Raw genomic sequence first — 231,124 nt, forward strand, 5'->3', positions numbered from 1 at the left:
CTAACCCGTGCGTGTCGGTCTAACCCGTGCGTGTCGGTCTAACCCGTGCGTGTCGGTCTAAGGCGTGCGTGTCGGTCTAACCCGTGCGTGTCGGTCTAACCCGTGCGTGTCGGTCTAACCCGTGCGTGTCGGTCTAACCCGTGCGTGTCGGTCTAACCCGTGCGTGTCGGTCTAACCCGTGCGTGTCGGTCTAAGGCGTGCGTGTCGGTCTAACCCGTGCGTGTCGGTCTAAGGCGTGCGTGTCGGTCTAACCCGTGCGTGTCGGTCTAAGGCGTGCGTGTCGGTCTAACCCGTGCGTGTCGGTCTAAGGCGTGCGTGTCGGTCTAAGGCGTGCGTGTCGGTCTAAGGCGTGCGTGTCGGTCTAAGGCGTGCGTGTCGGTCTAAGGCGTGCGTGTCGGTCTAAGGCGTGCGTGTCGGTCTAAGGCGTGCGTGTCGGTCTAAGGCGTGCGTGTCGGTCTAAGGCGTGCGTGTCGGTCTAACCCGTGCGTGTCGGTCTAACCCGTGCGTGTCGGTCTAAGGCGTGCGTGTCGGTCTAAGGCGTGCGTGTCGGTCTAAGGCGTGCGTGTCGGTCTAAGGCGTGCGTGTCGGTCTAACCCGTGCGTGTCGGTCTAAGGCGTGCGTGTCGGTCTAAGGCGTGCGTGTCGGTCTAAGGCGTGCGTGTCGGTCTAAGGCGTGCGTGTCGGTCTAAGGCGTGCGTGTCGGTCTAAGGCGTGCGTGTCGGTCTAAGGCGTGCGTGTCGGTCTAAGGCGTGCGTGTCGGTCTAAGGCGTGCGTGTCGGTCTAAGGCGTGCGTGTGCACTCAGACATTGCCTCTTCCTCTAAACAGCCACGTTGGCCACAACAGCTGAAACCTAGACAACATCAGCATTCAACACACAGCAAAGACACACCCACAGTCTACACACACACACACACACACACACACTTTCTTAAGGGAGTCTGAGGCCAAACTCACCACCCTCTCTTTCTCTCGGTCTGACAAGATAGATGAGGTCTATATCTAAAATTATATTTTTGTCAGACAAGATACAATACTCTTTCACACACACAGACATGCATGCGCGTGCACACACACACACACACACACACACACACACACACACACACACACACCCGTGACTCTGCAACATTTTAAATGGATTCCCAACCCTAATCGTTTACTACTTTGACCAGGACATATGGTATTATCTCTGGTATTATCTCTGGTATTATCTCTGGTATTATCTCTGGTATTATCTCTGGTATTATCTCTGGTATTATCTCTGTGACTCACTGGCTTGCTCTGGTTGGTAAGGCTGGTTGGTACTTCCCTATGGCTGGCTGTGGTTGGCTTGGTGAGCCCCCTATGGCTGGCTGTGGTTGGCTTGGTGAGCCCCCTATGGCTGAAACTGGTTGGCTTGGTGAGCCCCCTATGGCTGGATCTGGTTGGCTTGGTGAGCCCCCTATGGCTGGATCTGGTTGGCTTGGTGAGCCCCCTATGGCTGGATCTGGTTGGCTTGGTGAGCCCCCTATGGCTGGATCTGGTTGGCTTGGTGAGCCCCCTATGGCTGGATCTGGTTGGCTTGGTGAGCCCCCTATGGCTGGATCTGGTTGGCTTGGTGAGCCCCCTATGGCTGGATCTGGTTGGCTTGGTGAGCCCCCTATGGCTGGATCTGGTTGGCTTGGTGAGCCCCCTATGGCTGGATCTGGTTGGCTTGGTGAGCCCCCTATGGCTGGATCTGGTTGGCTTGGTGAGCCCCCTATGGCTGGATCTGGTTGGCTTGGTGAGCCCCCTATGGCTGGATCTGGTTGGCTTGGTGAGCCCCCTATGGCTGGCTGTGGTTGGCTTGGTGAGCCCCCTATGGCTGGATCTGGTTGGCTTGGTGAGCCCCCTATGGCTGGATCTGGTTGGCTTGGTGAGCCCCCTATGGCTGGCTGTGGTAGGCTTGGTGAGCCCCCTATGGCTGGCTGTGGTTGGCTTGGTGAGCCCCCTATGGCTGGCTGTGGTTGGCTTGGTGAGCCCCCTATGGCTGGCTGTGGTTGGCTTGGTGAGCCCCCTATGGCTGGATCTGGTTGGCTTGGTGAGCCCCCTATGGCTGGATCTGGTTGGCTAGCAGTGTTTCCCCTAGTTTCCCCCCCCCCCCAACCTTCTTTATATGTCAATGTCAACTTTATTTATAAAGCACATTTAAAACAACTGTCGTTGACCAAAGTGCTGTACAGGACAAAATATACAAGTATAAGAAATGTACAGGTAAATTATGTTGACACACATAAGACACAGACAAAATAGCAGGCCAGACATTTAATGCCAACTCAGCTAATATTAAAAGCCAGAGTTAAAAGTGTGTATTTGGCAATGACTTAAAAGTGTGTATAGTCTCGGCATTTCGAATATGCAGTGGTAGGCTATTCCAGAGGATGAGACCACCTACCGAGAAAGCTCGATCCCCTCTAGTTTTTAGCCTGTCTTTTGGGACAACTAGAAGTAACTGATTTGCTGACCTCAGTGTTCGGGCTGGAGAATGACAATGTAAAAGTTGAGACTGATATAAAGGGGCCAATCCATTTAAAACCTCACAGACAAGCATTCAAATCTTAAAATCCATCCTGAAACGAACCAACGAGCCAATGGCTTCCTGTTCGTTGCCACAGCCACTTACTGACAGTATATCAATGTGACAGCCACTTAGTGACGGTTTAACATAAACGTGTCCGTGCACAGACAGCCAGTTACGTTTCTTTGACCTCACTCCCAAGGCTTGATACTCAGAACGTCCGGTGCAGGACGTTGTTGCACTGCTCAGATGCCCTTGCGATAGTAAACCGTGCTCAGCTTGGTAATAATAAATTTCATAAAAATAAAAAATAAACGTTTCTGTGTCTGCGCAATGGTGTAGAAGTGGTGGCGTGCCGCAGTTATTAAAATAAGAGGGACATTCTGGCTAGGCTAGCTCCCTGTGGCTGCCTCTGGTTGGTTTGTTTGGCTCCCTGTGGTTGGCTCTGGTTGGTTTGGTTGGCTCCCTGTGGCTGCCTCTGGTTGGTTTGTTTGGCTCCCTGTGGTTGGCTCTGGTTGGTTTGGTTGGCTCCCTGTGGCTGCCTCTGGTTGGTTTGTTTGGCTCCCTGTGGTTGGCTCTGGTTGGTTTGTTTGGCTCCCTGTGGTTGGCTCTGGTTGGTTTGGTTGGCTCCCTGTGGCTGCCTCTGGTTGGTTTGTTTGACTCCCTGTGGTTGGCTCTGGTTGGTTTGGCTGGCTCTGGTTGGCCTGGTTGGCTTTGGGTGGCTAGATTAGCTCCCTGTGGCTGGCTTTGGTTGGCTAGGCTCTAGTTGGCTAGGCTAGCTCCCTATGTATGCAGTGATGCATTATTCAACAACCTAGATGAACCAATCAGCCGTGGACTAGAACACTGGGGAGAGACGTGGGGAGAGAACGATGTTCTGAGAGAGAGACTAAAAGAGAAAGACGTGTGCACTCATTTCTAAGTCTTAGATCATCATTGTGTGTGTGTGTGTGTGTGTGTGTGTGTGTGTGTGTGTGTGTGTGTGTGTGTGTGTGTGTGTGTGTGTGTGTGTGTGTGTGTGTGTGTGTGTGTGTGTGTGTGTGTGTGTGTGTGTGTGTGTGTGTGTCCGCACACAACTAAATGGGTGCATGCCTGTGTAAATATTCCTTTTCCACCAAAGATGTTATTAACAATTTAGCACTGGTACAGCCTGCATTGTATACGCATCCAAATACCGGACGTCGCTTATTAATTCAAGCCAATTTAAAAAAAGATTGAAGACATCGCCATTATTGGCAGTCAAGTGACCTTTCCTCTGTATTAGCCCTGACATAAGACAGTCCATGTCCAATGTATTCAGCACAAATGGCATCTATAGGGCTTTGCTAAAAATTAATGCGCTGTGTAGGGGATAGGGAGGCATTTGGGACTGTGTAAGCACATTAAGTGAAGAGCAAAGTGGACTTGATCACAGATTTGTTTGAATGGATTTAAGATATTAGCCAGTATCTCTGCCTCGGTGCCTCGGTTATTTGTGCGTCACAGTTTTGTCTTTGAATGGAGACTCGTATACCTTGTTTCCACTGATGCCAAACACTGGGGTTTTAGCCTAAAGCCCCAGTCTTTAGGACTTAGGGCGGGGTTTAGGACTTAGGGCAGAGTTTACGGATTGACAAGTTACGTGCTGTGAAAACGCTGCACGTTGTGCTATTCGAATAGTGATGTTTGCTCAATCTTCTCGTAAAGGTTTTCTTCCGATCTAACAAACAGATCCCTGTTAAAATAGAAAATAAAGAAATCAAGCAAAGGTACAGGGAAGCAAAGACTCAAGTGTGGCAGTAATATACATAAGTGTGAACTAGCGGCAATTGGTAGTTATTGAATATTATAGATATGTCTGAGTGCAATAAGCTTATGAATGGTGGCATAGCACACTACAATTACGTGGTGAGAATTAGAAACCACATTTTACACCGGGCAAAAAATATAGCAATAATAAAGAGGATAAAGCAATAATATACATGACACTGCATAGCAGCGGTTTAAAAAGTATACTGTAAAGTAGCAGCAATATTGGTTGTAGTATTGAATATTGTCGATATGGAAGTAATATACAGTGGAGAGGACAAGTATTTGATACACTGACAATTTTGCAGGTTTTCCTACTTACAAATCATGTAGAGGTCTATCATAGTTATACTTCAACTGTGAGAGACGGAATCCAAAAAAAATCTGAAAATCACATTGTATCATTTTTAAATGATTAATTTTCATTTTATTGCATGACTTAAGTATTTGATCACCTACCAACCAGTAAGAATTCCGGCTCTCACAGACCTGTTAGTTTTTCTTTAAGAAGCACTCCTGTTCTCCACTCATTACCTGTATTAACTGCACCTGTTAGAACTTGTTACCAGTATAAAAGACACCTGTCCACACACTCAATCAAACAGACTCCAACCTCTCCACAATGGCCAAGACCAGAGAGCTGTGTAAGGACATCAGGGATAAAATTGTAGACCTGCACAAGGCTGGGATTGGCTACAGGACAATAGGTAAGCAGCTTGGTGAGAAGCCAACAACTGTTGGCACAATTATTAGAAAATGGAAGAAGTTCAAGATAACAGTCAATTTCCTTCTGTCTGGGTCTCCATGCAAGATCTCACCTTGTGGGGCATCAATGATCATGAGGAAGGTGAGGGATCAGCCCAGAACTACATGGCAGGACCTGGTCAATGACCTGAAGAGAGCTGGGACCACAGTCTCAAAGAAAACCATTATTAACACACTACGCCGTCATGGATTAAAATCCTGCAGCGCACGCAAGGTCCCCCTTCGCAAGCCAGCGCATGTCCAGGCCCGTCTGAAGTTTGCCAATGACCATCGGGATGATCCAGAGGAGGAATGGGAGAAGATCATGTGGTCTGATGAGACAAAAATAGAGCTTTTTGGTCTAAACTCCACTCGTCGTGTTTGGAAGAAGAAGAAGGATGAGTACAACCACAAGAACACCATGCCAACCGTGAAGCATGGAGGTGGAAACATCATTCTTTGGGGCTGCTTTTCTGCAAACGGGACAGGACAACTGCACCGTATTGAGGGGAGGATGGATGGTATGGTATGGTAGAAGCATTGAGTATTAAGATGCATATGAGTGTAATATGCTTATGAATGGTATATGCGAAGGAATATTCTAATTCCCATAAAAGTACCTGTAAGCACTTCAGAACATCTGCATTGTTTGTCTGATCAGTATGATCATGGATCAGTCTTGCTGGTTGAGGAATGTTTTTGCAACTGGAAGTGTGTGTTACCATGCTCCAGTAGCGTCTACCAGATGGCAGCAGTGTGAACAGACCATAGCCTGGGTGGATGTAATCTTTGATGTTCCGCGCTTTCCTCCGGCATCATGTATGGTAGATGCCTTGCATGGAGTGGCGATGACAGCCAATGATTGGCTCCGCAGACTTTACCACCCTCTGGAGGGACATGCGATCTGCTGCGGAGCAGCTACCGTACCAGGCAGTAATGCATTTTTGCAGACATGCCAAGTTATTATTTTTTTTGTCTTCTCACAAAGAGCTTCATCTTAACCTAGCTTTGTGAAACGGCATCACAACACAATACTTTAAGTCAACGTTACTTAGTGAAGTAGCTTTCAGCACATTCCGGCTTGAAGAAACAGCAAGCTGATACAATTAATAGGTTACACTTGTTGTAATCTCCTGCTGTTTTTGTAGTTAGATTTTTTTAACATTGCTTAGATTGATTCTCGACCCAATTGCAATACTTTCCTTGACCCACCAGTTAGAGAAAATCTTGTCATTGCCAATTGCAGTGATACATTCAGGAATAAATAATAACATTTGCACATGACATTATTAATATTAGTCTTCATAACAAATGTAATTAAAATACACATGCATGCAGTTAGTAATAAATATAAAAAACTAGAAACTGGAGGAGAGAAGCTGACTTGACCTTGTGTTTTCAGTATGAATTTATTCAGTTCAACAAAAAAAGATTTGCGTGAAGATTTGTAGAATCTCCAGGATGCATCCCGTTTCACCGTTGTCGGTGATGTCATAGCGACGTTGGCTAGCACCCTTCAGGCACGTCATTGGGTCTCGTCTTTTTGCGGCAAACTGCACGAGCCTATGAAAATCCAACGCCCAAAGCTAACAAAAACGTTTCAGTTGGTCACTTTTTCACGTGTTTATAGTAATAACAGGTTCAGCTACTGAAGATGTTGGCTTGAATCTTTTGTCAATCGGTTTTTATTTAGATTTTCAGAAAGTTCTAAAAGTAAGGACACTTTGTTTTCACCTATCCTACTGACTTGTGAAGTGTGCTTTGGTTTTTCCCTGAAGTCAATGTGTCTCAGGGATTGAAAATCATGTTCAAGTATGACCTCTGGCACCCTTGACAGAGACCACTCACTGTTCACTTCCTGAGAAAACTAAAGGAATTGTAGAGCAGTGATCTAAATTCTCCACTAGGGGGCGCTTAGACAAATAAACAGGAACGTGATGTTTGACATGACAAACAGCCTTTAAGGAATAAGGTTCCAGGTTCCATTGTGGAGGGAATAGGGAAACCATCTCAGATGCATTCAGAAAGTGTTTGTTAACATTGATTTAATATGGATGCCAGCTCTGTTCCTCATCAGATGAATAAAACATGATGTAGCTTGTTTATCTCGAGATGCAAATGAAACATTGTAGGTGATGCTGTAAATGTTAGCTGGGCTCTTCTCTCTCTCTCTCTCTCTCTCTGTCTCTCTCTCTCTCTGTCCCTCTCTCTCTGTCTCTCTGTCTGTCTCTGTCTCTGTCCCTCTCTGTCTCTGTCCCTCTCTGTCTCTGTCCCTCTCTGTCTCTCTGTCTCTCTCTGTCCCTCTCTCTCTGTCTCTGTCCCTCTCTCTCTGTCTCTGTCCCTCTCTGTCTCTGTCCCTCTCTGTCTCTGTCCCTCTCTGTCTCTGTCCCTCTCTGTCTCTGTCCCTCTCTCTCTCTGTCCCTCTCTCTCTCTCTGTCCCTCTCTCTCTCTCTGTCCCTCTCTCTCTCTCTGTCCCTCTCTCTCTCTCTGTCCCTCTCTCTCTCTGTCCTTTTGTGTCGCCTTACTTGACTAGCGCCAGAATGAAAGGAAGGGGGTTGGCCAGGGTTGAATAGATATCCCAGAGGACTACTGTACTTATCCACAGGGTTGCTGTTATAGTTCTGAGAGGAGCTTGACTGTTGATCAGATTTTTTTCAGACCCTGTGATGTTTTCTTTTCATGTCTGCTTGCCCTAAAAAAAAATCTGCTGCTCTATTGATTGTTATATACATTCAATTCGAATTGCGTTTTTCTATTTCACATCAAAATGAGTATTTAACTGACTTGGGGACAAAATGTCAGTTTGATTCGTTCTTTTACTTTAGCCATATGGCTGCTTTAGTAACACATAATAACTTGTAATATAATAATGACCATGACAGACTCCAAAGGCAACTGCAAAGCCTAGAATCAAGACTAGACATTGACAGCACCCCGTATTACTGCGTGCATGTGATGGAACACACTGACCAACCAGGAATGCCTGTCAAGCCCAATTTGCTTTTGGCTACACAAGCTGTCTATTGGCCTGATGAATTAGCCACCTACCCAGGGTAGCAGGGGGACCTAATAGAAGGCAACACTCACCCTGTCAATTAACATATATTATTCATAGAATCATGGCTGGGAGGAAGTGTGTTCATTATGGAGGAAGTGCCTCTGCAGCCAGCGCCGTTGTTGGGCCTCTGTCTAATTCAGTCGCACTACTAATGAGACCACATCTATAACATCCTGACAACGGGATGTAGCTTATATAACACATTCATTCATTCTTGGTGGTAAGATTTACGTAAGCCGGTGTCAGAGAGTTGGAGCCGGACTTTACTGATCTACGTGTATACAATTCCCTCCAGATTTATTGGCACCCTAGGTAAATATGTACAGAAAAGACTCAAAAGTCTGTCATTTGTTGTTTGTCTTCTTGATGTTACGCTCTAAGTCACGAGTCTAACATTTTAATTGAGTGGGAACTGTCATCTAGTCTTAATTATTCAAAATCATGCCTGTCACTTTTTTTGTAGCCCTGGAAAATCTGAAGTACAACTGATTTATGAATTTGCTCTCATCTGAATCTTTGGGTACTCTTAAGTGGTCATACATGACATTTGTTTAATTGGGGTATAAATATGTGGTGACACATAGCCTAAACTCCTTTTGTCATACATCAACATCGCCATGGCCCGAATACACAAATGAAATGAGACCAAAGGTCGTTGACCTTCTCAGATCAGGCAATGTCTACTGAAAGATAGCAACACACTTGAAATGACCTGTTTTCACAGTTAGGCCAATAATTAAGAAATGTAACAACTGGAACGGTGAAGAACCTGTCTGGAAGAGGACACGTGTATTTTATCGCCATGCTCAGTGACAAGGATGGGTTTAATGTTTGAGTTATAATATCAGCATATCTCCATCATATACCTTTTATAGTAGTGGAATAATTGTTTCACATTATTAGTCCCAGAAATTTGTTTGGGTGCATACGAATGTGAATCATAAAATGTGGACACAGCGGGAGCCAGTCTGGTGCGTATTTGGTAATATAATTCAGTGTACATTCACACTGATCCGCCATTACATTATGACTGCCTGCCTAATATTCACACCGATCCGCCATTACATTATGACCGCCGGCCTAACATTCACACCGATCCGCCATTACATTATGACCGCCGGCCTAATATTCACACCGATCCGCCATTACATTATGACCGCCGGCCTAATATTCACACCGATCCGCCATTACATTATGACCGCCGGCCTAATATTCACACCGATCCGCCATTACATTATGACCGCCTGCCTAATATTCACACCGATCCGCCATTACATTATGACCGCCTGCCTAATATTCACACCGATCCGCCATTACATTATGACCGCCTGCCTAATATTCACACCGATCCGCCATTACATTATGACCGCCTGCCTAATATTCACACCGATCCGCCATTACATTATGACCGCCTGCCTAATATTCACACTGATCCGCCATTACATTATGACCGCCTGCCTAATTGTGTAGGTCCCCCTATTGCTGCCAAAACAGCCCTGACCCATTAAGGTATGGACTCTACTAGACCTCTGAAGGTGTGCTTTGGTATCTGGCACCAAGACGTTAGCAGCAGAATCAGTAAGTCCTGTAAGTTGCGAGGTGGGGGCTCCATGGATCAGACCTGTTTGTCCAGCACATCCCACAGATGCTTGATTGGATTGAGATCTGGGGAATTTGGAGGAAGTCAACACCTTGAACTCATTGTATTCCTCAAACCATTCCTGAACCATTCTTACTTTGTGGCGGAGCGCATTATCCTGCTGAAAGAGGCCAATGCCATCAGGGAATACTGTTGCCATGAAAGGGTGCACATGGTCTGCAACAATGTTTAGGTAGGAGGTGTCAAAGTAACATCCACATGAATGGCAGGACACAAGGTTTCCTAGCAGAACATTGCCCAAAGCATCACACTGCCTCTGCCGGATCGCATCCTTCCCATAGTGCATCTTGGTGCCGTGTGTTCTCCAGGTAAGTGACACACGCACCCGGCCTTCCACGTGATGTAAAAGAAAACGTGATTCATCAGACCAGGTCACCCTCTTCCATTGCTCCATGGTCCAGTTCTGATACTCATGTACCTATTGTAGGCAGTGGACGGGTCAGCATGGGCACCCTGACTGGTCTGTGGCTACGCAGCCCCATACACAACAAACTGTGATGCCCTGTGTGTTCTGACACCTTTCTATCAGTACCAGCGTTAACCTTTTCTGCAGTTTGAGCTACAGTAGCTTATCTGTTGGATCGGACCACATGGACCAGCCTTCGCTCCCCACGTGCATCAATGAGCCTTGGCCTCCCATGACCCTGTCGCTGGTTCACTGCTTTTCCTTCCTTGGACCACGTTTGATAGGGACTGACCCCTGCAGACCGGGAACACCCCACAAGGGCTGCAGTTTTGGGGATGCTCTGACCCAGTCGTCTACCCATCACAATTTGGCCCTTGTCAAAGTCGCTCAGATCCTTACGCTTGCCCACTTTTCCTGCTTCTAACACATCAACTTTGCGGACAGAATGTTCACTTGCTGCCTAATATATCTCACCCACTGACAGGTGCCATGATAACAAGATTATCAGTGTTATTAACTTCACCTGTCAGTGGTCATAATGTTATGGCTGATCTGTGTATATATTATTCAAAATGTGTATATATAATTTAGTGTTTGAATTATATTTCCGTCAAATATAATTCAGTCTTTGGAAATACATTAACAGTCTATGGGAATGTCATTCACTCATTCCTAGACTAATAAAATCCAGCTCAATGGAAGCATCCACTGGGCTTGATACTCTATTCGCAGACTAGGCTTAATCTGTGTGAACCTGGGCCTATATGTTTATGAAGATGACATTATTAATCAATCTATAATTATTCGGATGACAGCATATTTCAGTTTGTATGATTTTAAGGATGACAGTATAATTGAATCTCTAAAAGGATGACAGTATAAATCAAGTCTGTAGGATTATATGGATGACAGTATAATTCATTAATTCAGTCTGTATGATTATATGGATGACCGTGTAATTCAATCTCTGAAAGGCTGACAGTACAATTCAGTTTGTTTTGGGAATGACAGTATAATTGAGTCTTTGTTTTGGGAATGACAGTATAATTCCAGTCTGTTTTGTGGATGAGCTTATAGTTTGGTCTAGGGCTGCTACTAACTAACAACTGTTTTGATTATCAATGAATCTGTTGACTACTACTTCGATTCATCGGATAGATAAAATACATATATTCTGGAATTAAGTGTTTTATTCAAAGGTTTTCTGTGTTTTTCTTATCCTTATACAATAAAAAACCTGTAGGATGGGGTAATAGAACAAATATAAAAAAGTGAAAAAACTAAAATGTTATCATATAATTTTCTAGACTGTGGGAAAAGCGTTCCAGGGTACTACCTCACATGTGACTGAGATTGTAAATGTTAATGCAAATTGTAATGCATTTAAATACCTTAGTGTTTCTATTGTGGAGGAATATGAAACTCACCAAATTTAAGACTAATGGGTTAATTAATCAGTAACAGCATGAATGCTTAGCTAGCTGGAGATGCCTAACTATACACAAACTATAACTATACAAAAACTATAACTATACACAAATGGTATCTGGCAACACTGGTTTTTGGTCGTAATTACATTACATCCCTTCGATGTAACCTGTGCCATCTCAGCTTCCGATATATTTAAAAATGTATTTTTTTGCCAACAATTTTGATTATTGACGTTATAGATTTTTATCCGTTAGTAGTTGCAGCCCTAATTCAGTCTATGTTTTTCACGGGCTGTTCTGTGCTCTACTCAGTGTTTTGCTGCAGACAGTTTAGTAACATCTTTGTATTGCCCTTCTTCGGGATGTGGTCTTCCTCTCCACTAAGGTGCCCCCTGAGAGGGGCTGTCTGGCTAACGATGGCCCTCTCGTGTACTTGTGTACTTTTCTGGAGGAGGTGTGAGGAGGCAGGGCAATGGAGGCAGCTAGTCTGTCCTGTGGGAGTGGTTGGGGGGGGTTACATCACTGTGGAGGAGAGCTTCGCCTTCGTCCCTCCTCCATTACGCCGCCCCTCAGGAGGACCCAAGAGGAGCTAACATACTCTGGAAGTCTCTCACATTTGCTTTGGCTCCTATCCACAACTGAACTGATTCATTATTTAGGACCAAACCTGCACTACCTTCTCTACTCCAACTCTCTGCCCCCCCCCCCCATCTGTTACCAACTCCCTCCCCCTCCTTTCTTTCTCTGCCCCCTCCCCCTGTCTGAACCTATTTAGGCTGTCAATATTTTTGAACACAATTTCCACATAAAAAACAATGACGTTAAATGTAGGCACTATTTTGTATTTCTACTAGCAGCGATTGAATCCCTCTGCGCCTTAAGGCAACATTTATTTTGTCTGTATCACTGACTTGGAATGCGTTTTAACGCATTGAAGATGTTCATTTACCTGGAAGCTAACTGTGCTCGTTGTCCAACAAGTGCTGTTTTCTCTGATTCTCTTTATGAAGCTGGAAGGTCTCGCAGAACCAGACTTCCCCTGTCCCTGCTCCTTCCCCTGTCCCTGCTCCTTCCCCTGTCCCTGCTCCTTCCCCTGTCCCTGCAATAAACATTAAGCGAGACATCCTTAGACCTCTCTAGCTGTCGGGAGTATCGGACTAAAAAGTGTCCCATGCTTCCTTGGAATGTCCCATGCTTCCTTGGAATGGGCCGTGAGACTGTTGCCTTTTTCTGGATATCCAGGTTTGACTGTGATGGCAGGTGTCTTTAACCGGACTGCTCAGTGAGTATGGATCTAGTCAGTGGTTTCCCTAGTGGCTTGTATGGATCTAGTCAGTGGTTTCCCTAGTGGGTTGTATGGATCTAGTCAGTGGTTTCCCTAGTGGCTTGTATGGATCTAGTCAGTGGTTTCCCTAGTGGCTTGTATGGATCTAGTCAGTGGTTTCCCTAGTGGGTTGTATGGATCTAGTCAGTGGTTTCCCTAGTGGGCTGTATGGATCTAGTCAGTGGTTTCCCTAGTGGGTTGTATGGATCTAGTCAGTGGTTTCCCTAGTGGGTTGTATGGATCTAGTCAGTGGTTTCCCTAGTGGGTTGTATGGATCTAGTCAGTGGTTTCCCTAGTGGCTTGTATGGATCTAGTCAGTGGTTTCCCTAGTGGGTTGTATGGATCTAGTCAGTGGTTTCCCTAGTGGGTTGTATGGATCTAGTCAGTGGTTTCCCTAGTGGGTTGTATGGATCTAGTCAGTGGTTTCCCTAGTTGGTTGTATGGATCTAGTCAGTGGTTTCCCTAGTGGGTTGTATGGATCTAGTCAGTGGTTTCCCTAGTGGGTTGTATGGATCTAGTCAGTGGTTTCCCTAGTGGGTTGTATGGATCTAGTCAGTGGTTTCCCTAGTGGCTTGTATGGATCTAGTCAGTGGTTTCCCTAGTGGCTTGTATGGATCTAGTCAGTGGTTTCCCTAGTGGGTTGTATGGATCTAGTCAGTGGTTTCCCTAGTGGCTTGTATGGATCTAGTCAGTGGTTTCCCTAGTGGGTTGTATGGATCTAGTCAGTGGTTTCCCTAGTGGGTTGTATGGATCTAGTCAGTGGTTTCCCTAGTGGGTTGTATGGATCTAGTCAGTGGTTTCCCTAGTGGGTTGTATGGATCTAGTCAGTGGTTTCCCTAGTGGCTTGTATGGATCTAGTCAGTGGTTTCCCTAGTGGGTTGTATGGATCTAGTCAGTGGTTTCCCTAGTGGGTTGTATGGATCTAGTCAGTGGTTTCCCTAGTGGCTTGTATGGATCTAGTCAGTGGTTTCCCTAGTGGCTTGTATGGATCTAGTCAGTGGTTTCCCTTGTGGGTTGTATGGATCTAGTCAGTGGTTTCCCTTGGTCTGACTGTTTATTCACTGTGTACTGTCAGGTTAGCATGGAAGTTCACCTGGACTTCCTGTGGGGCCTTTTCAAGAGGTGATTTTCCTTCTATCTTTGCGGGCATTTGGTTGGGCTGGCTGTCCTGGTGTTTTGGGTTTGTATTGGCTTAATAAATTGGGCCTCAGAACCAGCTGGTTAAGAGGACTCCTCTGTGGACCGCCTTGTCATTTGAGGACCTTCTCATTGTTTTGTGAATTGTGTTTTTTGGGAAGTGAAAGATCAGATCCGATAGAATATGTATATATGCTTGCTGCTGTAAGTACATTTTCTCTTGGTCTTGATTCATTCTCTCTCTCATGGCTGTTTTCTCCCTTTCACTATGTAGCGTCTTATGAAAGTGGAAAGTATTACATCATGGTGTTCATCATTGTAGGTTTTCCGTGGACCTCTGTTTGTATTGACATCAGTTAAATGGCCTTGCGCAGTAGACGTCAGAGTGGTTTCGTTGTGTTTGTGGTTAACAAGTGGAGAGAAGTTACATTTACTCTTAATCGCTTAATTTCTATTAGCAAGTTTTATTCTTTTTACCAGGACGTGTGATGTACAGTTTGGCATGATGCCGTTTAATGGGCTTCAGAAAAATGCTTGAATCTGCAACAAATTGTCCTGATTAAAGTGAGGTCGAAACCCATATAAATATATACACACACGCGCGCACACACACACTGACTTTGTTGAATGAAACTGACTAGAATGTGGTTCTGAGCGCGGCGTCTTTGGCTGTTGTCTAAGAGACTGTATCTCCACTGTGTGTTTTGTGCAGCGGACTGCAGTCCTGGTGACGTTGGTGCCACTGAGCAGCACATACATATTAAGGAGTGGCAGGACGGCCTAAGAGCCCTTCTGCCAAACATCAACATCAACTTTGGCGGGATGCCGCCCAACTCCTCGTCTTCCTCCTGCTCCTCGTCCTCCTCGTCCGGCATTCACCACCCAGGGGTGCCGCTGGGCTCCTCCGGGTCTGGACCGGGTTCTGGTGGCCCGGGGGGTGTGTCGCATAGCCTTAGCTGGGACGGGAGCTTTGGAACGGCGAGCTGGATGGACCCGGCCATCATCACAGGTAACTGGAGACCCGAACCTCCCATAGAAATCTGTAGACCTGCAAATGACCCGGTCCGGTGGCTGGAGCCTAACCACTAACATCCCCCTAGTTAACACGGGACCTGGCTAGGTGTCTGGCCCGGTGTGCGACCCGGCCCGCTGGTGCCGTGTGGTGTTGCTGCATGTCTCCCTGGTTTACTCGCCGTCGTCAGGCGTTGGGCGCGTTTCTTATCTAACCGTGCCTGTGGTCGCTACTAACCGTTTCCCCGCTGGTTTCTGTCGTGAGCTGCTCATTGGCCTACGTGGATGACAGGGCACCCTGGTGCCGTGTCCCAGAGGCCTCATCTGGTTTGCTTTGACTTGGCCTGCTGTGTGTGTCAGTGGTGCTGGACACGTCTCTATTGGTGCCTCTGCCATGGTCAAGGAGTGTTTCTCTCTCTCTCTGTGTGTGTGTGTGTGTGTGTGTTCGTTCATATGTTTGAGTCAGTTTATCACAGTGGGAGGAGGAGAATGCCCCAAGGCCTTCTGGGACTTTGGACGTTGAGAACATCTGGAGTGATGGGAGAATTTGGAAAGACAACATGGGTGGAATGAGAGGGAGAACATGGGGGGGGCATACGGGAGAGCGCGAAAATGGGGGGAGAGGAAACATGGGGAGAAAGGGGGTACATGAGAGAGAGGACATGGAGTGGGAACATGGGGGAGAGAAACGTGTGTGGCGGAAAACATGTGGGGGGGAGTGAACATGTGGGAGGGAGAATGTGTGTGGGGTGAGAGAGAATGTATGGGGGGTGAACGTGGGGGGGGGGGAACATGGTGGGGGACATGCTCTAGTATGTTTGAGTTGTTTTGGCATAGTTTTGTTATAGTATGTTATTTATTGTTTGTATAGGGTTTTTGGCCTTGTTTCTGACCGTTTTTTTTTTTTTTTGTGTGTTCATGTAGGTTTTTTTAGTGTTTCTAGGTTGTTGGCGTTTGGCAGAAGCAACCATTAGGCTTTCTGGAATCTGGGATTGAGAGTATTCTACCTGGTTATGTTGTAATGTTGGTGCCTGCCAGGCCTACTGATAATTGATGTCCATTGCCATTATTAACAATAGCCTATAGCAGATTATTGTGACCCCAGCCATGTGAAGAAAAATGTAATAATATTTTTATTGAGGCTATGAGAGTGCATTTTAAAACATTCTCCCCCAACCCAATTTTCATATCAGGTGAACCCACATGGGGTCGTGACCCCTAGTTTGGGAACCTCTGACCTATAGAAAAGGATATTCTGGAAGTGTAGCATTTTTAGACCAGGGCCTAGTGGCCCCCTATTGCCCATGTGGCAACCTGCTTTGGACCCTTTCCCAATGGGGTGGACTCGCTCGGTCCTGTGGGGCTGCCGGCTCTCCTGAGTGTAGGCAGTAATCCAGCCGTGACGGTGGGATGGGGGGTCTGGAGCTGTGCTCATCCCCAAGGCGAAACATGCTGGCTTGTTATACTGCTCCATGGTAATTGGGACCAGAACGATAAATGTCTAATATTAACACTCCGTGTTCCCCTCGTCTCTCTGTCTGCCTCAGTCTTTTGATGATTGCTGCGTTTTCTAATTTAAACGGGTGGATCTGCCAAGTGACTAGCGTTGGTATTTTCCTGCCAGCCTGTCAGATAGATACCAGTCCGTACGAGAGGTTATGCCAAAATAAGGCAAACGTCAGGATGAAGTGTTCTAATGGGGGCTCGGCATCTGCAAGTACCGGATCAGGTTGTTAGCTTGGGCCTCGGTTTTACATGTCTGGAACTTTGCTGGAGGGATGTGGCATCATTCTAATGGGAGAAATTCCATCATTCTGTGATTCGTCCGCGGACCACACTGTCAAGCGCTGCTTTGGACTCTGGTGAAAGAGGCAATCACGGCGTATCGTAAAAAAACATTGGCGAGTTCAACAGTCTTCGTCCTGTCAAACATTCCCCATCAAAGTCACTACTCTTCTTCACCATGGTTGTCAGACTAGTGGGCTACTCAGCCTGCCCTGCATTTCAATACCTGACCCTAAGCAGGGAATGGAATTAAAACCTGCCACCGGCCAAATGCAGGTACATTTCGCTACTGGTGGGTAAATCTGTCAGCATCAACAGCCACTTTGGCGGGTATCCAGCAACCGTAGGGGAACCACTTTTTATTGCATTTGTTTATTTCTCTATAAATCTTTGACGCATTCTCATAAGTAACAGCTCCACAGAGTTATGGAACAGTTCTGTTTGGGTCAAAGTGAACATGCAAATTAGTGTTTTAATAAAACGAGTAGACACGTGATTCTAGAACCAGGTTGAAAACAGTGACCACGAACTGCTGTCATTTTCAATGTTCTACGCGCTGTTTTAGTAATGTAGGTTAGTGGTCACTCTTTTTTCAGACATCAATTTGTGAACATACCTTGATAGCCTATGAAACTAAGCCAACTATCCAGCCCTGTTGCCCAAAGCAGAAGCTACTGGAGCAGATGATCTACTTTTCAGAAAAATGCTCTGGTACGATGCGATGTCTTCTATAGAGGTGTGCGAGACAGACCTTAATCTGTGGAACCCTTTAGTGTATAAATGTGATAAGCGTTCCACAAGAGTTGTTACATCCGTATCATCTTTGTACAGTCAGATTACGCAGCGTTGTGTTATCATTTTACAGTCCTGACCCAAACAATGTTCTGTGTTTGGTGGACATTGGTTCATTGTTTTCCTCTGTCTCCAAAAGCTGTACAGTGGGGGTGCATGTGAACAAAACAAGCTCTCCTCATTGTTACCACAGCTGTGTTTCTGTGATTTCAGTGGTTCCAACCAACTCTCAGGGCGTTACTCTCTAATAATAAACATGCTTGGTCCGGTTTGAAAAGCCACTCATCTATGGTCTGTTGTGGCTCTGAAATGTTAGTTAACCAATAGCAATTAAACACGGTGATTGCCTATTGGACATGGACCAATCAATGCACTCCATCTTGGATCCCATCCAATCAGTCCATTTTATCCAGGGATCCTTCTGCCACTCTGGGATTGGCACAGCCCTCCGAAGAGTAAGATTGTGTGGGCTTGACTGTGGACGTTGGACATTAAGCGCCATTTCCCCGGTCAGACTGATTTCTGGAAGGACGGCTGTTTGTGGTTGTCAGTAATCAGTCCCGTTCTGAGGCTTTGTATTGTCCGGTGATTCTAAATAACTCTTCTCTCTTCCCTCCTCTTCACTCCCTCTCCACGGCCTCCCTCCCTCTCCCCCGCCTCCCTCCCTCTCCCCCTGTCATCTCCTTGTCCTCCCTTCTGTCTCCCCCCCCTTGCCAGGTATTCCATCGGCAGCCAGTAACAGCATGGACTCCCTCCAGGATGACAACCCTCCCCATTGGCTCAAGTCTCTCCAGGCCCTGACAGAGATGGACGCTGCGCCCCTCCCCTCCTCCGCCTCCAGCCCACAGCAGACCAACCCTCACGGTAGTCATGGCGACGGCCCCTTTGGAGGTAGCCAGTTTCCCCTTCAGCACAGACCCAGCTGGGCCCCTTATCTACCACCCCCCACAGTCCCCCACAGTCCCCACCCTGCCGGGCAGTTCCATTCCCCTCCTCCAGGTTTCCAGACTGCCCTCAGAGCGCCGGGCCAGACAGCCCAAGAGCTGCTACAGAGTGCCGGCCTGGACCGTCACTAAGGACTGATGCTGCGAAGTGGACTCTCCCCAGTTATGACCTCGCCCACAGAAACCCACGGAAAGAAAAAAAGAAATCAGCATACTGAGACAAGCTATTAACAAAAAAAGTTGTAACCAGATGATATATCGTTTGTTTTCTTCCTGCTCCTTGTGACCAGATCTGAGTTCTAGTGTTTTATCTGTCTTGGTGTTTGCTGTTGGCCTGAGAAGCACATTGCTTTCCCAACCATTCCCTCTACCTGACACTGTCAGTCGTTCCCCATCGTGACCACAAGAGCACTGGGTTTTGGTGTTTTATCAAAATGGCTGCCGTTATCAGCATGCTCTGGGATTAGGAGGGTCTCTGAACTGAGCCCCTTATGTTGAGTGATGGTCTCATTTCTCTGTCAGTATTAGGGTCAGCTCTTTTAGGGATTTTTTTTCCCTACCTCAAAACAAGATGGGGTGATTAGTGAATGATCCAGTCATATTCAAAGGTTCTGGGTTTGACATAACTGAAGGTAGCTGACCGGTGGAGTGTTAGGGGGCCTATAACAGAACACATTCACCTTTAACCCTTAACCCCTGGGGGATTGGGTAACAGGTGGCCTCGATTACTTTGATCGTCGTCTAGGTGCTTTTGCAGTATTTTTATATTTTTTCACGATTGTAGTGGGAAGGTATATGGGTAGAAGCAAGAGCTGCCCGTCTGTCACGGTTTGAAACAAGCAGGCAGTGGCAGGAGAGCCTTATGCCACCCTCCTCGTTGGGCGGTTGCTATGGTAATACAGAACTGTAGCTTAAGGAGACAAATCCTCTTTGCTCTTTCTGCCAGTCTAATAGTCCCGGACTCATTGTCCTCCGTGGCTGACTCGGGGACAATGTCAACCTAAGTGAGAATTAGGATCCAGGGGTTGTGGTCAGTTCACAGAGCTCCCTGAAATTCCAATCCTCTTCAGCTTTTTAAATTGGTCACAAATTTAAATTTGAACTGGAATTAAAATGGAGTTGCCCCTAGCCCTTTTGTGGTTCTCTCCATCTCGCTGTCTGTGTCCTTGTTAGAGGACAGAGGGCCCTCTTGTCTGTTCAGGAGGACATTTTGAGTATTGAACAGAGCATGGTCTCTCCGATAAAATGAGGAGTCTTACCCGGTACATTTGATCTATTTGTCTATTTCACTGTCTCGTGTCTGTAAAGGCCCCTGGGCTCACTCCTCTATAAAGGCCCCTGGGCTCACTCCTCTGTAAAGGCCCCTGGGCTCACTCCTCTATAAAGGCCCCTGGGCTCACTCCTCTATAAAGGCCCCTGGGCTCACTCCTCTATAAAGGCCCCTGGGCTCACTCCTCTATAAAGGCCCCTGGGCTCACTCCTCTATAAAGGCCCCTGGGCTCACTCCTCTATAAAGGCCCCTGGGCTGGCGGATGTCCCGATTACAGCACTATTCCCTACATAGTGTATTATTCCGTGGGGCGTATTGGTCAGAAGTTGTGTATTAGCTAGGGTTATGCCCTTTTGAGGAAGCTGGCTGAACCAGTCTCCATGCCAGACCACAGGGGTCCTCATGGAGGACATATGACCTCTCAGAGCAGTGCAGGCTGGGGTTGGGGCAGGAAGGACACGCTGTTTGTACTGTCATTTTCCAACATCGTTGCTACGTATGCACGACTACAAGAGGCATTCTTCCAAAAGCTACCTATGTGGCTTTGATCTGTTGGATGGGATTAGATCTAGCTGCTTTTTTAGGGGTGGGGCAACAATACACAGGCTGAGGGCCCCCTGTCGTGAGCTGTCACGTGGCGCCTGGTGACAGTTTACTCATCATCAGAGTCTCACTCTGCTTGAGTCCACTGAGGGAGAAGTGGAGCTCCAGAAGTCTGGCAGATTGAGGAAGCAGCAGGGCGAATGGCAGTCGAGGACTCCCAGTGATTTTTCAGACAGTGGTGCACTCCACAATCTTTTTCAGTATTTCCATGTCCTTCAGAATTCCCGGTTTGGAAAAATACACACAATCACATAAATCCGGGATTCCTCCAACTGGGATTTCTGGAAAACATTGGATGTTTGGGAAAGTTATGTAGTGTAGTAACCCTCAAGCTGTGTGACGGATTTTGGAACCGGAGGGAGCGCTCTGGGAGTTGATTCATATTTATAATTTAGAACTGAAATCCAGAGGAGAAGGGTGGCCATGTTTGTTCCTGGATGGATTTTGACCAGCTGGTTAAGAGACCCACACCAGATCATCTTGTGTTTTCACTGTGTTGACAGTGCCGCGTGTGATATGGGGAGTGGTGGCGTTTCACCGCCTTGTGGTCTCAACCGGCTTCAAACTGTGCTGTCAGCCCTGCACTCCAGTCTGTTTGTGCTGACATGTCCACCCCTTGTCATTCCATTGGTTTTCACAGCCGTGGATGTTTGACCTGGCTACTGTGTTGGGATAGTGGTGTCCAAAGGCATCTCAAGCCACCAGCAACAAAATGGGTTACCAACCATATGTACCCATAACATCAAAATCAATGCCCAGTTTTTAATTTAATGGTCTTATTTGTATTCACTGCTTAGGCCATTCTGGCCGACCTACAACCTTTGACCTTTCAGTATGGAATGAGTATGTATTAGGATTAGGGGTCTAAAACTCCGTAAACAGCCAGTGCGGTCTTCATTCTAACCATGGGTTTTACACAAAGCTAAACTACAAAATAAATGAACGTCAAAAACTGAAGAGCTGAGTGAAATTGTACCTCTACAGGTCTGGAAGAAAAAAATTAAATAAAAAAAATATTAAACCTGAGTTTGTATTTTTCTGTTGTCTTGATGTCTGTGTCCCTAATGTCACCCTATTCCCTCCATTTCAAGTGCACTTCTTGACCAAAGCCAAGTGGGTCATGGTAGAAGTTAGTGAGCTATGGGTGTGGGGTGTCATTTGGCAGGGAGACATGCTGTGAGCTTCATGCGTCATTCTTCTGCTCTGTCAGGCATGTCAGTTTTTGTGAGTTTCCAACATGTGCCTGTGGAGGAAGTAGTCAGCTAGGGTCTTGAAAGGTGTCCAACTTTACTTTACTGCACTTATCTATTTATCTAATCATATCTATATACATTTAAAATCCATTGTTCACAATTCCGGATAATTTAATCCTAGTAAAAATTCCCTGTCTTATGTAAGTTAGGATCGCCACTTTTTTTTTTTTTTTTAAATGTGGTATGTCTGAGTGATTGTAGAGAGGATGTTTTATTTGAGCTTTTATTTCTTTTATCACATTCCCTGTGGGTCAGAAGTTTACATACAATAAATCTGCATTTGGTAGCATTGCCTTTAACTTGGGTCCTGGTCCACACCTGCGGAGAACTTGGTTTGGGGGGCCCGTTGCTGTCCCTGTCCTTGTCTATCTGGTCATACTTCTGACATATTCTAAATTTAAATATACTCTGGATGTAGCCCACATGCATTTATTAATTATTCCAATTGGACTCTTAATATCTCACCTGGCACAGCCAGAAGAAGACTGGTCACCCCTCTGAGCCTGGGTCCTCTCTAGGTTTCTTCCTAAATTTTGGCCTTCTTAGGGAGTTTTTCCTAGCTACTGAAATTCAACACTACTGTTTTTTGCTCCTTGGGGTTTAAGGCCGGGTGTTTCTGTTAAAGCACTTTGTGACAACTGCTGTTGTAAAAAGGGCTTTATAAATACATTTGATTGATTGAGTACTTTTTCCACCTTTAACGTGACCTACAACATGAACAATTAATTTGAAAAACAAACAAACCTTTGAGGGGGAAAAATAAAAAGCTCACAATCTGGTTGCATGAGTGTGCACACCCTTAAACTAATGAAGCACCTTTTGATTTTATTACAGCACTCAGTCTTTTTGTGTAGGAGTATTAGCATGTTGCATCTTGACGTGGCAATTTTTGCCCACTCTCAGATTGCGTGGACATCTCCTGTACACAGCCCTCTTCAGATCACCCCACAGATTTTCAATTGGATTCATGTCTGCGCTCTGGCTGGGCCATTCCAAAACGTTAATCTTCTCCTGTTGAAGCCATGCTTTTGTGGATTTGGAAGTGTGCTTTGGGTCATTGTCGTGCTGAAAGGTGAACGTCATCTTCAGCTTTCTAACGGACCTCTGAAGGTTTTGTGCCAAATTGCCTGGTATCCCTCCACCCTGACTAAGGCCCTGTGTCCAGCTGAAGAAAAACAGCCCCAAAGCATTATGCTGCCACCACCATGCTTCACTGTGGGAAGGGTGTTTTTTGGGTGATGTGCAGTGTTGTTTTTGCACCAAACATACCTTTTGGAATTATGGCCAAAAAGTTCAACCTTGGTTTCATCAGACCATAACACATTTACCCATGTGCTTTTGGGAGACTTGATGTTTGTTTTTGCAAACTTCGGCCAGGCTTGGATGTTTTTCTTTGTAAGAAAAGTTTTCCGTCTTGCCAACCTACCCCATAGCCCATTCATACGGGAGATTACGGGAGATTGTTGTCACATGTAGCACACAGCCAGTACTTGCCAGAAATTCCTGCAGTTCTTTTAATGTTGCTGTAGGGCTCTTGGAAGCCTCCCTGACCAGTTTTCTTCTCGTCTTTTCATTAATTTTGGAGGGACGTCAAGTTCTTGGTAATGTCTCTGTTGTGCCATATTTTCTACACTTGATGATGACTGTCTTCACTGTGTTCCATGGTATATCTAATGCTTTGGAAATTATTTTGTAACCTTCTCCTGACTGATATCTTTCAACAATGAGATCCCTCTGATGCTTTGGAAGCTCTCTGCGAACCATGGCTTTTGGTCTGAGATGTAACTAAGAAAATGTCAGGAAAATCCTACTAGAACAGCTGAACTTTATTTGTGATTAATCAGAGTCACTTTAAATGATGGCAGGTCTGTAATGACTTCTATTTAACATGAGTTTGAATGTGATTGGTTAATTCAGAAGCCAGCCACATCCCCAGTTATAAAAGGTTGTGTACACTTATGCAACCATGTTATTGTAAGGTTTTTATTTTTCATTTTTCCCCCTCAAAGATTTCCGTTCGTTTTTCAATTGAATTGTTCACATTATAGGTCACATTAAAAGTGGAAAAAGTTCTGACATGATTTATCGTTTTTTCGTTCTTTGACATCACAAAAACTTGCCATTTTAATAGGGGTGTATAGACTTTTTATATCAACTGTAAGTTTCCTTCCTCATGATGCCATCTATTTGTGAAGTGCACCAGTCCCTCCTGCAGCAAAACACCCCCACATGATGCTGCCACCCCCATGCTTCATGGATGGGATGGTGCTCTTCACCATGCAAGTTTCCCCCTTTTTCCTACAAACATAACGATGGTCATTATGGCCAAACAGTTCTGTTTTAGTTAAGCTGTTGTTCTGTAATTGATTTGCAAAATAGATGAATCTCTAAGAGACAGAAGGCATTTCCTTCCTGGGTGGTATGATGGCTACATAGTCCCATGGGGTTTATACTTGCGTACTATTGTTTGTACAGATGAATGTAGAGCCTCCAGGCATTTGAAAATTGCATCCAAGAATGAACCACATTGTGGAGCTGTACAATCTTTTTTCCCTTAGGTCTTGGCTGATTTCTTATTTTCTGTTTAATGACAATCAACTTAGTGTATATAAACATTTGACCCACTGGAATTGTGATATAGTGAACTATTAGTGAAATAATCTGTCTCTAAACAATTGTTGGAAAAATTGACTTGTCATGCACAAAGTACATGTCCTAACTGACTTGACAAATCTATAGTTTGTTAACATGAAATCTGTGGAGTGGTTGAAAAGTGCGTTTATTGACTTCAGCCTAAGTTGGTGTAAATATTTTTTGAGGTGAACCTGTATATAAACAACCTAAAAGCATCGGTGTCACACATGGTCTGAAAAAAAGATGATACCCAATTCTGAACTTTTGCCCAAACGATTTGGAAAAGTTCTGATCTAGTTGGTCAAAATACCTATTACTGGCCAAATGTAATTATCCTGGTCGAATAGATCTCTCTCCCTCAGCCCTTTTGTCCCCCTCCCTCGACTTTCTGTCTCCAAACACTGGAAATGTTTATTCATGATTTCATGCAACCTGTCACAACACACCCTTCATGTTGTGGTGAAAGATTGTTCAGTTCACGTCACAACCTCCTGTCTCCGCGTGATGATGGTGGCTGTCGACTATGCTACCAACATCTGTTCCATAAGAAGAAAAAAAGCCTTAGTTTGAAAGGATAGACTTCAAATGCCTTTCCATGTGGGCCAATTAACTTTATCTTGCCGAAGAGGCGGTAGCTCTGAGATAATGTCAAGAGCGAATTAAGCAGCTCATATTCCGATGAGCCAAGCTGGCTCCAGAACTAACGCTAGCTTTCATCCCAAATAGCACCCTACTGCCTGAATAGTGCCTTCATTTCCGTAAAGCTCAGTTGAAAGGCAGTGCATTAAATAGGGAATAGGGTACTGTTTGGATTGCAGACCTGCCTTGCATACAGTGTAGCAGCTACTCAACTCTGCTCTGACATTGTCACGCTTTTCATCGGGTGAAATTATTGCGGTGCTGAGCTAATTGGCTGAGCCAAGCTGGGAAACATCAAATATGATTTTTATAGAATCTGTTTCAACCCTCATTGATTTGGCAACTTGTATTTTGGCATATTTGTGCCTGTGTGAATACTATATGATTGCTGATGGGGTAACGAGTGGAACCTGACTGCCAGTTTAACTCTCTCAAAAATGTTTGTAGGAAACTGCGTTTGCCTTCTTCATCTCCCCTTGCTTCATGTTAAGCCTCGTCCTGTATTTAATCCTCTGTATACTTACCTTATATCATAGACTTTAAAAAGGAGAATCAAAATACTTAGAGGAAGTACTGAGGGAGCAGTGGTGATTAAACCGCTTGAAGGGAATGTAGAATAATGATTGCACACCTGTCTAATTTTAGAAAGCCGGTTGTACTGATTGAAGTGAAAATGAGGCTTGAAGTAAAGCTCCAGACCTTTCCAATGCCCGAAGCATGTGAAAAGCCAGTTCAGTAAGAACTATTCAAGCGGGTGAATTACTCAACTCTCTGATGTTTGCCCTCTAATGGAGCCCCAAAGGCCACTTCACACAGAATCAGCGGCACAGCGTCATTTTCCCTAGTATGTACTTCTGGGCAGCAAATACTTTGAGCGAAGAGACGAAAACAGTGTGTCGGCCCCTAAGAGCCCCACTGGAAGCTCCAGTGGGTGCAGGTTCTGGTCCACTCCAACAGAACTCCAAGCCTGTTAGACCTCCTGTCCCAAACAGCACGCTATTGTTTTTGAAGTGCACTGCTGAAGCCTCCATGTCTAGTTGAGAGTTACGCCCTATGTAGAGAGCAGATCAGCATTTAGGACTCCCCCTTGGTACCTCCCCTCAGTATAGTGGGAGTTGTGTTTCTGCCTCACCCCTCAGGCAGGTCTGTTCCTGTCTGTTAGAGATAGCAGGACAATGAAAGAAAGATGAGGTAAGTTGCCATCTCTTTCTACACTCTCCGGCAACTCTGAGACCCTTTGGAGTTTTCTCAAACCTCAGATGTCAGTTGCACAGCGATTGTTCCGTTTCCCGCCTTACTGTACACACATTATTTTTTTCTTGAGTTCAAAACCTGACTGACGGCTGTGGATTGTTGTCAAGGGCATCTTGATCATATCAAAGGTAGTTGAAAATGATTAAATCCCATTTGATGTTTTTCAGGTGCAGGCCCAGAAGAGATGCTCAGAACTGTCTTTCGAATCTGTTCCACTGAACTTCAGTGTTACGGCGCAGCTCAAAGTTAAGGGTAATTTTTAACTCTGCTGACCTACACAGTGTTTAACGGGAATGCAGTCGGCACGGACCTTGCCTTTAAAATTCAGGTCACGCTCCCTCGCCGTACTTCATGATGAGGATCGAATAAAAGCCTTAGGCTGCGTTTACACATGAAGCCCAATTCAATTTGGTTCAACAAATTGGCGTTTTGACCACTCACATCAGATATCTTTGAAAACGGATCAGCGTAAATGAAGCCTTGCTCAAGATAGACTTTAATTAGGCTAGAGAAATCTCAGTGAGATTGCAAGTGCTCAGAGGGCTGAAGTAAACACTGAAATAAAATCCAAATAATTCTAACTCAGATGTTGACTCATATGTATAACTTATTCTGAAGGAAGAGGGCCAGTGGACATCTACCACTTTCAGAAGGAAGAAAGTGTTTCAAAAGTTTGGGAACGCACCATCTTCGGACTGATTCTGCTACTCTTCTCACCCTTTGTTTCATGCTTTCATTGACATGAGGCTTAAACGTTGGTTTAGATTATTTTAAATGTTGGATTTAATTCATTCAACAAGTTGGGTCTTTGAATCAGCAGAAATGATCAGTTAAATGCTGTGGTTATAGGGCATCTCCGTCTTCATTCCAATCACAGTGGAGACAGACAAACAGTCAACGTTGTAACACACCAATGAGATTTATTTCATAAATGATTTTACATTCCACAGTTGAAACTTATTTCCAGGGTTTATGTTTTTCTTTATTTCATTATTTCATTTTTTTTTTTTTACACAACAGACATCACTGATGTGAAATGTTCCTTTATTTTTAATAATGTCCATTCAAAAGGAAAGGTGCAGTATCTCTGTTTTGACAATTTTACACAATTCAAATCATCTGAGCCTTAAAACATAATTTTCCTGTGATGTTTCACGTACTGTACATCTTAAGCATCCGTTCTGGTCTTTTTGATGTAAACACACATTTCAGAAGGTTTCTACCATAGCATTAGAATATATTCTCTTTTCCATTTCCATGTTCTACTCAGTTCCACAGTCAAGGATGTTCTAGGTCCGGTTCTCAGACCTACATAATGTAGTCCGACACCTGTGTTGCTATAAGGGTGCAACAAGGTGCACCTCAGGTTAATACTGGCAATGAGTGCAACTGCTTTTCAGGTGTGCTTTTTTTTACAGGTTAACTTCAAACTGTGGTACAGTCAACCTTGCATTGTGTTTATTTTACCTGGCATGTCAACTAAGAACACATTTTTATTTACAGTGACAGCCTGGAAAACTCAGTTGCCAGAATAGTGAGGAGCCAGTGTTTACTAAACTACTACATTATCCGTTAGATGTGGTAAGAGGTCATTGGAACTCCGCCAAGCAACAGGAATGCCTTAGAAAGCAAATCTCCCTGTTCCCCCACAGCAATATTCCTTCATTTAAGGTGTTGGTTCTGTATATTTCATTATGCTGAGGTAAAAAAATGCTTGTATGGATGTCAACCTCAACTGTTAATGTAACCATCACTGACAAACTGCTAGCTATGCTACCAGCTTATACGAACAGGAGGTAGAATTTAGCACTCACTTGTACTGAATCAGCAAAGGACAACTTCTAAATATTATGCAGTGAAAACAGTCCAGTATATTAAAATTATCTCAAAATAACTCATGAGGGATTTGACCAATATCCACTGTTAGATTCACTGTTTTGACCGGCCCCTAACATCTGCATTCCATTGACCTCTTTACCACTATATAATTCGGACTGTCTTCTAATCTACACGACTCTCACTATCAGGCTGAGTTGCATTCACAGTCCCCATCTGGCTTTAAAATTTTGTCATGGCCTTACAGCCAACCGTCTCTCCAAACTTAACATTTCAACGTTAAGCAAGAAAAACGATTATGTCAGTACCTTGACTTGTGGCATTTGTGGAACAGAAGGCCATCTAGCGGTAACCAATCTACACCTTTAAGGAAGGACCCAGGAATGGAGATGTATTGTTGGATGTATGTATACATGGACGGATGAACGGCTGGGCGAATGCTGTTGGTTTGTGGGTGTGCATGCAGACAATGACCTCTTTTAAACATATGCCTTTCCTGTTGTGTAATCTAGCAGACACTGGAAAAGAATATTCGGTGGGTAAGTGTGTCAAGGAGCTCCAGGGTTGTGTAAGGAAGGCTCTGTGTGCTTAATGGAATATGAATAGAATACTTCTCCTGTTGGTTAATCCTCAGAGGATTTCAACACAGCACTATGTGGGGATTGGATGGCTCGGTTTTTTTCCCTCTCTGTCTTCCATCTTCCTGTCTCTTCCCTCACCCCCTTTCTCCGCTGTATTCCCTCTTACTAGAATATTCTTAGAAGGGGATCGGGCACGTTAATGTCCCTCAGTAGTTTGGAGGGAACAGTGTTTTATTTTTATTACCCATTAAAGGAGCTACACCACCAGCTGTGCTTAATGGAATACAGAGCCAGATGCTTTATCATCTTTTTCATCATGCGTCCAATGTGTTGTTATTAAGAAGTAAGATTTGTTCGCCTCCCAAATGCGACCTGTTCCCTTCTTAGTGTATTACCAAGCACCAGAGTCCTGTGGTTCGGCTGATCAGAAGTGCAGCATGAGCAGATGAAGGGTCCCAGGTAAGACACAGTCAACAGGACGTCCCCGTGACCACAACGCGGCACAATGAGGCCGGCTGTCCTGAGACAGTCATTAGTCCCGCCCCTCCGGCTCTTTCAACACTTACATCATGTGACATGTAGTCATCTGGGCCGTGTTCATTTCAGCTCCGACTCGGGAGAAAATGGACGGCTGCAGAAAGGTTACGGAGAGAATTACCACCACCTTGAGGCGGGCGCACATGTCCGTCTCAACAGCCGAACGACTGGCCCTGACGATGTCGAGTGATTCAGCGAGCGAGTGATCGGCCGTGACAGCTCGCATGGCTTCCCTGGCGCTGTCGAGTGATTCAGCGAGCGAGCGAGCGATTGATTGATCGGCTGTGACAGCGCGCGCATTGCTTCATTAGCCTGGTCAGACCTGATTATTGACGTGTAGTTTGGGAGCCCATTAATTAGGTCGTGCTTCATGTTTTCCTGTTTGAGCCGTGACCCCTGCGGTAATTGTAGCATGCTAAGTCAACGTTCAGGCAAAAGTCCTTCACTCTTAACTGTGTCCCAAATGGAACCCTATTCCCTTTGAGCCCTGGTCAATGGCAGTGCAGTATTTGGAACACATTCTATGAGGTGATGGAAACAGAAGACATGGCATTATCTCCAGAAATGTACATCCCGAACTCCTGTTAATAAAATGGCTTATGTTCTTGTCAATTGCGGTCACTCTTCTTAGATTGTGAACATTTTCTTTCAATAAAAGCTGCCATAACAGGTTGGGTAATTGTTTACTTGACCTTTGTTGGAGGTCAGAACACTCTATAGCATCCCATGGGGGAACGAGGAGGTCAATTTGACAAATGCCTTCATACATCATAACCAGATATTGGATACGTTCCATGTGTCCTCTACCAAGGTCCATAAGTACCCCAGGTTCCTGGAAATGGCCCCGAACCAGACTTCAAGAGAGTTCTGCCAGTTCATAACATCCAGTTAAGGTCGCCCCATTCAATTAAATTTTAAATATGCCTGGTCACTTTTCTCAGCTGTAATTACCTATATGTATGTTACATATTAAGCAGGGAAATAGAGGATAAATTAAATGCCAAATTATGACATGATAAGAATTACGAATATCCCCAAATCTCTGATGCTGACGGAGCTGAAAAGACATCACATTTCTGGTCTATTGGACAGTTTGTGCTTTTTTCTTTGCCTCATTAGGTTTCAGGCTGAGTCTTTGGCCTTCATTTTAGAAGTGTGTGGTTTTAAGAGAAGCTGTGACACCTCTTCTAACATCCAACTGTTTGCCCTCAAGCTCTCAAAAATAATCTGAACCGCCAAAACCGATTCTTAAAGAATGAATCGCACCTTGAGAGTAGAGAAAGAGAGGGAGCACTTTTAAAAGAACACAGATTCCCCACAGCTTGTCGCCGACAGTTACAATAAATGCCACCACAGAGATGTTCGAAGGCAGCAAGCAATTGTACAATTTCTAAAGGTATCCTCCTCCCAGAATGCTATGCTTTGTATGTTTGAGCCTTCCTGTCTCACTGTATTGGAACCCTGTGGTTACATCAGGATGACGCATCCTTCTGTTGGTTCTTTCCTCATCAAAGAACCGTATTTCCATTAGTCTGTACAAGACAAAACTTTATTGTCATATTGATAATTTTACAACTGTTGTTTTTTCCCCCTTGTTCTATTTGAATTGCAAAACACACACACACACACTAACCTCTACGACTAGAACGGAAACAACCGAAACACACTAAGCCCCCCCACATATACACACACACACACACACTCTCAGCCACCTGTGTGTTCATTCAGAATGGGTTTGGGTTCAAAACAAAGGAAAAGACACTGATGATGGAAGAGGTATTCATGTATAAAATGACTGAGGGAAGGACTGGGTGAAAAGGAAATGACTGCCTCCCAAATGGCACCTTGTTCCATTTAAACTGCACTACTTCCTGACTACGTGGGGAACAGGAAGCCGTTAGTGAGGCAGTCAGGCATGCCCTGGTTGGGAATGATAAACATCACATTTCTCTGGAATTATTGTTCTGTACAATTTTGTACAAGCTACTTTCACTCCACTGATGGCTCTGTGGTGCCGGGTGCTGCGGAGTAACCCGAGCGGAACGCCGAAACAAAGCCACTGGCCAGGCGTCCGTTTTCAAACACCCCCAAACCTTGTAGCTTTTCAGATGGATTGATTCCATATTCATGGTTTGTTCGTTGTCCGCTGCAATTCCACTGAATGTTTTTTTAAAACAGGATGAGCTGATCATAAAACTCATGAGCCCATTGAAACAGCGGAGGTATAGTTATTCCTCTGGTTGTGAATGGGTTCGGAATGGGTTCGTCGTCATCATGAGGTCCACTGAGGTTCAGATACAACATCCCTCTGTGTCCGGCTAAGAAGTCCACTTCTCTCACAGCCTCCAAACTTAAAGCTGTGTCAGGGACAATCCGATACAGCCCCCCATTTGTCGAATCTCCAGTCGTTTGTAGTCTGTCCATATGTCTGTCGGTCATTTCCCATGTCAAGGACAGTTTCATCGTCCGCCCATACCAGCATGTCATCAGCTCTGGCCCGAGACTACAAACCAACCAGCATGTCATCAGCTCTGGCCCGAGACTACAAACCAACCAGCATGTCATCAGCTCTGGCCCGAGACTACAAATCAACCAGCATGTCATCAGCTCTTGCCCGAGACTACAAACCAACCAGCATGTCAGATCCTCGGTTATCTTTCCTGTAATTTTTCAATTTACTAGATCAAGACACAAATGTTTATAGACATTCACACACACACACACACACACACACACACACACAATAAAAAATAAGAAACAAAACAATGTAAGTTGTCATGAAAAGATTTCTGAGATGATTAATAAAATAAAAAACAATGGATTTGCCTACTTGTTAGATTTTTGTTTGTTAGATTGTTGATTATTTATTTTCTTCTGGCAGTCCTGTGTGGTTAAAGGTGTAGTCAGATATCTATCTAGCTAGCACTGTAGCCCAGGTCCAGGGACCTCCAGTCCTCCGTCCTCTCCGCCAGACCTTTTAGCACACTGTCCCATTCTCCTGCCTCGACTTGGGGCAGGTGGAACGAGGGAGGGGCTGCACGGAGGGAGCCAGAGTGCAGAAGAAGCCGGCAATAAGGGTCAGACCCAAACCCCCCCAGGCGCAGAACATGGACCAGCCATAGCCGTGGCCGATATCGTCTGGCAGCCCGTACAGGTAGCGTGGGTAACGGGACAGCTCGAAGTTGATCCCGGCAACACAAGTGCACAGAGAGATGATGCAGAAGGTTCCTGTGAAGGAGGAGGGAGAGGGAGAGGAGGAGGAGAGGGAGAGGAGGAGGGGGAAAGAAGGAGGGGAAGAGAGCAGGGGAAAGAGGGAGTGAAGGGGGAGAGGGAAGGGGGAGATGGGGTGGGGGGAGAAACAGGGAGTGAAGGGGAGAGGGGGGAGAGGGAGTAAAGGGGGAGAGAGGGGGGAGATGGGGTGGGAGGAGACACGTGAAGCAGCATGTTAATTTGTCAATATGATGACTGAGTTACAATAATCAGTGATATAAATGTTACATCATGAACAGTTAATGTGTTTCTACCACCGTTTTTGCCGGACCGCGTAAGTGGAGCCGGCTAGGAAGAGCGAATGTCTCTTAGTGAGTGACTGACTGCCCCTTGTTAAATAGCGTAGATGCAGACTTGTTTGTATCTCCTCACAGGCGAAGCGAAGTACGTATTATGAATTATTCCGTATAGACGATTTACGGTTATATTCCTGTTACGGTTATATTGCGACTGTTTCTGGTGGATTTTCAAAGTACGCATCAGTGCATGCGTTTTGGGTCAGGATAGACAAACACATTTGCTGGCTTAACATACAGTAAGTAAAGTTATAGTAAGCATTAGCTGAAACTGTATACGTTTATACTGCAACTGTTTCTGGCATGGAATAGTTAATCTTCAGTCTCGCTCAAAATTTCTCAACTCTTATGATTATTCCTAGGAAGTTAGTAGATGCTTGTAAGCCTATTACTGGATAATAAGCTGTTCAAACCGCCAGTGGCAAAACAATAGAGTTCATAGCCGCTATTTGTGGTGGAGGTAAACTTAATAAGAAACGTTAGTCAGTTTAACACAATCCTCAATGGAGTCTAGCGACTGCTGAAACATGTAATGCCGTGGCGTAGTGGTTAAAGACAGTGCCTCTCTTGTGGAAGACCTAAGTTCAAATCTATTGAGAGCAACAACATTTATTAATTATTTCTGGTAGATTCCACGATTCTCTCATCTTTTCACTTGATGAAAAGGTTAGTTATTGTCGCTTTTATTGATAGTTATTGTATGTCATTCACATATGAAAGAAAAAAGTATGTTGTTTTGCAGCGTTGTTCTTATGCCATGAAATGAAATAGCTTTGGCAGACTCGCTAGCAATTGCTCAATTCTTATGACTATTCCAGTAAGTTAGTAGATACCGGTAAAGCTTATTACTGGCTAATACGCTGTTTGAACAGCCAGTGGCAAACGCCATACACCAGGCTGTGGTGGAGGTAACATTTGTAAGAAACGTTAGTCAGTTTAACTGTATCAATGTTATTCACATTAACTGTTAAAGCGGTGAGTGGCGAAAGAGGATTTGTTCAGGATATAGACAAGAGGCGATATCTACAGCTCTGTCCTGTAATGGTTATTTATTCAACTACCACCCATTTGGGCCTCAATCCTAGCGGCTATTTTATTACTTCGATGACATTATATTTAACAATTAAGAGCTGAAATATTCTTAGCATTTAAGTATACTAAATAAAAAACAAAGAAATCGGAAAGTATTGTGTCTTGATAAAATACAAACATCTTGCATTTTCAACATACAAAATAAATTTGCAAAAGAAAGTTATCCCTGGGAACAAGATCTAATTCCTGTCAGGAGATACACTGGATACAAAAAACTGCCTGTAGTTCAGTCCAATGAAATAAAAATAACAAAATACCAGAAAGTAGTTCAAATATGGATTTCAAATATTTATTAAGTATTGAAAATACTGCCTGTGTTGGCAAATGCATTTTTCAGAGGTGGAGTTTTAATGGCTGCACGACAACCATGGCAGCCAATCAGAGGGGCCCACAAGAACATTTGTCTTATCATTGAAAATAATTATTGCATGCAAAATAAAATTTTTTTTTTTGTTGTTGATTTCCTATTTTGTCAAGAGAATGCTTATGTTGACTGAAGTACACGTCTGCATCTGTTTAATGAATCCATAATGCTTTTTTAGGACGGACCAATCCGTGACTGTGGGGGCGGAACTTCAGATCTTGCCGGCTCATTAGCTAAAGGCTATGCCTCGCGCACACGGGAATGAAAGCTAAGCTCCGCCCATGGTTTGTGTGTGTGTGTTTGTGTATATATGTGTGTGTATAGGTGTGTGTGTGTTTGTGTATATGTGTGTGTATTTGTTTGTGTATATGTGTTTGTGTATATGTGTGTGTGTGTGTGTTTGTGTATATGTGTGTATGTGTTTGTTTGTGTATATGTGTGTACGTGTGTTTGTGTATATGTGTGTGTGTGTGTGTATATGTGTGTGTGTGTTTGTCTGTGTGTGTGCAAGTCTTTAGCTCAGGGCAAAAATTCCACTACTTCACTCACTCCCTCATTAGTCACCGCTCTCTGTTTCTCTGTCTCTCTGTTTCTCTGTTTCTCTGTCTCTCTGTTTCTCTGTTTCTCTGTCTCTCTGTCTCTCTGTTTCTCTGTTTCTCTGTCTCTCTGTTTCTCTGTCTCTCTGTTTCTCTGTCTCTCTCTCGCTGCCTCTTTTTTTCTCAATGTATCTGCCACTATATCTGTCTCTGTATGTGTCTCTGTATGTGTCTCTCTATCTGTCTCTATCTGTCTCTGTCTCTGTCTCTACATCTGTGTCTGTCTGTGTATCTGTCTTTTTCTCTCTTTTTCTCTCAGTTGTTTCTTCTCTTTTTCTGCCTTCTGCCGTTCTAGAAAAATACTAATGGTGTAACCACTGTGTGTGTGTGTTTGTGTGTATAGCCTAAAGAAGACAGACTGTGTCCTCATGCATTAATCAGACGCCATCCCCACTAATGAGATCCCCCATTACCTCCAGAAGAAACCCACCTGCCACTAACTAGTTGTTTATCACCTCCAGAAGAAACCCACCTGCCACTAACTAGTTGTTTATCACCTCCAGAAGAAACCCACCTGCCACTAACTAGTTGTTTATCACCTCCAGAAGAAACCCACATGCCACTAACTAGTTGTTTATCACCTCCAGAAAAACCCACATGCCACTAACTAGTTGTTTATCACCTCCAGAAGAAACCCACATGCCACAAACTAGTTGTTTATCACCTCCAGAAGAAACCCACATGCCACCAACCAGTTGTTTATCACCTCCAAAATAAACCCACATGCCACTAACTAGTTGTTTATCCCCTCCAGAAGAAACCCACCTGCCACTAACTAGTTGTTTATCACCTCCAGAAGAAACCCACCTGCCACTAACTAGTTGTTTATCACCTCCGGAAGAAACCCACCTGCCACTAACTAGTTGTTTATCACCTCCAGAAGAAACCCACCTGCCACTAACTAGTTGTTTATCACCCCAGAGGACAACATCATAACACTAACTAGCTGTTTATAGATCTAAAATCTTCCTACCCAGAACCGCCCCCCCCCCCACACACACACACACACTAAAAACACAATGTACACAAACATACACACACAGTACGCAGACACACACACACACACCCACACAGTACGCAGACACACACAAACACAAACACACACACACACAGCTGCGTTGTGTTCTTACCCCCCATGAGGAACAGCAGTCCGGCCACATACTGCATGAGCCCTCTGTCCCAGCAGCAGCCCAGGACCCCGATGACCCAGCCGAACAGGATGATGGCCACGGCCATGCCCATGAAGCCTGCCGTCATCCGCCGCAGGTCTGAGGAGAGACGAGGACACAGGAGGGGCGTCACACTGCTGCTACAACGAGTGGAGGTCAGGGCAACCATCCTACCATCAACCCAATCAAACGCATTTCATGAAGCCCTTTTTACATCAGCAAATGTTCCGAAATTGAAGCAAAGTGTCAAGGAAACATTCCCCGGTTGGGTCGGAACCTGGGAAGATATCTAGAGAGGAGTCAGACTCTGAGGAGATGCCTCTGTTGGGACCAGTGTTGGGATCAGTGTTGGATCCACTGTTGGGATCAGTGTTGGGACCACTGTTGGATCCAGTGTTGGATCCAGTGTTGGATCCAGTGTTGGGTCCAGTGTTGGGACCAGTGTTGAGTATGATAACAGGTAAGTAACAGTAATATATGGAATATTTCAGTCTCTGTCCCAGGCAGGCTGTGTGAAATGGTCAGATGGCCCTTTTTCTTTTCAAGCATTAAAGTTATCTTTAATGTGTTTGTTATACTTTCCTCCCAATCCTTTGTATAAAATCATTCTATAGTATGCAGATGTTTTATACGTCGTAACTTGCAAAGACATCTTGTCATGACTTAATGTGGATAGGTAGACATTTAAATAAAAGCTTTCAAACTCGGCAACGGTTACCTTATAACCACTTATAACAACCTACTCCTCAGGAGAGTTAAATCAAAAATGACTTCCATGCAAACTCAACCATAGTCAACAACCTCTTCCTAGACAGCTAGTAGCCAGAGGTCCACCCCTTCATGTGAGACCTGTTTTATGTTCTCGGTTACAGCGCGAGGGCAAGAGGTCAGGACAGTTATCTGTCAGTCCTCCGATGTAAAGTGCTTTTTGGCACATTGTGACATTTGTGTCATTCTCTGTCACTCTCTCAGGGAGATCTCAGCTGGAACCAGCCCAACATGAAGGCTTGTCACTCCAGCCTTTCTAACCGCTGAGCTCTAACCCCCTGAAGCAGACACACCGTCCATAACACTGTTAGGCCAGCAAACAAAAAGGTTATTAGATTGAAGCCCAGAGACGGCTAGGTGAAAAAAAGATTTATCTGTGGTGTTACCAGTTGATATGGCGGCGCAGCGGAGATACGGGACAAACTGTCAAATCGGATATTATCAGCGATATTGATTCGGAAGTGCTCAATCGATAGCACTTCTGGGAACCCCCATCGACGTGCTGCTGACCACATTTGGTTCCACCAAAATGCGGTCAGCGTGATCCTCTGCCCGACCCATGTGAACTATGCAAAAAGTGAGTGAGTTTTTCGTTATGTTCTTAATCCGTCACATTAGAACTAATGTAGAACTAATGTAGACCAGTGTCTCAAACAAGAAGATCTACCATTTCACAGTCCAGTCTCCTTGGCCTTTAGATTTTTTTTAAACATTCTCGGTAGGCAGGTGAATGTATGTGTCTCAGTGTGTTTGTGTTGCGAGGGGAAAAACAAAACTAACCATTGAAGAACAAACACAAGCACAAAGCAAAACCTGCCATCGGGCCCTAAAATAATACACAGCAAACTGTGACTTCAAGATGTAAGAAAGACCCTGAGAAAGTCTCAAAAGCCACTGACAAAGGTTGAACCAGGCTTGTTGTTTTAATGCTCACCCAAGCTCTAATTGGCTATGTTGTAATAGAGTTGCTTTGGATGAAATTTTTTGATAAAATTAAAAAATGAAACATGAAGTGGCTGAAATGTACACATTTACATTTGCATTATCAAATGTTTTAATTATGTCTTTATTTGAAAGCACACCCCCGGTAATTTGATTGGTTGAAAATCAAAAGTTTACTTGGTTTCACATTAAGTTCATTATGCCCAATGAGTAATGGGGATAAATGTTTCTTATCTTTATTTAATTACTCTTCCTCTAATTGTCATGTTGACCATCTCAATTGTATTATTACTTTAATAATGTTGTATTTTATAATAATAATTATTTCCAGTGTACAGAGAGACAGAGAGAGTGACAGAGAGGAAGAAAGCATTTCTTCTTGAATAGTTACTGAATCTTGTTTTCCAGCATCTTTATCTAGTGCTTCACCTCTGCCAGGTTGCCTACAATGCTTATTAGCAGCTCAGTGTTTTTTCTCTCTTTTAGATTTATACCTTCGAGTCCTAAATGGCACCCTAGACCCTGCATAGTGCACCAGCATTGAACAGGAGACTGGTTAAAAAAGTGCACTACGTAGGGAATAGTGTACCATTTGGGATTTAAAGACCAACATGATGTTTGCGGCTACAGGGAAGGACAACACACAAAGGAAAGATGCAGGAAGACGTTTCGCACAGCAAGAAAACCCCAGCAACATGAACATATTGGGAACGTGGAATCTTTCCCCAGCAACATGAACATATAGGGAACATGTGGAATAATTCCCCAGCAACATGACCATATAGGGAACATGTGGAATAATAACGTTGCCGGTTTTCAGCTTCCAGCCACTTCAACCTTAAAGAGCATCTATTGAACACAGGGACCAACACTAAAAACAGAACAATTTCAAGGAGGAGGCGCAGTCCACGACACACCGAGTTGAAACAGAAAGCTGAACTCCGTTTGGAGAAAGATGGTTGCTGATGGAGATACTCCACTTTGGGAAGGCAGGGGCAAAAATCTGATATCAAATTTAGAGGGGACAATTACATAAAATGAGCTATTTAGGGGGCACCAAAAGTAGCGCTGTAAATCTGGTTGATGTTACTGTAGCTAGCTAGCAAACGTCAGCTAACCGCTAGCAAAATGACATGATAGGTATGGACAGACAGGTGTACTGTCAGCCACCAACGTCAGACTGTCCGATTCCCACCCATGTGCTGTCCCTGCATGATGTTTCACTGCTGAGGGCTGAGTGGTAAAAGGTTGGGGGTCACAATCTTATGAAACTAAAAAAATTCTCTAAATTAGGTGTCTATAATCACCACAATTGCTTTCACCGTGTGTTATTAATATTATTGAAATTACATAGTTATGTTTACAGTGATATATTGGGGGGGGGGGGGGGGGGGGGGGACAAATCCTAGTTTTCCCCAGGATGGGCGGTCATGTACCCTGCTGATGGAGATACTCCACGTTGGGGGGGGGTAAAGATGGTGGCTGATGGAGATTCTCCACATTGGGGAGGCACCAGGATTGCTGCTAACTGGGATGGGCTGTAATCATCGCTCTCCAAAACAGATGATTCCCTCTGAAAACACAATGTGCCAGGAATGTCCATGATGGCTGCTCACTCCCCAAGTTACTGTGTGTAGTTGTTACTTCCACGTTTCAGACGATTCCCTACAGCCTCAGAGATAACGACACACACACACACACACACACAAACTCCCACCACACACTTGAATGCAAATATGAAATTGTTATACATGTCTGCGATTAGCAGCAACACTTCGGTGTCTGTCTGATGTATCTGGGGGATGCTGGGCGAAGCAGACGGGAAGTAATTACGTACCTGGATAACGTCTGCCTCACAAACGCCACCCTGTTTACTGATCACCACTTTGGACCAGAGGGGTGTGCACTCCTTTGAGGTGGGCCCTGTTCCAAATTAGTACACTAGATAATAAGCAGGGTGCCATTTGGGGCGGAAATGCTGTCTCCCAGTGAGTGGAGGATAGCTGCATCTGCCACTGGGTAATTAACAAACACAACGCCTCTCTCAGCCTCTCTCTTTTATTTTTCTCCCCTCCCTCACTCTCGCCCTCCCCAAACCTCTCTCACTCTCTCTTCCTACCTCCTCCTTTCACTTTTCCTCCTTTCCTACCTCCCTCTCTCCATTTTTACTTTTCAGGAAGAAAGAGAGAGAAAAAGACAGAGGCGCTTGTCATAACCAGATCACACAGCCTCCACTGCCATCACCATTGACCTTTGACTGAGGAGTTAAAGGTCATTACCATGACAACCTGCCACCAAAGACATCACAAACTTGTGCAAGCCTGGTTACTTGCCCCCTCACCTGCCATGACAGTCTTCAGCTCCATAACAATCTGACTGCCACTTTAGTTTGGCTCAAACAGCTGCAACCTTGTCAAGGAGGTTGCTCATGTGTGTAGCGGAACAGACCATCGCCGGTTTGCTCCCAGTTTGGGCCGAGCAAAGCTGTCGGCGGAGGAAGCTGAACTGGTAGCAGTGGTGTGTTGACGCGGTGGTTTTCGTACCCTCTGCACTGAGGTTTAGGAGATATGGGATGTCCCACTCAGTGAAGTACCTAACACAATGTCCTTGATGCTTCTTGGTTTGTGTGTGGTAAGCAATGACCTCTGTTATGTATCAGAGTGGTATATGTTGACCTGTTTCATTGCCAGTGTTTAATGTTGTGGCTTTGGTCTGATGTCCTTCAGGCCTGATAAGATACAATATATCTGTGTCTGCATGTGGTGGCTGGTGAAGTTATGTGCAGCCACTTCCCAGGCTCACTGACTACACCAAACAGTGGTTCCTGATACTAATGTAACTCTATTTATGTGCACTATAGAAGTCCATGCTGAAATTTCTTCTCCCTCTTGCATCTTGTATTACAATTCTATTATTAAATGATTTGATCAATGTCTTAATTTCACCTAGAAAACACCCTTCACTGCATGGTTTGAATGGTAGAATATATTAGCAACTAAATACTTGCTATTTTTGTGTCATCAAAACTGATTAATTAGCTACTTACAAATTATAAAGACGTACCCACTTTGGTTGTTACTTACATTTTCAAGCTCCATGACGTTCAACAATTCTAATTCATAATTCATCATGTCCAAGGAAAAGAGTAAGGGGACTTAATATCCGGTGCAGTAGCTCAGGGACTTGAAGAAAATCAACCTCCCTGAAAATCGATGGCCCCCACTTTAGTAAAATATATTTTACATGAATGCTTGAAAAAAGGTGAAACTCCCCTGTACACCCAACAAAATTAAAACAAAATGGATTGTATGGAACAAGTCTACAATGCGTGGAGGCTCTCATGGCAACGTGTTCATTGCACACAGGGCTTCAGTTACAAATCAATGTCTCCTAAGCAAAACTATCGCTATTTATTAATAATTAAATCGGAGGTGTGGTGGACACATAGTGGTGGACCAGTTCTAACCCAGTCCAACCCATTTTAACCCAGTCCAACCCATTTCAACTCAGTCCAACCCATTTTAACCCAGTCCAACCCAGTCCAACCCATTTTAACCCAGTCCAACCCATTTTAACCCAGTCCAACCCATTTTAACCCAGTCCAACCCATTCCAACCATTACTACAGGAGTATCCCACTACTGATGAAAACACTTGAACCATCCTCCAGTACTGCAGTCATTACTACAGGAGTATCACATAACTGTAATATTACTGATGAAAATACTTGAACCATCCTCCAGTACTGCAGTCATTACTACAGGAGTATCACATTACTGTAATATTACTGATGAAAATACTTGAACCATCCTCCAGTACTGCAGTCATTACTACAGGAGTATCCCATAACTGTAATACTGCTGAAGAAAATACTTGAACCATCCTCCAATACTGCAGTCATTACTACAGGAGTATTCCATAACTGTAATACTACTGATGAAAATACTTGAACCATCCATCACTAGAAATTGAAGTTGAAATGTGATGTTAATATAGATGGTTTTCAGATATATAATGTCTGCTTGATCACGGCTGATTACCTCCCATAAAACAAAAAAATAGACAAGAATACCTGCAAAGTACTGAATATAAATATGAAGAAGTATAATGACATGACCTATATTTATCGCCATGCCTGTGACGAGAAGAGCACTCCATCTCACCTCACGTCGCTTGACTGTCCAAACCCCTAGGGGTTAACATCTCCTCAGCACAGTGAAAAATCTTCTCTGTCCTGGCACCTCAGTGGTGGAACCAGCTGAAGTCAGAACCACACAGTATATGCCCAACTTTCAACAGCCTGTTAAGAGTTTGAAGAGCACATAAAACATGCACCCCAGAGTTTAAACTCAACCATTAATTTTGCCAGAACCCGTCAGACAAACAGTTTACAAACAGCATCAACTGCCCCTGACACCTCTCTTGACCTTTGACCGGTCAGGTGAAGGTTGCCACTCCTGCCTCTGTCCTTATGGCAACAAATCCATCACAGTTGTGACAATGATGCGATGTCACACAGGCGCGGTGCCGGCGTTGCGCGGAAGAGCTCCGTGAGGCGCCGGCTGCAGTAGGGATTAAGCTCCAGATGTGAGGAACGACATTTAGGGGTGGGCGTTGTTTAGTTTTTGAAACATCACCTTATTTCCTAGTGACCTGGACACACATAAGGCCCCCGTCTACAGAACAGGATGCCGTTTAGGACGCACATGGCCCCTGACTCCCTGTGGAGTTGCTCCTCATCTTGTTAGGGGAGGGGCAGGTCACTTGACTGCCGCTGCCATAGCGATGTGCTTGATACCGCAGCGACGGGCCTGCCATTAAGGTAATAGAGCTAAATTTCATTATGGGATGTCAACCGCCAGCAGAGGAGAAAACAATAGAGAGCAGAAATCATCTTACAAATGATAGTGTAAAGGGCCTCCTTCCCTCCCCTCCTCTCGCCTTCCTCCTTCCTCTCCCCTCCTCTCTCCTTCCTCATTCCTCTCTCCTCCTCTCTCCTTCCTCATTCCTCTCTCCTCCTCTCTCCTTCCTCCTTCCACCCCCTCCTCTCTCCTTCCCCATCCCTCTCCCCTCCTCTCTCCTTCCCCATTCCTCTCTCCTCCTCTCTCCTTTCCAATTCCTCTCGCCTCCTTCCCATTCCTCTGCTCGCCTGTCAGCGTTTAGTTTAGGAACAGGCTCCAACATGCCCCTGGTTGGTGTCTAATGTGTGTCTGGTGTCCTTCTGCTGCCTGATAGGAGCCCCCGGGGGTTAACGGACATATGGCTCACTTCCAGTCGGGCAGGAGGCTGGCCTTCCTACTGTCCCTTTGGGAGCACTCATGCAAGACCCGCAGGGAGCTGGGCATGGAGAGAGAGACAGACAGAAGACAGACAGACAGTAGTGAGACAGACAGAAGACAGACAGTAGTGAGACAGACAGACACACATTAGTGAGACAGACAGAAGACAAACAGTAGTGAGACAAACAGACAGACAGTAGTGAGACAGACAGACAGAAGACAGACAGAACACAGAGTAGTGAGAGAGACAGACAGAAGACAGACAGTAGTGAGACAGACAGACAGACAGAACACAGAGTAGTGAGAGAGACAGACAGAAGACAGACAGTAGTTATAGAGACAGGCAGACACAAGACATACATTAGTGAGAGAGAGACAGGCAGAAGACAGACTGTAGTGAGAGAGACAGAGGACAGACAGTAGTGAGACAGATAGAACACAGACCGTAGTGAGACAGACAGAAGACAAACAGTAGTGAGACAGACAGAGGACATACAGTAGTGAGACAGACAGAGGACAGACAGTAGTGAGACAGGCAGAAGACAGACAGTAGTGAGACAGATTGCACACAGACAGTAGTGAGACAGACAGAAGACAAACAGTAGTGAGACAGACAGAGGACAGACAGTAGTGAGACAGGCAGAACACAGACCGTAGTGAGACAGACAGAAGACAAACAGTAGTGAGACAGACAGAGGACATACAGTAGTGAGACAGACAGAGGACAGACAGTAGTGAGACAGGCAGAAGACAGACAGTAGTGAGACAGACAGAGGACATACAGTAGTAAGACAGACAGAGGACAGACAGTAGTGAGACAGGCAGAAGACAGACAGTAGTGAGACAGACAGAGGACAGACAGTAGTGAGACAGACAGAGGACAGACAGTAGTGAGACAGACAGAGGACAAACAGTAGTGAGCAGAAGAGAGTGATTGGACCAGAGAAAGAGGGGGAGGAGTGAGGAGGACTGTCAGCTTTCTGATCTGTTGACAGTAGAGGATTCCCAGGAGAAAAGGGGACAAGCCTATAAGACCAGACCTTCAGAGAAAGACCAGAGGGGGGAAAGGAGAAAGGAGAAGTGGTGAGGAGAGAGAAGAGGAGAGGAAGGGGAGTGAGGAGAGAGAAGAGGAGTGAGGAGAGAGAAGGGGAGTGAGGAGAGGAGAGGAAGAGGAGTGAGGAGAGGAAGAGGAGTGAGGAGAATACTGCAAAGCAGAAGAGAACTGAGTAGAAGATCACAAATATGTTTTGTCAGATGTAGGATTCAAAAAGTAAAACAGAATAAATATCAATGTAGATTATTGGGAAATAGTACAGATCATTTAAAAAAGCAGCAGGAATATCCAAGAATGGTCATGTCTGTATATCTACTCAGGTCACCAGGGGGGCCAGGTTGGAGCCACAACACGTCAATCACCTCTTCCACCCAATCACCTTGTCCTTAGGGTCACCGGATGCAGAGGGCTGGACATCAAGCTGTCAATCAGATGGACGCAGAGGGAGCAGTGCAATAGGATAAGTGCCATATGTTCCTGTTACCACGACAACTCAGCTGTCTGTCAGTGATGGAGAGGGAGCAGTGGCGTGCGTCAAGGTCCTTTGACCGTCGCTATGATGATGCAAAAGGCCTGAATGACTGCTTGGTGTCCTGCCTCTCTGGCCTCTCTGGCCTCTCTGGCTTCCTTGACCTCTCTGACCTCTCTGGCCTCTCTGGCCTCTCTGGCTTCCCTGACCTCTCTGGCCTCTCTGGCCTCTCTGGCTTCCCTGACCTCTCTGGCTTCCCTGACCTCTCTGGCCTCTCTGGCCTCTCTGGCTTCTCTGGCCTCTCTGGCTTCCCTGACCTCTCTGGCTTCCCTGACCTCTCTGGCCTCTCTGGCCTCTCTGGCTTCTCTGGCCTCTCTGGCCTCTCTGGCTTCCCTGACCTCTCTGGCTTCCCTGTCCTATCTGGCCTCTCTGGCCTCTCTGGCCTCTCTGGCCTCCCTGTCCTATCTGGCTTCTCTGGCCTCTCTGGCTTCCCTGGCCTCTCTGGCCTCTCTGGCTTCCCTGGCCACTCTGGCCTCTCTGGCTTCCCTGGCCACTCTGGCCTCCCTGGCCTCTCTGGCCTCTCTGGCTTCTCTGGCCTCTCTGGCCTCTCTGGCTTCCCTGGCCACTCTGGCCTCCCTGGCCTCTCTGGCCTCTCTGGCTTCCCTGGCCTCTCTGGCCTCTCTGGCTTCCCTGCTTTCAACCCTATTTTAAATAATTAATATATATTGGCAACTTGACCAAGGAGGAGAGTGATGGGTCTCCAAAGTAAGACTAGGCTATTGACATTACATTCAAAATGTTGTAAACTTCTAAGTAGTGAGTCACAGATATATACAGCGAGTAACTAATTCATAATGCAACTGTCAGATAAAAATCACTGTCAAGAAATATATGCATATAGTTATACAAACGAACGTAAACTCCAAAAACGAATGATGAATTGTTAACAAAAACAAAGGACAATTAGCAAATTAATGTAAGACCGTTTTTAATGTTCGAACATGCTTTTGTGAATGTAAGAATCCAGGTGGACTACGCGCCTCAGCAAGCAAAGGTAGGAGGGGCACTCAACAACAATGACAAAACATAGACAAAAGTACTTGCCATGGAAAACTACCCAAAAGGCCTAGATCGAGGCAAGGAGTAGTATCTCCCCGCTTGGCATCCACAATCACCTGACCTCAAACCAGTTGAGATGGTTGGACCACAGAGTTAAGGAAAAGCAGCCAACAAGTGCTCAGCATATGTGGCGACTCCAAGACTCTTGGAAAAGCATTCTGGGTAGATCATGAAGCTGGTTGAGATAATGCCAAGATTGTACAAAGCCGTCATCAAGGCAAATAGTGGCTAATTTGAAGACTGAAATACAAATGTATTTTGATTTGGTTAACACATTTTTAGTTACTACGTAATGTGTTATTTCCTGGTTCTCATGTCATTTCTAATCTACAATGTGGAAAACAGTAAAAAGACAAAAATGCCCTTGAATAAGCAGGCGTGTCAAACCTTTTACTGGTAATGTTTATTTACATTTCTCTTTCAAAATAAAGAAAGCATCATCTTCAAAAATGAAGAGTAATCAAATCACTGACAGAGATTCTGGTTCACTATAAAAAATATTGTACAGTATTATCTTACAAACCTGCAATTATGCTATCTGTCTAAGTACCAATCACCCTTATAGATCAAAGCTACATATCAACACAAAACCAATACAACATTGAGCCATACAACATCAGGATCAGGAGGAATGTGGTCAAATATAGAAGTCCACAAACGTCTTGCTCAAGGCTGCATGGGATCAGTTTCAATCCATATATAGAAAATATATCTTTGAAGACACTATCCACAGCTTCCTAAACTCTCCTGATGCACAGTCAAAGCCCTCTGATCACAAACATGGAGGTATTCATCTAACTGTGGAACGAGCTCACAGAACATCGGTCACATGATCACCTCATTGAAATTGCCAAGCTCTTCAAAAAACACACTTAAAAAAAAAAAAGTGACCCCACCTTTTCTAAAAGTGGCTTCACTGTGTCTCAAATAGATCAAACACCAACCCAAATCAAAATGGGGTTCAGGTGTGTAGCATCATGTTTTGGGGTGGTGGTTGGGGGGTGGGGGGGTACACTGCCCTCTCTGCTTTAATAGGTTAGAATTGGACGTTATGCTTATTTGGTCTTATTAACCAATGTTTTTTGCAAGGTGGGACTTTTGAACTGAAAGGATATTTCAGATGGATTGTCATGTGACCAGAGTGAACGTTTAACTATGAATCTCTGACTTCAAGATAAAATCCACATCAGACAGGGTCATAAAATCATCAATGTTGCAAACACTATTATGGGCTCTACTGCATTACAATGTGACTGGACATTGAATTGAATGTCAACAGAACAATAACATATTTTTTCTTTAATATCAGCAGGACTTTGACATTTCAGTATTCCTTCCCTTGTCAATCTACTATATATTGCTTACTTTGCAAAGGCCTATAACTTCCTCATAACTTAGCAAAACATGCTAATAAAGTTGTTTCTATCAATTGTGAAGGTTGATTGGTTTATAGAGCTGTCTGGTTCATAATGCTGATGCAGGAACTCTGTGACAGCCAGTCAATGGGCAGATGGTGAGTGTGGCTTCACATAATTAAAGTATCTGTTTAGCGTGATGCTCTTCTAATGGCGGTCGTTTCCCATGCTGCCGCGGGCTCACCCACAACACACACACGCGCACACACTCACTCACACTGTCCGGTTGATAAAGCAGGCAACTCAGCACTTTGTAAAGAGAGTTGTTGAGAAGAGACATTACTACAGAATAATGACTTTTGTGCCTGTGTGTGTGTGTGTGTGTGTTTGTTTCTGAGGGTCTAAACATATTATTTTGTGTTTCAAAGTGCTTGCGGTTAAATATTTCAAGGCTGGTGGGTACGAGGGAAAAAACTACAATGACTAGTAAACAAGTAGTCTAATTTCCAGCTGCCTGCATGAAAACTGCAAAGCACAACTTCCTGTGATGAAACGGGTGAAGAGGCAGTTGGATTAGATCATCCCTCTCCTCCTTCCTTCCCCAGGAAGCCACACGCTCCGATCTGGGTCTCATCCACTCAGCCACTCATCCCAGGCCACAGTCCTTGTGTGTCTCAGCCACTCATCCCAGGCCACAGTCCTTGTGTGTCTCAGCCACTCATCCCAGGCCACAGTCCTTGTGTGTCTCAGCCACTCATCCCAGGCCACAGTCCTTGTGTGTCTCAGCCACTCATCCCAGGCCACAGTCCTTGTGTGTCTCAGCCACTCATCCCAGGCCACAGTCCTTGTGTGTCTCAGCCACTCATCCCAGGCCACAGTCCTTGTGTGTCTCAGCCACTCATCCCAGGCCACAGTCCTTGTGTGTCTCAGCCACTCATCCCAGGCCACAGTCCTTGTGTGTCTCAGCCACTCATCCCAGGCCACAGTCCTTGTGTGTCTCAGCCACTCATCCCAGGCCACAGTCCTTGTGTGTCTCAGCCACTCATCCCAGGCCACAGTCCTTGTGTGTCTCAGCCACTCATCCCAGGCCACAGTCCTTGTGTGTCTCCAACCCCAACACTGTGAATGTAGAGACCCAGGAGTCGTTGAAGCAGTCAGTCTTGCAATGTGACAAAGACTTTTCCAAGGCTGTGTTCGTTTACTTGGTCTTCCTCCCACTGCCGCCTGGCAACGACCAATTAAATCAAGTGCCATGAAACTCTGGCTCCAATCAGCAAAGAAAAAAAAGAAAAAAAAGAAAGCTAATTTAACTAATTGTAACCTTGTGTCGAGGCAAGCAAATAATATACAGTAAAATGGAATACGTTAATTTAGGTGGAGACGAACAATGCATGTTGGAAAATCGATGGGTATTTAGCCCACAAAAGCAATTTATTTGATGCACTCATGAAAAAACAGGTGACGCATGCATCCGTAATGCACAAACCAAATATTTTGAGGCTGTAGTCATTGAAACTATGCAACCCCAGACCATATACAATTTTTGCAGACAGAGTACCTATAATTTCTATTGGACCTGATTGTCATGGCAGATAATATTAAAAAAATATATATTCACAGGGAAAAGTCCAATGACCCGCTCCAAAAGAACTATCTATTTTTTAAACAGTTACTAACTAAAAAGCAGCTACTGTACATCCCCCAAGTGAAGTTGGTCTTTACTTCATCAGTTAGGAATTAATGAACATTTCAAAAAGCTAATAATCATTAAAATATATATTTAAGGGCAACTTCTTGATTGTCAATGTTTGATATCTTAAGATTGAACAGCACACTAGGACCTCAGATAAACAGGAATACTATATGCTTTGATCCTGTATCGCTTAACCGCTAACATAACAAAGTCCCAAAACCTTGCATCTGTTTTCTGGACCATATTCCAACTAAGCAATTGAAGTAGCTACCTCCTGTGCTTGGCCCTCCTATGTGGAACATAAAAATATCTTTAGACCCTTGTTTGTACAAAACCAAATAAAAGTCTCTCTAAAAAAGCACACCTTTGATCTCAAATCTCCCATTGCTCTCAAATGGGGGCTATGGTGGTTTTAGGTCCCAAGAAACAGAGATCTGATGTCAATGAATCTCCTTAGTACAGCCCATTATTAAGTGTAGTCTGGCCAGGGGTGTGAAGGTGAATGGCAAGTCACTGGATTGATGACCCTCCTTGCTGTCTTTGCCTGGCAGGCTCCAATCTCTCCCCCGGGTGCTGAGTCACTGGCTCAGTAGAGAAGAGGGTGCTTCATGTCATGTCAGGCTTTTCACCAAACTTCAATGTGAGCGATATATTTACTTGTACATTATTACTATGCCCCCTCTTTCTCCTGTTACAAACTTGTCTCATTAGTTCCCAGCGTCCTGTCATGATAGTCAGAAGAACCCCTTCACTAGGGGCACACAGGGTCCCATGTCAATAGCCTACACCAAGACACCACGCTATGGCATGACATTAGTGGGTTCAATCACTGATTGGATATTCTACTCGACCTTTTCTCAGGGTGGTTAGTGGTCTGCTAGAGCCCATTTTGGCCTACACAAAGCCTGAGTGGGTGGAGTTATTTCAATCATGTTTGAAATAATCACTGGGACTCTGTTTTGTGGGGTATAATTAATCCTATATATTAAATGTTGGGTAATGTCTAAATCCAATATCAATTGAAATATATTCAAATTAAATCTAAAAGTCTGCACTTTAACCACTAGTCACTGCATCATATAGTGCGGGACTATAGAGCAAAAAAAAAATATATAATATCATCGCCCCAGTACTTCTGAAGTTCACTGTAAACTCTATGTTGAGTTGGCGGGAGCTGCCTTTGATAGACACTGCAGTTACTGTAGGATCCAAAGCATATTACTATGTGACGGCTGGTTGTTATACAGCACCTCATATCTGCACAATTCCAAAAGCAAAGTGTTGAAAAGACAAGGGACTGAAAGTGAGGACAAAAAATAAAGAGAGATCAGACAGAGAATGAGAGATGAGATGAGAGAGAGGGAAAGACAAGGGACAGAGGCGAGAGAGAGGGCAATATAGAGAAGAGAGTGGGAGCTCTTAATCATTAAAAACGTCACAGTCCGCTCCGCATCCAATCATGGATATAAGAGTCTTTTGGAGGGGAAGTGGTAAAGAGAAGGGTTTAAGACAATGACAAGGAACAACTGAGGAGGATCTACTGTACAGATAATGGAGTTTTGCACAAGTTAATTATTAATGGATAATGGAGTTTTGCACCAGTACATTATTAAGGGATAATAGCGTTTCACACTAGTTTATGATAAAGGGATAACGGACTTAGATACCATTTTATTATGAAGAGATAGTTATGAAGTGTTTTTATTATGGGGAGGTTATGCAGTTATGTATTAGTCAGAAAGACGTTGAGTAAGAGTGAGGTTGCATGAAGGTTGCATGAAGGTTTCTCTTGCTGTTTTCCCCCCTTCACCTTATTCTATTAAATTGGTTCTACAAAGTCCGATTTTGTAAATTCATTTTAAAACCAAAATTATATGAAGCATAAGCCCTAATGAAGGACTTTATTATTTTCCTTTTATAATAAAAATTTCCATGCCTCAGTTTTGTTGATCTTAATTTCACCACTCATGAACTCAACCATATTTATTATTATAGATTTTTTTATAATGTCAAATAATATATTATATAAAAAAAGTATTCAACAACATAATCTTCAACAACGACTTTTCTGTACATTGCTCCATGTATTTTCCCTTCTATACTTGTCAGGTTCTGCCTGGGGGCCTCTATGCATTTCTATGCACCTGGGGGCCACAGTCAGGGCCTGAACACAGAGGTGCCTCTTGGCATCTCTGCGCTCCATTTCTGAGTGTCCCTAATTAGAGGCAGCTGTCCTGCGTTGCCTCTATTTGGGGGCCCTTTTTAAGTTGCCCTTTGAGTTCTTCATTTTGTGGTTCATTGTTGGTGTTTGTATTGGGCTTCAGTTCCTGGTTGGCATCTCCTTTTGTTGTTTTTTGTGTGTAAAGAAATTAAAGGGACGTTTCCCTGTACTCGCTCTATGCCTCATATCCTGCCTTCCCTGAACCGTGACAAAACTAACAATCCCTGACCCAATCCCTGAAGATGAAAAACACCCCCAAACACTGTTCATCACAGTACAATATTGTTGTCACATGCACAGTCTGGTGAGTCTTGGCCATATAAACCTATAGCTCTGTCAAAGTTTCCTTTGGACTCTAATATCCTCTCTGATCAATCTCCTACTTGTTCGGTCATCCAGTTTGGGGGTATGGCCTGATCCACTGTAGGCAGAGTAAAAGGCCTTAAATATGTTAAAAACAATCCCCTGATCATTGTCTTTCCACAAGCCAGTCCCTTAGTTTATATTTTAAGCTCTTTGGTGATTATAGAACGTTTGCTTTGCATTTGTTAACCAACAGAGGAAACATACCGAAACAGCTAGATATTCTAAAACCATTTAAATCACTAGAATTTACTACAAATGGTGGCCAATTAAGTTGGTGTGTGATTTTAAAGGTGACTGGCTACACCTGATGTGTTTAATTTGTGCAAAATTGGTAGAGAATAATCGAATCATGTGATTTCAGTTTGATACCCTTTTGAAATATAATGCAATTTCACAGTAATATTAAAAATGACAAAATCCACTTCAAAACGTAGAATTTGGGGTGTAAAGAAGTAGGGGTAAAGTCTAATTTAAATGCATGAAACTCTCACACACCGAAATGATGATTATTTGACTTGATGGGTGCGTAGGCTTTCTATAGGCACTGCCCATGCCTGGATCAGAAAGAACCGAGGAGCCTGAATGTTGCCATTCAGCATCCATGCACCTATAACCTTAATGTGGTCACATGTCTGGATCAGAAAGGCACCGAGGAGCCTGAATGTTGCCATTCAGCATCCATGCACCTATAACCTTAATGTGGACACACACACATGCAGAAACCACAGAATTCATATACATTTGACGGACTGAGTTCACATTAAGGGCAAAGCTAAAGGGATGAGAGAGATGAATAATGGAGGGTCTTACAGGGAAAAAGAGAAAAGTGGAGGGGAGGAGAAGTAAGGAGAGGACAGGAGAAGTGAGGAGAGGAGAGGAGGGGAGAAGTGGGGAAAGGAGAGGAGGAGTGAGAAGAGGAGAAGTGGGGAAAGGAGGGGAGAAAATGACAGTAAAGGAGAAGAGCAAAGAGGGATGTTGTGAAAGATTTGTTTAGCAGTAACCTAACAAAGCAGTCATGAAAGAAATGGACAAAACCAAAACGAACCGCAATTAAAGATAACTAACCCTGACCCTGATTGAAGATAACTAACCCTGACCCTGATTGAAGATAACTAACCCTGACCCTGATTAAAGATAACTAACCCTGACCCTGATTGAAGACAACTAACCCTGACCCTGATTGAAGATAACTAACCCTGACCCTGATTGAAGATAACTAACCCTGACCCTGACTGAAGACATTGTACCATAAAAACTGGATGCTACACTAAATGGCTTCTGTCTGTCATTTACTCGGTCTGTCATTTATTGTGTCTGTCTTTTATTGTGTCTGTCATTTACGCTGTCTGTCATTTACTGCCAACAACTGAATTTTACCACCGCAACTGGTGCAAGGCTAATGCTAATAAAAAGTATAAGGGCAGGTGCCCACACACACACACACACACACACACACACACACACACACACACACACAGCTTGTGTACAAAAGGAAAGAAAACTGTATTTTACATTCAACTTGTAAGGGTCATAATCAGATCACATTTTGGGCAGATGGCTGAGACGCTGTAGGCAGAAGCGAAGGCTCCAGAATCAAAAAGCTGAATTTCATTAATTAATTTGGGCAGATGAGCATATCAGTGGAGAAGAGCTGACACACACACACACACACACACACACAAACAGCCATGTAGTGCAGTTAGCTCTGGACTGCCTTGTCAAACATTAAACCAAACCACAGTTGACAGAGGGCTTTAGTGGGTCAGATGCTTCTATAACACCGAATATATCCAGGACGCATCCCAAATGTCACTGTGATCCCTAGTTAGTGAACTTCTTTTGACCAGGCTCAACAGCACATTATTAACTTGTAGTATGACTGCATATTTAACGCGTGTCAGACTGTCTTGACCAATAAGTTAGCCCGGACTGGACATTAGTCTGGCAGCATCCCAAATGGTCACCTATTCTCTGTACACTGCATCTGTAAATGTAGTTGTGCACTGTTTGAAATGACAACTGCGTACTAAACAAGAATCAGTCATGTTTTAGCCCTGGGAACAATGCTATTACAGTTACCTCGCTGGTTGTGAATGATATTATCAAAGCTTTGGATGAGAAATTAAACTGTATTGCTTTGTTTACTGACCTGTCAAAGGCATTTGATACAGTTGATCATTGTTTTTTACAAAAAAACTGACCTTACTGGGCTTGACCATATACACCTGCCTATGGTTTTCCGAATTATCTGGGTGATAGATCACAGGCTATATTAACAGATGGAGTTGAAAATAATGTCCTTACCGTACACAAACGAGTTCCACAAGGTTTGATTCTGGGTCCTTTATTGTTTAATCTTTACAAAGAGTTTAATGTAACTCTTTAAAAAACCTGAAAGGTTAATTCTTATGTTGTTTCAGAGCTGGTAAAGAAGCTGAATTAAAAAATATTTTTTTATAGAAACGAACCATGTTTGTCATCGCAGCATGGAAAGGAAATTATAGATGCCACTTTTATGTCAGTGCTTGTATTATGGTGACGTGTTTTACATGCATGGGTCAGCATCAGGCAAACATTTGATGCTACGGTTCACTTTATTACTGGTGTAAACCTTTGTCACTGTCTTAAACAAATGAGTCGACTGGGCCGCCACGGCTTTTAGAAGGGCAACTGGTTGATGCTTGTCTATAAGGCTGTTTCTTACCATCTCAGATGCCACAGCTCTCTCAGAGTTAGGTAAAGTACTGTGCCCCTCACTCATGTAGTGACTTGCATGGCAACTTTGGAAGCTGTGCCTGTACTGCATTTGAACAGCCTGCCACATTCACCGCATTTACAGTTACAATGCTTTCACTACTTACTCTAAAAAATAAAAAAAAAGTTTTGTTTATTATACCTCGTCTTTTCTTTTTTATTCATTTTTTCTTTATTTCTGCATTCCATTTTTAATGGTCACTGTTGTATTCTGTATTACAGGACACAAGTGTGAACTATGACCTTGATCTTGGCTTGATTCCCCAGTATAAATAAAGCAAAACAGAATATAAAACACATCTCTTTGGACCCTGATGAAATGTAATGTGCAATTATTTGGGCTAGAGCACCAAATGGGATTCAATGCTTTCTCATTATAGCTCTGTTTCAAAACACTGAAACTTGAATTATAGACGAAGAGGAGGGAAGAGGAGAGGGGATAGTACAGGAGAGGAAGAGGAGAGGGGATAGTACAGGAGAGGAAGAGGAGGGAAGAGGTGAGGGGATAGGAGAGGAAGAGGGGATAATACAGGAGAGGAAGAGGAGAGGGGATCTTATAGGAGAGGAAGAGGAGGGAAGAGGTGAGGGGATAGGAGAGGAAGAGGAGAGGCGATCATATAGGAGAGGAAGAGGAGGGAATAGAAGTGAAGAGAAAAAGGGGGGATGAGATGAAGAAGAAAGAGGATATATTATGCAATGCAGAATGGATGTTTCTTATTGGTCAGTAGGGTTGTAATAAACACTCACTAACACATATACACTATATAACGTAGGGACAGAAAGAAGCGTCTGTTCTGTCAGATGTACTAGGGTTGTAAACACTAGCTTGGCGTTTGTGTCTGTGTTTGTGTGTGTGTTTCAGTTAGCTTGGCCAGGCAAGTTGTTTATCAGGTCTGTTCCTCTGCCAGTGAGTGTGTGTGTGTGTGTGTGTGTGTGTGTATATATGTGAGTGTGTGCTTGGCAAGGTGAGGTGTTTGTCAGGTCTGTTCCTCTGCCGCCCAGTTCCTTATCAGTAAGGAACACGAGGCCCACAGAGAGACCATGATGCACTGGAGTGTCTCGAGCTACCAAGGTCATCTTCTATTGGAGCCTAGAAAAACATACCACAAGACTGCAGACCGGACAAACAGACAACAACACTGTACAGTACAATACAGCACACGCACGCATGCACACCAAACTAGGGTCAAAGGTATTTAGCAGGATAAAAGCATGTATGTTTTCAGTAGGACAGTAGCGGTTACAGTGACAGCAGCAATCGTCAGTTGAAACAAAACCTAACTGAAAACAACTTTAAAGCTGGGGGGCGGAGCCTGGACCCTCACTGTGCCAGTGGAATTCCCTGGATCCGAACCAGGGCCCTGATTGGACGGACAACACCCTCCCCAGTGTGGCTTGAAGACAGGCATCAGATCGCTTTCTCAGACTGTGAGAGGAGAGGCCGTGAGGTGACATCACCCGGCAGATCGCCTGACCTCCGCAGCCTCCCACCCGCCGCTCCGCCATGCCGCCACCGGCGCAACGTGACAGGTGTCACAAGCAGTCAGCCCTCTCTGGCATCATTTAACCAATCAGGAGCAGCGTGGGAGGTCACATGCCTGGCGGGGGTGGCACAGCGCTAGGACATAGCGGGTGGTGGCAGGGAGAGGGGGAGGAGGAGACGAGGACAGGAAGTGACAGGTTGAGAGCAACAGACACTTAAATCTCTGTCTGTGTTCCAAATGGCAATAGTTTAGTGCCCTCCCCCACAAGGTTCAGGAGAAATCAGTGCCCTGGTTATGGAAACGCGTAGATGGCTTTTTGGGATGCTATTCGAGAACTGACTTGTCATCCTCACTTCATTTTACAGCTTAGCGATCATCTGGGCAGCATAAAGTGGCACTCCACAACCCAACACAGCAGTGACAAAACGACCAGCCCCCATAAAACATAGACAGACCTCCACAGACAGACCTCCTTTGCGTATAGACCTTTGCAGACAGACCTCCTCAGACAGACCTCCACAGAGAGACAGTTCCTTCACCGACATGAAATTGTCGTAACGGTTATCAGGTCAGTCTTGTCCTATGTGGTCAGTTTTGTCCTATGTGGTCAGTCTTATCCTATGTGGTCAGTCTTGTCCTATGTGGTCAGTCTTATCCTATTTGGTCAGTTCTGTTTTGGCCTGCTAATGTTTGTTTGTAGACAGTTGTATGTTAATCAGCCAAGCTGCTGTGAGGCAAGAGGAGGCAGAGTTAGTACCTTGTCATCACATTAGAGAGATATTAAAACACTCAACACGAAGCCTTCTCACTTTAAAAAAGAATCTCCTTGTAAATGAGACTTGAATGTACAAGACACAAGGTCCCCAACCTTTATTAATGTAGACTAGCTAGTGAATACACAGCTCTATGGGAAGAGGCTTTATTAGCAGCACCACTGGGAAATCCACACCCTATCCCCTAATGTCCCAATAACCCAGTGCAGTGCACTCTATATACTTTAGGATGCAATTTTGGAGACATAAATCAGTCAGGTCGTCAGTCCAACAGTCAGTCAGTCCGACAGGTTTCTGATCCATGACTCCTCCAATTTCTTCCACACAAATCCTTTCCACCCTTACAGGTGGCCCTACAGCGGCCATACTTGTTTGTCTTGTTCAACACACTCACAAAGAAATGTTGTTCAAAGTATTTTCTCTGTTCGGTTCTCCTCTCTTCTCCCCCCTCCTCCTCTTTTTCTCTCCTATCCTGTATCTGTGCTCCTCTACTGAGTCCCTTAGAAGTAGAGTCTCCTCCTGATCATTTAGTCCCCAGAATATATCAGAAGGAACATGTGCACGCTTTGGTGAGCCTCATTCAGGGGGTAAGGAATGACATCTACAGTATATTCTCTGTTCAAACTCCTGCCAACTGTCATGTGCAAACCCAAACACTCCCAAAACCAAACACTCCCAAACCCAAACACTCCCAAACCCAAACTCTCCCAAACCCAAACACTCCCAAACCCAAACACTCCCAAACCCAAACTCTCCCAAACCCAAACACTCCCAAACCCAAACTCTCCCAAACCCAAACACTCCCAAACCCAAACTCTCCCATACACCCAAAATCTCCCAAACCCAAACTCCCCCTTACACAATCTCTCCCATATACAAACACTCCCAAACCCAAACTCCCCCTTACACAATCTCTCCCATATACAAACACTCCCATACACAAACAGTCCCATACACAAAAACTCCCTAGCTCCAGGAAGTATTTATCCACCAACTTATTGCATGGAATCATCTCTTTTTCCTCTCCTTTCTAAATCTCCCAAAACAATGTTGTGACTTCATTCTGACCTCCCTCCTCCCCTCTCCCTCCTCCTCTCTCCCTCCTCCTCTCTCCCTCCTCCCTAACCATCCCTCCCTGCATCCTCCGATGGGGGCTAAACGGACAAAGACAGAAAACAGATTCTATAATTGAAGTGTGTTAAAGGGCAGGTGTGTGTTAGGCGGTTTCTTTGTGTGTTGGTGTGAGTAGACAGAGATGAATCAGGGATCTCTTCTGACTGTCAGGTGACCTGAGCGTATTGGCTGACCTTGTGGGTTTAAGCGTTTTTACCATGGCAACACAATCCCGCTGTCCCCCGTCTTCTGACCTCAGGTGGTCCTACCAGGATCAGTGTTGTCCAACCGCAGTAGTTCTCTGACCCTGAACTGTCCAGGCGCCTCCTTTTCGGAGACCACCAGCTATGGTCATGTTAGGTCACAACCCACCAGGAGCGAGGAGAATGGCCCTCTCATTAACTGTGTCAGGGGCGGACTGGGATCACAACACAGTCTCCTCTCTATCTGCAATCCCCAGACAAGTATGACGAGCAACCCTGGCATTGGGGGTGCAAGCGTTTATTTACATGTTTATGTTATCACGGTCATAAAAAGTAATAGAAAGAATAAAAGGTGAACATTTACATTGACTATTACTGAAAAAAAAATAAAAGTATGTTTGCCAGTCCTTGAGTGTTATCTGCATATGGGGATGTGGTGCCATGAAATCTGGTTACCTCAGAGTGGGCTGAACCTGTTATCTTGGTTCTTCAACAAGATCTAAAATTCTGGAGGATGTTGACACCAGAAGACAGAGGATGTGACCCAAAAGGAATCTTATTCCCGATGTAGTTGCATTACTTTGGATTGGGTCCTTATGTGTAGTGGAATAAATAGGAAATAATGTGACATACGTTGCCATTTGTGTCTCAAAAGTAGGGGATTCACAGCCTATGTGATGTGACTAACCAGATTAGTCTCCAGGTCTGTGTGTGTGTGTGTTGTATTCTAGAGCCTCTCCACAGTGACGGCAGCGACCAAGCTATAACAAACGTCAGCACCACAACATATAGAGGTTTATTTCGCAGGCACAATAACCTTCTTATAATGATTAAGGCTATTTCTGTAATCTAGGAAATAAATAATTATATGTGTATATGTGTGTGTGTGTGTATATACAGTGGGGAGAACAAGTATTTGATACACTGCCGATTTTGCAGGTTTTCCCACTTACAAAGCATGTAGAGGTCTGTAATTTTTATCTTAGGTACACTTCAACTGTGAGTGACGGAATCTAAAACAAAAATCCAGAAAATTACATTGTATGATTTTTAAGTAATTAATTAGCATTTTTTTTCAAATACTTGTTCTCCCCACTGTATATATGTATGTATATATGTTTTAAAAAATGCTACAGCTATACAACATCATAAGCAGTAATCAATGTTCTGACGGTTATTACGTTTTAATCTTATAGCAGATGCTGTTATCTAGAGGAACTTGTAATGAGCCTGTACACTGTCAAACTGGTCTCCCATGGCAATGAAACCCACGACCCTGGCACTGCAAGGACCAAGCTCTACCAGATGAGCTGTACAGGCCCTAGATGTCTGAAAACCTTGCACTGGCTGTGTTCTAACGTGTAGGCTGTGTTCTAACGTGTTCTAACGTGTAGGCTGTGTTCTAACGTGTTCTAACGTGTAGGCTTCAGATTAGCACTGTTTAAACCAGGTCAGTCGTAGAGACATCGTCTGCAGCTTATGTGCTGCATAAAATCTTTTCACAATTAGCATAATCTATTCACCATTCCATTTTATTTTTACATTCGCAATTAATAACTTTCCGAGCTGTTGATGAGGTGGGCTTAGAGGGAGTTTATCAGGCCACGTCCCAAATGTCCCCTATTACCTATCTACTGACCTACTTTGACTGGGCCCTTGTTTAAAATAACGCCCTAGGAAGGGGAGAAGGGTGCGGTTTGAGACGCAGGTGGGTAGCGTTTTTTTTGCAGACTGTTTCTGCTGACTGACTGAACAAACAGCTTTCTGTGGGACGTGACTCAAACAGTGTACTGTAGCGAAGAGATGCGCCTAGCTAGAAATCCAGCAAGGGATTTGTCCTTGTGCTTGACTTCATTACTGATTAACTTGCACAGCATCATGCGTGGAAAGAAACACAATTAACAGACTGTACTTTCATGATGCTGGTGTCGTTAAATTACCCTAGAAGCACTAACAAGCTGTTATTGTGTGAGTTTGTGAAAAAATGAATCTCTTGCACACAATATAACAGGGGTGTCAAACAAACAGCCTCAAGGCTGAATTACGCCCAGCAGGAGGTTAAAGTAACATAAGGGGGAACCAACTTAAAATTGGCTAACACTAAATCAAAAACTGTGTGGAAATGATAAAGGACTTACAATAATACAGTTTATGGACTATCAAAAACTATCGAAAAGCTAGACAAAATGAGAGCGCTGAAAATTCCTGAAACAATTTTATTATTATTATGTTGACGATGAGGAAACCCCTACAGACCCAAATGTGGAATCTGTACACTTGCCAGTATCATGGACAGTGAAGAGGAAGAACATTGAAAGAACATTCCAGGATTACATGACATTTCAAGATTTGTATTTTCTGTATTTAGAACTTAGGTCAGCTTTGCTGGCCTGTGGAGTCCTGTGGGAAACCCAAGCAACGAACCATCTAATGATGGAATTTATAAATAAATTATCAGGGCTCCTGAAAGGACTAATCTCCATAATATATAAACAAATTTAAGAAACCTCATTCAGTGCTACCCATTACAAGAATATGGTCTAAAAACATAACTGAATATGAACAACCCTTTCACTGGAACAGAATATGCAAAATATTATCTTGGCTTCTAATTCACAGCATCATAATTAATTTCCAGTTTATTTACAGGTTGTAAACAACAACAAAAAAACATTTCACCATGAAATTAAACCATAACTCCCAACTGTTCAATATGTATTTAAATCAGGTGTACGTTTTCCTTCAGATGAGAGAATGTAACAACATTTATTACAAAGCGCTTGAATATGAATGTTCCATCATTCACCGCCAGTGTGTTACCTAATGATAATAGCCCCCTGAATCTCTCAATCAATCAGGGATGATTACCTCTGGCAGGTAGCAATGTGCCCAAAAATATGTCAGCAATTAGATATAATCCGCCCTGTTCTCTCCCAAACCAACAGGGGATCACTTGTTATTCTGCAAAGTTTTGAAGCTAGAATAATTAACAGCTAGAATAAATGTTGCTGGTGAAGGAACAATGGAGGTCTGAAAAAGAGCTTGGAACCTTTCATTAAATTCATGGTAGTTATCCTTATTGCTATAGACAACTGGGGACTTGGTGGTAACACCAATGACTCCATACTGCAATAGACCACTGAGGACTTGGTGGTAACACTAATGACTTCATATTGCTGTAGACTACAGAGGACTTGGTTGTAACACTAAATACTCCATATTGCTGTAGACTACTGGGGACTTAGAAATCTAGTAGTATATATTAGTATAACTTTGTTGAAACAGCAGTATATAGCAAAGCAAATCCTGGTCACCACACAGATAGTGTTGTAGTGCTAATCCTATAGGCAGTACTATATTACAGACCTACATTTGTTTTCTCATGCTTGTGGTGGGACTGACCTAAACATAACCTTATGCCTAACCATAAACTTATGCCATAGACTTAACGTAGTCTTAACACCTGCTATAACTCTAAATGTCCCCCGTAGTATCAAACCTGAATTACCCCTATTGTAACACTATAGCCATGGGGTTATGGGGACCAACCAAAAACCCTACTGAAACTGAGTTGTCAGGTTATACTTATTTGTTAATGGAGACCACATGTAAACATAGACCCGGATCACACACACACACACACACACACACACACACACACACACACACACACACACACACACACACACACACACACACACACACACACACACACACACACACACACACACACACACACACACACACACACACACACACACACACACAATCTACTCTGACTAGAGTCCAGTACAATCCATCTGTCCATCCTTCCACCGCTCTCTCATCTTGTCTCTCCAACACTTTAAAATTCTCCTTTTTCTCTTAAGAATTCCCTTCCCTTCCTTTTTCTTTTTCTCTCGCTGTCTCTAAACATTCCCCATTTCTATCTCTCACTCTCCTTTATTTCTGCCCACCCTTCTTTATCTTTATGTGGTATGGACAGGAAGCATCCTGCGTAAACTAACATAAACCTAATGTACATAAAAACAAAAAACCGAGAACCTTAATGTCCTGACGACATCAAAGAACAGCTTTTAGCATCCAATCACAATTAAGACAATTGGGGATGGACATCTTAAAGGGAGGCGTTTGGAAGTAAAATAATAGTGTATGTCCATAATAAATGTTCATGTATTTAATGTCCTCTCTAGCTTTGGAAGTCGACTACTTTTAAATATCAAATCATTATAGTCCAAAGGTAAGCTTTGTGAAGCATAATAAAACATATAAACCTATGCTTTATTCTTCTACACTCCTTTCAGGGAGCAATTAAGTCATAATCTAGGCCTTAACGTCCTTCACATTAAAAAGGCTCTCTACCTTAGTGTTTGGGTAAAACCATTACTATTAAAGCTTACCATTAAAACATAACCTAAATCATATCCATTTAAGCCTTAGGTAAAACCAAACCTAAATTACTACCATTAAACCTTTGAATAAAATGCAACCTAAATCATTATCATTAAACATTTGGGTAACATATAACATAAATCATTACCATTAAATCTCTGGGTAAAATGTAACCTAAACCACTACCTTTAAAAGCCTTAGGTAAAACGTAACCTAAATCATCACCATTAAAGCTGGATCGTGGTAAATCCCATTTTCCTCAAGTCATCCCGGGACTCTGAGATCTCAGCCAACCATCGAGCACACAGACGATATGCCTCGCTGGTGCGCTGCCATATAATCAGACACATCTGCATTAATACAGTCCAGGCCAGTAACATTCCATGTTGCAATGCTCACATCCCCAGAATAACTAATCTAGCGTGTCCCCATCAACGCCCTTACATAAATGCATGCACGTGTACATGTCTATGTGTTTGTGGAAGTGCAATCAACATTTACATTTCTGTCATTTAGCAGACACAGTAACCCAGACTCATTTAAATACACAACCACCTACAGTTTCACACAAAAAGTACATTCAAGTTGTCAGGTGCACATGTCACAAGAATTTCTGTGTTGTTCAGTGCATTTGACAAACTTCAAAGATTATTTTAAAAGAGTACTATAACTAACTATTGTGTTTTTTAGGTGAAAGTGGGTGCTTGCAAAAGCATGCCCACAAACACTAAATTTCTGTGTGTTCATTAAAATACTATGCAAAATAACCTCTCCATTTAAATTAGTTTGATACATTCCTGTCTAAACATATTCCGGGACATTAACTTCTACCCACCTCTGTGCGCACATGCACACCCTTTCTTCCCATGTCAAAGGTTTTCAACCTAAAAACATGATTACGTATGTATATAGGGTGTGTAAGTTAACATTATTCAGCAGGCAGCCTACAGGCAGGACAGTGCTACTGTAGGCTACATCTGGTAGAAACCAAAACAAAGACTGACAAGATACACTGAGGAGACTTGAACTTATACAGGGTCTGTGATTAGGGAAAACCGGTGCAGGTGTCCGTGATGAAATGAGGGAGAGAGGGGCGTTAGATTCACTGGCACAGCTGTGATGAAGTGAGGGAGAGAGGGGCGTTAGATTCACTGGCACACCTGTGATGAAATGAGGGAGAGAGGAGCGTTTGATTCACTGACACAGCTGTGATGAAGTGAGGGAGAGAGGAGCGTTTGATTCACTGACACAGCTGTGATGAAGTGAGGGAGAGAGGGGCGTTAGATTCACTGACACAGCTGTGATGAAGTGAGGGAGATTCACTGACACAGCTGTGATGAAATGAGGGAGAGAGGGCGTTGGATTCACTGACACAGCTGTGATGAAGTGAGGGAGAGAGGGGCGTTTGATTCACTGGCACAGTGGGCTGCCGTGCCAGAACGTGACACACAGCCTTGTAACTGGAAGACTGCTGATCTAAATCCCCAACCTGACAAAAGGACGAATCTGTTGCCTAGAACAAGCTCCTAACCCTAATTACTCTGGATACGTGCGTCTGCTAAGTAATTACAATGTCACCATAACGTAAGGATACATTAAGACAAGGGTCAGTAATCAAAGAGCCATAACGTTTTCCCGCTGATTAACCAATTATAGACACATTAAAAAAATGTCACCATATTCACAAAATATTGTACAACTTTTGAAGCTCCATTTGGTTCTAAATTACTTTTTTAATTACTGGAACTACACACAATTACACACAACAATTTGGGCTAAAATAACTAGGGTTGAAAAAGCTAAGAAGTGTCTTTTCCACAAGCAGAGCTGTCGAGCGCATGTAGGTCTTAAGGGTTCTCAGGGGATTATAAACCAATAAAACATCTCAATTTCACACCTACAATTGTGCTCATAAGTTTGCATACCCTGGCAGAAATTGTGAAATTCTGGCATTGATTTTTTAAATATGACTGATCATGCAAAAAACTTTTATTTAAGGATAGTGATCATATGAAGCCATTTATTATCACATAGTTGTTTGGCTCCTTTTTAAATCATAATAATAACAGAAACCTAAATGGCCCTTATCAAAATTTTACATACCCTTGAATGTTTGCCCTTACCGACACAAAAGGTGACACAATTAAAGGTGAATTTCCCAAACCTGTGGCTTTTTAAATTGCAATTAGTGTCTGTGTATAAATAGTCAATGAGTTTGTTAGCTCATGTGGATGCACTGAGCAGGCTAGATACTGAGCTGTGGGGAGCAGAAAGAACAGTCAAAAGACCTGCATAACAGGGTAATGGAACTTCATAAACATAGAAAAGGATTTAAAAAGATATCCAAAGCCTTGCCAATGCCAGTCAGTACTGTTCAATCACTTATTAGGAAGTGGAAAATTCGGGGGTCTCTTGATACCAAGCCAAGGTCAGGTAGACCAAGAAAGATTTCAGCCAAAACTGCCAGAAGAATTGTTCAGGATACAAAGAAAAACCCACAGGTAACCTCAGGAGAAATACAGGCTGCTCTGGAAAAAGACGGTGTGGTTGTTTCAAGGAGCACAATACGACGATACATGAACAAATATGAGCTGCATGGTCAAGTTGCCAGAAAGAAGCATTTACTGCGCCAATGGCACAAAAAAGCCTGGTTACAATATGCCCAAAAACACCTTGACACGCCTCACAGCCACACTGTAATTTGGAGTGACGAGACCAAAATAGAGCTTTATGGTCACAACCATAAGCGCTATGTTTGGAAAGGGGTCAACAAGGCCTATAGTAAATAGAATACCATCCACACTGTGAAGCATGGTGGTGGCTCACTGATATTTTGGGGGGGGTGTGAGCTCTAAAGGCACAGGGAATCTTGCGAAAATTGATGGCAAGATGAATTCAGCTTGTTATCAGAAAATCCTGGCAGACAATTTGCATTCTTCTGCACAAAAGCTGCGCATGGGACGCTCTTGGACTTTCCAGCACAACAATGACCCTAAGCAGAAGGCCTAGTTGACCCTCCAGTGGTTACAGCAGAAAAAGGTGAAGGTTCTGGAGTGGCCATCACAGTCTCCTGACCTTAATATCATCGAGCCACTCTGGGGAGATCTCAAAGGTGCAGTTCATGCAAGATGACCAAAGACTTTGCATGACCTGGACGCATTTTGCCAAGACAAATGGGCAGCTATACCACCTGCAAGAATTCAGAGCCTCATACACAACTATTACAAAAGACTGCACGCTGTCATTGATGCTTAAGGGGATATAGACAGTATTAAGAACTAAGGGTATGCAGACTTCAGTTCATGTTTTTCTTTGTTGCCATGTTTTGTTTTATGATTGTGCCATTCTGTTATGATCTACAGTTGAATGTGAATCCTATAAAAAATAAAAGACATGGGTTTTGCCTGCTCACTCATGTTTTCTTTACAAATGGTACATATATTACCAATTCTCCAAGGGTATGCAAACTTTTGAGCATAACAGTATACACATGTAAAACAGGACAATTATAGACACCCCTTTTAATCTCACTAGAAACACAATGAATTTCCCTAAATTCCACTTTGTGTTAAATATCTGACTCTAGAGAAAGCTGTTAAATTGAAAGTTGATTACAGTTCAGGCTGATGATAATAACATCATCATTCAAAAAGTAACTAGAATGCAATTCAAGTACTTAAGTTATATAAATATACACACAGCTCCGGAAAAAATTAAGAGACCACTGCACCTATATTTCCTTTCCAAAAAAGTCGAAAGGGAGGGGTTTGATCAAATTAAGAGACCACTGCAAATTGAATGTTTCTGTTCCTCACTCAAAACTTTCCTTTTCAACTTTTTTGGAAAGGAAAGAAAAAGGTGCAGTGGTCTCTTAATTTAAACTAAGCTCTATAGTAGCTAAAATATTTTCCAGCCAAATATGTCGCTCTGGTGTCATTTCAGTCTTGCTTTTGACAGTCATTTCGCTGCAGTAGTTCCTGAGAGTAGCGTATTTCTCCCTCTCTCGGCCAAGCTAACAAAAAACAATCCTCCGATGAGGGAGGTTATCAGAAAATGAGTGGCTTTTTCCCAGAAATCCCCTCAACCACCAAAAAAGCTTTCACGGATTGGATTCAGGAAATGTGATGAGTCATTGTTTGTATCACAAATGTCCCTCTGCTCCCTTCATAGTGCACATCCCTATGGGTTTTAGTTGAAAGTAGGGCACTATTAAAGTTATAAGGTGCCGTTTGTGATACAGCCTTGCACTCGACTCTGTGTTCTGTAGATGTGGTGGAATCCTCCCTCCATCGCTTTTGGGGGAAAAGGCAAGAGGACGAAGAGAGTCTAGGAGAATTTTCCAGCAGGCGAGGAAAAGCTCAAGCTAAAAAATGTGGGGATTATCCTTCATGGACCAATATAGACCAGCAGAAACGGGTGGCTTAACACAATGACTTCAACCATACAGACAGTGTACAGACATCGTGGGGATTCAGGGAAATTACATTTTGACTTCAATTATTTAATTTATTGTCTTAAATTTATTGCACAACCATTGTTTCTGGAATTATTATTTGAATGGAAGCTTTTGACACATCCTATGTAAATATTAATCTGTGGCCCGCCGTCAGAATGACATAGACTGCAATCATTGTCTAGCGTTTCATTTTTTGAAATGTCTGATCCACAGCCCTTGAAATTAGTGTAATGTCTTTATCATAGCTAGTATAAAAACCACCAGGAGTCCAGAACCGTAATCATTATCGGTGCATCAAGATGTAATTTCAATAATGAAATGACTATGTGATGCAGTTAGCATAAAATACATACAGCATCTGGCTAAAGAATTGTGAAGGAAAATCCGAGAACCGAAAGAGTGAAGTGAGAGTAGGACGGGGTTGGAGGGGGAGGCATAGAAAAGAGAAAACATTAAGAGAAAGAGAGAGGGGCAGAGGAAAAGAGAGAAAACAGGAGCGAGAGCGAAAATTAAAAATTACAAAATATAATCTTGACAGGTTGTCACGCTTCCTAAAGCGTTATATCAATGACTCGAAATAAAGAGCAAAATATCCATGCATAGCATTTATCATGTTTTCGGCTATAGGCTACATTTAAATCAAGGACTACTTTAATTTCAGGAGATCTGGATAGAAGCGATTGCCATTCATTGACTACTTTGGCCTCTTTGGGTAGTCTCAGTTACTAGGATGCCATTTCGGATGCACTGTAAAGCATGTTGATCGGTCCAGTCTTTATGAAGGTCATGAAAACCTACTATACCAGTTCAAAACAGCACAAGCGGACCGATTTCAGCAAACCCAACCACCCCACTGGGATAAGGTGGTCTTATATAATTCAGTCAAACATTGTCATTTAAAATGTCATAAATACATTTACATACAACTAACAACTAATTATAATTTAATAATTAACAATAGGCTACTTAGAGCTATCTTATTCCCATACAATTACGAAGCTAAAGGAGTGCTTCTTAAGGCTTCTAGGCAGTAAGAGACATTTCTGTTTCAGCTTTCTAAACCCATCATGTCCTTGTTCCTCTGCATAAATTCAGGCCGACATATTAACCAGAGACATTAAGTATTGTAGCTCTCACCAGAGCAGCAAATGAAGTTGGAAAGCTGCGGCCTCACGTCGCTGACTCCCTAATCCATGGCTTGCGGTCTCCATGGAGCTAGTCGCTAGTAGCAACACAACCTCAAGACCTCATGCCACCGCTAGGAGAGGACGTTGGAGCACTCAGTCCTTCGTTCTCTCTGTTCATCCCTTCTGCTGTTTACCCATTCTTCACTCTGCCCTCTCAAGGCATTGCTTATGTTTCTCTGGATTTAAGGGATGTTAGAGTCCTGCCCGGTTCCCCTTCCTGGACCCGCACACAGGTGGCATTGATCGATCCGTTCCGAGAACAACCTGAAAATGTTTGTTCCAAAAACAGAACTGTCGCCCGCAAAAAATAATCGACTTATTCATGCCTCTGGACATAATGAATCTATAAAATTTCTAACTTCAATATCCGGTATTAATTAGATCAAATAAGGGACATGCTTATTTGAACCATTTAATGTTATAACCCTATGTTCAGGCATTAAAGAAAGGTCACTCTTTCAACAAATGAATAAATACCACGTGGTTCCTACTTGCTTCCACTGTTAATAGGCTGGCCACCGAAGATCAATTAGGTGTTATTCACAAAACCCCTAAACAATTACATTTCAACAGTGTTTATACAGTACCAAGACCAGTCTGGTAGTAGTTGTTGGTTTTATACAGTACCAAGACCAGTCTGGTAGTAGTTGTAGGGTTTTATACAGTACCAAGACCAGTCTGGTAGTAGGTGTAGGTTTTATACAGTACCAAGACCAGTCTGGTAGTAGTTGTAGCTTTTATACAGTACCAAGACCAGTCTGGTAGTAGTTGTAGGGTTTTATACAGTACCAAGACCAGTCTGGTAGTAGTTGTAGGTTTTACACAGTACCAAGACCAGTCTGGTAGTAGTTGTAGGGTTTTATACAGTACCAAGACCAGTCTGGTAGTAGTTGTAGGTTTTACACAGTACCAAAACCAGTCTGGTAGTAGTTGTAGGGTTTTATACAGTACCAAGACCAGTCTGGTAGTAGTTGTAGGGTTTTATACAGTACCAAGGCCAGTCTGGTAGTAGTTGTAGGGTTTTATACAGTACCAAGACCAGTCTGGTAGTAGTTGTAGGTTTTATACAGTACCAAGACCAGTCTGGTAGTAGTTGTAGGGTTTTATACAGTACCAAGACCAGTCTGGTAGTAGTTGTAGGTTTTATACAGTACCAAGACCAGTCTGGTAGTAGTTGTAGGTTTTATACATTAAGACCAGTCTGGTAGTAGTTGTAGGGTTTTATACAGTACCAAGACCAGTCTGGTAGTAGTTATAGGTTTTTTACAGTACCAAGACCAATCTGGTAGTAGTTATAGGTTTTATACAGAACCCAATTTGTGTTATATCAGTTTTTAGTCTGTCAGTTCAATTGACCAAGCAAAAAAAAGATCTACTGAGTGATTACTGCAATGCAGGTCTGATGGCATTGAGCCTCTAGAAATCGATTGTTACAACGTTCATGCCAGAATCTAATTCCAGACTCTGATGATTGAATTGCATCTGCTTAACTTAGGGGTTGAGCCTTAAATCTGGCCTCCTGGTCCAGCAGCTAAGCTCTCCTACGGCACCCGGGCCACTGATCAATCAGCCTTATCCTGACATTAGGGCTGCATTTGAAAAAGATTAAAAGAGTTTCCCTTGTACAGCAGCATAACAGTTAGTCCCATATGGCTTCTATTCCCTTTACAGTCCACAATGGGCTATGGTTAAAAGTAGTGCACTGTGAAGTGAGGAGTGTGTCATTTGGGATGCACAGTTATGCCTCGCTGATTTTGTTGGCTCCTCTGACATGCTGAGCTTTTGGAACAAGGTGGGGCAATTAGGCTCCTTAGCTTGTTAAACCCCGCCCTGTCAACTTTAATCCAGGGCTTAATGGGGTTCGTTAGTGCTTTATTTAGGGTGAAGATAGTTGACAAGGGAGAGAGAAAGTGAAGGAGCATGAGTAGAATGAAGAAGAGGGGGAGACGGGGGAGGAACAGGTGATTAAGAAAGAAGAGGACAAAGTAGGTGAGGAAAAAGGAGTAAGAGGATGTGGACAAGAATGTCAAAGGGTAAATAAGTGTCTGTCCCTCAGGAGAGAAGTGTTGAGAAAAAAACATGGAGGGAAATGGTGGAGGCTAGGAAGAAAAGAGAGAATAGGACAGGAAGTGTGGAAATAGGAGGCGAATCAACGGAGGGTCCCGAAGCGCTTGACAAAACATGTGAAGAACATTTTAATCTCTTATCCAGAGCAACTTATAAGAACAATTAATGCCTTGTGTGAGGGGTGGGAGGGGGATGGAGGGGGTGTGTTGAGGGTGGGAGGGGTGGGAGGGTGTTTGTTGAGGGTGTGAGGGGGGAGATGGTGTGTGTTGAGGGTGTGTGTTGAGGGTGTGAGGGGGGAGAGGGGTGTGTATTGAGGGTGTGTGTTGAGGGTGTGAAGGGGGGAGGGTGTGAGTTGAGGGTGTGGGGGGGAGAGGGTGTGAGGGGAGGGTGTGTGTTGAGGGTGTGAAGTGGGGGGGAGGGTGTGTGTTGAGTGTGTGAGGGGGGAGAGGGTGTGTGTTGAGGGTGTGAGGGGGGAGGGTGTGTGTTGAGGATGTGAAGTGGGGGAGAGGGTGTGTGTTGAGGGTGTGAGGGGGGAGAGGGAGTGTGTTGAGGGTGTGAGGGGGGAGAGGGAGTGTGTTGAGGATGTGAGGGGGGAGAGGGAGTGTGGTGAGGGTGTGAGGGGGGAGAAGTTGTGTGTTGAGGATGTGAGGGGGGAGAGGGTGTGTGTTGAGGATGTGAGGGTGGAGAGGGTGTGTATTGAGGGTGTGTGTTGAGGGTGTGAGGGGTGAGAGGGAGTGTGTTGAGGATGTGAGGGGGGAGAGGTTGTGTATTGAGGGTGTGAGTGGGGAGAGGGTGTGTATTGAGGGTGTGTGTTGAGGGTGTGTGTTGAGGGTGTGAGGGGTGAGAGGGAGTGTGTTGAGGATGTGTGTGTGGGGGGTGTGTGTTGAGGGAGTGTGTTGAGGGTGTGAGGGGGGAGAGGGAGTGTGTTGAGGGTGTGAGGGGGGAGAGGGAGTGTGTTGAGGATGTGTGGGGGGGAGAGGGTGTGTGTTGAGGGAGTGTGTTGAGGGTGTGAGGGGGGAGAGGGAGTGATAGACAGACTACATTGTGGATATGCAAAAGACACCCAGCAATTCAACAGTAAATCTATGTGTTGTCAGGACACCCCAGTGACCTTCTGCCTTCGGCTCAAAGTTAGTTTTTCTCCCTCCATGCAGAGGTGGCCAATCAGGCCACAAAAACTGCAGAACACACAGTAAGAACCAAAAAGAAACAGACTCTGCAGCACTGAGATTACAGCTAAACTCTCTCCCTCTCTCTCTCCCTCTCATTGACTTTCTCACTCTCTCTCCCTCACTTGCTCTCATTCATTTTCTCACTATCTCTCTCTCCCTCACATTCACTTTCTCTCTCCCTCTCTCATTCACTTTTTCAGTCTCTCATTCATTTTCCTGTTCTCTCTCTCTCACCTCCTCACCCTCTCTCGTGCTTTCTCTCTCCCCTGTCAAGGGGGTATGTACTGTAAGTGGGTCCAGCCCTGTGGTGGCTCTGCCATTGTTCACCATGCAGTTCACCATCATAAGCCTGTTTTCAAAGGACCTTTGATCTGAGCTTATGGATCAAAGTCAGCCTATACTCTATAAAAGCTAAACTGTTAGCTATATGGTGTGTCAATGCTACTCTTTAGACTCAACAACACTCTATCGTCATGGTAGCAGTGATAGTATGTACCATTTTTAAATATCTGTAGACTCGAGTTTCAACGGCCGAGTATCAAGGACAGAGTATCAAGGACCAAGTATCAAGGACCAAGTATCAAGGACTGAGTATCAAGGACCAAGTATCAAGGACCGAGTATCAAGGACCAAGTATCAAGGGCCGAGTATCAAGGACCAAGTATCAAGGACAGAGTATCAAGGACCGAGTATCAAGGACCAAGTATCAAGGACCAAGTATCAAGGACCAAGTATCAAGGACTGAGTATCAAGGACCAAGTATCAAGGACCGAGTATCAAGGACCAAGTATCAAGGGCCGAGTATCAAGGACCAAGTATCAAGGACAGAGTATCAAGGACCGAGTATCAAGGACCAAGTATCAAGGACCAAGTATCAAGGACCAAGTATCAAGGGCCGAGTATCAAGGACCAAGTATCAAGGACAGAGTATCAAGGACCAAGTATCAAGGACAGAGTATCAAGGACCAAGTATCAAGGACCAAGTATCAAGGACCGAGTATCAAGGACCAAGTATCAAGGGCCGAAGATCAACAGCCAGATATCTATGACCAGTTATCCTCCACTTGGCAAAGCTTCGGCCTGTGCAGCGGTCCATTGGTTTAACCTGCTTCATAAGGCTCCTTCCTAGAGTACTAGTTGTGTGCTGTGCTGTGTAGTACTAGTTGTATGCTGTGCTGTGTAGTACTAGTTGTGTGCTATGCTGTGTAGTACTAGTTGTGTGGTACACTGTGTAGTACTACATTCTACAACATAGTACTACAATTCTACATAATTAATTAACTCCCAACTGCCTGATCTCCAGCTATTTATCCTGTTATTTAGTTTCAACATGGTGTCACAGAACATGATAGAATGTTCCTATATCATCTCCAAAGAGCCACCCCCACCAATAGAATCCTACATCATCCTGAAACTCAGAGCCACCCCCACCAATAGAATCCTACATCATCCTGAAATTCTGAGCCACCCCCACCAATAGAATCCTACATCATCCTGAAATTCAGAGCCACCCCCACCAATACAATCCTATATCATCCTGAAACTCAGAGCCACCCCCACCAATAGAATCCTACATCATCCTGAAACTCAGAGCCACCCCAACCAATAGAATCCTATATTATCCTGATACTCAAGAGCCTGAACCCACCCAGTTGTCCCTGTCCTTGTTCATCTGGTCATGCTTCTGACCTAGATCAGGTTTTATAGACTCTGGACACAACTCCAAATCCATTTACTAATTATTCCAATTGGACTCTTAATATCTCACCTGGCACAGCCAGAAGAGGACTGGTCACCCCTCTGAGCCTGGGTCCTCTCTAGGTTTCTTCCTAAAATTCAGCCTTCTTAGGGAGTTTTCCCTAGCCACTGAAATTCAACACTACTGTTGTTTGCTCCTTGGGGTTTAAGGACGGGTATTTCTGTAAAAGTGCTGTTGTAAAAAGGGCTTTATAAATACATTTGATTGATTGATTGCACATGCCAGTCAGTACTGTTCAATCGCTTATTAGGAAGTGGAAAATTCAGGGGTCTCTTGATACCAAGCCAAGGTCAGGTAGACCAAGAAAGATTTCAGCCAAAACTGCCAGATGAATTGTTCAGGATACAAAGAAAAACCCACAGGTAACCTCAGGAGAAATACAGGCTGCTCTGGAAAAGACTGTGTGGTTGTTTCAAGGAGCACAATATGATGATACTTGAACAAATATGAGCTGCATGGTCGAGTTGCCAGAAAGAAGCCTTTACTGCGCCAATGCCACAAAAAAGCCTGGTTACAATATGCCCAAAAACACCTTGACACGCCTCACAGCCACACTGTAATTTGGAGTGACGAGACCAAAATAGAGCTTTATGGTCACAACCATGAGCACTATGTTTGGAAAGGGGTCAACAAGGCCTATAGTGAATAGAATACCATCCCCTCTGTGAAGCATGGTGGTGGCTCACTGATGTTTTGAAGGTGTGTGAGCTCTAAAGCCACAGGGAATCTTGTGAAAATTGATGGTAAAATGAATGCAGCATGTTATCAGAAAATCCTGGCAGACAATTCTACACGAAAGCTGCGCATGTGATGCTCTTGGACTTTCCAGCACGACAATGACCCTAAGCACAAGACCAAGTTGACCTTCCAGTGGTTACAGCAGAAAAAGGTGAAGGTTCTGGAGTGGCCATCACAGTCTCTTGTCCTTAACATCATCGAGCCACTCTGGGGAGATCTCAAACATGCAGTTCATGCTAGACGACCAAAGACCTTGCATGACCTGGAGGCATTTTGCCAAGATGAATGGGCAGCTATACCACCTGCAAGAATTTGGGGCCTCATAGACAACTATTACAGAAGACTGCACTGTCATTGATGCTAAAGGGGGCAATACACAGTATTAAGAACTAAGGGTGTGCAGACTTTTGAACAGGGGTCAGTTCATTTTTTTCTTTGTTGTCATGATTGTGCCATTCTGTTATGACCTACAGTTCAATGTGAGTCCCATAAGAAATAAAAGACATGGGTTTTGCGTGCTCACTCATATTTTCTTTACAAATAATACATATATTACCAATTCTCCAAGGGTATGCACAACTGTCTATATATTCTTTTAATTGTAGTCTTCTCAAAAGACATCTAAAATATTAAACTAATTGCAATGAGAGTGGCACTATGAGCCATGTCCCTACAACTCCTACAACATGAGCACTACCTGCATACAGCGTTTGATTCTGGTCCATTTGTGTCAGGCCTATTGCCATGCACACCATTGATCGACAGCGTGAACAAGACGGGCTACGATGTAACACACCATAGTCAACTTAAATTAAATAAAACGATTTCCTAACAACAAAATTGTGGCTGGAAAATATGCTGCGTGTCTAGTATTTTTGGAAAACCGCTAGCCCCAGTGGCTAATGAGCAACAATGTTAATGTCAAGCACTCTGTGTATTGTATGAAAACTGCACTGGAAGGAGCAGAACATTAAATGTATAAAATTTCTAAAAGCTTCAAAAGGAAATACAGTGTTTGGTGCTTAATGCAGCACAACATCTGATAGTTACATTCACTTCGTATTTAAACAGAACAAACCTGAGTAACCTTAAGAAATACATTAACAGACATGATGAGGAATGACTCATTGAAATGTCAGATAAAGCCAGGTGAGTACAATGACTTCTCTGCCAATTTTCGGAGAGTGTAAGCATAGTGACTGAATTGCCATAACGGCCATGCCCATTTAAGTCAATGTTCTTCTGTAATTCAATTTCAATGAGGGGGGGGGTAACATCAGTCGGACAAGGTCAGTGTTGCAGGGTTGAAATATTAATGAAGTCACTTCCCTTCTAGGGTTGTTCTGAGAGATAATGTTGCCTGCCATGGTAACGGCTCTCCCAGATGCAGAACCCAAACCCCTCCCAAGCCCCCCCTTCCCAAATGCTCTAATGGTCTGGAATGTGACAGATAATCTTCTCTGTGACGGAATCTCCAGAGACACGAGTCTGAACCAAAAGTTTATTAAAGACTGGGAATCATTCAGCTCTGTCGCGTTGCCACTGGGGGATCGGGAGGGATGGCTGAAGAAGGAGAGAGGAAAGAATGAGACGGAGGGGGAGAGAGGGGGAGAGAGGGGGAAGGAAAGAGAGAGAAAGAGGGTTTGTGGGAGGCGGGGCGAGGGGGAGAGGGGGAGAGAGAGTGTGGGTGATAGGTTAACTCAATCTGAGGGGAAGCATTTAGAGGTCTAACCACACCTCCTCCCTCCTCTCCCTCAACTGTCAAGTCTCTCCCGCTCTCACCCCCCCTCACCCTTTCATGTCTCCATCTTCCTCTTCCTGTCTCGCTCTGCCTGTATTCTCTCCATCTTCCTCTTCCTGTCTCTCTCTGCCTGTCTTCTCTCCATCTTCCTCTTCCTGTCTCTCTCTGCCTGCCTTCTCTCCATCTTCCTCTTCCTTCGTCTCTTTTCTCCATCTTCCTCTTCCTCTCATTCTCCTCCCGACCCCCCCCCCCCCACCCCCAGGTTGTTAATGGAAACATATGATGTTATAAAATCAATGTACACAAACAATAAATGTGTAGTTAAACTTGGAAGGTTCCCTCAGGGCTGCGCGGGGAGACAGGGATGCAGCTTGAGCCCCACTCACTTCAACATTTATATCAATGAATTGGCAAGAACACTGAAAAGTCAAAAAAAATATCCAGATCTGTCTGTAACTGCTCCAACCAGATATAAAACCTACAGAGAGTTAGACCTAGAGGAGCCACTTCTTAAACCAGTTGATTTGGGGCTCCGACACAACATAAACTCACAGAGCCCCAGGACAGCCTCATTGTTAGGCCCTACTAAGTCACGCAAGAAGTGAAAAAGAGACAAAGTGAGACAGAGATTCATAGTGAGACGGAGATTCATAGGGAGACATAATGTGACAAAGAGACATAGGAGACAGAGAGACCAGCTGAGAGAAAAGAAAAGAGAAGGAGAGAGAGTAAGACAAGTAAATGTAAGGAGACACAGGGAGAAATAGAGATGTAAGGATTTCCATGGAGAGTCACTGTCTGCCAGTGTTGTGTGTTCAGAGAAGTTGTCTACAGAGTAGCTGTAGGGACACTACGTCTGTTATGCTGAGTGTGCACTACTTTTGAAAAGGGGCCGATATCTGATGCACACTTAGAATCTGTAATCTCACTATCTCTGTAATCCCTGCGCAGCCTTTTTAATTACACTTTTAAATCATCAATTTATATCTAATAAATCACTGTGCGTGTTTACTTTTTAATGTAAGTGTGAAATGTATATTTGATAATATATTTTCCTGTCTCCCTTTGGCATTTCAACTATTCCGTCTGATCATGTGGGCATTGGGAAACCAAATGGATGATACTATATTGAAGTACACACCAAATCTGATTGGCTGATAGGACATTCCAGATCCCACCCCTCTTATTAAAGCCAAACAAACCTTGTGACATCATTGTTTTGGACAACGTATTGACAAGTCACTACGAAGGCTACATGATCTACAGTAATTAGTTAACGATGGTAATGCTTATTTATATGCTCTGCCTCACCTGAGCTGGGTTAAGTGGACTTCACCGGCACAAGCACCACTAAACGTGTCCACCAGATTGAATTCCCATCTTTGCATCCACATTCCTGTCTATAAATCAGAGATTTATTTTTCAAGACACGTAGCTTCCAGAGGCAGGCTGACAGCTTCCGGAGGCGGGGTGTCAGCTTCTGGAGGCGGGGTGTCGGCTTCTGGAGGCGGGGTGTCGGTTTGTGGAGGCAGGCTGATGGCTTCCGGAGGTGGGGTGTCGGCTTCCGGTGGCGGGGTGTCAGCTTGCGGAGGCGGGGTGTCAGCTTCCGGAGGTGTGGTGTCAGCTTTCAGAGGCGTGCTGACGGCTTCCGGAAGCGGGGTGTCAGCTTCCGGAGGCGGGGTGTCAGCTTGCGGAGGCGGGGTGTCAGCTTCTGGAGGTGTGGTGTCAGCTTCTGGAGGTGTGGTGTCAGCTTGCAGAGGCGGGGTGTCAGCTCTGTTGTTGTTCAATGAAGGACCACCCTCCCAGCCACAGACCCCTTTGAAGCGACACAGAGGCTGTGGCTCCAAGCACAAGGACCAATTAGAACAGACCCTCAAAGCCCTTAGAACCGTTTTAGAACTTGTGACTCTGTCTCCGTTGGTTTACAGACCTTTTAATGTTTATTGACCGATTCCCCGGGAACGGATACGACTAAATCACTAAATACGGAGCTCTTGGCGTTTAAGAAGCAAGGCTCTCTCAGTCTCGGGGCTCCACCCCTCTAAAAAAAGCAAACCGCTGATCAAACACACATTGATCAAACACATATTGATCAAACAAGTGTGTGTTCTCTTGAGTCAGTGGCTTGCTGAGGCAGCTTGTCCCTGTGTGCCTGCTTGCCCGAGTGTGTCTGTGTGTGTCTGTTTGTGTGTGTCTGTGTGTGGGTGTCTATGTGTGTGTGTGTGTGTTTGTGTGTGTGTCTCTGTGTGTGTGATTGCACGCATGTGGGTCTAAGTGTGTTATCGGCGTGATATTCAGCACTCGAGCCTCATCAGATTTTTTGATGTTCTGTCGTAGGCTTGATAGAAAAAGTGTTTTAATTCCCCTCTGCGTTCCTGCCAATGCCACTTTCAGGCCCTCTGATAGACAAGAACAAATGAGTTGCGTGTTTCTGGGCCTAGTCTACGTCCCAAATGGCATCCTATTCCCTATGGGATGTAGTCAAAACTAGTGCACGATGTGTGGAATAGGGCACCATTTTGGATGCATCTCTATTCACTGTAGCTTTGAGGATGACACTTACCAGCTCTCTGAGACGCGTGGTGTTAATGGAAGTAGGAGAAATGTACTGGCCTGTCTGGCTTCCTTTGCCCAATTTCACACACTTTATGAAAGTCAAGTCCAGTTTCTCATTTTGACAAACTCCATACAGCAGAACGAAGCCCAGTCAGAGGGGGTGTATGGTGCAGCTACCTTGTGAGGCAAATCAGTCAACTGTTTAATTGCAAATGTTCTCCAAATGTTAGACATTAGGCTGATGTCGCTGTGACAAGCTGTGGCCAAACCTGGGGTGCTGTGCGTCAAAACACTGTGCTAGCCGGCTATGTTAACTCATAGTCATGTAGCCAGAAGACCTTGCTAACCTGCTACTTAATGCCTAGCCATCAGTCCAGATGACTGCTTGCCTGCTAAGCTAATGCCTAACCATTCATAAGAATGTTAGCCTGCTAAGGTAATGGCTAGCCATCCAGAAGATTCTTAGCCTGCTAAGTGTGGTAGAAAAGTTGATATCCGATAGTACAATTAAATCATATTGCTTATTCTAAGTATATTCAATTATTTTAATAAGGCCATTGTGTGTTTTGGCTCTGCTCATTTTTACAGGATATGCCTACAGCGGGTAGGTATAGCTTTGGCTAACTTCTCAAGGCTTGCAGACATCTTATGTTGTTGCCGAAGTTTGCAACAACATGGATGACAGGGGGACACAGTGGAATGTATTGAATGTATTTAGGCCTGAGCTCAACCTTCAACTGGGAGCTCTTGACCTGACTCTGCTGAGTGTTGTTAACTGCTCCAGGTTTGCAAATCTTGAATAAAGCTTTACTTGTGAAAATACTTTAAAGTGTCTGTGCCTTTCCCATTTAGTGATCTCCACAACAATTCTAATGCCAAGCCATCCATCCAGATGTTCCTTAGCCTGCTAACCTAATGCCCAGCTATCCATCCAGAAGATTCTTAGCCTGCTAACCTAATGCCCAGCTATCCATCCAGAAGATTCTTAGCCTGCTAACCTAATGCCCAGCTATGCATCCAGAAGATTCTTAGCCTGCTAAGCTAATGCCCAGCCATTCATGCAGAAGACTGTTAGTCTGCTAAGCTAAAGCCGATGCCTTTAACCGCCACTTTCTTGAGGAAGGCAATAAGTTGAGAAAAATGTCCTGTCCACCACAAACAAGAGAGAAGATATTCAGGTATTAAGTGTTCTGATGTTAGAGGTCAGGGTTTATCTTTTAAGAGATACGGAAGTCTGTTATGCTTTGCTATTAGCCCGAGGCTAGCCACATGGGCTGACAGACTCTACCCAGTTCTGCTATTTTGAGCTGCACCATTTATTTCTCGTGCTCTTACACATTTTCTGGGGTCGTTCCTAAGATGTGGAAAAACACTAATGTGCTGTCACTAGCTAATGGTGGATATACTAGTATCCTAGTTAGTTATCAGCCTATTTCTATATTAAACTATATAGCCTAAACTATATTGTCTTGCTAAAATAAATTCTGGAGTCATTGGTAAATACACAGGTGTGTTCTTTTTTATCTGACAATCGCATATTGAACAGATATCAGTCTGATTTCAGACCTGGGAGAAGCTCTATTACAGCAGAGACATTGGTAGGCATTGATATTGTCAGAATCTTGGGTAATAAATCTAAGGCTTTTGATAGAGTTGATCATTCTGTCATGATGGAAAAACTGATCTCACTGGAATTGGAAATACTTTAGAAACAAGCCATTGCTTTCAGCGATATATCCTATTATTGAAGATGACATGAAATCAAAATGTGTTCCACCAGGTTCAATTTCCCGTCATTTACTGTTCACTATATACAGTGGGGAGAACAAGTATTTGACACACTGCCGATTTTGCAGGTTTTCCCACTTACAAAGCATGGAGAAGTCTGTAACATTTATCATAGGTACTCTTCAACTGTGAGTGACGTAATCTAAAACAAAAATCTAGAAAATCACATTGTATGTGTAAAATTTGCATTTTATTGCATAACAAGTATTTGATACTTATTATTTCATCAGTAAAGCAGAACTTAAAGGTTTCTGTACCAAATATTGTTTGCAATTACAGAGATCATACGTTTCCTGTAGTTCTTGACCAGGTTTGCACACACTGCAGCAGAGATTTTGGCCCAATCCTCCATACAGACCATCTCCAGATCCTTCAGGTTTCTGGGCAAAAGGACTTTCAGCTCCCTCCAAAGATTTTCTATTGGGTTCAGGTCTGGAGACTGGCTAGGCCACTCCAGGACCTTGAGATGCTTCTTACGGAGCCACTCCTTAGTTGCCCTGGCTGTGTGTTTCGGGTCGTTGTCATGCTGGGAGACCCAGCCATGACCCATCTTCAATGCTATTACTGAGGGAAGGAGGTTGTTGACCAAGATCTCGCGATACATGGCCCCATCCATCCTCCCCTCAATACGGTGCAGTCGTCCTGTCCCCTTTGCAGAAAAGCATCCCCAAAGAATGATGTTTCCTCCTCCATGCTTCACGGTTGGGATGGTGTTCTTGGGATTGTACTCATCCTTCTTCCTCCAAACACGGCAAGTGGAGTTTAGACCAAAAAGCTCTATTTTTGTCTCATCAGACCACATGACCTTCTCCCATTCCTGCTCTGGATCATCCAGATGGTCATTGGCAAACTTCAGACGGGCCTGGACATGCCCTGGCTTGAGCAGGGGGACCTTGCGTGCGCTGCAGGTATTTAATCCATGACGGCGTAGTGTGTTACTAATGGTTTTCTTTGAGACTGTGGTCCCAGCTCTCTTCAGGTCATTGACCAGGTCCTGCCGTGTAGTTCTGGGCTGATCCCTCACCTTCCTCATGATCATTGATGCCCCACGAGGTGAGATCTTGCATGGAGCCCCAGACCGAGGGAGGTTGACCGTTATCTTGAACTTCTTCCATTTTCTAATCATTGCGCCAACAGTTGTTGCCTTCTCACCAAGCTGCTTGCCTATTGTCCTGTAGCCCATCCCAGCCTTGTGCATGTCTACAATTTTATCCCTGATGTCCTTACACAGCTCTCTGGTCTTGGCCATTGTGGAGAGGTTGGAGTCTGTTTGATGGAGTGTGTGGACAGGTGTCTTTTATACAGGTAACGAGTTCAAACAGGTGCAGTTAATACAGGTAATGAGTAGAGAACAGGAGGGCTTCTTAAAGAAAAACTAACAGGTCTGTGAGAGCTGGAATTCTTACTGGTTGGTAGGTGATCAAATACTTATGTCATGCAATAAAATGCAATTACATTGTTGCAATTACATTGCATACATTGTGATTTTCTGGATTTTTGTTTAAGATTCCGTCTTATATCGGCAGTGTATCAAATACTTGTTCTCCCCACTGTAAATATATGGAGGACTCAAAATGATCAAACTGATCACACGCGATGGTTTTGTTATAGAACGTGCTCCTACCTATAGATAACTTGGGATTTGGTTACATGACCATCTCTCTTTTAAAACACATTTAAAACACATTATTCAAATCACGTCTGTCATCTTAGCATAGAAAGGAAATAGTTCAGTACTGACTACGGTGATGTGTTAATGTTGTATGTGAATACATCAGCGTTGGTATAGAAACCTCTCAATGCAGTCTATCATGCAGCGTTGCACTTTTATTACTGGGGGAACTGTCACTCTCCTCATTGTGTTTTATACACTTCACTCTCATCAATGCAGTCTATCATTCAGCATTACAATTTTATTAATGGGGTAAACTTTCACTCTCATTGTGTTTTATACACAATTTCTTATTTGCGTGGTTCCGTTACTTAAAATGCATTATGTATAAACACGATGCCAAGTCAATGATTTGTCATTGTTCAAACAACAATTTACTGGTCAAACAACAATTCACTGTTTTACATCATGCATGCATCACTCACCCCTGACCCCAACGACCTCTGAAACATGAATGATATCTCTGTATGGAACCAGAGAAGCATCATAAATATTGGGAAACCCAGACACCGCAATAATACGTTTCTCGTCCATTGATTTAAGCTAGCAAGATAGCGAGTAGAAAAGAGAAGGGACTTCAAAATGCAGAGAACATCTGCCCTGCCACTGGTAGTCGCAGAACTCTGTCACTGCCCACTTGCTGGAAATTAGCATATAGTTGAAAATTACTCAACTCTCAACTGTCGCTGTCTCAGAGAGTAGCTCCGCCCACCGTCGCCGTGATTCGCTGGCTCTTGTTGGAAACGAATATAAGCGTGCCTCTTTGTAGCGTTAGCATGCGGGCAGTGTGCACGGGGCTTTACTCCCAGTTTGGAATAACCGCTTTAGGCTATTACGAACCACACTTTTTTATTCTGTTTTTTTTTTATTACTATTTGTCTCTTTTTCATAATGTCTGTATTTCAGGGTGCGTTTGCAAAAGAGAGCGAGGTCTCAGTTTGATGTCCCTGTTTTTATAAAGGAAAACAAATAAATAAAATAAATATGCTAATGCTCAGTCATGCAGCCAGAGAACGTTTAGCCTGCTAAGCTCACGCCCGGTGCTCTGTGTTCTGCTTTCAGGCCGGTCATTATCAGAGTTCACTTTCATTACACTTAATAAGTTTATCTAATCCAAATGGCTGTGCAGGGGACCCTGGTGTAACCTTCTCTCATCATCCCCAGATGGAAGGGCAGGGGCCTTGCTGTAATTTCCTATTAACACACTGTTTCTTGATTTAATCTGGGACCGCACGGCCCCCTGATCGATTTTGGCAGGAGTAGGGGAAAGAAGAAAGGGAGAGGAGAGTTAAAAAGGGCAGCGGGAAAGGTAGGGATGGGTGGGGAGTGTAACCAAGAGTAGGAAAAACCAGAGACCATGGGAGACGAGTACAGGGATACATGTGTGGAGAGCATGAAGTGCGGTTGTTTATTCACTTTTTTGGTATTTTATTTTTCATGGCCCGGCCTAGGTTGACAAGTCATTCATCAGGTGGATAAAGTCTGTGTTTGTGTATTTGGACAGGTTCAGTAATGCAGACACCTCAGCCTATCCAAAGAACTGAACCGATAGGGTGACTTTCAGGACAACAACGAAAGAAACTCACAAACGAAAAGAAACTCAAAACACTGAACTGAACAGGCTGCCGCCTGGCCTCTCAGGTTCTCGTCTCTGGTTCGCTTTCGAGCTAGTGCAGCAACGATCTTAGATCTGCTTTGTCGTCAAAACACAACAAAAAACACACGCACGACATGAGTTACCACTTAGCAGAGGTTACCCTGTTGGAACTCGGGCTGCCTCTGAAATATCGACCCTGAATGGGTTCAGCGAGAGGCAGCGGTACTTGAGATGGGCCACTTCCCAGGGTGCTCCCTCATCAGTCCTGAACCTCCAAATTACTTGAGTCCAGTCAACATACGAATAATCTCTCTAATTAATTTAAATCTGACCAGGATCGGACCACTGCCTGACCTAAACGGCTGCAGTTTTTTCCCCATTTAGGAACTCTCTGGGGATGTAGTGATTGGATGGGACCTCTGTACGTACACCAGATCCACTGCCATTACACACAAGTTAGTGAGGCGTGACTGAGCTTTTGCAGACAACAATCCTGACAACTGGAAATGAGTATATAACCCTTGTTGTTGTCGGCGCCTGCGGGGTTACAGCCCATAACACGGAAATCGCGGCCGTGTTCTCATTTGGTCAGATAACAGCGGGAGGGCTTTAGTCCTCGACTGGATCAGAACACAGAAGCCAACATATCATCCATACCACAGGTTGATGGGGCTGAGTCACACAAGCTTGCACGCATGCACATACTCACTAACCTACACTCGCTCTCTCAGCCACACACACACACACATGTACACACACATGCGCAGACACACACACACACGCGCACACACACTCACGCGCACACACACACACACATGGATGTCCAGATGAGCTGATTCTGCTGGATGAGGGATGCAGTCTGTAACCTAAATGGCACCCAAATCCCTATACAGTGCCCTACGACTCACCAAGTGATAGGCTATTCCACAGGGAATATGGTACTGTTTGGGACACAATAATACATGCCCTGAACTAGGGGAGTGTGGGGTTTGTGGACCCACGTGATTCACAGATTTTACGATTTTAAACCCGGCGGCAGCCGAGATGAAATGTGCCTCAGAAATGCTTCTGACAGCAGAACAGAAAACAGATTTTTTTTCATCTTAGGCTGTTGACTCAGACGGTGAGAGGTTTGTGTACAGTATCGAGGTGGGATTACGTAATGTCTCACAGACAAATGTTTTACTGACTAAAAGACAGGGATGAAATACAAAGACAGGATGCAGACAGAAGTGGAGAAAGACAGACAAGGAGAGAGAGACAGAGAGAGAGTCAAAGACAGAGAGAGAAATGGATATAGATAGGAAGAGATTTATACATTCCTCATCTAATGGTCAAGCAAAGTTAAAGGTCAGCAAAAGACAGTATACAATCAAATACTGGAATTAACTTTGTAACAGACCACATCCCCCCAGAAAATAAACAAACAAAAACCTTAATCAAACATGAAGTGCGTGTTTACAGCCACACAGAGAGAGAAAGACAGATAGGGAGGGATAGACAGATAGGGAGAGATAGACAGATAGGGAGAGATAGACAGAGAGACATGGCTGTGAGATAGAGAGAGGACTGACTCTACTGTCATGATTCTTCATGACACACACTCACACGCACACTCTCTCAAACACACACACACACACACAGAGACAGTGGAGGGAGGAGCTGTGACAGTTTGGGCTCAGGCACAGAGGGGTGCCCAGGTACATCTCTGGCAACAATGCCTCAACTTCACCACTTTGCCCACAGACGTTCATCTCCCCCCATAAGAAGTCAGCTGTCTAATTCTCAAGTGAATCTGTGAGGTGTCATCGCCCATCCCACTGTAACCTACTGCTACAACAGTCTTCAGTGGTGAAACAGAAAGCGGTCGCTCCCATGGCTGTCAGATCACCAGGTCCAAATAGACGAGGATTAGAAGTTGTTATGGAAAATCTGAGGTGCCTGGTACCTCTGATACCAACTGGTGGGAGGTCTGGTGGGAGGTCGTGTGGGAGTCTAGGGGGATGTCTGGGGGAAGTCTCAGGGGAAGTCAGGGGGAGATCTGGGGGAGGTCTCGGAGGAGGTCTGGTGGAGGTCTCGGGGGAGGTCTGGGGGGAGGTCTGGGGGAGGTCTAGGGGGAGGTCTGGTGGAGGTCTCGGGGGGAGGTCTAGGGGGAGGTCTGGGGAGGTCTGGTGAAGGTCTCGGGGGAGGTCTGGTGGGACAAAACATCAAGCCTACCTTTCTCAAAGTTATTGAGAAAGTCCCACCACAATAGGCATTGGCAGAATGTAATGAACAATTGACCTGTCACCTACCACGACCCCTTCTCCCACATCCTGTGTCCTGTGTGTTGTAACGTGGCTGTGGAAGGGCTGACAGAATCAGGAAGTGACACGGGACAGAACAAGGCTGTTACTGCTTCATCAAAATGTCTCCATCGTGAGAGTGCCATTACAGCGGCTAGCTAGCTAGTCTATGTGTGGAACATGGAATTTAGCGCTGTAGGCCGGTGGTTCTCACACCTCTCCTCGGTACCCACAGCCATTCCATGTATCAGAAGTACATGGACCAACCCGTCTACTAATTATCAAGCCCTTGACTGCTTCATTCAGTTGAGATAGTTCAGGTCAAAACCTTTGAAGTGACTTGTGGTCTCCGGGAGATGTTTGATAAACACGTTCGTAGGCCACCAGTGGAACATGATTACAAATGAGCTGACTCGAAGTAATTAGCATTTATCTGACATTATTTAGAGGGACTAATCAGATGGTAAAAGCCAGTGCTGGATGGTTGTGCCAGGCTCATAGGCATCAGCCTGGGGACGACAGCCTGCTGAGGAAACGCCAGACAGCGTGAGGCCGACTTACGCAAGGAGTGCCACTCGTCCTGGCGGATGGTCTTGGTGATGTTGTACGAAAGGTTCTTGGGTATTGTGGCCGAGGAATAGTGGTACTTGATGTAAGAGCACCTGGCCATCATACCTGTAAATTGGGAGTGGAGGGGGGGTAGAGTGGTGGGGGGAGAGTAGAGAGAGGGGTGAGAGAGTAGAGAAAGAGGTGTGAAGAAAATAGTGGAGGGGGTTGCGGGGACGGTTTGGGAAAGAGAAGGAAACAGTTTAGAGTTGCTGCAGTGAAAACAGTACCTTACATTGTGAATAGGTGTCACTTTAGATGACAATGACTTGAAAAGCACATAAAGCTTGTCAAAAGAAATCCATATTTTCAGCATGGTTTACTTTCGTTAAAAGGCGTTGAGCGATGAAGAGATTACTTGTTAGATGATAATTGAATAACCAGTCATGGACATTGCATTGCGTTGAGACAATGAAGTGACAGCATCCATTGTGTGAAACTCAATGTGTCTGTTCAATTGGTGGAAGAAGTTACGGTTCATTTCCTTGAGATGTCAGTAAAACTGATGTCCCAGTAGTCAGTATTTAATCAAGTTCATTAAAACTTACATAAACTCACCAGCACAAGAAACCATGCAGCTGTGGTTGAAAACACACACAGGGTCGATCCTTACTGTCAAGTTTTTTCAGAAAACCAAGTTGGACGATCTCAGGAAATACATTATAAGGAGACCTGGAATCCTGTAACCGCATTTGTGAAAAGGGATTGTGGGAGAATTACCCAATTTCTTGTTGCTGCAAGCGTACGCAAGGCTGAGTGATGGGTTCTAACAGTGTGGAGTTCCTGTGACTCTAAAGGGGTCCGACTGTGACTCTGCTCTGCCTCAGGCAACATTAGTCATCGTTTGCGGTGTGGTGGGGGAACTAGCGGTCAGAGTGTCTGCCCAGTAACCACAAGATTGCCAGATTGAGCCGGCATGGTGAGAGAAAAGCTGATCTCGGTTGGTGCACAAACTAACTCAGGTCCTCCTCACTCGACATCTGTGTGATGTGAGGACTTGAGCTGCTTCCTGGCCATGTCTCAGAGACCCAGCAACTTACTGAAGATCCTCCACTAATGATCTAGTCCTTGGCTGTGTCTGAGAGACCAAGCTCCTTCCTGTAGGTCCTCCACTAATGATCTAGTCCTTGACCGTGTCTCAGAGACCCAGTCTCCTACTGTAGGTCCTCCACTAATGATGTAGTCCTTGGCCGTGTGAAGACAGGTGCCTTTTATTACAGGGGTGCCAGGGAGATGTACACTGTTCAAACACACACTAACAGGTAGGGGACAACTATCATTGACCATCCTAATGTACTAGACTTCATCTCGACAGACACTCTCGCACACACACCGCCGGACGACACACACACACAGTGATGGAACACACACACCACAGGAACACACACACACCACACATACCACACCACAAACACTGGAGCGCACACACACACACACACACACACACACATGCAGAAGGCACACACGCAAACAAAAAAATTGCCCCCCAGAACTCAAAGACACACAGTATGTTCTGATGATAGCTACCCAAGATGCATCAGGCTTTTAAAAAGTGAGGATGGATGGGTCTGATTTCCGAATGGAAAAACACGGCTGTGTGCGTGCGTGTGCCCGTTTGTGTTTGCCTTTTGGTAAAGCGATAGAATATCCTTGTGGTTCCAGGAACTTGTACATCTAACAGCAGAATCTATTGAGTGTGAGAAGCACCACACCGGATCCCCTGTCCCACTGCGGTGACACCATCGACCCATTAGTCAATGGTTATCATTAACCAAGCCTAGCTCTTTACAGATAATAGCCTTGGAGCTCACCGGGAACCTCTCTCGGTTCACCGCATGTTGCCATCGGGAGCTCAACCTTTTGTCTCGATCTAAAGCAGAACCCAACCTACAGACAGATGGGACGGTGGTCTTAGAACACACAGATTTCATTCCCTTGGGCTTCCCTGCAGTCTGAGTTACGGCTGGATTACATACTGCTGTTCCATCTGAAGCAGAACAGAGGCAGTGCCTCTATGTAAGCAGACAGACAGTCTCTTCCTGAAAATACACAGATCTTATCTCTGTAAATATACTATCTCTCTGTAAAATACTCTTTCCTTCTAAACCATGTCCAAATAATTGAATTGGCCACAGGTGAATTCCAATCAGGTTGTGGAGACATCTCTCATAAGATGAAAGGAAACTGGATTTGCCGGAGCTCTGTTTGGAGTGCCACTGCAAAAGGTTTGAATACTTATTGACTAACGCAATGTCATTTTTTCACTTCTAAATAATTAGCAAAAATGATTTAAAACTAAATTAGGCTTTTACCTCGGTAACATAAATATCTCAAGTGGCAGCAGAACAAAATGAGGCTGAAACTCAAATTATTTCTGAATGAACCGTATGCATTTCAAACACTACATGAAAAACTAAATACCAGGAAATGAAAGGATGGCTCATATTGTCCATCTGGGGAAAGACCAGTCAGGGTTAAAACACAGTTCTAACCCTGACTTCATGATGTTGGTCATCCTGCCAAACATCGCTACCAGAGAGGAATGGCCATGATCAAGGATGTGACCAAAAACCTAATGGCCACATTGACAGAACTACAGATTACATTGGCTCAAGTGGAAGAACCAGCCAGAAAAAACACCATCTCTGCAGCACTTCACCAATGTGGAGTGACCAGACGTAAGCCACTCCTGAAATCTAAGCATGTCTGGAGTTTGCAAAAAAGATCTGGAAGACTCTGAAAGCATAAGAGACATATTAAGGCATATCCTGGATGAGAATCTGCTGGCAAACAACATTTGGCTTTGGGTTTAAATTTTTACAGATTGACCCCAGGCACACAGCCAAGGCAATGCTGGAATGGCTTCACAACTAGAATGTGAAAACCCTTGAGTGGCCCAGCCAAAGCCTGGACTTAAATCCCATGGAGAATCTGTAGAAAGACTTAAAGATTGCTGTTCAGCAATGCTTCTCATCCGACTTGAACGAGCTTGAGAAAATCTACAAGGAAGAATGGAAGAAAAAAAGAATGTGCAACGCGTTTAAATTCTTTCTGAATCAGTATTTTGTCCTTGCATTTTCCTTGTCTGAGCTACAGTCACACAAACACGTCCTATAGGAGCTGCAATAGATTTTGCAGAGGGCCAGGAGAGAACAGGAGAGGTTCCCCACCAATAAAGTCGAAGAGCTAGCATAGCAGGAAGCTGACAATAAGCTTCTATTATCTGACCAGTGGCTGTATTCACAAAACATTTTATCTTTCCACTAGGAGGACTCACAAAAAACAGTAAAAGTTCCTTGCTAAGAGTCACCTTTAAAACCTGCTAAGCTAAGCTGCTAAGACCAATTTTTTTTAAGAAATGGGGAGAAGTCTTAAGCTAAGAGTGGTTAGCTCATTGCTATGGAAGATGTCTTGTTCCATGAACAAGCCTACTTACTACGCCCACAGTGATTGGCTGATAGGAGAGGGGTCTGTCAGTGATTGGCTGATAGGAGAGGGGTCTGTCAGGGATTGGCTGATAGGAGAGGGGTCTGTCAGTGAATTCCTTATAGCAACATTGTAGAAGGATGTGTCATGTGGCCATATTGAAATACAGATATTAAAATACAAATGTAGGCTAAGTGTCACGGATTAAGCATGAAACCAAGAATGATATACTGACTAGTCAAAATATGTTCAGCTAATTGTCAGCTTCGTACATGTCTGGCAGCTCCAAAACAAATGCGTGTTCATCTTATGATGGTCCAATAATTTATGCAATTATGTGTCCCATCTATAGCACCAGCTTTGTTTCTTTGTAGTTGGTGAACATCATGAGGAAACCAAATGTGTTTGGTTTCTTCATGTCACTGGACGCCCGTCTCAGCCCCAAGGTCTTACGCTGCTATAGTATTGTGCTGGGGGAGTAGGGTCAGTTCTCCTTCTCCACTATAAATCCCTGTAGATCTAAGGAATGCATTTTCAAAAATGTCCCTGTCTCCTGTTTTAAACTTAGGAGGACATGCGGTCTTGGCCACACCTCAGGAGTACCAGGCTTGAAAGACCCGTTGCTGTTCCTGTCCAAAGTCCTCCTGGTTGTGTTGCAGATCAAGACGATTCCTGACGATTTCAGCTGCCACTGTGCTGACACCTCCCCCTTTTCAGCAATGACTGCCAGGTGATGTCCACATAACTCATTTAGAACGTTCAGAAGACAAATATCTTACTTATCTTTATGTAGCATAATATTAAGCAAAAATAGATTTTAAAGACAAATATGAATCTCACAAAACATACACGTCTATGTAGCCTTCTAATGAAGGCCAGTAGAGTTCATAAGAACTTTTGAATGAGTAAAACAGACAGAATCACACTACTACACTCAACACTGGTTAATAACAGCAACGTTAGTGTTTGTTTACACCAATGAGTCTGAATGCAACACTAATTTAACACCTAAATCAACAAAGATAGTGCTACCCTGAAAAAACGACTACTAGAAAATACCGGCCAATTTGCTGTGCGAGAGAGAGAGAAAAGGTAGAGAAAACGAGGGCCTGAGACGAGAGAGGGAGATCAAAAGAGAAGGACAGAGGTAGAGAATAAATAGAATTATCTCTTCTTTAGTCCTCTGGAAAGACTGTTTAGTGTTTTGCTGCAGTGATTTTTCTCCTGGTTCGTTGGTTCTGTTTCATTAAAGAATGCAGGAAAACAGCAAGTCTCTAAACATCATTATAGGTAATCCACACTGTAAACCCAGAGGTATTTTTTAACTCAAATGCTTCCACTAAGTGTAACTCAAAGTTAATGAAATGTTCCTAATGAGTTAAAAAGTTTATTGGATGCTGACTTTTACTCCATTTTTTTTTATATAAAAGGAAAATGTTGCCAGCATGCTCTGTTCAGGTTGATATTTTGGAATTGTTATATTATCATATTGTTTGCATATATATTGACTGATTAATTTTTCTTAGCTACACACAAATCTGTGTAATCCAATCATAGTGAAAATATATTTTGCTACTGAAATAATCATTACAATTATCAGAAATGCATAATGCTGTTAAAACCTATGCTGACAATGGGACACATTCACACATCCTTTGCAGACCAATTTCTATTGGATAATGTTGCAAAATTCTGCTAAAGTTTACAGGTTATCCAGAAATCTCAGCAGAGGCTGTGCTTTCATCTTTTGGGTAGACCACTGATTCCAAACTGTCCCGTTTAAGAGAGAAATATTTTTACAAAGGAATGCAAGCAACAAATGTATTACTGTAAAGAAAGTTTGTATCCGACTTGGAGAGCGGTGATGACATCCGACTCAAGATCAGTCATGACCGTTGATTTACCCAGAAAAGGCCATTCAAACAGGTCATGACATTGTCACGTTTGTGTCATCAGAAACAGTCGACGTATCTTCACCTAAATCCATCATTGAAAGATGACTGTTCGCTTTCTTCTCCACCTTTGCCGTGTCTCTTTCAACTGATAACAGAAGTGAGATAGTCACAGGTTTCCGCACTGTTAAAAAAGCACAAGGCTGCGTCCAAAATTAAACCGTTCTAAGTCACTCCGCGACCCAATTTCAGGCCAATCCTGGCTAAGCCAGTGTGACAGTACGCGTGTATCCTTCCCTGCTGCCGACCGCGGGCAGAGAGCCAACGAGGAGTGGTTAGCTTCATACGCGGCATCGGCTGACTCACGCCGCCCCTTCACACACGCAAGATTATATCGCACGCGGTAACGACTCGGCTCATTACAGGCGAGATCCGAGAAGAATGCACTCGCGGTTGGCGTCACTGAATTTGTTTAGCCCACAGCTCCACCAATACGACCCCGCGCCCATAGACAAGGGATGCACACTGGTACTGATCGGGCTTCTGAAACATGCCGGTGGCCTTTCCACAATCCTGATGACGGTTAATATGCTGATAACGTGGGTACCAATATCTGTGATATTGAGTGTCTCCCACAAAACTGTCTTCATTCCATGGGCATCCCGTCATTGCCTGAAATGTATTCAAGCCTTGGGTAGTCAGGCTAGTTAACCCAGTTAAATATTTATAATAGGAGAAAAAAACGTTGCTATGTACTTTAAACTAGACCGTTACAAATGGCATTTAAAGCGCGACAGCTTTTCTTTTCTTTTTTTTTTACCAATATTTATTTGACAATGTGCAATTAAGTATTCAAGGCAAAACAAAGTCAGTTTGTCTGGCTCAAGATTAACATGGCCGACGTGCACAAACAAACACGCACAGGCACACGCACAGACGGTGCCTTCTGGCGGTCGAGGCGCACACGCTATGCAAGACAATGATGCGTACAGAGAACTAGTGTGTACTATCAGCCCAGTGTGGCTAACAACGCCAATCCGAAACGTGGAGTACAGATGTCATAATGATGTCATCATCGGCGCTCTATAAATTATGGTGATTTGGGTAGCAGGTTGCTATGGAAATGACGACTGAGTCTGAGTTTGAGTTTGAGCAGGGGTATTCTAAGTTGAGCTTACTGTAAAAAATCCCTCTCTCCCGCAATCATTCTCCTCTGTTCGGTGCCCTCCTCTTCTCCTTGCCTTTCCTTCTCCCTTCTCCCTTTCCTCTTATTCTTTTTGTCTCTCCTTCCCTGCTCCTCCCCTCCACTTTTCATTATTAATCATCTCAAGTTGCACTTTAGGAATTGTATTTCTCTACTCGGCAGTAAAGCATTATTAATTAATATAAACCAGGTGGTTTGAACGCTGACTGGCTGAGAGCCATAGGTGTACAATCGGTATGACCTCACACCTTTTTAGTGTCCTAATTGCATTGCCAAATGGTTTCTAATAGCAATAAGGCATCTCTGGGGTTTTGGTGTTTTGCCAACTCTGTGATGTGTCGTGCCTGAGAACAGCTCTTATTTCTGGAGTAGTGGCTATGTAATCTCCCGGTGCCAGGTTGATTCATTATACTAGAACACTGCCCCCCCCCCCCTCTTGCATGCTGGGAGGTTGGGGTGTGAGGAGTTTTGGAGGTGGCTGTGTGGTGAGAGGGCCTGGTTTCTTTTTTGTTTAAGTTTGTTTTGTATGATTTTAGTGTCCAATTTGTAAGGTGCCTTAATTTTTCTTCCTACCAGATTAGCGGGTAGCTCTTGGAGGGGAAGGGGGAAGTTTGTTTGGGTCTTGACGGTATGGCAGCCGCTATGGCTGGAGGCGATGTCGCTTAGGCACGGTTTCAGGTGTGTACCGGTGGATGGAGTTAGAGTTGAGGAGGTGCTGCTGGCCGTTGGCAAACAGGGAGGTGCTGAACATATTCACTCTGCGTCCAGAATGAACAAAGCAGTTGTTGTGTTTATGAAGAAAGCAGCCTTGGTAGGTACGCTGATTGCTAGTGGGCTTTTTGTTAGAAATTAATTGTTGTTTGTTTTTCACCTCTTTCTACACCTTCGACTAGGGTTGTGGCGAATTTGCCGCCGTTCATTACGGATGAGCAGATCCGAAATGAGCTGGTTCTTTTTGTTAAAGTGGCTAGCGGTTTTCGCGTCCTGTCGGCGGGGTTTCGGGCAGAATCAGTGAAGCATGTTGTCTCGTTTCGTAGGCAGGTGTTTATGTTTCTTAACAATGCGGATCAGCGGCTCAATGTCTCTTAAAATCTGTCACGGGGATGGCGTGTACGCAGGCATTGCTAGTACAGACAGTCCTCGTTGTTTTGAATGTGGTGATCTGGGGCATAAGAAGTTTGCGTGTCCACACAGGACTCAAGGACAGGGAGAGCAGCCGCCCGTGGCAGAGTGTCCAACCGGTAGGTAGGGAGGGGGTTCTCCCTGTTGTGGCTGGTTGTAGCTGGTGGTAGGAAGGGAGGGGGTTCTCCCTGTTGTGGCTGGTTGTAGCTCCGCGGTAGGTAGGGAGGGGGATCTCCCTGTTGTGGCTGGTTGTAGCTCCGGTTTGAGACAGCAGACCGTGAGGGGTGCCCAGGAGAGTGTGGCTGGGTTGAGTGATGGTGTGCAGCCCACGGTGTTAGTTGGTGTTGTTGATGATACAGAGGTTGTGGTATCGGTGGATAGTGCGGTTGCAGTGGAGAAGGTTGTGGTGGGAGATTCTCCTGTGAGGACTGTTGGGAATGAAGGGAGTGGTGTGGTGGTGGACGCTGTGTTAGTGGAGGGTGTGAGTGAGGGGGGCCTTCACAAGCCAGTTGGTGGTGTTGTGGAGCTGATCGCTCCAAGGAGGAAAAAGGGTGTGAAGAAAGGTGTGGTGGAGGAGGTGTTGGCGTCCCTGGGTATTTCACCTGACATTGGGGAGCAGGGCCTGGGTAAGAAAAGGGTGCAGGTCAGTACAGTGTTGGGTCAGGGAGAAGAGGAGGTAGGGGAATCGGGTGAAGGGGAGTGTGAGGAGATGTCCTTCTCTGACTGCTCTCTGAGTTCAGTGTTACCAGCCAGTCAGGTTGCAGCCCTACTTAAACGGTAAGGGAGCTGTCTGAGTTTATGACTGATACTAAGGGTAAGAAGAAGGTGGTTCTGGAGTCCCATTTTCCTGACTCTGTGAGATTTGTGAGGTCAGTGCAAAAGGCTATGAGAACTGAGGGGCCTGGGTGTCCTCTCACCTAAGAAACGTTTCCGGTTGAAGGAATGGGTCACTGCGGTGCGTAAGGGCTTGCCTTCTAATACAACTTAAATGGCTTGGTTTCTTCCAACATGTTGGTGTTTTGGTTCTCACTACTGGGGTTTGTTCTTGCTCCTTTTCCTCTCTTTTTTCATGGAGGCTCTGCGGGTTGGCTCTCTTAATATAAATGGCGCCAGAGACCAGGGAAAGAGGGGTCTGTTGGGGTATGTCAAACATAAACATATACTGTATGTGAGATGTGTTAAATGTGACATGTTCCTATGTGTCTCCAAAAAGTCACAGTGCTTCCTCACATTTCACAAATGAATTGGTATTTATGAACTGGCAAACCAAATGTTCATCATAGGCCGATGGCCAGTGAAAAGTTGAATGAGTTGTATGTGTATTTGACCCTGACTGAGTTGTATCCTATGTTTTTGTGAAGTTTTAATGCAGTTTGGGTGTGTTGTGTTGATATCCATCCAGATGTTTTATTCTGTTCATGTTTTAGGGATGAATTCAGTCCCTTTGTTCACTAAAGTGCACATGTTATAAAACAAGAAATTATGAAGAAAAAAAACATCTTTGCAATGTGTTTTCTACCACCCCAACACTTCATTTATTAAAAAAAAAATCCAAATCAAAACACTTTTTCCCCCGGGTCTCAGGAGGTTAATGTAAAGCTTTTACAAGATGCTGCTTTTTGCTCTAGTTTTCTTACATTTTGGGGGAGTTGGGTGCAGCGGAAGGATGATTCTCTTAGTCTGTGGTGGGATGTTGGGAAGGCAAAGATTCAGCTTTTTTGTCAACAATTTACAACTTTTTCCTCAGCTGAATCTAGGAGAGTGTTGGGGAAGCTTGAACAGAACCTAAGTGAGGCGAAGGCTGAGTTGCTCGGGCAAAACGGTGGGGGGCTGGTTCCAAACCTGCCTGAATTGCGTAGGGATCTGGGTGCATTTCTTCAGCTGAAAGCAAAGGGGGCACTTGTAAGAGCCAGGTTTTCTATGTTGAATGAGATGGATGCTCCCCGCTCCTTTTTTGGCTTGGAAAAACAGAGTGGAGAAAGGAAGCGTATGAACTGTTTACTTATGGCTGATGGTCGGGTGTCTTCTGTTGTGGGGGAGATGCAGGAGCGAGCTGTGGAGTTTTATTCTGATTTATTTAGGGCTGAAATGTGTGATCCTGCATGTTCCCAAGAATTGCTTCCGGACCTTCCCACACTGTCGCAGTCACAGAGGAGTGACATGGATGTTCCTCTGACATTGGGTGAACTGGAGGCAGCTGTCACCCAGATTAACTCCCGCCGTGCTCCAGGACTGGATGTGTTGCCACTTGAATTTTATAAGACATTCTGGGGCTTCATTGGTCGAGATTTATGTTGTGTTTTACATGAGTGTGTCACGGTTGGGGAGTTGCCATTGAGCTGCCGTTGGGCAGTTTTGACTCTCCTCCGGTAGAAAGGGGACTTGAGCGACCTGAAGAACTGGTGACCTGTAGTCTTGCTTTGTCCGGACTATAAGGTCCTTGCTAAGGTCCTCGCCAATCGGCTTAAGTCCCTACTGGACTCCGTTGTATCAGTTTTTTTGATATGTTGGATTTGTCAGGGTCTTCGAAGATGGCATTATAAAAAATCAAATAAATCTCTCTTTCTCTCTCTCTCCTTCCCCCCCCCCCCCTCCTAACTGTCTATGGTGGCACAGCATGGCAACAACCACAGAAAGTAAATTTTCCTTGCAGGTTCTATCTCTGATGTGATTGCAGCAGGAAGAATGAGAGCCAAGCTAAATTATGTGTGGGGGGGTTGTTCCTCAGAAAAATAAATACTTTAGTTATTACTCATTATGTACTCCAGAAGAAATGTATTGACCGAAACAGTGGAGACAGAAAGAAAATAACAGCTTCACCGAAGACCTCAAACTGTAACTTGATATGTGGCTTGACATCTTTGCACCAAAAGCTGATAAAAATGTCTGAGATCCCTGATTGAACATTTGTTCGTTGGTATCGGGAAAATAGTATCCTCACCAGGCTGACTGTTATCGGCGGCCGTTGAGACTTCGGTCAAGTTTGCGCTGGAGCGTGGTGGTCCCCATTGCCCTACCACCGTTCTTGGAAATCAGCCGTGCCGTATGGAAGCCGTGCCGTATTGAAGCCGTGCCGTATGGTAGCCGTGCCGTATGAAAGCCGTGCCGTATGGAAGCCGTGCCGTATGGAAGCCGTGCCGTATGGAAGCCGTGCCGTATGGAAGCTGTGCCGTATGGAAGCCGTGCCATCGTGGCCAGAGCTCCATGAGGATCTATGTGGACGAAAAGTATGTGTACTGGAGGGCGGTACATCGGCCGTCACCAAGCCCTGCTGTGTGCTCGCAGTGAATTGTAAGGGTCTTCTGGGAAGTGAGATACATGCTGCTGTGTCTTCTTCACCTCACTGTTTACATTTTACACTGAATTGTTCAGTTGTAGCTCTCACCCAGAGCAACTTGCATACATTATTGATTGCATGTATTAGTACCTGTAGTCCTTCATACATATTTATTAATATTTTGGGTTACAGTTGGAGGAAAGGGATTTTTTTCTCTCTGTCCTGATGCTTGCAGTATAAGACTGGGCATGCCAGGCCCCTAGCATCTTCTGGTCGTCATTGGAAACCAGGGCTACCTGCAGTAGACAGGTGACTGAGTTGTGGTCCCCTTGCCCTCCCCTGTGGACTAGAGACAAATCAACAATGAGACCACTTCAGTCAGGAAGGGTGAGCCAATGAGACAACATCAATCAGGAAGGGTGAGCCAATGAGACAACATCAATCAGGAAGGGTGAGCCAATGAGACAACTTCAGTGAGGAAGGCTGAGCCAATGAGACAGCATCAATCAGGAAGGGTGAGCCGATGAGACAACATCAATCAGGAAGGCAGAACTAATGAATCCTGAAAAAGACTAGGATTCTTCCCAATGGAGATGACCCTGTACGGGCACAGACCCTGTACGGGCACAGACCCTGTACGGGCACAGACACATAGGTAAGACCCCTCCACATCTCTATAGCAGAGCACTGTAGAGGCAGTAGCGAGCCACAACAAGCCAAGGGTCCTGAGAAGAACAGCGGCCGTCCGTCACAGTGTCAGTCTGAAGATAACACTGGGAAACATCAGCAACAGTTCCTACTTGAGCCTGAAGGACACGCATTCATGTCACCAGTGTTTACCTGTCGAGCTCAGGCAAGCCAAGGCTTTGAATCTATGTTTAATTGCATCAGCGAAGCGTCTGAGAGGTCAGCTAGATCTGGGCGCCCACTGGTGTGGGGTGCTAGCTGCGTTGGGGGGCTCCCAGCTGTCCCCTCAGGAAACACATCATCACCATGCGACACGCCACCAGAGATCTCTACACCGTCCCCAAGTAGAGGACAGGTGCAGTGAAGTATAGATAAATATATATAAGAAGATAAAAGAACATTTAGCCACAGAATGTGGAGACAGACATGATTGTACGTTATGCATTTGATGTTTGTGTCTTATGTATTTTGCTGTCGTGTTTATGAAGTCCTAATGTTTTCTGAGTGTGTGTATTATCACCCTATTAAAAAGTGAATTCCCAAAGGTCTCTGGTGAAATGTAGGGCTCTATATAGGGATAAGGTTGTTATTTGGGATCCACCCGTGACCACTTGTGTTCTCATAGTGATGAAGAGTTGCATCGGTTCAGCTGTTGCCAAAACCGAGCCAGGCAGCCAGTCATTTCCATTCTGGTAGCATTTAGTTATGTAATTGACTCAATTTCACACGAATAGTCTCTGCGAAATGACAAAACAAACGTTTAAATATGACCATTATGTCGGCTATTACTTCCAAGAGTGTTTTTCAAGTAAGATGTTCTAGTTGAAACGCACCCAGTCGTAATGTTTGTATTTTTGCCAAATTGGGCAGGAGAGAGATGTTGGGAAAACCAAATAGAGAAATAAAATATGGTACTAAAAATACTGAACAAAACATTATGGCACGAGCATAGGCAGTGATGGGCCAACCCCTCCGGATGACCTGATTGGATGTGTTCTTACAGGACGGCCTCCTTTTTAGGGGCAATCAGCCAATGGAAATCCCCTACCCGTCAATGCTGAAATTATGGTTAAATAGGCTTTTTGGCAACTTGAGGCTTGTGTAGTTCTCTGTGACAGGTGCTAACAACAACCACTAACAGTTGGCCTGACAACCTTTAGAAGTGTCCTAAAGATACACATTCTTTACCATGTTTTTACTGTGGGTTTTTGTTTTGTGGTTTTAATATGTCATTAATCAGGTGAATTAGATAATAGCTGTTAAATCCTAGATGTGGGTAGCTCTCGATTTTCAATAAAATCAAATACAATTCTTGATTGACAAGACCAAACAATGTAGAAAATGCCAATTCATTTATGTAAAATTCTAAATAATTATTCATTAAAAGTGTAACACCATCACTACAAGAAAACTCACTCAATCTCTGCCTGTTGGTCTGCCTGTTTCTGTTCATCTGTCTGTGTGTGACTCTAAGGCTTTTTGTCTCTGTGTGTCTGTCTGTCTGTGTGTAAGACGTTCTGTCTGTGTGTGTGTCTGTCTGTCTGTGTATGTTGGCACATCTGTCTGTCTCTCTGTCTGTGTGTGTATGTAAGACTTTCTGTCTGTCTGTGTGTGTGTGTGTGTCTGTCTGTGTGTGTGGCACATCTGTCTGTCTCTCTGTCTGTGTGTGTATGTAAGACTTTCTGTAAGTGTGTGTGTGAATGTGTGTGTGTGTGTGTGTGTGTGTATGTTAATCCCCTGCCCCTGGCAGTCAGTGTAGAGTGGGCGTGGTCAGGTCTTGCCAGGTGCCAGATGTCTATGGAAGGCCCTGCTGTACTGCAGTTTGCTGGCTGCCCTCGACATTCCCTGACCCACTTCGTCTCTCCCTCCTCCCTTCTCACCCCCCAGCCACAGCTTAGCCCCCTCATCCATGCCCAACCCAGTCCACCAATTCTGGGTTGGCTTCTTGTCCCAATGCTAACCCTGTCCATCATGGGGGAAGGGGTGGAGGGAGAAACCAGGTCAAAGAGCCATTCTAAAGCCCAGCTGGATGTTAACATTGTCTCCAGTGACATCCCCTAGCTGTACCATACAATGTACTTAACGAATAAAGCTGCTTCTGATTGAAGGAGAACAGATAGCCATGCTTTTGTTTTTGCTATATTTAAGTGATTGGCTTTTTTTTTATACTAATCTGTTACAATTTTACTGAATTCAACAACACTCATGACTCCTTTTATTTAGGCAATTTAACACTACTACTAGTTAAATAATAATAATTACACACCCAAATTGCATTCCACTACCAGCTATATTTTTTGATGCATGTATATGAAACTTATATTTTTTTAAGAGAATGTATTTGCAAGCTATATTTAACTACAAATATCCCAAATTTCAGTAAATTTATAATTTGCATTAAACCTACAGTACTAACGTTCTCAACTGTTCCTACAACTTGTGTGGATTCTAACCAGACTGGTTCAGTACATCTGGCTATTGCTACAACACTGCAACTCTCATCATTGTCATCTTTAGACTTTAGGGGGAAGAAATCCCTGTTAGACAAATAGCCCTTCACCTCAGCTTGCAATGCAGTATATTCCAAGTTGCAACAGTACAGTAAATGAGAACTGGTTCTCAATCGGCTTACGTAGTTAAATAAAGATTAACATAAATTGGTTTGGCCAATTTGTTTGGTGTGGCTCGGTACAGCTAAGTACAGCTTGGTTTGTCTTGGTTTCTTTACATTTGAGTGCTGCTTGGTTTGGCTTGGTTTTGTCCAGCTGCATACAGCTTCATTTGGCCTGAATAGGTAAAGCTATGTGCAAACTAGTGTGTCTCTGCTTTGTTGAGTCCAGCTTGGTTTGGCTCTTTTCGTTTAGCTTAGTGTGAAAAGCCTTAAAGAGGTTGAACAAAGACTTCCAGGCCTAGTTATACTACATTCCCATTCAATTAAATACTTCTAAGACTAATGATAAAACATTCCTATTTAATCAAACACTTCCAGGGTTAACTAAACTAGATTTACATTTGATCAAAGACTTCCAGGGCTAGCAATAAAATATTCAAATTTAATCAAAGACCTCCTGGGCTAGCTATACTATATTCCCTTTTAATGAAAGACTTTCAGGGCTAGCTGAATACAATTTCCCATTTAATCAAAGACTTTCAGGGCTAGCTAAATCAAATTTCCAATTTAATCAAAGACTTTCAGGGCTAGCTAAATCAAATTTCCCATTTAATCAAGGACTTTCAGGGCTTGTTATACTACATTCCCAGTTAATCAAAGACTTTCAAGGCTAAATTAATCAAATCTCATTTAATCACCACACTGAATAGTACCCATAGGACCTGTAAAGGGAATAGGTTTCCATATCTCAGGTGTGTGAGACAGGATTTAGAGCGACTAAAGATGATGCTGAGGGCTGAGTAAACTCTTCCAGGCAGACATCTTCAACCAACATTTAACTTGAACAAGCATGAATTTGTTTTTCAAAAGTCGTCAATAACAAGCCACAGAAATGATTTGTGAATGGTGTTTTGTTGTACCTTTCTCAATATCTCTTCACTCTGAACATTCACGTGGACCGGATGTAGGAGGCACATCAGAATACGGGTTTTGTAGTCAGACCACAGGGAGGGTGTGGAAGAGTAATGTTAGGGTTTTATTTGGACTGGGTCAGGGCTAAGTGGTTAGGGCTTACAAATGGAGGGTTAGGGTTAGGGCTGAAGGGTTAAGGCTGAAGGGTTAAGGCCGAAGGGTTAGGATTAGAGGTTTAAGGTTTGAGGTTTAAGTTTGGAGGGTTAGTGCTGAAGGGTTAGGATTAGAGGTTTGAGGTTTAGGTTTGGAGGGTTAGTGCTGAAGGATGAGGGTGGGATGGTTAGGGTTTTGAATCAACAGTAAAACATGCAACAAAGGACTAATGTTCATATACAGTAGGTACACACTAGTGTTAAAGGAACACTGCTGGGCACTGATACGGTAAGGGTCAGCAGAGTGTAGTAGGAGAGTAGAGTGTAAGGCTAGGGGTTAAGGGTTAGGGGTCAGCAGAGTGTAGTAGGAGAGTAGAGTGTAGGGCTAGGGGTTAAGGGTTAGGGGTCAGCAGAGTGTAGTAGGAGAGTAGAGTGTAGGGCTAGGGGTTAAGGGTTAGGGGTCAGCAGAGTGTAGTAGGAGAGTAGAGTGTAGGGCTAGGGGTTAAGGGTTAGGGGTCAGCAGAGTATAGTAGGAGAGTGGAGTGTAGGGCTAGGGGTTAAGGGTTAGGGGTCAGCAGAGTGTAGTAGGAGAGTAGAGTGTAGGGCTAGGGGTTAAGGGTTAGGGGTCAGCAGAGTGTAGTAAAAGAGTAGAGTGTAGGGTTAGGGGTTAAGGGTCAGTAGGGTGCTTTAGGAGACTAGAGTGTTAAATAAGCACCACTTAGTGCTAAAAGGGTTAGGGGTTAAGGGTCAGTAGGGTGCTTTAGGAGACTAGAGTGTTAAATAAGCACCACTTAGTGCTAAAAGGGTTAGGGGTTAGTGTCAGTAGGGTGCTGTAGGTGGGTATAGAGTGTTAAATAAACACCACTTAGTGCTAAAAATAGTTACACGTCAGTGAAGAAAGTTCATGCATAGTTACTTTTAACATAATGTTTACGTACCTAGTTTCACTTAACAGATTGTCCTGAATCAGGAAGCCTTTACTATACTGAAGGTTGAAAAATGCTTGTCAAGTTTGTAATCTTCCAGATATGATTTGCCCTAAAAAAAATGTATCAACCTCTAGACAAAATTGTCCATCATGTATCAAGCCTTACGTGGAACAGCTGAAGTGAATGTCCTTCAGAAGGCAGCTCTCTATGGTGTCCATGTGGGAAAAAGACTAACAAAAAAACGAAATCAGTATGAACCAATTCCGTAGTGAGCACTTGCTTCAGAAGATTTGTTTTAGGCGCTGTTAATGAGACCCTGTACACTTTATTTGTGCACTACATTCAAAACAAGTCATGGTCAAAAGTAGCAGAGTGTTGAGAGAATAGGCAACCAATCCAAACACAGTTACCATGGTTACAACAGCCTGACAATAGATCTCAAGTCACAATGGGATGACCATGAGGAGAAAAAGAGAAGAGACCAATTCAAAAGAAAAGAAAAGGAATGAAAAGGAGATTAATAAAATGCAGCGCAGTAAAGGCTTACTCCTTCAGGAGAGTGACGAGTGGTCCCTGCCAATAGGAAACAACATGAGGTCACTAGTGCATCTGATTGGGTAATGATTATTATATCAAGCCACTCAATTGTCCCACAGGGAAGGATAAAAGAGTAGAGGGCAAAATTGGTCAGTAAACTTTTAAACCACTGGAATTTCTATAATCTTTAGAGCATGTTTGCCATGGGCTCTGGCTACAGCTGCCAATTCCAAACAACATCAAATCTGTCTTCTCTTCCATGGTGTCCCAACCTTCAGGCCCTGAACCGGAAGAAGAACGCTGAGACTTGGCTACCAGGCCACTGGGCCTTGACAGTTCCGCCTAGCAAGAGGGATCATCGATTATCGGTAACTCGGCAAAGCCTCGTTTGAGAGCCAGCAACTCACATCTGCCCATCAAGTTCTGAAAACAGCAGCGAGAGGAAAGGAGCACTTTTATAGTGACAGGATATAGCTCACATACACCCTAACTGATTTGCATGAGACATTTCAACAGAAGGGAGGGGAATCAATAGCCTGTGGTCCTTGTGTCTTTAGCCTGCAAGCGTCAGTGATGGTTCATGCAGGGATTCAAGAACTGTGGGTGAATATTGATTTAGTGTTCTGACAAATACAGTTTGCTAATATAGGAATAGGCTTTGCCGAAGCATTGCCATGTATCCTGAATGATTGTGCTTAGGATGCCACACCACAATCAATACAATCATCAGCCAGCCATCTGTACTAGAATGTGGAATATTTATACATGGGATGTCTCTTCTGTACATCTCTCTTTTTCTCTCTCTCTCTTCCATCTATCCATTCATCAATCTTTATTCAGTTTAAAATTCCATGGGGCTGTCTAGGGAAATTCCATGGGGCTGTCTTGGGAAATTCCATGGGGCTGTCTTGGCAGGGGAAACGGGTTGACTTTGCCAAGAAACAGAAAAATGCAACCAATACTAAAGGTAGAAACCATCTGACATTAAAAGTAAATGTTACACAATAAAAGTTTAAAGAGAATAACCGTAAAATATGATATTCATAGTGGTTAATTCTTTTTAATAATAAACCATCTGTGTTGAATCTTGAGTGGCTCAAAGCTGGGGTATATGAGACCTTGTACATTACATAATTTTGAAGACCTCGCACAACTTTTTACTTGTGTAATTGCGTTGGTGTCCGGTTTATAATTGCAATGAGACAAATATTTCTGCCTGGAGTGCACATTAATAGCCCTCTCTGTTACTCCCAAAGTCTCAATTTCTCTGTAGATGTCCTCCATTACCTCCATACTATGTCTTAGTACAAATCGCCAGATGTGGTCAGTTGGATTTCAACAAAAAGTTGACTGGTTTGTGAGATGTAATTTTATGGAAGAGGTGACTGATTTGGGAAATGTAGTTCTATGGAAGTTATCAGTCTTCAGGTCAGCTTTTTGATTCATTACTAGGCAATGGAAACTTCTGGATGGGACACTTTCTACATAATAAAGCCATTTTACTTCATTTGTTTGACATAAACAGTATAAGCGATCAATCCCCTTTGCCTTCATCTACTTCTTATGTCAAGCGTCATCGTGTGACTGCTAGATTGAAACAATTTGCTCAATTGTATAATTTTAACCTTAAATATTGTGGGGAAAGGATCTCTCATTGTGTCTGAGAGGAGCGCGAGTCAGCCCACCTTCAGATCGATCCTCAGCTTGTCATCATGGGTGATGGAACAGGGTTAGGTTTTATTTTCACATTCTAAAGACTCTGCCAAGAAGGAAATTGATTGGCCGTGTGTTATCTGAGGTGGAGGCATCGATGGCAGGCATCAACTTTTTGTAGGAGAGATAAACGGAAGAGAAAGATTCAGGGCGTTAGATAAGTGTGCGTCCTAAATGACACCCTATTCCCCTATGGACCACAGATGTAGTGCCCTGCATTCTGGACAAATCGAAAGCTTTCATCCCAGCAGGCTGTTACTGCATGCTTTAAGATTAGACCGTTACAGCGTCTAGACAAATTAGCTGAACAAGCCCAGTTGAAGAGTTGAGGATATGAAATATCAAACCCATATAGTGTAGCCCCTAAAGAGAGACATAACCTTTAACATGTAGTAGCCCCAGAATAGAATGTGGAATCACCATTAAACTAATGATGCTAACATATATTTAACAAGGTCAAATCCAATGTACAAATCCCTAAATTTCCATTAATATTATCATTGCATTTAATACAATATTTTCCTTACATTAATGGTCTCTGATTAAACCTGATAAAATGTGTAAACCTTGGACTGATGACACACACAGACACACACACACACACACACATGCAATCATTCCTAGTCAACAAATTATTCTCAAACCTATAACTTCCATACCCACTTATTCAATCAAAATCAAAATGTCAGAGCTTCTAACTGGTCACTTTACCTGCTAAGAAACAACTGTATTCATGTCCCCTCCTATGGTGATCTCTGCACCTTATCCATCTCATTCATATTAATCTCATACAATATATTCAACTCTTGCTTACTCCATTGTACATTATATCTTTGATTGTCTTTTTTTTTTGTATGTATTCAAGTGTAACTGAGTGTTTGTCAATTATGGCCAGAACATCATTGCACTGCCTGGCATGCTCATCTGGCTAAATAAAGGTAAAATAAAAAATAAATAAAATACACACTTATCTTGAAATCTAAATGTAATGACTGCCTTCAAGATGGTGGTTGTATATTCAGGCACCAGAGCAGACATCCACATGTGTGGCTGGGTTGTCATCACTCACTGGGGATCACTTGGCTGTGCTGAGACAGTCGAGGCAGTGGAGAGTCTTTAGTAACCAACACGCTGAAAGACTGAATCCCACGCATTTCACTGCATTTCACTGCATTTCACTGGATCTGCCGAACTGTGGACGGGATTGATATGGTTTCATTTTATCTTTCGATTTGGGTACTATTGCCTATCTAATGACGGACAGCTGTTCACTGCGTACAGTTTGGCAGACAAAATAGTACAAAAACAAATAAAAAAACATCCCAGAATGCTCACATAGCCAAGAATATCCCAGCCCACGCTGTAGGTATGTAGAGGGACCTCCTGGTCTCACCATAAACTGTCCGTTCTCCAATGAAGCGCAACACATAACATTATGTGTCTTGTAGCAGGAGCCTCTGAGCAGAGGCAAAGTCTAGCAGAATGATATACTGTGATAGTGATCTCAGAGAGCCTAAGGCTTCTTTCTCTTTCTATAAACACCAATCAGATGGAGTGCACTTAACAGGCAACAGGGTGTGAAATATGACACACTATGTGGAATGATGTACTAGAACTACATAGGACACAAGTGCACAAAACTACATAGGACATAGAGTCCCCCAGCAGGCAATGGCATTGGTTGCATTCTGAGCGGAGCAATGCAGTCTGGGAAGGATTACAAAGGCTTACTGAAGTCTGGAGGATGGTTTTGCCCCATCACTCATCCTTACCCTGGGAAGGGTAAGGAGAGTGAAGAAAGGGAAGCAGAAAGGACAAAGAACAACATAAATAAAGAGAATGTGAGAGAAAGAAAGAGAGATTGACAGAACTCGGAAAAAGACAGAAATGAAGATCTGAGGGATATATAGAGAGATCTGACGGATGGAGACAAAGAGACACGGAGAGAGGCAGGCAGGAGGGACAGACAGGGAGACAGACAGACACTTGATCTGACAGACATGTCCTCACACTCTCAAACCTCCAGGGGGGGCTCTATTAAAAATGTGGCGCACGCTCCCTCTGAAGGTGACGTTGCAAGCTATCAGGTTTACACAACAAAATGATCTAGCGTCTTGAGTCTTCTTTGATACGTCTCGGAAAATGTAATGTAATGTAAATAAGTCCAGAGAAAGACAGACAGAGGCAGAGAGACAGGCAGAGACAGAGAGAGACAGACATTGAAAGACAGACATACAGAGACAGAGAGACCCAGACATACAGAGACAGAGAGAGAGTGATAGAGACAGAGACATAGAGAGACATAAAGAGACATAGAGAGACATAAAGAGACATACAGAGACATACAGAGACAGAGACCCAGACATACAGAGACAGAGAGAGGGTGATAGAGACAGAGACATAGAGAGACATAAAGAGACATACAGAGACAGAGAGACCCAGACATACAGAGACAGAGAGAGACATAAAGTGACAGAGAGAGACATAAAGAGACATAGAGAGACATAGAGAGACATAAAGAGACATAGAGAGACAGAGAGAGACATAAAGAGACATAGAGAGACATACAGAGACAGAGAGACCCAGACATACATAGATAGAGAGAGACATAAAGTGACAGAGAGAGACATAAAGAGACATAGAGAGACATAGAGAGACATAAAGTGACATAGAGAGACATAAAGAGACATAGAGAGACACAGTGAAAGACACACAGAGACAGAGATAGACAGATAGAGAGGGGGTGTGGCCTATGACACTGTGGTTTATTGAAACATCACCACAATGTGAAACAAATGTATAACTGCCCACTTTGTAAAACAACCGCCCCCACATTAAAAAACAATCTCCCACATTATTACATCGCCCACATTATTAAACAACCGCCCACATTATTAAACAACTACACAAATTATAAACAACCGCCCACATTAAAAAATAACCACATAAATTGTAAACAACCGCCCACATAATAAAACTACCGCCCACATTATAATACAACCGCCCACATTATAAAACAACCGCCCACATTATTAAACAACCGCCCACATTATTAAACAACTACACACATTATTAAACAAAGATCCACATTATTAAACACCCGCCCACATTATTAAACAACCACCCACCTTATGAAACAGCCACACAGATAATAAAACAACCGCCCACATTATTAAACAACCACACAGATTATAAAACAACTGCGCACATTCTAATACAACCGCCCATATTATAAGCAGCCGCCCACATTATTAAACAACCGCCCACATTATTAAACAACCGCCCACATTAGAAAACCACCGCCCACATTATTAAACAGCGACCCACATTATTAAACACCCGCCCACATTATTAAACAACCACACAAATTATAAACAACCGCCCACATTATTAAACAACCGCCCACATTATTAAACAACCGCCCACATTATTAAACAACTGCCCACATTATTAAACAACCGCCCACATTATAAAACAACTACCCACATTATTAAACAAAGATCCACATTATTAAACACCCGCCCACATTATTAAACAACCACCCACCTTATGAAACAGCCACACAGATAATAAAACAACCGCCCACATTATTAAACAACCACACAGATTATAAAACAACTGCGCACATTCTAATACAACCGCCCATATTATAAGCAGCCGCCCACATTATTAAACAACCGCCCACATTATTAAACAACCGCCCACATTAGAAAACAACCACACAAATTATAAACAACCGCCCACATTATTAAACAACCGCCCACATTATTAAACAACCGCCCACATTATTAAACAACTACACAAATTATAAACAACCGCCCACATTAAAAAATAACCACATAAATTGTAAACAACCGCCCACATAATAAAACTACCGCCCACATTATAATACAACCGCCCACATTATAAAACAACCGCCCACATTATTAAACAACCGCCCACATTATTAAACAACTACACACATTATTAAACAAAGATCCACATTATTAAACACCCGCCCACATTATTAAACAACCACCCACCTTATGAAACAGCCACACAGATAATAAAACAACCGCCCACATTATTAAACAACCACACAGATTATAAAACAACTGCGCACATTCTAATACAACCGCCCATATTATAAGCAGCCGCCCACATTATTAAACAACCGCCCACATTATTAAACAACCGCCCACATTAGAAAACCACCGCCCACATTATTAAACAGCGACCCACATTATTAAACACCCGCCCACATTATTAAACAACCACACAAATTATAAACAACCGCCCACATTATTAAACAACCGCCCACATTATTAAACAACCGCCCACATTATTAAACAACCGCCCACATTATTAAACAACCGCCCACATTATAAAACAACTACCCACATTATTAAACAAAGATCCACATTATTAAACACCCGCCCACATTATTAAACAACCACCCACCTTATGAAACAGCCACACAGATAATAAAACAACCGCCCACATTATTAAACAACCACACAGATTATAAAACAACTGCGCACATTCTAATACAACCGCCCATATTATAAGCAGCCGCCCACATTATTAAACAACCGCCCACATTATTAAACAACCGCCCACATTAGAAAACAACCACACAAATTATAAACAACCGCCCACATTATTAAACAACCGCCCACATTATTAAACAACCGCCCACATTATTAAACAACTACACAAATTATAAACAACCGCCCACATTAAAAAATAACCACATAAATTGTAAACAACCGCCCACATAATAAAACTACCGCCCACATTATAATACAACCGCCCACATTATAAAACAACCGCCCACATTATTAAACAACCGCCCACATTATTAAACAACTACACACATTATTAAACAAAGATCCACATTATTAAACACCCGCCCACATTATTAAACAACCACCCACCTTATGAAACAGCCACACAGATAATAAAACAACCGCCCACATTATTAAACAACCACACAGATTATAAAACAACTGCGCACATTCTAATACAACCGCCCATATTATAAGCAGCCGCCCACATTATTAAACAACCGCCCACATTATTAAACAACCGCCCACATTAGAAAACCACCGCCCACATTATTAAACAGCGACCCACATTATTAAACACCCGCCCACATTATTAAACAACCACACAAATTATAAACAACCGCCCACATTATTAAACAACCGCCCACATTATTAAACAACCGCCCACATTATTAAACAACTGCCCACATTATTAAACAACCGCCCACATTATAAAACAACTACCCACATTATTAAACAAAGATCCACATTATTAAACACCCGCCCACATTATTAAACAACCACCCACCTTATGAAACAGCCACACAGATAATAAAACAACCGCCCACATTATTAAACAACCACACAGATTATAAAACAACTGCGCACATTCTAATACAACCGCCCATATTATAAGCAGCCGCCCACATTATTAAACAACCGCCCACATTATTAAACAACCGCCCACATTAGAAAACAACCACACAAATTATAAACAACCGCCCACATTATTAAACAACCGCCCACATTATTAAACAACCGCCCACATTATTAAACAACTACACAAATTATAAACAACCGCCCACATTAAAAAATAACCACATAAATTGTAAACAACCGCCCACATAATAAAACTACCGCCCACATTATAATACAACCGCCCACATTATAAAACAACCACCCACATTATTAAACAACCGCCCACATTATTAAACAACTACACACATTATTAAACAAAGATCCACATTATTAAACACCCGCCCACATTATTAAACAACCACCCACCTTATGAAACAGCCACACAGATAATAAAACAACCGCCCACATTATTAAACAACCACACAGATTATAAAACAACTGCGCACATTCTAATACAACCGCCCATATTATAAGCAGCCGCCCACATTATTAAACAACCGCCCACATTATTAAACAACCGCCCACATTAGAAAACCACCGCCCACATTATTAAACAGCGACCCACATTATTAAACACCCGCCCACATTATTAAACAACCACACAAATTATAAACAACCGCCCACATTATTAAACAACCGCCCACATTATTAAACAACCGCCCACATTATTAAACAACCGCCCACTTTATAAAACAACTGCCCACATTATTAAACAACCGCCCACATTATAAAACAACTACCCACATTATTAAACAAAGATCCACATTATTAAACACCCGCCCACATTATTAAACAACCACCCACCTTATGAAACAGCCACACAGATAATAAAACAACCGCCCACATTATTAAACAACCACACAGATTATAAAACAACTGCGCACATTCTAATACAACCGCCCATATTATAAGCAGCCGCCCACATTATTAAACAACCGCCCACATTATTAAACAACCGCCCACATTAGGAAACAACCACACAAATTATAAACAACCGCCCACATTATTAAACAACCGCCCACATTATTAAACAACCGCCCACATTATTAAACAACCGGCCATATTATAAAACAAGTTTTTGCCCATTGCTTACACACTAAAACCTAATGCTTGGACCAAAGCCTCAATATCTAAACTTCTTGTAGCATACCTTAAACACAGTGTAACCATAGCTTAAACACTTTGTCAACTTTGCACTTTGTTTGCAATTCTGTAACATAGTTATTGCAAAATGCTACACACGTTTTCTTACATTAGACACTTTGTTCAAAATGCTAAACTCATCTGGCAATTGCAGGCACTTACATACACACCTGAAAAAACAGAACACCAATCGGTCTGAGCCTTAGCACTACAAACAGGCCTCAGGTAAGCCATTTTGAGAACTTTGCAAGCATGGAGGCAATTAGAGTCAGAGAAAGAGGAGGACAAAGAGAGAGAGGAGTCAGACGTGGAAGAGGACGAGGACAAAGATGAGGACCAGTGTGGAGACATGTATCAGAAGACATCAGGGCTACTCTGCTGGACCATGTGATAAATCATGGCCTGTCCATGAGGGAGGCGGGGCAAAGAGTCCACCTTAACCTTAGTCGCTACACATTAGCATCGATAATAAGGACATTCTGACTGGAGAACAGGTATATCTTTAAGTGTCTACTCCAGACTGTACCTTCTGTATGTGTCACATGATTCTGTATCATATAACAGTATTACTGTACTAACTGTACTATACAAACATGGGTTGTGCTGTGAAGTATATGTAAAGGAATACCATTGTGATGTCACAGTACTGTGTACAGTTTGAAGTACAGTATGTGAAAAAGAACCTAACCAATGACATCCTGTGGTGGCCTGTTCTACAGAATGGTTGGACGACCTCAAGGTGGAAGGGAATGGCTCTTCACTCAACAACAAGAGCTTGCCATCATTGAAATGGTGCGAGAAAACAATGCAATGTGACTTCGTGAGTTGCAACAACGCTTAATTCCAAATAGAAATGTATTCAACAATATCAACAGGGTCAGCATTTCTACACTAAGTCGCGTCCTACAGAAACATAACTTCAGAATGAAGCAGCTGTACAGGGTGTCATTTGAGAGGCACTGTGTCAGGGTCAAGTATCTGCGCCACACACAAAACAAGTATATGCTGTTTTTTTCCCAATAGCAATTTATCCAGTAATTGTTTTGTTATTTTACTTTTGTTTTGTTGCTAGATTTGATGATATGTGATTCAATTTTTCTTTATTTCTGTAAGAATGATAGATTTTTGTAAAAACTCTTGATTACTGCAGATATTCTACTTTTGAGTTTTACAGGAGACTGAGTCTGAGACAATGACAATAAAGTTAGAAACACAAAGACTGCAGTGTTTTATATAAAACCCATCAGTGTGTTGCTGGTGATATGAAAGGGTAATTGAGAAGGTGCTTGTGTGTATGGTTTTGTTGCAAGAATTTCATTTTTAAAAAGGAGTGTTAAGTTTTGATTGCAGTGTTTCATTTTGGCATAGATGTGAGTTGTTAATCTCCAAGTACTATGTCTGATTGGCTTGTGTGTAGAGTTTTGACATAATGAGCCAAATTCTGCAAGAAGTGTGTAAGCAATGATATATAGATGAAGTAGGGTTCAGTCTGGCAAAGAGGAGAAGGAGAGGCAGGAACACAACTGGCTTAGGTGCCATTGTGGACGTCCCTGGCCAGCGTGCTGGCAATGTCACCCCTGGTAATCATGGGGTCCTTCACCGTCATGCAACTCAGGGGCCATATAACACTGAACATCTCCTTCCATTTCTGGGTGGTCTTCATCTCCTTCCATTTCTGGGTGGTCTTCATCTCCTTCCATTTCTGGGGGGTATTCATCTCCTTCCATGTCTGGGTGGTCTTCATCTCCTTCCATTTCTGGGTGGTCTTCATCTCCTTCCATGTCTGGGTGGTCTTCATCTCCTTCCATGTCTGGGTGGTCTTCATCTCCTTCCATTTCTGGGTGGTCTTCATCTCCTTCCATTTCTGGGTGGTCTTCATCTCCTTCCATTTCTCGGTGGTCTTTGGGATGGTTTGTTTGAGCGTGAGCAGCAGGATCACCAGCAGGCAGTGCATCCTGTCTATGTTGTGGTTTAGAACAATGTCAGCTTTCACTGTGGTGTCCAGACACGCGAGTGGTTCAACATCAACAAGCGATTCATAAATGTTAGCCTTCCACCATACAGCCCTTTTCTCAAGAGTTTTTCTCTGCATGGCGGTGGATGGTCTTTGACCGACAAGGGAAAATATTTTACAGGCAATGGAACTGGCCTGTGGTGACATAGGTGTGAGGTGTTGTCAAGGCTGGATTTGGCACACCAAAGTTTCCCCCCGTGGCCTGGTGAGGGAAAACGTTTCCTGTGATGTGGACAAAGTCCTCTGGCCGGACCCAGTACAAAGACATGATGCTGAGGCAGAATAAATCTTACATTGACTTTACAGTTGCACAACATTTTTGAGTTTACTGTAATATTATTTTCATTTAGAGTTTAATTCTTTCTTTGGGCTTTTTGCAGTTGGACTACTGTATTTTCATGCAAGTGCTGAATATAAAGGCATTCAATATAGTATTACTTAAAGTATGCAAATTATTAACTGTAGTAAGTTGTGATTGTTATACTCTATTTATTGCAAAATGCATTTACTATGTAAAGGAAACCTTTTTCTGTAACTCCATGCCCTGGATGCTGTGTTCTCCATTTTTATATGTAGTGTCTAATGAATCCTCTGTAGTGTTTATATATTGACTAGATGTGTGTATGATCTGAAAGCATTGTTTGATTTTGAGAACAGATTAAATGGTTTTAAGGCGAGTATTTGATTTTGACAGAAGAGTCAGGGGTTTTGTGAATGCAGTTTGAAGATTTGGATCTGTGTTTAAAAGTTTTTGAAAATGGGTCAAGGTTTCAAGAAATGTGTCTTAGCAATTGTGAAAAACTGTAAACATCCACCCACATTATTAATTATGCCGAATAAAACTACATAATTTGGATGCAGACAGCAGCAATTCCAATTTGTTGAATATGAATGAAAATAAATGTAAATCACAACAGACTCAATAACACACATCCACTTTACGCTCCAAGGGCGGGGATTTCTTCGCCAACTGATTCACTTCCCAATGCAATTCCCATCAACTCCTTTCTCATGCCATGACAATTCCCCACACGTATTCCGGGGTGTGTGTGTGTGTTTCCATTCCCCTACATGACATCGCAATGCGATGGGACTCGGTCATTCAGGCTTGAGAATCAATCCCAGATCAATCTGTGAAACAAATGACCTTAGAGCAATGTCTGTGTACGCTGGGGGCCTGGGACCTCTTCGTGTCATATTCATTAGGATGCTCCCCCATAATCAGAACCCAACTCTAGTAAAATACAAATGCATTAAGTTTTATTCTGATCTGGGAAGTTCCAAGTCTTGGGACATAAGAAGAAACAATGGCCACAATTCTTTTTTCACATTTTGACATGTGGCAGAGAGAAAATTTTGTTCTATAAAGCTTAAATTACACAGACATTTTGAGTACTATGGATAACAGTATATCAGAGAGCCAAAATGAACACCTGTTAACACATCTTTTTTGTGTTTCACAGCAGGTAAGCTCTGTTCTTGACTGGTTTTGTTTCCAGCAGATTAGCTTTGCTCTTGACTGGTTTGGTGTTTTGGGCTGGTTAGCTCTGTTCTTGACTAGTTTGGTGTGTTTTTAGCAGGTTAGCTCTGTTCTTGACTAGTTTGGTGTGTTTTTGGCCAGTTAGCTCTGTTCTTGACTGGTTTTGTTTCCAGCAGATTAGCTTTGCTCTTGACTGGTTTGGTGTTTTTGGCTGGTTAGCTCTGTTCTTGACTAGTTTGGTGTTTTTTTTGGCTGGTTAGCTCAGTTCTTGACTGGTTTGGTGTGTTTTGCAGGAGTTTAACTCTGTTTTTGAAAGCTTTTGTTTGTAATTGTTTTGGTCTACTTTACAGTTTTTCCAGATTGCTAACAAGAATCGAACAATACAGAAGTCACATTAACAAAACTCTTCATACATTCAGCAAAACAGAAGTGTATGTGAACAAACTGTGAATTGTTTTTCATTGCTTTCACGCAAAATGCATTAAACAAACACGTTCTCCCAAATCCATAAACTATTTTCTCATTCATACTCCACCATCTACAAAACAATATATTCACAGTACATGATTTCTCAAATGCTTACACACTGTTCTCAAAATTGTTAAAAACACATTCAAAACAGAATGATGGTAACTGGTGTGCATTTCTGCAGTAACCAGATTGAAATATTTGATAACCAGATTGAAATAAAAGTTTGATATTTGTTAGAACATTTTAATTATGTTAGAATATTTAGTCAATCCAAACACAGTTGATTGCAGTTTCAACTGAAAACCGACTCAAGTGTTGTACACTGTGCCCTTTGAGAGAAACGGCGAATGTGTGAAAGAACTCCGGTATTAATATAATGACCAGTGATGATTTGCTGTAACACAAACCACTAATTGGCCCCTACAATACACAGAGGCTAGAGATTATACTATACATGTTGATGTTTGTTTGTTTTTGTTGCAGCCTGGTCTAGATTGCTTTGATCTGTTATACCACAAGTTAGCTCTGTTCTAGAGTGCTTTGGTCTGTTTTACGGCAGGTTCACTCTAGTCTCGATTGCTTTGGTCTATTTCCCTGGGTGAAGCAACATGATTATGAACTGGTCTGAACCTGAAGATTGGTTATCTGCGTTAGAAAGTAGCACACAGGATGGTCATCTTTATTGATGTTCAATCTGTCTGATCATTCTAAAAACAGAACGTGGATGGCCTGTAAGTGGGTCATCTGTGATGTCACCTTGGTCTGAAGCTGTTTATTTCACTGTATGCAAAATAAATCATGATAACTGGCAAAGATCTGTGTGTGTGTGTGTTTGTGTTTGTGTCTGTGTGTCTGTGTGTGTGTATATGTGTGTGTGTATGTGTGCGTGGGTATACGTGTGTGTGTGAGTTTGTGTGTGTGTGTCTGTTGTGTCAGACAACAAGGTCACACGTTGTGGAATGGTATGCTTTGCCACTTATACATGCCAGTATTAGTAACTCCCCTGGGGAGAGTCAGACAGCAGGGGGAGGCATGGATGGAGGGAGGGAGGGAGGGAGGGAGATTAAATAAGTAGGTGATGTAGCATTTCAATTCATTTACATGTTACATTAACATAGATGGTACGTGTCACATTGAAATGGATGGTAAGTGTTACAATGACATGGAAAATAAATGGTAGACTGAGTTGGATGGTGTCACACTGACATGGATGGTAACTGTCACATTGACATGGATGATAAGTGGTACATTGACATTGATGCTAATAGTCACATTGACATGGATGGTAAGAGTCACATTGACATGGATGGTAAGTGTTACATTGACATGGATGGTAAGTGTTACATTGACATCAATGGTAAGTGTTACATTGACATGGATGATAAGTGTTACATTGACATCAATGGTAAGTGTTACATTGACATGGATGGTAAGTGTTACATTGGCATGGATGGTAAATGGATGACATGGATGGTAAGTGTTACATTGACATGGATAATATGTGGTACATTGAAATAAATGGTGTCACATTGACATGGATGGTAAGTGTTACATTGACATGGATGGTAAGTGTTACATTGACATGGATGATAAGTGGTACATTGACATGGATGGTAAGTGGTACATTGAAATGAATGGTGTCACATTGACATGGATGGTAAGTGTTACATTGACATGGATGGTAACTGGATGACATGGATGGTAAGTGTTACATTGACATGGATGATAAGTGGTACATTGACAAGGATGGTAAGTGTTACATTGACATGGATAATATGTGGTACATTGAAATGAATGGTGTCACATTGACATGGATGGTAAGTGTTCCATTTACATGGATGGTAAATGTTACATTGACATGGATGATAAGTGGTACATTGACATGGATGGTAAGTGTTACATTGAAATGAATGGTGTCACATTGACATGGATGGTAAGTGTTACATTGACATGGATGGTAAGTGTTACATTGACATGGATGGTAACTGGTACATTGACATGGATGATAAGTGGTACATTGACATGGATGGTAACTGGATGACATGGATTGTAAGTGATACACTGACATGGATTGTAAGTGTTACATAAACATGACTGGTACAAAGGCTGGGCACACACCCCACCCCTCCACACATGCCTCTTGTTCAGACAAAAATCAGGGGGTGGACAAATATTCTCTCTATTACAGACTATGACAATCCATGAAGCCACGTGGGAGAGCCTGGAGGCTCAGCTGGAGCCGAGCCAGAGAGACAGAGAGTGGGAGAGATTCCTTTGTGTTTGACCTTACAGGATTCATTTGTCGCATTGGAACTGCTGTCAATAATATGTTGTGGTATTGTACTCTTAAGTACAAAACTACAAACTGATCACATATTTCACTATAAACATCTTTCATCACAAGATCATTGATTCAAACACTTTGTTTTTGGTGAAATATAATGAATACATTGGTCAAACGTTATCAAAACAGAACATGGTGAAATTCTCTCAGTTCAGTCATTGTAACAATCAATTAGTCCAAGACCAAACAATCTAAGACCCATGTTTCAAAATTAGTACTAAAGGTAATATTTTACAGTTTGTTTCACAGTTTTTATATTAGACAAAACTCTTACAATACACTTTCCACTGTCTGAAAATAAATTCCATAATTTCTATTCCATAATCAAAAGTGTGATCAATCTTCTACAATTATTGATGCAAAGAAATTACTTTTATTGCAACATGGGTTTTTGTCAATGTTAAGAACACACCACACTAATTAGTGTCAGTCCTGTCTTCAGCATTTGGCCATGATATCTTGTCCATGCCACAATGAATATCTTCATTTTTCATGCACTGCAAACCCAAACGGGACATTGGCCACCAGTAGTCGTGACACGGCTCATCCATGAACTATAGGAGGGTGACTTCCACCTCCATAATGAAAAGGACAAAATGGGACCAGGTCTGGGGTCAGGAATCAGGGACTGGCCCAAATCCACGCAATGGTCTTTTGTGTCTCACACTACCAACACCAAGGTTGTGGGTTTGAATCCCACCAAGGTACAAATCTCTGTCCTTTTGGTGGTGATTCTGAACATAATAGGCAAAACAATATAAAATACATATAGTTTCTTCACCAAATGGTTGAGAAATGATCAATGAGTAACAATTATAATAGTAAAAGTTATTTAAACAGAGAAGAAATTCCTAACAAAAGTAATGCATGTATTTTATTTGAACATCACATGCTTCAATGTGAAACATGTCTTTCTAGACGACACACTGATATTTGATCTTGTCTGTTGAACTCAACGTCAGACAAGCTTGGAGTTTTATAAGTAATAAACTGCTTTCGGCCATTGCACTCATGTTCTGCTCCTGTGTGTATAGCTCTGCCCCACTAGGGTGAGTTTTGAGAATAACTGAGTATCCGGAAACTAACTGGCTCAGTCAGGCAGGAAACAGAAACAAGTCTGCTGTGAGCCACCATCACAAAGTCTGGGATTATTCAGCACTTTTTCATCTAATTTCCATCATAAACACAGAGACATTAAAGTCTCCAATAACCTTTTATAATGGAAGATATATACATTTATCAACACCATTTCATCTTCTCTCTCCTTCTCAGTTTAATTGAAAAGGGTTCTCCTCTCTCAGTTCTCTCTCCTCCCTCTCTCTCTTTGCCTCTCTCTCTCCCTCCCTATTTAACGGTAATAACCTTAGTAAAAATAAGAGCTCCTAGCCGAGCCAACACCAAGGCTACTGTTGCATTCCACTTCTTTGCTGTAACACTGAACGGCAAACTGATTTAATCACAATAATTAACGTTTTATCTGCTGGAAAATGAAGTTCTTGAAATATGAAGCCTGTTTTTATTTCCTCCCCTGGCAGAGCCAACTGGCCAGCCGACAACCCAACCAGTCAGCCAACCAGCTGGCCAACCGGTCAGCCAACCAGCCGCCATTAAATCGACAATCCCCCTTTTAATTGAATCCCCCAGTGAAGCAGGGGTTTGAGATGACAGCAGTTTGGACAGGCATCTCTAGTCAGTCTGTTGTTCCTGTGTTTGTCTGGCTTCCTCCTAACCTCCCTACACATTTGTTATTCCAGCGTCCTCCAGGTCGCTGCAGGGTAATTATAGTCTGAGAGATAGGAGGCGCGTGGTGTTGCATCGCCCGGATGCGCTGCCGATCTCTCCTCCTTGTCAGCAGGGGATGGAGAGGAATATCAAACAGGCAGGAGGAAGACTAGGTCCAATAATCCTATTCCCTAAAGACCTGCATCCTATTCCCTAATAACCAGCATCCTATTCCCTAATAACCAGCATCCTATTCCCTAATAACCAGCATCCTATTCCCTTATGACCAGCATCCTATTCCCTTAAGATCGGCATCCTATTCCCTTATGACCAGCATCCTATTCCCTATAGACCAGCATCCGATTCCCTTATGACCAGCATCCTATTCCCTTATGACCAGCATCCTATTCCCTATAGACCAGCATCCGATTCCCTTATGACCAGCATCCTATTCCCTTATGACCAGCATCCTATTCCCTTATGACCAGCATCCTATTCTCTATAGACCAGCATCCGATTCCCTTATGACCAGCATCCTATTCCCTTATGACCAGCATCCTATTCCCTTATGACCAGCATCCTATTCCCTTATGACCAGCATCCTATTCCCTTATGACCAGCATCCTATTCTCTATAGACCAGCATCCGATTCCCTTATGACCAGCATCCTATTCCCTTATGACCAGCATCCTATTCCCTTATGACCAGCATCCTATTCCCTTATGACCAGCATCCTATTCCCTATAGACCAGCATCCGATTCCCTTATGACCAGCATCCTATTCCCTTATGACCAGCATCCTATTCCTTTAGGCTCCATTTATACCAAAGGCTATACTGTGAGGCTCCATTTATACCAAAGGCTATACTGTGAGGCTCCATTTATACCAAAGGCTATACTGTAAGGCTCCATTTTGGAGACAGAGATTGTATTTCACATTATTTGACAACACTCTCTATCCGCAGTGTTACATCCCATGTCACTAGAGCACAGACAGAACAGACAGCACACAGAGTGAAGCGTCCGGCCCTGATTGGGCACACAGTGAAGCGCCAGGTCCTGATTGGGCACACAGTGAAGCGCCAGGTCCTGATTGAGCTCACAGTGAAGCGCCAGACCCTGATTGGGCACACAGTGAAGCACCAGGCCCTGATTGGGCCCACAGTGAAGCGTCAGTTCCTGATTGGGCACACAGTGAAGCGCCAGGCCCTGATTGGGCACACAGTGAAGTGCCAGGCCCTGATTGGGCACACAGTGAAACGCCCTTCCCTAATTGGTCACTGAGTGAAGCACCCGTCCCTGATTGGGTGTAATAGTTAGCATGCTGCAGGAAACTGCCAGTGACCTACATGTTGGCACGCCAGCCCATCACTGTCATCACAGGGACGACCCAGCGGGCAAGAGGAAATCGATGACATGCCACGGTGAGGAAGCCTTGTCGAAATTTTGTTCAAACCATTGACCCTGACAAGGTTTTAGCAGATTATACCGAACCCATGGCCAGAATCCCCAAGGACCCATGGCCAGAATCCCCAAGGGCAGAATGACGTTGCCCAGACCCTACACAGTGGCCTTAAGTGCACTAGTTTTGACCAGAGCCACATGAAATGTAGGGCGCTAGGGATGTGGACGCAGTGTGGATTGCAGACATGCAGCTCCTAATTATATCTATAAAGCGGGATTAGCTACAGGAATCCAAACTAAACCCAATGTCACATTGATAGATCAAATTAACTGATTGATTGAATTAACCAAATTAACGCGGCGCAAATTCATTTTCGTGGATGAAAATGAGCACACAGTAGTACCCAAGGTCATCAACACGCACGCACACACAGACACACACACACAATTAGTAATGACATCGTACCGGGTTCAGGACTTATTCAGCTGTATACACCGTCAGGAAAGATAGTCCTGATAATCATTAGCTGTGATTAATGATAACTCCCCACAGGCACTCTGTCATCGTTCTTCTACTTCCAGTTATCCCATTGATTACTTTTCATCCCACTGCCTAAATGAGATTATGGCTGCATTTGATATTGGCTCAGACAGAGAAGGGTAGAGAAGGAAGCACTGAAACAGAGGGAAAAAGAGACCAGAGAGAAACTGCTTAATAAGAAAGAAAGTCAAGGATTCAGACCAAATGAAAGACCGTCCGCTCCTCATGAATAGTACAGTGTTTTCGACCCAGAGGACGGAGTTACTGCTGAAGATTATAAGCTTATTTGACGGCATTTCGCCAGTCTGCCAATGACCTTGGGCCCTAGAATGCCTGACCTCGGTTCGATTTCCAATCGAGGTTAACAGCCTCGTGTCAGATGGCATCACCACTCCACCGGTGTCTCAACAGAGCCGACCTGGAACTGTCTGGGTCCGTTTGTCAGTGAATCCCTGACATCCCTACCAGAACAACACTGCGCCTGAAGAGGATATCAGTGCACACGCCATCATTGAAAATTAAGCTTTAGTTTAGGTAAAGGCTGAAATCAAGACAAATCATGTCAGTCTTTGTTTTTGTTTAGTTATTATTTTTTTTTACCTTGAATAAGGTCTTAACCAACGATATGTAAGTGAAAAATAAATGGATAATTTATCATAAAATAAAATAGCATGCCACTACAAAATTACAACATTGTGGGAACAACTTTCGCTTGGATTACAGAAAATTTGTTTGAATGGATCACTATTAATCAAAGCACCATTTTACCATTTCATTCTGATGTTCTTTGCAGAATCTCCTCGACACAGCCCTCTATAGGTCAGACCAAAGACACTCTGGGCTACACGATTGAGAACTGGGCTTTGTTTGGGCGATTCCAGGACATGGATCTTCCATTTTGTAAGCCATTCCTTGGTTTGGGTCTATGCTTCAGAATGTTGTCTTGTTGACAGGTGAAATTCTTCTTTAGCTTAAGCTTTCTGGGCGAGGGCAGCAGGATGTGCACCAAAATATTTTGACATGTGGAGAAAGTCCCCTCTATCCTAAAAAGGGCCCCTGTTCCCTTTGGTGGCGGCAGCGTCAGACAGCAGTCAGACAAGACGTGAGCCACAATAAATGAAGATCAATCATTAACATGTCGTCCTGAATTATCTAAGTGTTACAACTAAACACAACATGGTACCGGGAGTCGTTGAACTCATGTTAGACTTACGAGCAGGTGACTAAGTGGCAAAGAAGTTGGGCGACGAATGTTAATATTAGTTGCTAGAGCTCGCTAGATATCAGTAGCATAGGCTAGTTAAGGCACACGGGCGCGGGAAAACACCTGACTGGGAAAGATGGAGCATCACTTAAAGCCTCCGACTAAACTAAATTTGAGGGGGAACGTTGAGGAACAATTGAGAAAGTTGAAGCAGACCTGTATATGACTGCAGTAGGGGGTGACGAAATGGAAAATGCACAAAAGGTTGCGTTGTTTCTAATGGTGGCTGGTGCAGATGCATTGGAGGTCTTTGACAGCATGCAGCTAACAGTGGAGCAACAGTCAGATTTTAAAGTGGTGGATGAGAGATTTGCAACTTACTGCATTCTCAGAAAATATGATACATTGGAAAGGTATGTTTTTAATAGCAGGTCACAGACAGAGTCAGAGACTGTTGAATAATTTTTTATGGACATTAAGTTGAAAAGTCAGTAGTGCAATTTTGGCGGTTTAGCTGACTCGCTGGTCCTAACAAGATCATGATGGGGGTGCATGAAATGATCTGTGTGATCAGCCCACCACACAAAACACTTTTTGGAGGAGGGGTTGGAGAGCAGTCAGACAAGGGGTGAGCCACAAAAATGAAGATCAATCATTAACATGTCGTCCTGAATTATTTAAGTGTTACAATTAAACACAACAGAAATCTTCTCAAAGTTAAGTCTAAACACAGTTACATCTGGCTCTTACTTTGCCCACACTTGGAATGCAGGCATTGATGATTTTTTATTGTTATTATTTTCCAGAGATGTTATTAATTCGTTTTTTACTTAAATATTATTGGTTACAAGATCATTTCAAAATGTACAAAAGCGAAATCTGCAAAGTGCATTTTCACCTCCGACATCAACCCTATTTCCCTTAAAACTGGTGCACCCCAAGGAAGGTCTAATCCCTTCTCTACTCACGCTATACCAACTCTCTACTCACGCTATATCAACTCTCTACTCACACTATACCAACAAACGTACCTAAAGGCATCTGTCAAACGTTTCAAGATTGCAGTTGACACCAGGGAACTTCATCAAACATTCTCATAGTCTGTAGTCTCCAGTCTGTTGGTTAGACTGAGTCCTAGGAGCCGTCGTCTCAGTCTGTTAGTCTTAGTCTCCAGTCTGTTGGTTAGACTGAGTCCTAGGAGCCGTCGTCTCAGTCTGTTAGTCTTAGTCTCCAGTCTGTTGGTTAGACTGAGTCCTAGGAGCCGTTGTCTCAGTCTGTTAGTCTTAGTTTCCAGTCTGTTGGTTGGACTGAGTCGTAGGAGCTGTCGTCTCAGTCTGTTAGTCTTAGTCTCCAGTCTGTTGGTTGGACTGAGTCCTAGGAGCCGTCGTCTCAGTCTGTTAGTCTTAGTCTCCAGTCTGTTGGTTGGACTGAGTCCTAGGAGCCGTCATCTTCCACGACCTCACATGAAAGCACAACATTACAGCATCACTACGATGTGCAACCAGCTGATTGGCTCCTCTCTCCATACGGTGGCACTCAGCAACCAACACATCAGCAACCGATTAGCCAGAACTACGTTCAAAGGTTTCCACTGAACATTTACAAAACCATTTTACTTAAATAGCAGCGCCAGTGAATACAGATTGATAGTTTGGGTTGTTTTGTGCTGTAAATATTATGTTGACATTGGAAAATAACTGGCAAAGGAGACTGTCAGTTTGTTGGAAATGCGCATTGTCAATCTTCTTTGAAATCATCAACGTTGTTGTGTCAGAATTATTATTTTTAGTTTTGATTAACTTGGACTTGGAGTTTTCAAGCAGAAATTGGGCTCATTATATCACCTTGGAAATACCTTCACAAGTTATGACCGGACGTTGTGGCCAGGCTGCTTTTGGAAAACCGCCGTGTCCTTTGCAAGATACTGATAGAGACCAGTGCAGAGGGAATCGTCAACCATAGGATGTGAGACATTGGGTTGACCGTGTATTTTCTGTTTCTTCAGAGGTGACGTCTGACAATGACCCATACTCTAATCCTCACAGAAGGAAGGATAACTGTGTAGGTGGAGGCATACAGGGACTGACAGAGTGAAAGAGACAGACAGACAGACAGACAGACAGAGAGGCAGACAGTCAGATAGAGAGACAGAGAAACAGACAGACAGACAGAGAGACAGACAGACAGAGAAACAGAGAGACAGACAGACAGACAGAGAGGCAGACAGTCAGATAGAGAGGCAGACAGTCAGATAGAGAGACAGAAAGAGAAAGTGACTGAGAAGTGGAGCAAAGGACTGAATGCAGAATTTTCCTCAGAGTACAATGAAAAACTACAGAAAAGACATGCAGAGCTGAATTGGGACAGTAACCACTAACCATTAAAATCCAGAAAAGAGCTGTTTAATTTCACACCCAGTTAAAGGAAATCATCTCTCAAACCCTCCATAAAAAGCCCTCACCTACTGAGAGATGAACCTAGAGGGGAGCATACTGAACCAGCTAACCCCAGAGAACACCAGGAGAGCAACACTGTTAGACCCTACTAAACTATGACAAAAACAAAAGGTAACTGCTTGATACATGGAAAAGAATGAAATACCAGATCCCATTGTAAGCCTTCCTTGTTAAATAGCGTATTGGTTAGAGATGCGGAGTCTCATGCAAGGGACCAGTGTTCAACACTACTGTTGTTTGCTCCTTGGGGTTTAAGGCCGGGTGTCTCCGTAAAGCACTTTGTGACAACTGCTGTTGTAAAAAGGGCTTTATAAATAAATTTGATTGATTCAAGCCTTGCTGCAGTCAAAGCAAATCATGCATCAGGATTTGTTCAGGATAGACCTAAACTTCGCAGGCCACAACCTTCAGAAGCTATGTTATAGTAAGCCTAAAATAAAATTGTTTATGGTTATATGGCAATTATTTCTGGTGTATTTTCAAAGTTCACATCGATGCATATTTTTTGGGGTAATATAGTTAATATATTTTGGGGTAATATAGATAGTTATTGTATCAATTTCATTCACAAATTCAAGAAAAACTAACGTTGTTGTGCCATGAAATGAAATAGCTTTGGCACAGTGAAGTTCATCTTCAGTCTCCCTAGCAATTGCTCCGTTTTTATGACTATTACAAGTAGCACGTTAGATAGTAGTAAGCCTGTTACTTGCTAATAAGCTGTTAATACGACCAATCGGAAAAGCCATACAGTTCATAGATGCTATTTGTGGTGAAAGTTAACTTAATAAGAAACGTTAGTCAGTTTAACACAATGCTTAATGGTGTCTAGTGAAACATTCAAACTTTGCGTGATGTGAATGCATGACAAAATTATATAATGTCGAGATGCTATACTGACACTCAGCATACAGTATGTCCAGCTTTGTGGCGTAGTGGTTAAAGACACAGCATCTCACATGGGAGACCAAGGTTTGAATACGGTGAGGGCAACTACATTAATCTCTTCTAATTATGGTCTGGCTGAACTAGGCTTGCCTGATCCCTTTTCTTGTTTTCTCAAAATTCCAAACACATAAAACAACCAAAACCTACATTCTGTTACAGGTTTTTGTGCTTGGGCTGCTCATTAAGTAAAAGTTTTTTGTTAAATGTTCAGTGGAATGTAGCCCTTCTGAGAAGAGGTCAAAAGTTAACTTTCAAGGGATGGTTTTGGTTTGACATTTTCAGGAAAAGATCTGAGCATCAGGGTCATTCTGTTACCACTGAATCCCCGAAAGGCACACAGATATCAAGAAAAGTGGTTGAATGATGGACAGGAAAATGATAGGAGAGGAAGGGAGAAGAAGAGAGACGAAACAAGGAGGGGGAGAGAGGATGAAACGGAGAGAGAAGCAGCAGGTAGCCTGGGGAAGGTAATTACCCAGAAGGCAGTTCATCAGCCAGTCGATATGAGAAGCAGTTTTATAAAAAAATATGTTTGTGCTGCATTCACATTATAACACCGTCCTCTGGCTTGAAGAAAGCAGGACAAATCATCTGTCTTAGTCCACCATGTTCGCCTTCTCAGGTCTTCTCAGCTTTCACCTTATTACGTTTAAGAGAGGAACCAAGGAATATTTTTCCAAAGTGATCTGGGTGAATGAACAGTGGCAGACATTGCACTTCTGCAAAGATGGTGCTTTCGACCAGTCAGTCATGTGAACATGACTTGAATACATTGAGAAATGACATGGCCTTAACAGACCACGTACTCGTATAATCTCCATCTAGCAAGCGGAAAGAGAACCTTGCCCCCCCTCAGAGCTTCCCTTCTGTATGTAAAGCTATGGTGGACAACTAAAGGTGAGCATTTTGGATAACAGGCAGAAGAGTACATGCAGATGAAATAATACTATAATAAAAACCTTTATGGGCCAACCATTGTTCAGTGAAGTATTATTTAATGCAGGACAATATAAGGTGGACAATGTCCCAGTATCACTGTGCTTGGTGAGGGAGTAGTGATAAAAGGACACGATAAAAGCTTTATTGTCGACATGTTGCTGAAAAACGGGACCAGACCAGAGAATTCAAGAGCACTGACCCCCCATTGAGATGGTCTCAGTTTAGTTTCCCGCTGGGATCTCTGAGGTTTGTGTTCCTATAGGACGGGGAAAAAATTTAAGAAAATGATTTGAAGTGTGAAAACATCCTCAGAGTTCAAATGACTGGAGAGGGACTTACAGAAGAGCCAGCCTCACGGAGCTCAGACTGTGACATTGCGTTTATGACAGCACACTCCTAAATGCACCCTATTCCCTTAATTTTGCACTACGTTTCAGTCACGTTCAGAAGGGACCAGAGTGTCCACACAGCCCTACAGTAATGGGCACTATTGGATTTGGATGTTTGGATTATCAGGGTGAGGAGGGGAAGAGAGGGAGATACAGAGGGAGGGAGGGATGGAGAGAGATGAAAAGAGGTGAAGGGAGAGGGAGAGTGATAGAAGAGATGGATAGATAGAGAGAGGGAAAAAGGGAGATGAGGAGCAACAGAGAGAAATGAAGATCACTAATAGGTTGAGGAGATTTTACCAAACATCTTCACACTAGAGGGCTACTCTAGACATCTTCACACTAGAGGGCTACTCTAGACATCTTCACACTAGAGGGCTACTCTGGACATCTTCACACTAGAGGGCTACTCTGGACATCTTCACACTAGAGGGCTACTCTGGACATCTTCACACTAGAGGGCTGCTCTGGACATCTTCACACTAGAGGGCTACTCTAGACATCTTCACACTAGAGGGCTACTCTGGACATCTTCACACTAGAGGGCTACTCTGGACATCTTCACACTAGAGGGCTACTCTAGACATCTTCACACTAGAGGGCTACTTTGGACATCTTCACACTAGAGGGCTACTCTAGACATCTTCACACTAGAGGGCTACTCTGGACATCTTCACACTAGAGGGCTACTCTGGACATCTTCACACTAGAGGGCTACTCTTGACATCTTCACACTAGAGGGCTACTCTGGACATCTTCACACTAGAGGGCTACTCTGGACATCTTCACAGTAGAGGGCTACTCTGGACATCTTCACACTAGAGGGCTACTCTGGACATCTTCACACTAGAGGGCTACTCTGGACATCTTCACACTAGAGGGCTACTCTAGACATCTTCACACTAGAGGGCTACTCTAGACATCTTCACACTAGAGGGCTACTCTAGAGGAATGTCTGCTGTCTCAGCTGTAGCTCTAAGGGCCACAGACAGGGTGAGGTCAAAGGGTGAATCCAGAGCGAGAGGAGTTGGTCATTCTCTGTGAATGGAAATGGAGCAACGACAATGTTGAGTGCAGTGGAGATGTAACTAGTCCAGCAGAGAAATGGAAACAACCATGTGGGTGATATGGACAAAAGAACATCATAAATAAAGTTAAGACATGACTAATCACACCCAGACTGACCAAACATGACCAATCACATCAAGACTGACCAGCCATGACCAATACAAAGAGACCAGACACAACTAATCATACCCAGACGGACCAGACATGACTAATCACACGAGACTGACTAGACAGCACTAATCACACTCAAACTGACCAGACATGACTAATCAAACCCAGACTGACCAGACACATCTAATCACACCCAGACTGACCAGACACAACTAATCACACCCAGACTGACCAGACATGACTAATCACACCCAGACTTACCAGACACGATTAATCACACCCAGACTGACCAGACACAACTAATCACACCCAGACTGACCAGACATGACTAATCACACCCAGACTTACCAGACACGATTAATCATACCCAGACTGACCAGACACAACTAATCACACCCAGACTGACCAGACATGACTAATCACACCCAGACTGACCAGACACGACTAATCATACCCAGACTGACCAGACACAACTAATCACACCCAGACTGACCAGACATGACTAATCACACCCAGACTTACCAGACACGATTAATCATACCCAGACTGACCAGACACAACTAATCACACCCAGACTGACCAGACATGACCAATCACACCCCGACTGACAAGACATTACTACTCACACCCAGACTGACCAGACATGACTACTCACACCCAGACTGACCAGACATGACTACTCACACCCAGACTGACCAGACATGACTAATCACACCCAGACTGACCAGACATGACTACTCACACCCAGACTGACCAGACATGACTACTCACACCCAGACTGACCAGACATGACTAATCACACCCAGAATGACCAGATATGACCAACCATGCCCAGAGAAATGACATGACCAATAAGACTCAGAGGCCAGATCTGACCAATCAGACACAGAGAGATGTTTTTTCCTTTCAAAGTTGCTTGCATCAAATAGTAATCAGCCAATCAGTTAATCAGCCAGTCATTCAATTAGCCAATCAGTTAATCAGCCAGCCAGTCATGACGTATCCACCAGGCTTTTCCCCTCTTTGGATCTCCAATCAATTGTCAGTCTTCAACTTGAAGAAAGTTTGTAGAGATGAGTCCTGACATGACTGGGAAGTCTTTCAGGGTGACCCCACACCTTTTAAAAGGCAGCCACAGTCTCAGAGACACATTTTATTTTCCTGCAGAGTCACTCAATCATACCGACACTCTCTATAACTACCAGATTGAGGCACTGTAAACTGAGATGCTGGAACAGCTGTAATTTATACAGACAAACGGTGTCTGAATGTATGCTGTGACAGTGGTCATCAAATGGCACAAGAAAGAGGCTGTGACAGCTGGAGGACGACACACTGAGAGCCATTTAACACCTGCAGCCATGAATGGAGAGATAAAGACCAAGGCGACAGCAGCAGAGCTCAACCGTAGACACATTTCACCGCAACTCACACGTATTTGGCATTGTCTTTCTCTTCCTGTGTGTGTGTGTGAGTGAGAGAGAGAGAGAGATAACAGGTTTTGATATGTAAATAGGGACAGAAAGGTTCTGGTTAATAAGGGAAATGCTATTCATCTGCAAATCTTTGCTGTCCCCGTTAAAAAACGGCAGATATGCACTGAAGCATTTCTTGAGTGGAGGCGAAGAGAAAGTGCAATAGCAGCCTGTTTCAGCTCCACGCCAATTTAAAATAATCTCATCAGACATAGTAACATATTGTATCTCTACTTATGCATTAATGCCTTGGATGGATTCCTCTTTTTCAAAAGAATGTGTGTGTCTAACTCTTCGGACATTCTAGTGTTTTCTCCGATCGAACCCACACGCTTTGATGGAAATTAGACCACCGAAGGCTTCCGATCATTTCAATGCGTTTGAAGCGAGCAACAATACATCCCTCTCACAGGCTGTGAAACGCGGGGCGGGTCAAACGGTCTGTTGGCAGGCAACATTCCAGGTCATTTCAGCGCTGAGCTCCGCGGGTTGTCAGTGACGAGGCATGATCCAATTATTAAGGGGAGAAATGGGTGTCATTGAAATGCCACAGCCGTTCCTCTGACCTGCTACGTCTCAGGCTGTGTTCCAAACTGCACAGAGTCCCTGCCCACAGACTCCTTTGCTCCTACCTCAAGGCAAGTGCACTGCAAAAGAGACAGGGTGGTGTTTTGGACTGGGCCTGAGCCACAGGGTCCATGCTTATTCAAAGCTTTCTGACAGACAAGCAGCATGAATCACAATGTTGTGTGTCATACATTTCCATGTGAGGACTATGTGGGTGTGTAGCTGTGTGTATTTGGGTTTGTGTCATCAATATGCATGTATGTGTGTAGGAGGATGCCTGTGTGTGTAATGTGTTGTGTACATTAAGGTTTGTGTGTGTAAAGTGTAGTGGGTGTAAAGTGTTGTGGGCGTAAACCATTTTGTCTGTAAAGTGTTGTGCATGTAAAATGTTGTGGATGTACAGCATTGTGTCTGTTAAGTGTTGTGGGTCTAATGTGTTGTGTGTAAAGTGTTGAATCTATAAAATGTTGTGTGTGCAAAGTGTTGCGTCTGTAAAGTGTTGAGTGTGTAAAGTGTTGTGGGTGTAGACTATTGTGTCTATAAAATGCTGTGTATGCATATAGTGTTAACGGGTGTAAAGTGTTGTATGCGTAAAGTATTGCGGGATTTCGGATATTTGTGTCCACTGGCAGATACATTATATATATATATATACACACAGTGGGGAGAAGTATTTGATACACTGTCGATTTAGCAGGTTTTCCCACTTACAAAGCATGTAGAGGTCTGTCATTTTTATTATAGTTACTCTTCAACTGTGAGTGACAGAATCTAAAACTAAAATCCAAAAAATCACATTGTATGATTTTTAAGTAACTAATTTGCATTTTATTGCATGACATAAGTATTTGATACGTCAGAAAAGCAGAACTTAATATTTGGTACAGAAACCTTTGTTTGAAATTACAGATATCATACGTTTCCGAGATCATACGATTTTGGCCCACTCCTCCATACAGACCTTCTCCAGATCCTTCAGGTTTCGGGGCTGTCACTGGGCAATACGGACTTTCAGCTCCCTCCAAAGATTTTCTATTGGGTTAAGGTCTGGAGGCTGGCTAGGCCACTCCAGGACCATGAGATGCTTCTTACGGAGCCACTCTTTAGTTGACCTGGCTGTGTGTTTTGGGTCATTGTCATGCTGGAAGACCCAGCCACGACCCATCTTCAATGCTCTTAATGAGGGAAGGAAGTTGATGGCCATGATCTTGTGATACATGGCCCCATCCATCCTCCCCTCAATACGGTGCAGTCGTCCTGTCCCCTTTGCAGAAAAGCATCCCCAAAGAATGATGTTTCCACCTCCATGCTTCACGGTTGGGATGGTGTTCTTGGGGTTGTACTCATCCTTCTTCTTCCTCCAAACACGGCAAGTGGAGTTCAGACCAAAAAGCTACATTTTTATCTCATCAGACCACAATGACCTTCTCCCATTCCTCCTCTGGATCATCCAGATGGTCATTGGCAAACTTCAGACGGGCCTGGACATGCGCTGGCTTGAGCAGGGGGACCTTGTGTGCACTGCAGGATTTTAATCCATGACGGCGTAGTGTGTTACTTATGGTTTTCTTTGAGACTGTGGTCCCAGCTCTCTTCAGGTCATTTACCAGGTCCTGCCGTGTAGTTCTGGGCTGATCCTTCACCTTCCTCATGATCATTGATGCCCCACAAGGTGAGATCTTGCATGGAGCCCCAGAGTTAGGGAGATTGATTGTCATTTGAACTTCTTCCATTTTCTATTAATTGTGCCAACAGTTGTTGCCTTCTCACCAAGCTGCTTGCCTATTGTCCTGTACCACATCCCAGCCTTGTGCAGGTCTACAATTTTATCCCTGATGTCCTTACACAGCTCTCTGGTCTTGGCCATTGTGGAGAGGTTGGAGTCTGTTAGATTGAGTTTGTGGACAGGTGTCTTTTATACAGGTTACGAGTTCAAACAGGTGCAGTTAATACAGGTAATGAGTGGAGAACAGGAGGGCTTCTTAAAGAAAAACTAACAGGTCTGTGAGAGCCGGAATTCTTACTGGTTGGTAGGTGATCAAATACTTATGTCATGCAATAAAATGCAAATTAATTATTTAAAAATCATACGTATTGTGATTTTCTGGATTTTTGTTTAAAATTCCTTCTCTTACAGTTGAAGTGTACCTATGATAAAAATTACAGACCTCTACATGCTTTGTAAGTGGGAAAACCTGCAAAATCAGCAGTGTATCAAATACTTGTTCTCTCCACTGTATATATATAATGTAATCACTTTGCAGCTTGTTCTGTCCTTATCTTCCTCTGTTCTGTCCTGTTGGCCTCACCCTGCTAGAGCCAAACCCAATGTGGGGTATTTTTTAGGTATAATTAAAAACAGACAAAACTATACAAAAAAATATACCTTCAAAAAATGATGATATATTTTAAACAAAATATTCACCAAGATATATCATTACCAGCACAAAGCATCAAAATAATTTAAATATGAAAATAAAAAAAACATACTCCTTTTTTTGAGGTAGCAGAAAGATGCTGAAGCACTGCGATCACACTCCCCAAATAAGTGGGTGAATTAATAAAACTTTGTCTCAAAGTAAATTTGAAAGTGCTATGTTGACAAATTCCCAACATATGCATTCATGCAGTAAGACAAATATGTTCATAATGACACCATTAGAGTCACTTGATTAAGTAGATGAAGTACAGTGCTTTGCAACAGTCAAAGGCTCTGTGAAGAAATGCCTTAGGGAAACATTACATTGACGTAAGCCTACTAACTATTGGGGATCCTTGGAATGTTTACACTTTGATGTCACATTGAAAACTTGTCGGGTAGGGCGTAATGTTAGATAAGGGTTATAGTATAGAGTTGAGTTAGGTGGAATAGTTACGTTTTTAGTAAATGTTGCTGTGGTATCTTGATCCAAGACATTAGCAGTAGATCCTTTAAGACCTGTAAGTTGCGAGGTGGGGCCTCCATGGATCGGACCTGTTTGTCCAGCACACTCCACTGATGCTTGATTGGATTGGAGGCCGAGTCAACACCTAGAACTCGTTGTGTTCATTAAACCATTCCAGAACCATTTTTGCTTTGTGGCAGGGCACATTATCCTGCTGAACAAGGCCAAGGCCATCAGGGAATACCGTTGCCATGAAAGGGTGCACATGGTCTGCAACAATGCTTAGGTAGGTGGTACGTGTCAAAGTAACATCCACATGGATGGCGGGACCCAAGGTTTCCCAGCAGAACAGGTCCCTGTCATCCATGACCCCGTCGCCAGTTCACTGTTTTTCCGTCCTTGGACCACTTTTGATGGGTACTGACCACTGCAGACCGGAAACACCCCACAAGGGCTGCAGTTTTGGAGATGCTCTGACCCAGTCGTCTAGTCATCACAATTTGGCCCTTGTCAAAGTCGCTCAGAACCTTACGCTTGCCCATTTTTCATGCTTCTAGCGCATCAACTCTGAGGACAGAATGTTCATTAGCTGCCAGATACAGTGTCTCACAAAAGTGAGTACACCACTTACATTTTTGTAAATATTTGACTAAATATTTTATGAAGAAATGACACTTTAATGAGTGTACAGCATGTATAACAGTGTAAATCTGCTGTTGTCCCAGAAGGAAGCTTCTTCTTAAGATGATGCACATGAAAGCCCGCAAACAGTTTGCACAAGACTACCAGACTAAGGACATGGATTACTGGAACAGATAATGTCAAGCGTGTGTCACCAACCAGGGGAGGAGTACAAAGACAAGTGTGTCTTACCTACAGTCAAGCATGGTGGTGGGAGTGTCATGGTCTGGGGCTGCATGAGAGCTAAATTTCATGAATGCCAACATGTACTGTAACATACTGCAGCAGAGCATGATCCCCTCCCTTCGGAGACTGGGCTGCAGGGCAGTATTCCAACATGATAACGACCCCAAACACACCTCCAAGATGACCACTGCCTTGCTAAAGAAGCTGAGGGTAAAGGTGATGGACTGGCCAAGCATGTCTCCAGACCTAAACCCTATTGAGCATCTGTGGGGCATCCTCAGACAGAAGGTGGAGGAGCGCAAGGTCTGTAACATCCACAAGCTCCGTGATGTCGTCATGGGGGGACTCCGGTGGCAACCGGTGAAGCTCTGGTGAACTCCATGCCCAAGAGGGTTAAGGCAGTGCTGGAAAGTGATGGTGGCCACACAAAATATTGACATTTCGGGCCCAATTTGGACATTTTCACATAGGGGTGTACGCAACTTTTGGTGCTAGCTGTTTAGACATTAATGGCTGTGTGTTGAACTATTTATAGGGGACAGTAAATTTAAACTGATATACAACTCACTACTTTACATTTTAGCAAAGTGTCATTTCTTCAGTGTTGTCACATGAAAAGATATATTCAAATATTTACAAAAATGTGAGGGGTGTACTCACTTTTGTGAGATACTGTATATCCCACCCACAGGTGTCATGATAACGAGACTATCAGTGTTATTCACTGGTCATAATGTTATGGCAGATCGGTGTATATATATATATATATACTAGGATATGGGTAGGGGTTAAGGTTACATTTTAGACTAGTCCCAAGGATCCCAGATATTCCCTAACCCTGATGTTTGGCTGTGGACCATGACGCTGTTTTCATATTGAAACCATGTTTATCTTACCGTTATTCAGCACATAAGGAGTTGGCTACTTCCGCTATATTTCAACAGCAACACTCACAATGCACATTGTTAATTAGCAAACTACCACTAGCGCCAAATGCTATCTTATAATGAACGTATTCACAAGCCCTGAGTGATAGATTTGTGCAAGCTTTTTCATGTTGCAGTCAATTATGTTCAGCATGATTCTGAAAAACTTAAATAACGGACCGAAAACAACATTTTATGAACAATTAGTTTTCACTTTGGCACCAGTTGAGCAGTGCAATATTAAGTGGCACGCTAGCTAAGCTAACTTGCTGGGTTATAGTTGCTGGCTAGGTGGTTATATTCATTAACATGCTAGTGGTTAGCTAGCCAGCTGACGTTAACAAAGTAAGCAATTGATTAGGATTAGGCAGCTTTCTTGGGGGAAGGGTTACTTTTCAAGTGCATCAAGTAGTAATCAGCCAGTCATTCAATCAGCCAATCAGTTAATCAGCCAGTCATTCAATCAGCCAATCTTTGTATCTTACCAGGCTGTTGCAAGCTACAAACTATCAAACCTCCATACGTATGTACTAAGCCTACTACTAAGCCTAACGTGTTCAGTTAGCAGAGTTACGGGAAGTGAATAGATGTATTTGTTTATTACATGCATAAAATATCACAGCTTTATGGGTGGAATAAAGGCACATAAAATTAATTGGCAGACCGATAAATTGGTCTGGCTCCACTCTCTCCCTCATCCCCATTTACCTGCTAATGCTCTCTAAACAGCCAGTCACAACAGAGAGAGGCATCAGAAACTAAAAGGAGGGGTTGGGAGAGGACAGAAAATATTATGGAGAGCAGGAGAAATGGAGGAGAGGAGATCGTGTCTGTTTGCATGTGTAAATGACTGGTGGTTTTTGATCTGGTTCTTATTCCTATGCGACAATATTGTTGATATAAATATTCCATCTGGGTGAAGAGGAAACCGATCCAAATCAATAAGGCTACATGTTGAATACAGAAACACCGGAGAACAGAAGTCAGGGAGAGTGAACTGTTCTGGATCTGCCTCCGTCTTTCCTCCTCTGTCGTCATCTCCAGAATGGGATTTAGTTGACTTACCTCGCAACACTCTGAGCAACACACAGACCCGTGTGAGCATACACACGCACACATGCATGCATTCTCACCATCACATGCACGCATGCATTCACACACACACACACACACACACACCCACACACATACACACACACTCCCAGAGTCTCCCCTTTTCCTTTAGGCATCAAGGCCCCTGCCAACTCAATCCTCCGACCCAACATCTGTGAAACACTAGATCTGAGTTACCATGACAACGCAAACCAGGGATGAGGAGATTTTCTCCATCCCTGCCTTTGCTTCTCTGTCCTCATCACACCATCTTTCTCTCTCTGTCTTTCTCTAGCAGACAATGACGTCAGCTACTGCCGTTCAATAACACACGTTACTGGTTTCCACGTGGTTCACTGACATCAGCTGTCGCCCAGTCAGGTCAGACGAGGTAGAGCAAGAGATAGACAAACAGAGTCAGTCTAAAAAGAAAGAGACAACAGAGCAAGAGAGGACTTACAGAACCGAGTGATGAAGAGCTAAGCCAAGCATCATCACTTGTGTAAATCACATTTGTTCTGTATCAGAACTACTGAATCGGGTATTAGGCAAATTTTAGAGCCATATCAGTTGTCAACACACAATCCAGCACATAAGACTGCTCCTACACAGTTTATTTATAATGTAAATGTTAGGCAGATAGCTAGCTATTTTCAGCACTGGGATGGGGGTCAATACAAGCTCAGATGCAAATCATTAAGACACCATTAGCTTCTGATGTTGGCTAAGATCATTTGATTCGACAAACTACAGTCTACAAAACTGAAGGCAGGCTGAGAGGGAAGAGAACCGCTAAGCTATCGTTAGCTTCTCATCAATTATGCTACTATCGTTGCTGGCACAGTTCTGGATCCAACCCAGTATACCAACAGAATTGGACACCATTTCTGTATTCCCAGGCCCCTGGATGAGTCATTAAAGGGCTTCTATATTGGCTGAGGCAGCTGCAGCCTTCAGTCTTCACACAGTCCCTTTATTTAAATGAACCATCCTTTTCTCCTTCTCTCTTCCTCTCGTTCTCTCTTCCTCTGCCCATCTCACTCGCTTTCACCCTGACAATCTCTCCTTTCTCGCCTTCAACTCTCTGCCCCTCTATTCCTCTCTCCTGCTACTTTCAATATCACTACTCTCTCTCTTATTCACCTCTGTACCCACCCTATCTCTCTCCCAGCCTCCCTCCCCGTGTCCCCCCCTCTCCCTCCATCCCTCCCTCACTCTCTCTCCCAGCCTCCCTCCCCGTGTCCCCCCGTCTCCCTCCATCCCTCCCTCACTCTCTCTCCCAGCCTCCCTCCCCGTGTCCCCCCGTCTCCCTCCTCTATCTCTCCCGCCCTCTCACTTCTCTTTTTCAAATCTCTACTCCTCAATCGTTCTCTTTCTCCAGTACTCTCACTCCTAAAAGAAATAGGCCAGTCTTTAGGTTGGTTGAATAAGGGTCTGATTGTATGCCTTCTCTCTCTCTGTCCTTGGCACAATCCCAAAACCTGCCCTTCGTTTTAATGCGCTCCTGCAAGCCTCATCGGGGAGAGTTGTGTTCCAGTTCCATTTTGAGCTAGGTAGATCCTTCCCAGCCACCCTGCCTTCCCAGCCTCCCAGCCTTCCTTGTCCCCCAGCCTCCCAGCCACCCAAGTCTCCCAGCCTTCCCAGTCACCCAGCCTCCCCAGTCTCCCAGCCACCCCAAGGGGGAGAAGTGGGTCCTAAGGGGTAGAAGTGAGTCCCAAGTGGGAGAGGTGGGCAACATTTTCTGTAGTCAACCACCAAAGGAATTAAGTACTTTTCTTTTGCATATTTGAAATGGAGAGGTGGGATGGATGGAGAGAAGGAAAATGGAAGTGATAGAAGGAAAGAAAGAGGACGAGTGACTGAGAGAGAGAAAGAGCGGGGAGAGAGGCATAGTGTGGAGAGATGGATCGGGTAAAGAGATGGGGAGAAGAGCTGAGAACTGTGACGGGTGGAGAAAGTGGGCAGTGTTGTTTATTAAAGGTTTAAGAGGGAATCAAAGTGTGAATGTGTCATACATCTGTCCTGAAGGCAACAACTGCTATGCCGAAGGAAGGAGGGGTAGAAGTAGGATGTAGGAATGAAGGGGGAGAAGTAGGATGTAGGAATGGAGGGAGAGAAGTAGGATGTAAGAACGGAGGGGGAGATGTAGAATGGAGGAATGGAGGGGGAGTAGTAGGATGTAGGAATGGAGGGAGAGAAGTAGGATGTAGGAATGAAGGGGGAGTAGTAGGATGTAGGAATGGAGGGGGAGAAGTAGGATGTAGGAATGGAAGGTTATAATGTAGGGGGAGATGTAGAATGTAGGAATGAAGGGGGAGAACTAGAAGGTAAGAATGTAACGGGTGATGTAGAAAAGGCTGCCAGTTGGGAAGTTTTCAACATCCCAAATGACAGGCTAGTCCCTAGTCCCTATGTGGCCTGATGAAAGGCACTACATAGGGACTAGGGAACCATTTAAAGCAATATGAGCCAGCTGCTGCAGTCTTCTCCATCTCTCTGTAATTGCCTTAACAGAAGGCATCCATCTCGGCTGACGTGGCAAGAAGCCGCCCGGCTCATTGTGTGTGCGCGCGTATGTGTGTGTGTACGCTTGTGTGAGCGTTGCATGAGTCAATACATTGTACTGATGGTGTAGGAGACGGGGCTGTCTGTGTCAGCCGAAGTAGTGTCATGTACAGTATATTTCGCCAGGGCTGTAACTTCAGGAATTTGGACGCCAGTCTGACTAACGGGCATGGTTTTAGCCCAGGTCCAGTTTCTGGGCCATAAAATATCTTAAGAATACACCTGTTCTACTGGTCTGAAGGGTACTCACATAAAGGGGGGTGTTGGAGTGTTTAGAGTGCTACCTTGATGCTAACAGAGAGTCAGATTCATGAATTGTACATTGCACGTGTTTGTGTGTGAGTTCTCCGCTTGATTACCTCAAACGTCCCATTCCCTGTATGAGAACATGAGTACATGAAAACACGGGTGAAACGTCCTCGAGTAGATTGTGTCTGCACCCCAGAGTTAGTCTGGCTCCTTGAAAAACTGTCCATCTCCTCTTATCTCTGTGTGCTTAGCTGCATCCCTCTCTACCTCCACTGTTCCCCGAGAAGAGGAGAAGAAGGGGGAGGAGGGCTAAGGACAGGGGGGAGGCGAGGGGCTTCTGGGATATTGGAGAGTGTAAAGTGTGAGGTCATGAAACATTGATGTGTGCTCTGAGGATCTGGGAAAACAAACATCGCTGTGTGTCTCTCGATCAAGATCTCTCTCTCCTGTCGCTACACCGCCTTTGTGTGGTTTCCTCCCAGCACTTCTGTTCCCAGGTAGACACAGGTGCTGCTTTATGATACCAATAGTTGTCAGCGTGTTCTGAAGCAGCTTTCCGGAGTTCCTCTAGCTAGCACAAAGACCATTGGTCACTAAATTTTTTTCCATCGGCCGCATAACATTCCGAAGGTCCGGTCAATATCCCCCAGTGAAGGGACTTATTATGACTTATTACCACAGCGAGCTGGGAGATCCATCACATGGCTACTGATCTGGATCTGTCGCCCAATGGCCCCCTGTTCCTTGAGAAGTGCGCTATTTTTGACCAGGACACTCAGGCGGCACGATTGGGGGATGCACCCAGATTTTTTCCTCTGCTATAAATAGGACCTCAAAAGTAACTACAAAATAAAAGCTTGAATCAAGCCAAAAACAGCTTCCAATGGGGTAAGAAAATGTTGGGTGAAACAACACTGAAACAACACAATGTTGGTTGAAACAACAAAACATAAATAAGTAAATTATCAGTCTTGTTCAGAGTTGTCATTGTGTTGGATTAAAACTATTCAGCTGGTTTTCAGAATGTTCTCTTTTGTTACAAACAACATGTATTGCCACTTAGTTATCACTACATTATTTAGATGCTACTTATGCTACTTATTATTTAGATGCTTTCAGGAATAATTTGGTAACACTTTATTTGAAGGGGCGTGCATAAGAGTGACAAGACACTGTCATGATACTGTCATAACCATGACATGACACATGAAGGAATCATTTAGAATTTTTATGAATGTTGTCATTATGTGTCATTCGGTTGATTATGTAATTTTTCTTTAACCCTTTGGCGCATACGATCACACCGGTGTGATCAATCTAGAGTGGTCCCTGAAGCGTTCGATCACACCGGTGTGATTAGAAAGTCATGTTTAGAACGCAGCATTAGCATGCCTAGCTACAAGTAACGTAACAATGGCTGGTAAAACCGCGCTATTATTTACTCACATTTAGCTCAAACAGTGTTTATAACTTTATTTCCTGATTGTAATTGTTTCAAGACCATACTATGATATTAACCAGGTAGAAAGCATTCAAATCGGGACAAGAAGTGTTACTTACGTACCAACAGACAGCCAACACTAATACACAAAAACGAATTATATTAGCGACTACTACCGATCAAAACCATTGCAAAAACGTTCTAGAAGTTACGTTACCCGTTGTGTGCATTTTATATAGTTTATTCATTTTCACTGCACTGAATTACTGGTCACGATTTGTTAGCTAGCGGGCAGCTGACGTTTGCTAGCAGTTAGCTGCTGTTTTCTAGCTAGCTACAGTTACAAATCAACCAACTTTTGCAGCTCTTAGAATTCGAGTCAACGAGAGAAGCTTGCAATGCAATGCATGTAGTGTTCCTTACCTAGCAAGGTGACTGATCAAATGCTGGCGAGAGTTCAAATGCTGCAGAGTACTGAAGTCACGTGCAAAAAAACTCACGCTGGGGGGTCGGTAAGGAATATTTGAAACTCACGCGTGAAAAGGTTAAGGTTGACATTGTTTGGGATGTCTTTGTTATGACAACTTGACATTAACTGAGACAACACAACCTGCCAATGTCTTTGTTATGACAACTTGACATTAACTGAGACAAAATATACTGTCAATGTCTTTGTTATGACAACTTGACATTAACTGAGACAACATAACCTGTCAATGTCTTTGTTATGACAACTTGACATTAACTGAGACAAAATATACTGTCAATGTCTTTGTTATGACAACTTGACATTAACTGAGACAACATAACCTGTCAATGTCTTTGTTATGACAACTTGACATTAACTGAGACAACATAACCTGTCAATGTCTTTGTTATGACAACTTGACATTAACTGAGACAACATAACCTGCCAATGTCTTTGTTATGACAACTTGACATTAACTGAGACAAAATATACTGTCAATGTCTTTGTTATGACAACTTGACATTAACTGAGACAACATAACCTGCCAATGTCTTTGTTGTGACAACTTGACAGTAACCAAGACAACATAACCTCTCATAAACATGGGCCTAATTATCAAACTTTAACTAGTGGTTTGCATGAAATATAGGCTAAGTAATTTACATTATTCAGGAGATAATATACATAATCCAATTTGTTAATATGTTTACAGTGCGGTAACCATTATTAATAAGGTAGACTGGCTACTTGCGTCTTCAAATAGGTGTTACGCATAGAAAATGTATGGTCGCATTTGGGGTTGATAACGTATTTTGAAGGACACTTTTATATTGAAGGACATTTACTACGGGTGGCCTATAGGGGGCAGTTTGACGTGGTCGTGTTGCGTTGGGACTGTTAACGATCAAAACACCTGCGCGTTCCCGTAACTCTTCAAGGAAAAGCCATGTCTTTCTCATCATTTATCCTGTTTTTTAAGTCGGTAAAATACAAAAGTACACTGGACATTTAGATACAGTTTGATAACTTGCCTGTTAAGTTGTATGTAGAGGGTTGGAAAAGTGTGGTAATTTTATGACTATGACAGAGACCCATGTCTATGTAAAATGCCGGGACGGTGGTGCATTCCTTTGGAAAAAACGAATTTGTTACTGTACTGTACTGAATTGTTTTCTTCGAAAACAACACTCCTGACAATATACCTAGGATTAATATAATTGAATTGTATAACTGTATTTTTTAGGAACTTTTAGCGATTACCTATTTCCTTGTTGTTAGCTGGTTTCGGTTGGTTATTAGCTGGCTCCAGTTATCTGTATGCTAGCTCCAGTCAAGTGTTTGTCAGTTCCGTGTAGCACTTTGCTAACTTGCTCAGACATGTTCTATTTGTGTTAACATGAAGGTAATTTGTTACACTATCGCTCTGTAGCCTATTTTATGTTTTCAATGTGATTATATTACGAATAGTTTATATTACTAAGGCTATTGTTCATGCAAAGAACTAGTTACTGTACATGAATGGATGACCTGAATCAACCTTAAAAAATTACAGTATTGTGTTCTTGGAGAAAACAACATGAGTTTATATCCTGTGTCAACATGAACAAATGACACATAGTCCCTCCAGCGTGTCCTAGGTCTTCCCCGGGGTCTCCTCCTGGTGGGACGGGACCGGAACACCTTCCCAGGAAGGCATTCCGGAGGCATGCGAAACAGATGCCCAAGCCACCTCAGCTGACCCCTCTCAATGTGGAGGAGAAGTGGCTCTACTCTGAGCTCCTCCCGGGTGACCGAGCTTTTCACCCTATCTCTAAGGGATCGCCCAGCCACCCTGCGGAGAAAGCTAATTTTGGCCGCCTGTATCCGGGATCTTGTCCTTTCGGTCATGACCCAAAGCTCATGACCATAGGTGAGAGTAGGAACGTAGATTGACCGGTAAATCGAAAGCTTTGCCTTGCGGCTCAGCTCTTTCTTCACCACGACAGACCGATACATCGACCGCATTACTGCAGAAGCTGCACCGATCCGTCTGTCAATCTCCCGTTCCATCCTTCCCTCACTCATGAACAAGACCCCTAGATACTTAAACTCCTCCACTTGAGGCAGGCACTCTCCACCAACCTGAAGTGGGCAAGCCACCCTTTTCCGACTGAGGACCATGGCCTCGGATTTGGAGGTACTGATTTTCATCCCCACCGCTTCACACTCGGCTGCAAACCGTCCCAGTGCATGCTGAAGGTCCTGGTTTGAAAAGTCCATAAAAATTACGAACAGAACCGGCGACAAAGGGCAGCCCTCCCGGAGTCCAACATGCACTGGGAACAAGTCTGACATACTGCCGGCAATGCAGACCAAGCTCCTGCTTCGGTCGTACAGGGACCAAACAGTCCTTAGCAAAGGACCCAGGACCCCATATTCACGAAGCACTCTCCACAGGATGCCGCGAGGGACACAGTCGAATGCCTGTGCAGTTGTCACAAAGTGCTTTACAGAGACACCCGGCCTTAAACCCCAAGGAGCAAACAACAGTAGTGTTGAATTTCAGTGGCTAGGAAAAACTCCCTAAGAAGGTCGAATTTTAGGAAGAAACCTAGAGAGGACCCAGGCTCAGAGGGGTGACCAGTCCTCTTCTGGCTGTGCCGGGTGAGATATTAAGAGTCCAATTGGAATAATAAATACATTTCTCTGGGCTAAATCCAGAGTCTATTTGATTTTAGACTAGGTCAGAAGTATGACCAGGTGGACAAGGACAGGGACAGCAACGGGCCCCCCAAACCAGGTACTCCGCAGGTGTGGACCAAATAAAGTGTTACGAATAATTTATTTTGAAATATGGACACTTGTTCATCATCGCTATCTTCCTCACTTGTGTTCCTTGTCACCGTCCCTATTTACGTTCCTCCTTCCCTTATTTGTCTTGTTGGCCAATGTTTGGATTTTGTTTCCTATGTAACGTTGTTCTGTTTTCATGACGATTATTGGATGCTATGGCCTTTCTGGTTCCGGTGCCGGAACCCCGCAGAGGCCACGGAGCAGATGAGCACCACCAAGGTCCTGTTCCAACATGGTTGTCTGTTCTGGGTCTCCGTCTCAGCCAGCCTTTCCTGTGTTGGTTTTCCGGGATGTTCTGGTTACCTACCTGCAGAGGTTTCAACAAAGTTCCTGGAATCGGTGGCAGCCACCTCTCGGGTCGTCTGCCCAGGGGGGGTACTGTCACGTCCCGGGAACGGCAAGCCCAGGGGCGGTACTGTCACGTCCCGGAAACAGCAAGCCCATGGGGGGTACTGTCACGTCCCGGGAACGGCAGGCCCATGGGGGGTACTGTCACGTCCCGGAACGGCAGGCCATTTTCTGTTTTCAAGTTCGGTTGCGTTTTAGTTCCTTTATTAAAGTCCTCTGTTCTTCCTGCCCCTGCGCCTTGCCTCCATCGACGATACAAAATAGATGTTTTGACATGTACTGTTGCTTGGCAATGAGGTAGGGACCACAGAGAAGTGAAAGCTTGGTGTCTGTACCATGATCACCAGCGTCTAGGTCTCTACAGAACTGCCAGTGTTCTGCTGGCCTGGTTCAAGTTGTTGGATGTAAGATTCACCACCAGGACCAAGGCCACCGTGATAAATCATTCACAATGTTTCCGTCTCCAGTTCTAGAGAGGGTAAAACAGATGTGTCCAGCAGGCTTTTATTGATCAAGTCATACAATTTGGAATAATCTTTTATATACACACATACTTATTTATTGTTTATTATTGTTATTTGTTTGGGGGGGAGCTGGTAAAGTGAAAAAAAATAAGATAAATACTGTAAATATGGATTTAAATAAAACACATATCTAGTCACAACTACATGTAAAACACTGGCAACATGGAGCACAACATATTTACAACAAGAAAAGTGCTGTGATGAGGGGCCACAATGGACTCAAGATTATCGATCACGAGCACATCATATCAAATTGGCATTTAATTCATATGAACCATTCCACCAGTGACTATCCTAACTGTATTGCTTGCTGGCGTCCCATTAGATTAGCGAAGTGGGCAGAAAATTCGGGAACACCACCATTCCCAGGAACAGCTAGCAGACATTGGCACCAGAGAGGCTATGAAGGGTTGGCTCTCCCTCTCGAGGTTTCCAATTTAACTCCCCCTAGGAGGACATGCCTTCCGTGGGGAAGGCATGTAATCTAATCCCAGGCTTTGCTGTTGGCCAGGCCTCAGTCGCCCCAAGAGACGGTGCTCTTTTCACACAGATATTTTAACTGTGTCCTAAATTGCACACTACAGTGTGTTACAACAGAGGGTGCTGTGGTCAAAATGAGAGCGCTACCTCAGGAATAGGGTGTCATTTCAGATACAGAGGGGGAGACCGCTGCTGCTCTGTCTGATTGGAGCAGAAGCTCTAATGTTTGAATCTGATTGGTCTCTGTTGGATCCTGGTGTGTTGATCGCAAGATATCCTCTGGGATGAGAATGACAGATGGTGAACAATGAAAGGGGTCAGGGGCGTACCCCCACCTATTGTCCACACACACACACACACACACACACCACACACATAAACACTATTCTCTTATTTTTTCTGTTCTCCATTTGCTAAACAAAATCCAATGTAAAACCTTGCTCTGCTTTCCTAGTTTTTAAATAGCAAACCTTCCTTTCCTAACTCCTTCATATATCCTCCTCAATCCGTCCTTTCCTATCCACTCAGTCTCTCCTCCTCAATCCTTCCTTTCCTATCCACTCAGTCTCTCCTCCTCAATCCTTCCTTTCCTATCCACTCAGTCTCTCCTCCTCAATCCTTCCTTTCCTATCCACTCAGTCTCTCCCCCTCAATCCTTCCTTTCCTATCCACTCAGTCTCTCCTCCTCAATCCTTCCTTTCCTATCCACTCAGTCTCTCCTCCTCAATCCTTCCCTTCCTATCCACTCAGTCTCTTGTCCTCAATCCTTCCTTTCCTATCTACTCCACCTCTCCCTCTCTCCATCTTTCCTATTCTCTCTCCATCTTTCCTATTCTCTCTCCATCTTTCCTATTCTCTCTCCATCTTTCCTATTCTCTCTCCATCTTTCCTATTCTATCTCCACCACTGTCTTTCTCTCCACCTCTTTATTTTTAATGATAGAATAGCAGAACTGTAGTATGACAGACTGGTGATTGGGCAATGGGGGACTGTTAGCCCTGCAGGGTGGGGGGGATGTGGGGGTGGGGGGGGGTGTAGATGCTGCCGTGCCCAATCATGTCAGTAGAATGTCCCCCACGCAAACATATGCCAGCTGTCCGGATAATAACTCCAAACACACACACACACAACCCCCCCCCCCCCCCCCCCCACACACACACACACACAACACACACACACACACACACACAACACACACACAGCTCCAGCAGGACCCGTTGCCTTTCGGCTCAGTGCTCGTCCCTCCTGAAGGTCTAAATATTAAGCAACGTCATGCAGGGTGGACAGCGGATGACGAGGGTCTGGTGGGATGGATGAAGGAGGACACTGTGGGACAGTTTTTTTGGATGAGGTTAAATTAACAGAAATGAGGTTTTGGGACAAACCAATATCCCCCTGTTTTCTTCACTGTGTACTATGTATATCAGATTAGCGTAATCCAGGTTGGTAACGTCTGGAAAGACTGGTCCATCTGCCGTCAGAATGACTAAGCATCAGGCTGCCAAAGAGAAAGCAAGTCCTGCATTGTAACGGGAAAAGTATTTGTACTAAACATCTGAGCATGGAAAGTGTTACCTAACGAGTCAGTGGGGTCTTGATGGGTGGACTGGCAGCTTTCACAAGCGTACAGATGAGTTTGCCAGTCGAACAGCAAGAACAAGACAAACGTTAGAAGGATTATATGTCCACAGTAGCTAAGCCAAACCAATACATCCAGGTTAAAATGCCTTTGATGCTTTCCACACGGGGCAACGATCTCCCAGACTTGTATTTTACTATTGCGTGTTTGATGAGGATGTAGGAAGGGCTTAAAGCACCAGCTGTGAACCTGAAAGTGACCGCCAGCTACAACTATGTGGATGATGTTTTTATTTCCCAGTGTATTAGGTTCTCTTTCAACTCTGCCCCAAACCTCTGTCTTAACCCTAACCTAAACCAGTTGGAATTAATGCCTGAACTAAACCATCCAGTTCTGATGTCTATCCCCAGATGGACGAAGGTTGAAAAGTGAAGTGGTACGGTGAAATCTTGTTGATCTGAGCTCTTGACTGACAGTTCCTACAGCCAGCAGTAGCTGAGTGGCCTTCTGCTGTTATCACCACTGTTGGCTAACGGCCAAGCTATGTGGTTCTGTCAAGTACGGGCCATTTAATTATTTTAATGTTTGGGCCAGTAGAACACATTCTCATTAACAGCAACAGCCAGTGGGCCGGCTCCAGAGACCATCGGGGTGTTGAGTACATCTGTAATGGCCCATTTCCAGCAAGATCAGGAGCCCTGTACTATGACTCAGTTTCAGTGATTAGAATTAATGCGCAGTAAAACCTTTCAGCCACTGTACTATTATAATATTTCATCTACAGGTATGGGGGAAAAGCTTCTTGTACATCGATAAGAACACCAGAGCACAACAAGGTTGATATTAACGATAAGTAACATAGAGGAAAACAGCACTTCCAATAGTCCGTTTGTTGAATTTGAAAGACAACTTGTCTATCATGTAGATTTTGGCCAAAATTAAAATGTGTCACTAACTCACCCATGGATTGACATATCAGCATTGTCCTGATGAACACACATCCAGTTAAGAGCCTACAAGAACTGAAACCTGTTGATTTTATAGGATATCAATGTGTTTAATGATGATTCATATGAACTGCAATACGGGCTGTTGAGAGGTGCGCTTCCCAGTAACCGTCATTGTTATCCTTAAACTTCTGAAATCTCATGAAACTTGGTCAGCCCAGTGATTTGCCTTCCATACCCATAGCTGTGAACTGCTGAAATACCCGGTTTTGAACATCCCAAAAAGTATATTCAGAACCAAAGCCCAACTATTTCTGCTATGACACGTTTGTGATCCATCTTGGAAACAGAACGTGCCAAACAGCGCTTCACACTGATGTTTTTTACAGTGTTTTCACAGAGCTGTTTCCAGTATTTGCTGTGTACATTCCACACCTTTTGTTTAAGCCAATTTAACTGTTGTGCTTAAAAATTCTAATTAGTAAAAGAGATGTTTTAGCATGCTTGCCAACTGGTGATGGGAAAAGTGTAATTTTCTAAGAGTTGCCTGTCTGTCAGAGAAGTTCCCTGATTAGTGGTTGAAGGTGGATATAATGTTGGTTGTATGCCCAGCAGTGTTGGGGTAATCCGTTACAGTAGTCAGATTACTTTTAAACGGTAACGAGTCACGTAAAGCGTTATTCAACAAAAGGAAGCCAAGATGGCAGCACCAGCACCTCCTGTTAAGTTCATGATAAACCTACCAAAGCACACGCCCAGCTCCCATTAATGTCAAATCTATATGTGGCGTCGCCTAGAGATTTGTGCTGCGGAATGCTGAGCTGCATGATTCAGGCTTGGGAAGCAGTTTACTATTTTGACGACTTCATTATTACTTTCACCTATAACCAATCACAGAGTTTGCTGTTATGTGTTGCAGGAATCTCTTGCCTGTTTGACAACCAAAGTTCGATCCCAAATCATCCTCTTTCGGACTACCGAAGTCCATTGAAAATAAACAACTAGATACATGTTCTGTTTCTAAATGTGATGAAGTTATATTAATCAGTGTATAAAGCTACAGCAGTATTCTTTGAGAAGGTATATTAATCAGTGTATAAAGCTAAAGCAGTATTCTTTGAGAAGGTATATTAATCAGTGTATAAAGCTAAAGCAGTATTCTTTGAGAAGGTATATTAATCAGTGTATAAAGCTACAGCAGTATTCTTTGAGAAGGTATATTAATCAGTGTATAAAGCTAAAGCAGTATTCTTTGAGAAGGTATATTAATCAGTGTATAAAGCTAAAGCAGTATTCTTTGAGAAGGTATATTTATCAGTGTATAAAGCTACAGCAGTATTCTTTGAGAAGGTATATATATCAGTATATAAACCTACAGCAGTATTCTTTGAGAAGGTATGTTAATCAGTGTATAAAGCTACAGCAGTATTCTTTGAGAAGGTATATTTATCAATTGTATAAAGCTACAGCAGTATTCTTTGAGAAGGTATATTTATCAATTGTATAAAGCTACAGCAGAATTCTTTGAGACGGTATATTTATCAGTGTATAAACCTACAGCAGTATTCTTTGAGAAGGTATATTTATCAATTGTATAAAGCTACAGCAGTATTCTTTGAGAAGGTATATTTATCAATTGTATAAAGCTACAGCAGTATTCTTTGAGAAGGTATATTTATCAATTGTATAAAGCTACAGCAGTATTCTTTGAGAAGGTATATTTATCAATTGTATAAAGCTACAGCAGTATTCTTTGAGAAGGTATATTTATCAGTGTATAAAGCTACAGCAGTATTCTTTGTTCTTTGTTCACTGCAATGGAACTAGTATGGTGGTACAAATAGGCTGGGCATGAAAATGTGAAGGCACTTGCAGTACAAAATAAACGATTGGTTCTATAGATTACAGAACTTAACTTCCTCATTATGGTATATGATTACCTGAGATAATAGGATTGGTCACTCTTGCTGTATAATAAATGATAATGTATAATGAGTAATGATTGATAATGTTATATTCTATGTAATTATACGATATCCCATTGTGTGCAGTGGATTGAGGAGCCGTCGGTTGGATCAGGGCTGTGTGAGGGCAGTGGATCAAGGAGCGGTGGGTTTGATCAGGGCTGTGTGAGGGCAGTGGATCGAGTAGTGGTGGGTTGAATCAGGGCTGTGTGAGGGCAGTGGATCGAGGAGCGGTGGGTTTGATCAGGGCTGTGTGAGGGCAGTGGATCAAGGAGCGGTGGATTGAATCAGGGCTGTGTGAGGGCAGTGGATCGAGGAGCGGTGGATTGGATCAGGGCTGTGTGAGGGCAGTGGATCGAGTAGTGGTGGGTTGGATCAGGGCTGTGTGAGGGCAGTGGATCAAGGAGCGGTGGATTGGATCAGGGCTGTGTGAGGGCAGTGGATCGAGGAGCGGTGGATTGGATCAGGGCTGCTTGAGGGCAGTGGATCGAGTAGTGGTGGGTTGAATCAGGGCTGTGTGAGGGCAGTGGATCGAGGAGCGGTGGGTTTGATCAGGGCTGTGTGAGGGCAGTGGATCGAGTAGTGGTGGGTTGAATCAGGGCTGTGCTGTGTGATTTCCATTAGAGTGCTGAGCCCAGTGAGAGAGGAGGCCCAGTGCTGCAGATGGCAGGTCATCAAAGCTATGGAGGATGCCTCAAAGAGACACAGCTGCACCCATCATTTTCTATTCCAAACACTCGCACGCAAGCACTCACACACACACACACGTCAAACACACCGACGCACATGTGAACACAAAGAGACAAACACAAGTTCCAATGCACAACAGTAACCTCCTTCAAAAGACGTCCAGTGCCTGTCACATCAGGTGACTTCATACAGCAACCACACAATCCACAATGTGACAGCGAGGCTTCTTACCCAGGCTGACGGATCAACTGAATGACGAATGAACCGCAGAAGGCCTGGGAAGTGTCTTGTTAGGCCTTTCTTAGTTCATCATTTACACTTCTGTCATGTTTGAGTAGAAGATTGTGACAAGAGCTGCATGCCGTCATAGAAAACTCATCAGTCAACATTACAGGCTCCTGTATGGCCTGGGAAGACAGTGGGGAGACTCATCGCCATAATGATGACCTGTCTTGTTAAAGGTTACGTTTCTTCTTAACAGAAGTGTTTGGTTGGCCACAAATCATGTAGCACATCAACATATTTGCACGGGGCAATTTCCTGGCCATAACCCAGTTTGATGCATCAAATAAGCTTACTGACCAATTTGGACTTCAATCAAAATATTTTTTTAGGGCACTGTGTAGATTGTAATATAAATTAGCATTCCCTCATATTTTTAGAATGTATATTAATTTTGATTTACCTTTTAAGTACAAGGTAAGTGTTTAGAGTGCAGGTAGGTCTTTAGAGTAGAGGAAGGTCTTTAGAGTACATGTAGGTCTTTAGAGTACAAGGTAAGTGTTTAGAGTGCAGGTAGGTCTTTAGAGTAGAGGAAGGTCTTTAGAGTACAGGTAGGTCTTTAGAGTAGAGGTAGGTCTTGAGAGTACATGTATGTCTTTAAGAGTACCAGGTAGGTCTTTAGAGTACAAGGTAAGTGTTTAGAGTAGAGGTAGGTCTTTAGAGAGCAGGTAGGTCTTTAGAGTAGAGGAAGGTATTTAGAGTACAGGTAGGTCTTTAGAGTACAGGTAGGTCTTTAGAGTACATGTAGGTCTTTAGAGTACCAGGTAGGTGTTTAGAGTACCAGGTAAGTGTTTAGAGTACATATAGGTCTTTAGAGTGCAGGTAGGTGTTTAAAGTACAGGTAGGTCTTTAGAGTAGTGGTAGGTCTTTAGAGTAGAGGTAGGTCTTTAGAGTACAAGTAGGTCTTTAGAGTAGAGGTAGGTCTTTAGAGTAGAGGTAGGTCTTTAGAGTACTTGTAGGTCTTTAGAGTACCAGGTAGGTGTTTAGAGTACCAAGTAAGTGTTTAGAGTGCAGGTAGGCCTTTAGAGTGCAGGTAGGCCTTTAGAGTGCAGGTAGGTGTTTAGAGTACATGTAGGTCTTTAGAGTACAGGTAGGTCTTTAGAGTACAGGTAGGTCTTTAGAGTGCAGGCTAGGCCTTTAGAGTACAGGTTGTTCATTAGAGTAGAGGTAGGTCTTTAGAGTACAGGTTGGTCATTAGAGTACAGGTAGGTCTTTAGAGTACAGGTAGGTATTTAGAGTACAGGTAGGTCTTTAGAGTACAGGTAGGTCTTTAGAGTAGAGGTAGGTCTTTAGAGTAGAGGTAGGTCTTTAGAGTGCAGGCTAGGCCTTTAGAATACAGATAGAGTACAGGTAGGTCTTTAGAGTACAGGTAGGTCTTTAGAGTAGAGGTAGGTCTTTAGAGTGCAGGCTAGGCCTTTAGACTACAGATAGAGTACAGGTAGGTCTTTAGAGTGCTGGTAGTTCTTTAGAGTAGAGGTAGGTCTTTAGAGTAGAGGTAGGTCTTTAGAGTGCAGGCTAGGCCTTTAGAGTACAGGTAGGAATTCAAAGTACAGGGAGGTTGTAGCATCCAACAGCATAATTACAGATGTAAGCAGGGGCGGACTGGGATCATCAGTTTGCCGTGGCATGGCCAAATATTCCGCACTGGCCAAGTTTTTCTTCTCCTTATGGCCCATATTACTAGCCAATCAGTGATAATTGTGATTAAAAAATACAGAACTACACAAACAGACTTACTACACTAATACTGGACCAGATGGCCAGCTGGTCGTCTGACATTATCCCTGTCTGAATGTCCCTGTATATAGTGTGATAGCCTTTGTGTTATTCACCGTCCTCAGACGCGACCGTCTGGCATCTCATTGTGACTTGGCTGAGCTCTGCTCTGAGACCAGTAGAACCAACAACAACAGCCTGGATATGCACATTTCAACAGGCTCTGCGTCCTCTAATTTATCTCAACGTATTGACTGTTGTTGAAATGGCTTTAGCCGTTCTGTGGATATTAAAAGTATTAAAGTCTGTTCTAGAACATCAAATATACTTTAATAGGGTATACAAAGCAGTGTTCTGGGATAGTTTAGTGTTCTAGAATATAAGACTGTTGGAGTCGATACTTTTGAAATACTCAGAATGATGTATACTTCGCTTTTATGTTTGATAGGCTATAATTGTATGTGTATATGCCTCAGCTTCCACCACGCTGTTTACAGGTTGACAATAAAGGCTAAATATTCACTCTAATCACATTTTTATGCCATTGCAACAGTTATTAACACTGATCTCACCTTATTTCACCCTGTCTCCAACAGAAGGTTGTTGGGGAGAAGGTCGTTTGTGGAGGAACTGCTCTGTCTGTTGCAAAGGGCTGTAGTCTCTTATTTTGCCTTTTATTCCAGTGATTGCTTTGCACGGTGGGACTATTTCAGATTGGATGAGCATGTGACTGGAGAGACTCTTTAAGTGTTTTTCCTCCACATAGAGCTGGGCTAGCCACCAAGACAGGAAGTGGTGACGTCATGATTTTCTAGTGTCAGGAGGCTAGCATCCTTTCCACAGCAGCAAACACACATACAGTCTTGTATTTCTATCCGTGTAAGGGAGCAGAAAAAGGAAAATCATGTTCTTTAACACTGATCTTAACTTTAACCCTAAACCTAAACCTTATCTAACTAAACCTTTACCTTGCTTTATACTAAATAACCAAACATTTACACCTAGATTTGACCCTAGACCTAAACTCTATAGCGAAAATTTACGTTGTCTTGAATGAAAACACAGAAAAACACATATAAACAAATAAAACACACACATATACAGAAACACACAGCGCACGGGGGCTACACACGTACACAAAACACTAATTCTAACCATAAAACTAACCTTTACCTCAAAAACCTGTGTGCCTAAACCTAACCTATAGCCCTAATGTTAACCCATAAGTCCTAAAGCAAAAGTCACCCTAATTTGAATACTAACTCGAAATGCACGTTTACTTGAAACATAACCCTTATGTCAGATATAGCCTTCTACTTACTGGGAACTAGCAAAACATTTGGGAGGACTGATTTGGTCAGGTTTTTCAATGTTTGCAAGGGCTTATTAGTCAAATATGTTTGTGGAGATATATTAAACAGGTTTTTCCATGTTTGTGGAGATATATTAAACAGGTTTTCCTATGTTTGTGGAGATATATTAAACAGGTTTTTCCATGTTTGTGGAGATATATTAAACAGGTTTACCTATGTTTGTGGAGATATATTAAACAGGTTTTTCCATGTTTGTGGAGATATATTAAACAGGTTTTTCTATGTTTGTGGAGATATATTAAACAGGTTTTCCTATGTTTGTGGAGATATATTAAACAGGTTTACCTATGTTTGTGGAGATATATTAAACAGGTTTTTCCATGTTTGTGGAGATATATTAAACAGGTTTTTCTATGTTTGTGGAGATATATTAAACAGGTTTTTCTATGTTTGTGGAGATATATTAAAACAGATTTTCCAATGTTTGTAGAGATATATTAAACAGGTTTTCCTATGTTTGTGGAGATATATTAAACAGGTTTTCCTATGTTTGTGGAGATATATTAAACAGGTTTTTCTATGTTTGTGGAGATATATTAAACAGGTTTTCCTATGTTTGTGGAGATATATTAAACAGGTTTTCCTATGTTTGTGGAGATATATTAAACAGGTTTTCCTATGCTTGTGAAGACTTGGGGTCCTCACATGTACTGTTAGATGTGGATCAGACTCACAGAACAGAGCAGCTGCAATACTATTGTCTAAGTGTACTACAGTCACAACCACATCATAGCCACGGTGCATCAGCCTCAAATATCCTCTCCTCTATGTGATAAACACACACACACACACACACTCACATACATAGCTCAGCTCAGATCAGCTCAGCTGAAGGCCATTTGAATCTAGCAGCACATTGACAGTTATGTCTCTCTCCCCCCTCTCCCTCCCCCCTCTCCCCCTCTCCATCTCCCCCTCTCCCTCTCCCATCTCTCTCTCTATACATACAGTATAATGACGTCCCCTTAAAAGAGCAGGAGGGAGGGAGAAACTCTTAACCATACGATTCCTCCAGAGTCTCAGGGTCTTGTGGTGCATGGGCCTGGATGGCTTCCTACATCACAATGCGCAGCCATGTAGAATTACTTCATTACTTCCCGATATCGGCAATGCTCATCATAGTGGGTGTTGTGTGGTTAGGTAGGCATAGGTAGACACACAACACACACAGCTATAGCCTACCAGAGGTTGACACTCTGCTGCGCGGAGTCCAGACCATACAGACAACCATACAGAGTACTCTAGGCTTCTTAAGCCAATTGTAAAGTGCTGCTGTAAACCCGAGTATAAACCAAACTGTAAATTCAACTGTAAAGCCAAATGTAAACCGTTCAGACTACAGGAAACCCAATTGTCAATCACAACTGTAAACTGTAAATCAAACTATTAAGCCAACTGATATATTGTATACCAAACGGTTTCGTTATAAGCGGCTCCTCTTGCTTACCCTTGCGAATAAGGTCCTCTATATCCTGGTCGAAGCCCAGTCGGTGACATTTGCTCCACAGTCCCATGTTGGTGGAATTGTACTGTCGGCTACATTCATCCGCCGCCGACATAGCGAACAGCTGTCGTCTGTTCCTGGCTAAGAGAAGCTTATCCTCCCAGCGGTCCAGTTTGGAGCGGCTTGCCCGCAGAGGGAGACTGTTGTTTGGAATGTAGATGAACCCTGGGTTCTTGCGGCTGGAAAAGCTCCGGCAGCGTTCCCGGTACCTCCGCGCGTCTGTCTCGTACCAGTGGTCGGAGCAGATCGCCACTGCGAGCATCCCCAGGGCGCACAGGGAGAGGGACAGGCCGGCGTAGAGCAGTAACTTCCCGGCAGCCATGCTCGGTGTGGCTCGGTTCCTCTGCTTCTCTCAGAGCAGCCGCATCAGCACCACCAGCCCGTGGACAGCTCCGCTTCTCTCCTCGCTCTGTCGCTCAGACCGTCAGCACCGCGCTCCTACGGCTGCAACTACAACCCGCTTCCAACGATTCAGTTTACATCACCTCTTGGCATCATCGAGATTACAATCGCGTGAATCGAATGTAATGTTGGGTTGAAATCAGATGATTGGTGAAATCTACCGAATAAGGTCCTTGTTGTAAGCCAGCGTTGATTTCCCTTCTTTCCAGCGTGCGGGCGAGAGGGAGTGAATGAGCGACTCGTTGCAGATGTGCAGATGCTGCCTCCTCGACTGAAAAGATGCTTATCTCATTACCCACTCTCAACAACCTCCATCCGCGGCACTTCCGCCGCGATCAGGTCGAATGGGCAGACACACGAACGAACGTCCACGCTGAATGCAGGTTTCTCAAACGGTCACAAGCCGAGCCAACCCCTACAAAAACAAGAGGACCAACGAATATTAGACTTGGAATTTGATACCGCTGCCTTGCCATGGGCTGCGTTTATGACGGCATGTGAACCTGCCCAAATTAAACGTCGTGCTGTGGGTCCAGCGATGATGTGTGCAATTTGCACTTTAATGTCATGTTTTGTTGTCAGTTTAATCCACATGCAGTCACCCCACCCCTTCCTCCCATCTGCACTAACGGTCTAATGATAGTTATATGAATTTGGCCCTACAAAAAATACATATTTTTCTCTGCCGGAACGATGTTCTTAGCTATGCAATCGGCACCGTAATTACACATTATTATCAAATGAATGTGACCACTTGCTGTGTGTCGTCAAACTAATTGTTCTCCCAATAGCAGATGGGCAGATTATTTACTGAATAGCATAATGTATATGTGAAGTTATTTTTCCTTTTAATTATAATGTATAGAATGCTGATTTACCTGAATACCAAAATACAATAAATACGTGCTTTGAATTTCCCCATTTCATTAATTAGGCCCAAACAGCGGCATCCGTATGAACAAAGGTGTTCGATAAGATCGTACTCACCGCCATAAAACTGATACGATCTCGGTGTAATGTGGCGAGTTATTTCAACATCCCCTTATTCATCTTCTTCCGTTCAAACGGCTTCACTAATCGACATATTCGGAATAGTATTCGTTTAGTGTTCACATATTACCCTTTTAAAATCCTCCTTTCGATCCCCGATGCACCAGGGCACACAGACAGACGCCAGGAAGCATCGCGTAAAGATGTTATTTGACGAGCCAGATGTCGCCCCGCGGGGCTTAGCAACGCAGAAAGCGTAGTGATGTAGAGTGATGTGTGGATAGGCTAAGAGCAAACCAAAATATACGCGTTATTAATATTTTTGAGCTATAACCTTGTAAGACGAGTGTTTTCGTGTTGGAGTACTGTGTCTACAGTAGTGATGTCATGCTTTCTAAATTATTTTGTTTATTTTTTGTTTATTTTTTTAAAAACAGCATCTTGAAGAAGTAGTATTCTGTGTCTTCCCCTCTCTTTCTGTCTTTTCATTTATCGCTCACTAACCCTCAACCTTCTCGATCTTCCTACTGTAAGGAGAGGACTTGGGTTTGTAAAGATATTTAGCTTCTAAATGTTAACAGTGTCTACAGCAAGCACCGCAGCACAAAAGTGGAGAGTAATTGAACCATGAAACCATTATATCACCCACAAGGAAGACAGGAGGCACTGATGCATAATTTATGACGTGGCTGTTTCCCACCTGTCAACCTTGGACAGGAAGGAACTGTATAACAAAACAAAAAAGCCTCAACATTTAATGATGTGAACCATCTCCCTCACTCTCTCTACTTCTCTCTCTACTTCTCTCTACTTCTCTCTCTACTTCTCTCTCTATTTCTCTCTCTACTTCTCTCTTTTTCTTTCTTTCTCCATCTGGCTGTCATTATGACAGGATTCTAAAGGGGGTGAGGGGTGATGAGAGTCTCTCTAAGGGGCCTTCACCATGTAACTACAACAACAAGCTGCTCTGATCCCATGGTAAAGGTTTACAGCTCAATGAAAACTTTATTAGGGGATATCTCCCTTCTATTGTATCACTTGCTGTCCAAACCTCCTACATCCATCAGTTCTTTGAGAGTCCCTTTATGGGTTTTCAGAGGGGACCACATTTTGAGTCCAAAATAACTTACATTGTGTAAATGTGGATGTTTATAATAACTAAAAAACTTAGATACTTAAACATTATTTTACAGACATTGTACGGCACTTATTCCCTTCCATTTTAGTGACCCCTTCGGCAGTTCCAGTTGGGGTCACGACCCTCGGTCTGGATGCCCCTGTTTTGGTGTATGTATTCTTAGAGTCAGGGAAGTGGAGGCACACCAAGGCCCGGCACAGGCCTTTTGAGGAGCGCATGCTGTAACTGAAAAAGAGCTCCTCCCCAGATTTAGGCCTGAGGCGGAGCAACTTTGGCAGCGCGTGCTTGTCAGAGCGAGTGGCACACATCGGTGAAACGCGGTTGAGTGGAAACACCAACAGGGACACAATGGAATCTGAGAGGATAAGGGCCCAAGCCCCTCCCATGTTCTGTCTCTGCACCTGTCTGAGGTAAAAACATGTACATCACGTCTACAGAACATCCTAGTATATTTGTGAAATTTGTGAGATCTAATCATGTCTGCCTGTTCACAGAAAACTGGAACTGAGAGTCAGGTTTGCTTTTCGTGTTTCTCTGTTCCACCAGGATTTGCACTGTTTCCGGCGCATTCATTCACCACTATGATGCACTGACAGAATTTGCCAGAGGAAAGCAAACAAACGGTACCTCCAGTGTGTCCGTCAATGCTATTGTCAGATGGAATGACTGGAGACACGACTGATACAATGATACACAGAGATGCCTGGGAAAAGGACATAGCAAAAATATTGGTTGCTTTTACCAATCAGCTGTTGGCAGACTTGTACATAGACACACAAAATGTGCAGTGAAATACTAAATCATCAGAAGAAAGTGTATTTAAACAAGGAACCAGGCAAGCCTAGTTCAGCCAGACTGCAATAGAAAGTGTTGCCATCTTGAGATTCGAACCCGGATCGCCCAGGTCAAAGTCTGTGTTGCTAACCACTTTTTTTCAGTGAAAGGCTCTGTCGCAAACTGCCATTTTAACAGCTAACTGGCCATTCTTGAATGATATTGATACAGTTGAACTGACTAACATTTCTTACTAAGTTTACCTCCACCACAAATAACATCTATGAACTGTTAGCTTTTGCCACTGGTCGTTTTAACAGGTTATTAGCCAGTAATAGGCTTTACCAGTATCTACTAACTTACTGGAATAGTCATAGGAATTGAGCAATTGCTAGCGAGTCTGCCAAAGCTATTTCATTTCATGACATAAGAACCTATTTTTTTTCTTTCATGGCAAAACAAAATACTTTTTTCTTTCATTTGTGAATTACATTGATACAATAACTATCAAGAAAGGTGACGATAACTAACTTTTTCATCAATTGAAACGACGAGAGAATCATGGAAATAAAATAAATATATGTTGTTGTTCACAATAGATTTGAACTTGAGCCTTCCATGTGAGAGGCACTGTCTTTAACAACTACACCATGGCACTGTGCATTTTACCTGTCACTAAACACTTTTGAGCATTGTGTTAAACTGACTAACGTTTCTTCTTTTACCTCCACCAAAAATAGCGTCAATGAACTGTTAACTTTTGCCACTGGCCGTTTGAACAGCTTATTAGCCAGTAATAGGCTTACTGGTATCTACTAACTTCTTATGAATAATCATAATAATTGAGTAATTGCTAGTAAGACTGAACATGAACTTTTCCATGCCAGATACAGCAATATAACAGTATACTGTTTTAGTTAAGGCTCACTGTTAACGTAACTGCTGTAGCCAATGTTGTAGCCAGCAAACGTGTTTGTCTGTCCTGACCCAAAACGCATGCACGGATGCGTTCCCTCGAAAATCCACCAGAAACAGTCGCACTACAACCGTAAACTGTTTTATATGTACACTCACCTAAAGGATTATTAGGAACACCATACTAATACTGTGTTTGACCCCCTTTCGCCTTCAGAACTGCCTTAATTCTACATGGCATTGATTCAACAAGGTGCTGAAAGCATTCTTTAGAAATGTTGGCCCATATTGATAGGATAGCATCTTGCAGTTGATGGAGACTTGTGGGATGCACATCCAGGGCACGAAGCTCCCGTTCCACCACATCCCAAAGATGCTCTATTGGGTTGAGTATTCAGTAAAGTGAACTCATTGTCATGTTCAAGAAACCAATTCGAAATGATTCGAGCTTTGTGACATGGTGCATTATCCTGCTGGAAGTAGCCATCAGAGGATGGGTACATGGTGGTCATAAAGGGATGGACATGGTCAGAAACAATGCTCAGGTAGGCTGTGACATTTAAACGATGCCCAATTGGCACTAAGGGGCCTAAAGTGTGCCAAGAAAACATCCCCCACACCATTACACCACCACCACCAGCCTGCACAGTGGTAACAAGGCATGATGGATCCATGTTCTCATTCTGTTTACGCCAAATTCTGACTCTACCATCTGAATGTCTCAACAGAAATCGAGACTCATCAGACCAGGCAACATTCTTCCAGTCTTCAACTGTCCAATTTTGGTAGCCTCTTTTTCCAATTTGTAGTGGAGATGAGTAGTATCCGGTGTGGTCTTCTGCTGTTGTAGCCCATCCGCCTCAAGATTGTGTGTGTTGTGGCTTCACAAATGCTTTGCTGCATACCTCGGTTGTAACGAGTGGTTATTTCAGTCAAAGTTTCTCTTCTATCAGCTTGAATCAGTCGGCCCATTCTCCTCTTTTTGAAGCAACTGCCTTGTGATTGGTTTATTAGATAATTGCATTAATGAGAAATTGAACAGGTGTTCCTAATAATCCTTTAGGTGAGTGTATATATATACGAACTCAGGACTTATAGTTTGCAGGTCCACTTCTCTAACCACTACACTATTTAACAAGGTATACAAACTCACAAACTCTTCTTGGCCGGCTCCGATTATGCGGTCCGGCAAAAAAACTAGTTCTAGCAATTTCCAGTCTCATTGATTTACACTTTGAAAAGCAGTGGACCAACAATCAGACCTTCTGGTACCCCTTTATGCACTAAAGACATTCAGATGTTAGCCACTCTATGGGTTCTGCCACTGAGGTAGTTCAAAACTTAAAGCAAGCTTCCTTCCCCAAAACAAAAGAGGTTAACTTGTTTATTGATGTCAAATTATGATCTGTATCAAAGGCTTTGAACGGTAGTGTAGAAAAGAGACACTATTCAGTGTTTAAATCAAAGCACTGACAGTGTAACTCATTGCACCACAGAGGTCAAAGTAACAGTGTCGATCCCTGGTCTAAACCCTGATTGATGTTAATTTAAAATAAAGAAATAAAGAAGCACGGAGGAATATTAACCAGTGTTTCTAAAATCTTAGCTAGAAAAGGTTTAGAAAGTGGGCGATAGTTGTCAAGGTTACCATTTTCCCTACCTTTAAGGAGAGGAAGAACATCAAGGGCAATCCACACTGCAGGAATATCTCCTGAGACCAATGTCACGTTTAAAATATGGGTTTATGGAGGCTGTGATAAACGGAGGAGCACACACAGACCAGGGTTCAGCTTGTTGGCCACTGTGGATTTACTTCTGTCCATAGCTTGCAAGGCTTCATGGGCTTCTTTAATGATTCTTTCTGTCTGAAAAGAATTATCCTTTTTTATTTTTAAAGAGAGACCTGTGAGATAAAGTGGTGAATAAATGCAATGAAAAAATATTTTAATTACTTACTAATAGGGTCAGAGTAATCTGTTAGAGCAGATAAGACAGGATGCCATTATTCAGGGATTGTTTTTCCAGAATGTTTCAGTTTTCACTATAGTCAGACAATATTTACATTATTGTTACACTGAATAAGGCCCTGATTGGCTGTCATTTGGTTACTAAATTTAATCGTCAATGGGTTACCTAATTTTTTTTCTAGGATACATCAAAAATATTAAAAGTAACTTGGTTGAATAGCTATCTAGTTAGCTTAACAGCTTAACAGCTTAATAGCTACAACAGCGAGAATGAAGAACTAACAAGGGTAAATCGGAGACTGACCTCAGCGGGGACATTTGATAACATTTTGCTAGAAATAACGTCAACAAGGCACAGATTACTAGAAATTATAGTTAAAACAGATATTCCAAAATATAAGCAACCAGTGAAATATCCAAAAAGTCATGATCAAATCCTGGACCATGTCTACCGGCAGGGAACTAAGACCATGTGATGCGCCAACTCAGTCCCGCAGACAGACCCTGAAAACAGCTGAAACCTGGCCATCAGGGGACTGAAGGAGTGCCTTCACCCTCCAGACTGGGACGGCAAGGCCAAAATCTACATAGGCAAAGAAACCTGCTTCATATCAAAAGCATGCCTATCACACAGCAACGACCCGCCAAGCACCACTGGTGAGTTGAGGCGGCTCGTTGTGACAAAGGACACCTGAAGAGCTTTTGGCTCTGCCACAGAGAGGAAACCCGTGCACATGCACAGGTCCCAGGAGGTCAAGAGAAAGCTTAATTCAATAATTATGTCTGCAAAACACACCTTTGGAATCAGGCTGGAAAGCAATTCTCAAGTAACTACTGCTCTTCTGTTTGGAATGGCATTCGACTGTTTCCAAACGGAAGCCAGCGCTGTTGTTGCAGGAAAATGATTGACAAACAAACTTACCAGTGTTATGATAGATTTGACTGACAAGAGCCACTGTCCGATCCAATACACCAGACGCAACACCACACAGCAAAACTCCTGGTGTGTGTTCATTTACATTGTAAATAAAGGAAAATATAATGGAAGTATCTGAAACATTTTATTGTCTACATGTTTTTTGTCACCCCCGAAAAAAAGGGGTTATTGAGGGTTTCTTTTTCATGGGAGAGGGTGATATGTTGAACCATTTTTACTGGGCGGAAATCAGGAAAATGTTCTTTACTGCTGATGGGTAGGAACTACATCCATCTCTGTTTAAATGAAATCTTTCATCTATTCCAGGCCCAGTGAAGGCCGTCCGTCCTGCAGTAATATATCATATCCTCTCTGCTTCTGAGTGTGATAACAGTCATTTTACATCCGTCAGCCTGAGTGGCAGTTTGGCCGTTTCATTTTAATCACATTTCTGAAATAATTCCAAGACAGGGAGGCAGGGTTGATCCCAAATGAACTCCTCTGCACTTCTCCGACCGGAGCCCAGTCAGAACTTGCACCCTTTGTATAGTAGGGGCACATTAGGGACTGCCGCTGATTCTCTGCATATTTGTTACACTCGTTCATCCCCCAGGAAGAAAAAAAATCTGTTTGTACCAATACAGTCATCTTGTCAATAGCTGTTTGTGTGCGTTGGCTTCCTTCATTCATTATCTATGTCATATTCTTAACGGGAGCGGAGGGAGGAGGGAAATGGCTGTTGTACTAATGCTCCCCACTGATACGCTGTTCCTTGCTCAGTGACTGTCTTTCCCTCCTTCCATTCACCCTCCATTTCCTTTCCTGCCTCTTACAGCCCCCCACCCCCTTCATGTAGTTTAATATACAGGGTAAAGGGTTACATTTCAGAGTCAGTCCTGCGGTAGCGCCTCCTGGCCCTCCGTTAGCTGTAGCATTCTTTCTCTCCCCGTTGTCACATTGCCACCTAGTGGCCATCAAAAGCTATGACAGAGTAGAAAATCTCAAGGTTAAGTGACATCAACCATCACTTTCTCTCTCTCTCTCTCTCTCTCTCTCTCTCTCTGTGTGTCTCTGTCCATTTAATATAAATTATCTCACTATCAAATACATTACATTTATTCCATTTATAGGCCTTGATTGGAATGGGAAACATTTATTTCCCATTGCCAAATCTCTCCCTCTCATTGTCTCTCCTCCCTTTGTCCTAATCACTGGCTTTCCCTTTCTCTCTCTGTTCCTCCCTTTCTTTCCCTCCCTTCCTCCTCTATGCCTAACTCTCTCCCTGTTCTGGTGTAATATGTGGTCAATGTGACAGACCTGCTGCATCTGCTGTCTGCCATTGACCCGTCCAGCAGCACCACCTAGTGAAACACATCAGAACAGCAAGTCTTAATTATTTGTGACGTCAACCACCTCTCCCTCGCTCTCTCTCTCTGTAACACACCACTCAAGGAACATAAATACTTGGGACAGATTCATACCATTTCCAAATTAAGCATAATGGGTTAGGATAATGCTTTCAAACTTGGTATGATGGTGACTCTAGTCATAATGGGTTAGGATAATGCTTTCAAACTTGGTATGATGGTGACTCTAGTCATAATGGGTTAGGGTTATGCTTTCAAACTTGGTATGATGGAGACCCTAGTCATAATAGGTTAGGATAATGCTTTCAAACTTGGTATGATGGTGACTCTAGTCATAATGAGTTAGGGTTATGCTTTCAAACTTGGTATGATGGTGACTCTAGTCATAATGGGTTAGGATATAACATGTTTGTTGGATGGAGGTTAAAAGACTCAGACTGCATCTTCAGGAAATGTAAGTCTGGTTCACTTGGATTAAATCAAGAACTTCTCACTTTTTAACCCTGAATTCCACTGTAGTTGCAGTGGTTGTGCGTTTGGGGTAATTGTGATTAAGTGCCATCTGATTCAAATGGAGCTCCATGGATGCCTTTATCTAGTTTTCCCCCAGCCAGACGAAAAAAGCCAGCCGTGCTTGGGAGGAAGTCCTACCATTACACCTTCAGCAACAACACCCAGGATAAATACACTTTCCTATAAGGTACAGTTAAATGAAAGCTGGCAGTAAAACATTCCTGTGTTTGCTGTAAATGTTTCCACAGAAGAGCAGAACGTTGGAGATTAAGAACCTGGATAACATCACCTCAGGGTGGTTCTTCTGATGGGTCTGAGCTCTCATTGGTCTTGAAACACCAGACTAAGCAGACCAGGTTGGTCCATTGGTCTGGAAGGCCGCGGCATGGCTTTGAATCTACTGCTCCTTCAGCAAAAATACCAGCTCAATGTATTCAAGGTTGTCTGTAATGTTAGGCTTACATTTTGTGGACAGTTCTACTATCTGTTTTGATAGCGTTGCTGCCCGATTTGCGGCACCATCCGAGGACATGATGTTTATTATGTTATTCTGGGACACTCTGTGATCCATTTCCTTCTGTTATATCATCTGGTATATGTCAACATTAGTGTTTAAGGTGTCTTCATGATGCAATCTTTTATAGGTTTGTTAATCTTACTGGTATGTTTTATTCTAACACTCTGATAGCTTCAGCAAAGGTGTACAAGGACTAGCATGAGAGCAGTTCCCAGCAATTTCCTGTGCACACCTTCATTTCCTTACTTCCTTCAGTACTTCCTTATACGTGTCCTGAATCTACTGGTTCCAGTATACCCCGTTGCTGGACTGGTTCAACCAACATGGCAATCATACACTGATACTGACTCTGCAGCATCAGATGTCAAATAACGTGAAGTGTGTATTACGAATAATGTGAAGTGTGTATTACGAATAACGTGAAGTGTGTATTACGAATAATGTGAAGTGTGTATTACGAATAACGTGAAGTGTGTATTACCAATAATGTGAAGTGTGTATTACGAATAACGTGAAGTGTGTATTACGAATAACGTGAAGTGTGTATTACGAATAATGTGAAGTGTGTATTAAGAATAATGTGAAGTGTGTATTACAAATAACGTGAAGTGTGTTTTGGCGGAAGTGACGGACATGGACATATCTGCATGTTCAAGGTCTTTTTGGTCACAAAAACTTTAATGTCGTGGACATTTCTACTATATGTTAATATGTGTTGGTGCCTGATTCGCAGCACCAGTCAAGGACATTCTATTTATTATTGTCTTCTGGGAGACTGAGTGATCCATTTCCTTCTGTTATGTCGTCAATTATATATTAGTGTTTAGGATTTCGAGGCCTGTTCGGTAAACACTCTGGACACATTTGCTCTCTTCTGTGCTGGAGGTGTTTTGTTTGACCTTTTACTTATCAGACTTATTTCAATGGACTGTGTCAAGAAATAATCAGCTTTTTGTTCTCCAGTAATTTCTGTGTTACAGATGGCAAGAAGGACAGAATACTAAGGTACTTAGCCGAACTTGACCTGGCAAAAAGAGAACAATATCAAATTTATAGTTATCAGTTTTGGAATCAAAATCTCTGGAGGTGAGTCAGTGTGTGTTTTAATACTCTGATTAAGTATTTTAGATTTTGGTCGACAGGATCAGAATTGGCATGTTGATACTTTGATGTCACTAATTAAATCTATAGTGAGAGGACTTCTGTTCTACTATATGGTAATAAATATATTTATGTTTTAAGCTGTTGATGTTTAGTTATGTATTCATGCAAGTACTGTGTATCTTCCCAATAGCCTACTTGAACTGTGACATTTTGGCACATAACCTGCTGCTAGCAACATTTTTACAAATCAGTTAGTTATAAGGAACAAGGAAATGTGTCATTGTTCAAGTAATCTGACATTACATCTTGAGCAAATTCTGGTAAAAGCATTCTTGTCAAGGTACAGTATTGTCACCCAAAACTAAAACAATTGTTCCAGTATACCCTGTTGCTAGACTGGTTCAACAAACATAGCAATCATACACTGATATTGACTTACTCTAAAGTTATCTACCTTAATGAATCATTTACTTAAATGGGGATTTGTGTTGTATTATTTCTATGGGTTTAATCATATTCAACTGGCAGATTCCAAGTTGATGACTCAGGTAGCTTCTACTTTTTCTCTCACGGAGGTTTCTATCCTAGTATTTCAAGATGATTACAGGAGTAGGTGAAAGAGCACTGTTGTATTGTCAAGTAATCACATACCCATTGAAAGAAGAAATCTCTGTCTACATCACAAACATTTTAATGGAAGTTTTGAGGTATCAAGTTTTAGTGAGATATCAAACCTTGGTCTTGGGCAATACTTCTAAAGCCATTTACAGTGTGTATAGAATCACCCCCCTTTAAAATAATCACATTTTGTTGCTTTGCAGCCTGAAATGAAGACAGGCACAGTTTTTGTTTCATTCAGCTGTATTTACTCAGTGCAACTTATAACATCCAATATAACACCAACATGTCAGAAAAAAATTAAAAAACATAATCACTGAGTTGGAAAAAAGATCACCCCCTTGTGTCAGTATTTTGTTAAACCACCTTTTGCTTTAATTACAGCCTTTAGTCTGTTGGGATATGTCTCTATTAACTTTGCACATCTAGACGTTGCAATATTTGACCACTCTTCTTTGCAGAACTGCTCAAGTTCAGTTACATTTGATGGTGACCATTTGTGGACTGCTGTCTTCAAGTAATTCCACAGATTTTCAATGGGGTCATTGTCATATTGGAAGGTAAATCTTCTTCCCATTGGCAACTTTCTGGCAGAGAACAGCAGATTTTCCTCAAGAATTTGACAGTATTTTGCCCCATCCATTTTTCCTTCTATCCTGACAAGTGCTCCAGTCCCTGCTGCAGAGAAACAACCCCATAACATGATATTACCACCTCCAAGCTTTACTGTAGGAATGGTGTTATTTGGATGGTGAGCTGTATTGGATTTTTGCCAGACATATCGTTTGGCGTTGAGGCCAAATAATTCAATTCATCTGACCATAACACCTTTTTCCACGTGGCCTTAGAATCTTCTAGGTGCGTTTTGGCAAAGCTCAGTCATGACTGCATGTGGCCTTACTTGAGGAGTGGCTTTTTTCTTGCAACCCTCCCATACAAGCCACATTTGTGGAGAATTTGTGATATTGTTTTCACATGCACACAATGACCACTCTTTGTCATGAATTCCTCCAACTGCTTCAGAGTTGCTGTAGGCCTCTTGGTAGCCTCTCTGACCAGTTTCCTCATGGCTCTTTCATCCAGTTTGGAGCGACGTCCTGACCCAGGGAGGGTCTGTGTTGTACCAAATACCTTCCACTTCTTAATAATAGACTTCACTGTGCTTCTAGACACTGATAAAGCCTTTGAAATGTTTTTGTATCCATCTCCTGACTTGTGCCTGTCCACAAATTTATCCCAGAGATCTTTTGACAATGCTTTGCCACCCATAGTTGATTGTTTTCTTCAGCTGCACTACCAAGGAACGACAGCATTATGGTTGTTTTAGTTCATATTGTATATGTATTTTTGATTTTGGTCGGCAGGATCAGAATTGGCATGTTGATACTTTGATGTCAAAGTATAGTTGCTTTATAAGGGCACCCCCCAGGCCTATGTAGTAGATATTTTTCTCACTGAACCCCCCAGGCCTATGTAGTAGATATTTTTCTCACTGAACCCCCCAGGCCTATGTAGTAGATATTTTTCTCACTGAACCCCCCAGGCCTATGTAGTAGATATTTTTCTCACTGAACACCCTTGGCTTTGTCATATCTTTATATTGGCTTTCCTATCATTCTTATGTGTATTGCAAAAAACACATTTGTCTCCCTACCCCCTTTTTGACACACAGGTTACGACACTTGTGTCTGCGTGCCTAACAGACTGTCTGCTTGGATTTTGCTCCGTCGCCTCAAGCTCAGTCTCAACAAGTCTGGGCTCCTCTTCCTGTGGAGAAAGGCCTGTCCACTCCAAGACTTCTACACCACGGTTGACGACTCCCACTCAGACAACTAGTTGTAAGTCACTCGGGACAAAAACATGATATAAAATGTACAGTTTCACATCATGTAAACTAGGAAAATAGGTAATTGTAAAAGGCTTACAGTTTGAGGTATATTTTTGGACTGCATGTACGGCGTTGACTCAAAGCTAACACAGTTTCATCCAAAATAGTAGTTTTTTTGTGTGTCACTACAGCCATGGCCCAATTTTTTAAATAAGAAATTGTTTTTTTTTCATTACAGAGCAACAAATATGAGAAGGTCATCTCATTTGCATGCGGCAGCAGCTCTACTTATCATTGGTGCCTTGTGGTTCATAATGTTTTGTGTAGACATTCCTCCTGATGAAACCTCAGACAATGTCCAGATACAAAAAAAGGAAACAACCTATCAACACACTCCTCAGACCACAGAGACTGCAGGTGTTTTTACCTGGGACCGTTGTGCATGTAATGAATCTGCGGCCAATGTGTCAGGTTTCTCCTCCCTGCCCGGTCACATCCAAGACTTCCTCTTTTATCGTCACTGCCGCCACTTCCCAATGCTGCTGGATGTACCTAATAAATGTGGAGGCCTGCACAAGTCTGCTGAGGTCTTCCTTCTGCTGGTCATAAAAAGCTCCCCTTTAAATTACGACCGCCGCGAAGTACTACGAAAAACCTGGGCCAAAGAGAGACTGCAGAACGGAGTGTGGATTCGCCGGGTATTCCTATCGGGAACAACAGGTACAGGATTTGAGAAGGAGAATTTAAACAAGCTTCTGAGACTGGAGAACCGTGAACATAATGACATCTTGCATTGGGACTTCAATGACACCTTCTTCAACCTCACCCTGAAGCAGATCCTGTTCTTACAGTGGATGGACAAGAACTGCCGCCAGGCTCGATTTCTCCTCAACGGAGACGACGACGTCTTTGCCAACACAGACAACATGGTGGAATACCTGCAGAACCTCAGAAACAACAATGGTGACCAGCATCATTTTTCAGGTGAACTCATCTACTATCTTGGACCAATGAGGGACCCAGGAACCAAATATTATATCCCAGTACAGGTTCAAGAGTCAGAAATATATCCCCCTTACTGTGGTGGAGGGGGTTTCCTGCTCTCTGGATATACGGCGATGGTAATTTACCAAATGTCCCATAACATTACCATTTTGCCAATTGATGACGTCTACATGGGAATGTGTCTGCAAAAGGCTGGTCTTGGGCCGGAGTCCCATTTCGGGGTCAGGACTGCCGGGTTGAATGTCCCCTCTGAAAGGGTAGATGCTTACGACCCTTGTTATTACAGGGAAATCATTTTAATACATAGATTTCAGCCCCATCAGATTTATCTTATGTGGCATGGAATACATGATCCCAACTTGAAATGTAAAAACTAGCCAAATGTCTAGTCATCCATACACTAAACATATTTTGCAGGTACATGGCAGACTTATAAAACTGTATCGCGGCCTTCAATGGGATCCTCTTTTACTGCTAAATCACCATGGGGAAATGCTATAGTCTGAAATTAGATGACAATATATGCACAACATGTTGAGAGTTGTTTCATCAGTTAGATGTGTTTGCGTTGTTAGTGCATGCTCAAGCTTAGAAATTGGCATTTGGAATTTGTTGCAAGCCTTTGACAACATGAGGACAGAAATAAGTGTCAGTACATGTCTGACTTGTCATCATGGGATGAATACTTATAATATTAAGAAACCATGGCTAAGCAAGTAGAGCTTGGTTCCATCTATATATTTTTTTCTTTTTATAATTTTGCAGTGTCTTGAATTTTTGCAATCTCTTGAAATGCACCATCTCATTTGAAAGTGCCCAAATGAGTAAAAAATTATTATAAATAATTTATTCCAAATATTTTTAAAAGTGCTTCTTTAATGTACTTTGAGACTTTAAACCTTCAGGGTCCGAGAAGATTTCGGCCGGATTTCACTACTTGGACATTTTGGGTCCCAGATTCATTTCTGTAACAGATACAACCTATTATGATGTATCCTGGTAATAGCAACCCCCTTGGCTACAATAAAAACACATAAAAACAGACTTCTGGGTCTCCATTTAGAAAACTCATCTATTGGAAAGGCAAAAAAATAATAATCTGAAAACATTTCTGCCATTCAGCATAATTATTTTTTTATTGAAAGCATTATACATTTTTGTGTCAATGTAATGTAAAGTATTCCATCATATTTTCATGCCTTTACTATCTAATTACACTGTATTGGGTTGAAACTAATGACAAAAATGTATAATAGAAGGCAAAAATTATGGCACCCCAAAAAAATGTGGTTCTTCTACCTAGATATAACACATTATAAAATAAATGTAATCACTTTTTTTATGTGTAATGACGCAAAATGGCCACCAGGTGGCAGCACGAGATCGCTAGTGAAGTTTGGACTTTTTTGGGAAAAAGCAACTTTTTCCCAAAAACTCAAGAACAGCCTCATACTATGTTGACAGAAGAACATTTTTATATCATATTTATAATACAAACGATGTATTATGGTTCAATACATCATATATAGTGATGTACACCCTTGTAATTCCTATAGTATTTACACATTAGCCTTTCTAAGATGCATGGTCAATGTTTTTCAAAAGTTTTCTTCCTGCAGTGGCTGTGGTTCCCATAGCAACCCAACTATACCCGGAATGCTGCACGAAGGTGGCTACATAAAATATACATTGAAACCGGACAATTATGGTGATTCGATTTTCATTCATATTTATGCAAATTAGCACAGAGCGCTCCATCCGCAGATCCACGGATTGAGAACTGGGAGTGCCCTGATTCCTAAAGTTACAGTATTCCTGTTGTGCCTTTGTGTTTAGAATATCTTACTCCAACTGAAGGATGTGCCGAAGGATTTGTTAATGTTGCTCGTCTTAAGGAGTAAAGTGGTTTTTACCCCACTTTGATTTTCAGATATTCAATGCCTACAGTATGTCACAGTACATGTTGGCAGTCATTGTTCCCTCAATGAACTGTAGCTCCCCAGTGCCGGCAGCACTCATGCAGCCCCAGACCATGACACTCCCACCACCATGCTTGACTGTAGGCAAGACACACTTGTCTTTGTACTCCTCACCTGGTTGGCGCCACACACGCTTGACACCATCTGAACCAAATAAGGTTTCTTGGTCTCATCAGACCACAGGACACGGTTCCATTAATCCATAATATTCTGCTTGTCTTCAGCTGTTTGTGGGCTTTCTTGTGCATCATCTTTAGAAGAGGCTTCCTTCTGGGATGACAGGCATGCAGACCAATTTGATGCAGTGTCTGGTGTATGGTCTGAGCACTGACAGGTTGACCCCCCACCCCTTCAACCTCTGCAGCAATGCTGGCAGCACTCATACGTCTATATCCCAAAGACAACCTCTGGATATGATGCTGAGCACGAGCACTCAACTTCTTTGGTCGACCATAGCAAGGCCTGTTCTGAGTGGAACCTGTCCTGTTAAACCATTGTATGGTCTTGGCCACAGTGCTGCAGCCCAGTTTCAGGGTCTTGGCAATCTTCTTATAGCCAAGCCTCCTTTATTTAGAGAAACAATTCATTTTTTCAGATCCTCAGAAAGTTCTTTGCCATGAGGTGCCATGTTGAACTTCCAGTGACCAGTAAAAGGGAGTGTTTGAGCGATGACACCAAATGTAACTCTCATATGAGTGTAATATTAACATGAACAGTGTGCGTGTAATATAAACATGAAGTGTGCTTGTAATATTAACATGAACAATGTGCGTGTAATATAAAAAAGGAACAGTGTGCGTGTAATATTAAGATGAACAGTGTGCGTGTTTAATATTAACATGAACAGTGTGCGTGTAATATTAACATGAACAGTGTGTGTAATATTAACATGAACAGTGTGCGTGTAATATTAACATGAACAGTGTGTGTAATATTAACATGAACAGTGTGTGTGTAATATAAACATGAAGTGTGCGTGTAATATTAACATGAACAGTGTGTGTGTAATATTAACATGAACAGTGTGCGTGTAATATTAACATGAACAGTGTGTGTGTAATATTAACATGAACTGTGTGTGTGTAATATAAACATGAAGTGTGCGTGTAATATTAACATGAACAGTGTGTGTGTAATATTAACATGAACAGTGTGTGTGTAATATTAACATGAACAGTGTGTGTGCAATATAAACATGAAGTGTGAGTGTAATATTAACATGAACAGTGTGTGTGTAATATTAACATGAACTGTGTGTGTGTAATATAAACATGAAGTGTGTGTGTGTAATATTAACATGAACAGTGTGTGTGTAATATTAACATGAACAGTGTGTGTGTAATATTAACATGAACAGTGTGTGTGTAATATAAACATGAAGTGTGAGTGTAATATTAACATGAACAGTGTGCGTGTAATATTAACATGAACAGTGTGCGTGTAATATAAACATGAACAGTGTGCATGTAATATTAACATGAACAGTGTGTGTGCAATATAAAAATGAACAGTGTGCGTGTAATATAAACATGAACAGTGTGTGTGAAATATTAACATGAACAGTGTGTGTGTAATATTAACATGAACAGTGTGCGTATAATATTAACATGAACAGGGTGTGTGTAATATTAACATGAACAGTGTGTGTGTAATATAAACATGAAGTGTGCGTGTAATATTAACATGAACAGTGTGTGTGTAATATTAACATGAACAGTGTGTGTGTAATATTAACATGAACAGTGTGTGTGTAATATAAACATGAAGTGTGAGTGTAATATTAACATGAACAGTGTGCGTGTAATATTAACATGAACAGTGTGCGTGTAATATAAACATGAACAGTGTGCATGTAATATTAACATAAACAGAGTGTGTGTAATATAAACATGAACAGTGTGCGTGTAATATAAACATGAACAGTGTGTGTGTAATATTAACATGAACAGTGTGTGTGTAATACTAACATGAACAGTGTGTGTAATATAAACATGAAGTGTGAGTGTAATATTAACATGAACAGTGTGTGTGTAATATAAAAATGAACAGTGTGCATGTAATATTAACATGAACAGTGTGCGTGTAATATAAACATGAACAGTGTGCATGTAATATTAACATGAACAGTGTGTGAGTAATATAAAAATGAACAGTGTGCGTGTAATATAAACATGAACAGTGTGTGTGTAACATTAACATGAACTGTGTGTGTGTAATATTAACATGAACAGTGGGCGTGTAATATTAACATGAACAGTGTGTGTGTAATATTAACATGAACTGTGTGTGTGTAATATAAACATGAAGTGTGCGTGTAATATTAACATGTACAGTGTGTGTGTAATATTAACATGAACAGTGTGTGTGTAATATAAACAAGAAGTGTGAGTGTAATATTAACATGAACAGTGTGTGTGTAATATTAACATGAACAGCCTGCGTGTAATATAAAAAAGGAACAGTGTGCGTGTAATATAAACATAAACAGAGTGTGTGTAATATAAACATGCACAGTGTGCGTGTACTATAAACATGAAGTGTGCGTGTAATATTAACATGAACAGTGTGTGTGTAATATTAACATGAACAGTGTGTGTGTAATATTAACATGAACAGTGTGAGTGTAATATTAACATGAACAGTGTGTGTGTAATATTAACATGAACAGTGTGTGTGTAATATAAAAATGAACAGTGTGCGTGTAATATTAACATGAACAGTGTGCGTGTAATATAAACATGAACAGTGTGCATGTAATATTAACATGAACAGTGTGTGTGTAATATAAAAATGAACAGTGTGCGTGTAATATAAACATGAACAGTGTGTGTGAAATATTAACATGAACAGTGTGTGTGTAATATTAACATGAACAGTGTGCGTATAATATTAACATGAACAGTGTGTGTGTAATATTAACATGAACAGTGTGTGTGTAATATAAACATGAAGTGTGCATGTAATATTAACATGAACAGTGTGTGTGTAATATTAACATGAACAGTGTGTGTGTAATATTAACATGAACACTGTGCGTGTAATATAAACATGAACAGTGTGCGTGTAATATAAACATGAAGTGTGCGTGCAATATTAACATGAACAGTGTGTATGTAATATTAACATGAACAGTGTGTGTGTAATATTAACATGAACAGTGTGTATGTAATATTAACATGAACACTGTGCGTGTAATATAAACATGAACAGTGTGCGTGTAATATTAACATAAACAGAGTGTGTGTAATATAAACATGAACAGTGTGCGTGTAATATAAACATGAAGTGTGCGTGCAATATTAACATGAACAGTGTGTATGTAATATTAACATGAACAGTGTGTGTGTAATATTAACATGAACAGTGTGTGTGTAATATTAACATGAACAGTGTGTGTGAAATATAAACATGAACAGTGTGCGTGTAATATTAACATGAACAGTGTGCGTGTAATATTAACATGAACAGTGTGCGTGTAATATTAACATGAACAGTGTGCGTGTAATATAAACATGTGGGTGGGTGGTGGGGTTGCAAACACGTTAAATTAGTCATTTTCCATTTACATGCTAATTACACTAATTAAGCACAGCAGAAAAGGTTTCATGCTCCAAAAAGTATAAAAAAATATTTAAACTGTGAAAGAGATTTGTTTTACAGGAGGGTCAATTTAAGTAATTTTTAGCAGTATTTAATAGTATTTCATGTCTTTTTTCTTGTCCACCAGTACATACACCATATGATCAAAAGTATGTGGACCCTCGACCATCACACCTAAATGAGCTGGTTGGACATCACATTCCAAAACACATTCCAAAACAAAAAAATATTTGTCCCCCATCACATTTGAAATCAAACCTACACCCTTGTGCACGCATGCACACACATCCACCCACACACACACACCCACACACACTCACACACCCACACACACACACCCACACACACACACCCACACACACACACACACACACACACACTCACACACCCACACACACACACCCACACACACACACCCACACACACACTCACACACCCACACACACACACCCACACCCACACACACCCACCCCCACCCACCAACACACACACACACACACACACCCACCAAAACACACACCCACCCACAACCACACACACACCCAGTTTTTTTATGAATTGGCCCTGTTAACTTTTCCTTACACGCCATTTCGTATGGTTAAAATAAACGTAGTATTGGTTAAATAAGGCAACATTTTAAATCCCAGCAGTCTTTTTTAATAGTCTCAGCCAGGCGTGTTAGTCCAGCTTTAAGATTTCCAATCTGCTCCTATAGACTGCTTTGAATGAATACTTCTCACTATCTTACCTGTTGTTTTTCTTTTTTTTTTCTAGTCAGAAAGCCTTGTCACTAAACAAGTTACCAGTAGTGATCTGAGTGATGAGTCATTTAAGTGATTAGTTTTGTATCATTCTATTGAAATGTCAGGATTGAAGATGTTTTCAAAGTATCCTTGGTTGATACTGATATAGAAATTGTCTATCACATGTTACTGCAATAATGTAATTTCCATTAAGTTGTTATTAATAAAACGTTGGTCTTCCATAACAATTTGCATAGCACATTATTGTAGACATGGGCATCGTTTTATAGTAAAGCATTATAATGGATATGCTACATTTCTTCCTGCTGCTTTCTTCCATTTTTTGTCAAAGCATCCAGCATCCAATTGCAGAGGGAGGTGTTAAGTCCCAGTGTTACGAACCCTGTGGTTCCAGCGGTCCAGGGTGGATGGTAACGTGACCCGTAACATAAACCTCAATCAGAGTATAGTGCAAAAGAACAGTGAGAACAAACGACAGACAACCAAAGCCACCGTCAAACTTAAAACGTTTATTTCAAATACATGGTAAAGGCTTTGGGGAAAAAGGCTGAGCTGGACCCAAGGAATGAAATGAAGTCAAAAACCCCTAAACTGAACTGAACTGGTCCGCTCAGTTCTAACTAGTGTTTTTAGACTAAGTTTGCTTACGGGTTGTGTGTGCCCAAGGGCGACTTGCTAAAAAAACTTATCCCAGGTACACACAAAACACACAGGTTAAACAGGGACTAAACAGCAACAAACAAAAGACCAAAGCAATACATACTCACATGAAACAGGACAGAGTGAGATGTATGCACTAAGACTATGTGGTGTATGAACAAGGAGTGTCTGTATGTCAAAAAGGTATGCACGAAGACTTTGTGTCTATATGACCTCATGTGTGCTAAAGCAAAAAGAGAGTCTTGGGGAGAAAAAACAGACTGGGTTTTTAAACCAGGGTGTGTGTGAGGTGATTGCGTAATGGATAGAAGGAACAGGTGGTGCCATCATGATGATGGAGGTCAGTGCTACAGGGCGGTAGTTGTTCAGGGTGGTGATGGGAGGTTTTTTTGGTACAGGGACGATGGTGGTCTGTTTGAAGCAGGAGGGGACTACAGACACAGAGAGGTTGAATATGGAGGTGAAAACCTCCGCTAGCTGGTCGGCGCACCCCCTGACGACATGGCCTGGAATGCCATCGGGCCCTGGTGACTTCCGAATGTTCACTTTTTTTAAAAACTCTCCTCACGTCAGCCGTGGTTAGGGACAGACTGTAGTCATCCTGGTCCTCAGCAAGCCTTCCAGAAGAAATGGTGTTGGTCACCTCAAACCATGCATAGAAGGAGTTGAGCTGGTCAAGGAGTGAGGAGGCGAGACAGGCTTCATTGCCATTTCTTCCTTTGTATTCTGTGATGTGCCGCAGTCCTCCACACATTCCCCACATTCACACTTTTCACAAATCTTTTGCCAGACAAAGAGTTTCCGTCCAGATCTCCATTAAGAATAGATCCTCCTCCTCCATGCTGAAAATGATTCCTCAGTATGGGTGAGGAAAGGAGAGTGTGGGGGTGAGGAAAGGAGAGTGTGGGGGTGAGTTAAGGAGAGTGTGGGGGTGAGTATAGGAGAGTGTGGGGGTGAGTGAAGGAGAGTGTGGGGGTGAGTATAGGAGAGTGTGGGGGTGAGTGAAGGAGAGTGTGGGGGTGAGTAAAGGAGAGTGGGGTTGAGTATAGGAGAGTGTGGGGATGAGTAAAGGAGAGTGTGGGGGTGAGTAAAGGAGAGTGTGGGGGTGAGTATATGAGCAGGAATCGGGGATTGGCACCAAAACATTCCTGAACCGCCCCTACAACCAACAATGTCCCACACTATGACACAGGAAACCTCTTTCCCTTGACAGACCGGTTCAGTGTCATCAAGGAACTCAATGAGTTATGCAGCGTTGTAGCGTTGTAGGACCCGAGGATGGCCGCATAAACATGTGTGTGAATATATAATGTGTGTGTGTGTATTTATATATATATATATATATATATATATATATATATATATATATATATGTATATTTATTAATGCGTGTGTATATTTATATGTGTGTATATTATATGTGTGTGTGTATATATATATTTATATATGTTTGTTTGTGTGTGTGTATTTATGTGTGTGTTTGTGTGTGTGGCATGTCCCCATGGCCCACATCAAACGAGCAGCCCTTTGTCAGTCACCTGACCTGACTTAATTACAATTTTACATTGAAGACTGACAAGTGATTGATAACATGATAAGAGACAGAGAATAAAAAGAGAAAAGGAGAAGCAGAAAATGCAGCTTTAAAACCAGAAAGACATTGTCGTTAGACTCAACCAACTTTCAGTGTAATATATCATTAAACATTTTATTAGGGCTGTCAAAGTTAAAAAACGTAAACTAATGCTTTTTTCTTTTGTCATGTGGTTACATTGGGGTTCAGGTGGGGGCCTCTAAACATTATGTTTCCTGATTCGATTAAACTTTATTGTCATTTAACAAGTACAGAACAACAAAATGCAGTTAGCATCTAACCAGAAGTGCAAATAGAAGAGGGCAGAACATTTACAAGTATAATGTATGTTGCAGATGTGACATACAGATGTGCAATGTATAGATGTGCAATGAAGGCAAATGCAGTATAAATGGCCATTCTAAATGTGTATAATGTATATTACAAGTGGGATGGATAGTTCGGTGCTTGCAAATGCAAGTCCAATGGCAACTGTAAATGTGCAATCGAGGCTAATTGAGGTGTAGTATGTGCTGCTGAAATGCAGTGATAGCAGCAATGAGGTTCACGAGGTAGACATGTAGGTTAGTGGTTAGTGGTGTCTGAGAGTTCAGCAGGGTTACAGTGGTTGGAAAGAAACTGTTCCTGAGCCTGATGGATACTGTGGTAGAAATTCAACTATCAGAACTCTTTCTAAGGCAGGTAAGACAGAACAAATTGCTCTTAAACACAAAGTTTACAGTTTATTGTATGAGCTTTGTAAATAGGGACAGAAAGACAATAAAAGGTCTGTGAGAGTGTCTGAAGAACAGTTCAGAAAACCTTTTTGTATAGGTGAAAAGGTGTGACAACATCTGAGAAGGTGTGACAAACTGACATTTCATCAAAACAGTAGGGTACATGTTAATCTGGTCTAAACCTGTTAGGCTTATTCCTGTAATCGGCCCTAGAACATACCCAAATACAGGTTGTCCACCAGCATTTTACATATACCTCTGGACTCCACTTGTCCACCCATGTATGGTCCCACCCTTACTTAGACACCATTAACATTTCTTACATTCTTCCTACTTGGCAGAATACAGGTTCTTACTACAACTCCATTCCTTTTCTCGTGTGGTGGGGTGTTGCATTCCCTCCCCCCGGGCGCTGTACGTAACGTGATCCGATTTAAGGGAAGCACAGCTGGCTTTTTCGTTCACTGGGTTTATGGAGATTGAGGCGGGAAGGAGGGAGAGATATTCCAATGTCCAGGAATTCCAACGGATCTGTGGCCTACTGACACGTTTTTAATGCAGGATTCATACAGTAGAGCCGGGTAAACATTATAGCGGAGCACTCACGACACGAATGCCTACAAATCAATGATGTCTTGGGGGAAAAAACGTGAAACGCTCAGGAAATGTTAACCACCAATAAAGTTACCGGCAAACAATAAGTGCAGGCGAGTGTAGCTCCCGGTAACGTCAAGCAGAGGTGGGGGACTCGAGTCACATGACTTGACTCGAGTCTGACTCGAGTCACAATTTTCAGGACTTGTGACTTGCTTGATTAAAGTATCAAAATGACTTGACTTGACTTTGACTTGAGAACAAGTTACTTGAGACTTGACTTGAAGTGGAAGACTCGACAATGACTTGAACTTATAAATAATAATAATAATAATAATAAACAAACAGCAATAAAATGATTTTATATGTTGTGACATCAGCACCACTAATCAGCGTATGTGCCTTTAAAGCTGCACAATTCAAACCGCGCCAAACATGGCAGACAGTAACTTTAGTCGAGCTCCACAAATAGTATCGTTTGGATACAAGGACTTTGAACTGGACCGTGTGAATAAAAACAGATTTGCCAGATGCTAAATATGCAAAAACGTCAAATTTCATTCGTCATTTTAAGAACCACAAGGAAAGGTAAGAAAGTAATCTCTTTATATTCAGTTTCACTAAGATCTATAACGATTAAGTTACTAATGTAATGAATTAATATTTTGTTTGTCATAATTTGGCCTTGGTTCCATATTATGTTTGTTTTTTTCTTGTTAGAAATGTGACCATTATCATTACTGAATACGTCTGGTAAATAGATGTAAGGGAATTTGACTATAACAGTGGCATAGCCTGAATTTTAATGTTGATGGGCATCTTAAAATGAGCGGGCGTGTATATTATTACACGTAGGCTATAATATTAAATGTGCGCATTTTCAAGTGTTTGTGGACTGCGCGTTGAAACTAAAAAGCATTGTGCTTACACCATAAAAGTTAACTTTACTGCATGAAAGGCTAACATGGAGGCGCCGATGTGATTACTAGCACCTAAACATTTCGAAGAGTTTTATTTTTTTACTCATACAGACAAGAATAATTACAGCGTAATTACATATTAGGCAGTTTTTCAGTCACAATAATTAGTTTATAAGGTTGTTATTATTAGCCCTTATTACATGGATTGGCTGAATTCCAGTGCAGAATGCGTGTTATTTCTTGATAACAGACCGTTGCCATGAAAAACAGCGCGTTGCTATGGACGCAGCAGGATTCTAACCAGAGACGGAACGGTATTTGATTTTGAAATCGAGCTTCGCACCGAGCGCACGTCAGAAACAGAGGACAGTGTGTGTGTGTTCATCTCTTTAGTACTGTGACTTGACTTGACTTGAAACTTATAAGGACTCGACTTGACTTGCTTAGGGTGAACCCTTGACTTGACTTGCTTGATTTATCTGAACTGTGACTTGAGACTTGACTTGAGACTTGATGTTTAAGACTTGAGACTTGCTTGGACTTGACCATGTGTGACTTGTCCCCATCTCTGACGTCAAGTGGTAACAATGGAAGGCTCTGAAGCAAAATGTGTTCATCTAAGGTCTGTCGAGTAGGGGTGCACGGAGCGTTCCCAAAATATCGATGAAACAGATACTACGTCTCGTTTTTGAAGATCGATTCTAGTGTCAATAGAATCCACACCAGTTTCAGGTTCTCTCTTCTATTATAGCTACTATATTCAGGCATTCAAATAATGTAATCAGCCCAGTGAACCTATCTGAATTACTTATTTTAATTGAACTGAAAAAATAGACCTGAAACCTGAAAAAAATGTGTGTGAAATATAAACATGAACAGTGTGCGTGTAATATTAACATAAACAGTGTGCGTGTAATATTAACATGAACAGTATGCGTGTAATATTAACATGAACAGTGTGCGTGTAATATAAACATGAACAGTGTGTGTGAAATATAAACATGAACAGTGTGCGTGTAATATTAACTTGAACAGTGTGTGTGAAATATAAACATGAACAGTGTGCTTGTAATATAAACATGAACAGTGTGCGTGTAATATTAACATAAACAGTGTGCGTGTAATATTAACATGAACAGTATGCGTGTAATATTAACATGAACAGTGTGCGTGTAATATAAACATGAACAGTGTGTGTGAAATATAAACATGAACAGTGTGCGTGTAATATTAACTTGAACAGTGTGTGTGAAATATAAACATGAACAGTGTGCTTGTAATATAAACATGAACAGTGTGCGTGTAATATTAACATGAACAGTGTGCGTGTAATATAAACATGAACAGTGTGTATGTAATATTAACATGAACAGTGTGCGTGTAATATAAACATGAACAGTGTGCGTGTAATATAAACATGAACAGTGTGTGTGTAATATTAACATGAACAGTGTGCGTGTAATATAAACATGAACAGTGTGCGTGTAATATAAACATGAACAGTGTGTGTGAAATATAAACATGAACAGTGTGCGTGTAATATTAACTTGAACAGTGTGTGTGAAATATAAACATGAACAGTGTGCTTGTAATATAAACATGAACAGTGTGCGTGTAATATAAACATGAACAGTGTGTATGTAATATTAACATGAACAGTGTGCGTGTAATATAAACATGAACAGTGTGCGTGTAATATAAACATGAACAGTGTGTGTGTAATATTAACATGAACAGTGTGCGTGTAATATAAACATGAACAGTGTGCGTGTATAATTACAGTTTTTTACAATCGCAATGACAGTTTTTTCAATACATTTAACAAGTTTCCTAAACTCTTAACGCACCAACACACCTAAAACACACAATTGGCAAAACGGTTAATTTCATGCTCAAAATCACACATTGTAAACTAAACTCCAAAACTAATTTACAAAATACAATAATACACTAACACAATACACTATGTCTAACAAAACACTGCAAACATGTTTCAAAATCAAATAATTATTCAAAACACTAACACATGTTCTCTTCCAACAGGAACATTTAGTCAATCATAACACAATGACAAAAAAAACACTATCATTAGCTAAAATTACAGAAACTGCATTATTTTATGTATCAGGTCTGCCCTTATACAATAGACAGTATATTGTATTGATCATAGATTGTGTTTTGCACTGCAGTTTCTTTTGATGCCTCTCTACATTTTTGTTTTGTTGGGTTTAGGGAGGTAGACGTTGAATCCTTAGAGGGACAAAATACAGTTACATTTTAGAGACCGGAGGCATACAGTCACTCTAATACTGTAAATGGTAAAATTACTGTATTTACACTTTGCTGTAGGAAAAGCAATATCCTACCTGTTGGTTTCTCTGAAAATACGGACAATGGATGCCACATGTGTCCCGGCTGAGATTTGGCTGTACTCGTTCACCAGCCTCTCTGAATGATAGCCCGTGGTTTATGACATGGTCAATGATAGTAGCTCTTACTTGATCAGTTACCCTAGCTCTGGTCCTTCTTTGAGCGCCACCACGCATTCTAACTCCTCTTCCTCTACCTTGCCCCACTCCTCTCCCTTGTCCTTGCCCCACTCCTCTCCCTTGTCCTTGCCCCACTCCTCTCCCTTGTCCTTGTCCCACTCCTCTCCCTTGTCCTTGTCCCACTCCTCTCCCTTGTCCTGGTACTCGTCTTCCTCTCCCTCGTGCAGGCATTTCTTTTTTTCTTTCTTTCTTTCTTTGTGTTGCTCCATATTGTTCCTTTTCCACACAATATCAGCCCAAAGAGTACTCTTTTAGAACATATGATCATGCGATTGAAAGAACCTCAACACCTGAGTGTGCTTCCTGGATGGGAATCAGCTGTGATTTATATATTTGCATAACTTCAATAAGCTGTTTCTCATTAGCAATGGAATAAGATACAGGGAATATATTTGTGTTTCAATTCACAATATAAACAGCTGTTTACCTTGACTTTAGCCTGTAAGGTTAGGTTTAGAACATGGTGTTATCTGTTCTGACATACAGTGTGAAAGCATTTGTAAATTTGACTGTAAAATTACATTGTTTTGGTCTTGGTTGAGCTTGTGTGTAAAAGAAGTTCAAGCATTTTAAATTTGTGTTAACTGTATGCATTTTGTGTCAAAGCAACAAGAAATGTGTTAATTGTATAGCCTACAAAGATGGATGTTGTGCTAGCCGTGTTAAGAGTTTAGGAAACTTGTTAAATGTATTGAAAAAACTGTCATAGCGATTGTAAAAAACTGTAACATGAACAGTGTGCGTGTAATATAAACATGAACAGTGTGTATGTAATATTAACATGAACAGTGTGCGTGTAATATAAACATGAACAGTGTGCGTGTAATATAAACATGAACAGTGTGCGTGAAATATAAACATGAACAGTGTGCGTGTAATATAAACATGAACAGTGTGCGTGAAATATTAACATGAACAGTGTGCATGTAATATAAACATGAACAGTGTGCGTGTAATATAAACATGAACAGTGTGCGTGAAATATTAACATGAACAGTGTGCATGTAATATAAACATGAACAGTGTGTGTGAAATATAAACATGAACAGTATGCATGTAATATTAACATGAACAGTGTGCGTGTAATATTAACATGAACAGTGTTCGTGTAGTATAAACATGAACAGTGTGTGTGTAATATTAACATGAACAGTGTGTGTGTAATATTAACATGAACAGTGTGCGTGTAATATAAACATGAACAGTGTGTGTGTAATATTAACATGAACAGTGTGCGTGAAATATAAACATGAACAGTGTGCGTGTAATACAAACATGAACAGTGTGTGTGTAATATTAACATGAACAGTGTGTTTGTAATATTAACATGAACAGTGTGCGTGTAATATAAACATGAACAGTGTGTGTGAAATATAAACATGAACAGTGTGTATGTAATATTAACATGAACAGTGTGCGTGTAATATAAACATGAACAGTGTGCGTGTAATATAAACATGAACAGTGTGCGTGAAATATAAACATGAACAGTGTGCGTGTAATATTAACATGAACAGTGTGCGTGTAATATTAACATGAACAGTGTGCGTGTAATATAAACATGAACAGTGTGTGTGAAATATAAACATGAACAGTATGCGTGTAATATTAACATGAACAGTGTGCGTGTAATATAAACATGAACAGTATGCATGTAATATTAACATGAACAGTGTGCGTGTAATATAAACATGAACAGTGTGTATGTAATATTAACATGAACAGTGTGTGTGAAATATAAACATGAACAGTATGCGTGTAATATTAACATGAACAGTGTGCGTGTAATATAAACATGAACAGTATGCATGTAATATTAACATGAACAGTGTGCGTGTAATATAAACATGAACAGTGTGTGTGAAATATAAACATGAACAGTATGCGTGTAATATTAACATGAACAGTGTGCGTGTAATATAAACATGAACAGTGTGCGTGTAATATAAACATGAACAGTGTGCGTGAAATATAAACATGAACAGTGTGCACGTAATATTAACATGAACAGTGTGTGTGTAATATTAACATGAACAGTGTGCACGTAATATTAACATGAACAGTGTGCGTGTACTATTAACATGAACAGTGTGCTTGTAATATTAACATGAACAGTGTGCGTGTAATATTAACATGAACAGTGTGCGTGTAATATAAACATGTGGGTGGGTGGTGGGGTTGCAAACACGTTAAATTAGTCATTTTCCATTTACATGCTCATTACACTAATTAAGCACAGCAGAAAAGGTTTCATGCTCCAAAAAGTATAAACAATATTTAAACTGTGAAAGTGATTTGTTTTACAGGAGGTTAAATTTAAGTAATATTTAGCAGTATTTAATAGTATTTTATGTCTTTATTCTTGTCCACCAGTACATACACCATATGACCAAAAGTATGTGGACCCTCGACCATCACACCTAAATGAGCTGGTTGGACATCACATTCCAAAACACATTCCAAAACAAATTTTTGTCCCCCATCACATTTGAAATCAAACCTACACCCTTGTGCACGCATGCACACACATCCACCCACACACACCCACCCACACACACATCCACCCACACACACACTCACACACCCACACACACACACCCATAACACGCCATTTCATATGGTTAAAATAAACGTAGTATTGGTTAAATAAGGCAACATTTTAAATCCCAGCAGTCTTTTTTAATAGTCTCAGCCAGGCGTGTTAGTCCAGCTTTAAGATTTCCAATCTGCTCCTATAGACTGCCTTGAATGAATTCTTCTCACTATCTTACCTGTTGTTTTTCTTTTTTTTTTCTAGTAGAAATTGTCTATCACATGTTACTGCAATAATGTAATTTCCATTAAGTTGTTATTAATAAAACGTTGGTCTTCCATAACAATTTGCATAGAACATTATTGTAGACATGGGCATAGTTTTATAGTGAAGCATTATAATGGATATGCTACATTTCTTCCTGCAGCTTTCTTCCATTTTTTGTCAAAGCATCCAGCATCCAATTGCAGAGGGAGGTGTTAAGTCCCAGTGTTACGAACCCTGTGGTTCCAGCGGTCCAGGGTGGATGGTAACGTGACCCGTAACATAAACCTCAATCAGAGTATAGTGCAAAAGAACAGTGAGAACAAACGACAGACAACCAAAGCCACCGTCAAACTTAAAACGTTTATTTCAAATACATGGTAAAGGCTTTGGGGAAAAAGGCTGAGCTGGACCCAAGGAATGAAATGAAGTCAAAAACCCCTAAACTGAACTGAACTGGTCCGCTCAGTTCTAACTAGTGTTTTTAGACTAAGTTTGCTTACGGGTTGTGTGTGCCCAAGGGCGACTTGCTAAAAAAAACTTATCCCAGGTACACACAAAACACACAGGTTAAACAGGGACTAAACAGCAACAAACAAAAGACCAAAGCAATACATACTCACATGAAACAGGACAGAGTGAGATGTATGCACTAAGACTATGTGGTGTATGTATGAACAAGGAGTGTCTGTATGTCAAAAAGGTATGCACGAAGACTTTGTGTCTATATAACCTCATGTGTGCTAAAGCAAAAAGAGAGTCTTGGGGAGAAAAAACAGACTGGGTTTTTAAACCAGGGTGTGTGTGAGGTGATTGCGTAATGGATAGAAGGAACAGGTGGTGCCATCATGATGATGGAGGTCAGTGCTACAGGGCGGTAGTTGTTCAGGGTGGTGATGGGAGGTTTTTTTGGTACAGGGACGATGGTGGTCTGTTTGAAGCAGGAGGGGACTACAGACACAGAGAGGTTGAATATGGAGGTGAAAACCTCCGCTAGCTGGTCGGCGCACCCCCTGACGACATGGCCTGGAATGCCATCGGGCCCTGGTGACTTCCGAATGTTCACTTTTTTTAAAAACTCTCCTCACGTCAGCCGTGGTTAGGGACAGACTGTAGTCATCCTGGTCCTCAGCAAGCCTTCCAGAAGGAATGGTGTTGGTCACCTCAAACCATGCATAGAAGGAGTTGAGCTGGTCAGGGAGCGAGGAGGCGAGACAGGCTTCATTGCCATTTCTTCCTTTGTATTCTGTGATGTGCCGCAGTCCTCCACACATTCCCTACATTCACACTTTTCACAAATCTTTTGCCAGACAAAGAGTTTCCGTCCAGATCTCCATTAAGAATAGATCCTCCTCCTCCATGCTGAAAATGATTCCTCAGTATGGGTGAGGAAAGGAGAGTGTGGGGGTGAGGAAAGGAGAGTGTGGGGGTGAGTTAAGGAGAGTGTGGGGGTGAGTATAGGAGAGTGTGGGGGTGAGTGAAGGAGAGTGTGGGGGTGAGTATAGGAGAGTGTGGGGGTGAGTGAAGGAGAGTGTGGGGGTGAGTAAAGGAGAGTGGGGTTGAGTATAGGAGAGTGTGGGGATGAGTAAAGGAGAGTGTGGGGGTGAGTAAAGGAGAGTGTGGGGGTGAGTATATGAGCAGGAATCGGGGATTGGCACCAAAACATTCCTGAACCGCCCCTACAACCAACAATGTCCCACACTATGACACAGGAAACCTCTTTCCCTTGACAGACCGGTTCAGTGTCATCAAGGACCTCAATGAGTTATGCAGCGTTGTAGCGTTGTAGGACCCGAGGATGGCCGCATAAACATGTGTGTGAATATATAATGTGTGTGTGTGTATTTATATATATATTTATATATATATATGTATATGTATTAATGCGTGTGTATATTTATATGTGTGTATATTATATGTGTGTGTGTATATATATATTTATATATGTTTGTTTGTGTGTGTGTATTTATGTGTGTGTTTGTGTGTGTGGCATGTCCCCATGGCCCACATCAAACGAGCAGCCGTTTGTCAGTCACCTGACCTGACTTAATTACAATTTTACATTGAAGACTGACAAGTGATTGATAACATGTTAAGAGACAGAGAATAAAAAGAGAAAAGGAGAAGCAGAAAAGGCAGTTTTAAAACCAGAAAGACATTGTCGTTAGACTCAACCAACTTTCAGTGTAATATATCATTAAACATTTTATTAGGGCTGTCAAAGTTAAAAAACGTAAAGTAATGCTTTTTTCTTTTGTCATGTGGTTACATTGGGGTTCAGCTGGGGGCCTCTAAACATTATGTTTCCTGATTCGATTAAACTTTATTGTCATTTAACAAGTACAGAACAACGAAATGCAGTTAGCATCTAACCAGAAGTGCAAATAGAAGAGGGCAGAACATTTACAAGTATAATGTATGTTGCAGATGTGACATACAAATGTGCAATGTATAGATGTGCAATGAAGGCAAATGCAGTATAAATGGCCATTCTAAATGTGTATAATGTATATTACAAGTGGGATGGATAGTTCGGTGCTTGCAAATGCAAGTCCAATGGCAACTGTAAATGTGCAATCGAGGCTAATTGAGGTGTAGTATGTGCTGCTGAAATGTAGTGATAGCAGCAATGAGGTTCACGAGGTAGACATGTACATGTAACAACTAAATAACGTCCTTATAATACTTTACAAAGCAGTATCAGAGTCCAGTAGTAGTGCAAAGAGAGTAGTGCCAAAAGGTCCCAGAGAGGCGGAGAGACCCAAGGTTAGTGGTGTCTGAGAGTTCAGCAGGGTTACAGTGGATGGAAAGAAACTGTTCCTGAGCCTGATGGATACTGTGGTAGAAATTCAACTATCAGAACTCTTTCTAAGGCAGGTAAGACAGAACAAATTGCTCTTAAACACAAAGTTTACGGTTTATTGTATGAGCTTCGTAAATAGAGATAGAAAGACAATAAAAGGTCTGTGAGAGTGTCTGAAGAACAGTTCAGAAAACCTTTTTGTATAGGTGAAAAGGTGTGACAACATCTGAGAAGGTGTGACAACATCTCACAAAATAACTGACATTTCATCAAAACAGTAGGGTACATGTTAATCTGGTCTAAACCTGTTAGGCTTATTCCTGTAATCGGACCTAGAACATACCCAAATACAGGTTGTCCACCAGCATTTTACATATACCTCTCGACTCCACTTGTCCACCCATGTATGGTCCCACCCTTACTTAGACACCATTAACATTTCTTACATTCTTCCTACTTGGCAGAATACAGGTTCTTACTACAACCCTATTCCTTTTCATGTGTGGTGGGGTGTTGCATTCCCCCCCCCCCCGGGCGCCGTACGTAACGTGATCCGATTTAAGGGAAGCACAGCTGGCTTTTCTTTTGAGGAAAACAAATAAACCTACGTCGCAATAAAAGTCATGTATTTACTTCATTGATTGTACATGTCTTCAGTGATCACACTTGATTGATTATTGGATGGAAATTATTTTAATCAGTTGTGATGGGTATAGTAACACCATGATATAAAAAACTGTTACGTCATTGGAACATTGTTTCTGAATAAAAATGTATATTACTGAAATTCTTAATTTTAAGACTATAAAAATCTATATTCACCAAATCCTTTCCTTATAGACGTTGATATTAGAAATGATATTTTTGAAATGATATTTTATATTTTTAGTTTGAATCAAATTGTTTTCTAATAACTGTAACTGTTTAACATTGTCGAATGTACAGTGGCTTGAACAGTTGAACAGTGAATTGAGGAAATAAATTGTTAACACAATCATTGTATTCAACCTAGGTTACAATCCCAGCCAAATTGCTTATATATATTATTAAATAAGACCGATTAGATTATACCTGGTGACATTCTGACAGTTCATCATACTGTGGCTTAGGTCTTATTGTTTAATTAAGGCTCATTTTAATATTTCATTTTAAAACTCAGGGTACAGATGATCTTATTATTGACACCAAATTCACATTGTGTAAAATATACCTTTTGAGAAAGTGGCTTAAGCCTTAGAGATTTCAGTTGTAAATTAGCATAGCCTGGCATAGGGATTGCTGTAAATAATATTACAGTGATGTTATTGTTGATAGTATCATATACACAATCACGTTATGTCAGTCAGTGACCTCAGAGAGGCAGAACCTTGTGCCAAGACAATGCATGTACATTGCGTTTCATATATCCTGGTAAGCTGGTAATTTTTTAGACATGTTCATCAGGTTTTCAACGGGACGACAGAGAGATATCTGACTGCAGTCGGTGGATTTTTGAGAGGAGGGATATCTCACTTAAGGCCAATGAAATATTCAGTTAAGGCCATTGAAATATTCAGTTAAGGCCATTGAAGATCAATGAAGTGAAGATTACAGAAGGTGAGATTTGACATTTGTTTATCTATTACTGTATATCTCTCTGCGTACCAAATTGACGATTTTCTCTGTTGTGCAGTACACTAGGATATACAGTAGACTGTCATTCTGGAGTCAATAACTCTGGGAAGGAAATAATACATTAGAAACCATTATAATTTTACCATAAAATTTACGAATTTTATAAGTTAATGAAAATGTACAAAATAGTTTGCTGAAAACAAAATACTGAGCAAAAAGTGTTGGCCACCCAGAACTTATGAATAGTGAACTAAGACATGCTGCATTGCTTTGACTGTGCCAGTTGGGTTGCCTGAATGCAACATCATTAACAGTTGTTATTTCTTGACCATCAAATGGATTAACTAGCATCTGGTATTTGTTTTACACAACCGTAGACTGTTTTCATGAGTCATTGCCCATTAGGAGTACCGACTTCAGAAAGGTCCCATCGGTCACCCATGAAAGTATATGTAATTCCTGCTTTCCATGTTAGATTCAAATTTTAACAAAATATATAGGTGCATTATTTAATAATGCTGTCTGCCTATTTCAATCATACACTGTGTCAGGATATGCTTTATTAACTTTTTCAAATGTTGAGGTATGTTAAGGCACATGCACTTGTAAGCCATCTTGACAGTTTCCAACTGGAGCATTAAATGACAATACCACAATTCCCTGTTTATATCCCTCACTGTGTATAAACCACACCATTCATTTTATAGATTTGTGTGTATACAAACCCAAGTACTAACCGCACACATACAGTGGATATAAAAAGTCTACACACCCCTGTTAAAATGACAGGTTTTTTTGATTGTTAGAAATAGTAGTCAAATAATGTAGAACCTGTATCAAATCGAGGGAGAAGTTTGCTCAAGTTTACTGGAGAATTGCAGCACAGATGTCATTCGGTGAACGTTCCATTATCTTCTCACTGTAATGTTGGTTACAAGCTGTTTTTTACATTGAAGGGTGTGTCTACCTAGCAAAGATCAAGTTTCCAAGACAGTAACCCCCATAGAGCGCAACCTACAGAGAGAAAATCTAAACAGGGAGGTTTCTGTTGTTCTCATTATCTAGGCACATTCCCTTCCAATGAAACGTACATTCACATTGTAATTGTTAATGCTCAGATTCCACACGATGTAAAAGAATGAGACAGATAAATCCTGTCAGAACTTTTTCCACCTTTAATGTGACCTATAAGGTGAACAATTCAATTGAAAAACAAATTTAAATCTTTGAGGGGGAAAAATATTTTAAAAAACTCACAATAACCTGGCTGCATAAGTGTGCACACCCTCTTATAACTGGGGATGTGGCTGTGTTCAGAATTAACCAATCACATTCAAGCTCATTTTAAACAGAAGTCATTACACACCTGCCATCATTTAAAGTGACTCTGATTAATCACAAATAAAGTTCAGCTGTTCTAGTAGGATTTTCCTGACATTTTCTTAGTTGCATCCGGATCTAAGAAAACGTTGCAGTGGAAAGTGGAAAAAGTTCTGACATGATTTATGTCTCATTCTTTTACATCACAAAAACCTGGCATTTTAACAGGGGTGTGTATAAACGGGAAATTATGGTAAATAGGTGACTCACTTTTTACATTTTGTATCTTTACAGAATGAAAGGGATGAGAAGGTCCTCGGATTTGGGTGTGGCGGCAGCTCTACTTGTCATCAGTGCTCTGTTTTTAGTCTTCATTTTTAGTGAAGACGACATACTTCCTGATGAAACCTCAGACAATGTCCAGATACAAAAAAAGGAAACAACCTATCAACACACTCCTCAGACCACAGAGACTGCAGGTGTTTTTACCTGGGACCGTTGTGCACGTAATGAATCTGCGGCCAATGTGTCAGGTTTCTCCTCCCTGCCCGGTCACATCCAAGACTTCCTTTTTTATCGTCACTGCCGCCACTTCCCAATGCTGCTGGATGTACCTAATAAATGTGGAGGCCTGCACAAGTCTGCTGAGGTCTTCCTTCTGCTGGTCATAAAAAGCTCCCCTTTAAATTACGACCGCCGCGAAGTACTACGAAAAACCTGGGCCAAAGAGAGACTGCAGAACGGAGTGTGGATTCGCCGGGTATTCCTATCGGGAACAACAGGTACAGGCTTTGAGAAGCAAAAGCTCAGCCAGCTTCTGAGACTGGAGAACCGTGAGCATAATGACATCTTGCAGTGGGACTTCAATGACACCTTCTTCAACCTCACCCTGAAGCAGATTCTGTTCTTACAGTGGATGGACAAGAACTGCCACCAGGCTCGATTTCTCCTCAACGGAGACGACGATATCTTTGCCAACACAGACAACATGGTGGAATTCCTTCAGAGCCTCAAAGACAACAGTGGAGACAACCACCTTTTTTCAGGTCATTTAATCCAATATGTTGGACCCATTAGAAACGTGCAGAGCAAATATTATATCCCAGTGCAGGTTCATGAGTCAGACTCATATCCCCCTTACTGTGGTGGAGGGGGTTTCCTGCTTTCTGGATATACGGCGATGGTCATTTACCAAATGTCCCATAATATTACCATTTTGCCAATTGATGACGTCTACATGGGAATATGTCTGCAAAAGGCTGGTCTTGGGCCGGAGTCCCATTTCGGGGTCAGGACTGCCGGGTTCCACATACGCTCCCAAAAGGTAGATGCCTACGACCCTTGTTATTACAAGGAACTCATTTTAGTACACCGATTTCAGCCCCATCAGATGTATGTGATGTGGAAGGCTTTACATGAACCAAATTTGAGATGTACACATTAACAAGATTTACTTCAGTTGCATGACACTGTAAAGTGTAGGGCCCTATGTTTTATTTTTTCCCTAATTCCGTTTTTTCTGTTTTAATTTCTGAATACTGGGTTTTATGATTTACTCATGAGAAATGTTATCATGAGAAAGAGTGTCTAATAATTTGAATTAATAAAACGTCAACAGTTCAATAGGATAACAGTAAAATTGAAATGATGCAACAACATCGTTTTTTTTTTTTATCAAGGCAAGTTACAGCCCCTGGAAAAAATTAAGAGACCACTGCACCTTTTTCTTTCCTTTCTAAAAAAGTCATGAAGGTTTTGAGTGAGGAACCGAAAGGCTAAAATTAAGGTGCAGTGGTCTCTTAATTTTTTCCGGAGATGTATATTTCACTACATTGGCCCATCGTTTGTAATATAAGTATCACAGTTTGCATGCCGATAATTCACATTGCAGAATGTAGGCTATTTCAACGGTAAATTAATAGGCTGTTCATATCTTGTTCGAACACAGGTGAGTTTGACCTGAGGCTGCTGTCATTTCTGGCCAACTCTTCTGCCTGTAGGCTATGCAACGCTTCACTAGAAACTGCTATAGCTTTCTTAGCTTTTCTAAGGGGATATACACAGAATTAATTATCTTCTTGAATCTGCTGATGTGCTTGCATTAGTAAAGGTTGTTTGAAGAGGCATGCTCTGGATAACATGATGATTTTTCCTTGTTTACATCCAGAAGAGGACAGTTCACCCCTCTGAGTCTGGGTCCTCTCTAGGTTTCGTCCTAAAATTCGGCCTTCTTAGGGAGTTTTTCCTAGCTACTGAAATTCAACACCACTGTGGTTTGCTCCTTGGGGTATCATACAAAGTCGACATCCGCGGTTCCGCGGACAGTGCTCATTTGCATAAATATTCAGAAAAATAGAATCGCCATAATCGTCCGATTCCAATGGTATATTATTTGTAAAATTTTCACAAGGCAACGCCATTGAACATGCATCTTAGAAAGGCTAATGTGTAGACAAGAATAGGGATTACAAGGGTGTACATCACTATATATGATGTTTTGAACCATAATACATCGTTTGTATTATAAATATGATATAAAAATAAATATTTAGTCCACATAGTATGGGGGTGTTCTTGAGTTTTTGGGAAGAAGTTGGTAATTTTTCTGAGTTTATAAAATATATAATATATAAGTCCAAACGTAACTAGCGATCTAGTGCGTCATTACACCCAGGGTTATTATCTTTCATTTTATAGTGTTTTATTTCTAGGTAGAAGAACCAAATTTTTTGGGGGTGCCTATATTTTTTACCTTCTATTATTTCATTATTTCATTATTTTCAACCCAATTACAGTGTAATTTGATAGTAAAGGCATGAAAGTATGAGGAAATACCATTGACACAAAACTTCATAATGCTTTCAAAAAAGAATCTTGATGCTGAATGGCAGAAATTTTTTCCGATTTTTTTTTTTTGCCTTTCAAACAGATGAGTTTTATAAATAGTGACCCAGAAGTCTGTTTTTATGTGTTTTTATTGTAGCCAGAGGGGTTGTTATTACCAGGATACATCATAATAGGTTGTATCTGTTACAGAAATGAATCTAGGACCCAAAATGTCCAAGTAGTGAAATCCGGCCGAAATCCCCATAGGGTACCAAGGGCCGGGTGTCTCTGAAAAGCACTTTGTGACAACTGCTGTTGTCAATCAATGTATATTTACTGACACAATAAAAAAAGGTTTTGTGATTTTTTTTTGCCAGCGGTTTAGACATAAATGGCTGTGTGTTGAGTTATTTTGAGGAGACAGCAAATGTACACTGTTATACAAGCTGTACACTCACTACTTTACATTGCAGCAAAGTGTCATTTCTTCAGTGTTGTCACATGAAAAGATATAATATAATATTTGCATAAATGTGAGGAGTGTACTCACTTTTGTGAGATACTGTATATATTATTAAATAAACCGGATTAGATTATACTTGGTGACATTCTCACAGTTTATCCTACTGTGTCTTATTGTTTAATTAAGGGTCCTTTTAATATTTCATTTTAAAACTAAGGGTACAGTTGATCTATCAGTCTACTAATTATTGTACTGGGGATGTTACGCGCTCCTCTTGGGGGAGGGGACCATGACACCCCATCATACAGAAGGGCTCTGCCAGGTGGCTGAGCTGGGAGGGTCATGGGGGTGAACATTGACGGACAACTGAATTACCGTTCAAACAAGGTTTATTTCTGAACCCAAATAGGGTAAGGTGGGACAAGGGGCTGAGTGGGACCAAAGCAAAGAAACCATAAGTTAAATAACCCCTGCCTACTGTACCTAGTCTGCAGAGAACCACTAACCTCCCTGGCTAAAATAAATACAGGGAGTGAGCCGCTCAGGTCTTCCCTGGGGTATATAGACAGAGGTTCTCTATGGGTATATGTATGGCCAAGGACCTCTTGCCGAAACACTTCCAAAGTGCTTTCCCTTATCCCCTGGGACAAACAAGGAACAATCAAAAGACTGACAAATAATGAGACAAATCTAGAAGCTTAACAACTGGACATAACCAAAACAATACACAGCAGGCCTCCAAATGACCAGACACAAAGTATTGGTATACATACGCACATGAAGCACGACTGCTTGACTGTGGGATGAGTGGACAGTGTCACGGGGGAGAAGCTGGACTGTAGGTTGGATGGACATTTTCACCAGGGAGGAGAAGCTGGGATTGTGGGTTGAGTGGACAATGTCACAATATGTACAGTTGGGCTTATAGGTTTACATATCCTGGCAGGAATTGTGACATTTTGGCATTGATTTTGAAAATATGACTGATCATATCTTATTTAGGGATAGTGATCATATGTAGCCATTCATTATCACATAGTTGTTTGGCTTCTTTTTAAATCATAATGATAACAGAAATCACCCAAATGGCCCTGATCAAAAGTTCACATACCCTTGAATGTTAGTGTCTGTGTATAAATAGTAGGGGTGGAGCCAAACCCGAATACGGTATTCGGAAAGGCACAAATAACGTGGTTTTTACAAATACTTATTTCAAACAAATACTTAATATTTGTTTGAAAATCTTTGTATTTGGGAACAAGAAAACCGTTACATCAAAAAGCTGCGTTCTCTCATGAGACCGCAGTACATGCCCAGATGAGTGAGTGACGTTCAGTCGGGGGAATAAAAGCGGTAACTGACACAGGCTGCTCCACACATCTCCATTCTCCACACAGCAACAGAGAGCGCTCGGTATTTTATTAGTTGTTGGTTAACCATGGATAAGTTGGCTGTTATGTTATTTTCTTTTCAATGTCGTTCCTTATTACATGTTCATTCTGTCGGTTCAGCGTCCTCCAACAAGGACGGGTGGTGGTGGGGTTCATAATGTTCACAAATGGTATTTATTATTTGTTGGTTTAACCATGGATGAGGTAATGGCTGTTATGTTATTTTCTTTTCAATGACGTTCCTTGTTACATGTTCATTGCTGGATTTATGGAAAAATATCAACCAATATTTCCATATCCATAATTATTATAATAGATTTAATTAAAGAATACTTACACTATAATGTAAATTAGAAGTGTAACGCAAAAGAAACCTGGAATTTTTACACCTATTTTGAATTTTACTCAAATACAAATACTTTTTCCACCTTAACAAATACAGATACAAATACTGGCTGCTTTGCACACCCCTAATAAATAGTCAATTAGTTTATTAGCTCTCACGTGGATGCACTGAGCAGGCTAGATACTGAGCCATGGGAAGCAGAAAAGAACTGTCAAAAGACCTGCGTAACAAGGTAATGGAACTTAAGACAGAAAAGGATATGAAAAGATATCCAAAGCCTTGCAAATGCCAGTCAGTACTGTTCAATCACTTAAGATGTGGCAAATTCAGGGATCTGTGATGGCAATTCCATCGATCAGAACTCTTTAATGAGGAAGTACAGAGACAAAATTCTCTTGGCACAATTTAACAGTTTATTAATTATTTGCAAATAAAAGGGGTGTGGTAAGTTGTTGCCCATCTGTCCTCTGTCAATAAAACACATGCCCTTTGTTCTATCACGTCCTGGGCTTCAAACAAAGAACAAGCTCTCCTTCATCCATAGGTAACTTCTTCAATTCTAAGAGTTCCAACCGAACCCAGACAGACATTAGATGCCCTGATGAGTTACACAGATGCGCAGATTAATGAGTACCTTTATAACCAGCTGATACCAGTCAATGATTCGCCCTAGGCAAATACCTTATCCCCCACATTCCTAATTTGAATAAGGGACTCTCAGTCCTTTAATCAGTGAGAATACATTCGTTAGAGAAAAGTCCACAACAGATCTCTTGATACCAACCCAAGGTCAGGTAGACCGAGAAAGATTTCAGCCAAAACTGCAAGAACAATTACAAAGAAAAACCCACAGGTAACCTCAGGAGAAATAAAGGCTGCTCTGGAAAAAGATGTTGTGGTTGTTTCAAGGAGCACAATACAACAATACTTGAACAAAAATGAGCTGGATGGTCAAGTTGCCAGAAAGAAGCCTTTACTGTGCCAATGCCACAAAAAAGCCTGGTTACAATATGCCCGACAACACCTTGATACGCCTCACAGCTTCTGGTACACTGCAATTTGGAGTGTTGGGACCAAAATAGAGCTTTATGGTCACAACCATAAGCGCTATGTTTGGAGAGGGGTCAACAAGGCCTCTAGTGAACAGAATACCATCCTCACAGCAAAGTATGGTGGTTCACTGATGTTTGGGGGAGTAGCTCTAAAGGCACAGGGAAACAAAGGAATGAAAAGACAATACACATCAGCACCACAGATTGCAACACCCATCAAGAATTTATCATCTGAAACATATAAAGCACCTGTTAAGCAGACAAATAGGCCCAGATTCATAGATAAAGTAGACAGCCGTCTACAAATACAAAATATGATTGGCAACATAAAACAAAACATACACGGTCTGCCCCACATGTTGATAGGTGATGAGTAAGAGGGCCTGTAATGACATTCTGACTCATTTCCTTAGACCTATTCATAAAGACCAATAAATGTTTCACTTACCAGGTTGTCTCTGCTCAGCCAATTCAGCCGTGTTGTAATGTCATCTTATCCATTTATTAGTACCTTGCACGCCATAGAACGAAGTAAAATCCCCAACATGTGAACTAACTATATACAAATCTAGGTCCCGTTCGAAAACTGCATCTTCCTCTACTTTATGTTGGCAAACTTGCGAGCCACTTTGGATTTGCCAGTGTCAATGTTGCGCTCAGTACAAAGCAAAGTGAGGTTGGATAGTCATTGATGCATGCCTGTACATGGATGAGTTTCAGGCGGCTGAAACTTTGCTCTGCACAGGCGCTGCTGATGGGGATGGTTTTTAAATTATATTTAGAATCGTTAGATTTGGATCAGTGCCATTAGCAATGAGGAATGGTAGGACTGTATCCGTGTTGAGATCCTTGGCTAACTCAGAATACTTTGTGTGGAGAGGAACTCATCTACAACTTCCTCCAGCTTGGAAATGTGGCTTCAGATTAGGCCGTCTTTGCCTTAGTATTGTTATGGTGTTTTATCTGGCGCAGGGCTTTAAAAATAGTGGGAAGTCTATGTACAACCGCTTCTGTGGACAGTTTCCTGGAGGAGCATCGTTCCCTCTAACAATGTTTTCCTGTTCCACCTCAAGTATTTTTAACCTTGGAAGGTTACAACGCCTCTGAAGGGTACAATAGAATTTCCACTTTCTTGCATTTTCATTGGATTGTTTGCCAAACAACCAACAACAAAAGCAAAATTCTTGATAAATCAAAAATCTAATTTTGACCTGTGAATGCTGCTTCAATTCTTTTTAAATTCAGATGTTGGCTTCCGGCTCTTTGGCAGAATAATAATGGACCAGGGGAAATCAGGGGCAGAAGCGTTCCTTGTTTATTCAAAAAATCTTTCCTAGATGTCCAGCCCTCTTTCCATCACTCTCTCTCGTCTTGTTCTTTCCAAATGTCTTTGTCTTAAACAGCACATTTATATTAGACCAAACCAAAAGTGTACACCAAAGTGTATTCTATATCCTAACCTTATAGGTCCTGGTATTGTGTCCCCTCTTGTGTTCTTGCCTCCACACACATACACTAATTGTCTGGGGCCACTCAATTATTGATACCAGGTGCTTGCTATACGATACCTCGTATTCATCTATAATTCAGATTGTGCATTATGACAATGTAGATGTGTAGCGTGTACATCGAAATGTTCCGCGTCTACATTCAAAACCCAGTACTTTCTGTCGGGGAAGGGGGGTTGCTAAGCCCTGAATGTATTGTGATCCTAGCGACGCCTCTGAAGGGTACCATAGGATTTCCAAAGCATTAGATAAACCATGGAATACAGTGAAGACAGTAATCATCAAGTGGAGAAAATATGGCACAACAGAGACTGGACGTCCCTCCAAAATTGGTGAAAAGACGAGAAGACAAGACGAAAAGAAAGCTTTTGAAAGTTTTTGCGCAGTAGAAGCACAACACTCCATTCACACGAGGACTGTAGTGGAGCCCTTGGAATCTTTTGAACCACCTCTTTTGAAAACAAAGTGTCTTATTTGACAGCTTCTGTGTAGTGATAAGGCTTGTGTTTGGCTGGTATGATTTATCTGCCTCTGTGGTGACCTGCTCTGACATCTCCCTAACCACTTCAGGGCTAGGTGTATCCTTGGCAATGACTACATTCTGCTCGTCTTCCTAGAGTATATCAACATAATACAGAAAAATAACCAAAAACTGTTTTGTATTATACAGACTGTGGTTCAAGTTTTTTGAATGATTGCAACTTCACATGGGAAGGTCCCTTACCACCATCAGACATATTTGCACTGGTGGACACAACATCTGTTTGATTCTGCTGGAATAAACAGGAAATGTCCTGCCTTCAGCCATTTCATTTAGTTAAGATATTGCGTGATGTGTGCCTTCCGTAAAAAGAGCTACTACACAGACCTCTGTATTTCAATGTGTAGCTGATGTGATTTACATTTTGCCAGTACTGTACTCGAATTTCACAACCTCACCTCCCAAGCACCACAACTCTCTGGCCTGACAATACTGGTCAACTCAACCACCTTCTGGTTCTGCTAATAAATATGAACATTCAAGATATGGGCTACACAGTATAACATACATTTTGTTTAAGTTATCCACTTTTATATACTACTGCTATGCAACAACATTTCACCTCAGTTCCACAGTATACCTTTTCTCCCTGGCAGTCTGACCCTGCTGTGACAGGCACCCCTATCACAGTGACCGTGATCCTGCTAAAATGCAGTAAAGAATGACACAAACAGCTTGATTTAGATTGACGACAGCAGAACCTGATAGCAATGTTTGATCTATAAGGTCCACATTAGGTTGAAATGTCAAATGCAGCTACCTATGTAGCATGCAACTTCATGAGATCAACTATTAACCAAGATAGTTTCTACCTATATCTTTTAACATTGCTCAAAGCTATCTTGCGGTCTCACTTTGTCTTTGCATAAAATAAAATAAACGCCCGTATGGCCAACCTAGGTCGCTTCTTGTCTGGTGAAAGCTGTTAGTGAACAGTGTTAATGTTAGACTTTGCTAACTAGAATACAAAACGTTAGCAAGGTAGTTAATATGTATTTCCCAACTGACACTAATATATAACGTTGGCCTAACGTTACACCACTATTAACATGGTTGCCGGTTTTATAACTATTTGACAGATTAGCTAATTATCTAGCTAATTTATAATTTATGGGAATGTAGTAAACTGGGTAATGCCAGCTAGATTACCAAACATTTATGAGCTAGAGAACATAGACTCCAGCTACAACCGTACCCTCCACTCCTCTAACTGTAACCAGCAACGTGCATGAACATTCCAGCAGCTACCTCAAAGCAAAGTGCCGCTGCGTGGTCCTAAAGCCAGTCAGTGTCGGTTTACGCAATTGCTTACGGTCCTGCCTCCACACCGTCCTACAGCACAGAGTTCGAGCATCTCTGATATTAGAGTTCTGTTGATAAAAAGTGAGGGGGACAAAATACAATTTTCAAAAAGTGGGTGGGTCCCACCTATATATAATGAAACCTACGCCACTGCTTTGTATAAATGAGTATGTTTATAGACGAATACACTTGAAACATATATAGCCCAACAGAAAACTGCACATTACAAGTGTCTCCCACGCGAACAAACAGCGATTTATTTTCTATACTAAAATGCGTAAAACGTAATATTTTTTTTGCTGTCTTAAGGACACAAATAAATAACTTTTTCTTCAACTTAGACTTGTGAAATGAAGAATACATTAACAACGGAGTGAAGGGCAAACATCTCAACAAGCAATTAAGTCGCAACAGTGGAAAATAGAGCGTGTGCACATTCACGAGAAGGAAATAATCTACTCGCCCAATTTGGTAGCGTCATGCTGGCAACGTTAGATTCCGTAGCAACAATAAGACTTCCGGTTTTCGGATTTTGCCTTCAAAATAAAAGTCAGAGGTAAAACGCGATATTAATCATAATATTAAATGTATCTATTTTGGCGCTTTCCTTAGTGTATATTGTAAAGATATATATAATAAATGGAATACCTAAAAAACATTTTTAATCATTAAAGAGAAATGCTGTTTAAATAGTACTTTAAAAAGGGTGAATAATATTCTAAGGTGGAGCGAATTGAGAAATGGATTAAACTATTGTTGTGAAAATGTCATATTTTTTAAAAGAACTGATGATTCCTGGATGATGTAATTCCTGTTAATTTGCTGGTGAACATTACTTATATATGGGCTTGTTGTGCTAAATTCAGCAACATTATACTTTCCACCTTCTCCCCTATTGCAACACTATAATATACTGTACACAGGATACATATTGCATCATAGAGCAAAAACTATACTATAGGCCACTGTGAATGTTTTGTAGGAAATGTTCAGAAGAGTGTCTACCAACCACACCTATTTTTCCACACCCTCTTCAGCCACCAAGGCAAAACCCTATAATATACTGTACATGGGATACATATCGCCAGAGACTAAAAGTGGCGAAACCTACTGTCAAACTGCTTAGGAAATGGTCCCCACAAGCCATAGACACATTACAGGACTGTTTGGATTCCACGGTATGGAGTAACTTCTGGTCTAATGGTCAGGATATTAACATCTTTACTGATACCGTTACATCCTATATTTAATTCTGTGAGAGTGTTTGTATGCCTACAAGAGCTGTTTATGTCTTTAATAACAGTAAGCCCTGGTTTAATAATGCAGTGAGAGTGCTATGCAAGAAAAAACAGGCTGCTTTTAGGAGTGGTGATATGGTACAATACAAACTACTGAAATATGAATTTCAGCAAGCTGTGTTGAAATCCAAGGCCTCCTATTAAGTTAAGCTTGAAAATAAACTATATGCAAATGACATCAAAGGTGTCTGGCGTGGGCTGCAGGACATTACTGATTATAAGATTAAACACCATGTTCCAGTAAATGACCCCTCTCTGCCTGGGAGGCTTAATGACTTCTTCTGTTGTTTTGACAGTGGAAGTCACCAGCCCCCCCCCCCCCCTTGTTATAGAGAGCTGGGTGACCCTCCACTCACTATTTCTGAGCATGATGTAAGAATCTTGCTCCGTCAGCAGAACATCAGGAAGGCGGCGGGGAATGACAGCATAACGACTGCTACTTGAAGACACTGTGCAGATCAATTAACATCTGTCCTTACTTTTATGTTCAACTGGTCTCTGCAAATTGGTATTGTGCCTGCTTGTTTTAAATATGCTGTGATCATACCAGTTCCAAAGAAAAGTGGAATCTTGGGTCTTAATGATTATAGGTCTGTGGCCTTGACCTCTGTCATTATGAAAGTGTTTGAGCGTCTGATATGTAAACACCTGTCTAGTATTTAATTTGACCCTCACCAATTTGCTTATAGAGCTAATAGGAGTGTTGACGATGCAGTTTCACTCTGCTTGCACTCTATCCTTCAACATCTGGAGTTAAGATCTACATATGTACGTGTCCTCTTTGTGGATTTTAGCTCTGCGTTCAGCACCATTGTCCCTGTAAAGTTGATTCACACTCTACAGGAGCTAGGTGTTAGAACATCACTTTGAAAATGGATTTTCAACTTTCTATGTGATAGGAAGCAAGTGGTTAAAAGGGGTGATTTTGTCTCACAGTCAAAAAGCTTGAACACAGGCGCCCCTCAGGGCTGCGTTCTTTCCCCACTACTGTATTCTTTATACACACAATTCTGTCAATCACACACCAGTTCAGTTTTGTTGTTTAAGTTTGCTGATGATACCTCTGTAGTTGGTCTTATTACTAACGAAGATGAGTCTGACTACCGCAGAGAAGTGGAGGGGTTGGTGAAAGGGTGCGAAAGTTTTAACTTGATACTTAACATTCCTAAAACCAAGGAACTGGTAGTGGATTTTAGAAGGACCCCTAGTCCCCTCCCTACGCTCTCCATTAATGGGGTGGAGGTGGAGAGGGTCACTTCATTCCAGTTCCTTGGGATTACAATCCAGGAATCTTTATCATGGGAGCTCAACACTAATATTAAGATCAGTAAAGCTCACCAGCGACTCCACTTTCTGTGGCAGCTCAAAAAGTTTAGAGTCAGTCGAGTTGCCATGACCCACTTTTACAGGTCAACCATTGAAAGCGTGCTTACTTTTTCCATGCTTGTCTGGTACGGTCACACAACCGCTCAGGACAAAATCAGGATGGAAAGAGTGGTACGCAGAGCATAAAAAATCATAGGTTGTAGCCTGCCTTCACTTTCTTCACTTTTTTCCACCAGAATAATCAGGAAGGCTAAAAACATCATAACGGACCACTCTCATCCTGCTCTCTATCTATTTAATCTCCTACCATCAGGAAGAAGATATAGGAGTATTAAGACTTCTACATCACATTTTAGAGACAGCACTTACCCTTTGGCTATTAGGCATCTGAATTTGCATTGATTATTTGCAGCACTCTATCAACTGTGCTCTTCATTGTCTTTTGTCTGCAGGGTTTTGGTCTAATGTCCCATTTGTACTTATGATGTTTGTCTTTTAAGTTTTTGTTTTTATATTTGAGACATGGCAATACATTTATTGAATTGAATTGAATTGATATGGCCTCATAAAGAAGAAATAAAATCTATAAGCCGCAGTGAATGTATTGTAGGAAATGTTCAGGAGTGTCTGTAGATTCAAAGTATCCTGGAAAATTAAGGGGCACTGTGTATTTGCAATTGTTGCTGGCATTTTACTCTGGCATTTTAATTCATTGTGCCCCTTGATTTTTTTGCATATAATCACTCTATACTGTCTCCTGAACATTTCCTACAATACAGTCACTGCGGCATATAGAATATTTCTTTCTGTATAGGGCAATATACAGCTCTGGAAAAAATTAAGAGACCACTCCAAATTTTTTGAGGTAGGAGGAGAACCATCCAACAGTTTTTTATCTATGAGACAATATGTATTCCATATGAGGCAAACTGGTCATTACAGATTCCAGCCACCCATGCCACGGATTGTTTACCAAGCTGCCTTCAGGCAGAAGGTACAGGAGTATTCCGTCCAAAACAAACAGGCTACGGGATAGTTTCTTTCCTCAGGCCGTAAGGCTGCTAAATTCAGGAACACCTCCTCCCTTCCATCCATAGACCCATGCACACCTGTCACTTCATATCATTCTCATCTGCCAATCATATCATGCACACCTGTCACTTTTACATTGCACTACGATTGTACAGTTGTATAGTTATTATTATTGATGCATGTTTTTTTGTATTGTGTTATTATTGATAGTTTGTGTTATCTTCTTATTCATATATTATGTTACTTTTTAACTGCACTGTCGGGAGTAGGAAAACAAAGCATTTCATTGCAATAACTTGTCATTGCAAATGACAAATTAACCTTTTGAACTTTGAACTTGAAATGTATTCCATATTCCTCAAAGACCTTGGAACGTGTTTTAATACCCACTTTTGATTGATATTACTCTTATATATGATCAATGTTTTGAGAGGTAAATTTTCTTAAATAATGAATAAATTCAATTTATATCAGTTTTGAAGTAATTCGTTAGCCTCCTTTACTTTGACATTTTCAACATTTTACTGACCCGGAAGTGTTCTTTTAATGTTGCTCACAAGTCGCTGATCCTCAATTTCCTGATTCGGTCTGTATCTTCCAATAGGGTCTAACTGCATCCTTCAAGCCAGAAGAAAGTGCGAACTAAGTCACTGTCAAGAAGAAACGAAAATAATTTACCGGGGTTTTGCAGGTCAGTCAAAGTTGTAATGCCTTACTAATATGAATATAGCTAAACAGTAATTACTTAAATATGTTTTTATTTAGTGTTTGTGTGCTATATGACACCGAGGTAAAATGAGTTACTCATCAGCAGAAGATTGTAGTATTAAAAATAATTCTCTCTCTTTATTCGCATTGCTGCGACTTGTTTCCTTGTTGAGAGGACAGTTTGGTCTACATATTTAACTGATCTTCGTAGCTTTAATTCAATTGTGTACATCAAGGCAGCAATCGATTACCACGTTAGGCTGCTTTTCATTCGATTTTTTAAGGCCGGTTGATCGCGTGGGAAGGCACTGTCTGCAGTTTTCGGTTGGCTATTTGTTTCAAGTGTATTACTATAAACAAATCGTTGGCAAAATCTGTCTTATCTCCCATTTCTTATTCGACTAGTGTCCTCTAAAGTGTAAGGATAATAATTCAGCCATCATTTTTGTTTCATTTTATAAAATATATTTACAGGTGCTGGTCATAAAATTTAAATATCATCAAAAAGTTGATTTATTTCAGTAAATCCATTCAAAAAGTGAAACTTGTATATTATATTCATTCATTACACACAGACTGATATATAATTTCTTTTAATTGTGATGATTATAACTAACTAACGAAAATCCCAAATTCAGTATCTTCGAAAATCTGAATATTACTTATATATTAAGACTGATACAAAAAATTATTTTTAGAAATGTTGGCCAAAGTATGACCGTGTACAGCACTCAATACTTAGTTGGGGCTCCTTTTGCCTGAATTACTGCAGCAATGCGGTGTGGCATGGAGTCGATCAGTCTGTGGCACTGCTCAGCTCTGATAGTGACCTTCAGCTCTTCTGCATTGTCGGGTCTGGCGTGCAAGGTGTCAATGGTTGTCTTTTGGACAGCTGTCAAATCAGCAGTCTTCCCCATGATTGTGTTGCCTACAGAACTAGACTGAGAGACCATTTAAAGGCTTTTGCAGGTGTTTAGAGTTAATTAGTCTTAATATATATTGAGTCTTCAATATTGAACCTTTTCACAATATTCAAATTTTCTGAGGTACTGAATTTGGGGTTTTCATTAGTTGTCAGTTATAATAATCAAAATTAAAAGAAAAAACACTCTAAATATATCAGTATGTGTGGAAGGAATGTATACATTATACAAGTTTGACTTTTTGAATGGAATTACTGAAATAAATCAACTTTTTGATGATATTCTAATTATATGACCAGCACCTATATATAATGATGATCATCCCCAGTGGTAGGAGGAATATAATGATCATCCCCAGTGGTAGGAGGAATATAATGATCATCCCCAGTGGTAGGAGGAATATAATGATCATCCCCAGTGGTAGGAGGAATATAATGATCATCCCCAGTGGTAGGACGAATATAATGATCATCCCCAGTGGTAGGAGGAATATAATGATCATCCCCAGTGGTAGGAGGAATATAATGATCATCCCCAGTGGTAGGAGGTATATAATGAAGAGGAGTGGTCTGAGCACTGACCCCTGGGGGACACCTTGAGTGACAGCTGCACACTGTGATCTATGATTGTTGATATGGACATATTGTTGACGGTCGGTGAGGTAGGAGGAGAACCAAGAGAGAGTAACGCCCGTGACATAAACACCAACCAGATGTTCCAGGAGGAGTGGATGGGAAATGGCATCAAAAGCCGCACTCAGGTCTGGGATGACCAGGATGGATAGTAGGCCAGAGTCAGCTGCATGGAGGAGGATGTTAGGGGTTTGGACAAGGGCTGTGTTTGGAACGGAAACCAGACTGGAATGGTTCATGGATGTTATTGGAATTGAGATATTTTTGTAGTTGAGTGGCCACCACCCTCTCCAAGGTTTTGGAGAGAAAGGGCAGGTTGGAGATGCGTTGGTAGATGTTCAGGTAATCAGGGTTGGCATTAGGTTTTTTCAACATCAGGGTGTCAACAGCAATCTTCAGGGAGGGCAGTACAATACCAGTGGTGAGAGAGGAGTTGATTAGGTGAGTGAGTAGGGATGAGATGGAAGGAAGGCATGCTTTAACAAGAGTGGTGAGCATGTGGTCAAGATGGCAGGTGAATCATTTTGAATTGCAGACAAGTTCTATAACAGAGTTTTCAGTGGCTGGTATGAAGAGGGGCAGGTGGTATAGACTGGTCCTTCTGATGTTTATATCCAAGACAGGTTGTCTGAGGGGGTACTGGTTGTAAGTAGGTGTTGTTGGATGTTGAGGACTTTAGTGTGGAAGAATGTAAGGAACTTGTTGGATTCTTCGGTGGAGGGGAAGGAGATGGTTGACTGTGGAGAAGAGGACTTTAGAGTTTTTTCAACTGTTGATGATGTCAGAGCAGAAGGATGTTTTAGCAGCAGAGAGCAGGGGCGAAAATCTGATATCAACTTTGGAGGGGACAATTACATAACATTTTCCCAAGAGCAATTCCTGAGGGGGACACCAAAAGTGGTGCTGTAATACTGTTTTATTTTGCTCACTACTGTAGCTGTACAAATTCACTATTGTGTGTGAACCCTACCAACATAAAACAGACTGGATTAACTACACGTTAGCCATGTGCATTTAATTCTTTTCAGATAGTAGACATGAACACAGTCACTTTGCCAGCTAAAGAACACTACATACATTGCATTGCAAGCTTCTCTCGTCTCACTCAAATCATAGCTTTCCCAGGATGTGGAGGTTGTTTGTCCCCCACCCATTTCTGCCTGTGGCTGAGAGGAGGTTTGTATAGTTGATAAGATCTCTGTATGCTTGGGAGTGGATTTCAAGACCAGTTCTTTTGTAAAGGCGTTTGAGATGCCGTCCAGTGGCTTTAAACTGACATAGCTCTGGAGGGGGGGTAACAGGGAGCACACTGAGCAGGTTCTGAGGGAGGAGGACAGGCAGCTGTTGTAATGGGTGGTGAGTTCAGAGGGGAACAGGGAAACAGACTGGGGTATATTTCAATCTGGGTTTCGAGATCAGTAGGGTTAGGCTAATCCCCCGATTAGAGGGTTGCATTGGGGAAATGGAGTGTAACTGGCTTCCAGGGCTGGATTTGAATACCACATTTTTGAATGGGTTTTGTTTCACAATCCTTTCCAGGGTGCGGTTATCCCTATTGCTTGTACACTTTTTTTTCTACCACATCTTTTCCTTCCCTCTTTATTAATGTGCTTGGACACAGAGCTCTGTGAACAGCCAGCCTCTTTAGCTATGACCTTTTGTATCTTGCCCTCCTTGTGCAAGGTGTCAATGGTCGTCTTTTGGACAGCTGTGAAGTCAGCAGTCTTCCCCATGATTGTGTAGCCTACAGAACTAGAGTGAGAGACCATTTAAAGGCCTTTGCATGTGTTTTGGGTTAATTAGCTGATTAGTAGGGGTGTAACGATCCATCTACTACATCGATGTATCGATTTATATTCCTATGATCCAACTACATCGATCTGTGCTCAGCAAGTTGGCCTTCCGGACGACATATATCGATCTAACATCGTTTTAAAGTGTAATCAATCGATTGTATCGATACTAGGACATAACCCATTGGATTTAAGCACGTCAGACTTTATAGGAATGTTTTTTCTTATCACTTTTAATGATAAAGGCAATAAATGTTACTCGATTCAGTCTGCCTATCCGTGACGTCATCGCCCCGGGCCAGCAGCAGCGCAAAGACAACAAAACATAGCATGGCAGATGGCAGAGGAGAAGCCGACGAGCGAGAAATTATCAAGCCACCATTGCGGTCCAGTGTGTGGAAAGTGTTGGTTGCACTTCCTTTTTGATATTAATACTGTATTTGTATTATTTCTATGTTGAAAAAACAACAGCAAAAGTAGCAGGTAAACCTACTGTTAATTCAACCTGAAGAAATGTTGGTTGCACTTTATTTTTGATATTAATATAGTAGTATTTTTATGTTGAAAAACAAAAGCACAAGTAGCAGGTAAACCTACTGTTGAAATTTTGGTTGCACTTACTGTACTTTTATTGAAAATGTATTGAATATTGAAAATGAGAGCAGAACATTTTAACTTCCTGTTAATTCAACCTAAAGTGTTGGTTGCACTTTATTCAAATAATATGTGAATGCATTTGCCATTAATTGTTGTTTACTTGTTTGTTTATATCCATAATTAATTGATACCTGATTCCCTTACAAGAAACAACAGGAATCTAGGAAACTTCACCTGCACTGTCCAGTATCCAGGTATTTATTTCAGTCAAACGGGTTGAATTTTTGGCTGAAAAGATACTGAACCGATTTCCAGTCACTGAATCGTTTCGGATCGTATCGTTCTAAATGAACCATTATCGGCCTTGAATCGTATCGACAACCACGAATCGTGATACGAATCAAATCGTGGTTAAAATGAATCGTTACACCCCTACTGATTAGAGTTTGGCACCAGGTGTCTTCAGTATTGAACCTTTTCGCAATATAAAAATTTTCTGAGATACTGAATATGGGGTTTTCATTAGTTGTCAGTTATAATAATCAAAATTAAAAGAAATAAACACTTGAAATATATCAGTCTGTGTAGAATTAATGTATACATTATACAAGTTTCACTTTTTGAATGGAATTATTGAAATCAATCAACTTTTTGATGATATTCTAATTTTATGACCAGCACCTGTATAATGTACTCCTATTGCAACTATAAAGTCAAATTAGAATAAGAACATATTCTTATTCTAACGAGCGACCTTGAGAGGGGTGTTAAGCCGGACGGATGGGAGAGGCCACTTACAGCATCCATATTAGGAACGTTATCATTCCTCCCCAGAAACTCCGTTCTTCCTCCTACTCAGTCATCACCCCTCCATCTATCAAACATCACCCCTCCCCTGGTCAAATGTCCGCTCTCCCCCCTGTCAAACATCACCCTGTTTAAGCTTCAGCCCTCCCCTTGTCATTCGTCAGCCCTCCCCTTGTCATTCGTCAGCCCTCCCCTTGTCATTCGTCAGCCCTCCCCTTGTCATTCGTCAGCCCTCCCCTTGTCAATCGTCAGCAATCCCTTTTAGTAAAGTATCAGTCAAAAGTATAAGATTTTTCCCAGCGAATAAAACGAGCAGAAAAACTTGTAACATTATCACATGGACTCAGTACAGAAGAGGTGCTAACTTGTCTAAGGTACAATCAATTAGAAAATAATGTTTTTGTGCTTTCATAATCACAAAATGTCACCTTTATTGAAATACTGTTGTGTACTTGCTTAGCTAGATTCATTATTTTCAGTTAAGCCGTTCTGCTAAACAATTGACTATGCAACTGAAAACCATTGTTTCGTGGGTTGTCTTTCTGTTGCCTCTCCAGTGCACCTGTTGTCACTTTCATTTGCCCCAAAACAGGTAACACTGTTTTACAATCGCTTATGATTCCTAACTGGACAGATAGATATCCCTGAAGTTTAATTTACTTGTTGTTATACTGTGATGATTGTGTCCCATAATTCTTATGAGAAGTGTATTTAGATTTTTTTAAATGCTGTTATTGAGTATATATATTGTAACTTTAAAATGAGGCCGCAAGCAATTCTATTTAACTTTCTTTGTTAATAATTATTTTCTATTTGTAGGACTTACACTAACGTTATGGTTTGGTTGGGAATTTGTATTTCTATTTTTAAAACCTAAATAAATCAAAAGCATATTTTTGTGAGTCTCGATATGTAGAAATTACTGTTATTATTCATTATTTTGACATGACAAAACTGGGAAAGAATTTAATAAAGGGGAACATTACAGACAGATTTTTATCTTTCAATTGATGTGTTTTTTTTCTGTATAGTAAGAAAGTTTAAGGTTTAAGTTTCAGTTTTATCAAATGCACCGAAAAACATAGCGTCATCCTGCACAATGAAATTCTTGTCACATAGCACTCGACATCTACGTAGCGATAATATACAACACTCTAAACTATAGCCCACTCTAAACTGTCTCCCAACCTTTTTCAGTTACTGTACCCCCAAAATGTTTTTGCACTGCTTTCAGTACCCCTGAAGTACCCCCTCATGTTAATTTCACTAGTGAGTCTATGGTGTCATGAGTGTTTCAAGTACCCCCTGTGGAGAGGCCAAGTACCCCCAGGGGTCCTAGTACCCCTGGTTGGGAACCACTGCTATAGCCTAACCAAGACATATTGTAACAAAGTGAAATTAAATCGACAATTTGTGCTATAAAAACACAACATCATAGTAAAACACTTTAAGACGTCAGTGTCTTAAAGTTCACCTTCAGTCTCGCTAGAAATTGCACAATTCTTTTGATTATTCCTAGGAAGTTAGTAGATGCTAGTAAGCCTATTACTGGCTAATACGTTGTTAAAACCGCCAGTGGCAAAACAATAGAGTTCATAGACGCAATGGAGGAGATACATTTAATAAGAAACGTTTTTCAGTTTAACACAATCCACAATGGAGTCTCAGTTTCCAAGGTGTTACGCTGCTATATTATTGTGCTGGGGGACATGAGGGATGTACTACTAACTTTTCTCAGTTTCCTCCAATTTTAAATTTTAGAAGGAGATGAGGTCCTGGTCCACACCTGCGGATTACCTGGTTTGGGGGGACCGTTGCTGTTCCTGTCCTTGTCCACCTGGTCATACTTCTGACCTAGTCTAAAATCGAATATACTCTGGATTTAGCCAAGAGAAATTTATTTATTATTCCAATTGGACTCTTAATATCTCACCCGGCACAGCCAGAAGAGGACTGGTCACCCCTCTGAGCCTGGGTCCTCTCTAGGTTTCTTCCTAAAATTCGACCTTCTTAGGGAGTTTTTCCTAGCCACTGAAATTCAACACTGCTGTTGTTTGCTCCTTGGGGTTTAAGGCCGGGTGTCTCTGTAAAGCACTTTGTGACAACTGCTGTTGTAAAAAGCGCTTTATAAATAAATTTTGATTGATTGATTGATTGAGTCTAGCGACTGCTGAAACGTGTAATGCTGTGGCATAGTGGTTAAGACAGTGCCTCTCATGTGGAAGACCTATGTTCCAATCTATTGAGAGTATGTTTTGCCATGAAAGAAAAAAATATGTTCTTATGCAATGAAATGAAATAGCTTGGCAGACTCGCTAGCAATTGCTCAATTCTTATGACTATTCCAGTAGGTTAGTAGATACCGGTAAAACAGATTACTGGCTAATACGCTGTTAAAACGGCCAGTGGCAAACACCATACATAGACGCTATTTGTGGTGGAGGTAAACTTAATAAGAAACGTTAGTCAGTTTAACTGTATCAATGTTATTCACAAATGGCCAATTAACTATTAAAATAGCCAGTGACAAAAGACGATTTGTTCAGGATAGAGACAAGAGGCTATACTGACACCTGGCAAATGTACAGCTCTGTGGTGTAGTGGTTAACGACACAGCCTTTCATGTGGCAACACTTTCTGTTGCGGGCCGGCTAAACTAGGCTTCTCTGGTTTCTTGTTTGAAACAGTCTTAACATTCTCTAAACTGTAAGTACAATCGTCACAACTGTTTCAAGGGCTATCACAACTAATGTGTGCAAAATGTAGTAACTCACCCAAAGTATTTAATTCATGCTTCAAAACCTAGGTATTGTGTCAGTTAAATGGCCAGTGCCACCAAAATTAAGTTTTTTTTTTTTCTCATCGTGTGAGCTGTACTGGTCAAAATGTTTAGATGTTTTTTCACCATGGCAGTCAACCCTGGAACTGTTTGTTATATATACATTTCTGTGTGTGTATCACACTGAGCTTTTTAGATACCAGTTTAAACAGTGGTAAGAGTTTACTGGGATAAGTGAATACTGTAAAATTCTGTAGTACACAGAAATAGGATATGCATATTTGTATTTATACAGTAAATGTATTTATGTAAATAGAAAATTCTCTTTTACATGTCAATTTTTACATATTTCTTACATATAAAGTCATGTATAGTGAGCGAAACATTCTCCAGAAAAAAACAATGAAAAGCGATTTTCTTCATCACATCTGATATTTTCCTTTGCTATGCACTGGGGGGGGGGGAATCTCCTGGCGATTTCCATTTAATTACTATGTCACCTGGCAGGTAGTTTGCAAATATAGCAGATATCACAAACATTTCATGTCATAGATATTTATGGAATATACATGTACTGTGGGGAAAACAAGTATTTAAAACACTGCCGATTTTGCAGGTTTTCCTACTTACAAAACATGTAGAAGTCTGTAATTTTTATCATAGGTACATTTCAACTGTGAGAGACGGAATCTAAAACAAAAATCCAGAAAATCACATTGTATGATTTTTTAAATAATTAATTAGCATTTTATTGCATGAAATAAGTATTTGATCACCTACCAACCAGTAAGAATTCCGGCTCTCACTGATCTGTTAGTTTTTCTAGATGAGGGTCAATCTCCCTCGGTCATGCAAGATCTCACCTCGTGGGGAATCAATGTTCATGAGGAAGGTGAGGGATCAGCCCAGAACTACACGGCAGGACCTGGTCAATGACCTGAAGAGAGCTGGGACCATATATGAAAGTCCATATTGCCCAGGGACAGCCCCGAAACCTGAAGGATCTGGAGAAGGTCTGTATGGAGGAGTGGGCCACAATCCCTGCTGCAGTGTGTGCAAACCTGGTCAAGAACTACAGGAAACGTATGATCTCTGTAATTGCAAACATAGGTTTCTGTACCAAATATAAGTTCTGCTTTTCTGATGTATCAAATACTTATGTCATGCAATAACATGCAAATTAATTACTTAAAAATCATACAATGTGATTTCCAGGATTTTTGTTTTAGATTCCGTCACTCACAGTTGAAGTGTACCTATGATAAAAATTACAGACTTCTATATGCTTTGTAAGTGGGAAACACTGCCGATTTTGCAGGTTATCAAATACTTCTTCTCCCCACTGTATGTATAAACTGATATTTATAATTGAATGGATCATTATGCATGTGATGTCTCAAACGATGAAAGAAAGTTTAGAAGTTGTGATGAGTATGATAATTTCACTGAGAATCATCTCATCAGTTTTGCTCAGCAAGCCATGTGCATGTAGGTATTGTGCTTATTGTAGACAGTTGTACGTACTTTTTTGCACATGTGCCAAAACACATGCAATTTCTTTAAATAAATAAGAAATTCCAATCTTTTCTTTCTTCACAATTCCATAGCTGAACACTGAACAATCACCAGGCATAATTAGGTAAGGAAATACATTGTTCACAGATACCCAAACAGATGTTACCCCTAAACAGTCATGAATAGTGATATCTGCTGGCTCCAGATATGAAACTGCACTCATCTCTTTTTAGTAAGAATATCATAATTTGAAGGGGGAAATAAATTCTTGCTGAGTTGATCATTGTTTTTAAAGACAGTCATAAAATGTTGATTGCTAGGCTTACAATGGACTTGTGGCTGAATAGTGGGAACACATTTTTGTTGTATCCTTGAAGAATTATATATATATATTTAAGAAATAAGGCACAATATGGTGTGGTATATGCTAATAAACCTGGCCTAAGGCCTGTTAGGTATCACCAATTATAAACTGGTTACTAGTTCTAGTAAATCTTATACTCAGACTTTGGGCCAATCAGCTTTTAGGGTTTTCTGTTTGGTACTTTTATTTTTACAATACAAGACATCACTTAATGTTTGCTCAAAAACAAGTTTTAATCCTGGACAAATGGTACAAATGCAACAAAAAAAAATGTGTTAGTATTTTTGTGCGTGTGACAACAGAAGTTGTGTTTGGCTTGAGGTTAAAACAGTCATCTAATGTAATATGTTATTGTTTAGAAGCACATAGTACAATACACTGTCACACATTCTAAAATAATGTTTATTTTTTCTTATTACAGAACAACAAGTATGAGAAGGTCTTCTTGTTTATGCGCATTGACAGCTGTACTGATGATTTACACTGTGTGCTTGGTTATCCGCTTTTTTATCAAGGAAGTCATTCCTCCTGATGAATTCTCAGACAATGTCCAGAAAAACAAAAGGGAATCAACCAATCGAAACAGAGATCAGGAACCAACCACTGAGAGGGCAGTTTTTTTAACCGCAGACTATTGTCAACGTAATGAATCTGCGGCCAATGTGTCAGGTTTCTCCTCCCTGCCCGGTCACATCCAAGACTTCCTTTTTTATCGTCACTGCCGCCACTTCCCAATGCTGCTGGATGTACCTAATAAATGTGGAGGCCTGCACAAGTCTGCTGAGGTCTTCCTTCTGCTGGTCATAAAAAGCTCCCCTTTAAATTACGACCGCCGCGAAATACTACGAAAAACCTGGGCCAAAGAGAGACTGCAGAACGGAGTGTGGATTCGCCGGGTATTCCTATCGGGAACAACAGGTACAGGATTTGAGAAGGAGAATTTAAACAAGCTTCTGAGACTGGAGAACCGTGAGCATAATGACATCTTGCATTGGGACTTCAATGACACCTTCTTCAACCTCACCCTGAAGCAGATCCTGTTCTTACAGTGGATGGACAAGAACTGCCGCCAGGCTCGATTTCTCCTCAACGGAGACGATGACGTCTTTGCCAACACTGATAACATGGTCCATTTCCTGCAGAGCCTGAAAAACAACAATGGTGACCAGCATCATTTTTCAGGTTATCTAATCAACAATCTAGGACCAGTAAGAGATCCAAAGATAAAGTATTATGTCCCAGTACAGGTTCAAGAGTCAGACACATTCCCCCCTTACTGTGGTGGAGGGGGTTTCCTGCTCTCTGGATATACGGCGATGGTCATTTACCAAATGTCCCATAATATTACCATTTCGCCAATTGATGATGTCTACATGGGAATGTGCCTGAAACAGGCTGGTCTGGTTCCTGAGTCCCATTTTGGAATTAGGACTTGGGGACTGGAAGTCCCCTCCAAGAAAGTAAATGCTTATGACCCTTGTTATTACAGGGAACTTGTTTTAGTACACAAATTTCTGCCCCATCAGATATATATAATTTGGCATGGACTACATGAACCTGACTTGAACTGTGATCACATCTAAAGACAAAAAAGAAAATCACTGGAGGATCAGGATTTACAATAGATACCCGTCATTTGCCTTGTCTGTTCCATAGCTTTCTTTTTGCTGCAAAGAAAAGTTCTGGAACAGACAAGGCAAATTATCTTTGCCACCCTCTTGTTGCTGCAAAACACATGACGTGGCGAGATACCAGAAGCAGGTTTTTGTCTACTGTAAATGTAGCGTTATACAGCATAATTCTGATTGCTGTGTTTACAAATGAATAGATTTATACAGAATATTCAAACCAGACAATTGTTTTTAGACCTCAAAGTCACCAAATGTCAATGTCAACTTTATTTATGAAGCACATTTAAAACAACTGTTGTTGACCAAAGTGCAAAATCAAAATATATGAAATTTCCAGGTACATTTACATAGGTACACACAACAAGAAACAGATGTCAAGATGGCTTCATATTCCCTGCCATGGTTTATGTGTCCAGCTAAATGCATTTATCCCACATTTCTTTTGGATCTGGATTTAACAATGTACCAAACTGAGCTGGGACATGGACCTTTTTCAACAGGAGATTGAGGGGGAAAAAAATACTTAGGAAGGTGGAAGCAGATGCAGAAGCAACTAAGTAAGTTCATTGCAACTCAAAACAAAACTGAGCGTCTCTGGAAATATACAGAACTGATATGCTGAATAACACATGCCAAAAACCACCAGACAGACAGGAACATCACACATAACAGTGATCCACATAGACTGGGAGTAAGGCGCTGAACTAAATACACAGACTGAAGGAGAACAGAAACTGGTGAAGGCTCAACACAGGTGAACAGAATGAATTGATAAACTCAATCGTGAACAGGAAAGACCAAACATGGACTTGACAAACTCAGGGAGACAGAGAAAATATGACCCGGAACAATCCCATTTGTCTGGAATTGATACACTGACAAACCAGGGTCTCCTCTGTGACTATAGTTTAAATAGAAAAATACTTCATCAGTTCTAATGAAAACGGCATGTTGGGGGGGGGAATGTATTTGCATTTTAGACTGGGGTTTGGGACTGGGGTTGTACATTGGTAGAAGGAATACAGACCAGAAACAGTAGAACTCATTAAATAGCATTATATGCTGATGATGTTATAATGTTTATTGATAATCTGACAGTGTGTGTGCATTAATTCAAATAACTACTTAATTTAGTTTTTTTTTTCAGGATATAAGGTAGATTACTCTAAATCTGTGGCATTACTCTAAATCTTATTCTTACAAATCTCATGAAACCCTATGAATGATAAGTAACTGTAAAAATAAATCCATTTCGGGAAATTAAATGTTTTTTGTGGTTTTCTGTTTTTTCAGACTGTATACAAAACTGTAAAATTACGAACATTATCGGTAGATTAACAATCCGACTGTTATTTTAAGTATAATGCCAATAAAGACAGATTACATAGAGTGGGGACAACAAGTATTTGGTACACTGGCGATTTTGCAGGTTTTCCTACTTACAAAGCATGTAGAGGTCTGTCATTTTTTATCATAGGTACACTTCAACTGTGAGAGAACAAAAATTCAGAAAATCACATTGTATGATTTTTAAGTAATTAATTTGCATTTTATTGCATGACATAAGTATTTGGTCACCTACCAACCAGTAAGAATTCTGTCTTTCACAGACCTTTTAGTTTTTCTTTAAGAAGCCCTCCTGTTCTCCACTCATTACCTGTATTAACTGCACCTGTTTGAACTTGTTACCTGTATAAAAGACACCTGTCCACAGACTCAAACAGACTACAAGCACTCCACAATGGCCAAGACCAGAGAGCTGTGTAAGGACATCAGGGATAAAATTGGAGACCTGCACAAGGCTGTGATGGGCTACAGGACAATAGGCAAGCAGCTTGGTGAGAAGGCAACAACTGTTGGCGCAATTATTAGAAAATGACCATCTGGATGATCCAGAGGAGGAATAGGAGAAGGTCATCTGGTCTGATGAGACAAAATTAGAGCTTTTTGGTCTAAACTCCACTCGCCGTGTTTGGAGGAAGAAGAAGGATGAGTACAACCCCAAGAACACCATCCCAACCGTGAAGCATGGAGGTAGAAATATCATTCTTTGGGGATGCTTTTCTGCAAAGGGGACAGGACGACTGCACCGTATTGAGGGGAAAATGGATGGGGCCATGTATCACGAGATCTTTGCCAACAACCTTTCCTCAGTAAGAGCATTGAAGATGGGTCGTGGCTGAGTCTTCCAGCATGACAATGACCCGAAACACACAGCCAGGGCAACTAAGGAGTGGCTCCATAAGAAGCATCTCCAGGACCTGGAGTGGCCTAGCCAGTCTCCAGACCTGAACCTAATAGAAAATCTTTGGAGGGAGCTGAAAGTCCGTATTGCCCAGCGACAGCCCCGAAACCTGAAGGATCTGGAGAAGGTCTGTATGGAGGAGTGGGCCAAAATCCTGGTCAAGAACTACAGGAAATGTATGATCTCTAATTGCAAACAAAGGTTTCTGTACCAAATATGAAGTTCTGCTTTTCTGATGTATCAAATACTTATGTCTTGCAATAAAATGCTAATTACTTAAAAATCATACAGTGTGATTTTCTGAATTTTTGTTCTCTCACAGTTGAAGTGTACCTATGATAAAAATTACAGACTTCTACATGCTTTGTGGGGAAACCTGCAAAATCAGCAGCGTATCAAATACTTGTTCTCCCCACTGTATATTCCTCCTTTTTTTTACAGAACAATTACTATATAATTTATACAGTGTTTTTTCTGTTTTCTTAAATTACTGATAAATGCATGTAAAAAGACAATATACAGTCACCTAAAGGATTATTAGGAACACCATACTAATACTGTGTTTGACCCCCTTTCGCCTTCAGACCTGCCTTAATTCTACGTGGCATTGATTCAACAAGGTGCTGAAAGCATTCTTTAGAAATGTTGGCACATATTTATAGGATGGCATCTTGCAGTTGATGGAGTTTTGTGGGATGCACATCCTCGGTTGTAACGAGTGGTTATTTCAGTCAAAGTTGCTCTTCTATCAGCTTGAATCAGTCGGCCCATTCTCCTCTGACCTCTAGCATCAACAAGGCATTTTCGCCCACAGGACTGCCGCATACTGGATGGTTTTCCCTTTTCACACCATTCTTTGCAAACCCTAGAAATGGTTGTGCGTGAAAATCCCAGTAACTGAGCAGATTGTGAAATACTCAGACCAGCCCGTGTGGCACCAACAACCATGCCACGCTCAAAGTTGCTTAAATCACCTTTCTTTCCCATTGTGACATTCAGTTTGGAGTTCAGGAGATTGTCTTGACCAGGACCACACCCCTAAATGCATTGAAGCAACTGCCATGTGACTGGTTGATTAGATAATTGCATTAATGAGAAATTGAACTGGTGTTCCTAATAATCCTTTTAGGTGAGTGTAAATATGTAGGGCATTTTACAAAGGTATATGTCCATACTAACAATTTAACTATTTACTTTGTCATTTTAAGGTAAATCTTCGTAGTTTTATATTTATCTGTGGCCTACTTATACGTCCAAACTCTAATTCTGGATATACATTTAGCAAACTTTTTTAATTACATTAAACATAATGTATAGTTGTCTAGCCAGTGGGGGGGGGGGGGTAAAGAATATTAATGATACTTTTGATATTTTGACTAAATGCATATGAACACAACACAGTTTATCCAAAGTGCTTTAGCAAGCAAGCAAGTTTATTTATATAGCACAATTAAATTCATACATAGAAGCAATTCAATGTGCTTTTCGTGTGAAAATAAAAATACAAAATGCAATGGAATTAAAACAGTCAGATTGTTACAATTCTCTAGCTCAGCTGTCTCCAGGGGGACTGGATGAACTTCAACACCCTGGTATCTCAATCCTCACATTCCAATGCTAGGATGAACCGGTCAGTCCCTTTGTGAGAATCTCTGCATCGATGTTTAACCCAGCGGTCTCCAGGGGGGCATTTATGCCATGTCTGTACATGCATTTTATATTCATCCTCAATGAACTGTTTACTGTACCACCCGGTATCTCAATCCTCGTGCTCCAGCACTTGGATAAACTCATCAGTCCTTTTGTGAGATAATACCCTACATCGATGTCTAAACAGCAGCACAAGAACTTGCATTATCCGTCATTAGCAGATTGTTACATTTACAAAGAGGTTATTCCTCTGATAGCACCAGAAATTGCATTATGATTGGTAAAAGATAAAATAAATCAAAAAGAGAAATATAAAATAAAGCATAAAAATAAAACTGAATAAGAAAATAGAAAAAAACTAAAAACGTGATAAAAACATATGAAGCTATAAGGCTAAACAGTGTGGTTAAGTATAAGAGCTCAGTCATAGGCACGTGAAAAGAGAAGTGTTTTTAACCTTTGTAAGCTTGTTGACCATGAAAAATAGAGAAAAGGGTAAACAGAGATGAGAAAAGCACATCATTACACGTGCACTCATAAGGCATACTAACAGCTTAAAGTATTTGTAATTATGTTGTCTGACTAGAATGTGAATGTGTTATGTATATAATAATCTCATGTTCATATCAGTGCCCAGAGGAAGAGTGTGTGAGAGAGAAATACAGTGAGGCAAGTCACACTGGGGCATACTGACACTACTGAAACTAGAAAATGCAGTGTACATGGAGAAAAGGTTTTGAAAGTACTGGAACGTATCCCAGTATGCACTGGGTGGAAAGCTGCATCACAGAGCTAACACACTTAATTCATCAAAATGTGCGTGTCTTGATATTATGGAAATCAGTGCCCTGGAAGAAACACAAGGAGAACATGCAAGCAACACCCAGAAAGGACCAGGGTTGAAGTTCAACCCAGGTCCTTCTTGCTGTGAGGTGACAGTGCTAACCACTGAGCCCTCATGCCACTGCAAGCAGTAATACATGGGCCACTCAAGTACCAAATTATTAGTGTTGAAATGAATGATCATGCATGCATTGTCTAACTGGACAGTGGCTGTTGAATTGACCATGCTAGTCAGCCAGGCCAGGGTTCATTGCGGAATTCTGGAGCTCTGGCTTAGAGCCAATCTATTCAAATGTTGTCTTTGCCTACATCACTAACTAAAATCCATTTAAGACTGTCACTGTCTACATTGAGACGTTCCTCATTTTAATTTACATTGTCCCTTATCAGGGATGGCTAATGGACTAACCACAGCGGTCAGTACCTTGGACCTGGCTGGCCCAGAGCTAACCCTGGGCAGAGGCTTAACCCTAAACTAACAGGTGGTGAAAAACTGCAACACAGTTGGCATTTTGGCATAAGAGTGGTTCTAAAGGAAACGTCAAGTGTTTGTTAAAATGGATGAGGGTCATTCAATGGGCTACATGAATGTAACTGTAATGTCACCGAGATGTCAATCCAGCCTTTGCTTTTCATGTAGGCCTACATACAGTAAGTCATATGGATACATATGCAGTGTTTGATCTGTAGCTGTTTTGTGGCAGTGGTGGCTGTAAGGAGATTTGAAGACCCAGTATAACTGTCGTCCAGTATATATATATAGTATATGTATTGTGTGTGTGCCTATTGGTATTAACAAAACGTTTACATTTTTATTCATACATCTGAACAAGTCATTGTCATGTCCATCAATGTGAATAAGAAGCAGGTTTAAAAAATATACTTTTTTGTTTTACCAATGTTTCCTTCCACTACTCAGAAATATATGATACAATTTGTGCTTGTCTTGGAGAGGTGTTATATTTGGCTCAAATCGGTTATGAATGTGAAGCTGCCTGTTTCTGAATCATTTTTACATTCCCTTTTCAATCACTGATACAGTAACTGCTAATGATAAGAAACTTGCTTACATTAAGCATTGGAACAAGGTTAGCGGGGGGACAACAGGAACCCAACAGAGAGACCAGTCTATCGCTAGTAAGTATCAACTGCAACATGTAAGATTAGTTAAATTTAACCACTGTATCTAAACCTTAAATTGTAATCAATATTTGTAGTATTAAATATGATATCTTAAGTACTTTAATGATCTCACTGAAGTACATTTATAAGACATTTCCCCCACTGGCAAAAGAACAATTTTGTAACTGAGAAAGGGAGAAAGGGAGAATATGGAGGGAAAGACCCTTGTCACACTCAGGCATGTCATAGCAGTGTAAGCACAGCTGCAGTTAATAGTTATTAGATTGTTGATTTGATTTTGCTGTACCAATTGGCTTGTTTGCCGGACCAAATAAGCGGAGCCGGCCTAGAAGAGCGAATATCGCTTACTGACTGACTGACTACCCCTTTTTTAAATAGAGACACATTAACGATCTACAGTAATGTCGAAATGCTGTGCCACCTATCGGGGGGGGGGGTGTTGCTCCGTGGCGTAATGGTTGAAGACACGGTCTCGTATGTGGGGACACACCCGGGTTTGAATCCTGGGAGGGCATCCATGATCATCACTTTTTATTGCGGGCCGGCTGAACTTGTCTGGCCGGCTGAACTTGTCTGGCCGGCTGAACGTGATACATCTGTGATAACTGTCCATTGTTGTAAATCCACATCTTCCTTCTTTTGGTGCTTCACATTTTTCTGGCGGGAGTGCTGACATGCATGAAGTTTGTATAAAGAAATGGTAAAATATTAAATCCTACTTTTTAAGGACTTTTCAGTGAAAGGGATTTTCAGTGAATGTGTCCTTTATTTCAGTGTTTTCCCCCTAGTTACACCAGGGATGGATCCAGCTGATTACTGGCAATTTGGAGGAGGATTGTTCTATATCTGGTACATTGCACTGTCACTTCTGGTACAGATTCATTGACCTTTTGTGCTATGTTATTATTTTATTTGTAATAAAGTTTCCAATTGCACTTTAATTGACACAGTGAAACTCTTGAAGATGTATCAGTTTCTTTTGTATTTCTTCAGTATGTTTTCAGTTGAGGATATTTCACAGCAATCTTACAGCTTATACTTTATAAGAAACTTCTACTGTTAACCAGTACAGTAGTTTAAATATTCAATTAATTTGAGGTTTGTACTGTAATTCTACAAAACTGGATTCATTATTGTATTTTAGATTGTACATTTAACAATACTTGACATATTTAAAGATTAAATCTAAACACAATCTATGCAAGTTCAAGTTTGAGTTTATTTTAATTTTGTCTTCCAAAACAATTTTACCAACTTGAGCGTGTTAACACTTTATTGAAGGTGTAATAATTATGAAAAAAATCTGTAAAATAAAGTTTTTCTCTGCAAAACCTTTAATGAAAATGTCTGAAAATGTATTGTTTTTGCCCTTTATTTCAATTAGGATATTTTACTTTAATTCTAGGGTATTTGTTTGGCTGCCGTAGCTGCCAGTCATTTGACCGTTTTGTTGTATTTTTTTTTACAGTGTAGGTATTTGTATGTATCTCCTATTACAATAATATTATTGAATTTATTTATTTGAATGTCTTATTTTTATTATTATGTGAATGTATATACAGTTACTTCCAAAAATAATTGGACACCTAAGTTTTGTTATTTTGGTTGTTTACCAGAATATATTCAAGTTACTGTTTAATAATGAATATGGACTTTAGGTGCTGTCTGTCTCAGCTTTAATTTGAAGGTATTTACATCCAAATTGGAGTAGGTGTTTAGGAATTACAGTTCTTAAGTATGTAGCCCCTGTATTTCAAGGGAACAAAAGTAACTGGACAATTGACTCAAAAGCTGTTTCATGGACAGGTGTGGGCTATTCCTTCATTATTTCTTCATTAATTAAGCAGGTAAAAAGGTCTGGAGTTGATTCCAGGTGTGGCATTCACATTTGAAAGCTGTTGCTGTGAACCCACAACATGCAGTCAAAGGAGCTCAATGCAAGTGAAAGAGACCATCCTTAGGCTGCCAAAGAAATCATCAGAGAGATAGCAGGAACATTAGGAGTGGCCAGATCAACAGTTTGGTACATTCTGAGAAAAAAGAATGCACTGGTGAGCTCTGCAACACAAAAAGGCCTGGACCTTCACAGAAAACAACCTTTGTAGATGATTGTAGAATCCATTCCATGGTAAAGGAAAAACCCCTTCACAACATCCAACCAAGTGAAGAACATTCTTTAGGAGGTATGCATATCATTATCCAAGTCTACCATAAAGAGAAGACTTCACAAGAGCAAATACAGAGGGTTCACTACAAGGTGCAAACCATTCCTAAGCCTCAAGAATAGGAAGGCCAGATTAGACAAAAACATCTAAAAAGCCAGCCTGTTTCAGGAACAGCATTCTTTGCACAGATGAAATGAAGATTAATGTGTGCCAGAATTATGGGAAGAAAAAAGTATGGAGAAGGCTTGGGACGGCTCATGATCTGAAGCCTACCACATCATCTGTAAAACATAGTGGAGGCAGTGTGATGGCATGGCCATGCATGGCTTCCAGTGGCACTGGGTCACTAGTGTTTACTGATGATGTGAAAGAAGACAGAAGCAGCCGGATTAATTCTGAAGTGTATAGAGATATATCTTCTGCTCAGATTCAGCAAATTAGATTTTACAGATGGACAATGACCCAAAACATACTGCGAAAGCAACCCAGGAGTTTTTTTTTTAAGGCAAAGAAGTGGAATTTTCTACAATGGCCGTGTCAATCACCTGATCTCAACCCGATCAAGCATGCATTTCACTTGCTGAAGACCACCGGACAAACAACAACTGAAGACAGCTGCAGTAAAGGCCTGGCAAAGCATCACAACGGAGAAAAACCCAGCGTTTGATGTTCGTGCGTTCCAGACTTCACGCAGGCATTACTTGCAAAGGATTCTCAACAAAGTATTAAAAATGAGCATTTTATACATGATTGTATAATTTATCCAATTACATTTGGGGACTGTGTATGAAAATGGTTGCAATTTCTAAATGTTTCATACCATATTTTTGTTCAAGTTTGACATTCTGCACTTCAATTGCATAATTCTCTTGGCACAATTTAACAGTTTATTAATTATTAGCAAATAAGAGAGACGTGTCAAACGCTTACAAACATGATCGTCCGAGGAGTGTAACTCAATACAGGTCAGTCAACAGTATTTATTACAGTTAAAAGGGGTGTGGTAAGTTGTTGCCCATCTGTCCTCTGTCATTAAAACACATGCCCTTTGTTCTATCACGTCCTGGTCTTCAAACAAAGAACAAGCTCTCCTTCCTCCATAGGGAAGGGCCAGCACTAGCTTTTTGGACAAAAATGAATGGGCATGCATTCATACATTGACGCTATACGCACCCAAAAAAAAAGCTGCCTGTTTTGACGGCAGGAGGCTAGTTTTACTAACTTGGCGTACAGGCCTCCTGCCAAACTGCAGTTCATGAAAAATCCACTAGGTGGTCTCTCGCTCCACCGAACTCAAACTGGAGGAAAATCAGGTTTTCTAGAGTAGGGCAGCTGAGGTGACCGTGGTTTACATTGCCCGCGGACAGTTGTAACGCCCAATTGTACGCCCAATGGGTCCGCCCATACTATTCGGTCCTGGACCCCCAAAGTCAAAAATTTTGACATTTACTAGGCAAATGTACATCTTCTACCGCCCAATTGTACATCTTATGAGAACACCCATAGGCTTCGGTCAGAGACCCCCGAAGTCAAAATCTTGACATTTACTAGGCAAATGTACATGTTATACCACCCAATTGTACAACATATCAGACCACCCATACGCTTCGGTCCGAGAACCCCAAAGTCAAAATTTTGACATTTTCTAGGCAAATGTACATGTTATACCGCCCAATTGTACAACATATCAGACCACCCATACGCTTTGGTCCGAGACCCCCGGAGTCAACATTTTGACATTTACTGGGCAAATGTACTTATAATACTTCCCAATTGTACGCCCAATGGGATCACCCATAATACACTTCACTCCACACTCCCCCAGTCCAAATTATGACATTTACTGGGCAAATGTACTTATAATACCTCCCAATTGTACGCTCAATGGGATTACTCATAGAACATATGGTAACATACTCCCCCCGTCCAAATTTTGACATTTACTGGGCAAATGTATTTAGAATACTTCCCAATTGTACACCCAATGAAATTACCCCATAATACACCTCACTCCATATTCCCCCAATCCAAATTTTGACATTTACTGGGCAAATGTACTTATAATACCGCCCAATTGTACATAAGATGGAGACTTCTTAAAGACATGGGAGTTGGATATTCCATGCATAATTCAAGAGGCAATTTGAATAGGCTTCATAATTAAGCATTTCCAGCCTTTTCTACATTGTACAATTGGGCAGTATTTCCTACCCATTCATTTACATTACAAATGGCACAAGTCAGGTAGGCTGACCCCTGTACATTTGCAATGTATATGAATGGGTAGGAAATACTGCCCAACTGTACATGAGAAGGAGACAATCTGGAGGGGGTGCAGAGTGATATAGGAGGCACTGTGTCATAGAGGGAGGCATGGACTGATGGAAGAGGGGTAGAGAGATATAGGAGGCACAGGGTCATAGAGTAGGTGTGGAATGATGGAGGTGGTCCCCAGTGATATAGGAGGCGCAGTGTCATTGAGGAGGCATGGACTGATGGAGGGGTGGAGATCAGGAGGAGGTGCAGAGTGATATAGGAGGCGCATGGTCATAGAGGTGCGGTATGATGGGGGAGGTGGGGAGATCAGGAGGAGGTGTGTAGTGCTATAGGAAGAGCGGAGTCGCAGAATGATGGAGGACTAAAGAAGTGATGGATGAGGGGCAGAGGCGAGCAGCAATAGAGGAGGTGTAGACAGGGTGTAGACAAGAGGTAGAGTAGATGAAGAGCAAAGTTAGAGTTCCCCTGATGCACCACATCGAAAATAGCTTGTCTGTGAGTGATAAAGGTCACAATAGGTCACCCAATGGATTCCATTGGGCGAAACAGCTTTGGGGGGCGGGGTCACACATGACTTCCGGTGGACGCAGGACGAGGCCACCCCTGATGAACATATCCGAAGCACAGCTCTTTACGACACTCGGAAACCCGTTTAAGTGTGAGGGGAAATTTGAGGAGTAGGCAATGTATTGTCAATGGGATGACTTGTAACACATTTCGGGGGTCAAAGGTGACTTCCTGTGGACGCAGGTGGTATAGACTGGTCCTTCTGATGTTTATATCCAAGACAGGTTGTCTGAGGGGGTACTGGTTGTAAGTAGGTGTTGTTGGATGTTGAGGACTTTAGTGTGGAAGAATGTAAGGAACTTGTTGGATTCTTCGGTGGAGGGGAAGGAGATGGTTGACTGTGGAGAAGAGGACTTTAGAGTTCTTTCAACTGTTGATGATGTCAGAGCAGAAGGATGTTTTAGCAGCAGAGAGCAGGGGCGAAAATCTGATATCAACTTTGGAGGGGACAATTACATAAAATGTTCCCAAGAGCAATTCCTGAGGGGGACACCAAAAGTGGTGCTGTAATACTGTTTTATTTTGCTCACTACTGTAGCTGTACAAATTCACTATTGTGTGTGAACCCTACCAACATAAAACAGACTGGATTAACTACACGTTAGCCATGTGCATTTAATTCTTTTCAGATAGTAGACATGAACACAGTCACTTTGCCAGCTAAAGAACACTACATACATTGCATTGCAAGCTTCTCTCATCTCACTCGAATCATAGCTTTCCCAGGATGTGGAGGTCGTTTGTCCCCCACCCATTTCTGCCTGTGGCTGAGAGGAGGTTTGTATAGTTGATAAGATGTCTGTATGCTTGGGAGTGGATTTCAAGACCAGTTCTTTTGTAAAGGCGTTTGAGTTGCCGTCCAGTGGCTTTAAACTGACATAGCTCTGGGGGGGGGTACCAGGGAGCACACTGAGCAGGTTCTGAGGGAGGAGGACAGGCAGCTGTTGTAATGGGTGGTGAGTTCAGAGGGGAACAGGGAAACAGACTGGGGTATATTTCAATCAGGGTTTTGAGATCAGTAGGGTTAGGCTAATCCCCCGATCAGAGGGTTGCATTGGGGAAATGGAGTGTAACTGGCTTCCAGGGCTGGATTTGAATACCACGGTACATAGTATGCATATTATGTGAATTGAGACGGACACCAACGCATGAGTAACCAATACAGTGTAATTTAGGAGTTACAGTGAGTTAATCTATTTTTAAGAACACATCACTCAAATGTATTTATAAAGCCCTTTTCACAACAGCAGTTGTCACAAAGTGCTTTTAAAGAGACACCCAGCCATAAACCCCAAGGAGCAAACAACAGTAGTGTTTAATTTCAGTTAGGAAAAACTCTCTTAGAATGATAGAATTTAGGAAGAAACCTAGAGAGGACCCAGGCTCAGAGGGGTGACCAGTCCTCTTCTGGCTGTGCCGGGTGAGATATTTAGAGTCCAATTGGAATAATTAATAAATGCATGTGGGCTAAATCCAGAGTCTATTTAAATTTAGACTAGGTCAGAAATATGAACAGATGGACAAGGACAGGGACAGCAACGGGCCCCCAAAACCAGGAACTCCGCAGGTGTTGACCAGGACCTCATGTTCTCCAAAGTTTAAAATGGGAGGAGACTGGGAAAATTCAGAAAATGCATTTCTCATATCAACAACGATTTATAGTGGAGAAGGAGAACTTAGTGGGGAAGGAGAACTGACCAAATCCCCCAGCACAGTAGTATAGCAGCGTAAGACCTTGGGCCTGAGACACATCAGGTAGGTTTGGAGCTAATGGTGCAGTATGGCTAAATAAATGAACAGACATGACAAAAACATACAGTATGACCTAATAATGCTGTTTTCAGTACAAAGTTATGTTAAATTCAGATAATTCAAGAAGTAGGAAAGATATTGATCAACCATAAAACATTTTGTCTGGGTGTGGGTGGTTTTTTCATAACAGCAGCACTGGGACACCATTACAATCACACCCACATTCACCCAACGCTACAATGGGGAGTGGTCTGACACATCCATTACATTCACACCCACATTCACCCAACGCTACAATGGGGAGTGGTCTGACACATCCATTACATTCACACCCACATTCACCCAACGCTACAATGGGGAGTGGTCTGACACATCCATTATATTCACACCCACATTCACCCAACGCTACAATGGGGAGTGGTCAGACACATCCATTACATTCACACCCACATTCACCCAACGCTACAATGGGGAGTGGTCAGACACATCCATTACATTCACACCCACATTCACCCAACGCTACAATGGGGAGTGGTATTTCGTTTTGAATAAGCATTTGTTTTTGGCTTTAGATTTAGGGCAGACTGAATTTACAGTTGCAAGAAAAGTTGAGATTGATTTAATATCAGGTGTTGCAATTTGCTTACTAACAAAGCCTTCTCCTCAAAGCAGAGAAAATGTTGTGGCTCAAAAAGCGTAAAAAGGCTTCACATTTATTTCCTAAGGCTTTGGCATGCATCAGTCCACATTCAGACAGATTGAGTACTAATGGAGAAAAATGACTGTCACTGCTTCTCTCACTAGGAGAGGGCACCCAGCAAAAAATCTCAGCAAGGGCTCGTTGTATAATGGTGGGGGAGGTGAAAACGGACCAAAAGGGAACAGCCAAAGATCTGTGGCCAATTATCCAAAATAAGACACTAGAGTGAGATTCCTTGGAGGAAAACACTGCCCAACTCAGCTTTGCCAAAAACCACATGCACATTACAAATAACAAATGGAACTATGTTCTATCGAGAGACAAAACCCAAAAACCTTTTTTGTAGACATTTACTGAGCTGATGCATTAGTGAATTCTACAGTTGTATATGGGAGTAAAGAATTACTACAGTAATTAAGTAAAGGGCTAATGGAAAGGTACTGAGTGCTTGGACAGTAGAAAACTGACATTTGTGCTGATGGGGTTGTGACAAGGTAGTTGCAGTAAATTGTTCTTGTGGAATCCAGGAGGGCAACATACATTTGGGTTGACCTAGGATGGAGAGTCAAACTGATCCATCAACTACATATGGAGGATTAATGACACTGCATACCAACAACAAAACCTCATCCCACCGGTCCCACCGGTTCCACCCACTGAGACAGCCACCAACTGCCTGCACCAGTTACTAAACATCATGGTTCACATGCATTTTCTTGTCTATGCTGTGTATGTTTCACCAAGGTCCAATGAAGGCCAAAGTACAATTATTTTTTGTTACACTGTGTTTATCTATTGTGACACAGGTTGAAAAGGGTCCATAATCTTCTCATTATGTCCATTGATTTTTCAGTATATATTCTTACTTTCACAAGATTATCCAACTTTTTTCACACTGCCCTGCCCTGCACATATTACCAAACATTACAAGTATGTCAAATCCTGCCTAGTTACCATGTGGGAGCGCCAAATCACAAAAGACTACAAATAAGCTTTCCCGCATGATCTGCCTTAATAAAATGAGACCGGGTACAATATATAGAGATAACCAAGCAAGCACTAAATGACCATGAAGTGTACACGTTTCCAAAGTGGAAGCACTACCTGTGAATAGGCATGGACAGGGGCAAGTTTTCATGAATGCGGTTGGAAATGAAAATATTGGAGATAGAGTTCTATCAAAATGTTGTAAACTTGTAAGTAGCGAGTCACAAACATTTAATTATTGAATAGAAATCACTGGCAACAAATGTGTATACAGTTTCACAAACATTGCCCTATTTCACAATCCAAAAACCCTAAATTAATTAATAAAAAACACAAATGATGATCAGCAAATACATGTAAGGCAATTTTTTATGTTCAAACATGTTTGATAACGTCACCACATTTGTCCCTTGTATTTTACAGATTTGTGACTTGCCAAATATGTTTAAAATATACTTTCAAAAGAACAAAGCACATAATTACATTTAAATATACTTTTTTCACAAACTCTCCCCCAAGGAGAGAAAGGTCAAAATGGGCAACATCCATCCAGTGTCTTTGTTCTGGGACATAAAACTCACCTGTTCAATAGGCTTAGATTCCGACACTGTGGTTTAACATAACCTTACTAACCCAGAATATAGCAAAGCTATATTGTTGGAACGTGTGTTCGAGAAGGAAGAAATCATTGTAAAAACACAAATAATAGATTAATTGGGCTAATAACGCCAAAGATCTCCATGTAAGGGCAGGTTCAGGTGTAGATGTACTCAAAGTACATTAAAAAGCACTGTAGGGTATGAATATGACTGCACCCACTCTCCAGGATCCCAACCAATGGGACAATGTCTGGATGCACATTGTCTATTGAAGGATATTCATCATTTGCTTCACCTGCCTGATTGCTATTATTTCGTTCAGGTGTTTGGAAGAACAATGTACACAAGTCTTTGTTAGCAAGAAAGCAAAATGATTTCATAAATGTTGTAGTTTCAGTATTGTGACGCTGAAGCATGGTGAGGCAGGACACAAGCCCAGAGAGAACAGAGGACATTTAATAAAGGACCTCAAACATTACAAAACTGAAGCTAAATCACAAGACAAGAGAAAACAAAACAACATCACACAGGTACAACCATTACAAAGACCGCCAAGACACATCTGGGAAGCTTGAGCTTAAATAGAGTCTGTGATGAAGGAAAACCGTGTCCGTGACAAAGCGAGGAAGAGATGCATTTTATTTTTTTAATATTTATATAGCTTATATTATATATTGATTTGAAAAGTTAAGAAGTGTGTCTTTTAGAGGAAAGGTAAAGGAATACACCACATGTGTTTGTAGATTTGTAGCTCATATGGATTGTGAGCAATAAAAAAAAGCTGCCAAAATTATTGAAATTGCAAATCCTACTACTCTAGAGTCAGTGATCAAAATAAATGTGGTTTCAGAGGTACATGTCGTCTT

At 42.2% G+C, this 231,124-nt stretch overlaps 5 protein-coding genes across 8 annotated transcripts in view; 4 read left to right on the forward strand and 1 right to left on the reverse strand.

Moving 5' to 3' along the window:
• cnot4b (CCR4-NOT transcription complex, subunit 4b) overlaps positions 1-21,514 on the forward strand; it is a 44,581-nt gene extending 23,067 nt beyond the window's left edge. The window contains exons 13-14 of one of the 2 annotated variants that reach the window (XM_034297025.1): positions 14,796-15,092; positions 18,389-21,514. In XM_034297025.1, the coding sequence (XP_034152916.1) occupies positions 14,796-15,092; positions 18,389-18,747 (656 nt within the window). In that variant the 3' untranslated portion in view covers positions 18,748-21,514. The remainder of the gene's footprint in view (positions 1-14,795; positions 15,093-18,388) is intronic. The other variant, XM_034297026.1, reaches the window with a different exon arrangement.
• A 10,127-nt stretch (positions 21,515-31,641) lies between these two features.
• Positions 31,642-156,180, reverse strand: tmem178b (transmembrane protein 178B). The gene is made up of 5 exons (XM_010863672.4): positions 155,922-156,180; positions 154,476-155,349; positions 85,573-85,686; positions 35,971-36,108; positions 31,642-32,450 (listed from the first exon to the last, which is right to left on the reverse strand). The coding sequence occupies exons 2-5, from the start codon at positions 154,852-154,854 to the stop codon at positions 32,200-32,202; spliced, it is 882 nt and encodes a 293-aa protein (XP_010861974.1). The 5' UTR covers positions 154,855-155,349; positions 155,922-156,180; the 3' UTR covers positions 31,642-32,199.
• An 11,708-nt stretch (positions 156,181-167,888) lies between these two features.
• On the forward strand, positions 167,889-169,308 carry LOC114840869 (N-acetyllactosaminide beta-1,3-N-acetylglucosaminyltransferase 3-like). The gene has a single exon (XM_034296959.1). The coding sequence runs from the start codon at positions 167,896-167,898 to the stop codon at positions 168,961-168,963; it is 1,068 nt and encodes a 355-aa protein (XP_034152850.1). The 5' UTR covers positions 167,889-167,895; the 3' UTR covers positions 168,964-169,308.
• A 19,649-nt stretch (positions 169,309-188,957) lies between these two features.
• LOC105007499 (N-acetyllactosaminide beta-1,3-N-acetylglucosaminyltransferase 3) lies at positions 188,958-192,228 on the forward strand. The gene is made up of 2 exons (XM_029118559.2): positions 188,958-189,158; positions 190,791-192,228. Exon 2 carries the CDS (start codon positions 190,792-190,794, stop codon positions 191,938-191,940), a length of 1,149 nt encoding a protein of 382 aa, XP_028974392.1. The 5' UTR covers positions 188,958-189,158; position 190,791; the 3' UTR covers positions 191,941-192,228.
• Positions 192,229-204,167: 11,939 nt separating this feature from the next.
• On the forward strand, positions 204,168-215,948 carry LOC105007498 (N-acetyllactosaminide beta-1,3-N-acetylglucosaminyltransferase 3-like). Of its 3 annotated transcripts, XM_034296958.1 has the most exons (3): positions 204,175-204,272; positions 213,428-213,459; positions 214,121-215,948. In XM_034296958.1, the coding sequence occupies exon 3, from the start codon at positions 214,131-214,133 to the stop codon at positions 215,280-215,282; it is 1,152 nt and encodes a 383-aa protein (XP_034152849.1). In that variant the 5' UTR covers positions 204,175-204,272; positions 213,428-213,459; positions 214,121-214,130; the 3' UTR covers positions 215,283-215,948. The 3 variants fall into 3 exon arrangements, with proteins under 3 accessions (XP_034152847.1, XP_034152849.1, XP_034152848.1); XM_034296956.1 differs by lacking the exon at positions 213,428-213,459 and having other exon boundaries at positions 204,168-204,272; XM_034296957.1 differs by lacking the exon at positions 204,175-204,272 and having other exon boundaries at positions 213,123-213,459.
• Positions 215,949-231,124: the final 15,176 nt, after the last annotated feature.

This window comes from Esox lucius, chromosome 14 (genome assembly GCF_011004845.1).
Source record: "Esox lucius isolate fEsoLuc1 chromosome 14, fEsoLuc1.pri, whole genome shotgun sequence".
NCBI lineage: Eukaryota > Metazoa > Chordata > Actinopteri > Esociformes > Esocidae > Esox > Esox lucius.

What these genes read in the sequence shown, in the direction of transcription:
- tmem178b (XM_010863672.4), bottom strand. Translation starts at nt 154,854, where the DNA reads ATGGCTGCCGGGAAGTTACTGCTCTACGCCGGCCTGTCCCTCTCCCTG. An exon ending in AGAGGACCTTATTCGCAAGG is followed by an intron (nt 85,687 to 154,475) that starts GTAAGCAAGAGG and finishes CCCAATTTACAG; the next exon opens with GTATGATGGCCAGGTGCTCT. An exon ending in ACTGCTGTTCCTCATGGGGG is followed by an intron (nt 32,451 to 35,970) that starts GTAAGAACACAA and finishes CCTCCTTCACAG; the next exon opens with GAACCTTCTGCATCATCTCT.
- LOC114840869 (XM_034296959.1), top strand. Translation starts at nt 167,896, where the DNA reads ATGTTTTGTGTAGACATTCCTCCTGATGAAACCTCAGACAATGTCCAG.
- LOC105007499 (XM_029118559.2), top strand. Translation starts at nt 190,792, where the DNA reads ATGAAAGGGATGAGAAGGTCCTCGGATTTGGGTGTGGCGGCAGCTCTA.
- LOC105007498 (XM_034296956.1), top strand. Translation starts at nt 214,131, where the DNA reads ATGAGAAGGTCTTCTTGTTTATGCGCATTGACAGCTGTACTGATGATT.